The sequence below is a fragment of the Saccopteryx leptura genome, chromosome 3 (genome assembly GCF_036850995.1).
Source record: "Saccopteryx leptura isolate mSacLep1 chromosome 3, mSacLep1_pri_phased_curated, whole genome shotgun sequence".
NCBI lineage: Eukaryota > Metazoa > Chordata > Mammalia > Chiroptera > Emballonuridae > Saccopteryx > Saccopteryx leptura.
This window is the reverse complement of record NC_089505.1, coordinates 106,205,276-106,493,633: the sequence shown is the minus strand read 5'-3', so window position 1 is coordinate 106,493,633 and position 288,358 is coordinate 106,205,276. Positions and strand designations below refer to the sequence as shown.

At 44.3% G+C, this 288,358-nt stretch overlaps 2 protein-coding genes and 4 non-coding genes across 21 annotated transcripts; all 6 read left to right on the top strand.

Moving 5' to 3' along the window:
• The first annotated feature begins 35,586 nt into the window (after positions 1-35,586).
• Positions 35,587-35,662, top strand: TRNAI-GAU (transfer RNA isoleucine (anticodon GAU)). Its single transcript has one exon. It is a non-coding gene; the product is annotated as a tRNA-Ile (tRNA).
• A 38,620-nt stretch (positions 35,663-74,282) lies between these two features.
• On the top strand, positions 74,283-219,339 carry PUM1 (pumilio RNA binding family member 1). 16 transcript variants are annotated; one of them, XM_066375670.1, is made up of 22 exons: positions 74,283-74,336; positions 79,723-80,096; positions 110,530-110,598; positions 135,258-135,366; positions 136,326-136,504; positions 150,100-150,266; positions 152,200-152,470; positions 165,309-165,402; positions 166,552-166,668; positions 171,319-171,470; positions 177,890-178,028; positions 179,311-179,454; positions 180,691-180,987; positions 182,055-182,291; positions 196,590-196,857; positions 198,842-198,971; positions 201,134-201,268; positions 205,665-205,802; positions 208,612-208,737; positions 209,999-210,120; positions 214,234-214,426; positions 217,517-219,339. In XM_066375670.1, exons 2-22 carry the CDS (start codon positions 79,734-79,736, stop codon positions 217,646-217,648), a joined length of 3,582 nt encoding a protein of 1,193 aa, XP_066231767.1. In that variant the 5' UTR covers positions 74,283-74,336; positions 79,723-79,733; the 3' UTR covers positions 217,649-219,339. The 16 variants fall into 16 exon arrangements, with proteins under 16 accessions (XP_066231767.1, XP_066231768.1, XP_066231772.1 ...); XM_066375671.1 differs by having other exon boundaries at positions 74,291-74,409; positions 135,261-135,366; XM_066375675.1 differs by having other exon boundaries at positions 74,291-74,409; positions 166,567-166,668; positions 201,134-201,262.
• Positions 178,147-178,224, top strand: LOC136401512 (small nucleolar RNA SNORD103/SNORD85). The gene has a single exon (XR_010750545.1). It is a non-coding gene; the product is annotated as a small nucleolar RNA SNORD103/SNORD85 (small nucleolar RNA).
• Positions 202,915-202,999, top strand: LOC136401511 (small nucleolar RNA SNORD103/SNORD85). The gene has a single exon (XR_010750544.1). It is a non-coding gene; the product is annotated as a small nucleolar RNA SNORD103/SNORD85 (small nucleolar RNA).
• LOC136401510 (small nucleolar RNA SNORD103/SNORD85) lies at positions 215,288-215,372 on the top strand. The gene has a single exon (XR_010750543.1). It is a non-coding gene; the product is annotated as a small nucleolar RNA SNORD103/SNORD85 (small nucleolar RNA).
• A 10,511-nt stretch (positions 219,340-229,850) lies between the features above and the next one.
• Positions 229,851-268,481, top strand: SDC3 (syndecan 3). Its single transcript, XM_066372639.1, has 6 exons — positions 229,851-229,857; positions 230,542-230,990; positions 259,184-259,301; positions 260,742-261,352; positions 263,349-263,640; positions 264,535-268,481. The coding sequence occupies exons 1-6, from the start codon at positions 229,851-229,853 to the stop codon at positions 264,699-264,701; spliced, it is 1,644 nt and encodes a 547-aa protein (XP_066228736.1). The 3' UTR covers positions 264,702-268,481.
• Positions 268,482-288,358: the final 19,877 nt, after the last annotated feature.

Sequence of the window (288,358 nt, the reverse complement as noted above, 5' to 3'; positions counted from 1 at the left end):
TGCACATTGCGACACCTTAGTTGTCCATTGATTGCTTTCTCATATGTGCCTTGACCGCGGGCCTTCAGCAGACCGAGCAACCCCTTGCTGGAGCCAGTGACCTTGGGTTCAAGCTGGTGGGCTTTTACTCAAACCAGATAAGCCCACGCTCAAGCCGGCGATCTCGGGGTCTCGAACCTGGGTCTTCCGCATCCCAGTCCGACGCTCTATCCACTGCGCCACCGCCTGGTCAGGCTAAAATCAAGAAATTTTAAAACGTTTGCCTGACTGGTGGTGGTGCAGTGGATAAAACATCGACCTGGGATCCCAAGTTCAAAACCCCCAGGTCACCGACTTGAGCACAGACTTACAAGCTTAAACATGGGATTGCTGTCTTGAGCGTGAGATCCCCACAGTCACTGGCTCGAAGCCCAAGGTCGCTGGCTTGAGCCCAAGGTCACCAGTTCAACCTTGGTCAAAGAAGATATGAGAAGCAAGCAATGCACAACTAAGTGGAACAACAAGTTGAGTTTCTCTCTCTCTCTTTCTCTTTTTCTATCTCTTTTCCCCCCGCTTCTCTCTCCCTTAATGTATTCTGGGGGAAAGAGTTAAGTAGAAAAGTGAAGAAAAAAAAAAGACAAGTTTTTATTTTTTAAAAGGTTTTATTTATTTATTTATTTATTTACAGAGACAGAGAGAGAGAGTCAGAGAGAGGGATAGGTAGGGACAGACAGACAGGAATGAAGAGAGAAGAGAAGCATCAATCATCAGTTTTTTGTTGCAACACCTTAGTTGTTCATTGATTGCTTTCTCATATGTGCCTTGACCGCAGGCCTTCAGCAGACTGAGTAACCCCTTGCTCAAGCCAGCGACCTTGGGTCCAAGCTGGTGAGCTTTGCTCAAACCAGATGAGCCCACGCTCAAGCTGGCGACCTGGGGGTCTTGAACCTGGGTCCTCCGCATCCCAGTCCGATGCTCTACCCACTGCGCCACCTCCTGGTCAGGCAATAAAGACAAGTTTTTAAAGTAACTTTTTGAATGCTGAGTGGAGAATACACCATGGAGACGGGGCAGAGGTAGAAGCCTTTAGGAGCCAAATTAAATAGTCCAGGAGAAAGATGATGGTGGCTTGCACGAGAGTGGTGACTGTGGGGGTGTAAGAAGTGTCCAAATTAGAAGTGTATTTTAAAGGCAGAGCTGACAGCATTGCTGATGAATTGGAGAGTGGAGACACCAGAAAAGAATCAAGAAGGGTACAATATTTTTGGCCTGAACAACTAGATGAATGAACTGTCACTGGTAAGATGGGGAGATTGGTAGAGGAGCAGGGTTCGCAAGGACAATCAAGATTCTGTTTTGTTTAGGTTAAGTTCAAGATGCCTATTTGGGCTGCCAAGTGGAAAAGTTTAGCCGGCAATGGAATTCCTTGTCTGGAGGTCAGGGGAGAGGTCAGTGCCGTTGATACAAATCTGTGGTTGTCAGAATAGAAATGGAATTTAAACACATGGAATTGGATGAAATCACCTAGGAAGATAAGGTAGATAAGAAGGGGTCCAAGGACTGTGTTGTGGGGAATTCCAACATTCAGAGGTTAGAAAAAAAGGGAGAATTTGTAAAAGAATACAGAGGTATTCTTTGGAAGCCTGGGTTTGCTGGGTCAAGGCACATACACCAAGCAGTTAGTATAAGTTCGCATCCCAGGTATTCAGAGGAAGAGAAGCCAGAGAGGTAGGAGGACCAACAGTATGACATCCCAGAAGCTATGAAAAAAGGGTTTCTGGGAGGAGGAAGTGATGAACTGGGCCATATGCTGCTCTTCGGCAAAGTAAAAGGGGGCTGAGATATGACCTTTGGATTTAGCAGCATGAAGGTCATCAGTGATCTTGTTTTGGTGGAGGTGTGGGGTCAAAAGCCAAAAAATAGATTTAAGAGAAAATAGGAGGGAAAAAAGTGAAGACGATAAGATTAGAAAAATTATTTTGAGACATTTTGCTTTAAGGGGAAGAGAGGAGTGGTGTGGAAGCTTCAAGGGATCTGGAAATAATAATTGTATTCTTTCTTTTCCCATATTTATATTTTGAAAATTATTTTTATTTATTTATTCATTTTAGAGAAGAGAGACAGAGATAGAGAGAGAGGGAGAGAGAGAGAGAGAAGGGGTGGGGAGGAGCAGGAAGCATCAACTCCCCTATGTGCCTTGACCGGGCAAGCCCAGGGTTTAGAACCAGCGACCTCAGAGTTCCAGGTCGGCGCTTGATCCACTGCACCACCACAGGTCAGGCTCCCATATTTATACTGATTACTTCATTTTCTCATCCCATTTAATGTAATAAAACCTCTGAAAACAGTATTGAGTAATAACATGTAAGCAGATATCCCTATCTTTTGCCAGTTTCGATGGAAATGGTTTTAGGGATCAACCATTTAGAATGAGGCTTGCTACTGATTTTTGGAAAACAAGTTATTGGGCTTTAAAAAATAATAATATTTAAGTAGTGTTAATTTATCCATATTTAAAATAATTAATGAGGTACAACACAGTGTACCAATCTTAAATGTGTATCTCATTAAATTTTAGAAATAAACATACCCATGGAACTACCTCTCAGATCAAAACAGAGAACATTTCCAGCACCCCGGAAGCTTCCCTTTCACCCCTCCCAACAATCATCTTCCAAAAGCCATCACTTTCTATCATGATAGAGCAATTTTATCTATTTAAAATCTTTTTAAAATCTTTCAGGCCCTGACCGGTTAGTTCAGTTGGTTAGAGTGTCGTCCCGAAGTGACAGGTTGCCTGTTCGACCCCCCATCAGGGCACATACAACTCGATGTTCCTGTCTCTCTGTCTCTCTCTCCCTGCCTTTCTCTAAAAAACAAAACAAACAAATAAACAAAAAAACTTTCATATAAATGTAACCATAAAGTGTATCTATACTCTACGTCTGGTTTCTTTTCGCTCGATGTAAGATTCACCTGGACTGTTTTGTAGAGCAGAAATTAATTCCTTTTATTGCTCTATGAGATTCCATAATATAAATATAAAACATTTATTTTTCACTTCTCCTATTGGTGAATATTTGCACGATTTCCATTTTTCTGGCTCTTATTAGTAGAACTGCTACACACATGTAATTTCATTTATTCATATTGTACCTAAGAGTTTTTTTTTAAGCTTTGTTTTTTGTTTTTTTTTTTAATTTTTTACAATTTATTTATTTATTTTTTAATTTTATTTTTTACATTTTATTTATTCCTTCTTTTAGAGAGAGGAGACACAGAGAAAGAAAGAGACAGAGAGAGGAAAGAGATAGAAAGAACAGAGGGAGGAGCAGGAAGCATCAACTCCAATATGTGCCTTAACTAGGCAAGCCTGGGGTTTTGAACCGACGACCTCAGTGTTCCAGGTCGACGCTTTTACCCACTGCGCCAACACAGGTCAGGCCCTAAGAGTTTTTATTAGGAACAATTGATCATGACTTTTTAGCTTCTTCTTCTTCTTCTTTTAGCTTTTATTTATTCAGTTTTAGAGAGAGAGGAGGCAGAGCAAGAGAGAAGGGGGAAGGAGCGGGAAGCATCAACTCCCATATGTGCCTTGACCAGGCAAACCCCAGGTTTCTAACCGGTGACCTCAGTGTTTCAAGCCAACATTTTATCCCCTGTGCCACCACAGGTCAGGCCAGCTTTGAATTATATAATCTTATGGGTTTTCTTTTTACATTTATATCAACATATGATCTCATAGTTAATGTATTCATGTTGGGCAGATAAAATGTATTATGCTCACTTTGTTAAAGATGACATGAGGAGGCCGTCACCCAGGTGATATTAATGTGTGTTGGGGGTGGGCTAAAGGCAGGTAGAATCCTTGTAGCCTGGGGCTTGGTTTTGGGATTAAGCCTTTCCTACCCTTTTTGATGTGGGGTGGTGCAATCCAATCATGCCTCAGAAGGTGACTTTGGGTTGGAGACTTCCCTACTTTGTATATTGGATTAGAGGTTGTGAAGCTACAGTATAAAGTGGGGGCAAAACGGGATTTTGCGCTCTTGGTTCCTGAGATTATCATTAGAAGAGAGAGCAGAGGAGAGCAGAGAAAGGCCATGTGGAGGAGGCCAGGAGAAGCAGCCAAGATGGTGGAGTGCTGAGTGAGATGCCAGTTTGTGTAGAGTTTGTATTTGGGATAAGGAAGGAGATGGGGAACAGAGGTGAATAAGTCTGGTGAGCTAGAAACCTTTGATTCTAGGAAACTCGGATAAGTCAGTGGCTTTGTGAGCACTGAATGTGACTGGGTTTTGGAGCCCAGTGTGTATTTTTACTTGCCCGCCGAGTGCAAGCTAGGATTAAAGACTATGGCCCACCAGTTTGTGGCTCTGTTGTTTCTTTACCGACTGTCCGAATCCAATGCGAACCTGCATGGGCCAGGCTGCTTTGATAGTAGTAGTGGCCCTGGCCGTGGCTCCTGGCTTTACAATTCACATACCCCAAAATAAGCCTGTTTGCCCAGAGTGCATTATTTTCTTAAGTTGCTGGATTTGAATTGCCAAGGTTTTATTAAGAATTTTTTTATCGCCTGACTAAGTGGTGGCGCAGTGGATAGAGCATCAGACTGGGACACAGAGGACCCAGGTTCAAAACCCCAAGGTTGCCAGCTTGAGCATGGGCTCATCCAGCTTAAGCACAGGCTCACCAGCTTGAGCACGGGGTTGCTGGCTTGAGTAAGGGGTCACTCACTCTGCTGCAGCCCCTGGTCAAGGCACATATGAGAAAACAATCAAAGAACAACTAAGGAGCTGCAATGAAGGATTAATGCTTCTTGTCTCTCTCCTTTCTTGTCTGTCTGTCCCTGTCTGACTCTCTCTCTGTCTCTGTCAAAAAAAAAGTTTTTTTATGTATATAGTGTGAACTTGGTATATACTTCTGTGTGCTTATTTATTAACTCCATTAAAAAAATGTATTCGGTGAAAGGAGGGGAAGCAGAGAGACAGACTCCTGCATGCACCCCGACTGCAATCCACCCAGCAAGCACACTAGGGGGCAATGATCTGCCCATCTGGGGTGTTGCTCTGTTGCTTGGCAACTGAGCTATTTTAGCGCCTGAGGTGGAGGCCATAGAACCATCCTTAGTGCCCAGGGCCAACTCACTCCAGTTGAGCCATGGTTGCAGGAGGGGAAGAGAGAGAGAAGCAAGAAGAGGAGAGAGGGAGAAACAGAAGGGCACTTCTGTGTGCCCTGACAGGGAATCGAAGCCAGGACATCAACACGTCAGGCCAACACTCTATCATTGAGTCCACTGGCCAGGACCAACTTTACATTTGAAGGTTATGCTAGTTTTATAGAAATAAATTGTGAGGTTTTTATTTTTATCTAAAATAACATTAGAGTTATTTGATTTTTTTTTTTTTTTTTTTTATTTTTTTTTTTTTTTTTTTTTTTTATTTTTCTGAAGCTGGAAACAGGGAGAGACAGTCAGACAGACTCCCGCATGCGCTCGACCGGGATCCACCCGGCACGCCCACCATGGGGCGACGCTCTGCCCCCAAGGGGGCGATGCTCTGCCCATCCTGGGCGTCGCCATGTTGCGACCAGAGCCACTCTAGTGCCTGGGGCAGAGGCCAAGGAGCCATCCCCAGCGCCCGGGCCATCTTTGCTCCAATGGAGCCTTGGCTGCGGGAGGGGAAGAGAGAGACAGAGAGGAAAGCGCGGTGGAGGGGTGGAGAAGCAAATGGGCGCTTCTCCTATGTGCCCTGGCCGGGAATCGAACCCGGGTCCTCCGCACGCTAGGCCGACGCTCTACCACTGAGCCAACCGGCCAGGGCGAGTTATTTGATTTTTAATGGTTAGAGAGCATTCAGCTCTGAAATAATCAGATCTGATGTCTTTTTTTTTAAATGATTTTTTATTTATTTTGATATAATCTTAGACTTGCAGAAAAATTTTAAGTCCTGGCCAAGTAGCTCAGTTGATTAGAGCATTGTCCCAATATACCAAGGATGTGGGTTCAATCCCCACTTAGGGAACATACAAGAAACAACCAATGAATGCATAAATAAGTGGAACAACAAATTGATGTTTCTCTCCCTCCACCCCCCATCTCTCTCTAAAATCAATCAATAAAAAAAATTTTCAAAGTTTTTTTATTGATTGATTTTAGAGAGAAGAGAGAGAGAAAGGGTGTGGGGAAGGAGCAGGAAGCATCGACTTATAGTAGTTGTTTCTCATATGTGCGTTGACCAGGCAAGCCCAGGATTTTGAATCTGCAACCTCAGCATTCCAGGTCAACACTTTATCCACTGTGCCACCACAGGTCAAGAACAGTACAGTACAAAGTATTTTAGATTCAATAATTGTTTACATTTTGCCCTATATAATTATAATTCTAAGTTTTTCTTTCTCTCTCCATGTAAAAAAAGACATTCTCTTATATAACCACAGAGAAATTATAAAAATTGGGAATTTTAATATTAGTACATTATTATTACCTATATACAACCCATATTCAAATATTATCAATTATTGAAGTAATACCATTAAGAGCTATCCCTGCCCCCCATCACCAGTATAGGATCTCATCCAAGATAATAAATTGCATTTAATTGTCCTTTTTAAAGTCTCCTTTAAGCTGGAATAGTTCCTCAGCCTTAATTTGTTTTTCTGACCTTGGCATTTTAGAAGAGTCCAAGCTGTTATCTTGTAGAATGTCCTTGAGATGAGTTTGTCTGATATTTCCTCATGATTAAATTCAGGTTGGACATTTTTAGCGGGGACATCACAGAAGTGAGCTGTGTCCTTTTCAATGCTTAGTACCTTGATAAGCTGTCAGCTGTCCCAGTCATGATGTTAACTTTAACCATGTGATTAAGCTAGTATTCTCCTAGTTTCTTCACTGCAGAGTTATCATTTTTCATTTTGTAATTAATACATATTTGTGGAACATTACTTGGAAACCACTTAAACATTCATTGAACATCTGGCCTCACATCTTTTAAAAAAAATAATAGAGCTTTAAGCACGTTCCAATCTCTTTTTTCATTTATTGATTTTAGGGAGAGAAAGAGAGAGACAGAGAGAAACACTTATTTGCTGTTCCACTTACTTATGCAATAATTGGTATGATCCCTGACCAGGTATCGAACTCACAACCTTGGCATATAAGGAAACACTGTAACCAACTGAGGTATGCAGCAGGGCTTTCTAATTTCTTTTTTAATTTTTTTTAATTTTTTATTTATTTATTCATTTTAGAGAGGAGAGGGAGAGACAGAGAGAGAGAGAAGAGAGACAGAGAGAGAGAAGGGGGGAGGAGCTGGAAGCATCAACTCCCATATGTGCCTTGACCAGGCAAGCCCAGGGTTTCGAACTGGCAACCTCAGCATTTCCAGGTCGACGCTTTATCCATTGCGCCACCACAGGTCAGGCTCTAATCTCTTTTTGATGATTGGTGATTCAAGTTTTCTATATATTCTTTTTTTTTTTTTTCTTTCATTTTTCCGAAGCTGGAAACGGGGAAGCAGTCAGACAGACTCCCGCATGCGCCCGACCGGGATCCACCCGGCATGCCCACCAGGGGGCGATGCTCTGCCCTCTGGGGCGTCGCTCTGTTGCATCCAGAGCCATTCTAGCGCCTGAGGCAGAGGCCACAGAGCCATCCCCAGCGCCCGGGACATCTTTGCTCCAATGGAGCCTCAGCTGCGGGAGGGGAAGAGAGAGACAGAGAGGAAGGAGAGGGGGGAGGGGTGGAGAAGCAGATGGGCGCTTCTCCTGTGTGCCCTGGCTGGGAATCGAACCTGGGACTCTTGCACGCTAGGCCGACGCTCTACCGCTGAGCCAACCGGCCAGGGCAGTTTTCTATATATTCTTAAGTCAGATCTTAAATATTTTGCTTGTCTTTTTTAGTTCTACATTCTGGGAAACTTCATCACCTTTTATTTAAAATCCTCTAACTTCATTTTAAGAAAAAAAAAACAACAGAATCAACCATATTAATGCCAATTCAATTCTTGTTCTCTGTTCACTTTTAAAAGCATGCAATGCGCCCTGGCCGGTTGGCTCAGTGGTAGAGCGTCGGCCTGGCATGTGGAAGTCTCGGGTTCGATTCCTGGCCAGGGCATACAGGAGAGGCACTCATCTGCTTCTCCACCCCTCCCCCTCTCCTTCCTCTCTGTCTCTCTCTTTCCCTCCCGCAGCCGAGGCTCCATTGGAGCAAAAGATGGCCCAGGCGCTGGGGATGGCTCCTTGGCCTCTGCCCCAGGCGACAGAGCGATGCCTCGATGCCTCGGATGGGCAGAGCATCGCCCCCTGGTGGGCGTGCCGGGTGGATCCCGGTCGGGCGCATGCGGGAGTCTGTCTGTCTGCCTCCCCGTTTCCAGCTTCAGAAAAATACAAAAAAAAAAAAAAAAAAATTAAAGCATGCAATGCAATTGCTATTTAATGGATTATAATAACTTCAGATTTCTCTAGGGATACTAACTGGGTCTTCTCAATTATCTCTGTTACCACTGAGATAGTTTTTTCCTATTTGTTTCTCTTGGTCTTCCTCTTTTACATGGCGGGCTTTCTTCAGATGCCTGGCAAGCCTTGTAGGATGTGTGTTTCTAAGAAGATGGTGATGTAAAGGCTCTTTGGGATTTGTCTGAACTTGCTGGAGGTTTTCTGACTGAAGACTTCAGTTTTGGAGGAGTAAGAGGATCAGTCATGGTGCTGGAGAAGCTATAAAACAGAGATTTAGATGAGACAGTAGCTTTCACCCTAGCTGTCCTCATTGTCTTCAAAGAGTTTATTTGCTTTAGAGACAAGCCCTCACATCATAGCCTGCCGTTCTATATAGTAGAAGGGCATTTGGGTAGGACATTCAATTAGTACCTACATTTACAGCCCATTTCTGACACCAAACCTTTATCCCAATTTTTATTTCCCAGTCAGGAACCTCTCTAGAATTCTGTGAGAAAAATAGATTTTCTTTCTAACTGCAAGTCCCTCTTCACATAATCAATTTACTGCTTTTGGTCCTAGCCGGTGGCTTAGTTAATAGAGTATTGGCCCAATGTATAAATGTCCCAGGTTTGATTTCCAGTCAGAGCACACAGGAAAAGTGACCATCTGCTTCTCTTTCCTTTCCTCTCCCCTTTCTTTCCCTCTTCCCCTCCTGCAGCCAGTGGCTTGATTGATTTGAGCATGCCTGCAAGTACTGAGGATAGCTTGGTTGGTCTGAGCACGACAGCCTCAGGTGCTAAAAATAGCTTGGTACTCAAGCATTGGCCCCAGATGGGTTTGCCAGGTGGATCCCGGCCATGAGGTGCATGAGGGAGTCTGCCTCACTATCTCCCTTCCTCTCACCTAAAAAAAATTAAATTAAATGAATTTAAATTAAATCTTAAAAAAGTAAAAAAAGAAATTGCTGCTTTCTCCAATATGCTTCATCAGTTAACTCTTTGCTATCATTTTCCATTATCTGGAAATTTGTTGAAACCTCTGGTTACTGAAAAATGAATATCTCCTCTTTCTTTAGATGCAGATATACAATTTTTAAGGAAAGATTTTATTTATTGATTCTTAGAGGATGGGGGAGGAGCTAGAAGCATGAACTTGTAGTAGTTGCTTCTCATATGTACCTTGACTGGGCAAGCCCGGGGATTCAAACTCACAACTTCAGCATTCCAGGGTGATATTCTACCCACTGCACCACCACAGGCCAGGCAGATATACGATTTTCAAAATTTGTAGTTGGGTCATCAGACAGAATATGGTGCCAGGGTCAGGGTGCCATCTTGAACCACAGCCTCTCCAAGTTACCTTTTAATAAAATTCTCTTTACTGCTTAAGCTAGCTGACATTTTTGCATCTGTTACTTGTAAGCAAAACATTTCTAAGATAGAAGGGCATTGTCAAAATTTATCTCTTTGCTCTAGGCTTAGGATCCCCAGCCATTCTCTCAGCCTTTCTACAAATTGACTACAATACAATTAATGAGGGTGCTGGCTTGTTATGTGTGATCACTTCCAGGTCACTTGGGACACAGTTCATTTACTTTCTGATTCTCAGATTCAGAGGCCTGGAGGAGTCGGGCTGATATCATCAATGAATGAAGTGGGCCAGGGAGACTGGGGTGAGCTGAGGGTTTGTGCCTCTGAGAGGGGCACTTGCCACCAGAGAACTCAAGATCTCTGCCATGTGCATATGTAGCCAACATTGCCAGGTCTTTTGATTATTATTTTTTCTTTTGTTTATTTATTTGTTTTCAGGTCTTCTAATTTTTAAAAAAAGGTTGGAATCTAACACTTATATAAAATTTTCAGATTTTTGCCTGGCTGTGGTAGCACAGTGGATAAAGCATTGACCTAGAAGGCTGAAGTCACAGGTTTGAAACCCTGGGCTTGCCCAGTCAAGGCACATACGAGAAGCAACAAGCAAACAATGAGCACCTAAAGAGAAGCAACTATACTTCTCGCTCCCTGCCCCTCTCTCCTATCTCTGTAAAATCAATAAACAAAATCTTTAAAAATATTTTTTTAATAAAAATAAGTTCCGCCCTGGCCGGTTGGCTCAGCGGTAGAGCGTCGGCCTAGCGTGCGGAGGACCCGGGTTCGATTCCCGGCCAGGGCACATAGGAGAAGCGCCCATTTGCTTCTCCACCCCTCCGCCGCGCTTTCTTCTCTGTCTCTCTCTTCCCCTCCCGCAGCCAAGGCTCCATTGGAGCAAAGATGGCCCGGGCGCTGGGCATGGCTCTGTGGCCTCTGCCTCAGGCGCTAGAGTGGCTCTGGTCGCAATATGGCGACGCCCAGGATGGGCAGAGCATCGCCCCCTGGGGGGCAGAGCACCGCCCCTGGTGGGCGTGCCGGGTGGATCCCGGTCGGGCGCATGCGGGAGTCTGTCTGACTGTCACTCCCTGTTTCCAGCTTCAGAAAAATGAAAAAGAAAAAACAAAAAAAAAAAAACAAAAAAAATAAGTTCCAGATTTTTAAATGTTGGCAGTTAATATTTTTAAAATTTAATTAATGATTCTGGCCAAAGAAAACATACTTTAAAGCCACATTTGTTACTTCTGATTTCCTTACTCTCTTAGGTGTCTAATCAGATCTGATTTATGGCTCACTTTTATTACTTCTGATGACAATCTTACTGTGTATGCACTACTAGAAATTATACTAAGTGGTTTATGAACATAATTGTATTTCATTATCACAGCAACATTGGGGAGTAGATATTACATTCCCATTTTATAGGTGAAAGTGTCCATGCAGCAAGATTAATCCTTTTGAAACATAGTTCTAAAACCCTTAAAAAATTTTTTTGAGAGAGACAGAAAGAGAGGAACAGGAACATTGAGCCACTCCCACATGTGACTTGACTGAGGAATCGAACTGGCAACTTTTTTTTTTATTGCACATGGGTATTTAACAGCAGTTTTACACAGGATGCTAAGAGCACGTCATATTTTACAGAATGACTTGAAACATGGGCTTTCTGTTAATATTCATACCACAGCACAGCCAAACCTAACTCCTAAATAAAAGTATTACAATTTGTTTAGTTTAAAGGCTTAATGGCAATAACGAGGGGAGGAAAAAGCGTAAATTTGTTTTATGTAACTGAATGAAAAATAAACTCATGAAATAGTCAATAAAATTTAATATGGCCTCATGCGCCCTGAAGAAGGTGGTGCCCGATTCGGAGGGGTGATGGCTATGTCCAGATAATCTCCTATCTGAAACTTCTGTGACTGCAGGGTCATGGAATCGTCAGTGTCCTTCCTCCCGGACATGGTGCTGCCAATCTCCTTGATGCGATAGCCAGGTCTTTTAATATCCGTAAAAACAATTGCAAAATTAAAGTGTGTGCCTTTCTTTCTAGCTTCTGGGTAGACTTCTTTTACTAAACTAGTCAGTTCTTTCAAGGTTGCATCCATCCAGGCGTAGGTCTGCGCAAACTGGCAACTTTTGCACTCCAGCCAATGCTCCAGCCAACTCAGCATCCGGCCAGGGCTTGTTTTTTTCATTCTTTGACAGAGACAGAAAGAGGAAAGGAGAGAGAGGGGAGGGGGAAGGGAAGCATCATCCATTTGTTGTTCCACTCAGTCGTGTAGTCATTGGTTGCTTCCTGTGTGTGCCCTGACTGGGGATCAAACCTGCAGCCTTGTTGTTTAGATTAAAAAAAAAAATTGTTTTCAAGTTATATGTCTCTAAAAAAGAAAAAAGAGTCCATGCTTCTAACTCTCAGGGCAGCCCTCTTCTCATCTTTCTACTTTCTCGGGGACTGACACTCCTGAATGACTTGCACTTCCCCCAAACCACTTCTTGCTGTTTCACTTCTTTGGGTTTTTGCCAAGCTGTTCCTTCTGCCTGGAATGCCTCCCCCGCCCCTCCCTCCACCTTGCCTTCTCAGCCTGGTGAGCACTTACCCATCTTTCAAAACCCAGCTCATGTGTCATCTGTACCTTCCAGGAAGAACTGACCTTTCCTTCCTCTCTGCTCCTACTGTGCTCTGTACAGATTTCTATCAACCTCTAGGTAACCTGCTATAAATTATAACAGATTCAGCGTTGTGTCCCCATTGTGCTCTCTCCATGGGCTAGCTCTTTTATTTCTCTGAATTCCCAGGGTCAGGAACATAATAAATGTCTGAAATATTTGTTGAATTAGTAAGATCCTGATCACAATTTATAGATGAGAAAACTGATCTTAAGATAAGATTAAGGGTTGCCTGACCTGTGGTGGCGCAGTGGATAAAGCATCGACCTGGAAATGCTGAGGTCGCCGGTTCAAAACCCTGGGCTTGCCTGGTCAAGGCACATATGGGAGTTGATGCTTCCAGCTCCTCCCCCCTTCTCTCTCTCTGTCTCTCCTCTCTCTCTCTCTCCCTCTCTCTCTCCTCTCTAAAAATGAATAAATAAAAGTAAAAAAAAAAAGTAAAAAAAAAAGATAAGATTAAGGGTTGTTGTTGCACAGCTAAAGCTAGTTGGGGCTAGAATACATGTCTCCTGGTTTCAATTTTTGTATCAGTTGGCTAGGGCTACTATAACAAAGTACCACGGCATGCTTGGTTTAAATAACAGAAATGTATTGTCTGACAGTTTTTGTTGGTTTGTTCAGTTTATTCAGAGAGAGAGAGAGAGGGAGAAAGAGAAACACTGATTTGTTGTTCCACTTATTTATGCATTCATTGGTTGATTCTTGCTTGTGCCTTGACTAAGAATTGAACCTGCAATCTTGGCATATCTGAATGACACTCTAACCAACTGAACTACTTGGCCAGGACTATTTTCTGAGAGTTTTGTAGGCCAGAAGTCTGAGAGCAAGGTGTGAACAGGGTTGGTTCCTTCTGAGGGCTATGAGAAAAAAATTGTTCCATGCCTCTTCCCTAGCTTCTGGTGGCTTGCAGGCAGTCTTTACCGATACTTAACTTATAGAATTATCACCCCAATCTCTTCCTTCATCTTCATATGGTGTTCTGTCTGTATGCATATCTGTCTCTAAATTTCCCTAATGACCTCATTTTAACTTAATTACCTCTGTAAAGACCCTATGTCCAAAGAAGGTCACATTTTGAAGTACTGGGGGTAAGGTCTTCAACATATGAATTTTAGGAGGACACAATTTAACCCATAACAGTTTTCCTACTACAAAATGAAGGCCTCTGAATAGATGGTTTTTAAGATCCCTTCTGACTCCAAACTCAGGAAGAGGAACAAGCTGGCCCAAGGCCACATAATTAGTGGCTGGAGCTGGAAATTCCACCCCAGGTCGGCTGGACTCCAAACCATGAGCTTTTAATCCAGTACAGATTTATGATGCTCAGTACACAGGTTGGGCGCCTTCCTTCATGGGTACACAAACCTCTGTCTGAGGTCAGCACGTGGCCATCTCTCTCTCTCTCTCTCTCTTATTTATTTATTTATTTTTATATAGAGAGAAACAGGAAGGGAGAAAGATACAAAACATCAACTTGTAGTTGTGGAACTTCAGTTGTTTATTGATGCTTCTCCTATGTGCCTTGGTGGGGGGCTCCAATCTAGCCAGGGACCCCTTGTTCAAGCCAGCGACCTTGGGCTCAAGCCAGTGACCTTGGGCTTCAAGCCAGCAACCATAAGGTCATATTGGTGATCCTACACTAAAGTCAGCAATCCTGCACTCAAGCCGGATGAGCCCGCACTCAAGCCAGAGACTTTGAGGTTTTGAACCTGGGACCTCACCAGGTCAACACTCTATCCACAGTGCCTCCACCAATCAGGCTCCATGTATCTTATCTCTGCACCTGCTCTCGGCCTCCGCCCTCAGTCATCCTCCGGTGGAGCTTTCTGTCCCTTTCTGAGCAGTAGCAGTGAGGTCCTGGCCAGGAGCCCACCAGCTCCTGTCTGTTCCACTCTCAGACCCAGCAGGGAAACAGTGAAGGCCAGAGCTTCTCTTTGGGTATTTGTTTTATGACTGTGTGCTGGGTGGATGATGCTGGGTTGTGAAAACCCTCAGACTGGTTGAGGGGAATCTGCTAGTGAAGAGAATTCATGCCTCACCTCCTGTGCCGAGGCCGGGAACCCTCTAAGCCCCTTCCAGCACCATGCCTGAGGAGTGGAGGGGTGACGGACTGGGAGTCATCTATATGGGTGAGCCCAGGGCACCCCACAGACTCCCAAACATCCCCAAGCGATGCTGCCAGAATCAGAGGTGTGGCCACTACCCATTTCTAGACTTTCATTTTACTATCGGTAAAAATAGAAATAAAAACACTTATCTCTTACTAAATAGTCAACAGTCACTGGGCTCTTCCTAGGGATCAGGAATGACACTAAACCTGGGGTTGGCAAACTTTTTCTATGAAGGGCCAGATAGTAAATGTTTTAAGATTTGCAGGCAGAAAGCCAAATTTGAAGCTATCATGTAGGTATTTATATAAAATAAGAGAAAACAAATTTCCACTAATATTTTGATGGAATAAAAACCATAAAAACCATTTGCAGCTCAGGAGCTGCAGAAAAATCCACAGCAGGCCACCTTTGACCCCTGGGCTGTAAGTAGCTGATGCTTGTTCTAAACACATCAAGTGTAATGGCTCAATTAATCTTCACATAAATAGGATAAGGTACTGCTGTCCTTATCCTTATTTTAGATGAGGAAACTGAGTCCTGGAAAGTTTAAGTAACTTGCCCAAATTCACACAATTGTGAATCGGTGGAGCTGGAACTCCAGACAGTTATTTCTGGAGTTTGCAAGCTTCACCCTTTATTGTGCAACAAACCTAATGCACATGTAGGACTTGGCACTTATATATACTTACTTATTTATGTGATTGCTTCCCTTTTTCCTCTCAGGTGTGCCAGACAAGTAAAATGGTGTTTCTAATACAGCATAATAAGTACAAAGGTAGAGAAAAGCACAAGGAACTTAGGGAACAGGAAGTCCCTCAACACTTCCCGTTTCATGCTCATCACCTCCCCATAACCCTGTGACTCAGTGATATTATTACCTCTGTTTTACAAAGGCAAAGTGGAAACTCAGAGAGGTGAAGTGACTTGCCCAAGGTCACACAGCAACTGTGTGGTACAGCCAGGATTCGGGTTCCAGTGTCCTGAGCATTTTTGGTGCATCCCTCATATAATGTCTTTCAGGTTTCTTCCAGGTCTGTGACCTCCTCTGCTGGTCACCACATTATACAAGACCTGGACCGTCAGAAAACACCCCATGTGATCGTGGGTTATGCACCAAATCCCAGAATGTTAGAATCCCCGGAGGATCAAAAGTGGCAAGTCCAAGAGAGACCATCAGGGGACCCTCCTACTTCCAGCAGTCCTCTGAGTGCTGGGCATTGCTGGCTGCTTGGCACCTATTATTCCATTTAATTGCACAAAAGACTTCAGGATCCTTCATTTGCTAATCTGCAGGTGTAATTATAAATCTCAGTGAAAGGAGAAAGGCCCTGGGGCCAGACAGCTGACCTGCCAATCCTGACTCAATCACTTACCAGCTCTGTGACCCTGGCCAAATTGTTATACCTTTCAGGGCCTTTTTCCTCAACTGACAAATGGGGTGATAAAAACCTATCTTGCACAGCTGTTAGAAGAATCCAAAATAATATTTGTATGTTGAATTTTTCTCCTTGGTTATTACTAAGGGGTAGGATTGTGGGAGACAGGAATATTTCATAGATCCTATTATTGTAAATATTTTATAATAGTCATATATTACCTCTTAAATAGGAAAGTATGTATAGATGAATGTCATATATATACATATATAGACTAAGTGCATATAGTAGCACTCAATTTACTTGTTTGTTTATGAATTTATTCAACAAGCATTTAGGGAGAAAGTACTGTCTACTAGGCTGTGGCTACAAGAACTAGTAGCTGATACCTGAGCCCTGCAGGAGTTCCCAGTGTGATTCTCTGGGCGAGGGTGAGAATGAAGTGCTGTGTGCAGGTGACAGGGCCAACTGGGGAGTGTGAACCTCTAATTATCAGTTGAGGGTGATAGAGACACAGGGCAAAGCAGGCACCAGGACAAAGGGCAGGTTTGATGGTTTAATAGAGTTTGCCGGAGGGCAGACTCAGACTGGGAAGGCGTTTCCCACAGCTAGCAGTGATTTTCTTGCAGGAAAAGAGTTCTTTGTATGAGGATGGCTCACTATGTGTCAACCTCTGTAGCACGGAAGTCAGGGCCATAATCTTTATTTATTTATTTATTTTTAATGTTTATTTTATTGATTTTTTTTAAAGAGAGGAAGGGAAGAGCAGGAGAGAGACAGGAACAATCTGTTCCTGTTTGTGCCCTGACTGGGGATTGAACCGGCAAACTCTGTGCTTTGGGACAATCTCGCTGGGGCAGGGCCATAATATTTAAGCCCCAGCAAGTTTCTCATGGTTGGAAGGGACAACTCTCAGAGAGAAGCTGGATGGTGGCCCAGATGGAGCCCAGCTTCCTTACAGATTTAAATGTTAATTCTAAAAACATCAAAGTTCAGGAAGAAAATATGTGGGTTTTTTTTTTAATGTTATTTTTTTTATATTGATTTTAGAGAAAGGAAGAGATCGAGCTGTTCCTGTATGTGTCCTGACTGGGAATTGAACTGGCAACCTCTGTGCTTTGGGATGATGTTCTACCAACTGAGTTCTTCAGCCAGGGCATGAATAAGTTTTAATGTGAGGTTCAAAACAAACATAAAACCAGAAGCCATGTTGTAAAAGATTGATGAACTGGATGAAAAAAAATGAAACTTATGCATTGCAAAGGAGTCTAAAATTAAGTTTAAAAAATGACAGATTAGGAGTCAATATTTTTAAAATATATGTGATATACACAGTGTAAGCACAGCTCACCTAAAAACAAATGACTTAATAAAAAAAAAAAGAATACAAAAAAAAGAGTACAAATAGGCAAGTCACAAGAGAAATGGCTGAGAAGCATACACAGATGTTTAAACCCCTGCTATGTGAGCTCTCCGCCTTCCTCATCAGCTATTCTTCCTGCTCTCTCCTAAGTTCCCAGGGCTCTTTTTTGCCTCTGTAACTTGTTCCCTGAACCCATGTCTCCTACGACTCACTTTTTATACCTCTGTGACTTTCTAAATAAACTTTTGCTTGTATTTGTAAAAATAAAAATAAAACCTCTGCTATGCAAAGTTTTGAAAAATCCAAAGAAAGAATACAATCTTTTTCATCCATCAGACTGACAAAATTAAAAAAGGTTGATAGACTGCATGAAGAGTGGAATGTGTGTATTTGTACACCCTGTATCTTACTAATAGGCTTGAAGTTGGGCAGCTACTATGGAGAGGAATTTCACTGTATGTATTATTAACACTTGAGTTATTTGCTTTCTTCCCCAAGAATGTAAGATCCATGAGGGTGGCAAGGAACTTATCTGTCATAATCATTATTATGTTGCCAGCACCTGTACAGTTCAATAGACCTTTGATAAATATTTAACTTCCGCAATGAAACCATGAAGTTTGCAGTCATGTTCCATTAGGTATAGAAATTCTGTTCTTGGGAAATCTATTATTAAAAAATACTTTCCATGGGCTCCCTCTGGAGCACACCAACGCCTTTTCTCCCCCTTTCTTTCTCAGATGTATATTTTCTCCCTAAGTTTTAAGTGTCCCCACAAAACTTGTGACCAGGGGAGCAATGGGCAGTGGTAGCTTGTCCCAGGCTACCCCCTTGAACCTGTCTCCAAAGCCCCCTTTTCTCTGACTTCTCAGTGAGCCAACAGCAGCCCCGCCTTGATGCACTCCTATCACTGTGACTTTTATTTCTCAGTAAGCCAACAGCAGCCCTGCCTTGGCTCACTTCTTTCCTTCAGCGTCTCTAGAAAGCCAAAGCAACCCCACCTAGGTTCTCTCTTGTTGTTTCTTCTTTTATCCTAGGCCCTCCCAATTTTACTGTCTTCAACCTTAAGTACTGTAAAAAAAAACAACAACACAGTAACTTTCATAAGGGGACAAAGATATTTTTATAAAAACATTTATTAAAGCATTAAATGAAACAGTGAAAAGAAAATGACAACTAAAATAGCCCTGGCTGGTTGGCTCAGTGGTAGAGCATCAGCCTGGCACGTGGTTGTCCCGGGTTCAATTTCCGGTCAGGGCACAAAGGAGAAGCGATTATACCCCCCCCCCACCGCTTCTCTACCCCCTCTCGCTTCTCCACGCCCCCCTTCTCTCTTTCTTCTCCTCCTGCAGCCATGGCTCAATTGGAGCAAATTGTCCCTGGGAGCTGAGAATGGCTCCATGGCCTGGCCTCAAGCAGGTAACTGAGCTAAAATAGTAGCTCAGTTACTGAGCAACAAAGCAACGCTCCCAGATGGGCAGCACATTGCCCCATAGGGGGCTTGCCGGGTGAATCCCTGTCAGGACACATGCAGGAGTCTGTTTCTCTGCCTCCCTGCTTCTCACATAATAAAAAATAATAATAATAAAATAAGTGTTCTTCAATAAGGGATGCATGAAAAAAACCAACTCGCCTGACCTGTGGTGGCGCAGTGGATAAGCGTCAACCTGGAAATGCTGAGGTCGCCAGTTCGAAACCCTGGGCTTGCCTGGTCAAGGCACATATGGGAGTTGATGCTTCCAGCTCCTCCCCCCTTCTCTCTCTCTGTCTCTCTCTCCTCTCTCTCCCTCTCTGTCTCTCTCTTCTCCCTAAAAATAAATAAATAAAATTAAAATTAAAAAAAAAAGAAAAGAAAAAAACTAAGCAGCTATTAAAAGGAATGCAGTAGAGCTGAACATATGGTCTGATATTGTATTGAATGAGAAACAAATAGTGTAATAACAGATGTGGGGTGAGAGAGAACATCCATGCTTAACTTCTTTGGTTTTCTTTTTCATTTATTCATATATGTTTAAATTAAAAGTATATATATCTCAGGTGTACAATATGATGATTTGATATACATATTCATAGTGAAGTGACTAATTACTACAGTTAAGCTAATTAACATATCTCCTGTAATTACAATTTTTTGTGTGTGATAAGTGCACCTGAAATCTACTCTCTTAGCATATTTTAGTGCCCAATACAGTATTTTTTTTACACCTGAAACCTATGTAATTTTATTAACCAAAGTTACCCCCCAAAATTCAATAAAATTTAAAAAATAATAATTACTATAAAGGGATTTGGCTAAAAGATGTTGAGAGATTTGGAGGGGGGTGCTTTTTCATTTGTACCAGATGCTCTTTATATCTCTGGGGCCTAGGAGGTGCTTGATAATTGTTGGGCAATTTATTTCTTGTACTTTTTCTCTCTGTTTTGTTAAGATATGGTTTGTTTATAACCTTAGTCCTACATTTAGTTCTACTGGATTCATTCTGGTTCTGATGAGCTATTTCTTTCATTTACTTATGAAATGTTTATGGAATACCTGGTACGTATCAACACTAGTTCATTCATAGAGCAAAGATATGATGACTATTCTTCATGAGCCTTCAGATGAAGTCAGACATAGATGAACATACGATATTTATGTACAACATCTTGTTGTTTGTACATTGCTCTTTTTCTTTTATAATCCCAGATTGTGAATAATCATACATGTTCTGTGTAGTTTATCCTTCTCTCCTGGCCAAGTGAAGGGAGATCCTGTATGATGACTTCTCTGTTGCAAGGCTCTGTATGTACTATATAAATTTCTTTTTCCAAAAACAGAGAGAGGGGAAGAGATAGGGACAGACAGGCAGGAAGGAAGAGAGATGAGAAGCATCAATTCTTTGTTGTGACTCCTTCGTTGTTCATTGATTACTTTCTCACATGTGCCTTGATGAAGGGGGTGAGGGGCGGCTACAACAGAGCAGAGTGACCCGTTGCGCAAGCCAGCAACCTTGGGCTCAAGCCAGCCACCTTGCACTTCAAGCCAGTGACCTTTGGGCTCAAGCCAGCAACCATGGGGCGCTGTCTATGATCCCACGCTCAAGCCAGCGACCTTGGGGTTTTGAACCTGGGTCCTCCGCGTCCCAGTCTGACGCTCTATTCACTGTGCCACCACCTGGTTAGGCCTATATAAATTTCTTATATGAAGAAGGTGATCTGGTAGAGTCTTGAAATTTAGCAAAGGGGCCTGACCAGGCAGTGGCGCAGTGGATAGAGCATCAGACTGGGATGCTGAGGACCCAGGTTCGAGACCCCGAGATTGCCAGCTTGAGCGCGGGCTCATCTGGTTTGAGCAAAAAGCTCACCAGCTTGGACCCAAGGTCACTGGCTCGAGCAAGGAGCCACTTGGTCTGTTGAAGACCCACGGTCAAGGCACATATGAGAAAGCAATCAATGAACAACTAAGGTGTCACAAAGAAATTTATCGAAGGGCAGAATTTAGCAGGTAATCTTTTTTTTTAGACCTTGTCCAAGGAGCATAGTTACTAAGCTCTCAAAAGGATTTCAGTTAAGGTTGTTTTACCTATAAGGGAGCCACATAGCATCGGTTCATTTTAGTAAGATTTCTTTTTTTTTTTTTTTTTAAAATTGATTTTAGAGATAGAGATGAAGGAAGAGAGAGAAGAGAGAGAGAGAGAAAGAAAGAGAAACATCAAATTGTTTTTCCACTTGTTTATGCATTCATTGGTTGATTCTTATGTGTGCCCTAAATGGGGCTTGAACTTGCAACCTTGGCATAATGGGACGATGCTCTAATCAACTGAGCTACCCAGCTAGGGCCTTCAATACAGTATTATTAAGTATAGTCAGTCATTATGCCTGCCTGTACTTTAAACCTCTAAATTTATTCATCTTAAGTAACTACAACTTTGTACCCTTTGACCAATATCTCCCCATATTTGTGAGATCATAGTATTTGTCTTTCTCTGTCTGGCTTATTTCATTTAGCATAATGTTCTCCAGGTTCATCCATGTTGTCACAAATGGAAGGAATTCTGCCTGACCAGGCGGTGGCGCAGTGGATAGAGAGTCGGACTGGGATGCGGAAGACCCAGGTTCGAGACCCCGAGGTCGCCAGCTTGAGCTAGGGCTCATCTGGTTTGATCAAAAGCTCACCAGCTTGAGCCCAACGTCGCTGGCTCAAGCAAGGGGTTACTCGGTTTGCTGAAGGCCCATGGTCAAGGCACATAAAAAAATATATATATATGTGTGACAAATGGAAGGAATTCCTTCTTTCTCACAGATGAATAGCATCCATTGATCTGTCAATGGACACTTGGGGGTTGTTTCCACATCTTAGCTATTGTAAACAATGCTCCAAAGAATATGGAAATGCAAATATTTCTTTGAGTCCCCAATTTCATTCCTTTAGGATAAATACCCAGAAGTGGACTGCCAGGTCATATAGTAGTACTATTTTTTTTAAAGATTTTATTTACTCAATTTTCAGAGAGGAGAGAGAGAGAGAGAGAGAGAGAGAGAGAGAGAGAAAGGGGAGGAGCAGGAAGCATCAACTCCCATATGTGCCTTGACCAGGCAAGCCCAGGGTATCGAACAGGCGACCTCAGCGTTCCAGGTTGACGCTTTATCCCACTACGCCACCACAGGTCGGGCCGGTAGTACTATTTTTTATTTTTTGAGGATTCTCCATACTGTTTTCAGGGCACGTACAAGAACCAACCATTCAGAGCATAAGTGGAACAACAAATTGATAGTTCTCTTTCTCTCCCTCTCTTCTTCTCTCTCTAAGAATCAATCAATATTTTTTAAAAAATAAATGGAATTATAATTTTAAAAATAAAGAAGCATAAATGTTATTTTAAAATAAAAGCACTAAAGAGAACATTTAGTAGCTGCCTACATCACAGGGTCTGTTCTGTTTTTGTTTATTTTGGGGTTTCTTCCTCTTCTTCCTTCTCTTCTTTCTTAGTTTTTTCTTTCTCTTCTTCTTCTTCCTCTTCTTTTTCTTCTTCTTCTTCTTCTTCTTCTTCTCCTTCTCCTTCTTCTCCTCCTCCCCCTCCTCCTCCTCCTTCTTCTTCTTCCTTTTAAATCCACTATGATTAAAAAACTTTTTAAAGCACACTAGGACTTTATCATGATTGTATAGCCAGGGCCACAGCTGTGGCTGCTTCAGAATGCCAAGTGTATATAGGAATTAATGATGCCTGACCAGGCAGTGGTGCAGTGGATAGAGCATCGGACTGGGATGCAGAGGACCCAGGTTCGAGACCCCGAGGTCGCCAGCTTGAGCGTGGGCTCATCTGGCTTGAGAACGAAAAAAAAAAGCTCACCAGCTTGGACCCAAGGTCGCTGGCTCCAGCAAGGGGTTACTCGGTCTGCTGAAGGCCCGCGGTCAAGGCACATATGAGAAAGCAATCAATGAACAACTAAGGTGTTGCAACAAAAAACTGATGATTGATGCTTCTCATCTCTCTTCGTTCCTGTCTGTCTGTCCCTATCTATCCCTCTCTCTGACTCTCTGTTCCTGTATTAAAAGAAAGAAAAGAAAAAGAAATTAATGATGACGGACTGTGTCTCCTGAGAGTTTACAAAGTCCCAGGCTCTGAGTGAAGCACTTTACACATCCTATCTCCTCTAACTCTAGTAAAGATTCTCTGGGGCAGGTACAGCACATGTGCCTTTCTCATAGGGACCATCAAACATAGTGGTGCTTGGGTCCAAATCCCAACTCTGCTATTAACTAGCTGTGTGATTTTAGTAGCTTTCTTTACTTTTCTCTGTAAAATGATAATAGCAACTCCTTCCTAGGGTGGTGGTCAGGATGAAAAGAATATGTATCAAGCCTGTAGGGCAGTGCTTGGCACAATTTTATAACGAGGAAATTTAGGTAAGCCACCTGGCATCCCAACCCACACCCACTGGCCTGGCTCCAGAGCTGAGCGCTCAGTGCCTACTTGGTCCTGCCCGGGGGGCCCTATTTTGAGAGTCCGCCTTTCACTTGGGTTCTGGGCAGCATGGGGAGGCAGAGCCGGGAGACGTTCCCTTCTTGATCTTTCCCTTGTTTCCCCAGCTGTTGAGCACAGCAGTGGTTTCCTTAATTAAGCAAGAGACAACTTTAGGAAAACTAAAAACCAGTCCTCTGCACTTCATAATCCTCAGAATGAATCGGTGGAAGACCCTGGGAAGGTCTCGGGGTCCCGCGTTCTGTGGGGGACTTGTTTCCTCCTTGGCTGAGGGCACTGCGGCTTCTTCCCGAAGATGCCAGTCCGGGCAGGCAGGGGCAGATCTCCGCAGGTCAGGCCCAGACAGGTCTCGTCCGCCCCTGTCACCTGTCACCGAGTCACCGACATCGCAGTGATGTCCTGGCGGTGAAAGAAGTAAAAGAGCTTCATTCGAAAAGTTAATCTGAAAATTGTGTTTTAAAAATATTTCCATTGTTTTGCCTCAAAAAAGAATTTAAATGCTTATAGAAAAAGAACAGATAGAATTTCTTTTTTCGTTTTCTTTTTTTTAAGTGAGGCCACGCTCAGGTAGTTCCGGTGGTTAGACAAGTGGGTTTGATCCCAGTGGGGCCACGTCCAAGAATCAGCCAATGAATGACGGCATGAATAAGTGGAGCAACAAATCGATTATTCTCTCTCTCTCTCTCTCTCTCTTTAAATACTTTATTTATTGATTTTACAGAGACAGGAGGGAGAGGGGAGCATGGAATGGGAAGTATCACCTCATATTCACTTCATGTTCTTGTTCATTGCTTGCTTGTTGTATGTGCCCCGACCAGGGAAGCCCAGGGTCTCGAACCCGGCACTCCAGGCAGAAGGGCCATCCACTGCACCACCACAGGCCAGGCTCTCTCTCTCTCTCTCTCTCTCTCTCTCTCTCTCTTTCTCTCTTTCTGGCTCTGGCTCTCTCTAAAAATCAACAAATAAAAAGCAAGATAATGGAGGGAATGTGGCAAAGTCCAAGACTTCCTGTGGGCTGCCCCAACCTGTACCGCCCCGCCCCAACTCCCCAACCCTCCCAACCCCCTCACTCCCGTTCTCCCCTCCTCCCCCCACCCCCACCAACCAGGTGTGGCCGAGCTTTGCGGTCTAGGGGGTAAAGCCTGCGGTGAGGTAACAGTCCAGAAGCCACCTGGTTGAACTGGATCAGCTTCTATTCTTACCCAAAGGTTTTTTCACACCCGGGCTTTTCCAGGAGCTGGGCTCCTCCCCACTCCCTTTTTTTCCTTTATAATTTGTGTAGATTTCATTCCTGGGGTTGGTTGTGTGCAAAATCTGTGTGTGCATTGGGGAGAGGAGCCTGGCTTCTACTCAGCTGGAAATAAAGCATAATAAACCACAAAATCAAAACACATGCATAAAAAGACAGCTTTGAAAGCAGTATTTATTCTGGTTTTGCTTTTGCTTTGAAAGGTAATATGTGTTCTAAACAGCACAAAATGGAAAACACGACATGAAAATGCAGGTACTCACCACACCAGGGGCCAGCCAACTCTTTTGTGAACAGACTATTTCTTCTCTTTGAGTTACAGGACAACTGTGATGTTTCTTTACCTCTCGGGTTGGGTAGACAGCCCACCTGTCACGGGCACCTGTGTAGTGTGGTACCCCTCTTGATCCCTGCCCCCACCAGGATGGAGAAGGCAGTGGAGTTAATGTCACAGTTCTGGGAGGGTTCACCTCGGAGTGGCTGGAGCTAAAAACTGCACTGTCACAAGTGCCAGTTTGTGACTCTGCTGTTGTGAACAATGAGTTTTCTAAGACAATAAGATTTTATCTGGGCTTCTTGACTCAATGGAAAGTCTCCCAGAGGATAGAACGTGGGCCCCTTTTTCCTTCAGCTCCCTTTAAAATGTATTTATTCACTCATGTGTTAAACATGAACTGACCCTCCCCTCCCCCCCCAATCTGCCAGACCATGGGGCCCTAGAGGTGGGAAGTGGCAGTCCAGGACCTTCCAAGAGTTCTCAGCCTGCTGGGGAGAAGGGGAAAGTAAGAGACAATGAATATGCCTGTTGGCCAGATAAAATATATTATGCAAAAAAAAATTTTTTTTTAAAATATATATATTAAGCTCACTTTGTTAAAGATGGCGCTGCCCACATGGAAGCCCGTCGCCTAGGTGATTGCTTTGGGATGGGTGTGATTGTATTAATGTGTGTTGGGGGCGGGCTGTGGGCAGGCAGGATCCTTGTAGCTGGGGCTTGGTTTTAGGACTAAGCCTTTCCCCCTCTTTTTGATGTGGAGTGGTGCAATCATGCCTCAGATAAGTGACTTTGTATTAGAGACTTCCCTATTTTGTATAGTGAATTAAAGGTTTTGATTTCTGTACTATAAAGTGGGGCAGACTGGGAGCTTGCTCTTTTGGTTCCTGAGATTAACATTAGAGAGGAGAGCAGAGAAGGCCATGTGGAGGAGACCAGGAGAAGCAGCCAAGATGGTGGAGTGCTGAGTGAGAAGCAGTTTGTGCAGAGTTTGTGCAGGGAGAAGGAAGGAGATGGGGAACAGAGGTGAATAAGTCTGGTGAGCTAGAAACCTTTGATTCTAGGAAACTCGGATTAAGTCAGTAGCTTTGTGAGCACTGAATGTGAGTGGGTTTTGGAGCCCAGTGTGTGTTTTTACTTGCCTGCCGGGTGCAAGCTAGGATTAAAGATGATGGCACACCAGTTCTTGGCTCCGTTGTTTCATTACCTACTGTCCAAATCCAATGCGAACCTGCATGGGCCAGGCGGCTGTGATAGTGACCGTGGATACTGGCTTTACAGTGCCTGACCAGGCGATGGTGCAGTGGATAGAGCGTAGGACTGGGATGCAGAAGATCCAGGTTTGAGACACCAAGGTCACCAGCTTGAGTGCAGGCTCATCTGGTTTGAGCAAAGCTCACGGGCTTGAGCCCAAGGTCGCTGGCAGGAGCAAGGAGTCACTCGGTCTGCTATAGCCCCCTGGTTAAGGCACATATAAGAAAACAATCAATGAACAACTAATGCCGCAATGAAGAATTGATGCTTCTCATCTCTTTCCCTTCCTGGCTGTCTGTTCCTATCTGTCCCTCTGTCTAACTCTGTCTGTTACAAAAAAAAAAAGAAACGATGAATGTGACCAAGGGGTAACCCAGGAATATAGGGAGAGGGAAAGGAGAGAAGAAGGAAGGGCATAGGGCATGTAGCAAAACCCCCAGGATGTGTGTGGACCATTTTCTGAAGAATATTATATATATATGTATATATATATATATATATTATAATAGTGTTGGGCGGATAAAATGTATTATGCTCACTTTGTAAAAGATGGCGCTGCCCACATGGAGGCCGTCACCCAGGTGATATTAATGTGTGTTGGGGGCGGGCTCTGGGCAGGCAGAATCCTTGTAGCCTGGGGCTTGGTTTTGGGATTAAGCCTTTCCCACCCTTTTGGATTTGGGGTGGTACAATCCCATCATGTCTCTGATAAGTGGCTTTGTATTAGAGACTTCCCTATTTTGTATATTGGATTAAAGGTTTTGATTTCTACACTATAAAAGAGGGGCAGAACGGGAGCTTGCGCTCTTTGGTTCCTGAGATTATCATTAGAGGAGAGAGCAGAGCAGAGAGCAGAAGGAGGCCACGTGGAGTAGGCCAGGAGAAGCAGCCAAGATGGCGGAGTACTGAGTGAGATGCCAGTTTGTGTAGAGTTTGTATCTGGGATAAGGAAGGAGATGGGGAACTGAGGAGAATAAGGCTGGTGAGCTAGAAACCTTTGATTCTAGGAAACTCGGATAAGTCAGTAGTTTTGTGAGCACTGAATGTGAGTGGGTTTTGGAGCCCAGTGTATGTTTTTACTTGCCCGCCAGGTGCAAGCTAGGATTAAAGACTATGGCCCACCAGTTTGTGGCTCCATTGTTTCTTTACTGACTGTCCGAATCCAATGCGAACCTGCATGGGCCAGACGGCTGTGACGGTGGCCCTGGCCGTGACTACTGGCCTTACAAATAGCATTTTCATTTGGAAACTCCAAAACAAAACTTTTTCTTTTCTCTCTCTTTCTTTATATTTTATTTACTGATTTTTAGAGAGAGAGGAGTGAGAGAGAAAGAGAGAGACAGAGGAGCAGGAGGCATCAACTCCCATATGTGCCTTGACCAGGCAAGCCCAAGGTTTTGAACCAGCAACCTCAGCATTCCAGGTCAACGCTTTATCCCACTGTGCCACCACAGGTCAGGCTCTCTTTCTTTTTTTAAATACAGACTATGATAAGTAAAATGGGAGGAAATTTGGTCAAGAAATATGGTCTTGGCCCTGGCCGGTTGGCTCAGTGGTAGAGCGTTGGCCTGGCGTGCAAGGGGTCCCGGGTTCGATTCCCGGCCAGGGCACACAGGAGAAGCGCCCATCTGCTTCTCCACCCCTCCCCCTCTCCTTCCTCTCTGTCTCTCTCTTCCCCTCCCAGAGCGAGGCTCCATTGGAGCAAAGATGGCCCGTGCGCTGGGGATGGCTCCTTGGCCTCTACCCCAGGCGCTAGAGTGGCTCTGGTCGCAGCAGAGCGACGCCCCGGAGGGGCAGAGCATCGCTCCCTGGTGGGCAGAGCGTTGCTCCCTGGTGGGCGTGCCGGGTGGATCCCGGTCGGGCGCATGCGGAAGTCTGTCTGTCTCTCCCCGTTTCCAGCTTCGGAAAAATACAAAAAAAAAAAAAAAGAAATATGGTCTTGGGTTATCACAAGTCTCTTATCAGTAATCCCAAACCTGGTGGGGTGGAGGGGAGCAGGGCTTCCAGAAGCCAATCAGGAATGGGTGGGTGTGAACTGATTTTATTTACCAGAATAGGGAGGAGTTGAAAGGGTTGATACCTGAAGGATGGGGAAGGGCCTTCCTGATTAGAAAGCAGAGAGAATTTAGGCCCTGAGGGTCAAAAGGAGAGCTTTGCAAGGAGCTGCCACACAAGGTGCTGGAGCAGGGAGGGACTGCGAGAAGTAGCCACAAGAGATGACGCTGGGAGATTGGCAGGGCTGGCATCTAAGACCTGAGCCCTTTCTGACCTGTGTCCCCAGGGCAATGGGAAGCCACAGAGGGTATTGGGTAGAGTTCTTTGGTTAAAGTCCACAAAATTCCACTCCAACTATTTTAAGAAAGACAGAGGGCTTGCTATTTTAAAGACAGCTGAAGGGAAAAGGACCTGGCCCAGGGAAGAGGAAGAGGGGATCACGGGCACAGGAAATTGTGTGCTAGCCCTCTAAGGACTAAGGACAGCTTCCTCTACTAGGCTCCCACCATGTGTCAAGCATGGCTCTCAGCCCTTCACATGTATGAGCCTATTTAATCCTCTAGTGGCAAGGCCTCAGGAAATGTGACCTGTTGTTCTGATTCCCATTGCACGGGTGAAGACACCCAGACCCAGTTACATGACTTGCCCAAAGTCACACAGTTTAGTGAGTGGTGGAGCTGAAATTCAAATCTAAGTAGTATGGCTCCAGAGTTCACACCTGAAACCCTACTCTATAAAGCTGATTCCCATATCAATTGATGCAGCATTTCTAAGCATCTTCGCATAAGGTTAAAATTCGTAGGAGAGAAAGCATGATGGGGCCCAGTGTGGGACTCATGCTCACCAAGGGGTGGCTTATGGGGCCAGATGCTGGGATTGTTAATTCCATCATACCCATATGATGGGGGCCAGAAGAAAGAGGATGCTCATGACTGATAGCGATCATGAATAGACAAATGGTCTAGTTCTCTACCATGGAGGGAATTTAAGGAGGGAAATGATATGGTCAGATTTGTATTCTAGGAAGATCACTGGCTACCTGGTGGAGGATGGACTAGAGGGGTCAAGAGTTGGAGCCAAGATGCCCAATGGAGACATTGGTCTAGTCATCCTGCAGGAAATGCTGATGACTTCAGCCACAGTAGTGGCAGGAGGTGTGTGTATTTGGAAAATAGAAAAAGGATGATTAATGGAACAGAAGAACAGGGAAGTTCAAGTGGAAAGAATTCAAGAGTAACTCCAAAGCTCTGGCTTGAGCAACGAGGTTGATGGGGGCGCTGGAAGGAGCGGGTATGGCAGGAAGGTATGAGCCATGCTGAATTCAAGGTATCTGTGGGTCATCAAAGTGAGATGCTCAGCCTGGTTGGGTAGCTCAGTTGATTAGAGCATCATGCAGATACATCAGGGTTTTGGGTTCGATCCTTGTGATCAGGGCACATGTGGGAATCAACCAATGAATGCAAGAATCAAGTGCAACAGCTAAGTGATCTTTCTCTCTGTCTTCAAAATAATAATAATAATAAAAAGCAAGATGATCAGGTGACAGCTAGGTATTTGGAAGATCTGGAGGAAAGTTGGCTTGGATTCAGGTCTCTACAGGGCTGTTCCATGCTCACAGGGTACCTTGAGAACAGGAGTTGACAAATGTTTTCTGTAAAGGGCAAATAGTACATATCTGAGGCTTTGTAGGTCATATAGTCTTTATTGAAACTATTCAACTCATTCCTAACCTGTGGTGGCGCAGTGCATAAAGCCTTGACCTGGAATGCTGGGGTTGTTGGTTTGAAATCCTGGGCTTGCCCAGTCAAGGCACATACAAGATGCAACTGTGAGTTGATGCTTCCCGCTTCTCTCTACTTCCCTTCTCTCTAAAAATTGATATATAAAATGTTAAAAAAAAAAAGAAACTACTTAACTCTGCCTTTGGGGCATGAAAGCAGCCACAGACAATACTTAAATGAGTATTACTGTGTCTCAATAAAACTTTATTGATGGGTTCTAAAATTTGAATTTTATATAATTTCTATGTATCAAGAAATAGTATTCTTCTTTAGGTATTTTTCTCCAAACCATTTAAAAATGTTAAACCATTCTTAGCTTGCATGGGTTATATTTTAAAAAAAGCAACAACAAAAAAAAGCAGGACGAGAATTTGGCCTCCAGGCTATATACCTTTGCCGATCTCTGTTTTGGAAAATTTTAAAAAGTCACTCCATTCTCCAGTAAGACATTATAAGTTAATTATTTAAGTTAGTTTTCTTTATGAGAGGCACTAAATCATTTTGTGTAAATTATGAAAATTAAAAATATTGAAAGACACACTCTCCCTCCCAGGAACATGCACACACCTTTCCTTTCCCCGTCTTTTCCCCCCACAGGTGTGCATCTCCTAGATTCTAAGTGCCCCGTGAGACTTGCAACCAAGGGAGTACTGGGCAGTGGCAGCTTGTCCCAGGCTAACACCCCGAACCTGCCTCCAAGGCCCCCTTCCCTCTGACTTCCCCGTGAGCTGACAGCAGCCCCACCGTGGCTCACTTCTTTCTTATGATATTTCCAGAGAGCCAGAGCAGCCCCGCCCAGGCTCTCTCCTGTTGCTTCTTCTGTCCTAAGCCTTCTTTGTTTCACTGTCCCCAGCTTTAATAAATGTACTCTCAATTTTTTTTTTTGTATTTTTCTGAAGTTGGAAACAGGGAGGCAGTCAGAGAGACTCCCGCACACGCCCGACCGGTATCCATCCGGCACGCCCACCAGGGGGCGATGCTCTACCCATCTGGGGCGTTGCTCTGCCGCAACCAGAGCCATTCTAGCGCCTGAGGCAGGGGCCATAGAGCCATCCTTAGTGCCCGGGCCAACCTTGCTCCAATGGAGCCTTGGCTGCGGGAGGGGAAGAGAGACAGAGAGGAAGGAGAGGGGGAGGGGTGGAGAAGCAGATGGGCGCTTCTCCTGTGTGCCGTGGCCGGGAATCGAACCTGGGACTCCTGCACACCAGGCCGACACTCTAGCACTGAGCCAACCAGCCAGGGCCCATCAAAAATATTTTTTAAATGGAAAGTAAAATAATAGAAAACAATCAGTTTTCAAATATAGGATGAGGCAAAGGTAGGTTTACAGTTATGAGTACCCAAAAAACAGTTTATTCTTGTACTCATTTTTATTTGTTTGTTTATTTATTTATTTATTTATTTATTTATTGTGACAGAGATATAGACAGAGAGAGGGACAGATAGGGACAGACAGACAGGAAGGGAGAGAGATGAGAAGAATCAATTCTTGGTTGCAGCACCTTAGCTGTTCATTGATTGCTTTCTTATATGTGCCTTGACCGTGGGGCTACAGCAGACCGACTGATCCCTTGCTCAAGCCAGTGACCTTGGGCTCAAGCTGGTGAGCCTTGCTCAAACCAGATGAACCCGCACTCAAGCTGGCGACCTTGGGGTCTCGAACCTGGGTCTTCCGCATCCTAGTCTGATGCTCTATCCATTGCACCACTGCCTGGTCAGGCTCTTGTACTAATTTTTAAAATTAATTATTAAATTTTAGAGAGAGAGGAAGGGAGACAGAAAGAAACATCAGTTTATTGTTCCACTTACCCATGCATTCACTGGTTGACTCTGACATCTGCCCTAACGGGATAATCTATCAGGATGATGCTCTATTCAACTAAATTACCTGGACAGGGCTGTATTTTATTTATTTACTTATTTATTTATTTATTTACAGAGACAGAGAGTCAGAGAGAGGGTCAGACAGGGACAGACAGACACACAGAAAGGCAGAGAGATGAGAAACATCAATTCTTTGTTGCAGCATCGATTGCTTTCTCATATGTGCCTTAACCTCGGTGCTACAACAGAGCGAGAGACCCTCTTGCTCAAGCCAGTGACCTTTGGGCTCAAGCCAGTGACCCCACGATCAAGCTGGATGAGCCCGCTCTCAAGCTGGTGACCTCGAGGCCGCGAACCTGGGTCCTCAGTGTCCCATGCTGATGCTCAATCCACTGTGGCACCTCCTAGTCAGGCTATTATTATTTATTGATTATTGTGTTATTTTTCATATGAACAACTGCAAATCTACTTTTTTTTTTTTTTTTAATTCTTTTTTTTTTTTTTTTAATTATTTTTATTTATTCATTTTAGAGGGGGGGAGGGAGAGGGGGAGAGAGAGAGAGAGAGAGAGAGAGAGAGAGAGAGAGAGAGAGGGAGGGAGGAGGGGAGGAGCAGGAAGCTTCAACTCCCATATGTGCCTTGACAGGGAAAGCCCAGGGTTTCGAACCAGCGACCTCAATATTCCAGGTCGATGCTTTTATCCACTGCGCCACCACAGGTCAGGCCCAAATCTACTTTTTAAAAAATATTTTATTTATTGCCCTGGCCGGTTGGCTCAGCGGTAGAGCGTCGGCCTAGCGTGCGGAGGACCCGGGTTCGATTCCCGGCCAGGGCACACAGGAGAAGCGCCCATTTGCTTCTCCACCCCTCCGCCGCGCTTTCCTCTCTGTCTCTCTCTTCCCCTCCCGCAGCCAAGGCTCCATTGGAGCAAAGATGGCCCGGGCGCTGGGGATGGCTCTGTGGCCTCTGCCTCAGGCGCTAGAGTGGCTCTGGTCGCAACATGGCGACGCCCAGGATGGGCAGAGCATTGCCCCCTGGTGGGCAGAGCTTCGCCCCTGGTGGGCGTGCCGGGTGGATCCCGGTCGGGCGCATGCGGGAGTCTGTCTGACTGTCTCTCCCTGTTTCCAGCTTCAGAAAAATGAAAAAATATATATATATATATATTTTTTTTATTGATTTTTAGAGAGAGAGGAGTGAGAGAGAGAGAGAGAGAAGGGGGGAGGAGCAGGAAGCATCAACTCCATATGTGCCTCGACCAGGCAAGCCCAAGATTTCAAACTGGTGACCTCAGTGTTCCAGGTTGACACTTTATCCCACTGCGCCACCACAGGTCAGGCCCTGCAAATCTACTTTTGCCTCACCCTGTATATTGCCATTTTTCAATGGTAGTCATATTTAATTTTAGAAAATTACAAGATTTTTGGGTTAATACATTAATGTCCCATTAAAATCACTTTCTTCAATGATTTCGATTGATTTCCTTTTTATAGAGTTGTAGTTTCCCATATTTAAAAATAATTTTTCAAAGTAAATTATTGTCTGTATTAGAACACTTTAAAAGGACCATGATATTCACCTAGCCTGTGGTGGTGCAGTGCATAAAGCATCTACCCAGAACGCTGAGGTTGCCAGTTTAAAACACTGGGCTTCCCCAGTCAAGGCACAAACAAGAAGCAACTACAAGTTGATGATTTCCACTCCTCCCTCACCCCTTCTCTCTCTTTCTTTTTCTCTCTCAATCCTTCCCTGAATTCAATAAATAAAATCTTTAAACAAAATAAAAAATAAGTAATAAAAAAGACCATAATATTCTTTCTGTATCATAAATCTTTCCTTTAAGGATGTTATTAATGGGTCTAACAAAGCAAAATAAAATTGTTTTAATTTTATTTATTTATTTAGTGACAGAGAGAGTCAGAGAGAGGGACAGACAGGAAGGGAGAGAGATGAGAAGCATCAATTCTTCATTGAGGCACCTTAGTTGTTCATTGATTGCTTTATCATATGTGTCTTGACTGAGTGATTCTTTGCTCGAGCCAGCAACCTTAAGCTCAAGCTGATGAGCCTTGCTCAAACCAGATGAGCCTGCACTCAAGCTGGTGACCATGGGGTCTCTAACCTGGGTCGTCTGCATCCCAGTTCGAGGCTCTATCCACTGCGTCACCGCCCAGTCAGGCTAAAATTATTTTGAAATTTAGTTTTGGGTCTTGGAAATCACAATAAAAAGAATCTTCCTTCTTCTTCCTTTATTCATGTATTTATGTATGTATGTATGTATTTATTTTAGCATTTTCTACATGAGTTATGGCATCAATGATGAAATTCTGTCATTTGGCATCAATAACCTATTTTCATAAATCTTGCTTCCTTCTTTAAACAAGGAACATCTTATATTTTTTCAGTGTTTTCAAGAGCATTATATATGATATATATATATATATATATTAAATTTTGGTTCCTATATGATTTATTTATAAGATTTTGCCTAAACACCATTTCATATTAGCTCTGAGCAAATACATTTAAAAGCCAAAATTTGCAGCCTTGGCCGGGTAGCTCAGTTGGTAGAGCATCGTCCTGATATGCCAGAGTGCAGGTTCCATCTCCATTCAGGGCACACACAGAATCAGCCAATGACTGGAACAACTTAATCAATGTTTTTCTCTCCCTTCTCTCTCTCTAAAAAAGCTGACATTTGCTAGAGTATACTTGGCATTGTTGAATCTATTTCTTTTTTAACATAATTAATAGTTCCTAAAAGGGCTTTGCAACTGCCTTTTGAGTTTTGCTTTGTTTTTTTAGATTTTTTTATTTATTCATTTTTTAGAGAGAGGAAACAGAGAGACAGAGAGAGAGACAGAGAGAGAGAAGGGGGAGGAGCAGAAAGCATCAACTCCCATATGTGCCTTGACCAGGCAAGCCTGGGGTTTTGAACCAGCGACTTCAGCGTTCCAGGTCAACACTTTTACCCACTGCACCACCACAGGTCAGGCGCCTTTTGAGTTTTTAGTGTCATTGCATCCATTTGCCTTTCTCTCTCTCTTGTTCTTTTTTAAAAAATTATTTTTATTTATTTATTCATCTTAGAGAAGAGAGAGAGAGAGAGAGAGGGAGGGAGAGAGAGAGAGAGAGAGAGAGAGAGAGAGAGAGAGAGAGAAGGGGGGAGGAGGAGCAGGAAGCATCAACTCCCACATGTGCCTTGACTGGGCAAGCCCAGGGTTCCGAACCAGCGACCTCAGCATTCCAGGTTGACGCCTGATCCACTGCGCCACCACAGGTCAGGCTCTCTCTCTCGTTTTTAAAATGAGTTGTCAGTGTTTTTTTTTGTTTTTGTTTTTGTTTTTAATTGATTTTAGAGAGGAAGAGAAGGAAAAAAAGAGGGACAATGATTTGTTCCACTTATATATGGATTCATTGGTTGACTCTTGTATGTGCCCTAACTAGGGGATTAAACTCACAACCTTGGCATATCAGGACAATGCTTTAATCAGCCAAAATTCTCATGAATTTAAAATTGATGTTCAATATTTTAAAATTCGTATTTAAAAATATATGTTCAAAACACTTCAATAGCCCTGACCAGATAGTTCAGTTGGTTAGAGTGTCATCCCAATATGCAAAAGTTATAGGTTTAGTCCTTGGTCAGGGCACATACAGGAACAGATTGATGTTTCTCTTTCTCTCTCTCTCTCTCTCTCTCTCTCTCCCTTCCTCTCTCTCTAAAACCAACCAATAAAAAATTTTAAAGTTTTAAAAAAGATTTTATTTTTTGATATTTCAAGAGAGGAGAGAGAGAGAGAAAGGGGGTGGGGAGGAGCAGGAAGCATCAACTCATAGTTGTATGCTTTGACTGAGCAAGCCCAGGGATTCAAACCTGCGACCTCAGCATTCCAGGTCAAAATGTTTTAACCACTATGGCACCACAGGTCAGGCAAATCAATAAATAAATTTGGGCCCTGGCCGGTTGGCTCAGTGGTAGAGCGTCGGCCTGATGTGCAGAGGTCCCGGGTTCAATTCCCGGCCAGGGCACACAGGAGAGGCGCCCATCTGCCTCTCCACCCCTCTCCTTCTCCTTCCTCTCTGTCTCTCTCTTCCCCTCCCGCAGCCAAGGCTCCATTGGAGCAAAGATGGCCCGGGCGCTGGGGATGGCTCCTTGGCCTCTGCCCCAGGCGCTGGAGTGGCTCTGGTCACGGCAGAGCGACGCCCCGGAGGGGCAGAGCATCACCCCCTGGTGGGCAGAGCGTTGCTCCCTGGTGGGCGTGCCGGGTGGATCCCGATCGGGCGCATGCGGGAGTCTGTCTATCTCTCCCTGTTTCCAGCTTCAGAAAAATACAAAAAAAAAAAAGAAAGAAAGAAAGAAAAAAAGAAATTTAAACCACTCTAACATATCATCAAAACTTAAATTTTGCTGGATAGTTCCTGGGCAATATTTTAAAATTCAATGATGTCAGGAAAAAAAAACACCTTTGATCATATTTTTCACTCTCAAGTTTAAATAATATACCAAATAAAGAAAAAAGATTTCTCTAGAATTATTTTTCAAAGATCTATTGTTACAATCCATTATAGTTTACCATGCATTTTTGTTGTGTTGTCATATTTCTGGCCCCTTGGATTATTTTTGTCTAGATTCAGTTTTTGTAAGCAGTCTACTGAGAATGTAAAATTCTTCCCTAGTCAAGTCACCTGCTAAAAAAAAATGCTCCAAGATCTTCACATACAGATGTATTTGAATTTTAGAAATCAACAAGTTAAGCCTGGCCTGTGGTGGCACAGTGGATAGATAGTTGGCCTGGAAGGCTGAGGTCACCAGTTCAAAACCCTGGGCTTGCCTGGTCAAAGCACATATGACCAGCAATCAATGAACAACTAAAGTGAAGTAACTATGAATTAATATTTCTTGTACCCCCTGACACATAAAATCAATAAATTAAAAAAAAGAAATCAACAAATTAAAAGAATTGTTGTATATTCAACACAGCTTGCTCCTGAAGTTGTATTTAAAATAATTGAGTTATGTCTAATATTTCTTATTATATTTAACATGATCTTATTCATTGTATCTATAATTTTGATTATTTAGTTTTGTCTCTTTTTTTTCTAAGCAATGTGTAATATTATTTTGTGTCAATGTTTATATTTTGAATAAATGTTATGACATATTGATATCAAATTTTGCTAATTCCTGCCAAATTAAGAACATTTCTCGCCTGACCAGGCAGTGGCGCAGTGGATAGAGCATCAGACTGGGATGCCAAGGACCCAGGTTCGAGACCCCGAGGTCGCCAGCTAGAGCATGGGCTCATCTGGTTTGAGCAAATCTCACCAGCTTAGACCCAAGGTCACTGGCTCGAGCAAGAGGTTACTCAATCTGCTGAGGGCCCATGGTCAAGGCACATATGAGAAAGCAATCAATGAACAATTAAGGTGTCGCAATGTGCAACGAAAAACTAATGATTGATGCTTCTCATCTCTCCGTTCCTGTCTGTCTGACCCTGTCTATCCCTCTCTCTGACTCTCTCTCTGTCTCTGTAAAAACAAACAAACAAACAAACAAACAAAAAACAACTAAGAATATTTCTCATTATCACACTCATTGAGTTTCTTGGATAAGCTTAGCTAGTCCTTTACCAAAAGGTGAATTATAAGTATCATATGTTCAAAAACAGCACCCGATATTTTTTCTCATTTTCACATGGATATAATATATTTTGGGAATCAGATTTCAATTCGGTGTGCATTTCACCTTTTTTCATTTTTTTTTTTTTTTTTTTTTTACAGAGACAGAGAGTCAGAGAGAGGGATACACAGGGATAGACAGGAACGGAGAGAGATGAGAAGCATCAATCATTAGTTTTTCGTTGCGCATTGCAACACCTTAGTTGTTCATTGATTGCTTTCTCATATGTGCCTTGACCGCGGACCTTCAGCAGACCGTCACCCTTGCTGGAGCCAGTGACCTTGGGTTCAAGCTGGTGGGCTTTTGCTCAAACCAGATGAGCCCATGCTCAAGCTGGCGACCTCGGGGTCTCGAACCTGGGTCCTCTGCATCCCAGTCCGAAGCTCTATCCACTGCGCCACCGCCTGGTCAGGCCCTTTTTTCATGTTTTTTAGAAATAAGCAATTGCCTGACCTGTAGTAGCATACTAGATAAAGCATCAACCTAGAACTCTGAATTTGCCGGTTCAAAACCCTGGGCTTGCCTGGTCAAGGCACAAATGGAAGTTGAGGCTTCCTGATCTTTTCCCCACTTCTCTGTCCCCCCTCTCTAAAATGAATAAATAAAATCTTTCTTAAAGAGAAAGAAATATGCAATCAATGCTGCCAATCCTTACTTTCATTCTCGTTCTACTATTGATTTGATTTTTTTTCTATCCCCAAAGACTTTGCAATGTAGACAAAATATCCTTTGAGGTAGAATAAAGTAACAAGGATTTAGTGAATTTTTTTTGCTCAAGAAATGAATATTGGCCCTGACCGGTTGGCTCAGCGGTAGAGCGTCGGCCTGGCGTGCGGGGGACCCGGGTTCAATTCCCGGCCAGGGCACATAGGAGAGGCGCCCATTTGCTTCTCCACCCCCCCCCCCTTCCTCTCTGTCTCTCTCTTCCCCTCCTGCAGCCAAGGCTCCATTGGAGCAAAGATGGCCGGGGCGCTGGGGATGGCTCCTTGGCCTCTGCCCCAGGCGCTAGAATGGCTCTGGTCGCGGCAGAGCGACGCCCCGGAGGGGCAGAGCATCGCCCCCTGGTGGGCAGGGCGTCGCCCCTGGTGGGCGTGCCGGGTGGATCCCGGTTGGGCGCATGCGGGAGTCTGTCTGACTGTCTCTCCCCGTTTCCAGCTTCAGAAAAATACCAAAAAAAAAAAAAAAAAAAGAATGAATATTAAGTTTTCAAAACTTTTTACCTGTCTTGTTATCTGGAAACTTAACATTTCTTTTTTAAAAATTAATTAATTTTTCTCTTCTTTTTTTATTTCTTGGAAATGTAATATTTCTTACTCAAGATAGGTCATTTCATTTTTTTTTTCCTTAACTGAGAAGCGGGGAAGCAGAGAGACAGACTATCTCATGCACCCCGACAAGGATCCACCTGGCAAGGCCCCTATGGGACAATGCTCTGCCCATCTATGGTCGTTGCTTTGTTGCTTGGCAACCAAGCTATTTTAGTACTTAAGGCAAGGCCATGGAGCCATCCTCAGTGCCCATGGCCAACTTGCTCTAACAAAGCCATAGCTGCGGGAGGATAAGAGAGAGAGAAAAAGAAGGGAGAGGGGAAGAGGTGGATAAGCAGATGGTCACTTCCTGTGCCCTGACCAGGAATCGAACCTGGGACAACCACACTCCGGGCCTATGCTCTACCACTGAGCAAACTGGCCAGGGCCAAGAATAAATCGTTTCATTTTGAGTTGTCTGTTTAATATGGAAAGTTATGTGGTCAGGTTCCTGACAGGTAGGAAGTACATTTGGTTTAATGGATACCTTGTTTGTGTTTTGTTTTTTTGTGGTGGTTCCTCTCTTCTAGTATTTCTTGAGTTCTATCAGTTATGGAGTGTAAGTCCAAAGTAAACTCATATTCGGTCCCATGTGTTAGTGCTTCGTTTTGCTAAAACTAATAACTCTGAAATGTTATCTTCTGGCAGTCCATCTAATGTTTCCAGAAATTTAGTCATCTAGAGGTGTCGCTAAGTATGGCTAGTGGAGTCCTGGCCGGGTAGTTGGTGAGAGCATTGTGTGGATACACCAGGGTTGCATGTTGATTCCTGTATGTGCCCTGACCAGAGATCAACCACGACCTTGGTGCATCAGGTTGATGCTCTAACTGAGCTGCTAAGCCAAGGCAGTAGTTTCTGTTTTGTTTTTTAATTCTTTCATTGATTTGAGAGGGAGAGAAAAATGGAGAGAGAAACATTCATTCATTGTTCCAGTTAGTTCTTTTTAGTTGTGCACTCATTGGTTGCTTCTCCTATGTGCCCTGACTGGGGATTGAACATGTGACCTCAGCGTACCAGGTCAACACTCTATCCACTGGGCCACCTGGACAAGGCCTCTATCTCTAATAATGAAAATTTTATTTTAACAAATAGATGGTTGATATAATACAATTAGCAGATCATTATATAATAATCTTTAAGTTATATCTGTGTAATTCTTCATAGATTTTTTTTAAATTATAAAAGAAAGTTTATTTACAAAGTTACAGAAGTAGTAGAAGTGAGCTAGCTGGGTTGTGCAGGCTCAGGAAACAAGTTACAGAAGCAAAAGAAGGACCCTTGGAGCTTAGGAGGGAGAAAAGCAAAGGGAACGCGCCTGGAGGGACAAAGGGGAGGATGCGAAAGGAGCCAGTGGGATCCCAAGAGGGGAGCACACCTCTTTGTAAATTTTTTTTCTCTTTGTAGCTTTTTTTTTTTTTTTTGGTTTTTTTGTTTTGTTTTTACAGAGGCAGAGATAGACAGGGACAGACAGACAGGAACGGAGAGAGATGAGAAGCATCAATCATCAGTTTCTTGTTGCGTGTTGCGACTTCTTAGTTGTTCATTGATTGCTTTCTCACTTGTGCCTTGATTGCGGGCCTTCAGCAGACCGAGTAACTCCCTGCTGGAGCCAGTGACCTTAGGTCTAAGCTGGTGAGCTCTTTGCTCAAGCCAGATGAGCCCGCGCTCAAGCTGGCGACCTCGGGGTCTCGAACCTGGGTCCTTCCGCATCCCAGTCCAATGCTCTATCCACTGCGCCACCACCTGGTCAGGCCTCTTTGTAGCTTTTTAATGGGAGACTCATGTATTATTTCATAGTAATTTGTATTATAATGAAAGTACTGGTAAATTTAATTGGAAATGCAACAATAACCTCATTGTACAAAAACAGTAGGTGGTATGAATTGTAAGATAAAATATCACATTTGATCAGGACAATGATACCAATGGGATTCTTGTTTTTCCTTTCCTTTCTTTCTTTCTTTCTTTCTTTCTTTCTTTCTTTCTTTCTTTCTTTCTTTCTTTCTCTCTCTCTCTTTCTTTCTTTCTTCTTTTTTTAAGTTATTACTGATCAATACTATAGTAAAAACACAAAAGCAGCTCTTGTTTCTGTTTCTTTTCTTTTTTTCCCCCTTGTATGTGTTTAAGTTATTTTAGATATTAGAGCAATGAGATTTAATTATTTTTTAATTTATTGATTTTAGAGAGGGAGGAAGGGAGAGAGAGCCTGACCAGCGATTGAACCCACAACCTTTGTGTATTGAGAAGATTCTCTAACAGACAGACCAATACAGCCAGGGCAGCAACAAGATTTTTTTTTTTAAGTTTATTTTATTGATTTTGGAGAGAGAGAAAGAGAGAGAGAGAGACAGAGACAGAGACAGAGAGACAGAAACATCAATCTGTTGCCATACGTGCCCTGATGGGGGATCTAACCGGCAACCTCTGCACTTTGGGACAATGCTCCAACCAACTGAACTATCCAGCCAAGGCAAGGTTATTTTTGATTACTGTCAAAATGAAATAATATATAGTGACTTTGTTAGAAAAAGATACTTTAATATATGCTTGAACATTGTTGCAATACAAATAACTAATCTATGGAATCAGCAAAATTATAAAAAATATATTTGAAAACTGTTCTATTGATTGATTTTAAAGAGAGAGGAATTGAGAGAGAGAGAAATATTGATTTGTCATTCTACTTATTTATGCATTTATTGGTTGATTCTTTTATGTGCCCTGACCAGAAATCAAACCCACAACCTTGGTATAAAGGGTGACACTTTAACCAACTGAGCTACCTGAACAGAGCTTATAATATATTATTTAAAAATTTAAATAACAAAGATATCTATTATTTGAATGACACCCCCTTAGATATGGTGGTATTGTGTAATGTACAACCTTAACAATGATACCCAGAATGTCTGCTATGGGAGTGATCAGATGAAGATGATGATTAATGTCCTGGAAAGGGACACTAATCCCAGATGAGGGGCATTATTTTATCCTAATCCCATGACAATTGCTGCCAGGAAAGGGTAGAAGGAGAGTTGAGAGAAGGGCTATAAATAAAGCCTTTCTATTCTCATTTTCTCTTACCTGAAGAACTGAGCCATAGGCAACCTGGTCCTTACCCAAGCTTGCTCCTGCTTTAGCCCTCTGAAATGCAGCACCATCTTGGTTCATCTATTCCCTCTTAAAGCTTTGAAAAGGCTTTTCTTCCTACCTTCCTCAAGATCATAACGATATAGCTTTGGATTTCTTCTCTAGTCTTTCTCCCTATACTATCTTGTCATTCATTCATTCCATAAGCGTATTAGGCCCTGTGGTAGATGCTGGAGATTTGAATATCGGCCAGTCATACTCCTTGGTCTCTGAGTCTAATGGAAGACACAAGCAGGCTGACTTACTATATGTGAAACCATGTTTTAAATCTAAATACTTTACGTGGGTTATCTCATTTAATCCTCGTCACATACTCAGTGGTGGATTGGAGGAAAGAATGTGGGTAAAGGAGATACAATGACCTGAGGTTTCTGATTGGATGAAACGGAGGGGTCTAGTATAATTTTTCTTGGCAACTGGGTAAATAGTGGAGCCACTTACAGACATGGGAATAAGCAATAGGTTTGGGGAGGAAGAGCGAGATAATGAGTAAAGGTCTAAACAGACAAACAAAAGGTCTACAGAAAGCGGGTTTTCATTATCTTTGGGATATCCATATGGAAGAGTCTAATAAACACTTGATAGTTATGAGAGAAATCTGTACTAAACACTTAAATTTCAGCATAATTAGCTTATAAGTTGTAGCTGTATAAATAGAATCACTGATAAAGAGAGTCCAAGACTAAAAATATGGATAACAAAAACACATAAAATAGCCTGGCTATATCTTCCAAGATTCTTTAGTCATAAATAATAGAAACCCATATGACACTGACTTAAGCAAAAACAAAACAAAAAATAATTGTTTGACTCAAGAGCACTGGCTTTTGGGTATGGCTGGAACCAAGGCTTCAGGGTCCTCAGGTCACCCTGTCTTGGCTCTGTTTTCCTCTGGGTCAGCATTCTTCTCAGGATGGCTCTTCCTACAAGGCAGCAAAGATGACAAGAAGCAGATTCAGACTTGTGTCCTAACAGTTTAGCCAAGTCCTTAGGGAAAGCAGTCTTTCTTAATAGTTCCAGCAAAATTCCCAGGGGTGATTCTCAACGGTCGGTATTAAGTCATTAGACATTTTTATTTTATTTACTTATTTATTTATTTTTAAATCCAAGTAGAATTTATTCAAGGTGCATAAGTACAATTCAACATTAGGAAATCTGTATTCAAAATGTAACCAGTAGCTCAAAAAATGTGGACAAGGCCCACCGGGGGTGAGGACAATGGAGACGCAGAGACTCGACTCTGGGGACCAGGTTCAGTGATGCAGATTTGATTTATTCAGGATGTAAGCTAGCTCATATACACAGGTTCAGCCTATAAGTTGTTACAGCGTGTCCTTCATAGCCAATGCTGAAAAAATCAGGGAGCTGCCTGGCTCACTGAGTCACTTCCTTATAGCAGGCAAGCTCCCTCCTGGGTGTGGCTAGGAGGGTTTCAGGTGCTGGAGTGTTCTCACAGCATTGCATCAGCCACAGCTGTTAGGAATGTGCTCTGCGCTCTACCTGGGTCCAGTCCCATTCCTGTGACAAGACAAGATGGAGAGAGACTTGAGAGACTCCACAAAGATGGAACAGTAGAAGGAAGGGACAGAGCCGAAAAGGAACTGCCTCTCCCTGCCATCTCCTGGGACAGAGCCAGGATTCCCTGCACATTTTCCAGCCCTGCCATCTTCTCTCCTGGGCACCTCAGATCCAGCCCTCCTGGGGCTCTCCAAGAGCCTGGTCTTGGTCACCTTCCCCATTTATTTGGATGCCCTCTCTTCTTTATTTATTTTTTATAAATGTACCACATCTTCCTTATCCAGTCCTCTATTTTTTTTTATTTTTTTTTTTAATTTTTTTACAGAGACAGAGTTAGAGAGAGGAATAGATAGGGACAGACAGGAACAGAAAGAGAAATGAGAAGCATCAATCATCAGTTTTTTGTTGCGACACCTTAGTTGTTTATTGATTACTTTCTCATATGTGCCTTGACTGCGGACCTTCAGCAGACCAAGTAAGCCCTTGCTCAAGCCAGCGACCTTGGGTCCAAGCTGGTGAGCTTTGTTCAAACCAGATGAGCCCACGCTCAAGCTGGCGACCTCGGGGTCTCAAACCTGGGTCTTCTGCATCCCAGTCCGACACTCTATCCACTGCGCCATCACCTGGTCAGGCACTCATTAGACATTTTGTGAGCCCTGACAATTTGGCCAGGCCTGGGTCACAGCATACTCCTGTGGGGGTGGGGTCAGTGTGCCTTGAATCAAGGTGGGTGAGAGGATGGCTTCCCACAGGAAATGGAACCTCTCTTAGCAGCTCAAAGGGGAGTGGAGCCTGGATATACAAAAGCCACCACTGCCTGCCTGACCAGGCAGTGGCGCAGTGGATAGAGCATCGGACTGGGATGCTGAGGACCCAGGTTCGAGACCCCGAGGTCGCCAGCTTGAGTGCGGGCTCATCTGGTTTGAGCAAAAGCTCACCAGCTTGGACCAAAGGTCGGTGGCTTCAGCAAGGGGTTACTCGGTCTGCTGAAAGCCCGCGGTTAAGGCACATATGAGAAAGCAATCAATGAACAACTAAGGTGTCGCAATAGGCAACGAAAAACTAATAATTGATGCTTCTCATCTCTCTATTCCTGTCTGTCTGTCCCTATCTATCCTTCTCTCTGACTCTCTCTCTGTCTCTGTAAAAAAAAAGCCACTACTGCCCATTACACAGACAGCGGATATAAGCCCAGGAAGGAGATGAGCAAGGAGTGGGTCAAGGAGTAGAAGATGCACCCCACAAGAGGTGCTATTACTGAAAGCAAGAAAAGAGAATTTCAAGTTGGCCATAGTCATCAGGGTCAAGTGAGAGATGAGAGAGAATGAGGACTGAGCAGTGTTTACTGGATTTAGCATTGAGAGATTTTTTAGTTGAAGTGATAAGAGCAAAGTTAAGATTTCAATGTTTAGGCCCTGGCCAGTTGGCTCAGTGGTAGAGCGTCAGCCTGGTGTGCAGGAGTCCCGGGTTCGATTCCCAGCCAGGGCACACAGGAGAAGTGCCTATCTGCTTCTCCACCCCTCCCCCTCTCCTTCCTCTCTGTCTCTCTCTTCCCCTCCCACAGCCAAGGCTCTATTGGAGCAAAGCTGGCCCGGGTGCTGAGGATGGCTCTATGGCTTCTGCCTCAGGCTCTAGAATGGCTCTGGTTGCAACAGAGCGGTGCCCCAGAGGGGCAGAGCATCGCCCCCTGGTGGGCATGCGGGGTGGATCCTGGTCGGGCGCATGCGGGGGAGTCTGTCTGACTGCCTTCCCGTTTCCAACTACAGAAAAATACAAAAAAAAAAAAAAGATTTCAATGTTTGAAGAATGAATAAAAGACCAAAAAGTAGGATCTTTATGTGGACAACTGTTTCAGGAACTTTGGCTGCAAAGGGGAAGAGAAAGATAAGCAGTGGTGGGATTCAGCTGGTTTGCACCGGTTCTGCAGAACCGATACTTAATTTTTTGTTGAGTTTGGTGAACCGGTTGTTAAAATGGCACTTGTAATCAGAGTTCTCTCTAAGGTGGGCGCCAGGACAGCTGCCCAATGTGGAAATCACAAATTTACATTCCTTCCTCTTTTTTAACGTTCATCTGTGCAACAGCATATTGCAAGTGAGGACGCCAATCCAAGAAGCATATGAAAATATCTTAAATGACAATTTTATTGGTTTTTTTTTTGTCAAGTATTATTTAATTTTTTAAATTAATATTTTAAAATTCTCTCTTGCCTGACCTGTGGTGACACAGTGGGATAAAGTGTTGACCTGGATCACTGAGGTCACTGGTTCAAAACCCTGGGCTTGCATGGTCAAGGCACATATGGGAGTTGATGCTTCCTGCTCCTTCTCTCTCTCTCTCTCTCTCTCTCTTCCTCTTTCCCTCCTTTGCTCTCTCTCCTCTCTGAAAAAAAATTTGAATAAATAAAGTCTTAAAAAAAGTGTTGACCTAGAATGCTGAGGTTACCAGTTCGAAACCCTGGGCTTGCCTGGTCAAGGCACATATGGGAGTTGATGCTTCCTGCTTCTCCCTCCTTCCCTCTCTTTCTTTCTCTCTCCTCTCTCCTTGGAAATAAATAAATAAAACCTAAAAAAAAAGGCATAAAACCCTCCTCTTTCTTATAACATAATCTAGTTTTATGTACCTCTTTTATTCTTATTTAAGTATTAAATGCATGAAATAATAAACAACCTTTTGGTATACCTTTTTTTTATACTTAAAACTGTCATTAGGGAAAGAACCAGTTGTTAAATTATTTGAATCCCACCACTGGAGATAAGGCAGTAGTCCATGGGGACAGCCTTGAGCCTGTTGAAAATGAAGAGCTAGGAATACTATCTTTTAGTGAAACAGACAGGCAGACAGGAGGGAAGGGAGTAGTTGCATCGCTTTAGTTGTTCATGATTGCTTTTCATATGTTCCTTGACCGAGGGGCTCCAGCCAAACCAGTGACCCCTTGCTCAAGCCAGCGACCTTGGTCTCAAACCAGAGACCTTTGTTCTCAAGCCAGTGACCTGGGATCACGTCTATGATTTCACACTCAAGCTGGCAACCCCGTGCTCAACTGGTAACCATGCACTCAAACTGGTGTGCCTACATTTAAGGTGAATGAGCCCCTGCTCAAACCAAGAGACCTCAAAGTTTTGAACCTAGGGCCTGACCTGTGGTGGCGCAGTGGATCAAGTGTTGACCTGGAATGCTGAGGTCGCCGGTTCAAAACTCTGGGCTTGCCCGATCAAGGCACATATGGGAGTTGATGCTTCCTGCTCCTCCTTCCCTTCTCTCTCTCTCTCTCTCTCTCTCTATCTCTATCTCTCTCTCTGTCTCTCTTCTCTAAAATGAATAAATAAAAATAATTAAAAGTTTTTTAAAAATTTTGTTTTGTTTTTTTTTTTTTGTATTTCTCTGAAGCTGGAAACGGGGAGAGACAGTCAGACAGACTCCCGCATGCGCCCGACCGGGATCCACCCGGCACGCCCACCAGGGGGCGACGCTCTGCCCACCAGGGGGCGATGCTCTGCCCCTCCGGGGCGTCGTTCTGCCGCGACCAGAGCCACTCTAGCGCCTGGGGCAGAGGCCAAGGAGCCATCCCCAGCGCCCGGGCCATCTTTGCTCCAATGGAGCCTTGGCTGTGGGAGGGGAAGAGAGGGAGAGAGAGGAAGGAGAGGGGGAGGGGTGGAGAAGCAGATGGGCGCTTCTCCTGTGTACCCTGGCCGGGAATCGAACCCGGGACTTCTGCACGCCAGGCCGACGCTCTACCACTGAGCCAACCAGCCAGGGCAGTTTTTTAAAAAATTTTAAAAAAGTTTTGAACCTGGGATCTCAGCGAACCTCAGCAACCCAGGTCGACTCTCTAGCCACCACTGCACCACCACAGGTCAGACAGGAATATTATCTTATCTCTCATTTGTTCAGCACTTGCTAAGTTCCCAACATTTTGCTATATTTGAACGTAAGAGTTTGGCTTCAGATGGAGATTTGTTAAATAAATGGTCTGGAGACAATGCCAATCTCAAAATCTGCACCCACATACATACATGCTTCCCATTAGCTGCATAGATTAATTTTCTTTGTTCCTATCTAAAGTCAGTCTCTTCTCTGAGTGGCTAGACCCACGAACATTGCTCCAGTAGTCTGTCTCTCTTTCTTGCACCATCAATTTCTGCTTTCTACTGGGTCATTCTCATCAGTTTACATTCTTCTATTTCTCCCATCTTAAGAGAAACTTCCCACCAGTTACAGCTTCTTCAAAGCCAGTCTTTTCTAAAGAGCTGTGCCTGTTCACTCTCTTTAATTTCTCCCCTCTCACTGTATTTTAATCCTACTCCAATCTGGTTTTTGTCACTAGCATTCCACTGAAACTGCTCAGGTCAAAGTCACTGATAACCTCAACCTTGTTAAAATCAGTGATTTTCATTGTTTTCATTCTTCCTCTAGTTTGGCACTTATGCTCACCCCTCCTTGACACACTTTTTCCTCTTGGTTCCCAAGACACCGCATCATCTACCTCCCATTTTGTGAGTTCCTTTCCTTTCCCAGAACTTTTAATGTAGGAGTGCTCCAAAATTCAAGTTTGTTCCTCTTCTCTCTTTTCAACTCCCTTCCTAATCTCATCCAATCACGTGATTTAAATATCATTTGCATGCCAGCAACTTCAAAATTTATATTTCAAACCTGAGAACCTGACCTTTTTCTTGAACTCCAGACTTACTTCTCTATCTAGTCACCAATACTGCTTGAATATGCTTGAATGATGAGTAGACATCTCAAATTTAAAATATTCAAACTGAACTCCTAATCTCTCCCTCTCCCATCCCCCAACTTCCTCATTCCGTTAACTTTCCACAACAAAATGAGGATAACTTTCCAATAAATACTCAAATCCTCAAATCAGCTAAGCGGCATACCAAGGTTGGGGGTGGAGGGTGGGTAGACAGTGGGGAGGGAGTATTTTATAACTTCTTAGGCATTGTTTAAAATTGCTGATGCATTGTGATAATAAACAGCAGGCCAACATCTAATATATTTTATTATGACTTAAAACTTCTCTATAGTCCTGGCCAGATGGCTCAGCTGGTTAGAGCATCATAAAAGCTTAGAGGTTCCTGGTTTGGGCCTGGGTCAGGGCACATACAGAAATAGATCAATGTTCCTGTCTCTCTCTCTCTCTCCTTCTCTCTCTCTCTCCCTTTCTCTCTCTCTAAGAAATTAATAAAATAAACATTTAGAAAATTCTCTACAGACAAGACACATCTTTCCTTATTTCTTATTGTCTACATCCAGAGAAAACGATCTCATTACTATGACCACCATCTTGGTATCTGCTTCCTTTTATTCCTCTCTTTTTTTTTACCTCCCCCTCCCAATTCCCATTCCTTTATTCAGTAAATCCCATTAACTCTGCCTTTAAAAAATATCTAGACTCCAGCATCTCTTTACCACCTCCACAGATGCCTTCTCACACCTTTGTCTGAACCCCCACCATCTCTTTTTCAGATTTACTGTAAATAACCTCTGAGGAGGTATCAATGTAAAGCCAGTAGCCGTGGCCACCATCACAGCAGCCTGGCCCATGCAGGTTCACATTGGATTCAGACAGACAGTAATGAAACAACGGAGCCAAGAACTGGTGGGCCATTAGCTTTAATCCTAGCTTGCACCCAGTGGGTGCAAAAACACAAACTGGGCTCCAAAACCCACTCATTCAGTGCTCACAAAGCTACTGACTTATCCAAGTTTCCTAGGATCAAAGGTTTCTAACCTCACCAGTCTCATTCACCTCTGTTCCCCATCTCCTCTCTGCACAAACTGGCTTCTCTTTCAGCACTCCGCCATCTTGGCTGCTTCTCCTGGCCTCCTCCACGTGGCCTTTTTCTGCTCTCCTACAGCATGGGCTCCTCCTAGAACGTAATCACTCTTCTCCTGAACAATGTAATCTCTCTTCCTTTTAAAACCTTTTGGCGCAAAAGCCCTCCCCCAAAACATATTAACATAATCATGTCCATCGCAAGCAAGAAGGGCAATTAATGGCCCTGGCCCCTGGCATGCAGAAGTCCCAGGTTCGATTCCCGGCCAGGGCACACAGGAGAAGCGCCCATCTGCTTCTCCACCCCTCCCCCTCTCCTTCCTCTCTGTCTCTCTCTTCCCCTCCCGCAGCCGAGGCTCCATTGGAGCAAAGATGGCCCAGGCGCTGAGGATGGCTCTGTGGCCTCTGCCTCAGGCACTAGAATGGCTCTGGTTGCAACAGAGGAACGCCCCAGATGGGCAGAGCATCGCCCCCTGGTGGGCGTGCCGGGTGGATCCCAGTCAGGCACATGCGGGAGTCTGTCTGACTGCCTCCCCATTTCCAACTTCAGAAAAATACAAAAAAAAAAAAAAAGAAACCCAAACCTTGAGCATCTCTTCGTATGCTTATTAACCTTTTGTTTTTCCTCTTCTTCCTTTTCTATAAGTTGCCTGTTTGTATATCAATTGCCAATGTTGATTGGCAGGAATTTCTTGGGTTTTTTTGTTTTTGTTTTTCTTTTTTTTAGCCATTGTCAGTTTTAGTCATTCTCAGTCATCGCAAATATCCTCTTCCACTCTGTCTTCTGGCTTTTAACTTTGTCCATTGTGTCATGCTTCAAATAGAAATTCTTCATTTTAAGGTGATCAAAATAGTTTGTTTTGGGGTTTTTCTTTTGTATTTTTCTGAGGTTGGAAACGGGGAGGCAGTCAGACAGACTCCCGCATGCGCCTGACTGGGATCCACCTGGCATGCCCACCAGGGGGCAATGCTCTGCCCATCTGGGACGTCGCTCTGTTGCAACCAGAGCCATTCTAGCGCCTGACGCAGAGGCCATGGAGCCATCCTCAGCACCAGGGCCAACTTCAGGAGGGGAAGAGAGAGACAGAGAGGAAAGAGAGGGAGAGGGGTAGAGAAGCAGATAGGCGCTTCTCCTGTGTGCCCTGGCCAGGAATCAAACCCAGGACTCCTGCACGCCAGGCCAAAATTCTACCACTGAGCCAACTGGCCAGAGCCTGTTTTTAGGTTTTATTTAAGAAATACTTATTCACTTCTAAGTGAGAAATATATTCTCCTGTTTACTTGAGACTTTGTGCCTGACAAAGAAGGCTGAGGTGGAAAAGCCAAGTGCTATATAAACTAGAGCTTTTCAATTGTTTCTCAGTTAACTGATTTCATTTTATGTCAAGAAATATTTACTGAGCCTGACCAGGCAGTGGGGCAGTGAATAGAGTGTAGGTCTGGGACACTGAGAACCCAGGTTTGAAACCCCAACATTGCCAACTTGAGCGTGGGCTTCTCAAACTTGAGCGCAGGCACATCCGGCTTGAGCGCAGGCTCACCAGCTTGAGCGAGGTGTTGAGGGGTTGCTAACTTGAGCACGAAATCATAGACATGACCCCATGGTCACTGGCTTACGCCCAAAGGTCACTGGCTTGAGCAAGGTGTCACTGGCTCAGATGGAGCTCCCCAGTTAAGGCATGTATGAGAAAGCAATCAATGAACAACTAAAGTGACGCAACTACAAGTTGATACTTCTCATCTCTCTCCCTTTCTGTCTGCCTGTCCCTTTCTCTATCTCTCTCTCCCACCTTCACAAATAAATAAATAAATAAATAGGAAAATCTATAGAGAAGAAAGTAGATTAATGTTTGCTTAGGACTGGGGATATGGGAAATGGGAGGTTAGAAGAAAAATAGCTAAAGGGTAAAGGTTTCTTTTGGAAAAATGAAACCCTTTACAATTGACTGTGTTGGTCATTGTAGATAACTGTAAATACACTAAAAAGCATTCAATTGTACACTTTATATTTTCTTGTTAAATTACTCACTTTAAATGGAAGAATTATATGATATATGAATTATATCTCAATAGATCTGTTACAAAATTAATTAGGAGGTCTGACCAGGTGGTGTCGCAGTAGATAGAGCATCCAACTGAGATGCAGAGGACCCAGGTTCGAGACCTCGAGGTCGCCAGCTTGAACGCAGGCTCATCTGGTTTGAGCAAAGCTCACCAGCTTGGACCCAAGGTCGCTGACTTGAGCAAGGGTTACTCTTGCTGAAGGCCCACAGTCAAGGCACATATGAGAAAGCGATCAATGAACAACTAAGGTCTCGCAAAGAAAAACTGATGATTGATGCTTCTCATCTCTCTCTGTTCCTGTCTGTCTATTCTTGTCTATCCCTCTCTCTAACTCTCTCTCTCTCTCTGTCCCTGTAAAAAAAAAAAATCAAAGACAGAGAGTCAGAGAGAGGGATAGATAGGGACAGACAGACAGGAACAGAGAGAGATGAGAAGCATCAATCACCAGTTTTTCGTTGCGAGACCTTAGTTATTCATTGATCGCTTTCTCATATGTGCCTTGACCGTGGGCCTTCAGCAGACCGAGTAACCTTTGCTCAAGCCAGCGACCTTGGGTCCAAGCTGGTGAGCTTTGCTCCAACCAGATGAGCCCGTGCTCAAGCTGGCAACCCTGGGGTCTCGAACCTGGGTCCTTCCTCATCCCAATCGGACGCTCTATCCACTGTGCCACCATCTGGTCAGGCTCTGACTCTCTGTATTTGTAAAAAAAAAAAAAAAAAAAAAAAAAAAAAAAATATATATATATATATATATATATATATATATATATACACACACACACAGATACACACACACACACACACAGTCATTTTCACTGTATAAGAAAAAAAACCAAAATTAATTAGGTATTAGCCAGAAAGTCTCAACATATTTAAAAGAATAGATATCATAAGAACATATCACAACATTATTAAGTTAGAAGTTATTATTAGTAAAAAGATAAATTAAATTTTTTTTACAGAGACAGAGAGAGTCAGAGAGAGGGATAGATAAGGACAGGCAGGAACGGAGAGAGATGAGCAGCATCAATCATTAGTTTTTTATTGCGACACCTCAGTTGTTCATTGATTGCTTTCTCATATGTGCCTTGACCATGGGCCTTCAGCAGACTGAATGACCCCTTGCTCGAGCCAGCGACCTTGGGTCCAAGCTGGTGAGCTTTTGCTCAAACCAGATGAGCCCGCACTCAAGCTGGCGACCTCAGGGTCTTGAATCTGGATCTTCTGCATCCCAGTCCAAAGCTCTATACACTGCGCCACCACCCAGTCAGGCTGCCTTAAATTTTTTTATAAACAAATAAGCTCTTTATCTATTGATTGAATTTTTTAGAGAGGAAAGGAGAGAGGAAAAGAGAAAAACATTGATTTGTTATTCCATTTATTTATGCATTCATTGGTTGATTCTTTTGTATGTCCTGACCAGGGATTGAACCCACAACCTTGGCTATGGGATCACCCTCCAACTAACTGAACTCCCTGGCCAGTGCCTGTCTTTAAATATTATTAGTAGTAGAAAAAAGCTGAAAATGAATGAACTAAATGTAAAAGAACAATCCAACAAACTAAACCCAGAAACACAGACTGAAGAATACAAAAACCAAAATAGTTAAGGGTAAAAATCAATGAAATGGAGACAAAGTAAAAAATTGTGTTTATTTTTTTAAACTTGAAAGCAGTCTCTGTTTAGTAACTGGCTAGCATAGAACAATAATCATGGTCAGTGGCACAGTAGATAAAATGTGGGCCGGGGACACTGAAGGCCCAGATTCAAAACCCTCAGGTTGCCAGCTTGAGCATGGGCTCACCAGTTTGAGTGCGGGCTCACCAGCTTGAATGTAGGATCATAGACATGACCCCATTGTTGCTGGCATGAGCCCAAAGGGGTCATTGACTTAGCTGGAGCCCCCCTCCCCAAAATCATGATAGACACCTTAGTTTATCCTTCTAATAAACCTGTTGATCTGGTCTTCCCTGTTGTCAGCACCTTCCCCTTCTACAAAATGGGTGGTCTTTCTCTTCATTCCGCCTGTTAGAGAATATAATTTGAAGCAGAGGAAGTTGCTTCTTTGAAGCATTTTACAACAGCCTAGATGTCATGAATGAGCTCCTTCATGCAGATGATGGATGCATGGATGATGATCAATGTGTTAGTATGAACTCGCTTCTTGGGTGATTTTGCCATAACCACACTTGTAGCTCAATTTATTAACTGACTTCAAGTTCTGGTTTCCCTTCCAAAACATGCTAACTGAAGCCTTATTGAGCTTAACAACGATGTCACTGAAGATCTAGCAAAGGCAAAGGACCTGCCAACACTCAGACCTTGGAGCTCACACCATCAATACTTGGATCCTGCTGATAAATGCCAGTTTGGGTTCCACAGGTACATAGAAGTTGCCAGCGTTTCTTGCCATCCTAAGCCATTTGAATCTTAGTGTGTATGTCTGCCTATATTTCTTGTGCTAGTGCTTATTTTTTCATATATAAGTTTATTCCTTGCCTTTGAAAACATGTTTTGGGCAAAGTTATTTCTTAGATGCTTGGATCTTCATCTTTGTGAAATTTCTCCACTCTTTCTTAGGGTTTCTAGCATAGCATGATCCTTCATTTTCTTCTCTTTTGAATCCTCCATAGTTCCATCTGGAAAAAGAAATATTGTTTTTTGATTAATCTAACAGAATAGACACATGCCAGATAAGATTTAATGAGAAACAGATTTAAAAGATAAAACTATCATAAAGCTTATGCCAATAAATTCTACTTTAGTATGAGATGAACAACTTCCTAGAAAATATAACGACTGCCTGACCTGTGTTGGTGCAATGGATAAAACATTGATCTGGAATGCTGAGGTTGACGATTTGAAACCCCAAGCTTGCCTGATCAAGGCACATATGAGAAGCAACTACTACCAGCTGATGCTTCCTGCTCCTCTCCCCTGCCTTTCTCTCTCTCTCTCTCTCTCTCCTCTCTCTAAAATCAATAAATAAAATCTTTTTTAAAAAAGTCTGAAATCTATTGTACTTTTGTGTATTTATCTCAGAGAAATAAAAATTATTTTCATAAAACAAAACACTGGTACATGATGGTTCTAGGCAACTTTATCTGTGGAAGCCAAAAATTGAAACAACCAAAATGTCCTTCAATGGCTGAATCTGTGGTGCACCCACACCACTGTGGATTACATATTCAGCAATGGAAAGGAATAAACTATTGATACATGAAATAACTCGGATAGAACTCAAGAAATAATGTTGAGTTAAAAAAAAAATCTTTTTTTTTTTCCTTTTGTCTTTTTCTGAAGCTGGAAACGGGGAGAGACAGTCAGACAGACTCCCGCATGCGCCCGACCGGGATCCACCCGGCACGCCCACCAGGGGCGACGCTCTGCCCACCAGGGGGCGACGCTCTGCCCACCAGGGGGCGACGCTCTGCCCCACCGGGGCGTCGCTCTGCTGTGACCAGAGCCACTCTAGCGCCTGGGGCAGAGGCCAAGGAGCCATCTCCAGCGCCCAGGCCATCTTTGCTCCAATGGAGCCTCGGCTGTGGGAGGAGAAGAGAGAGACAGAGAGGAAGGAGAGGGGGAGGGGTGGAGAGGCAGATGGGCGCTTCTCCTGTGTGCCCTGGCCGGGAATCGAACCCAGGACCTCTGCACGCCAGGCCAACGCTCTACCACTGAGCCAACCGGCCAGGGCTAAAAAAAGAAAAATCTTGAGAGGTCATATACTGAGCCCTGGCCACATAGCTCAGTTGGTTAAAGCATCATCCCAACATGCCACGGTTGAAGGTTTGATCCCCTGTCAGAGCACATACAAGAATCAACCAAAAAATGAATATACAAGTGGACAACAAACTGACGTTGCTCTCTCGTTCTGTCTCTCTATCTCTCTGTTGCTCCCTTTCTTTCTAAAATCAATCAATTAATAAAATTTTAAAAAAGATTACATACTGTTTGATTCCATTTCTTTTTAATTTATTGATTGATTTGAGAGAGGAAGAAGAGAGACATACTGATTTGTTCCACTTATTTATGCATTCATTGTTTGTTTCTTGTATGTGTCCTGACCAGGGACCAAACCCACAATCTTGGTGTATCAAAGAATGTTCTAACCCAGTGGCCCTCAACCCCTGGGCCGCGGACCGGTACCGGTCCGTGAGTCATTTGGTACTGGTCCGCAGAGAAAGAATAAATAACTTACATTATTTCCATTTTATTTATATTTAAGTCTGAACGATGTTTTATTTTTAAAAAATGACCAGATTTCCTCTGTTACATCCGTCTAAGACTCACTCTTGACGCTTGTCTTGGTCACGTGATACATTTATCCGTCCCACCCTAAAGGCCGGTCAAATGGGTGAAAATATTTTCTGACATTAAACCAGTCCATGGCCCAAAAAAGGTTGGGGACCACTGTTCTAACCAACTGAGCTACCTGGCAAAGGATTGTATTATTCCATTTCTATAACATCCTTGAGGTAACCAAATTATAGAACAGATTAATGATCACCAAAAGTTAGAAATGGGGGGAGGGGTGGTTATGGCTATAAAGGGATAGTTGGAGGAAGCCCTGTGGTGATGAACCAGTTCTGTATCATGATTGTGACAGTGGTTACATAAATCTACACGCAGGATAGAACTGCATTAAAATGTACACACATAAACCCACACATAAGTACATGCAAAACTGGGGAAATCTGAATAAGCTATGTGGATTGTACAAGGCCAATTTTCTGGGTTTGATATTAAATCATAGTTAAGCAAGATGTTACCATTGGGGAAAATTGGGTAAAGGGTACACAGGATGTTTCAATACTTTTTTTTTTTTTGCAACTTTCTGTGAATCTATAATTATTTCAAAATAAAAAGGCTTTAAAAATTGAAGCAGTAAACAATTTCCAACAAAGAAAACACCAGGCCCTGATGATTTTACAGGAAAATTCTGTCAAATTTCAAGGCACAGGTAGATCATTCCAATCTGATACACCTCTTCCACAGGAGAGAAAAAGAGAGACTATTCCCCTTGCTCAAATCTCATTAGGCCGATATAACCTTGATACCAAATCCAGGTAAAGAAAGAACACGGAAAGACTATAACAGACCCATTTCACTTGTGAATACAGGTGCTGAGATCCTAAAAACAAATATTAGTAAATAATGTCCAATAACAGCCTGACTAGGTGGTGGCGCAGTGGATCGAGCATTGGCCTGAGATGTTGAAGGCACAGGTTTGAAACCCCGAGGTTGCCGGCTTGAGTGCAGGCTCACTAGCTTGAGTACAGGGCTCATCCAGCTTGAGCGAGGGGTCGCTAGCTTGAGCGTGGGGTCGCTGGCTTGAGCACGGGGTCATAGACATGACCCCATGGTCACTGGCTTGAGCCCAAAGGTCACTGGCTTGAAGACCAAGGTCGTTGGCTTGAGCCCAAGGTTGCTGGCTTGAGCAAGGGGTCACTGGTTCTGCTGTAGCCCCCTGGTCAAGGCACATATGAGAAAGCAATCAATGAGCAATTAAGGTGCCACAACTATGAGTTGATGCTTCTCATTTCTCTCCCTTCCTGTCTGTCTGTTCCTCCATCTCTCTCTGTCTCATGCCATAATAATAATAATAATAATAATATCCAATGATAAATAAAAGAAACGATATACTATGATGAGATTGGGATTATCCCAGAAATATTATATTTACATGTTATAATATCTGTAGATATCATTCACTTCAATAACAGAAAAAGAAGAAAAATATAATGAACATTTTAATAAACACAGGAAAATTATTTGGCAAAATTCAACATAAATTAGAAATAAAGTGATAACTCAAAAAGAGCACCCACAAAACATTTACAACAGCCCCAGCTGGATGGCTTGGTGGGTTAAAGCATGTTCCCAATGGGAGGAGGTTGCTGGTTTGATCCCTGGTCAGGGCACATACAGGAACAGCTCAATGTTTTTGTCTCTCCTTCTCCCTTCTTCTCCCTTTAAAATCAGTAAACAAAATTTTAAAAATTTATACCAAATGTCATCTTTAGTGTGGAAGCTTTAAAAGCATTCCCTTTAAAATCATAAACCTGATATGCATACAAACTATCACTATTTCTATTCAACAATGTAATGGAGGTTCTAGCTAGTGAAATAAGTTAATAAGAAATCCATAGCATAACTATGGAAATGGGACAAGTAAAATTGTCATTATACTGAGATGATATGATTATTTTCATTAAAAAACAAAATAATTCCGGGCACACACAAGAATCAACCAATAGTCCTGACCAGGTAACTCAGTTGTTTAGAGCTTTGTCCTGAAGCACAGAGGTTACCAGTTCAGTTCCCAGTCAGAGCACAGACAGGAACAGATTGATGTTCCTCTCTCTCTCTCTCTCTCCCCCTCCCTTCTTCTCTCTCTAACATTAGTAAATAAAAATTAAAAAAAAAAAGAATCAACCGTTGAATGCATAAAAGAGTGGAACAAACAAATTGATGTTTTTTTCTCTCTAAAACAAATTTTAAAAGCACACAAAATAATTTATAAACAAGTTATTAGAGAAATATAAGAGTATAGCAAGGTAGTCAACTATAAGGTCTGTGTACAAAAATCAATTGCAATTCTATATACCAGCAACAATCATATGATGCAATTATAAAAAGAAACCATTAAAATAACAACAAAATTATGACATAACAAGAATAAATCTAACAAAAGAGGTATAAAATCTGTACATAGAAAATTATAAAACTGTATTAAAGGATATTAAAGGAGACCTAAGAAAATTGAGCTAGAAAGGCTCAATATTGGAAAAAGATAATTCTCTATCTGTTAATCTACAGATTCAAAGGTTTTCAATAAAAATCAGATGGTATTGGATTGACAAGCTAATTCTGAAAAGTAGATGTCAGAATAAAAAACCAAAAATAGGCCACAAGTAAATTTTATTTTTAAACTTATTTTATATATTTGAAATTTCTGCAATAAAATGATTTTAAGAATCTTGCCTGTTCTTGGTCTTTTACTCTTACTATAGTATTATAAAACTACCATATATATTTGTCACTCACCTTCAACAATTATCAATTCCTGTGCCTTCTTGTTTTATTTATATCTTCTTCTATTTCCCCCACTCCATATTATTTTGAATCAGATTCCAGACATTACATCATTTTATCCTAAATAGGGAACTTGCTCTAAATGTTTTGACAACATAGCTGCAAGAGGAATCTTTTAGCTCTCTCTCCAGTTAAGTTACTCATATGTTCCAATAAAATAAAACAGAAGTGGAAGTTAGATTGCGTTTTCTTGAAATCTAGCTTCAAATTTTCTTTTAATCATGCCACTTTGATAATACAATTAAAATTTAGAAAGAATGCAAAAAAAAAAAGAAGAAGTACATAGTTATCTATTGTTTTAAAAAACAACCCAGAACAAAAGGGCTAACTCAAATAAATACATCCGGCAGGCCCTGCCCAGTTTAGCTCAGTCAGAGCTTCTTCTTGAAACACCAAGGTTGAGGGGTTCTATCCCCAGTTAGAGCACAGACAGGAAGCAACCAATAAATGCACAACTAAGTAGAAAAACAAAATGAATGTTTCCCTCTTCTTTCTGTCTCACTCTAAAATCAATCAATTAAAAAAATACATCAGGCAAATGAACTGTAGAATTGATATATCTCAGACATAATGTGTTGCATTTTAGCTTCAAATTTTGCTAAATGCTTACCATAATTATGGGAAGTTTTGGTCCATGATGAATTTTAACTCCCAGACATGTTCATTTTGTTACATTTTAAAAACTTTTTATAGATTGACTTTACAGAGAGAGGAAAAAAGAGAAAGAGAGGGAAGAAAAACCAAATTGATTTATTGTTCCACTCATTTATGTGCTCATTGGTTGATCCGAGCTGTGCTTTGACCTGGAATCAAACCTGCATCCTTGGCACACTGAGAGGTCACTTACCCACTGAGCTATCTGGCCAGGGCTACATGTATATATTTTGTTAAATTTTATTTAGAAAATCAAATTTAGCAGGGTGACATTGATCAATAAGAGTACATCAGTTTCAGGTAAACATTTCTATAGCATTTGAACTGTTGATTACGTTGTATACTCATCCCCCAAAGTCAAATCATTTTCCATCACCTTATCGCATGTAGATTATTATTGTTTTAAAAAATAACACACACTCCAGATATATAAATTGTCACACGAAGTGGGGTTTTGCAGGAACTATCTGTAGGAAGTAATCAGGAATGTGCCAGATAAATGATGCTAGGTGCTAGGTCAAATTAAAAGGATAAAGTTTTATCCAATTCCATGATAGCAACTGTACCCTTGTAATGATTACGATGATAACAATAACTAGATACTCTGAAATTGGTAGCCACCTTTTGATGGTGACACCAGCTATAGTCCTCCAAGTTGATGACCAGATGAAAGCAGTGGGAGACTACTGACAAGATAAAAGGTTTGAGAAATGTCTCATCCAAATGGGTGAGCACATGAAGAAACAATCCATTTAATTATTTATCATCTGAATGAACTGCAAAAGCCTACATATTAGCAAATATATCCCTAAAGAATTTCTAAATATTGTCATTTCCATACATTATCACATTCATTTTTTTCCTGGCCTGTGGCGGTCCAGCATTGACCTGGAATACTGAGGTCACCAGTTCAAAACCCCAGACTTGCCTGGTCAAGGCACAAATGGGAAGCAACTACTATGAGTTGATGTTTCTCACTTCTTTCCCTTCCTCCTCTCTTTCTCTCTCTCCCTCTATAAAAATCAATTTAAAAAAGAGAGGCAGAAGACAAGATGGCGCTGGAGCAGGCGGACGTACCAACATCCACCTCCCAGAACCAAAGTGGATTACAAACTAATTTTAAGAACTATCATCTGGAAAAACCAACTTTGGACTAAACTAAGAGGACTCTTCAACCAAGGAACACTGAAGAAGCCACACCAAGTCTGCTTAGTGTATCCCAAGGTTCTCTTTACCACGCCAGAGTCGCAGAGCTCCAGGGAAAAGCAAACTGGTCTCATCTCTCCAGGCAGAGGAGAACAGAAGCTCCATCTCCACACATGCTGCAGATGGCTTTTCCAGTCTACCTGAATCATTACCAGCTAGAAGCAGCGGTCATTGGGACCTGGACGTAAGCTGCAAAGTATAGAATTGTGACAATTCCAGTGCCATGCGGACTTTTTCTGGCCTCCTGCTCCTTGTGACAACTCCTAACAGACTGAACTGGGGTTGGGTTGCATTTTTCAGGGATTTGGCATGGTGATGGTGCCAACTTGGACTTGGTGAACATGTTAAGGACACTACTCTTTTATGGATTCTTGCTGTATTGGCCAAGAATTTGCTTAAAGGCTTTAATCACTGTAAAAAAAAAATAGAAGACTGGATAAATAAGATGTGGCACATATACACCATGGTATACTATTTAGCCATAAGAAATGATGACATTGGATCATTTACAACAAAATGGTGGGATCTTGATAACATTATACAGAGTGAAATAAGTAAATCAGAAAAAAAAAGAGAGAGAGAGAGAGAAGCAAAGCCTGACCAGGTCGCAGTGGATAGAACGTGGGACTGGGATGCGGAGGACCCAGGTTCAAGACCCCGAGGTTGCCAGCTTGAGCGCGGGCTCATCTGGTTTGAGCAAAGCTCACCAGCTTGGATCCAAGGTCGCTGGCTTGAGCAAGGGGTTACTTGGTCTGCTGTAGCCCCATGGTCAGGGCACATATGAGAAAATAATGAACAACTAAGGTGTCGCAACAAAAAACTAATGATTGATGCTTCTCATCTCTCTCAGTTCCTGTCTGTCTGCTGTCTGTCCCTATCTATCCCTCTCTCTGACTCTCTCTCTGTCTCTGTCTCTGTAAAAAAAAAAAAAAAAGAAAGAAAGAAAGGCAAATACTTGGGCCTGACCTATGGTGGTGCAGTGGATAAAGCATCAACCTGGAATACTGAGGTCGCTGGTTTGAAACCCTGGGCTTGCCTGGTGAAGGCACATACGGAAAGCAACTACTATGAGTTGATGCTTCCCACTTCTCCCCTCACCCTCTCTCTTTCTTTCTCTATAAATAAATAAATAAATAAATAAATAAAGGCAAATACTTGGGTAATTTTTTAGTTTTTATTATTTTCTCACAATATGATAATGCATTCTGGAAAATATGCCTTCAATGTCAAAATTGTTTGTGTTCAACTGAATAACAGTATTTATCTATATATTTGCCCATAAAAATATAGGGGTTTTTTGGTAATTTTCCATAATTAAAAAAAAAAAGTACGGCCCTGGCTGGTTCGCTCAGTGGTAGAGCATTGTCTTGGTTTGTAGATGTCCCGGGTTCAATTCCCAGTCAGGGCACACAGGAGGAGAAGTGACCATCTGCTTCTGCACCCCCCCTTCTCTCTCTTGACTGCTCTCTTCTCCTCCCACAGCCGTGGCTCATTTGAAGAGAGTTGTCTGTGGGTGCTGAGAATGGCTCCCTGGCCTTGCCTTAGGCGCTAAAGTAGCTTAGTTGCCAAGCAATGAAGCAATGGCCCCAGATGGGCAGAACATTGCCTGGTAGGGGGCTTGCTGGGTGGATCCTGGTCAGGGTATATGCAGGAGTCTTTCTCTCTGCCTCCCTGCTTCTTTCTTAAGAAAAAGAAAAAGTTCTGCAAGATTATGTATTGATGACAGGCATCTCCATAGAGTGTAAGAGCCAACAAATCTTTTGCAATTTTGATTCTTGTTATTATTGTTGATACTATTACTATTATTTTCTTCTTATGTCCTTAGCTTTCACAGGATCACAGGATTCTCCTTCAGCTTTCGGCTGCTCTGTAACTTTTTCTAACTTCTCTTTTAAAAATGTTTTTTAATTGATTTACATTAGAGAAATAGAAAGAGGGAGAGAGAGAGAAAGGAAAGCATTCACTTGTTGTTCCACTTAGTTATGTGTTTATTGATGACTTCCTGTATATGCCCTGACCAATTGAACCCACAACCTTGGTGTTTCCAAATGGTACTATAACTGACTGAGCTAACTGGCCAAGGCTTTTTCTAATTTCTTCTTTTTTTTTCTGAAGCGAGAAGCGGGGAGGCAGAGACAGATACCCACATGTGCCTGACTGGGATTTACCTGGTATGCCCACCAGGAGGTGATGCTCTGCCCATCTGGGCCATTGCTCCGTTGCAACCAGAGCCATTCCAGTGCCTGAGGCGAGGCCATGGAGCCATCCTCAGCGCCTGGGCCAACTTTGCTCCAATGGAACCTTGGCTGCGGGAGGGGAAGAGAGAGACAGAGAGGAAGGAGAGGGGGAGGGGTGGAGAAGCAGATGAGCACTTCTCTTGTGTGCCCTGGCCAGGAATCAAACCCAGGACTTCCACACACCAGGCCAATACTCTACCACTGAGCCAACTGGCCAGGGCCTGATATACTTCCTTTTATACCTGGCCTGTGGTGGCACAGTGGATAGAGTGTCGACCGGAAATGCTGAGGTCACTGGTTTGAAACCCTGGGCTTGCCAAGTCAAGGCACAAATGACAAGCAATCAACAAACAACTAAAGTGAAGCAACTATTAGTTAATACTTCTTGTTCCCCTGCTTTCCTCTCTCTTCTCTCTGTAAAAGCACTAAGTGAAATCTTTAAAAAAAATGATACACTTCCCTTTAAATATAAAGTTTGCTTTATCCCACAAATTTTGACATGTAGTATTTTTATTATTCATTTGTAAGTAACTTCCTTTATACTTTTTTAAAAATTTTTTTTGTATTTTTCTGAAGTTGGAAACGGGGAGGCAGTCAGACAGACTCCCGCATGCACCCGACCGGGATCCACCCGGCACGCCCACCAGGGGTCAATGCTCTGCTCATCTGGGGCATTGCTCTGTTGCAACCAGAGCCATTCTAGCACCTGAGGCAGAGGCCATGGAGCCATCCTCAGCGCCCGGGCCAACTTTGCTCCAATGGAGCCTTGGCTGTGGGAGGGTAAGAGAGAGACAGAGAGGAAGGAGAGGGGGAGGGGTGGAGAAGCAGATCGGCGCTTCTCCTGTGTGCCCTGGCCGGGAATTGAACTCGGAACTCCTGCATGCCAGGCCAATGCTCTACCACTGAGCCAACTGGCCAGGGCTCTTTATACTTTTTAAAAATGCAATGGGTAGTTAAAATGTAATTTAATTTCCAAGTATACAGGATTTATAGTTCTTAACAATAAAAAGCACAGTTTTTAATTTCTTTTTTTTTTCATTAAGAAAAAAAATTTCCATTGAGACTGACCAGGAAGTGGCACAGTAGATAGAGCCTCAGCTTGGGACACTGAGGACCCAGGTTTGAAACCCTGAGGTCACTGACTTGACTTGAGTGTGGGATTATTGGCTTGAGCATGGGATCATAGATATGACCCCATGTTTCCTGGCTTGAGCACAAAGGTTGCTGGCTTGAAAAAGGGGTCACTGGCTTGGTTGGAGCCCCCGGTCAAGGCATGTATGAGAAAGCAATCAATGAACAACTGAAATGATGCAACTATGAGTTGATGCTTCTCATCTCCCTCTTTTCGTGTCTGTCTGTCCCTGTCTCTTTCTTCTTTGCTAAAAAAAATAAATTAATAAATAAATAAATAAATAAATTCCATGCTTTGAGAGGCGGGATGGGGAAGAAAGAGAAAGAAAAGCATCAACTCATTCTTCCAATTAGTTCTTCCATTTAGTTGTGTACTCATTGATTGTTTCTTGTAAGTGCCCTGATGGGGTATCGAACCTTGTGACCTCTGTATTCTGGGATAATGCTTCATCCACTGAATCGCTCATCCAGGGCCTAGTTGTTTTTTTAAACACCATTAAAAAAATGGAGCCATCCTCAGTGCCCGGGCCAACTTTGCTCCAATGGAACCTTGGCTGCGGGAGGGGAAGAGAGAGACAGAGAGGAAGGAGAGGGGGAGGGGTGGAGAAGCAGATGGGCGCTTCTCCTGTGTGCCCTGGCCGGGAATCGAACACGGGACTCCAGCACACCAGGCCGATGCTCTACCACTGGGCCAACCAGCCAGGGCTATCGATTGGTTTTTAGAGTGTATGTATGTAAGAAAGAGCATTCATTTGTTGTTCTACTTAGTTATGCATTCACTTGCCAAGTCAAGGCACAAATGACAAGCAATCAACAAACAACTAAAGTGAAGCAACTATGAGTTAATACTTCTTGTTCCCCTGCTTTCCTCTCTCTTCTCTCTGTAAAAGCACTAAGTGAAATCTTTTAAAAAAAATGATACACTTCCCTTTAAATATGGAGTATCGGTATGTGCCCTGACCAGGGATCAAATCTACAACCTTGGCCTTTCTGGGTTCTCTAACCAACCGAGCTAATGATCTGGAGCCAGGGCCCAGTTTTAACTTCTTATCTCATGGTTGGGGAATATGGTCTACCTGATATTGATTTTGGGAAATTTTTTGAGGATTCTTTTTTTTTTTTTTTTAATATTCTTTTTCTTTTAATTTATTTATTCATTTTAGAGAGGAGAGGGAGAGATAGAGAGAGAGAAGGGGGGGAGGAGCTGGAAGCATCAACTCCCATATGTGCCTTGACCAGGCAAGCCCAGGGTTTTGAACCGGCGACCTCAGCATTTCCAGGTCAACGCTTTATCCACTGCGCCACCACAGGTCAATCCTGAGGATTCTTTTATAGAATTATATATGTTCTGTTTTTGAACATGTGCGACACTTATTTTAAAGGTCTATGACTAGGTCCTGGCTGGTTGGCTCAACAATAGAGTGTCAGCCCAGCCTCTGGAAGTCCTGGGTTTGATTCTCGGTTAGGACACACAGGAAAAACGACCATGTCCTTCTCCACACCTCCCCCTCTTCCTTCTCTCTCTTCCCCTCCTGCAGCTATGGCTCAAATGGTTTGAGCAAGTTGGCCCTAGGCACTGAGGATGCCTCCATGGCCTCACCTCAGGCACTAAAATAGCTCGGTTGCTGAGCGACAGAGCAGCAGCCCCAGATGGGCAGAGCATCACCCAGTAGGAGGCTTGCAGGGTGGATCCTGGTCATTTGTTCGGGGTGCATGCAGGAGCCTATCTGCCTCCTAATCTCTACTTAATAATAATAATAATAATAATAATAATAAAAGATTTACCTGACAGGTGGTAGCATAGAGGACAAAGCGTCAACCTGGGATGCTGAGGTCCTGGATTTAAAACCCTAAGGTCACTCACTTGAGCATGGGCTCATCCTGCTTGAGCACAGGCTCACCAGCTTGAGCATGGCGTTGCGGGCTTGAGGGTGAGATCATTGACATGATCCCATGGTTGCTGACTTGAGCCCAAAGGTCACTGGCTTAAAGCCCAGGGTCGCTGGCTCGAGCAAGGGGTCACTGGCTCAACTAGAGCCCTTTGATCAAGGCACATATGAGAAGCAATCAATGAACAGCTAAAGTGATGCAACCATGAGTTGATGCTTTTCTCCCTTCCTGTCTCTGTCTGTCTATTTCTCTCGCAAAGAAAAAAAAAATCTTTGATTTTCTGTTGATTGGGAATAGAATTCTACATATAGTCAGTACATTTAGCTCATTTTTTGTACTGTGCAGATTTCTGATATTTCTACTTATTTTTTGTTTACTTGATCTGTGTATTTTGAAAGAAGTTATGTTAAAATTTCTAATTTTAATGGTTGGTTAACTATTTCTCCCTGCAGTTGTTAGTTACACTACTGTATTTGGAGGCTGTGTTGTTATCAAACTTTATGATATCAATAGTTCATGTTCTATTGAGTTTTATTTTTTTACCAATTGTAACATACTTCTTTGTCTCTATCTATCTTTCTATCTATCTCCATCTTTTGATTCATATTAGCTGGTATTTATTTTTAAGTGTGTCTTATGATTTTATCCAATCATAGAGTTCTTGTCTTTTATTGGTAAATTTAACCTTTTTATATTTATTAGAATTACTCTTGAGCCTCACCTGTGGTGGCGCAGTGGATAAAGTGTCAACCTGGAAACACTGAGGTTGCCGATTCAAAACCCTGGGCTTGCCTGGTCAAGGCACATATGGGAGTTGATACTTCTGGCTCCTCCCCCTTCTCTCTCTCTCTTTCTCTCCCCTCTCTAAAATGAATAAATAAAATCTTTTTTGAAAAAGAATTCTTTAAAATAAAAAGCAGAATTACTCTTAAGACTTTTCCTCTGGTATATTAGTTTCTATTTTCTATTTACTGTGCCACCGCCTTCTTTTTCTTCTTCTTCTCTTTCTCCTCCTTCTCCTTTTTCTCCTCCTCCTCCTCCTCCTCTTCCTCCTCCTCATCCTCTTCCTCTTCCTCCTCCTCCTCCTCTTTCTCCTCTTCCTCCTCCTCCTCCTCTTTCTCCTCTTCCTCCTCCTCCTCCTCTTCCTCCTCCTCCTCCTCTTCCTCTTCTTCCTCTGATTTAAAAGTTATAAATACTGCAGCCTGACCGGGTGGTGGCACAGTGGATGGAGCATTGGACTGGGATGTGGAGGGACCCAGGTTCGAGACCTCGAGGTCACCAGCTTGAGCGCGGGCTCATCTGGCTTGAGCAAAAAGCTCACCAGCTTGGACCCAGGGTCGCTGGCTCCAGCAAGGGGTTACTCAGTCTGCTGAAGGCCCGCAGTCAGGGCACATATGAGAAAGCAATCAATGAACAACTAAGAAGTCGCAACACGCAACGAAAAACTAATGATTGATGCTTCTCATTTCTCCGTTCCTGTCTGTCTATCCCTCTCTCTGACTCTATCTGTCTCTGTAAAAAATAATAATAATAATAAATAAATACTTTAAATTTTTTTCTAGTAATAGCCTTTACCTTAAAACCTATACTGCCTGGGTATGGTGAAATAGTGAATAATGTGTTGATCTAGAGTGCTGAGGTCACTGGTTCAAAACCCTGAGCTTGCCTTGTCAAGGCACATATAACAAGCAACAAACAAGCAATGAACAACTAAATGGAAGCAACTATGAGTTGATACTTCTTACTTCTCTGCCTCCTCACTCTGTAAAATAAATAAATAAATAAATATTTTAATAAAACCCTATACTCATGTTTATTCAATTCCTATCAATTTCTAAAATCTATCCATACTTGTATGGACATCTGATCTGTATCCTTTAGCCAGTACTTTTGCATCTTTCTCATGTGCCATTGGATTCCCCTGCTATGAGATCATTTAAGGTCATGTTGTCTAGGATTTTAATTCTGGGATTTTATTAATAAACTTTCTAATTTCTTTCCCTTTGGTATTAGCTTTTCTCATTCTGCCTTCCTTTCTTTCTTTTGCTAATACTACACTTTACTTCCTCTATTTCTTGCCATGTGTTGAATTTGCTTGTTTTTCTTTCTTTTTTTTTTTTTTTAATCTTATTTATTGATTTTACAGAGAGAGGAGAGAGGGGTGGTGGAGCTAGAAGTATCAATTCATAGTTGCTTCACTCTAGTTGTTTATTGATTGGTTGTTGCATGTGCTTTGACCGGGCAAGCCCAGGGCTTCGAACCAGCAACCTCAGCATTTTAGGTCAACACTTTATCCACTGTGCCATGAGAGGCCAGACCAAATTTGCTTGTTTTGTTTTCATTGAGGCTTTTGCAATGCCTGATCTGACCCCGTATCTCTTGAGGATGGTGAAAAGACAGTTACCAACTCCTCAACCCTTACCTACATACCAGCCTTAATTGTCCTGAGGTTTCTTGTTTACAGTGCATAGTGTTTTGTACTTAGTTACCACCTCCTCAACCCTCACCTATATACCAGCCTTAATTTTCCTGAGGTTTCTGGTTTATAATTCAGTGTTTGTTTGTTTTTCATTAGTTTAGGGAAATTAGCCCTTTCATGACAAATATTTCTTCTGCTCCACTCTTTCCTTCCTGTGCCTTTCCGGTTCTGTACCAGTAGTTAAACTGTGTTGTTCTCTTTGCTGTAACTCTTACCTTTTCTCTCTTTTCTATTCTTTTGCCTTTTTATGTTTCGTTCATTTATACTTACTCCCGGCCTCTAAGTTTACTAATTTTCTCTTCAGTGGTGTTTAATCTGCTGTTAAAACAAATCCACTGGGTTATTAATTTCTTTTCTTTTTAAGGCATATCATAATCAAATTGTTGAAAATCAAGTCATAAAAGGAAAAACTGTTCTGGAGGCTCGGAAGTCCAAGATTAAGGTACAAGCCATTTCAGTGTCTGCTGAGAGCCTGCTTCCTGGTTCACAAAAGACTGTCTCCTTGCTCTGTCCTTACATGGTAGAACTGTAATTTCTTTTCTTTTTTTTAAAATTTTTATTTGTTTATTTATTTATTACAGAGACAGAGAGTGAGTCAGAGAGAGGGATAAGCAGGGACAGACAGACAGGAATGGAGAGAGATGAGAAGCATCAATCATTAGTTTTTCATTGTGCGTTGCAACACCTTAGTTGTTCATTGATTGCTTTCTCATATGTGCCTTGACCGTGGGCCTCCAGCAGACCAAGTAACCCCTTGCTGGAGGCAGCGACCTTGGGTTCAAGCTGGTGGGCTTTTTGCTCAAACCAGATGAGCCCGCGCTCAAGCTGGCGACCTCGGGGTCTCGAACCTGGGTCTTCCGCATCCCAGTCCGACGCTCTATCCACTGTGCCACCGCCTGGTCAGGCGGTAGAACTGTAATTTCTATTATTACATTTTTCAGTTATAGTATTTCCACTTGGTTGTTTTTACCAATTTTCCTCAGTGGGAGAGTGGTCAGAATTACCTATTTACCAATACAGGCGGCCCAAACCCTCCCTCTCTCCTACCTTACTATGGAAAAAACTCTCAACAACCAAGATTTGCCAAGAAACAAAGTGACAATGGAAATGGTAACAGTGTAACCATTACCAAGCACCAAAACAATGAACAAAAGTTCCACCCAATAGAGATTCTACAAAGATGCAAAAACACAAGTGTAACACACTTGAAAGAGTAACAATTTAATAGGGATAACAAAGTATCTTTCCAGATCATTGGGAGTATTCCAACGTTGAGAATGTTTTATATTCAGTTAACCACATTATGGTAACTAGCAGCCAATAGCCAATAGGCTGTAAGAAAGAATCTGAGACTGGAACTGAACAGAATTTGTCTATGCTGGGATGTGTTCTCAGTTGTCAGCACCGCCAGGTTGGTGGACTCACCAGTGAGTCTCAGACCATAGTGTGAGAAACCATTACTGAAGGAAGTGGTAACATTTGAAATTCTCGAAGCAAGACCTTCTTGAATGGCCTTCACTAATTTTTTCTGTCTTGATGTCTTGGTCTTTCTCTGGTTAGTTTACATGGGATGGGTTGGGTTTCTACTGATAAAGTTAAAGCAACCTTCTCAAATCCACCCTAATCCTCACTCTAGCTTGATAAAATCTTGGATTTTTGAAAATGCCCCCAAATGTACTATAATATCTATAATGTATATGGGCCTAATCAGATGAATTGTGAAGATTCTCAAGTTTCAGGGATGATTTCAACATCCTCCAGACCAGGCACTTCTCAGCAAATAGACTTGGATATTTTTGGATAAATGCTAATCCTGTTCCTTAACTTCCCTAAGCCTCTGTTTTCTCATTTTTAAATTGTGATTAATAATGTCCATGTGTGTAGGGGGGAAGACAAGATGGCGCTGGAGTAGGCGGACGTACCAACATCCACCTCCCAGAACCAAAGTGGATTACAAACTAATTTTAAGAACTATCATCTGGAAAAACCAACTTTGGACTAAACTAAGAGGACTCTTCAACCAAGGAACACTGAAGAAGCCACACAGAGACTGGTAGGAAAAGCGGAAATGCGGAGAGGGCTGCCCAGCTTCCCGGAGCGAACGGCAGCCGGGAGAGACTCACGTGGCGGGAACTTAGTGTATCCCAAGGTTCTCTTTACCACGCCAGAGTCGCAGAGCTCCAGGGAAAAGCAAACTGGTCTTATCTCTCCATGCAGAGGAGAACAGAAGCTCCATCTCCACACGTGCTGCAGATGGCTTTTCCAGTCTACCTGAATCATTACCAGCTAGAAGCAGCGGTCATTGGGACCTGGACGTAAGCTGCAAAGTATAGAATTGTGATAACAATTCCAGTGCCATGCGGTCTTTTCCTGGAGGCGGACTTTTCCTGGACTCCTGCTCCTTGTGACAGCTCCTAACAGACTGAACTGGAGTTGGGTTGCATTTGCAGGGATTTGGAATTGTGTTGGTGCCAACTTGGACTTGGTGAACATGTTAAGGACACTACTCTTTTATGGATTCTTGCTGTATTGGCCAAGAGTTTGCTTAAAAACCTTAATCACTGTAAAAAAAATTAGAAGACTGGATAAAGAAGATGTGGCACATATACACCATGGTATACTACTCAGCCATAAGAAATGATGACATCGGATCATTTACAACAAAATGGTGGGATCTTGATAACATTATACAGAGTGAAATAAGTAAATCAGAAAAAACCAAGAACTGCATGATTCCATACATTGGTGGGACATAAAAACGAGACCAAGAGACATGGACAAGAGTGTGGTGGTAAAGGGGGCGGAGGGAAGGTGGGAGAGGGGGAGGGGCACAAAGAAAACTAGATAGAAGGTGACGGAGGACAATCTGACTTTGGGTGATGGGTATGCAACATAATTGAATGACAAGATAACCTGGACATGTTTTCTTTGAATATATGTACCCTGATTTATTGATGTCACCCCATTAAAATTAATAAAAACTTATTTATATAAAAAAAGGTAACAGCCAACACAACAGTAGCCATCTGGTGTTAATTAATTAAAATTATACTTATTTTTTTGTCAGAAAAAAAATAATGTCCTTGTCATAAGTATTTTGGGGAGTTTTATATGAAATGATTAATATAAAAGTATTAGCACAGTGCATGGCACACAGGTAAGCATTGAATAGATAACAGGATGTCTCATGAATTTGTTGGAGGTGATGCTCTGACATTTTTATTTTGGGGCTGGGCAGGGACCTCAGGTTCTAGCAATTCCTTAAGGAAGACCAGGGATGGGTAATTAGTATTCTGTTGGGATAACAACATTTGACTGGGGAGGGGCCTGAATGGGAGTAATGCCACATGGCTGTGACTAAACTGATATTAGAATCCCTACATTCTAGTAATGAAAGTTCAAGCTCAAAACGAAGGAGTTAGTCATGGAGCTTAGAATGAAGTCATGGAGCATAGTGCCTAGTAAGACTGGAAATTTTGTAATTTTCCCATGTTATTAATCTCATGTTCCATGGAGGAGGAAAAATGGAGGCTTAGAGAGGTTATTCCTGGTCTGGCTTAAGAACTGGATCTATGAATACAACATATGACTTCTTGTATGGTTGCTGAAATTGAGAGTTGACACTCTTTTTTTTTTTTGCAAGAAAGTAAGAGCCATAGATAGGAAAGAAGAGAGATGAGAAGCATCAACTTATGGTTGTGTCACTTTAGTTGTTCATCGATTGCTTCTCATATGCGCCTTGGCTGGGCGAGCTCTAGCTAAGCCAGTTACCCCTTGCTCAAGGCAGTTACCTTGGGACCATGTTGATGATCCCATGCTAAAGCTAGTGAGCCTGTGCTCAACCCCGATGAGCCCATGTTCAAGCCAGTGACCTCAGGGTTTCGAACCTGGGACCTCAGCATCCCATGTCAATGCTCTACTCACTATGCCACTACAGGTCAGGCAAATTCATTCATTTAACAAACATTTAATGAGCAATGACTGTTGCCTTGTACTATATTGGCCTCTGGGATTCAGAAATGAAAATTAAGACTGCAACTACAATAAAACAGCTGCATTTATTGAGTGCTAATTCTGTGTCAGGCACTTTATTTTGGTTAGTTCACTTAACCATTGGAATCATCCTGTGAGAAAGGTATTGATATTCTCATTGTGCAGGCAAGGGAGTGGAGACTCTGGACTTCACCAAGGTCACACAGTCAGGAAGTAGCAGAGCTCAGGATCTTTAAGTTCCAAGTCTTTTTTTTTTTTTTCAGAAATAAAAATCTCCCTTTTTAAAAATAAAAATAACATTGTTCTTTTAAAAATTAAAAAAAAAATTTTTTTTATTCATTTTAGAGAGGAGAGAGAAAGGGAGAGAGAGAGACAGAGAGGGAGAGAGAGAGGAGAGAGAAAGTGGGGAGGAGCTGGAAACATCAACTCCCATATGTGCCTTGACCAGGCAAGCCTAGGATTTCGAACCGGCGACCTCAGCATTTCCAGGTTGACGCTTTATCCACTGCGCCACCACAGGTCAGGCCATTCTTTTAAAATTTTTATTTATTGATTTTAGTGAGAGAGGAAGGGAGAAAGAGAGAGACAGGAACATCAATCTGTTCCTGTACATGTCCTGACCCAGGATCGAACCAGCTACCTCTGCACTTCAGGACGATGCTCTAACCAACCAAGTTATCCGGCCAGGGCAATAAAAATAACATTATTTTTAAAATAAAAATAATATATATGCAAACAATTTAATCAATACGAGTGCCAATTTTTTTCACAAAACTTGCTAAAACAGAGTGTTGATAATCGCTAAAACTTAACCAGTGTATTTAATAGATGAAAATATTATATTTCAAAAATTGCATTTCTTTTATTATTGCATTTCTCACTTTTTACAGCTTATGAGATATATTGTACATGCCATAAACATCACTCATTTAAAGTGCACAGTTAAAAAAAAAGTGCACGGTTCAGCGGTTTTTAGTATATTCTCAGAATTGTACAACCATCAGTGCAATCTAATTTTAAGACCTTTTCAACACCCGGGAAAGAAATCTTTACCCACTAGAAGTCTCTCTACACTCTCCCCCTCCCTCCACTTCTCAATCCCAGGTTAGTTATATTTTATGTGTTTACTGGTCATTAGGAATTTTATGTCTATCTCTTTTGGATTGCTCCTTTTTAATTGATTAGGGAAGTTCTGTATTTATCGTGAAGAGTATTTGTCTACCATATATTTTGAAATATTTATTAAATACTTTAAAAAACATTTAAACATTTATTGATTTTAGAGAGAGAAGAAGAGAGAGAGAGAGAGAGAGACAGAGACAGAAAGAAACATTGATCTGTTCCTGTATGTGCCCTGACCCGGGATCAAAGTGGCAATCTCTGTTCAAAGGGACGACGCTCTAACCAACCCAGCTATCCAGCCGGGCTATATTGAAATATTTTAAAGCTATTTTCTTATTTGTTCTCCTTTGTTCCTGGCGTTTCTTACTGTAAAAATGTTTAAATTTCTTTTAATTTTTAAGATGACATTGATTTTGATTATTATTATTATTTCCCTCCTCCAATTAAAAAGCTTTCCTCCATATATCTTTTTTCTGGTCTCTTATAGTATTGTGGTTGGCCCTAAACTTTCAACCCATCTCGGGTTTAGTTTGAGATAGAATAACTACGTTTTATCAAATACTACTGATCGGAAAAATCACTGTCATCAAATGGCCAAATTTCTATTCATTTTCGGAACTGGACAGATGACAACAGCTAACACTGATTGAGTCCTTACAAAGAGTCAAACTTATGTTTTTGGTTTAATGTTCTGCTATCGTGGTCTTGAACAATTCTGGACAAGGAAACTCACATTCATTTTGTGCTAGACCCCGCATATGTAGAGAGGTTCTGCTTACAAGTCCCAGGCACTGTGCTAAGTGGCTCTTCACATATATTATTTCACTTGCTCCTCATGAAGTTAGGTAGCCGTTTTTATTCTCCTCTTCATTTTGCAAAAGGGACCATGGAGTCAGGATGATCAAATAAACCACAGATCCAAAAAACTGCAGCAAAGGATTTTGATCCCAGCACTTGTCAAACAGAGCCTTGCGAGTAAATGTCCATTAACGCTCCAGCCTGTTACAATCTGGGGATGTAACTGGGGGACGCGGGGGCAGCAGTTGCCGCGTCTAGACTCCCTTGTTCACTCTGCAGAGCGTCTCAGCCCTGACTCTGCATGCCCAGTTCCGTGTCGCGCGCTTCTGTGCGGACCCGGGACCTCGCCTTCTACTAGAGGCTGCGCGCGCTCGCCTAGCAGGTGAGCACTCGCGTGCGCTGTGGTCGTGTTGTCTGCGAGTTCCCCAAGTTCACACAGGCCTCGGGTTGGCATGGCAACCAGGCAACCTGTTCCAGAGCCGCCTTCCTTCTCGCACATGCCGCTGCCACCGCCGGAGCCGGGGCCAGAGTCTATCCCATGATGCACCGCGCCAGCCCAGTCTCCAGTGGGCCGCCATGTTGTCGGAGTGAAAGGTAAGGGGGAGCGAGAGCGCCGGAGAGGGAAGATCGGGGGGCTGAAATCCATCTTCATCCTACCGCTCCGCCCGTGAGTATCCGCACCCCGCGGTCCCCAAACGCTGCTCCGGACCCCCAGCGAGCAGATTGTCCCATTGTATTGGTGTTTGAGAGCGGTTGGGGGGTGAGAAGGGCTTTGGAAAAGCCGCCGGGGCCCTGGCTGAGGCTTCTCACTCGATGTTCCTCGTACATGTTTTGGAGTCAGCAGCAAGGCCCCTATTGTTATCAAAGGAGGGAGGGGGTGGGGAGCAGGGTCGAAGCGAGAAAAATGCCGGAGGTTTAGGCCCGGACCCAGGGCATAGACTTCCCTGTACATTTATGCTCGGCCCCTTTGGAACCCCCGAAGATTGATGTTGCCACTCGGGTTGCTTTTTCGATGGGTTTGCGAAGCCCCGAGTCTTCTGTGTGGCCATGAAGTGTTTTTCGTGCCACCCTGGATTTCTTCGACTTCTTTAGCTTTCGTGTCAGGGCTGAAGCAGGAGGAACAATAAATAAATAGCTTTAGAAGCAGCCATGGCCCTTGTGTACTGGCGAGACCTACCATGGGGGAACTTTGCGAGCCTTAAATGTGGAGAAGTGGCGATCAGGAAGTTTCAGATCGGTTTCTAGGCTCCTGGGTTCTTGTGGCCTTTTGTTCCGAGAGCTGGGGATTTTGGTGGGTTCTTCCTCTTTGAGCCTCTCTGTGCTGGTGCGCTTCTCTCTTAACTCAAAGAGGGGTTTATCGTTCGGTAGTAGGAAAATATACACAATACTAGATAGTTTTAGACCTCACAAACGTTCTTGGTAAACATAGATCATTTATTATACTTGTCAGTACCACTCCCACGTCAATTGAGAAATCCGCTCCTGTAACTTTTTTCTCCCTACTGTAGCCCCCCCATCTGAACACACACACACACACACACACACACACACACACACACACACTACCAGGGAAGGTTTTTAGCCTTATCATAACTTGCAGGATTGTTACTTTTCATTGTTCAGTTAAGAAGATACTGTTTTAGTTGTCGATATTAATTCGTTCACTTCATACCCTTCCTGGGATTCAGAATGATAGTGTATGAGGCCTTTCTTGGGGTTCTGTTTTAAAGCAATGGGTTTGAACCTTTTGCTTTTTTTTTTTTTTTTTTTTCATGAAAACACATAGAAACCCATCAAGACAAGCCTCCTCTAAGATATGTGGCTCTTCATGCAGTTTTAGTAAGCAAAATACTAAACATTTGTTCCATTGCTAATTTTAACTTTACAAAACAGTCTTGGAGGCTGTTGATTGTACATCTGGATCTTTGGGAAATACTCACTGGATTCTGAAGTTTGAGTTAGTATTTTGCCTCAGGCACAATTGAATTCGTCTTATCCAAGGCCACAGTTTTTTGAAGTTGGGTTTGAAGTTTAATGTGAGTTTATGATGAACTGTTTTAAAATAAATTTATGACCATGGACAATTTTTTTTTTCAGTGTAGTGAAAGTAAACACCTTTTAAAACATTAAGCATTGGGATGGTGAACCACAGTACAGAGTACAGATGATGTAGAATTGTGCACCTGAAACCTGTATAATTAACCAGTGTCACCCCAATAAATTCAATAGGAAAAAATCATCTAAAAATCCACTAAGCATTTTTATTAAAAAAAGGTGAGTTGTGGATATAAAATCGTGTTCCTTTGTTTGAGATAAAGTCTGTTTGTTTTATTTAAAAAGAAAAGATACATCTTTGATGTAAACAGTTTGAAAACTAGAAGAGTAACTAGAATCAGCCCTTATTTTTAGATGCTTAAAATACTTATTTTTATAATGTGCCGTTTGTAAAAAAAATAAAAAAGTCATTTCAAATGGTACATACAACTTTTTAATGGGCTTTGAGAGTTCTCTGAAAGGCATCAGCAGATTAAATGTTTTCTAATTGTTAAGTGACAATTTAAAAATTTTCGGGCTGTAGTTGCCAAAATATTACAAAACCACTCAAGACACGTGTTAATTGCTTAGGTATTTGCTCACTTTCAAACTGTCCCTTCTGCCAGGTTTTCTCTTGTTTGAGAGACTGCCTTGCCTCTTTAGGTAAAGCAGGAAGTCTCGGCATAGAGATAGCTTTATAAAAGCCAATTGTTTTGTTTGAACATTTTTATAGGAATCTCCTCTGTCCCCCCAAATCCCTTTTTGGAATGTGTGTTTATTGTGTTTCAGTGGTAAACATCATTTTTATGTGGAAATTCTTTGCTAGATAAGTATTAAGGCAAATCTTTTATTTCAGAAAAGATTGCATTTGCAGTTTCAGGAATCCTCTCCGGGACTCGAGTGCCATTGCCTTATGGGAGTTATGGGACCGATTGGAACTGAATTTCTGACATCTTAGCATAATGACTAAGTTTACCAAAAACTTTTACATCAATTCTAGTTTGATTAAAAAACAAACTTGTAAGGCATGGAGGAAGAATTTTTTCCATTTTCTAGATGAGGAAACAGGCTCAAAGGGGTTGCTAGTTAAATGGTAAAACTTGGGGTCTGGGATTCTTGACTTGCTCTAGAATGAACTCTGTTAGATTGATACTCCCTTCTAAAAGAAAGTGGAACTGGCTACTGTTGGTAATAAGAGGGCAGTGAGTTCTTTTGAAAATCAAACTGTAAGGCATTAGGTTGGTTAGGATTTTGCAAAGACCTGTAGTAAACACAGCAGTGACTTTCTGATTTTGGCACTTAACCATGAGCACAGTTCAGTTCATGAAAGCAGAAACTGCCTAGAAAGCTAGACTAGTACCTTCATATGGATCTGATGAATTGGAGTTGTTAACTGAAACTAGGCATTTCCAAATTAGGCTTTGAACAAATTACAAATTCCATTGTGTCTTTTTACTTCTGGCTTCAAAACATGAAATAGTTGTGAAAAGCAAATGCTTCTTTATTAGGAGGTTTAGTTATTCTATAAAGAAATAATAGATTTCTCATAAATCTTTTCAGTCTGTTTTTGAAATGTCACAGTTGGGCTACAGAGAGATAAGGCATTTGTAGCAGTTAGGGTGATAGATAGCCTTGAAATTAGACTAGTGTTTGTGATTAGATGTGTTCTAGTTGGTCACTGATTAATTACTTTGTAGCAACTTTTAAAAACATCTTCAGGGCTATAAGTGTTACATTGTATTTACAAATATAGTACAAATGTAGCTTTTGATTTTAAGAAACTTAAATAGTAATGTTTCATAATAACATTTTGGAGATTCTTCTGTTGAGCTTTCCAGAGAAGAAAGAGCAGCAAATAAATGCAGGTGAAAGTGCCTGTGTTGATTTACTTGGATGTAGCAAGGGGTTGATAGAAAGAACTGGGCTTGGATACAAAACAGATTTAGGTTTGAATTCCTTCTTTGCACCTCTCTAGCTGAATGGCCTTGGACACATCACATAATTTTTCTGTCCGTGTTTTCATCTGTAAATTAGAGACGATTAGATATATATATATTTTTTTAGATTTTACTTATGATTTTTAGAGGGAGGAGAGAATGTCAGAAGGGAAAGAACAGGAAGCATCAACTAATAGTTGATTCTCACATGTGCCTTGACTGGGCAAGCCTGGGGTTTCGAACTGGTGACCTCACCATTCTAGATCATCAGTTTATACACTGGGCCACCACAGGTCAGGCTAGATAATTTCTACAATATATTTGCCACACAATTATTGTGTTGAGGTATCTTCAGTTTGTTTGTTTTATAGTGAGACTTTCTATCCTAGCAAAGTGTTTGAATTTGGTTTGGTCTCATCCTGTTTATAGCAGTCAAAGTACTAATGGAATAATGATGTGATTGCAGTAAAAATCGTAAATTATTGGTAAAAATATTCGACACCCCCAACCCCCAATCAATAGCAGCTGAGGACATGTTTTAGGCTATGAACATTATGTTGCTTTTCTTGATCAGGGGGCCCTTACTATTTAATCAGGGAGCACCCTATGAATATGTTGGACATTTTAAGGGTCCTGTCAAGTTTTCAACAGTCTGAGTCATTGCTAATTATGTATGCATTTGGATTTTTATTTGTTTGTTGTCTTAATGTCTGCTTCAGCTATAAAGTGATATTTTATAACACTCTTAACACTCTTGTTCATTTCTTTTTTGTGTGTGTGGCAGAGACAGAGTGAGAGAGAGGGACAGACAGGAAGGGAGAGATGAGAAACATCAATTCTTCGTTACAGTTCCTTAGTTGTTCATTGACTGATTTCTCATATGTGCCTTCACTGGGGGGCTACAGCAGACTGAGTAACTAACCCCTTGCTCAAGCCAGTGACCTTGGGCTCACGCTGGTGAGCTTTGCTCAAACCAGATGAACCCATGCTCAAGCTGGCGACCTCAGGGTCTTGAACCTGGGTCCTCGACATCCCAGTCTGATGCTCTATCCACTGTGCCACTGCCTGGTCAGGCTCTTGTTCATTTCTTTTTAAAAATTTTATTTCTTTTTTAAAAATTTATTTTTAAAAAATTTTATTGATTGATTTTAGAGAGAAGGGAGAGAGAGAAATAGTAATTTGTTGTTCCACTTATTTATGCATTAATTGGTTGATTCTTGTATGTACCCTGACCAAGGATCAAACTTGCTCTAACTGAGCCCCAGGGCCCTTGTTCATTTAAAACAGGGGTCCCCAAACTTTTTACACAGGGGGCCAGTTCACTGTCCCTCAGACAGTTGGAGGGCTGGACTATAAAAAAAACTATGAACAAATCCCTATTTACACTGCACATACCTTATTTTAAAGTAAAAAAACAAGACGGGAACAAATACAATATTTAAAATAAAGAACAAGTAAATTTAAATCAACAAAGTGACCAGTATTTCAATGGGAACTATGCTCCTCTCACTGACCACCAGTGCGACCGGGGGGGGGGGGGGCCGGGGGCGGATAAATGGCCTCAGTGGGTTGCATGCGGCCTGTGGGCTTAGGTTGGGGACCCCTGATTTAAAATGTATCTGCCACAGTTGGTTTAAGGTGTAAATAAGCTGAGTAGAGCAATTGGTTAAAGTCTAATTCTAGATTGTTACCTTTGGTAACAAAATAAGTTTCTCTGAAGTTTTCATATTGAGTCCTGATCTCCATACCTTGTTTAAGCATCTGAGTACCTGCCACCAATTACATTTATTTCCACACACACGTGCTCTCTCTCTCTCTCTCTCTCTCTCTCAGCAACTTAAAAATGGAAATTTCAGTTTAGAAAATTGTTATGTCTTTTAAAATATTTAGCTGCTAGGTGTAAACTAGTTGTAGATGACATTGCGAAATATACAGAGCTTACTCTTGTATGTCAAGTGATGTTTTTTAAAAATGCAAATTTTAACCATTTGTAACCTGTTTGTCCTTAGGTGTTGGTGGAATGAGCGTTGCATGTGTCTTGAAGAGAAAAGCAGTGCTTTGGCAGGACTCTTTCAGCCCCCACCTGAAACATCACCCTGAAGAACCAGCTAATCCCAACATGCCTGTTGTTTTGACATCTGGAACAGGGTCGCAAGCGCAGCCACAACCAGCTGCAAATCAGGCTCTAGCAGCTGGAACACACTCCAGCCCTGTCCCAGGATCCATAGGAGTTGCAGGCCGTTCCCAGGACGACGCTATGGTGGACTACTTCTTTCAGAGGCAGCATGGTGAGCAGCTTGGGGGAGGAGGAAGTGGTGGAGGCGGCTATAATAATAGCAAACATCGATGGCCTACTGGGGATAACATTCATGCAGAACATCAGGTAAAAAAAAGTTCACTATTTCAGCTTTGAAACTCTTTTATAATCGCTGTCCCTTTAGGATATCTGCTTTTAGTGAATGTCTTCAAAAGCTTTAATTACTAATTTTACTTGGTCTAAATTAAATAGTCACTTGTTTTAAAGGATGATTGTTTTAACATTGTCATTCTGGTGCTAAATATTAAATGACCAATTCATTTTTAAAAAGTTAAGATTGTTATAATATGCACATTGTGTTTCTGGATATACCTTTTTTTTTTAAACAAAGAATACTTTTTTTCCCTCTTAACATATTTTAAGAACTCTTTGGGCTGTTTATAGGCCAAATACATATTTTAGAGCCTTTCCTGTTGGGTGTGGGTGACTTTTGGTTTTAAGATGTTGCAGTTGAAAGTAGTAGGATGTTGATAACAAATCAGCTACTAAGTGAAATTTATTTGAAATGTAACTGGTACATATCTAATGTAAGCTGTCAGAGAGGAGTAGTTGTAGCTTTTAGGTTTTAACTATCTTCATCCTCTTGTTCTAAGAACTTGTTTTATTTAGTTAATTTTAAGATGGTAACTTTTACTAATCTAGAAACATATCTGGGATCACAGCATATTTTACTGAGAAGAGTTTAGCCTTATCTGTGTTTCCTAACTTCCTGATGGTGATGAAAGGATTAAAATGTTTCAGTGAGGCTTTTCTTTGAAATTGGGCATAGGTTGAATTTGTGGAGGTTCATTTTATATTGCCACTGAGTACTGACGAGCAAAAAGACCTGACATCTGTTCTGCTTCAGAAGCAAATTAGGCCCAAGCATACTTGCAAATCTGGATTTTGAGCTGTGCTTTCCTTGTCCCTTCAAAGAGGTAGCCCATGTACCATAGTTATTTACCATAGAAGAAATGAGTAGGTAAAATCTATCTTTTTGCTCAACAGAAATTTATTAAGCATGCTGATCATAGGTCTTTGGTTTACTGGAACAATCATCAATATCAGTGCTTCTTCATAAGCACCTCTGATGTGTAGGTGAAGGATACAAAGAAGTATGAGGTGTATGGAGTTTTTTGTGAAACTTTTGGCACTTTTTGTCTTTATTATGTACCTGTTATTAAGTCACTATTTCCTATTTGCTTGGAGTCTTGGAGGAGGAGATCAAATTTTATTTATTTCAATTACCCAGTTTCTAGAATTTGGTATATAATATCTCAGACCTTTTCAAAAAATTTTTGAACGTATGAGTCTCTAATCCTTTGGCCCTCATTGGTTGATTGTTATATGTGCCCTGTCTGGGGATTGAACCCACAACCTTGGCATATTGGAATGACACTCTAACAAACTGAGCTACCCTAATTCTTTGGCCTTAAAATAAAGTTGGGGGAAAAGGACATTGTCACAAAGATACAGGCCTTGAGTGCCAGGCTAAGATTTAATTCTGGGGGCAGCAGAGTCTTTGAGTGTGTCTGTACGGACTAGCTTTTAGTAGTGTTTTTGGAAGACTGAGTTGGCAATAAGAGATTGGGGCAGATCAGGGCTAAGACTAATTGGATAACTAATAGTTCTGGTATGAGCAGTGAAAAAGAGGTGATTGTACTGAGAAATGCACAGAATTTGGTGATTGAATTAGAAATCTTAGGTCTTTGGGAAAATGAAGTAATACAGGAAAAGTAATACAGTGGAGGATATGGTCTTGGGGACAAGGTAGTAATTACATTTAGTGGCATGCACGTTTTCTTTTCCTTTTTTTTTTTTTAAGTGAGAGGAGGGGAGACAGTGAGACAGACTCCCACATGCACCCTGACAGGGATCCACCGGGCACCCCCTGTCTGGGTTTGATGCTGGGATCAACCGAACTATCCTCAGTGCCCAGGGCCAGTTCTTGGACCAACCAAGTTATCCTCAGCACCCAGGGCTGGTGCTCGAACCAGTTGAACCACTGGCTGCGAGAGGGGAAGAGCGAGAGACAGGATAGAGGTAGGAGGGAGAAGCAGATGGTCACTCCTCATTTGTGCCTTGGCTGAGGATCGAAACTGGGATGTCTATACCCCAGGCTGATGCTCTTATCCACTGAGTCAACCAGCCAGCGCCTGGTATACATGTTTTTAAAAAAAAATTTAATTTATTGGTTTTAGAGATAGAGGAAGGGAGAAAGAAAACATCAGTTTGTTCCACTTATTTATGCATTTATTGCTTGATTCCTTTTTTTAAAGCAGGGAAGTTTTGTGGTTTTTTTAGTTTTATTTAATTTTTAAAAAAATTTTGTTTGATTTAAGAGAGGGACAAAGGTGGGAAGAGAGAGAGAGAGAGAGAGAGAGAAACAAATAGAAAAAGAAAGAGAAAGATTGATCCGTTTCTGTATGTGCCCTGACTGGGGATCAAACCCACAACCTTGGCGTATTGGGACGATGCTCTAACCAACTGAGCTACCTGGCCAGGTAGTAATATACATGTTCAGTTTGAGATTTAGGCAGCTGTACATATAGGGAGAGAGACCAAGGTAGGAGGTGTTGAATTAGACCCATCTCAAAACAGTATTGTTGGGCTGGACACATGATATTGAACAGCATTTGGGGAACTGAGGGTAGTTGCTCTGTTGCAGATGTTGGTCACCCACAAATGACTTCTCCTGCAGTCATTTACTGGTTTTGGTGTTGATCTCATCTCCTGGACTAAACTGTTCTAGGGCAGAGATTGTTGTGTTTTTCATTCCCTTGTCCCAGGAGATGTCTCATGTTTTTGTGTTGATTGAATAAGGGAAGACCACGTAAGTTCTTCAGATTTGCACCAGGTAAAAAGTACACATGGTGGCAGGTAGAGGCCACTTTGGACAAGCAGCAGTAGTGAGTATAGTGTAGTTGAGAGTGGGGGGTACATATCTCTAGGTGGAGGATCACTGCCCTCATCAGCCACTGTTACTGATTGGGGTAAGAGGGTGTCTCTGTTAGGTGGGAGTACAGAAGAGGTTCAGAATCACTGATGAGGATAGATACATTTACTGAGTACTTATGTTCTAGGCACTGGTTATAGATTTCCTGTATTTAATCCTCAGAACAGTCTCATGAGGGAAGTAATACCCTTTTTTGAGAGATGAGAGAATGAAGCATAGTTACCAGGTAGAACCTGGTTTTGAAATTAGGTCTCTGATGATTCTAGTGCACATGCTCTCTGTATACTATTTCTGCTTCCCTAGAAATGTTTCTAGCTTTAAAAACTAGACCAATCACTTTGGCTGGGTAGTTCATTTGGTTAGAGTGTCATCCCAAGGTTGTGGGTTCGATACCCAATCATGGCACGTACAAGAATCAACCAATGAAGGCATAAATAAGTGGGACAATAAATTGATGTCTCTTTCCCTCCCTCTCCTCCTCCTTTCCTCTCTCCTTCCCTCCCACTCTCCCTCTTCCATCCTGTCTCTCTAAAATCAAATAAAAGCGAAGGAAAAAACCTCTTTGTTGCTTACAAAAAAAAGTTAATAATAAAGAAGTGAATAGCCTGACCTATGGTGGCGTAGTGGGTAAAAGCGTTGACCTGGAATGCTGAGGTTGCTGGTTCAAAACCCTGGGCTTGCCTAGTCAAGGCACATATGGGAGTTGATGCTTTCTGCTCCTCCCCTACCCCTCTCTCTGTCTCCTCTCCCTAAAATTAAAAGAAAAAAAAAGAAAAGTGAATAGCCCTGGCCAGTTGGCTCAGCGTTGACCTGGCATGTGGAAGTCCTGGGTTCGATTTCTGGCCAGGGCATACAGAAGAAGCACCTATCTGCTTCTCCACCCTTCCCCTTCTCCTTTCTCTCTCCCCTTCCCGCAGCCAAGGTTCTGTGGGAGCACAGTTGGCCTGGGCACTGAGGACAGCTCCATGGCCTCCTCCTTGGGTGTTAGAATGGCTCTGGCCACAGCGGGGCAATGCCCCAGATGGGCTGAGCATCGCCCCCTGGTGGGCATGCCAGGTGGATCCTATGCAGGAGTCTATCTGACTGCCTCCCTGCTTCTAACTTTGGAAAAATATGAAAAATAAAAACAATAAAATAACCTAAACCAAACCAAACCAAATCATTACAACTAAGTAACACATTCAAAGAATTATTTGGCTTGTCTTTGGAGATGATAAACTTAACAATGAGATGAACAAATAATGTTGACTTTTCTCCTTCTAATTGCAAGAGCGCTCCCTGCCCCCTTTTCTCCCCACAAGAGCAATAATGCTAAAGTCTATTTTTTTTCCAGTTTTGTTTTTTTTATTACTATTCTAAGTAGTAATTGTGGGAAACTTATCTCTGTTGAGACAGAATGACTCAATATAAAGTGATCCTACTAAGCCAGCACATTCTGCAGTATCAATTATTTTTTTTACAGAGACAGAGAGAGAGTCAGAGAGAGGGATAGATAGGGACAGACAGACAGGAACAGAGAGAGATGAGAAGCATCAGTCAGTTTTTCATTGCGACACCTTAGTTGTTCATTGATTGCTTTCTCATATGTGCCTTGACCATGGGCCTTCAGCAGACTGAGTAACCCCTTGCTTGAGCCAGCGACCTTGGGTCCAAGCTGGTGAGCTTTGCTTAAACCAGATGAGTCTGTGCTCAAGCTGGCAACCTTCAGGTCTCGAACCTGGGTCCTCCACATCCTAGTCCGATGCTCTATCCCAGGGGTCCCCAAACTACGGCCCGGCCGTGGGCCTTATGTGGCCCCCTGAGGCCATTTATCTGGCCCCCCTCGCACTTCTGGAAGGGGCACCTCTTTCATTGGTGGTCAGTGAGAGGAGCATAGTTCCCATTGAAATACTGGTCAGTTTGTTGATTTAAATTTACTTGTTCTTTATTTTAAATATTGTATTTGTTCTCGTTTTGTTTTTTTTACTTTAAGATATGTGCAGTGTGCATAGGAATTTGTTCATAGTTTTTTTCTAGTCCAGCCCTCCAACGGTCTGAGGGACAGTGAACTGGCCTCCTGTGTAAAAAGTTTGGGGACCCCTGCTCTATCCACTGCACTACTGCCTGGTCAGGCTCAGTGGGTTTATTTAGGTGGGCCTATTTCCTTTGTCTCTTTTTAATTTTTTTGAGAGTATGTTTATTAAACCTTGGGACAGTGGCAACAGGAGAGATCCTGGGCTGGTCTGCTTTGGCTCACTGAGATGTCAGAGAAAAGGGGGCCTTGGAGGCAGGTTCAGGTGGTTAACCTGGGACAAGCTGTCTCTACCCATTTCTTCCCTGGTTGTAGGTCTCTTGGAGTCTATTAGAGTTTGATGATGCACTCCAGTGGGGGATGCAGAGGGGAAACCTGCAACTCCTTTGCTTTTTTGTATTTTTTTTTTTTTGTATTTTTCTGAAGCTGGAAACAGGGAGAGACAGTCAGACTCCCGCATGCGCCCGACCGGGATCCACCCGGCATGCCCACCAGGTGCGATGCTCTGCCCATCCTGGGTGTCGCCATGTTGTGACCAGAGCCACTCTAGCGCCTGAGGCAGAGGCCGAGAAGCCATCCCCAGCGCCCAGGCCATCTTTGCTCCAATGGAGCCTTAGCTGCGGGAGGGGAAGAGAGAGACAGAGAGGAAGGGGGGGGGGGGATGGAGAAGCAGATGGGTGCCTCTCCTGTGTGCCCTGGCCGGGAATCGAACCCGGGACTTCCACACGCCAAGCCAATGCTCCACCACTGAGCCAACCGGCCAGGGCCTCCTTTGCTTTTTAAAAAGGCCTGTGGCATGCTAGAACAGAATTTAAGACCATATTGTCAGCACGCCTTTACCATGGGCTGGCGAAGCAGAGAATATGGCCGGCTATGAGGCCAGCCAGCAGTGTTGGAGGGAAGGGCACTCTATTGTGCCAGGACTTGACATTCATTTCTCTCTTTAGAGCTCTCATTTATGAGCAACCACTTTTTTATACTAAAACATTTCTTTAACCTTTTGACGGTAGGACTTTCCTGTTTAACGTAGAAAAATTCTCTTAGTATCTGAGTTTTCCCATCTTTTACTGAGCTCTTTAAGCTGTGCCTAAATATATAATATATATGACTGATTTTTATATTAGCTTTTTTTTCTAATTATGAAACTTGACAGATAATTAGCATGAGGGCTTTTTAATGAATTTAAAACATTAACAGCTTGAGAACATGTGTTGAGGTGTAATATGCATCACTTTAAAAATCTTGTGCCTGACCTGTGGTGGCACAGTGGATAAAGCATCGACCTGGAACGCTGAGGTCCCCAGTTTGAAACCCTTGCCTGGTCAAGGCACATATGGGAGTTGATGCTTCCTGCTCCTACCCCCCTTCCTCCCCCTTTCTTTCTCCAAAATGAATAAATAAAATCTTATAAAAATCTTGCAAACTGAGATATTTAGTTAGGTGAAATTTAGAAACCATGAAATATAATATATTGGAGTGAGGAGGATATTAAAATTTTTTTTTTGAGTTGTAACATTTGCCATTTTTATGGTCTTTCTGTATTTCTTTCCCACATTAATATTGTAAACATTAAGTATCACTTGTTTTAATACATAAAATTAATTGTACTTGGTATACTTAGAAACTCTTGGCCCATAATAGGGTCTTTGGAGGGGAATGAAAGAAGGAAGTCCCATTGGAAGAAAAAACAACTTTATTTGCCTGGTAAATTTACCCATAGTAAACAAGACAGTGAATGTGGACCAAGATAAAGAACACTGGAAAATACACTTTCCTAACTAAGTGAATAATATTTATAATGTATAAAAATTTACATATTTAAACAGTAACTTTTATACTTGAAGATCTCTTTTTACCTTTTTGAATAGTGTTAATAAGGTTTCATCATGCAAAACCCAAGGTCAAGTTTTTGACTTGTTGTGATACTTTTATTCTCTTATTGTGAAATCTGTTTTTCCTGTAAACTTCTGTGAGATAAAGTGGGTGATGAAATAGGGAAAATATTTTAAGGTCAGTCAGATCATTTGAACTATGGTCTCCACTGGATTTTAAGTGGCAGAGATAGGTAGAAAGTCAGCTTTGGGAGAAAGAAAATTTAGAAGACTACTCCACAGAGGTTTCTTTTTTCTTTTTCTTTTTTGGTGATGGAGTCAGAGAGAGACAGACAGAGGGACAAATGGGGACAGACATACCGAAGGGAGAGAGATGAGAAGCATCAATTCTTCGTGTGGTTCCTTAGTTGTTCAATGATTGCTTTCTCATATGTGCCTGGATGGGGAGAAGGGGCTGCAGCAGAACTAGTGACCCCTTGCTCAAGCCAGCAACCTTGGGGTCATGTCTAGGATCCCATGCTCAAATCAGCAACCCCCCACTCAAGCTGATGAGCCTGTGCTCAAGCTGGATGAGCCTGCACCATGAGCCTGCGCTCAAGCCGGCAACCTCGGGGTTTTGAACCTGGGTCCTATGTGTCCCAGTCCAGAGTGCTCTATTCACTGTGCCACTGCCTGGTCAGGCTCCACAGAAGTTTTTTTACTTTTTGGTGCTAGGATATATCAGTATCCACCATAAATTGACAGCTGGTGGGAGATAATTCTAGATAGCCAGGTAAAATTCTGTGGATGAATCTTCTCTTAGTGGCTTTATTTGTAACCCTCCTTTTTTTTCCACTTGGTGTTTCCATCTTCTAGTGTTATGACACTTGTCTTTGACATGTCTGTCCTTACTCTCCAATGACTGTGAGACCGTCCTTACACTTGGAATTAATCAATAGTGTGTTAAAGTGGGAGAGTGCACAAGTATTCTCTGTACTGGGGGTTTTGACATTTCCTGAAGTTCCTTTTCCTCTGTTCCTGCTGAATAAAACTGTTAGACCATGAGTCTCTTGTCTTTCTGGGTGGATTACTCAAAAGCCTAGCATTTGAGCCAGTGGCATTTAGTTGACATCATGTGTGATAAAGTTAACTTATTCTTTCATATTTTGTTTTCTTAATTTATACTTGTACTCTTAGAGCCTTTTAAAAATTCGTATCTGGTGTTAATGAAGACTTAATGCTATGCTTTTGGTCAGAAGAAGCATCAGTAGGCCTTTGACTAACTTTAGATTTTCCAATTTTAAGAATTAGGTTCCAGTGTTAAAAAAAAATTCATTTGGTACGTGGTTGTATGTGCCTACTAGATGGCAGTTTGCAGAGGTTTGGGATATGATTTTGTTTTGCTCCAAAGGTTTTTGGTGTGAAATTAGGGAAAAAATTATGGGATTGGTAATACTGAGAGTAACTATGGGAAAATAAAGGTATGTCAGGAAAATGAAGGCGATGTAAATTTAGAATTTAGAAATATGTACCAGAGTGATGGGTTACAGAATTTGCTCTGAGTGTCCCTGTGGCCACAGAAAAGAGGGAAATGGGGCTCTGGCCAGTGGCTTAGTTGCTAGAGCATCAGCCCAGTGTATGGATGTCCTGGGTTCAATTCCCAGTCCGGATACACAGGAGAAGCAACCATCTGCTTCTCTCCCTTCTCTCCCCCCTTTCCCCCCCTCTCTCCCATCCCCCCTCCCCTCTCTCCTTCTCCTCCCTCTCCTCCCTCTCCTCTTTCTCTCCCTCTTCCTCTCCTGCAGCCAGTGGCTTGAGATTAGTTTGAACATTGGCCCCAGACAGGGTTGCCAGGTGAATCATAGTTGGGTGCACGTGGGAGTCTATTTCACTGTCTCCCCTCCTCTCACTTGGAAAAGAAAAAAAAAAGAAGGAAATGGGATGAATCATGAGATTTTTAGTACGAGAAAAACAGAGTAGTTACTTTGGAAGAGCTGTGTTTCAGATTTCAGTTATGGATGTGGTTGAAGTGCTTTGTAAACTGTAAAGTAACACGATATTTTTCATCACACCTCTCTGGACTTGCAGAAGAGACATCTTTTGTGCATTTGTCCATTTTCTCTCAGGCAACAAACAGCATTTACTTTCTACAGGCTGAGCCTGAGTACAGAATTATGCTTCTGGGTATTTTGGAAAGGATAAACAAAAAGTTTAGAATCTTATATGTTCATTCTTGGGAAATGGCTTAACACCTCAGAAGAATAAAGAATTGACAACACAGTGGCGAGAGAATAATTAGTGCTGGGGATAGGGTAAGCAAGAGTTATCTTTGTTGAGGGATTTCTCACCCTCTTCCCTATTTTTACATTGAGTTTCTTTTATCTTCCGGGTATAGTAAGGAGCTGTGATGGGAGTGTGGCTTCAGCTCAGTGTACTGCTGTGGCCTTTGTTTTATTAGAGAGAGGTTGGAAGAGTGAGACAGAGACAGGAACATTTCTCTTTCTATATGTGCCCTGACCAGGTATTAGACTGGCAAACTCTGTGCTTCAGGACAATGCTCTAACCAACCGAGCTATCTGGTCAAGGCTTAATATATATTTTTAAAATTTAGTGATTGACCTTCTCCAGAGAAATATTCTTCATATTTTTTATGTAATGTTTTTTGAGAACTGTTGATTTTAAAATACCTTATAATGGCCTGACCTGTGGTGCAGTGGATAAAGCGTCGATCTGGAACGCTGAGGTCATCGGTTCAAAACCCTGGGCTTGCCTGGTCAAGGCACATATGGGAGTTGATGCTTCCTTTTCCTCCCTCCCCCTTCTCTCTCTCTCTCTCACTCCTCTAAAAATTAATAAAAGAAAAAATTTAAAATACCTTATAATGGTTCCAGAAGATTTAGCAGACAGATTTATCTATTTATTGCCTTTTTAATAAGTGCTTTTTATGATCAAAGTACCTTTCTTAATGTTTTTTACAGAGCTCATCAGGAAAACTTTGAAGTTTGTGGAAATTGGGGAACCTAAAGATTTTTATAATAACTGCTCTATTGATATGTAATTCACCCACTTAAAGTGTATAATTCAGTGTTTTTTAGTATATTACAGAGTTGTACAGTCATCACCACAATCAATTTTAGAATATTTCTATCCCCAAAAACCTGTATCCAGTGGTAGTTGCTCTCTAGCCCAAGGCAACCTCCAGTCTACTTTCTATTCTGGACATTTTATACAAATGGAATTTTGCAGTATGTGGTTCTTTGTGACAGGCTTCTTTCACTTAGCATGTTTAGCATGTTTTCAACATTCATCCATATTGTAGCATGTATCAGTACCTCATTTCTTTTTATTGTTGAATAATAGTTTGTTATATAGATGTATACCACATTTTGTTTATTCACTTATCAGTTGATGGACCTTTAGATTGTTTCTCCTTTTTTGGCTGTAACAAACAATACTACTGTGAACATTTGTGTACGCATTTTTGTTTGGACATAAGCTTTCATTTCTTTTGAGTGTCTAAAGACTTTTAAAGGTGCATATGTTTCTAATGTACAGATAAAAAAATAATAGAGGTTTCTTCAGTAGTGCCAGTGCTTTTTAGAAATAGGGTTAGGGGTCTTGGCTGGGTTGCTCAGTTGGATAGAGCAGTGGCCCCCAACCCCCGGGCCGTGGACCGGTACTGATCCGTGGGCCATTTGGTAGCGGCCCGCAGAGAAAGAATATATAACTTACATTATTTCCGTTTTATTTATATTTAAGTCTGAACAATGTTTTATTTTTAAAAAATGACCAGGTTCCCTCTGTTACATCTGTCTAAGACTCACTCTTGACGCTTGTCTCGGTCACGTGATGCATTTATCCGTCCCACCCTAAAGGCCGGTCTGTGAAAATACTTTCTGACATTAAACCGGTCCGTGGCCCAAAAAAGGTTGGGGACCACTGGATAGAGCATCTTCCTGATACAGGTTGTGGGTCTGATCCCCAGTCAGGGCACACATAAGAATCAACAATGAATGCATAAATAAGTGGGACAGCAAATTGATGTTTCCTTCTCTCTCTCTCTCTTTCTCCCATCCTCTCTCTGAAGTTAATTTTAAAAAGTGTTTTTAAAATTTAAAAAAAAAATTTTTTAAGGTTAACAGCATAACCAAGTTGTTTACAACCCTAGAAAGAGGACTGTTTAAATTATATAGAGAATGGGTGTTTTATTTATTTATTTAAAAGATTTTTATTGATTTTAGAGAGAGGAGAGAAAGGCAGGGGAAAGAGTGAGCAGCATCAAGTCATAGATGCTTCTATTATGTGTCTTGACTGGACAAGCCCAGGGTTTTGAACTGGCAGTCTCAGCATTCCAGTTTGATGCTTTATCCACTGCACCACCACAGGTCAGGTTTTATTTTGTTTTTTAATTTTTTACCCAGGGAGCTGTACATTCAGATATCATGAATATACAGTCAATTGATATGTTAATGACAAATAATTTTTCTCTTAAAGAAAGTTCCCTAAGGATTTCAACAAGGGAACAGTTCATTAACCTAATTCTAGTTGTTGTATGTATTTAAAAGCACCATGCCTGCTGTTAATTTAAAAATGTTCTTTAGGCCTGACCTGTGGTGGCGCAGTGGATAAAGCATCGACCTGGAAATGCTGAGGTCGCCGGTTCGAAACTCTGGGCTTGCCTGGTCAAGGCACATATGGGAGTTGATGCTTCCAGCTCCTCCCCCCTTCTCTCTCTCTGTCTCTCCTCTCTCTCTCTCCCTCTGTCTCTCCCTCTCTAAAATGAATTAAAAATGTTCTTTAATTTGCTAAGAATTTATTGATTCAAATTGTTATTCCCCCCAATTGTCCAAATTAGGAAGACACTACTTACATGGTTCAGACGCCTAGCAAAATGTACAATGATGAAATTAATACATTATTCTTTCTCTGAAGAAACTTAGTTTCATGAAGGGAGGAAGAAATGATAAAGTTGTTTTAAAAGGAGAATTTCAGTGAATGTCTATATTGAAACGGGTGCTGAGATGGGCTATAGAGTGAGAGGAATTTTATATTAAAGTTTCTTCATTTATTATCTAAAAATGGCTTTAAGCTCCATATATTAAGAGTAATGATGTACATAGAAAAAGGACTGGGAGGAAACAGCAAAATACTGCTTTTATTTGTGCAGATAGGCAGATAGATTATAGGTAATTTGGTTTCTTGTACATTTTGTATTTCCCAAATTTCAAATTCTGAAATTTTTATAGGTTAAAAACGAAATAAAAGACCATATATTTTCTATTAAGAGTTTGATTTACCATATTGAATGAAAGTGAATTGGCTAATAAATTTCCAGTGGAATTTTGGTATTGAAAAAGATCTTGGAAATTATTTAACTTTTCCAATGTAGTGATCTCCTTTATATTAATATTTTCTGTTTTAATAAAAAAATTAGTGTGTTGAACAGAGATTACTAGGATAGGTTGAGTGTTTCCAGTGAGATCTAGAGGTACTGTTATTATTGAATGCTTTTATTTTATTATTTAGAAGTAATAATGATACATGCTCTATAAGTGCTGTGCTGGAACTGTTCTAGTCTTTTTATTTATTTATTTAATTTTAATTTTATTTTTTTTACAGGGACAGAGAGAGAGTCAAAGAGAGGGATAGACAGGGACAGACAGATGGGAATGGAGAGAGATGAGAAGCATTAATCATCAGTTTTTTGTTGCGAGACCTTAGTTGTTCATTGATTGCTTTCTCATATGTGCCTTGACTGCGGGCCTTCAGCAGACTGAGTAACCCCTTGCTCGAGCCAGCGACCTTAGGTCCAAGCTGGTGAGCTTTTGCTCAAACCAGATGAGCCCGCGCCCAAGTTGGCGACCTCAGGGTCTCGAACCTGGGTCCTCGGCATCCCAGTTCGATGCTCTATCCACTGCACCACTGCCTGGTCAGGCTGTTCTAGTCTTTTTACATATGATTTGAACCCCCAGGAACTCTGTTGGTTTTTATCATTTCCGTTTTATGCATGAGGAAGTACAGGGTTAGAAAAATGAGGTGCTATGCTTTAAGCTTTCATAGATGATATATGTTGAAGGTGGTTTGTTCATGCTCTTTCCACCAGACCTATTTGGGGACCTACTATTTATTCTTCATCAAGTAGTCACCTTTTCCCTAAAAAACACACAGTCTTCTTTTACACACCACACATTTTAAGCCCTATTTGCTGCTCATATATTATTATTTAGAGACACCAGTATAAGAGTTGAGTTTGCACGTCTAATTCTAGGAGCCCAGTAATTGATTCATAATAGGTGCTCAGTGAATGGCATGATGCTTTCCAAAGTGGAACTCATTAGTGTCTTTCATTCCCTGTATCCTATTTCTGTGGATGGCATCTCCATTACTGGCAACCTAGGAATCTTAGATTCCTATCTCCTTCCTTCAACAGTTCCAAGGTTATTTTATGTTTTCTTATTTGTAGGCTCATATTTCTTGCTAGGACATTTATAGTAGTCTTTTGACTGGTTTTCTGTGCCCTCTTCCCCCATTTTCTTCTGGCTATTTTTAAAAAAGATTTTATTCATTTTAGAGATAGAAGAGAGACAGAGAGAATGGGGGTAGATGGAGGAGCAAGATACATCAACTCCCATATGTGCCTTGACCAGGCAAGCCTGGGGTTTTGAATGGCAACATCGGTGTTCCAGGTCGACACTTTACAACTGCTCCACCACAGGTTAACCTCCTCTGGCTATTTCTTATGCTGCTGCCAATTTGATATTTTTGAAGACAAATCTGCTTATGTCTCATGCTTGCCTAAATTTTTTTTTTTTGCTTTTCAGTTGCCTTTATTTTTATTATTTTTTATTATTATTATTTTTTCTTTTTTTTTTTCTTTTTTTCTTTTCATTTTTCTGAAGCTGGAAACAGGGAGAGACAGTCAGACAGACTCCCGCATGCGACCGACCAGGATCCACCCAGCACGCCCACCAGGGGCGACGCTCTGCCCACCAGGGGGCGATGCTCTGCCCATCCTGGGCGTCGCCATGTTGCGACCAGAGCCACTCTAGCGCCTGAGGCAGAGGCCACAGAGCCATCCCCAGCGCCCGGGCCTTCTTTGCTCCAATGGAGCCTTGGCTGCGGGAGGGGAAGAGAGAGACAGAGAGGAAAGCGCGGCGGAGGGGTGGAGAAGCAAATGGGCGCTTCTCCTGTGTGCCCTGGCCGGGAATCGAACCCGGGTCCTCCGCACACTAGGCCAACGCTCTACCGCTGAGCCAACCGGCCAGGGCCTATTTTTTCTTTTTTGTATTTTCTGAAGCTGGAAACGGGGAGAGACAGTCAGACAGACTCCCGCATGCGCCTGACCGGGATCCACCCGGCACCCCCACCAGGGGGCGACGCTCTGCCCACCAGGGGGCGATGCTCTGCCCCTCCGGGGCGTCGCTCTGTTGCAACCAGAGCCACTCTAGCGCCTGGTGCAGAGGCCAAGGAGCCATCCCCAGCGCCCAGGCCATCCCCGCTCCAATGGAGCCTTGCTGCGGGAGGGGAAGAGAAAGACAGAGAGGAAGGAGAGGGGGAGGGGTGGAGAAGCAGATGGGCGCTTCTCCTGTGTGCCCTGGCCAGGAATCGAACCCAGGACTTCTGCACGCCAGGCTGACGCTCTACCACTGAGCCAACTGGCCAGGGCCGCTTTTATTTTATTTTTAATGTTTATTTTATTGACTTAAGAGAGAGAGACAGACACAGGAACATCAATCTTATTTTGTGTGTGTGTGAAAGAGAGACAGAGATAGGGACAGACAAGCAGGGAGAGAGATGAGAAACATTAATTCTTCGTTGTGGCACCTTAGTTTCTCATTGATTGTTTCCTCATATGTGCCTTGACAGGGGGGGGGGGCTACAGCAGACTGAGTGACCCCTTGCTCAAGCCAGTGACCTTGGGCTCAAGCTGGTGACCTCGGGGTTTCAAACCTGGGTCCTCTGCATCCCAGTCTGACGCTCTATCCACTGTGCCACTGCCTGGTCAGGCTCAATCAGTTCTTATATGTGCTCTGACCAGGGATTGAACAGGCAGTCTCTGTGCTTCTGGAAAACACTCTAATGATGGAGTCATCCAGTCAGGGCTCAATTGCTTTTAAATAATTTCCAAGCACCTCAGCATAGCATAATGTAGGCCCTGTTTTGAACCAACTTATCTCCAGTCTTTTGTTTTTCTCCCTCCTACAGTCTTTACTGGCTCTCCAGTATACTAAGTATACTCCAGTAAATACTAAGCTATACTGAAGTATTTTTAACTTTCTGAACATACATGCTATTTTTATAGTTTGTGCATTCCTCAGCATAGTAGTTTTGCTGTTTTTATTTGGATAGATTCTTTAGCATTTTTATTTATTTTTTAATTTTTATTGTATTGGTTTTAGAGTGAGAGAGAGGGAGGGAAAGACAGGAACCTTGATCTGCCTCCTGTATGTGCCCCAACCGGGGATTGAACTGGCAACCTCTGTGCCTCAGGAGGATGCTCTAACCAACTGAGCTATCAGGCCAAGGCTGTGTAGATTTTGCATTCACATAGCCACTCCCTCATCTTTCAGACTTCAACTAAAGTATTCTCATCTCTGGTAACCTTCCCCTTTAACTACCTCCCTCTTGACGTAAAGGTTGGTAGCCGTCTTTTGGTGCCACTGTCATGTTTGGTATACATCTAATTGAAGCATTCAACTCTGTGTGTTGTAAGTTTTTTATTCTCCTTCACCATTGGGTGCTAGGAAGCTGTTTTGGTAAAGAGATAATTGGGCTTAAGTCTAGACCTACTGAATCTAAATATCCATTAATGAGATATAGTTCATGCTTTTTTTTGTTTTGAGAGAAAGGAAGGGAGAGAGGAGATAGATAAGAATCATTAACTCCTAGTTCTTTCACTTTAGTTGTTGATTGATTACTTCTCATATGTGCCTTGACTGGGGTGCTCAGGCCAAGCCAATGATCCTTTGTGTTCAAACCAGTGACCCTGTGCTCAAGCTAGTTGAGCCTGTACTCAAGTCGGCGACCTCGGGATTTCCAGGCTGGGACCTCAGTGTTCCAGGTTGATGGCTCTATCCACTGCACCACTACCAGTCAAGCTTTTTTTCCCCCAGTTCATGTAATTTTCTTATTTTTTAAATTAAACAAATGTTTAGTTTAATGATTTTACAGAGATGAAGGGAAAGAGCAAGAGAGAGACAGGAAGATCAATCTGTACCTGCATGTGCCCTGACAGGGAATCAAGCTGGCAACCTCTGTGCTTGGGACAAAGCTCTAACTCAGTGATCCTCAATCCCCAGTCCGCAGACTGGTATCGATCCATGGGCCATTTGGTACTGGTCCGCAGAGAAAGAATAAATGACTTACATTATTTCCATTTTATTTATATTTAAGTCTGAACGATGTTTTATTTTTAAAAAATGACCAGATTCCCTCTGTTACATCTGTCTAAGACTCACTCTTGATGCTTGTCTCGATCATGTGATACATTTATCCATCCCACCCTAAAGGCCGGTCCATGAAAATATTTTCTGACATTAAACCGGTCCGTGGCCCAAAAAAGGTTGGGGACCACTGCTCTAACCAACTGAACTATCCGGCGAGGGCCATGTAATTTTTTTTTTAAAAAGATTTTACTTACTGATTTTAGAGGAAGGTGGCAGGGTGTTTGCTTCTTGTATGTGCCTTGACAGGGCAAGCCAAGGGTTTCAAACTGGCAACCTGAGCATCTCAGGTCAATACTTTATCTACTACAACAGCACAGGTCAGGCAATAGTTCATGTAATTTTTAAAAAGCACTCCCTGGTGGCCCTGGCGAGGTAATTCAGTTGATTAGAGTGTCATCCCAATACACCAAGGTTGTGGGTTTGATCTTCTGTCCAGATCAGGGTACATACAGGGATCAACCAATGATTGCACAAATAAGTGGAACAACAAATCAATATTTTACTCCCTTCCTCCCTCTCTCCATCTCTGTCCTCTTCCTCTCTTTCTCTCTAAAATCAATCAATAAATTAAAAAATAAAAGGCACTCCTTAGTGATCCTCATCTGTACCTTGGTTAAGACCCACTGTGATGGTTTCTCTTGAAGAATCTTTCAGCCTTGTGTCTCTAGCACCTGGCAAATAGTATGTACCTCATAAATGATGAATGTATATATTATGTCATCAGGGCATATTGAGAGACTTATTGAGTGGAGTGTATCATTTTGAAAACCATTAAGATGTTATTTTGAATTGATAGGTTTGAGGTGGGACAGAATGTAGGGTCTTGAATACTAAGAGGCTTTTGGATCTGAAGGTAAGGAGGAGCCAATAAGCATTTTTGAAGGGTTACATTACATTTTTAAAGTAATTGCTGTCAGTTCTGGTTTTATGCTTTTTTTTTGAGTTGCCCTTTTATTTTATCGGGGGGGTGGGAGGAATAGAGATGAGAAGCATCAACATGTAGTTGCATCACTTTAGTTGTTCATTGATTGCTTCTCATACGTGCCTTGATGGGGGTTGGGGGTGATCCAACCCAACCAGTCATCCCTTGCTTAAGCCAGTCACCTTGGCAAGCCAGCGACCATGGGATCATGTCTGTGATCCCACGCTCAAGCCAGAGACGCTGCACCCAAGCTGGTGAGCCTGCACTCAAGCCCTTTGAGCTCACAGCTCAAGCCAGCAACCTCAAGGTTTCAACCCTAGGTCCACAGTGTCCCAAGTTGACACTCTATCCACTGCGCCACCGTCTGGTCAGGCAAGCAGCTGGTGGGTTTTTTTTTTTTTTTGGTTTTGTTTTGTTTTTACCGAGACAGAGAGTCAGAGAGATGGATAGACAGGGACAGACAGACAGGAATGGAGAGATGAGAAGCATCAATCATTAGTTTTTCATTGTGCATTGCGATACCTTAGTTGTTCATTGATTACTTTCTCATATGTGCCTTGACCGTGGGCCTTCAGCAGACCGAGTGACCCCTTGTTCGAGCCAGCGACCTTGGCTCAAGCTGATGAGCTTTTGCTCAAACCAGATGAGCCGGCGCTCAAGCTGGTGACCTCGGGGTCTCGAACCTGGGTCCTCTGATTCCCAGTCTGACACTCTATCCACTGTGCCACCGCCTGGTCAGCCAGCAGCTGTTATTTTTTTTTTTTTTTTTTTTTTTTATTATTTTTTTTTTTTTATTTATTCATTTTAGAGAGGAGAGAGAAAGACAGAGAGAGAGGGGGGGAGAGACAGAGAGAGAGAGAAGAGGGGAGGAGCTGGAAGCATCAACTCCCATATGTGCCTTGACCAGGCAAGCCCAGGGTTTCGAACCGGCGACCTCAGCATTTCCAGGTCGACACTTTATCCACTGCGCCACCACAGGTCAGGCAAGCTGTTATTTTTTAATGGGAGGGAAGGAACATGTTTTTCTTTTACTTTTAAATACAATCTTAAACATTATTCCACAGCATCTATAGTCTCAAGTTGAAAACCTAATAAATGTGCTATAGCAAAAGTCCCTTTCAACCTCAAGAGGGTAAAAGTCCATGTTTCATGACCTCACAGTACTTATAAGTCTACCGGTTAAGAAACTAAAAGATATAGTAGCTGTTCTGCTGTTCTTAAAAAGGAGCAAATGAAGGTTTACTATTTGTATAACATGAGGTGGGATTTTGTAGAGAATTAAATCATACAAGTTAACCCTTTGAGTAGTGAGTTTTTTTCATGCTCACTGACCTCTGGGAGTTGAGGTTTTTTTTTCTTCAAAATATGAAATTAGTTCCAGTTACAGAGTTTAATAACCAGTTTATGGAAACAAGAAGAACATACATTGTCTTTTTTAAATGTTACCTTACTCATTTTTAAAATAAAGATTTTTGTACAGTTGTACTCTGGATGGTCAGAAGGCATGAGAATGTACATGAACGTTCATACTACTCAAAGGGTTAATACATATTAGTGCTTAAAAAATTTTATTAAGTTCTGCCTGTTCCCTAATTTTTTTTTTAAGTGTGGTGGGGGAGGAGAGAGATGAGAGGGAAACATTGATCTGTTCCTATATGTCCTGTGACCTGGGATGGAACCCACAATCTTTGCATATTGGGAGGATGCTATAACCAACCAAGCTATCCAACCAGGGTATTTTTTTTGTTCATTTTAATTTTTTTTAATTTATTATTTTTTTAATTTTTATTTATTTTACAGAGACAGAGTCAGAGAGAGGGATAGATAGGGACAGACAGACAGGAATAGAGAGAATGAGAAGCATCAATCATCAGTTTTTCGTTGCAACACCTTAGTTGTTCATTGACTGCTTTCTTTTTTTTTTGTTGTTGTTGTTGTTTTTTGTATTTTTCTGAAGCTGGAAACGGGGAGAGACAGTCAGACAGACTCCCGCATGCGCCCGACCGGGATCCACCCGGCACGCCCACCAGGGGCGATGCTCTGCCCACCAGGGGCCGATGCTCTGCCCCTCCGGGGCGTCGCTCTGCTGTGACCAGAGCCACTCTAGCGCCTGGGGCAGAGGCCAAGGAGCCATCCCCAGCGCCCGGGCCATCTCTGCTCCAATGGAGCCTTGGCTGCGGGAGGGGAAGAGAGAGACAGAGAGGAAGGAGAGGGGGAGGGGTGGAGAAGCAAATGGGCGCTTCTCCTATGTGCCCTGGCTGGGAATCGAACCCGGGTCTCCCGCACGCCAGGCCGACGCTCTACCGCTGAGGCAACCGACCAGGGCCTGATTGCTTTCTTATATGTGCCTTGACCACGGGCCTTCAGCAGACTGAGTAACAACCCCTTGCTCAAGCCAGCGATCTTGGGTGAGCTTTTGTTCAAACCAGATGAGCCCATGCTCAAACTGTTTACCTTGGGGTCTCAAACCTGGGTCTTTCCGCATCACAGTCCAACGCTCTATCCACTGCGCTACCGCCTGGTCAGGCTCGTTTTAATTTTATTGATTCCAGAGAGAGGAAGGGAGAGAGAGAGAGAGAGAGAGAGAGACATTGATTTGTTGTTTCACTTATTTATGCATTCATTTGTTAATTCTGGTTTGTGTCCCCTGACTGGGGATGGAGCCCACAACCTTGGCATATTGGGACAACACTCTGACCAACTTAACTACCTTGTTAGGGCTTATTGGTTGGTTTTTGTATATGCCCTGATCGGAGCGTACCCACAACCCTGGCCTGTTAGGATGATTAACTGAGCTACTGGGCCAGGGCATCTTTCTACTTTCTTTTTTTTTTTTCCATTTTTCTGAAGCTGGAAACGGGGAGAAACAGTCAGACAGACTCCCGCATGCGCCCGACCGGGATCCACCCGGCACGCCCACCATGGGGCGATGCTCTGCCCACCAGGGGCGATACTCTGCCCCTCCGGGGCGTCGCCATGTTGCGACCAGAGCCACTCTAGCGCCTGAGGCAGAGGCCACAGAGCCATCCCCAGCGCCCGGGCCATCTTTGCTCCAATGGAGCCTTGGCTGTGGGAGGGGAAGAGAGAGACAGAGAGGAAAGCGCGGCGGAGGGGTGGAGAAGCAAATGGGCGCTTCTCCTGTGTGCCCTGGCCGGGAATCGAACCTGGGTCCTCCGCACGCTAGGCCGATGCTCTACCGCTGAGCCAACGGGCCAGGGCTATCTTTCTACTTTCTAAACCAGTGGTTCTCAACCTTTCTAATGCCGTGACCCCGCAATACAGTTCCTCACATTGTGGTGACCTCAAACCAAAAAATAATTTTGGTGGCTACTTCATAACTGTAATTTTGCTACAGTTATGATTCGGAATGTAAGTACCTGATATGCATTATGTATTTTCTGATGGTTTTAGGCGACCCCGCCAGGGTCGCGACCCACAGGTTGAGAACTGCTGTTCTAAACTGTTTCTTTTATGTCTTGGAAGTGGTAACATTTTTACATAAGATGTATATGTTTTGGTAGTCTGGTAGCAAAATTAACTTAGTTACAGTTTATCATTTAGTCTGTTAGCCATCCTAGTAGAATGCCATCAGTATATTAGATAATCTGTAACTTTCATGTGTTTACTTTAATTGCTAAAGCTAGTAGCAATTTTAATGATAAATAAAAATATTGCAAGTGCATCCTAATCCTGGCTGCTGTGGTGACTTCATTCTCTCCCCTTCTCCCCTTCATATCCTCTCCCACCCCCTCCTGCCCTCATCACAGGATAGAGTATAAAAATGGAGTAGTTAGTGATCTGCAACAACTATTTAACCCAGTTGTGGTAGAGCTTTTATGTTTGTCTGTGATGAGAATATAGAAGTAGTAAAGGGTATACAGGTCTGAATTTGAATTCCACTTCTCATCTTTATTAGCTTTATGACTTTGGACAAATTACTCTTGGTTTCCCCATGCATAAAATATAGGTTTTTTGTTTAAATTTCCATTGATTTGAGAGAAAGAGAAGCATCAATTCATTGTTGCGCTTGGTTGTTCCATTTAGTTGTGCACTTATTGGTTGCTTCTCATATGTGCCCTGACTGGGGATCAAATCCATGACTGTTTTGTAGGACAGTGCCTTGAAACTCAGCAAATGCTGGTATTTAATGTTACTGACAGTGAATGGAAAATTCATAATTAAGATAATGTAGTAGAATTTGCAGCCAGTTAAGCCATAAATAGCTTTTTGGTTGTTTTCCCTCTCGTAATCAAGAGGAGTGATGATTTATGTTTTATTTGAGCAACATAATAACTTTTTGTTTTTCTTACCAAATAGAGATAAGAGTACCTGCATTTTCAGATCATTAAGACTATTAAGGAGATCATGATAAAGCATATAAAGAATTTATAGGACAGGGCTGGGTATGAAGTAAGTCTCAGTGAATATTGTTGTTTTGTTCGTAATACAGATATATAGTGAAGCAGAAGATGCTGAGGTACAAGCTTACTAGATTTTTTTCCCCTTAATGATTACATTCAAATTAGGTTAATTCTCATATTTCATTTCCTATTATTGCTCAAGTTTCTCTTGCTTTTGCTTGGCTTTTTTTCACTGGTATCTCCTCCTTGTAATGGTTTTTGGCACCAACTCTTTTCCTTATATTGTTCTGTATCTATGTTTGTGAAGTGAAGCCATCAAGATCTAGATTTGCTTGTGCAAAAAATCTTCCAGGAGAGCAAAGAAAGATAGGTGTGGAGGAGAAAAGTGCCTGACAATTTGGATTCAGAGGTTAGGAAATAAGTATTCTGGTGAAGGCAGTTTCAGTCTCAAGGTATAGAAATCTGTTCTAGTTCGCAGAAATTCAGGGCATTAAATTAAAGACTAGTGATTCTTTCTGAACCCCAGAGCAGGAAAAGACTTATCTGGGACTCCTGGGCACTGGGAGGCTTTCTCTTTCCATAGGAGTTCCATAATCTCTGTCTCTTTTTTTCAGTGCATTCTTTTTATTGATTTTTAGAGAGAGGAAGTGGAGGAGAAAGAAACATTGATTTATTCTACTAAGTTAGGTATTTATTGGTTAATTCTTGAATGTGTCCTGACTTGAGATCTTTTTGGTGTTGATTATCTTCTTATTCACTAGGTTATACTTGACCCAAAATGACAGCCACACCTGCTAGGTCTTTTGGAAATTTCCATTTATTTCTCCATAGCTATTTGGCCCAAATATTAAGAGAGGAATCTGATTTGTTGGATTATCATCTGATTTGGGCAGATTATCATCCTCCCCCCTTAGGTACAAGGGGAATACTTTTGCTGTAGTTGTTTGTGGCCAGAGGCTGTGAGAATTACGAAGTTTCCCCTTTCTAGGCAGGAGTCTCGAAACATGTCTGTTACAAAAAATAATGAAGTGTTGATTTGTTGAATTTTGTTTTTCCAAGTGTAGTATGTAACTCTGAGTTACTCTATTTTTTTTTTAATTTTAAATTTAAAATTTTTGTATTTTTCTGAAGTGAAAAACAGGAGGAGGCAGACAGATAGACTCCTCATGTGCCTGACTGGGATCTACCTGGCATACCTACCAGGGGGTGATGCTCGGCCCCTCTGGAGTGTTGCTCTGCTGCAATCAGAGCCATCCTAGCACCTGAGGTAGGGGCCATGGAGCCATCCTCAGCGCCAGGGCCAACTTTGCTCCAATGGAGCCTTGGCTGCGGGAGGGGAAGAGAGAGATAGAAAGGAGGGGGAAAGGATGGAGAAGCAAATGGGTGCTGCTCCTGTGTGCCCTGGCTGGGAATAGAACCCGGGACTTCCACACGCAGGGCCGATGCTCTACCGCTGAGCCAACTGGCCATGGCAAGTTACCCTATTTTAAAATATAAACTTTGAGTGTTATTTAATAAATAACAATTTAGTGATACCCTTGAGTCCAAGTTTGGTTCTTTTGTACAAGGAATAGAGATTTGGTTTCACTGGCTCAAGTAAAATGATATTGTAAAGACACAGTGAGCAATGATGGGACAGAAATTCAAGGACAGGAATGCTAGCAAAGTAAAGCCAAGTAAGTACTAAATCAGAATGCTATCAACACTTAATTTTTTTTTTAGATCTTTTATTCTTGATGGTCTACCATGGTATCTGCTTTATTTTGTTCTTTGAAGTTTAGTGTTCAATAGTATCTGCTTGAAAAACAGATACATTATAATTCATAAAGTATTTGGATCATTAACTTCTTACTTTGGGTTCATTTGTGCCTAAGTTACAATTTTTTCTTTGACTGCAGTGTTTGCTGGCAAAAAGAGAGATAAAAATCTAAATAGAGATGTAGGAGGAGAATCAGAAGACCATAGTATGGCATTCAAGGAATGTAGGAATTTTATTTTTTTATTTTAAAATTATTTTTATTTATTCATTTTAGAGAAGAGAGAGAGAAGAGGGGAGCAGCAGGAAGTATCAACTCCCATTATGTGCCTTGACCGGGCAAGCCCAGGGTTGGTTGGTTGGTTTGTTTTTTTGTGGCAGAGACAGAGAGAGTCAGAGAGAGGGACAGATAGGGACAGACAGGAAGGGAGAGAGATGAGAAACATCAATTCTTCATTGCGGTTCCTTAGTTGTTCATTGATTGATTTCTCATAGGCGCCTTGACCAAGGGGCTACAGCAGACCAAGTGACCCCTTGATCGAGCCAGCGACCTTGGGCTCAAGCTAGTGAGCTTTTGCTCAAACCAGATGAGCCCGCGCTCAAACTGGTGACCTGGGGGTCTTGAACCTGGGCCTTCCACATCCCAGTCCGACGTTCTATCTACTGCACCACCACCTGGTCAGGCAAGCCCAGGGTTTTGAACCGGCAACCTCAGCATTCCAGGTCGTTGCTTGATCCACTGCGCCACCACAAGTCAGGCGGAATGAAGGAATTTTAGAAGGTGACTTTATTGAGATTGTTTTTAACAAATTGAGAACTGAAAGGACATGGGCTTGAGTCAGCAATGATTTCCTTTTTTTTTTTTCTGAATCGATGAGAATGGAGAATAGAACTTTCTCTGAATTGATTATTTAGTTGGGAATTGAGAATAAGGAAGAATGGATGTAATTTATTTTAGAAAGTAAGTTAAATGTTCATATAATCTAGATACTTCTAATATATTGATTATAAAAATGCCAAAATAAAGCCTCTTGCTGCCTTTGTCCTCCCTGGCCCCCTCTCCCCTTCTAGGAATGAGCAAAGCATATCTTTTTTTTTTTTGTATTTTTCTGAAGTTGGAAACGGGGAAGCAGTCAGACAGACTCCCGCATGCGCCCGACCGGGATCCACCCGGCATGCCCACCAGGGGTCGATGCTCTGCCCCTCTGGGGCGTTGCTCTGTTGCAACCAGAGCCATTCCGGCATCTGAGGCAGAGGCCATAGAGCCATCCTCAGCGCCTGGGCCAGCTTTGCTCCAATGGAGGGAGCCTTGGCTGCGGGAGGGGAAGAGAGAGACAGAGAGGAAGGAGAGGGGGAGGGATGGAGAAGCAGATGGGCGCTTCTCCTGTGTGCCCTGGCTGAGACTCGAACCCGGGACTCCTGCACGCCAGGCCAACACTCTACCACTGAGCCAACTGGCCAGGGCTGAGCAAAGCATATCTTGTACTGAGAGTGGAGGAGGCATTTCAGTAGCTTAAAGAGAATACTCTGTGAAGGGGATATAGTTGAGGACATATATAGTGAGTTGGATATTTTGTCTCTCATTTAATAGTTATAAGAAGCCCATTATCTTAGTTTTATATATGTGGAAACAGTAAAGTGTGTATCATTCGTTGGTGGTTCTGATAAGTACAATATATATGGGGCATTGGGTGTATGGTAAGTAGGGCTTTTCAAGGGGTGATGGATAGGGTAGGCACTTTAGAATATTTCTTAAAGGTTTGTGATATTTTTGCTTAATTTTCCAAATGTTATTTATAGTTTCGAGTTTATCTGTTTTGATTTTATAACTTTCTGTGTGGTAAAGCACCAACTTAATTTGCTAAATTATGGTTCTAGTTAGGACAGAATCCCTGTTAGAAGCCAAGTGTTGAGGCTTACAAAACAAAGTTCTGAGATCTAGGATATGGAAGGCAAACTCAGAAGCATAGGTAATGTAAGTGGATGATATCATTGGGTAGTATGAAGCAGGGGTCCCCAAACTGCGGCCCCCTGAGGCCATTTATCCGGCCCTGCCGCACTTCCGGAAGGGGCACCTCTTCCATTGGTGGTCAGTGAGTACTGTATGTGGTGGCGCCGCAAAGCGCAGCGTCACTCACGTATAGTACTACTTCCGGTGATGCGGGACGCATGCGTCACGGCTCCAGAAGCGCGTCATATCACTTGTTACGGCTAGCAGTGACAAATATGGAACCGGACATTGACCATCTCATTAGCCAAAAGCAGGCCCATAGTTCCCATTGAAATACGGGTCAGTTTGTTGATTTAAATTTACTTGTTCTTTATTTTAAATATTGTATATGTTCCCGTTTTTTTTTAATTTTTTTACTTTAAAATAAGATATGTGCAGTATGCATAGGGATTTGTTCATAGTTTTTTCTTATAGTCCGGCCCTCCAACGGTCTGAGGGACAATAAACTGGCACCCTGTGTAAAATGTTTGGGGACCCCTGGTATGAAGAGAGGAATATAGAGGTAGGTCAGGCACTGAAGTGATCATCTTGCTTTTACTCTTTAATAATAAAGGGAGTGGGAGATGTCTTTATGTGGAGAGACAACAATAAAGTAAAGTCCTGGAGGGACATGAGAAAGTTATATTTTGGCAAGTAGCATAAAGAGAAAAATAGGAAATAATTTTGTGAAAACAAAAGTAGATAAGATCAATTACTGGGAGTCTTTTAACAAAAGTGAAGGAGGCCCTGGCTGCTTGGCTCAGTGGTAGAGCATTTGCCTGGCATGTGGATGTCCCAGGTTTGATTCCTAGTCAGGGCACACAAAAGCAACCATCTGCTTCTCCACCCCTCCCCCTTCCCCTTCTCTCCTTCTTTTCCTTTCTCCCTCTCCCTCTCCCCCTCACCCTTCCCCTTCTCTCCTTCTTTTCCTTTCTTCCTCTCCCCCTCCCCCTCTCCCTATCTTCTCTCCTCCTTCTCTCTTCCCCCTCTTCCATAGCGATAGCTCGATTGATTTGAGTGAGTTGGCTCTGGGTGCTGAGGATGGCTCTGTGGCTTCTCCTTCAGGCACTAAAAATAGCTCAGTTACCGAGCAATGGAGCAACACTCAGGATGGGCTGAGCATCACCCCATAGGGGACTTACCAGGTGGATCCCTGTCAGGGCACATGTGAGAGTCTGCCTCTCTGCCTCCCGTTCTCAATTTAAAAAAAAGAAGAAAAAAAAAGGTGAAGGAGCCCTGGCCAGATAGTTGGTTAGAGCATCATCCTTAAGTACAGAGATTGCCGTTTTGATCCCTGGTCATGTCACATATGGGAACAGCTCAATGTTCCTGTGTGTGTATGTGTCTCTCTTTCCCACCCCCCTTCCTCTCTTGAGAAATTAATAAATAAAAATTTTAAAAAGTGAAGGAGTCTGACTTGGGTATTGCAGTGGATAAAGCTTCGACCTGGAATGCTAAGGTGGCTGGTTTGAAACCCTGGGCTTGTCTAATCAAGGCACATATGGGAGTTGATACTTCCTGCTCCTTCTCTCCTCTCTCTCTCCTTCCTCTCTAAAATAAATAAATAATAAAAAGTGAAGGAATTAGTAAGTAGTACTAGAATTCTAGAGAAAGGGGAGTTTGAATACAAGAACTTGAAAAGATTATTCTGTCTTTTTTTTTTTTTTTTTTTGTTATTTTTCTGAAGCTGGAAACGGGGAGAGACAGTCAGACAGACTCCCGCATGCGCCCGACCGGGATCCACCCGGCACGCCCACCAGGGGCGATGCTCTGCCCACCAGGGGGTGATGCTCTGCCCCTCCGGGGCGTCGCTCTGCTGTGACCAGAGCCACTCTAGCGCCTGGGGCAGAGGCCAAGGAGCCATCCCCAGGAACCTTGGCTGCGGGAGGGGAAGAGAGAGACAGAGAGGAAGGAGGGGGGGGGGTTGGAGAAGCAAATGGGCGCTTCTCCTATGTGCCCTGGCTGGGAATCGAACCCGGGTCCCCCGCACGCCAGGCCGACGCTCTACCGCTGAGCCAACCGGCCAGGGCGATTATTCTGTCTTAATGGGAACATTTGCTCTGATTATAATTTGCAGCTAGCTTTTCAGCTTTATGATAAAGTCTTTTGTTACCTGTCTATAATATTTCTTACTGTTCTGTCTTCATTCTCTGATTTTTCCTGATTCCTGAACATCTTCTGATCATTAGTTTTGTTTCCCAGGAAGAATTTTGTCTGGAGAATCTGCCTGGTGTTGACCATACTAGGTGTAGCTTTCATTTTAAGCAATAAGTTCCTTACTAGTTAAGAACAGTTTTGTGAGAATGATTTCTTTTGTGTGTGTAGTCAACTATGGACAAATGGTTTAAAATGAGTTTCTGGACTAGCAAAGAAAACAAAGTGAGGCTGCTCTTCAACAGTCCTCTACAGGGGGAGGGAGTAGTACACAGAGGTAGGTGAGTAGAGGGAGACTCCCCTCAAAAGGGAGGGCTGAAGGTGAAGAGAAGAGCTAGAGAGAGTGAGAGAGGAGACCTGAGAGAGTGAGCTAGTGAGCAAATAAGTGGTGGAGAGAATGATGGGTGGGAAGATATAATAGAAGGGAATGGAAATTGCTCCAATGGGAGGATGGGTGTATTTTGAAGGTAGGGGGAGGAGACAGTGGAAGGCAAAGACTAGACCAAGAGAGCATACTCATCAAAGCCCACAGCAGAAACAGAAGACAGTTTTCTCTGGGGGTAGGAAATTCCTGTGGCTGCCAGGAGACAGATTGGTGATGTAGAAGGACCTTGCTCTTTATTATTATTTTAGATTTTACTTATTGATTTAAGAGAGAGAAAGGTAGTGGGGAGGAGTGGGAAGCATCAGCTCTCATAGTTGCTTCTTGTATGTGTTTTGACTGGGCAAACCGGTTTTGAACCAGCAACCTCAGTAGTCCAGGTTGATGCTTTATCCACTGTCCCACCACAGGTCAGGTCAGGACCTTTGCTCTTTAAATTGGAAGACCTGGATTTGATCCTAGCAGTGCTATTTAGGTCCTCCTCTTCTCTACTCAACAATGGTTGGTGAAGTCATTTCTCTGAGGCTCTGTTTTCTGATCTCTTAAATGGGAATGATCACCGTGAGAACAATGTGATGGTGATTACATAATATGCATATTGCACGTTCTGTCTTTGCTTACTCCTCCTCCATTTTCCTTGGGAAAGAACAGATTTTCCAGTGTTCTTGATTGAAACTATTTGCAGATTTTTGGATTTTTAAGAAATGCCTAGCTCGAGGTAAATGAATGATTATAGAGTCCTCAGAAAGAACTAGATACAGAGCTTTATGCATTTGATTAACATGCTTTGTAAATGTTAATTAATTCTGACCTGAAGGCTCAACATGATTTCATCTAACAGATACAGAGTTTCCAGCTAACATCCTGCTCTCATCCTCTCTCACCCCTTTATTTTTACCACATATAGTTGAGGAGTTTATTCAGTGTGCTTACCTAAACACTTTACAGTGTGCTCATACTCTGTTTCAATGCCTTTCAAACTGTTTTACCACAGTAACAAGCCTTGTCACTGTCTTTGTTCTCATGGCTGAATTTCAGCTTCATTTTGAATTTTATACATTTATATATTCAGCAAGCACCCCAAACTGTTAAAGTGGTACAGTGAGTGTGTCTGTCATTTGTAGCATTGTATCAGCTCTGAGTTTTGAAAATAATGTGATTTCAAACAGTGCAGCTGTATTTTTATGTGGTGTCAGTTCAGTTAAATTAAGATTATTAGATGGTATACAGGCAGCATGTTAGTTAATAAAAGCCGTAAGTTGATTCCCTGAGCTATATTTTGGTTCGCACTCTCCATACTCTGCCCTCTCCTGGCCTGGCTCTAGCCAGACTGTCTTTGCATTTAACTCCCTGCTAGAAATTGTACAACTCCATTGAGAAGTAGTGATGAGATGCTGGTGAGAGATTCCCGCTTCAGGCAATCAGCAGTCTTTCTCAGATAGGCAGAAGAGCGTCCTCTTTCGTAAACAAGGGACTCTACTCTAGCCCAAGGCAGCAGAGGTGTTTTTGCTGCTTATAACTGAGAGGACCAACAGACCATTGGACAGCAAACAGTTTTTGAATAGCACAAATTTGATTGTTTTGAGTAATCTGTTTCATACGTCATCCTTGATCTTAACATTACCTTGTAGTGATGACAGTGGGGATGAGTTAATTGAAGCCTAGAAAGATTGTTATGATGTGGGTAATACATTTATTTATTTATTTTATTTTTTTATTTATTATTATTTTTTTTTTTGTATTTTTCTGAAGCTGAAAACGGGGAGAGACAGTCAGACAGACTCCCGCATGCGCCCGACCGGGATCCACCCGGCACGCCCACCAGGGGCGACGCTCTGCCCCTCCAGGGGTCGCCCCACTGCTACCAGAGCCACTCTAGCACCTGGGGCAGAGGCCAAGGAGCCATCCCCAGCGCCCGGGTCATCCCTGCTCCAATGGAGCCTTGGCTGCGGGAGGGGAAGAGAGAGACAGAGAGGAAAGAGGGGGTGGGGGTGGAGAAGCAAATGGGCGCTTCTCCCATGTGCCCTGGCCGGGAATCGAACCCAGGTCCCCCGCACGCCAGGCCTACGCTCTACCGCTGAGCCAACCAGCCAGGGCCGGGTAATACATTTATGATAGGGAAAGTTTGAAGTAATTCTTGTGATACATGCTATTATTTTCCCTCTGATTTTGTGATTCTAGAAGCGCCCCCCTTGCCAGATCTTCTAGTATGGAGCAATCTTGGGGTGCTCTGTTATATAGTTTACAGCACCTTTCCCTAAAGTTTATCAAAGAAATACTGGGTTAGAGCAGCTGAGTTCCCTAATCTATGTGTTTCTAGTACTATGGCGACAAGGACTATCGTCTTTGACTCAGCAGGCAGGTTTAAGTTGTATGATCATCTTCATGTGTAATTGCCCCTTAATATGTTGGTTTTTACTTATTAAATTAAAATGTATGAAAAATAGCTGACATAATTTTCATGTGATGTAATTTGCTTTTTCTTTTTCTGGATTATGTGTTTTTCATGTTTTGAAAACAAGGGAATGGGAGGGGAGAAAGCAGGGGTCATTGCTGAACTCTGATGGTGGTTAAAGGTAAGTGAATGTTTAATATCAATCACTTGAAAATTGTTACTGCTTTTGTCAATATCTGACAGCCAGCATATAAGAGCTTTACAACTGTGTTTAATGTGTACGTAAAATTCAAGATGCTAACTTGAAACTTTTCCCTCCTCTATTCTGAACAATAGGTACGTTCTATGGATGAACTGAATCATGATTTTCAAGCACTTGCTCTGGAGGGAAGAGCGATGGGAGAGGTAAGTGAACTGGTGTGTCAGAAAAGTGGGCCTGTTTTTAGGGAAGGTTGAAGCTGTCTTTCATCAGATGTGTCCGAATCTAGTCTCCAGAAGTATGTGCTTGTTTTTCCTTGTTGCCATTCTGATGATAGGAATGGAATATTGCAGAATTTTGTCAAAATGATCTCATTATAAGAAGAAAGTTAACCTTAGCCTAATGTCTTAAAAACAAAAACAAAGCAACCAAAATAGCACAAATTTATGAGTATTAGCCAGTCAGTTCTAAATTGAGGTGTTAAAGTTTTACAAAATAATTTAATTTTATATGCATCAAATGTCTATTATACCTTTACTTCATTTTCCATTTGCTAGTGGGAGGGAGGCTTAGATTGGTTGTTAATCAGGATATGTTGATAACCTGTTTTTAGAGTAGTGCCATTTTTGAGGAAGTTGTTTAGAGCTCCATTTTGAAAAGGAAGTTGTTGGACTTCTGATGAAATAATTCCAGAAATAGAGGCCTGAGCCAGTCATCCCTTATGTATGCAGTATTCAGAAACAAGAATTTTGGTTTTTAATGTTCAAAATTTGCAAAAACAAAATTTATTATCATCCATTATCTTGATAAGGAAGATGGCCATAATTCTAAAAGAATGAGGAGAATAGATGAAGTGCAGCCGACTTCTGGTGGTTCTAGTTGTTGACAGTAAGAATGGATTGGGGATAAGATAGAACATACAGTTTGAATTGCTGAAGATGTTACAGATTCATACATTGGGGCCATTGGCTTGTGATTCTCTTGTTCTAGAGTGTTAACCTTGGGTTTTTTCTTGTTTTATTTTTTTGTCTATCTAATATTTAAAAATTCCCACATCTATTTTAGTGTTTTAAATGAAGGGATAATAGCTATATTCTGGATTATTTTTTATACCCTTCATTAAATGCATTTGTTCTTTGATTTAGCCTGTATTCTTTGATCCCAGGCACTGTGCTAGGTTCTGAGGATTCACAATTAAGATAATTTCTTTTCTGATATGTAACATATTTGTAGACTGCCCTTGTGCTTAGATATAAAATAGTTAAACTTTTCTGATGTTTTTGGTCCTGAGATTCTTGCTTTCTTTGTTATCATTTTGTTTTCCAGCTTTTCTGAATCTTCTTGTGGTCAGAGTCCAGTGTCCTGTCATCTTAGTTAGGTTCATTGGTTTTTGGTCTGTTCTTGTTTTTTCCCCAGAGCATTAGAGAAGATTGGTATGTGTTGTGCTTCCTATGCCTCCTATTATCATTAAAACAGTGTACAACAGTAAACCATAAGTACATATGTAGTTGTAAAAATTCTGGAGCAAAGTTGAACAGAAACTTTACAGATGGATCTGATATTAAGTACAGGTGGGGAAAACCACATTTATCTTTTTCTCAAATTTCTGAGATTCTAACTTGGTTCACACCACCAAAAATTCCATCCCAGGTTTTAAAAATTAATTATGCAAAATAAAAATAATGCCCTGTTGCTGTTTTGTAAGACTGAATAATCTCTAAATATTTAATTCAAATTGAAGAATAGTGAACAGAATTCAATAGATTGTGAATTTTATTTAAATGCACTTAACAGAACTATTTTTAAAATCTTTTTTTTTGGGGGGGGGTGTTCTAAAATGCCTTTTATTCTAGGTCTCCAAACCTCATCCTCATTTTTGTTAGAAATGCCATTTTTTGTTAATATGTATAGAATCCCTAAGACCTGTATTGTAACTGTGTGTAGTAAATAACTAAGAGTACTGTCCATTAGTAATATAGTGTCACTCCTTCTTTCCTCATTTTTATTCACAGAGTAATAACACTACCATATATTGACCATATATAAGGCAGATAAGGGATTTGCATGCTTTATCTCATCTATAACTCCAGGACAGTACTGTTATGCAGATAAGGGAAAAGGCCAGTAGAAATGAATTAATTTGCCTAGGGCAGTGGTTCTCAAACTTTCTGAAGTTGGGGTGCATTTAAAATCCTACAAATAATTGTAGGCATAGGTGTACTATATACAAATTTCTGAGAAATATGTTATAATAAGTCAAATATTAAAAAAAATAAGGTCCAAGTGTGCTTTTATGGTAATTAAACAAAATAAATACGGCAAAATTAAATTTATTCTGACATTAAAAAACATTTTTGTTACTTACATTTTTTGAGTTATGCTTTTTAGATTTAATAGAAAAGAGGGGCTAAAAAATTTAAAAATGACAGTTATTTTTATATATATAGTTACATTCTTAGTAAGATTTAGTAAATTCGGCAGGTGCTGGTGTGAATGTGTTAGTTTTTTCATTTTTGTGTTTTATGAGAAACATGAGCCTGGTGTGTCCTAGCGATTTCTTCAATGTTTGGGCATATATTTGAAAGGCAAACTCATTTCTTCATCAATACATTGAAGAATTCCTCTTTTTTACTCTTAATTGTGTTGAGTGCAGAAAACCTCCACCATACATATCATCTTAACTTTACACCAAACAAAGGATAGAAGAAACTTGCCTCCAGTCTTTCCAGGGAACATGGGGGGGGGGGGTAGTGTAAACAATCCAGCACCACAGCTTAACAGCCTTTTGCAACCTAATCAGGCAAGTGAGGTGGAGGGTTGGGCCAACTGTCAGCTTGCAGCCAATTCCCCACACCTCTGTCCCCCCCAAAAAACTAAACTCCAAAACCTTTGTTGGTTTTTTGGTCCCCAACAGGCACATATTTATCTGGAACACCATAGGGCGCATCTGGAAATCTTCTAGGGTGTACCAGTGTGCCCTGGCATACACTTTGAGAACCATTGGCCTAGGGTGACACAGCTAGCTGGGATTCTGACCTGGCTTCCTCACTAAAGCATGAGTTCTTAAAATAAAGCCAATACTTACACAATGATTGGTGATACAAATCTCATTTTAGTAAGCTTTATAAAAATTGATTTGGGGGAGGTTTCAAAAAAATGCTTAATATACCTCCCTCTCAAAATACAAATACTGTATTTCCCCATGTATAAGACTCACATTAATTTTGAGGCCCAATATTAAAAAAAAAAGAGTATTATATAAAGTTATTGAACTCAAGTTTTACTCATTATAAAATTCATACAACTCCTCATCACTGTCATCCATTAGCTTGTCCTCATCTGTGTCTGATGATGAATCACTGTCTTTAATAATGAGAGCATAAACAAATGCGAAAAAGTGGGAAACGCAAGTAAAAAAACTACAACCACTGGATAAGAAACACCCAGTTTTTAGACCCCAAATTTCCCTCCATTAATGGTGTCTTATACATGGGGAAATACGGTACTTACTGAAGCTATATATTTTTTAAGTTTTGCTTTTTTTTTTTTTTTTTTTTAATTTTTACTAATTTTAGAGAGGAAGGGAGGGAGAGAGACAAGAACATCAATGTGTTCTGTATGTGCCCTGCCTGGGGAGAGAACCCGTAACCTCTGCTCTTCTGGATCATGCTCTAACCAACAGCGCTGTCCAGCCAGGGCATGAAGTTCTATTTTGAAAGCATAACTAGTGTCTAGGTACAAAGGTGACAAACTAAATATGGAGTACTCAGTTTCTGTACCCGAGGAACTTTCTTTAGCTAGTTGAGGAAGCAGTGAATACATAGGACAACAGAAAGAGTGCACAGTTTTTTCTGTGTATGGTTTGAGTTTAGAAAAGGGAGTGATGAGTATCGGCAGGACTAGTTTGTGATTCCTTGAATAGAGGAAGGTATAAGACTTGGGAAACATCTAGTTTAGTTAGGATTCACATAGGTGCAGGTTGGGAGAAAATTTTTTGCAGTGATAAAAGGGAGACCAGCATAAAAGAGAAATGAAGAAACTAAGCTTTTATATAAAAATATAAAAACCACAGCTTCTAGTTAAACTTCATTGAATTTCCTTTTTAGCAGTAAAACATCTCTGATAGGAAATGTGTATGAATATAGCCTTTATCCATATAAACACTAACATTACAATTAAATTGTGTGGACTTTTAAGCCAGGCATGGTATATTTTTGCTGTGGTTATTTTATGTGTATTTGCTTGTGGTGGGGGGAGAAAGGAGGGACAACACCTCATTAGAGTAAACAATACCTATGTTCAAGAATGTTTGAATCTTTAGAATTCAAAGAAAATTGGCTACATTAAATGAAATTGATCTCTAGTAATGTTCAGCTGCTTTGTTTTTTTTTTATATTTTTTCATCAAAATCACTACTAAAGTTTTGCTGTAACAGAGCAAGATTTAGAGCCTATTTTAGTAGAAATCTTGCTAAAGAAGTGGCTTCTTAAAACATTACCTTCAAGTTTTGTTCGTTGTCTGAAGTACAGTTCTTAGCTGAAGGCCTCAGTACAAGTGCTTTACTTGTCCTCTGTTCTAGAAAGTCAACATAGAAAGGACAATAGGAAACTTTTAGAATTAGGGCCACAAATTATTTTCAAATATTTCATCCATTGCTTGCTAGCCCATTTCATTTAACTTAAGTTGAAGTTCTGAAAAGTTTAAAGGCACGTATTTGAGCAGCTTCTTTATTTACAAATGAAAAGATTTGTCTTGTTAGTTGAGTATTTAAGGGTGTATCTTTGTAGTACTGAGGAAGGCTCACTAACCTTGGGTTTCTGAGCTCTGTTTCTCTATTGATTTGGCTTATGATCCTGTGTGACTTCTTTGGTCCACATGTAGGAGGGCAGCATTATTACTGTTCACATCCTAAAGGAATGGATTTACAAAGAGGAGAGTGGTTCTAATTGGAAAGTGCTTTGAGTGAGAGCCTTTGACAGAAAAGGCACTTTATTCTGCATAATTGGTTTTCTAGCTTTTAAAAACCACAAGGACTTTTCTTCTTTTGAAGCTAACTTAATTTTTTTTTTAATTTTTATTTATTGATTTTAGAGAGAGAGGAAGGGAGTGAGAGAGACAGGAACATCAATCTGATCCTGTCTGTGCCCTGACAGGGGATTGAACTGGCAACTTCTGAGATTTAGGATGATACTGCAACCAGCCGAGCTCTCCGGCCAGGGCGCTTACTTAATGTTTTATATGTTGTAAACTTGATAGCTTTTAGGAATGTTAAGATAGTAGTGATTATTTCTGGAATAAACAAAATGTGGCCCATTATCTTTGTCTTAGAAAACTGAAGCATAGAAAAACTAACACTTGGTAATAGAAAAGTTTATATACCTGAGGAAAGAAATCTGGAAAGTGCTCCTGTATATGGAACAATCATAAATCCTAACATGTTCCCTGGAAGCAGAATAAGGTGAGGTATATTTAAAATGTAGCCCCAGATTCTCATTGAACATTACATGGGAATTCTGTCTATTAATGTGAAACAGTAGGGAATTTGATAGTAATTTGGAGAGCTGGTAACCCAAAGAAAATTATAACCTAGGGAGATGAGATCTCACTGGGCCAGAACTTTGAAGCCATAGCTTCTGGTCTTGACCCAGACATTCATCTTCTTTGGGCTTTGCTTTTTTCTTTTCTATCTGAAAAACAAAGTGGGACTAGATAGTTGCCCAGGATCCTTTCAAGTCTAAGATTCTTGGATTTTGCCCATAATTTTATCTTTAAAAATACAGAAAACAGGTTTTTTTACCCTGGGAAACTATCTAGTTTTTTTTTTTCTGTTCTGTTAATCTATATGCCTGTTTTTATTCTAGTACCATGCTGTTTTGATTACTATCACCTTGTAGTATAGTTTGATATCTGGTAGCATAATACCTTCAACTTTATTATTCTTTCTCAAGATTACTGAGGCTATTCAGGGTCTTTTGTGGTTCCATATAGATTTTTAGAATATTTGTTCTAGTTCCGTGAGATGTGCTATTAGTATTTTAATAGGAATTACGTTGAATCTATAGATTGTTTTGAAGATGTTAGGTCTTCCTATCCATGAACATGGGATATACTTCCACTTATTTGTATCTTCCTCAATTTCTTCAGTATTCTATAATTTTCTGAGCATAGATCTTTTTTTTTTTTTCCAGAGACAGAGAGAGAGTCAGAGAGAGGGATAAATAGGGACAGACAGACAGGAACAGAGAGAGATGAGAGGCATCAATCATTAGTTTTTCATTGCGACACCTTAGTTGTTCATTGATTGCTTTCTCATATTACCTTGACCTTGGGGCTACAGCAGACCGAGTAACCCCTTGCTCAAGCCAACGACCTTGGGTCCAAGCTGCTCAAACCAGATGAGCCCACGCTCAAGCTGGTGACCTCGGGTTCTTGAACCTGCGTCCTCCACATCCCAGTCTGACGCTCTATCCACTGTGCCACCACCTGGTCAGGCTGCGTATAGATCTTTGTGGTCAATTAATATTTGACAAAGGAGTCAAGAACACACAGTGAGGTAAAGACAGTCTATTCAGTAAATGGTGTTTGGAAAATTGGACAGGTACTTGCAAAAAAATTAATGAAGCCAGACTACCACCTTAACCATAAACAAGAATAAACTTAAAATGGATTAAAGACTTAAATGTAAGTCATGAAACCATAAAAAGCCTAGAAGAAAACATAGGTAGTTAAGTCTTGGACATTTCTGGTAGCAATGTTTTTGCTGATGTAATACCTTCGGCAAGGGAAACAAAAGAAAAACAAATGAGACTATATCAAACTAAAAAGCTTTTGCGCAGCAAAAGAAACCGTCAACAAAATTAAAAGACAGTCCACTGAATGGGAGGACATATTCACCAATGATATATTTGATAAGGGATTAATTTCCAAAATTTATAAAGAACTTATACAACTCAACACTAGAAAACAATACAGGCCCTGGCCGGTTGGCTCAGCGGTAGAGCGTTGGCCTAGCGTGCGGAGGACCCGGGTTCGATTCCCGGCCAGGGCACACAGGAGAAGTGCCCATTTGCTTCTCCACCCCTCCGCCGCGCTTTCCTCTCTGTCTCTCTCTTCCCCTCCCGCAGCCAGGGCTCCATTGGAGCAAAGATGACCCGGGCTCTGGGGATGGCTCTGTGGCCTCTGCCTCAGGCGCTAGAGTGGCTCTGGTCGCAACATGGCGACGCCCAGGATGGGCAGAGCATCGCCCCTGGTGGGCGTGCCGGGTGGATCCCGGTCGGGCGCATGCGGGAGTCTGTCTGACTGTCTCTCCCTGTTTCCAGCTTCAGAAAAAAGAAAAAAGAAAAAAAAGAAAAAAGAAAAAGAAAACAATACAATTAAAAAATGGGGCCCTGCCTGACCAAGCTGTGGCACAGTGGATAGAGCGTTGGACTGGGATGCCAAGGACCCAGGTTCAAGACCCTGAGGTCGCCAGCTTGAGCGTGGGCTCATCTGGTTTGAGCAAAAAGCTCACCAGCTTGGACCCAAGGTCGGTGGCTCGAACAAGGGGTTACTCGGTCTGCTGAAGGCCCGCGGTCAAGGCACATGTGAGAAAGCAATCAATGAACAACTAAGGTGTCACAATGCACAATGAAAAACTAATGATTGATGCTTCTCATCTCTCTCCATTCCCGTCTGTCTGTCCCTGTCTATCCCTCTCTCTGGCTCTCTCTCTCTGTTTCTGTAAAAAAAAAAGAATGGGGCCCTGACCAGTTGATTCAGCGGTAGAGTGTTGGCCCTGCGTTTGGAGGTCCCGGGTTCGATTCCTGGCCAGGGCACACAGGAGAAGCGCCCATCTGCTTCCCCACACTTCCCCCTCTTCTTTCTCTATCTCTGTCTTCCCCTCCTGCAGCCAAGTCTCCATTGGAGCAAAGTTGGCCTGGGCACTGAGGACGGCTCCATGGACTCCACCTCAGGCGCTAGAATGGCTTCGGCCACAATGGAGCAATGCCCCAGATGGGCAGAGTATAGCCCCCTGGTGGGCATGCCAGGTGGATTGCAGTTGGGCGCATGCAGGAGTCTGACTGCCTCCCTGCTTCTAGCTTTGGAAACCCCCCCCCCAAAAAAAAAGGGGAAAAAAAGGCCAAGGACCTGAATAGAGATTTCTCCAGAGGACATACAGATGGCCAAGAGACATATGAAAAGATGTTTAACGTCACTAATCATCAGAGAACTGCAAATTAAAACCACAGTAAAGTATCACTCCATACCTGTCAGAATGGCTATCGTCAATAAAGCAACAAACAACAAGTGTTGATGAGGATGTGGAAAAAAGAGAACCCTTGTGCATATTGGTGCAGCCGTTGCGGAAGACAGTATGGAGTTTCCTCAGAAAATTAAAAATGGAACTGCCTTATGACCCAGTGATCCCACTTCTGGAAATATATCTAAGGAAACCCAAAACACTAATTTGAAAGAATATATACACCCCTGTGATCATTGCAGCATTATTTACAATAGCTAAGACTTGGAAGCAGCCCTAGTGTCCATCGGTAGATGAGTGGATAAAAGAACTGTGGTACATTTACACAGTGGAATACCATGTGGCCATAAAAAGAAGGCAATCTTACCTTTTTGACAGCATGGATAGACCTGGAGAACATTAAGCTAAGTGAAATAAGCCAATCAGAGAAAGACAAGAACTATATGATTTTACTTATATGTGGAATCTAATGAACAAAATAAACAAAATAGAAACAAACTCATAGATACATAACACAGACTGACAGTGGTCAGAGGGGATGGGGGCTTGCTTGGCAAGCTGAGTGAAGAGGTGAAGGGATTGAGGGGAAAAAAGACACAGATAACAATATGGTGATTGCCAGAGGGGAAAGTGGGTGGGGAGAGGTGGAAAAAGCAAAAGTTAGGTAAATGGTTGCGGAAAGAGACTTGACCTTAGGTGGTGACTTTAAGTTCAAGAGTTGTACACTTGAAATTTATATGGTTTTATTAACCCATATCACCCCAATAAATTCAATAAAAAGTAGAAAACTGGAATAGTTCTGCTTTTCTAGGGTACTTCATAGGGCATCTGAAAAATGTCTTTCTATATTTGCCTTCATGATACAGTAGAGATTCAGTAACTTTTCATTGGGTTCTCTAAGTGACGCATTCACTGTTCTACAGCTCCCAAAGACATTGAAGTGTCTGTCCATTAGGGCTTGTGGGTGGTTCTGAAGTCAAGGAAAGGGGAGAGCCTAATGTGGATGCCAAGTCTTAAATTTTTTTCCACATCTTTCCATCCTGGCAAACAGAATTGGAGGCTATGGGTAGCCAAAAGTACTTCTGGTATACACAGCCCTTCCCCACACTGGCAATTCCTTGCAATTAGAGTCTCATGATAGTAACTAAGTCAACTCCAAAATGGATTCAATTTTGGAAAGGAGATATATCTGCCAGCAAGAACATGTAACCTTTCTTGCAAAAGGGAGGAAAAATTAATATTGCCTGTAGTAGATTAATATAAAATTATCTGGCCAAGCAGTGTAATGCAACCCCATTTTTAAAAAAATGTAGCTTTTAGTAGAAGCTGCCTGGTTCCATAACTTTGTATTAACACTGTCTGTTGGGTGATTTTGACACCTTGCTATTAAAATGAAATGTGTACTTTAAAGAAAATATAGGTAGCCAGGCCAAGGGACCTGGGGAAATGTAATTATAGTTAATAATAACTTTCCTGTATTAGATTAGTGACTGTGTTAGAGGTAAAGTGACCTCTTCATGAGTCTTGTTTGGGAAAATTTTTAAAATTCTTGCGATCTCATAATAGTTTTGGGATTGGGATTGTGCATTTTGAAGAACAAAGATAAGAAGAAGGTATTTTATAACTTTGAGAATGTGGGTGAAAATGACATTTGGAGCCTGCTTCCCAGTTCTGTCTTGTCACTTTGAGACCTTTGTGGAACCGCACTCATGTCAGTATCTGTCTTCTGTCCTGCCCTGGGCAGAGTAGGCAAATCTACCACCGTGTATGTTGAACTGTCCTGGAATGTTCGAATGCAGCAAAACATGCTCCTTTGAAGTAGGATATAGCTGATCCACATACTGCTTAATCTGTCTTTATTTAATTTCTCCTCTTTGATCTTCCTTTGGTGAAAACATTTTTATTCTTTAAATCCACGTAATTATGCTTTATATGAGGCTAATCCAACTAAATAACTACAATAAAACATTAACACTTTCAATATACTTTGGCATTGATTTCATTACCTATGTGAATCCCAACAGGTTTTTGTGAGATATTAGTACCTTTTTATTTTTTTTTACATGAAGAAAATTAATCCTAAGGTCAGGTAACTCCAGCTAAGTTCATAAGTGTCAAGATATTGGATTGATTTAAATTTTCATTAGGCTCAAATAATAATAGGTGCAATATATTGAGCATGTGTGATTTTTCCAGGTACTGTGCTAATCACTTCAGGTACATTACAGTCTTCACAGTGGTCCTTCAATATTACAGATCAGACAAAACAGGGGTTAGGTTGACATGATCATGTGCCGGCTGTTTGAACCCAGATAGATCTGTATCCAAATTCTGAATTTTTCTGTTGTCTGTTTCTGTATGTCCAGGGTCTACCCACTATTCAAAGTCTAGCCCTAATTATCATCTCTAGAAAAGCTTTCTTGCTCTCACCAACCAGAAGCTATGGAGGCCAAAAGTAGCAAGTTATTTGTATCATCTTTTTGGTCCTAATTTATTTTATACACAGTGATTTGGGTAACTATTTTCTTGAACTTGAGTTTGTTGAGGGAAGAAGGTTCAGCTAATAATGTACTTTGTAAACAAACAGTGACTGCCTATTACATTGTTTTGAATGAATCTTATACCAGTAAATACTTTTTTCTAAGCATATATGCTTCTTTACTTTCTGTTTTACTTCAGAAGGGGGGGGGGTATTGCCCTCCCCTCAAGGGACCACAGTTCAATTCAGTAAATATTTATTGCCTGTATTCTCTGTTCTGAATACTTTTCCAACCTCAGGGATATGGGGTTATGAAGGGGAAGATGAGGAACAGTTACAACTGAAAAGCATTTATTCAACCATCTCTGAAAATTTTTATATTTTTGAACTATTAGAGAATTATTTTTGTTTAATATAGTTGTAACCAGATTAGTAGGACACTTTCTCTGGGCCATTTGCTGGGGCATGGAAATATCCTCATTATATATACACAGCCAGACACAATGGTATTTAGAGAACTGAAATTTTGTTATATTTCTTGTTTAAGCATGTATTAAACTATGTTGCGTGTAATTCTTGTACACTGTGATTTTATTGATGAGGAACCAGAACACCAAAGTTTAACTCATTGTCTCTTGGTTAATTAATAAATTCTGTGGTTCTCTTAACAAAGCATGTAGAATTAGTTTATTTTATGTATTGGTCTTCCCTGTATATAGTAGCCATATCCATGAAATATTCATCTCCTGGAATGCATGAAAAGGGGAACTTGTCCATATATGGCCTACTGAGATCCTTGTCTTGTTATTTTAATAATTAAAAATACTCTGAGGCTGACTAGGTTGTGGAGATGGCAAAGGACCTTTTTCTCCTTTCTTAATTGAGCTATTTGCTTCCCACTTTGGGGTTATGAGGAGGGTAGATCATGAAGCACTCTAGATATTTTCATGGTTTTATTAATGAGCTTTATAGGTTTCTTAAGTAATGTAGAGACTTATCTTTTGTGCACTGGGCTCTCGGGTACTCAACGAGAATCACATATTATTAACATTTAGATATAACGTTTAGTATAACATGAATGTAGTTATGTTCTAGATAAAACCGCACAGTTTATACATATAGTATTTAAAAACAAATGACCTTATTTATAGGTAACTTGCAGAGGTGACATAGTCCTCTGTTTCCATACATGCTTTTTCTTTTTTTTTGCATTTTTCAGAAGCTGGAAACAGGGAAGCAGTCAGACAGACTCCCGCATGCGCCAGACCGGGATCCACCCGGCATGCCCACCAGGGGGCGATGCTCTGCCCCTCTGGGGCGTCGCTCTGTTGCATCCAGAGCCATCCTAGCACCTGAGGCAGAGCCCATGGACCATCCCCAGCGCCAGGGCCATCTTTGCTCCAGTGGAGCCTTGGCTGTGGGAGGGGAAGAGAGAGACAGAGAGGAAGGAGAGGGGGAGGGGTGGAGAAGCAGATGAGCACTTCTCCTGTGTGCTGTGGCCTGGAATCAACCCGGGACTCCTGCACGCCAGGCCGACGCTCTACCACTGAGCCAACCGGCCAGGGCCCTTACATGCTTTTTCTATACCCTGCTGGAAAAGTCTGGGTAACTTTGGGCATTTCTTAATTTTTTGATCATAGTTTACTGTCAGTCTATCAAGTTTTGTGAAGAAAGAGAAAAGAAGTTTCTTTTGTCTGTGTTCCAATAACCCGAAGCAGGAAGGTATAAAGAAAAGTTTACTTTCAGTGGGTTCAGCAGTGGGGAAAGGATTATGTGGAGCTTGCCCCAGGTTAACTTATCATAAAATAAAATGGAGATTGAAGTGCTAACAGTAACTTTAAATTTTTTTTTGAAGCGCAAGCTTTATGAAAGTACAGCCAATGTTTTTTGTGTGTTTTTTTTTAAGGATGAAGGTGTTAACAGTGATTGTGTTCTTTGTTTTGTAAAGAGCACTGGGAAGCCTCTGTGCTCCTTTGAAGAGAATGCATTGCAACAGTAATAGTCAATTGAAGGACTGTTTGCAGTTCTAATTTGTGGTTGTCCAAAAATTTAAGAGCTACTAAATTTTTCTTTCTGGTTGATTGCCTTTTTTTTACTCTTACTGTTCCCCAGCAACCCACAGTGAATCCTCAGGACAACCTTAAAACTTTACCATGGGATTCTTTTTTTTTTTCTTTTTCTTTTTACAGAGTCAGAGAGAGGGATAGGGACAGACAGACAGGAACGGAGAGATGAGAAGCATTAATCATTAGTTTTTCGTTGCGAGTTGCAACACCTTAGTTGTTCATTGATTGCTTTCTCATATGTGCCTTGACTGCGGGCCTTCAGCAGACCAAGTAACCCCTTGCTTGAGCCAGCGACCTTGGGTTCAAGCTGGTGAGCTTCTGCTCAAACCAGATGAGCCCGCGCTCAAGCTGGCGACCTCGGGGTCTCGAACCTGGGTCTTCCGCATCCCAGTCTGACGCTCTATCCACTGTGCTACCACCTGGTCAGGCCCATTGGATTCTTAAACTTAAACTTGCAACACCATATATTTACGTTTGTATCCTGTTTTCATCTAGCCTTTGTACTCAGAATAGACTCCTGATTAAAAGAACTTTGGTGGTAGACTTGCTTCGTGAAAGTGATGAGTCTTCACTTTTGAAATTACATAGCTTTAGTTTTTAATGATTTTTAAAACAGAGAGAGACATCTAAGCAGCAGTTTGTATCTTTTTTGCCCACATTTCTACAAGTTCTTTGTCTTGCCTAGATTAGTGTAGTGACCTCTTTGCTTAGCCTTCCAGCAGTCTTAAGCTTTCCCTCACCCCATTTTATGGAGAAATGTCAGATTAATCTTTTAATTATTTTTATTTATTTATTCATTTGAGAGAGAGAGAGAGAGAGAGAGAGAGAGAGAGAAGGGGGAGGAGCAGAAAACTTCAACTCCCATATGTGCCTTGACCGGGCAATCCAGGGTTTTGAACTGGCGACCTCAGCATTCCAGGTCGACACTTTGTCCACTGCGCCACCACAGGTCAGGCCAGATTAATCTTTTAAAGTTAGTTTTTATGATGTTACTCTCTGTTGGATTAGAGCCCAACTTCTTGATGCTCCATGAAACCTCACTGGACTAGTTGGGCTTTTTTCACCCTCTCCTTGTTCTTCTCCTATGTCAGTGCCAAGGTCTTTCTTACTGGTGAACACCTGCCCCACTTGCTTTCCATTTGTACATTTGCTGTTTGTTGCAAGTCCTTTTCACTGTCTTCTCACTCTTAACCCCCCCACTCCCCATTAAAGCATTCCTTGATCAGTCGTATCCCAGGTTCCCAGATATTCCTTTCTTCATCTGTGGTGGGTTATGAAGTTTAGTCTGTACCACACTATTAGTATGTTTATCTTAAAATGCTTTGTAACTGTATCGGTTTGCTTCCTGGTAGGTTTTTCTTTTTAATTTTTAAGGGCAAAGAAATCTTTTACTACATTCATTTTTCTAGTAGTGGTTCATGCAGGTCAAATAATGCTTCTCTTTTTACATGGAGATGCTGAAACTTAGAAATTTTTTTAGTAGCCAGTAAAGTAATCTTCCAAATGTGGGAGAAAAGATCAAATTACCTCCTACTGTCTCCAAGCTTAAGTGATTTGTGTGATTTTATCCTTACCGCTGGAAATGTTATTAAAGGACGTTAGATACAGTTATTAACAGTGCTTATGAAAAGTACTTAATAACTTGGCAAAATATTTTTAAAAAATATGTTAATTTTATATACTGCATAATTATAATTATGCAAAAAAATGAAACTTCCTTTTTTTGGAGGGATATAATAGATTTCAGCCAAAAGAGATATTTAGTTAAGATCCCATTAACATTGACATTTGTTTGCAGTAGTAACCATCTTGCTAAAAATTTTAAGAAGTAATTACTAGATGTCAGGTTGTGATGCCACCTAGTAGAGAAATATTAAAAAATTATAGCAGATGTTGATTCTTAACAGTTTTTTTTTGTGATTGGAGTTAAATGAAATAGAACAAAAATGTTACGATATTTAAAAATGATCTTTACATATAAGTATTGAGTAGCTGATTAAAAAGAAGGCAGGAGCCTGACCTGTGGTGGTGCAGTGGGATACAGTGTCGACCTGGAATACTGAGGTTGCCAGTTTGAGACCCTGGGTTTGCCCAGTCAAGGCACATATCACAAGCAAGTAATGAACCAGTAAGGTGAAGCAACTATGAGTTGATATTTGTTGTTCTCCACCCCCTCCTCTCTCTGTAAAATCAAATAAAATCTTTAAAAAAAGAAAAGGTAGGATAGTTCCTTAAGTAGTAGATAAATAAATGGGAAGTGAGAATTTAGGTCAGATTTCCTAAACTGAAAGTGAAGGTGAGAACTAAAATACAGTCCTTTTAATTTGTGTATTTATATACTTTAGTTTAATTAAAACTAACTGGCTTGGATTAAACTTGAAAATTTCGAACATTCCTTATTTAAACTATAGTTTTCAAAGTGGATTGGACATTATTTTCTACTTGCTTAAAAATATTTGAAACACATTATGCACTCTTAAAAATGTTTTTCTTCCCTTAAAATTGCCACTCACTTTTGTTTAAAATTATGAAAGGATATGTGTCTGCTTAAGAGAAAATGCATTATTTGTAGTGAATTTTGTACTCCCATAATCTCAATTTTTATTTATTGGAAATCCAGTTCTAAATACATAATAAAAATATATTATGTAACAAGTCATCCATAATCCCACCACACCAACAAGTACTGATTTCAGTTTTAATTTTTCTTTCCAATCTTGATCCAAAAGGGAAGGATGTACCTGAAGAAGCAGTCTTTACATTTGTATTTTACTTTTAACATTTAATGTTATTTTGTAAATATAGCATATAGTCATTATGGCTATTTTGTGTTAGCTTACATTGTTGTAGTACTTAACAGCTACCTTATTAAACATTTAGTTTGCGCCCAGCTTTCTTGCTGTTATATGTCGAATGTAGAGTTTTTTTCTTTTGATTTCTCTTCTTTTTTTGGTCATGAGATAAATTCTCAGGAATGAACATAACTCCTAATGTATATATTTTCTGATATAAAGACAGTTCTCCAAAATAATTGTAGCAATGAATGGATAAAACCTTTTTCTTTAAGCCTTGTAAAAGATACTGATTTAGACTTACACTGTTTTTTGTTAAAATTTATTATTATATATGTAAAGTTCATAGTATTTGTGAAAGCACTTTGTATACTGTCTCATTGATATCACAACAACCCTCTGTTGTATGAAGGGCTAGGTAAATCCTCCTAGGGACATTAAGATCTTGATAAGGGATTTCTGGAAATTTTCATGTATCAGAGCTCTGACTAGCACAGTGAATTTCAGTCCATTCACAGTGGTCCTTTTTATGAGTTAATGTTAAATTCTTTTAATGTAATGAGATATTTACTAAGAGGTTAAAAAAATGAGAGAGGGGCTGTATCTTACCAGCTAGTTAAAATATCAGTATTTGACTTTAGCACTAGCTACATTCCAATGAAACTAAATTTATGTTGGAAGTCTGCATTGCCAGATAACATGATCAAACTTGATCAAGCTTTCAGGGCTGTAGCATTCCTGTGAATAATAGTACTCCTTAAGAGGCCACATTTCTGCTCCGAGAGACAGCTTTATGTAGCCTGCGTTGAGTATATCAGCAGTGACCTCATATTTTATTCCTCTTGAGTACAGAGTACTTGTTGGAGTGTGTGCATTTAGTCTTGAGACCACCAGGAGACTTCATTGGTACTTCCCTATGCGAATATTAGTGGTAGTATGGTCAAACAAGCCCAGTCCTTAATAATCATTCTAGCGTTTAGTTTCTGCAAAGCTAGTGTTTTGTTCGGGCTCTTAATTCTATGGGATTTGCACTGAAGTGGGCTGGGTGATGCTGTGCTCATATCTACTAGCTGGGCACATGGGGGCATTTCATTGGCTAGTCATTAGTTTTGTCAGTATTATTTAAGTTCTTAAATAATAATAATAGTAGGTAATTCTTTGAGTGGTTACTCTGCAACACTGTACTTAATACACTGTCTCATTTAATGTTCGTAATAGGTCATTTTATAGCTGAGAAAACTGGGGCATAGAGGGGTTGAAATCACATATGGCATTTAAAACCAGTTTTTATTTTTTGATATCAGAGCATTTATGTGTTTTACCACTACATTATGCCTTAAAATAAGCCTAGGGCTTCTTGACATTCTTAGCCGTTTATTGTCTCCACCTCTGTTTAAAGGGCCTTAGGGGTTAATGTGATGATTTTTTTTATTGATTTTGAGAGAGATAGTGGGGAGAGAGAAGCATCGACTTGTAGATGCTTCACTTTAGTTGTTCATTGATTACTTCTTGTATGTGCCTTGATGGGGGTGAGGGGGTCAAGCCAAGCCAGTGACACCTTGTTCAAACCAGCAATTTTGGGATCATGTATGATGATCCTGTGTTCAAGCTGAGAAGCTTACTTTTGAGCCTGTGACATTAAGGTTTCAAACCTGGGACCTCAGCATTCCCTGTTGATACTATCCACTGCGCCACCACCGGTCAGGCATTAATGAGATGATTGATTATGTAAGTGTGGCTTTGTGTACGTATGTATTGCCCTTTTTTAGATGACAATATAAAAAGGTGTTTTCAATAAAAATTTAGAGGTTTCCCAAGTGAATAACAGAATTTGTAAACCAGGGCTTGATTTCTGTTTAGTTCGCCAGAAGCATTAGGAATATGCTTGCTTGATTTCTTCTTTAGATCTTTTTCTGCTCTTTTTTCCCCCCTTTATTTATTTATTTATTTATTTGTTTGTTTGTTTGTTATTTTTATTAAGTGAGAGGTGGGGAAGCAGAGAGACAGACTCTCACATGTGCCCTGACCATGTGAGAGTAGGCAAGGCCCCTACCAGACGATACTCGGCCCAGCTGGGGCCACTGCTCCGTTGCTTGGCAACCAAGCTATTTTAGCACCTGAGGGGACCCATGGATTCCTCCTCAGTACCCGGGCAACTTGTTTGAACCATGGCTACAGGAGGGATGGGGAGAGAGGGAGGGAGGGAGGGAGGGAGGGAGGAAGGGAGAGAGAGAGAGAGAGAGAGAGAGAGAGAGAGAGAGAGAGAGAGACTGTGTGTGAAAGAGAGAAAGGAAAGAGGGAGGGGTAGAGAAGTTGATGGTCACTTCTCCTGTGTGTCCTGAGAATTGAACCCCGGACTTCTACACGTCCGGCTGATGCTCTACCACTAAGCAACCATCCAGGGCTATTTTAAGTTTCAGAGCGAGAGAACAAGAGAGAGACAGGAAGGGAGTAAGATGAGAAAAATCAACATGTAGTCACGGCACTTAAGTTGTTCATTGAATGCTTCTCATATTGCCTTGACTAGGAGACTCCAGACAATACAGCGACCCCTTATTCAAGTCAGGGACATTGGGCTTCAAGCCAGCAACCATGGGGTCATGTCGATGATACCATGCTCAATCCAGCAGCCCCGTGATCAAGCCTACAATCTTGGGGTTTTAAACCTGGCTCTTAGTGTCCCAGGTTGAAGCTCTATCCACTGTACCACCACTAGTCAGGTCTCTTAAGTCTTGTCTTTTACAAACCTATAGTTCAAGCTAGGATGATTGTGTGTGTGTGTGTGTGTGTGTGTGTGTGTGTGTGTGTGTTTCCTTCCAAAGACTTGAGAACAGACATCATTATAGGGGTAATCAGGGATACCTTGGGGTAATACAAGGAAAAGTACAAGCCCTATTGCGTTGCTGGAGAGGATTTAGGCTCTTCTAAGTCCTTTTCCTCAGCTTTGTAGGCGTGACCATTAATCGAGATGATTAGATTATGAAACTAACCCATACTAACCAGAACCACAGGAGAGTAATGTACAAAAACCATAATGTAGTTTACTGATTTATAAGGAGAAATAATAACTTTTCAGTGTACAGGTTAATTGCATCCGGTGATCAGCAGCATGCTTGACTATAGGAGGAAGCCAAATTCTTATAAAAAGTTTGCTTGGCAAGCAGAGTCTGAGTCAGAAGTTACTTGTATGTTTTTAGTGGCTGTCATAGTCAAGTTACTACCTAGACCGATGCATTACTTGCTTTTTATAAGGATAGACTTGTTTGTGCACCATGCACAAACAAGCCAACTGGATAATACTGTTTACATCCGACTTGCTGAGTCTCCTTTGCTTTTGTTGAACCAATTCGTAATTCCTGTTATCTTCCTTTAGAATTGTCAAATCTTTTAATTCTCTTATTGCCTAATATTTTTTAAAAGGGAAGGGTTTTTTTTTGCTTTTTAAAAAAGTTTATTTATTTTAGAGAAGAGAGAGAGAGAGAAGGGAAGGAGGAACAGGAAGCATCAACTCCCATATGTGCCTTGACCAGGCAAGACTGGGGTTTTGAACTGGCAACCTCAGCATTCCAGGTCAACGTTTAATCTCCTGAGCCACCACAGGTCAGGCCTAAAAGGGAATATTTTAAGCTCCTGCTGTGATCTGTTCTTTCTTTGTCCTGTCAAAGAACAGTATTTCCAAGTTCTTGATAGGGGCAAGCGGTAACTATCTTTTCATCTACTAGTCACACTTCTATTTCTGGTGATTTAATTTTGATGTGGTTCAAGTGAAGGTTTGGCAACTCCTGGATTTATGCCAGTGGGTTGGTGAACCCCAGGATGTTTTGGCCAGTGTTGTGGATGATGTTACCTCCAGAAAGGTTGCTGTTGAATTTGAAACAATTAGATACTTAATATCACTTTGTTTTATAATTCAGTATAGTATAGCTCTGGTAGGCAAACTCATTAGTCAACAGAGCCAAATATCAACAGTACAACAATTAAAATTTCTTTTGAGAGCCAAAATTTTAAAACTTAAACTATATAGGTAGGTACATTGTTATTAACTTAATTAGGGTACTCCTACACTGGCCTTTGTGCCCGCACGTGGTATTTTGTGGAAGAGCCACACTCAAGGGGCCAAAGAGCCGCGTGTGGCTCGCGAGCTGTGGTTGCTGACCACTGGTATAGCTCCTTTTAATATGATCAGATTTGAACAGTAATGTATTTTAGTTGATCTTGAATATGTGGCTGCTAATAATTTTCAGTAAGCTTAACATGTCTAACTAAGTTGATTTGTTTTTGAAGAATTTAAAAGAGCTAATTTTTAATTTTTTTTAAGTGAGAGAAAGGGAGATTCTACTTTGGCATGCACCCAACCAGAATCCATCCAGCAACCCCTGTCTGGGGCCAGTGCTCCAATCAAGTGAGCTATCCTCAGTGTCTGAGGCTGACTCTCGGACCAACTGAGCTATCTTCAGTACCCGGGCTGACGCTCAAACCAGTCAAGCCACTGGCTGTGAGAAAAAGCCAGTTGTTTTTCAGTAAGGGCTGTAGGAATAGGGGAGAACTGGAGTGGACGTAATTTTTTCCAGGTTCAAAAGTTTTTGGATTTTAGATATTAGAAACGGAACAAGAAGTGCTTCTTGAAATCAAACTCTTTTTTTTTTTTTTTTTTTTTTTCATTTTTTTCATTTTTCTGAAGCTGGAAACAGGGAGAGACAGTCAGACAGACTCCCGCATGCGCCCGACCGGGATCCACCCGGCACACCCACCAGGGGCGGTGCTCTGCCCCCCAGGGGGCGATGCTCTGCCCATCCTGGGCGTCGCCATATTGCGACCAGAGCCACTCTAGCGCCTGAGGCAGAGGCCACAGAGCCATGCCCAGCGCCCGGGCCATCTTTGCTCCAATGGAGCCTTGGCTGCGGGAGGGGAAGAGAGAGACAGAGAGGAAAGCGCGGCGGAGGGGTGGAGAAGCAAATGGGCGCTTCTCCTATGTGCCCTGGCCGGGAATCGAACCCGGGTCCTCCGCACGCTGAAATCAAACTCTTAAAGAAGTATTTTGAATATAAGAAAGGGCCCCCATGGATTTATAACTCTTTTGGTTACCTATTGCTACATGAAAAATTACCCCAAAATTTAGTGGCTTAAAACACCATGGTTTTAAGTTCCACAGCTCTGGAGGTCAAGAACCCAGTCATGGCTTTGCAAGAACCTCTATTTCAGGGTCCCTTGCAAGCAGCAGTCAAGATTTCAGCTGGGGCTGTAGTCATCTCAAAGTTTAGTTGGGGAAGCAGGCTTACTCATGTGGTTGATGTCAGGATTAAGTTGGACTGAGGGCCTCAATTCCTAATGAATTGGTGTCCAGTGACCTCTTGTGGTTCTACAACACAGCAGCTAGCTAGCTTCATCAAAGGGAGCAGAGAATTGAGATGAGAGCAAGGGCGCAAGAGACAGGACAAGAAGAAAGAGTCAGTTTTTATAACAATCTTTTTTTATTTTAATGGGACGACACTAATCAATCAGTTTTTCTAACAATCTTGAGAGTGACAACCCATTACTTTTGCCTTGTGTTATTTCTTAGAAGCAAGTCACTAGGTTTAGCCCACACTCAGGGGAAGGGGATTACATAAGGGCACGAGAACCAGAGGAGTTATCTACCATTTCAGATGCAGCTTACTACTCAACAGGAGTGGAGAGAGGTATGTTTTGGTAAAAAGAAAAAAATACTAGGTTCTGTGTAAGATATAGAGACTTGGAAGAGGACTGTGTTTGCTTCTGTCTTTCCTCAAGTACTTTGGTGCAGTACTTTCCTTTTTTTCTCTATTTGCAAGGCACTCTTGCAACTCATAGTTTCTACCTTTTTTTCCTTCCAGAATCAGCATGCTGCCCCCCCTCTCTCTTTCTCTCTCTCTTTCTCTCTCTCTTTCTCTCTCTCTTTCTCTCTCTCTTTCTCTCATTTCTTCCCCCTCTCCTTTTTCTTCCTTTTTCAGACTTGCCTTTTCAGTCCCTGCTATTTTCATTGATAATAGTTAATTGATCTTGATGCTACTCTGCTAAAACATATGGAGTTTTAGTACATTTGAAGCTGCTTCTAGCATGTACTTAGGATTTATATTTATACTGATTTTAAAAGAAATTTTCCATTGATTTGAGAGGGGGAGGGAGGGCAGAAGAAAGGGAGGGCAAGAGAAACATTAACTTGTGTAGTCATTGGTTGCTTCTCCTACATGCTCTGACTGGCAATTGAGCCCTTGAACTCACTCAGTTCACTGGGACTCTGTCCACTGTGCCACTTGGTCAGGGCCTATACCAATTTTAATACTGGGAGATTTGGCCTCTTGGTTTCTAACTAGGGTCTTGAGTTTTTTGCATGTACTCCTAGGAGACTTGTTGCATTTATTACTATTTCGAAGTAGAATTTCACTTTTTAGCACCTTTCTCCATGTTGTATAGTTGTTTCGTTTTGAGAGAATTTGGCCTCGGAAACAGCCTTGCTCTTGTTGGCTTTGCATGCTACGACAGTCTATCTTGCTGCAGTTAAAGAGGACAGGATTCTGGAAGTCACTTTTGAAGCCTTGAGTTCAAGGACTGGTGCTTTCAGTAAGGAATTTGACAAATACGGACAGATTTTTAAAAATGTTTATTTTTTATTGATTTTAGGGAGGGAGGAAGGCAGGGGAGAGAGAGACAGGAACATTGTTCTGTTTCTGTATGTGCCCTGAGTAGGGGTTGAACTGGTAACCTCTGCTTTTCTGGATAATGCTTTAACCCAGGGGTAGTCAACCATTTTATACCTACCGCCCGCTTTTGTATCTCTGTTAGTAGTAAAATTTTCTAACTGCCCACCGGTTCCACAGTGATGGTGATTTATAAAGTAGGGAAGTAACTTTACTTTATAAAATTTGTAAAGCAAAGTTACAGCAAGTTAAAGCATATAATAATAATTAGTTACCAAGTACTTTATGTTGGATTTTCGCTAAGTTTGGCAGAATAAATCTTTATAAAACAACTTACTATAGTTAAATCTATCTTTTTATTTATACTTTGGTTGCTCCGCTACCGCCCACCATGAAAGCTGGAATGCCCACTAGTGGGCGGTAGGGACCAGGTTGACCACCACTGCTTTAACCAATCGAGCTATCTGGCCGGGGTAATATGGATAGATTATAGGTATTTTGCACATAAAGGCTGGTACTTGTAAGCTTTTCCTTGAGCTCTGAATAAAGATTTTCCAATTTGTGTGGAGAGGGATGAGTACTATAATGAATATTTTTTATCACCTTTGCTTTCTTTCCACTGTTAATTGGAGAATAAAGTTGATCAATAAGTGACATGTACCTTGTACTGACATTCTTTCTTGTGGTACAGTTGATGCAGACTCCTGTTTGCTCATACTCTTTACAAAATACAGGAGAAAAATCAGAATGTTAGTTGGAAAGGGGACAACTAATAGGGAAATAAATTCTGTTTGTAGTCTTGTGAGAGGACATTTTTGAGACTATAAAAGAAGTTGTTCAAAAACAAGAATTTTTGAATTGTCCTTGAATATTTACATTCATTTTCAGTGTCCCTTCTGTGATTTATAGCTATTTTGCCTTGGTGTGATACCATTGAATACATTTATTGAGAACCTACTACACTATGTAGGCATTTTGTTGGGCACTCATCAATAATACTTCCAATCATTGCAACCACTTGAAAAAATATCTTTTTTATCAGTACAAAGAGAATGAAGCTCTGGGCAGTTCTGTCATTTGTCCTAGGACACATCAAAGTTGTTTGGTCCAGGGCTTCCTTATTCCACTAGTTACCTATGGTCTGGGATCTTCCTCCCGTCTCTTCCTCCCCTGCCTTCTCAAATCTCAAGTTAACAGACTGACTCACTGTCTCCTTGTTTCCCTCTGAGATTGAACCAGAGAGGCTCGCTAGGAATTGACTGCTCATCTTCAAGTAAACCTATGCTTCTGTGTAATTAAATGCCAGACCAAAATCTGTATTCTGTCATGATCTTGTTGGATTAGAAAATAAATTAGGGCCTGGCAAGAAAAATACGTGGGAAACTGCTTTGGTCCAGGTAGTAACCCATATCTATTAGATAGATGTGTAGAACTAGATTAAAATTATGCTGAGAAACTTAAACTTTAGGTTCAGAAAGTCGAGATTTATTTTAGTGAGGGCAAAGTTGCGTTATTTCTTCATTATCACTGGGTTATAGGTTTTAAAGTAGAAAGGAAAACATTTATTGTCAAGGAGAGCAAATGTTTTGTGCTTCCTGGTTTCTGTTCCTCTGAGAAATTGAACTCTCCAGGTGTGCTCTTTTATGCTCAAAAGCAGTGATTAGGTACTGTCTCAAACACTTGAGTTTCTTGTCTGACTGGTAGCAGCTGAGATGAAAACATAATTAGAGGAAATAAAGAGGGACATTTTAAGTAAAGCTGATGACCAGAATGAAGAATGATGGCATTCTAGTAGAATTTTATTTTGTAACTCTGGTCAGAATGCTTTGATCTTGTGCAAAACTGTCTTGTTTTTGCTTGCAGGGCACTTTGCATTTCTTTGGTTGAAGCTAGCTTCAAGTTCTCATTGGTTTAGGTCCAGTGATGCCTGCATTTCTATGAAGCATTCAATGTTTTGTGAAGTAATTTTTATGGGATTACTGGGTATTGTTAAAATTAATTGAGATTAGGAGATTTTATTTCCTTTCTAGTAATGGGGAAAGACTGCTGTTCTGTCTTTCCAAAGTCTTGGAATAGGTTAATGATATGGTTGGGAAGTATATTTTTGTTTTTGCTTTTTCTTTCTTGGTGATGACAGTATCTTGGTTAACAGAATCTCTGGATTTGCCTTTAGCATTTCATAGGTGGGGTCTTGAGTTCAGTTTAGGCTCTAGCTTGAGTAATTTTGTATAGTCAGTTAATACACACATAGGCAGAAGTGTTTTAGTAGTTGTGGGTACCTTTCTTTTTTTCAGTAAGAGACTTCATAGGAAGCAGTTAGCTAATAGGTCTATATTAGGCCCCCCTCCCCTTAAAAATCTTTGCATAAGTTAAGAGAATAATTTAGATATTAAAGTTGAGCCTCTATTGTGATGGATCTGTGCAGCCCCTCCTCCCCCTTGCCTTAGGCCTCTCTGACTTTTGCCAAATGTGCTATAGTGCTCTGGCCACAATCTGTGTAGCTAGAACACTGTGATTAAAGACCTTCAGGGCACGTGAGCATCTTCAATACCCTTGTCTAAAAGAAAGTGTTGACTGCTGTACTTTCATCCTTTATGAATTCTTTAAAAGCGTCTATTATTTTTAATTTGCAGCAGCTCTTGCCAGGTAAAAAGTTTTGGGAAACAGATGAATCCAGCAAAGATGGACCAAAAGGAATATTCCTGGGTGATCAATGGCGAGACAGTGCCTGGGGAACATCAGGTAATCTAGATCTAGCATCTGTACTGTGATTTATGCCTGTCTTAGAGCTCCTTTCCTCAGCAGTTGGCAAGTCATGAATTTTAATCAGTGACATAGCATGTCAAGCAGTGTCCTGTCCTGTAGTGTAACTGCCACGAAGGAGCTTATATGATGTATTTTATTAAAATATAATTAACACAAAATCAAATCTTCAATATTTTATTGAAGTGCTAGCTATAGGGGAGTGGTCTTATTTGAAACGACCATAACTTCAGCCATAACTTCTGCTCTGTACTGCTGTCAGTATACTTGGAATTAGAAAATCCATGCCTGCCATTTGGTCATGTTTCTTTTTCCTCTCCTTGCCCCTGTGTAACATGTATGGGATGATCTATCTATGAATGTGGTTGGGGCCAAATCGAGTCACTGGGCACGGATGCTTTTCTGACAGACTACCCATGAAGAGGGATGGGAAGAACTTGTAGAGTGACATACTGACAGCAGAAAGAAATGACAGCTCACGGAAGGAAGGAGACAGTAAACCCAAAAGCTGGTGTGCTGTTACAGCACATTGTAAAAATGGAACCTCAGATATTGTAACAGCAAGTCATCAGAAAAGATCAACTTACGTTGTTTTTAAAAAGGGCAGCGAAACCATATTTTGTTTTCATAATTTAACCAATGAAATATATTAAAAAGAAGTTCTACTTGAAAGGGGTAAACATTAATTTACCCAGTTTACTAGATAAACCAGTTATGTGAACTGCTGTATTGCTCTCCTATCCTGGATATATGAGGGGTGTGTTCCGTTTCCTTAGGTATTTAGAATATTATATTTAGGGAAAAACACAATAGGTTTTGCTTCAACTGACCATGGCAGGTTTCCTGATTCCCAGTCATTGGTTTATCCATGAGACGTCACTCATAATTTGTTTGAGCCTCTGGCTGCACTGTATCATGCTTGTGTATCTTTTTTGTAGATCATTCAGTTTCCCAGCCAATCATGGTGCAGAGAAGACCTGGTCAGAGTTTCCATGTGAACAGTGAGGTCAATTCTGTACTGTCCCCGCGGTCGGAGAGTGGGGGACTAGGCGTTAGCATGGTGGAGTATGTTTTGAGCTCATCCCCGGGCGATTCCTGTCTAAGAAAAGGAGGATTTGTAAGTTGGTTTGAGAAACTTGTTCCTATATCTCTTTTTTTTAATCCCCTAAAACAAAAACATGCCTGTTTAGTTTCCTTAGATATTCCTGGCATTATTAGAGGGTATTATAAAACACTTTTATTGAAATTAGTAGGAGATGTAAACTAAACTTTGAAAAATAGAGAAATGATTTTGGGGGACACATTGATAGTAATGTGAGCTAGGAACTGAAATCTGGATCTCAGTACATTGATCTACCAGAAAACACCATTTTTAGTTTAAAACAAAAAGAAGTAAAAAGTAGGAATTTAAAACAAGAAAGCTGAAACTGGGGTATCAGTAGTGAGTAGATTAGAGAGCTGATTTGTCATACTGAAGAACCCTTAAAATGGATCAGCTATGTAGGATCATTCTTGATTTGCTAGCTAGGCTTTATGGAATGATCCTTCCCCTTTTAACAGCTTTGCCTCTCATTCTCATACCCAGCCTGTCAGGAAATCAGAATTTCTGTTAATAATATCTATAACTTTTTTCAAATTCATCACCACTGACCTCTCTGATGCGAAATTTTAGCCAAAGCAGCTTCTCTGTGTACAGCTTCTTCCCTTTCAAGTAAGCAGTCGTCCTCAAGCATCTGTGATAATCTTTTTTAGAACTAATCCTTCCTTACAGCATCGACTTTTAGATCCAGAAATCTTAAGATGAAGACATGGGAGTCTTCCTTACTTAGTGTTCTGTGTTCAGGTCACTGCTAGGAGGCCATGAGAGGCACCCTCTGTCTTCTCTTTTCTTTCCCAGCTTAGTTTGTTTTGTACCTTTTCAAAGCTCTTTCTCTCTGAAGTTGTTTTGGGCTACTACTACTTGTTGGCAGTCATTTAAAAGACCTTTTTTCCCCCTCAAAACATACTATTTTTTCCTCCATAACTTTATCTTAGAGCATTTGTTGTCACATCTATTGCTAGGTGTCAAGAGTTTTGGTCAGGGGTCCCCAAACTTTTTACACAGGGGGCCAGTTCACTGTCCCTCAGACCATTAGAGGGCCAGACTATTAAAAAAAACAACTGTGAACAAATCCCTATGCACATATCTTATTTTAAAGTAAAAAAACAAAACGAGAACAAATACAATATTTAAAATAAAGAACAAGTAAATTTAAATCAACAAACTGACCAGTATTTCAATGGGAACTATGGGCCTGCTTTTGGTTAATGAGATGGTCAATGTCCGGTTCCATATTTGTCACTGCTAGCCGTAACAAGTGATATGACGCACTTCCGGAGCTGTGACGCATGCATCCCACATCACCGGAAGTAGTACTGTATGTGAGTGACGCCACACTTTGCGGTGTCTGTCATAATCTTGAACAGTAGGCATTCCAAAGCTGATCTGCTCGTTTTTTTTGTTTTGTTTTGTTTTTTAAAGAGAGAGAAAGAGGGGGGAGAAGTGGGAAGCATCAACTTGATGCATCCTGTGCTCCTCTCACTGACCACCAATGAAAGAGGTGCCCCTTCCGGAAGTGCAGTGGGGGCCAGATAAATGGCCTTAGGGGGCTGCATGCGGCCCGCGGGCCATAGTTTGGGGACCCCTGGTCTTGGTCCTATTTCCCCCATTCCTCTTGAAACTTCTTTAGAGTAACTATAGTTCATTTCTAATGTAGCTTCTTCAGGTGTCAAGTACAATATTTTAATATGTTACTGGACAGTAAATAAATGATTGTTGACTTGGTTGGCATGAAAAGAACAGGTCCACATGAAGTTATTTTTATTTTAGGCATGTCTAAGGTGATGCTTCAGCTGTCATTGACACTTGATGTGGCCAGAACTTTTAATTCCACCAGAAAAAAAAATGAGGTGAAATGAACTTTTTTTTTAGAGAGAGAGAGAAAGACCGGTACAGAGAGACAGGAGGGAGAGAGATGAGAAGCATCAACTTGTAGTTGCGGCAATTAGTTGTTCATTGATTGCTTCTCATATGTGTCTTGACCAGGGGTCTTCAGCTGAGCCAGTGACCCCTTACTCAAGCCAATGACCATGCAGTCATGTCTGTGATTCCATGCTCAAGCCAGATGAGTCTGCGCCCAAGCCAACAACCTTGGGATTTTGAGGATGGTACCTCAGTGTCCCAGGTCGACACTGTATCCACTGGTCAGGTGAAATGGTGAAATGAACTTTTCTAAGAGACTGATTTGGATTTCTCCCAGCTCCACACCTATAAGTTTGGTATGAGGAATTCAACCAGAAGAGGATCTTCTAAAACAACCCTCAGGAAGATTAAGGAACTAAATTGGAACTTCTGTCATAATCTTGAACAGTAGGCATTCCAAAGCTGATCTGCTCGTTCTTTTGTTTTGTTTTGTTTTTTAAAGAGAGAGAAAGAGCGGGGAGAAGTGGGAAGCATCAACTTGCAGTACTTGCTTCCTATACGTGCCTTGACCGGGCAAGCCCAGGGCTTTGACCTGGCAGCCTCAGCATTCCAGGTCAACGCTTTATCCACTGTGCCACCACAGGCCAGGCTGTTTTTGGGTCTTTTGACCCTGTAAAGGCATAGGTCAGGTTTAGTGGCTTGAGCATCAGATAGGAAAAGACTTCTTTTATTTGAACCTTCCCAAGAGGCTGCTTGAGAAGAACAGGATCTACACTTTGGGTGGGGAGAATGGGATCAGGCAAAAATGATCGTTTGCCTGTTGTCCCGTGGGAAGCATGGTGCTGCTTCTCTTCTTTCACCGTGTCCCCAGATTACCTCTTTTTTGTCCTCATACTTTCCTATCTCATGAGTACAGATTCCTCATAAGAAGTGCTGCCTTTTAATTTCTGCCTAAAACTTTCAGTTATTTACTCTAGGAGAAATGTTATATTATGTGTAGGGAAGTTGTTAGTATGGTGAACTGGACTCTTACATGTGTGACCAGTTTCTAATCCTTGTGCATTTTCTAAGGGGACGTGTGCCAGGGTTACTGTGAAGTTTGCAGGAGGCAGAAAAATAATCGGAATGAGGAGAAAGAGAAAAGACTGGGATCAAATCTTTTTAAACAATTGTTTCATTGGTTAACCTTATGAAAAAGCTCTATCTTTTGCAGTGTGGCTTGTATTTGTACCTATAAAAGCAATTTTCAAATTCTTACTTGTCTTGGGAGACTGGTGATTTTTAGCTCTTACAGTTTTGTCACCAGAAATTAAGACCTCAGGACAGAGGTCAGGAAATTGAACTCTAACAATCAGATAATTTATTGAGCTTCTGACGTTTGCATAAAGAGAAATGAAAATTCTTCACATCTGTGGCCTAACTTCTTTTCAAAAGGAAAGGAAGGTTGTGGATAATAAAATATTATTCCATTTTTTTTTTCTTTCTTTCTTTTTTTTTTTCTGAAGCTGGAAACGGGGAGAGACAGTCAGACAGACTCCCGCATGCGCCCGACCGGGATCCACCCGGCACGCCCACCAGGGGCGCCGCTCTGCCCACCAGGGGGCGATGCTCTGCCCCTCCGGGGCGTCTCTTTGCCGCGACCAGAGCCACTCTAGCGCCTGGGGCAGAGGCCAAGGAGCCATCCCCAGCGCCTGGGCCATCTTTGCTCCAATGGAGCCTTGGCTGCGGGAGGGGAAGAGAGAGACAGAGAGGAAGGAGGGGGGGAGGTGGAGAAGCAAATGGGCGCCTCTCCTATGTGCCCTGGCCGGGAACCGAACCCGGGTCCCCCCGCACGCCAGGCCGACGCTCTACCGCTGAGCCAACCGGCCAGGGCCTATTCCATATTTTGATGTGGGTGTGATCTAAAGGGTGATACAGGAGGACTGGTCAGTGACATCAAGCTACTACATTGGCATATTCAGTATTAGCAGATGGAGGCCTGAGGATCAGTGAACTGCTTTATCGCTTTGTGGTTGTATTCTGCGGATCTTATACCTAACCTGGCTTTGCTCTGCCTGTTGGTTAGGATGACACCTGACCAAAGTTCTTGTCATGGAAACCTGAATTACTTTTTGGTTGTCATGATTTGCATGCATCTTCTTGGAAAAGGTGAGCTTTTTTTTTTTTTTTAAAGAAAACCTGGTCTGTCCTTCAAAGTTAGAGTTCAGAGGCCAAGAAGCTAGAATATTTGCTTCTTATAGTGGGTAATTGGTGGTTTGTGGGTCAGAGCACTCAGGTAGAAATCTTTACTGTTTGAGTCACTGCTCCAGCATTACCTCCAGTGAGCCATGGAGAAGGCTCATTTTAATCCCTTTGAGTTGAAAACATCCTCTCTGGTGACATAATGAATGTAGACCTCAAAACAAGTACCAAGGGGTCATTCTCAGATACTGAAAACAGAAAATCCAGACTCTGATTAAATTTTAAGTTAAAGGAGGGTTAGAGCCAAAGTAATCTACTCATTGTGCAGTGGCTTTTCATTTTTGGTCAAGTTGTTTTCCCACAGCTTGAATGTAGGTATTTAATTCTTTGTCTAGCTTTTTTTTTTTTTCTTCTAACAAATGTTAATTCTTTTTTTTTTTTATTTTAATTTTTTATTTTATTCATTTTAGAGAGGAGAGAGAGGGAGACAGAGAGAAAGGAGAGAGAGACAGGGGGAGGAGCTAGAAGCATCAACTCCCATATGTGCCTTGACCAGGCAAGCCCAGGGTTTCGAACCAGCGACCTCAGCATTTCCAGGTTGACGCTTTATCCACTGCGCCACCACAGGTCAGGCTACTCTTTGTCTAGCTTTTTAAAGTTCGTTTTGATTATACAAAAATCAGTTTAGTAGTTTTGGCTTCTGTGTGAAGAGTACTTGAAGGTTAACAACAAGAATTCGACAGCAGTATTTTGTTCTTAATGCCCATTGTAAATTTTTAGTAGTATTCCACATAGGAACCAGAAACTTCAGGGTAGCAGTTTTCAGAATAGGAAACCATAGAATACCAGTTAAGTCAGGGTTAAGTCTTTTGTTTTTATTTAATTTTATTTATTTTCTTTTTTGTATCTTTTATTTATTCCTAGAATAAGCACACTCCCCCCCCCCCAAGAAAAACCTCAGTATGGTTCAGAATGGTTATGAAATCACATGTAACTACTGCATTTTGAGGTCACTGTGTGAAATTGCCATATTGCCTAAAGATCCTGCTATTAGTTTTTTGTTTGTTTGTTTGTTTGTTTTTTTAAATACCAGCTGGTCTTCAAGTAGATTGAAGTTATAGCCAGTCAGAACTTTCTATCTTTCGTAATTTCTGTCTTTCTGGTTTACGGTGCCCAGGGAAACGAGAAAGACCACTGTAAACTTTGATTAGGGTGAAGACTACCCTAACGTTGGAAGAAAGATTTTTAGAAATACATCTTGGGAAGGCCTTTGTGCTTGTCTGTGCAGACTGGTTGTCTCCTGCCCTGGAGGGGGCATACACACTTGGAGCAGTTCATTTGGGTCATATATATATTTTTTTGTGCCACATATTCTTTATCTAGTCTTCTATTTTTTTTTTTTTTATACTGATTAAAGCCTTTAAGCAAACTCTTGGCCAATACAGCAAGAATCCATAAAAGAGTACTGTCCTTAACATGTTCACCAAGTCCAAGTTGGCCCCAACACCATGCCAAATCCCTGAAAAATGCAACCCAACTCCAGTTCAGTCTGTTAGGAGCTGTCACAAGGAGCAGGAGTCCAGGAAAAGTCCACATGGCACTGGAATTGTCACAATTCTATACTTTGCAGCTCATGTCCAAGTCCCAATGACCACTGCTTCTAGCAGCTGGTAATGATTCAGGTAGACTGGAAAAGCCATCTGCAGTATGTGTGGATATGGATGGAGCTTCTGCTCTCCTCTGCCTGAAGAGATGAGACCAGATTGCTTTTCCCTGGAGCTCTGTGACTGTGGCTTGGTAAAGAGAACCTTGGGATACACTAAGCTGGGTGGCAAAGGTAGATTCGTAATAGAAGTTGGCAAAAGGAAGAAAGAGAGCTCTAAATTAGGAGTAGGTCCCAGCCTGAAATATGAGTGAGGCATTGAGGTAGGAGGAATAAAGGAAACACTATATATTGAACAAAGCAGCAGAAAATAGGACTATCAACACCCACAACAGAGATCTTTGAGGGAAGAATAAAAAACCTGACTATTCGGGTAAGACATAGTTAAGTGGCCCTTGTGCAAATGAGATCGGTTTACCTGCTTCTTGGAGGAAATACCCTAGGCTCATCCACAGTGTTGTAGATGGGGCCGACGGCCCTGGGCACCTTCAGCCTTCAGTGGCAAACCCCAGCATTCTGGGCAAGGTTAGGTCATAGGTGGCTGGAGCAGGGCTGGAAGAGACTGAACCCTCCCTTAGAGGAGCGAGGGGGAAGCCTACCTTCCAGTGTCCCTGTTTCCTCACAGCAGAGGCATGTAAGTCTGGCAGGCTTTAGCTCAATGACCTTCCTTTCCACTATTGAAGCAGGACCCAGATGGCATCCTATGAGACCCCTTTGGGGCATTGGAGCCTTTAAGGGCGTATCCTAAAAGCTGGTAGTTCCCCTGATCTCTATTGGGCTTTTTCTGCCTCTAGGTATCTTAAAAGCCATGCTCAGAAGATCTCGCTGAGGGGTTTGAGGATCCCCATCCGCCTATATAAATCTTTTCCATATATCTGGAGCTATTTGGAAAAAGACAAAACAGTGTTATTAGCTGGATCAAATAAAGAAGGTAGTAGTTTGCAGGCGAGAAAGATTTGGCGTCTCCTGTTTATCAGCATTCAAAAGAAATTTAAATTTTTTTAAAGTTAAAAGCATGATATGGTAGACCCGTAGGAGTTCCAGGATATGACTACCCCCTTTTAAATTTTTTTAAATTGACCTTAAAATATTTGCTGGGTTGGGTCATAAAATTTGATGATTTGCTTTTCTAGTTTTTGCTGCATTTATTTTAGGTAACCAGTGGTACTTTATTTTCTTTAAAAACTTTGTGTAGTGTAATGCAGATAAAAGTCAAGGATTTATGTCTCAACTGGATCTTAATTTCCTTGTGTGCAAAATGGGGACAAAGCCCCCCCCATAATAATTCATATGGCTAGGTAATATACTATATGGAAATGCTTTATAAGCCTTATAAAATCTTGCTCCTCAGAGTCCTTGGGCCAATAACAATTGTTGTCACTTGGGAGCTTTTTAGAAATTCAGAATCGACCCCAGACCTATTGAATCAAAACTTGCATTTTTTTGAAGCTGGAAACGGGGAGGCAGTCAGACAGACTCCCACATGCACCCGGCATGCGCCTGACCGGGATCCACCCAGCACGCCCAACAGGGGGCGATGCTCTGCCCATCCAGGGCGTCGCTCTGTCGCGACAGAGCCACTCTAGCGCCTGGGCCAGAGGCCACAGAGCCATCCCCAGCGCCGGGGCCATCTTTGCTCCAATAGAGCTTCGGCTGCGGGAGGGGAAGAGAGAGACAGAGAGGAAGGAGAGGGGGAGGGATGGAGAAGCAGATGGGCGCCTCTCCTGTGTGCCCTGGCCGGGAATCGAACCCGGGACTTCCACACGCCAGGCCGACGCTCTAACACTGAGCAAACCAGCCAGGGCCAAAACCTGCATTTTTGACAAGACTTTAAGGTGATTTTGTATGTACATTAAAGTCTGATAAATACAAGTATAGGACATAATTTTCTTGGGAGTCTAAATGACCAGAAAGCAATGGATCAAAGTCTAAATTACCAAACAGATACAGTTCAAATTCAGAAACTTTTATTTACAGGGTGGAGTTCCTTCAGATATGAGCTTCCCTTGAGGAAGCAATCTACACGCTATACTTTGCTGTGTTGTGTCAAGCTCTTAGACACGGACTAGATAAAAAGTTAAAAAAAACAACCACTTGTAGAAAACCTATTTTTGGTTTTTATTTCTGTAATAGCAAATACTATTCTGCACAGTTAAGGTCTGTTTTCTTTTTTTCTCCTGTATTTGGTGGTTGCACAGCAGAAGGAAATGCTCTTCTTTGCTTTCTGTGTACCAGGAATTTGGTGATCATATAAGCAGTGCCTGGGATATTTTGAGTTCCATTCTTTCTAAAGTACACACCTTACTTCGTTCATTTTGAAGGTGGGGTACATTTTCCAAATGATAGTTGTCATAGTTTAATTGCCAGTGATTCCCTTTAGCAGCACATAAAATGATCATATGTCTCATAAATTGATGGTGTCTCAGATTTGATGAAATGCAGTTGGTGGTGGCTAGATTCTGTACACATATCTCAGAATAATCAGTGGGACAAAGAGTCTAAAAATTAGAGTTATAGCAGTTTCTTTCTGGGGGGAAGACATGAGAGGTTTAGGATTTTGAAACTCCAGGGGGAGTAGAGGTAAGGATGGGTGTGTTTAAAGAAGGTAGTGGTAAAAAATGAAAGTTGGATAAAATAGTGCTAAGAATATATTTTTTAAAGAATTGCATTTAAATGAATTGCCTTACTTAATCCTTGAAACAGCCCTTTGAGGTTACTTTTGGCCCTATGAATTCATAGATGAAAAAAATGAGGCTTGGAAGGGAATTGATGGCACCTGGATTCAAACTTTGTTTTAATTTCAGTTCTTAAGTGTAATTGCTTTCTGTTATGCCATACTGCTTGCTTACTAGTTGAGTTCCTCACAATAGGTAATATGTTATTTTAAAAGAGGAATTCACGTGGCTAGTAATTTCAAACTTTTACTTATTTTTTAATATTAAAACTTTTTCATTACTGGTGGAGTAATAAACTGAACTTTAATATATATTTAAAATTAATATATATTTAAAATTTTTTTCCAGTGGTTTGAGAGAAAGGGAGGAGGGAAGAAAGAGAGAAAGAGGAGAGAGGGGGATGACCAAATCATTGTTCCCTTAGTTATTCCATTTAGTTGTGCATGCATTGATTGCTTCTTGTACTGGCCTGACTAGAGATCGAACCCGTGACATTTTGGTGCACTGGGATGACACTTTATCCACTGAGCAAGCTGGCGGGGGCTACACTGCTAAACTTGAAGGGAAATTGACATTTCAGTTCTTTGTAAAAAACAGACAAGTATATACAGGAGAAGCCACTTTTTTAGTTAATGTTGTGGTTTCTGGACTCACTGTGTCAAACAGATATGTTAAATATTCCTTTTTAGAAAGGGGAGGAAAATTACTAATTTCATTGAATGTAACTTCTTCCATTTGGACTTGGTGGTAGGATCACTACAATAGGAGAAGAAATTAAATTCTCATTTCTCTTTCGTCACTCATGATGAAAAGATATTCTCTAAAATATTCCTCCTGTTAAATCAGGCTTTTGAGGAAGCTGAACCATAAATGGATGTACTATGATCTCTACAACGTATGGTTCTTCTGTCTGTCTGCTCTCAATTCTTTAATATCTAGCAGTGGAACATATTTCTCTGCCTCTGGAGAGCTGAGGTCTCACAGAACCCTTATTGGCCCCACTCTTGAGATTTTGATTGGGCTTGGCCACTTGCATTTTGAGCACTCACTGGAGCCTGTATTTGAGTACTGCAGGTTTAGGTTAACATTGAAACACTCAATAAAAAGATGCTATTACTCCTTTTTTGTTTTTTCTTTCCTTTAGCTAATAGATGTTTCAAGTACTATTATGTACTAGGTGATGTGTAACAAAAAAGCAAAACAAAAATTCTGCCTTTATGATGTTTATATTGGATTTAATTACAGTGGTTCTCAATTCTGACTGTTTATTGGTGTTTCTGGAGAACTGTTTATAACATTTGTGGGAACCTGTACAGACCAATTTAGTCAGAATCTCTGGGAGCAAGCCCAGACACTTGTAAATTTTAGAAGGATTGTGATACCCAACACTAATCATAGAGCCATTACACTGTGAAAATGACATTATCCCTGGTAGGGTCAGATTGACTGTACACTTATATTAGAGTTAAAGTACTTAATTGAGGCATTTAAAATTTTAATCTTAATATAGATAATGTTACGTAAGAAATACTGTCCTAGTGCAAAGCTTTTACTAATATATAACCTTTGCATAAAATAATTTATACTTTACAAAACTTTTGTACATTTATTATTTCATTGATGTTTGTAACTAGTCTGTTTTAAACAAAATTATCCCTGTTTTGGAAATGAGAAAATTAAGGTGCACATTTAATAACCTGCCCAAAGTCCTGTGACCAGTGTTAGCCTTAAGATAGAATATAGACTGCAATCTGGGTCAGTACTTTCTTAAATACCATGTAGTTATGGATACCTTATCTCAAATATTTAAAAGTCAGTTTTTAAATTCCATAAAATGTACCACTCCATTTATACCCCTCCTCTGTGTAGGGCCTTTACCTTTCTTAGAGACCATTTTTGTGATCCTGAACCCTGTATTCTCTTAATAGACTTTTGACTCTTGTTACCATTCAGAAATCAGACTTCCTGTCAACTATTTTCATTTAGGGCAGTTGATGATTTACAGAACTTTTTTCCTCTTAAGTAGACTTATTATTGGAATGTGACCTACATATAGAAAAGTACATTAGTCATAAATGTTCATCTTTGTGAATTTTTGCAAAATAAATATATCCATGCATCCACATCAAGAAATGAAGGCTCCCTTTGAGCCCCCACTTTCAAATAGAAGGAAACTCCTCTTCTGCTGAGGCATTAATAACCTATTCATAGTAGAAAACCAGGTAGCTATATTTTACTTGAATGGACTGTATACTATTGGTGAAAAGCAGCCCACCCCAGGGTTACCTTTGCAAGCCTGGCCTTTGGCAGTATAATTGAGAATGTAAGTATCAGTGGCCAAGTTTCCAGGTCAGAGCAGTTGGCTTCCAGATGGCTGAGCAGCTTCTCAGCAAGCCCTTGTAAAGGGTCACTGAGGAAAGAAAGATAACCAGAGCATTGATTTGGTGAATCTCTGTGTCACCAGATTTCTTGCTTGTTGGTGAAACTTCCTATTTCATACCATTGTCTTCCCATTTTTGCACAGCCTTGGACTTGTGAGAAATTGGAGTAAAACTGCTCTTCCTGAGCCAGTATCTTGTGGAAGATGTATTAGGTGTGTTGATTGGATGATCCTGCTAATATTCTATTATTGACATTGATGGTATCTAATTCACTTGGAGTTGTTTGTTATCTGTGTCCACCTCCTGGATTCTTTCTTTTTTGTGACAGAGACGGAGAGACAGTCAGAGAGAGGGATAGGTAGGGACCAGACAGACAGGAAGGGAGAGAGATGAGAAGCATCAATTCTTCATTTTGGCACCTTAGTTGTTCATTGATTGCTTTCTCATATGTGCCTTGAATTGGGGGGCTACAGCAGACCAAGTTACCCCTTACTCAAGCCAAGCCAGCAACCTTACGCTCAAGCTGGTGAGCTTTGCTCAAACCAGATGAACCCGCGCTCAAGCTGGTGACCTCAGTGTTTTGAATCTGGGTCCTCTGTGTCCCAGTACAATGCTCTATCCACTGCGCCACCACCTGCTCAGGCTGTGTCCACCTCCAGGATTCTTATCTGATGATAAAGACAGTGGGAGGAGCTTTCTTTTAGCAGTTCAGTTTTATAGGAATTTTTTTGATCATTCAGTTCTCTCTTTTTAAAAATTTTTTTAAAAACTTATTTATTAATTTTTAGAGAGAGAGAGAAGGAAGGGGGGGAGGAGGAGCAGGCAGCATCAACTCCCATATGAGCCTTGACCAGGCAAGCCCAGGGTTTTGAACCGGCGACCTCAGTGTTCCAGGTCCACACTTTATCCACTGCGCCACCACAGGTCAGGCCGATTATTCAGTTTTCTTTGTCATAGTTTTTAAACTTCTGCAAGGCACTGTGTTTAATGCTGGGGATATGAAAAAAAATACACAGTGAACTCTTTCCTCTTAAGTAGACTTAGTATTGGAATATGACTGAAGTACAGAAAAGTATATGTCATAAATGTTCATCTTCATGAAATTTCATTTTCAAAGATAAATTTTACCTTTGTAGTAGGAGAGAGCTGTTGTCTCTGGACATTTTGAAACATCTTTCTGTCTTCAGAATCCTGTCATATTTTTATCTCTGTTTTGGGATCTCAGTGTGGTGCCCAATTGGCTGTCATTCACTCCTTTGAACCACTAACAATCTTACACTTTGAAGATTCTGCTGTGAAAGTCACATCTCAATGGCTGCCAAAACTGTAATTTATCATCTTGATGCCACATGAAACTAAGTTGTGTATCCTTTCAAGTTCCCTCTTCTATATGTTTCTTTGTTCATATTAGCCATGACATCTTTCTTTTCCTGTTTTGCAATTGAACAGAGAATGATTTTGAAAGTACAATGGGCTCTGAACTGGTAGTTGAAAGGTCTAAGCATGTTGAGGTACATGAGCCCCCCCTGTCTGGGCCAGAGGTCTTTAAGACTACTCTGAGAGCACTTTTTAAAAATTTTGCATTTGTAGGCCTACCCGTTCACAACCGAGTATCCGCTACTTCAGCCTCCATTATCGATCTCTCCCCAGTTTTGGTTGTGTGACTGGAAATGCTGTGCAGCAGCTCTTACCTTCTTCTGATTGGATTTTGCCTTTTACCAGGAGCTTTAATTTGATCTAGGTATATTTCTTTCTTCATTAAAACAGAAGTCGGTGGTGGGAACAAGTGAGGTTGCCTCTCTCTACTTTGACAAAAACAAGAGTTAGTTTACCCTTCGGTAAGATTGTGCCAAGCTGTATACCACATCAAGTCACAATATTAAATCTTTTCCTCCCCTTTTGGAAATCAAGGCACATTTGTTTTATATGTTCAGGTCTTAACTTAGGGTGTTAGTAAGAGGAGACATTTAATTTCCTTAGAAAACAGGATATCAGCATGCTTGGCACCACATCAATTCTTTTAGGTCCAGTCTTTCATTATTCATAGTTTGAAACACTTCAGAGCTAAATTCTGTTGCATAGTGATTCAATGTGTGATTCAATGAAACGTGCTTCCATGTAGTCTCAAAATAATCTGGGTGAGGGACAGGCAGATGCAGAAAAAAGATGACAACAGAGAAACACTTATGGTGAAAGAATTTCACAGCTAGATTTAACATGTTATGAAGGATTTAAAAAGTTAAAGTTAAAGGTAATTGGTGAATTAGTGATGCAATGAAATGTGAGGTATAGGGTGGATCTGAGGGGTGGGGGGAGTGCAAATTGGTAGGGCATATATGCTAACATAACAGAAGTTCAATTGAAATGATGTTGGACACTTAGCTCAATATTCAGAAGTAAGGGAGGAGTTTACTACATAGGCAGTGGTGAAATAGATTTTTTTTTTTTTTTTGGTACACTTAGCACTTTTCCAGTTATACTATTAGCTGCCATCCCTGGAGCTTCTTAGAACATGCTGTTACATAGAATTAGATTTGAGAAGTGGAACCCAGAGATATCAAGTTTTGGCCAGGCTTTTGGTAGAAAGGAAAGAAAATGGGATGGTGGGACATTGGGCATGGTACGACTGTCCTAAACTCTATAACATAAATAAATGTCTGTCTGTCTCCCACATTTGGCAAGACTTTCTGCAGTGTTCCTGCCTCTGTGTTGTCTGTTAATTAGTTGTAATGTCTCAATAAGGGTACAGACACTATCTTGTTCTAATAGCATCTAGAATAGTCTGGTGTTCACAGTGGTTGCCCTATCATTAGTTGATGATTAGTGAAGCTGAAGCTATTTTTTAAACAGGGCCCAAGGGATGCAGACAGTGATGAAAACGACAAAAGTGAAAAGAAGAACAAGGGTACGTTTGATGGAGATAAGCTAGGAGATTTGAAGGAGGAGGGTGATGTGATGGACAAGACCAATGGTTTACCAGTGCAGAATGGGATTGACGCAGACGTCAAAGATTTTAGGTTTGTATGTTTTACACTTCTGATTTTTAATGGGGGCTGTGGATTTTTGTTTTGATTTAGTTTTATTTTGATTTTAGTTTTCTTTTTCCCTCCTTATGTGTCCTTTTTAAGAATTCAGTCTAGTGTAGGCCATACTACAAAGATTATAAATGAACAAGTAAGGTGGAATTTTCTAAGAACTGTCAATGACTGGTATTTTGCCAAAACAACAGATTTTGCATTTATATAGGGCTTTATAATTTGCAGATTGGTCCCATAAAGAGCATTTCGTGATTCTCAAATATCAAAGTTACCTGAAATGGGTACCTTGGAACATTCCCCAAGTTTCTCCCAAGTCACTGTCCTGGGAGAAACCATGTTACTAATGGCAGTTTGTCATATCTCTCTGGCATGTTAGAGTAGATGGGAAAAGAGCTGAGAACTTATTTGAGACTCTCAAGCTCACTTTGAAGTAGGTGGTCAGGTCTCATTTTTCTCATTTTGATGAACCAGAGATGCAGCTTAAATGACTTTTCCGAAACACACCCCTTCCTTGGATGTCTCTCATTCCATCTCTGGTCATGATTAATTTGCAGTTTTAACCTATAATTTAATATACATGGTGTTAAAATGATTTGGCAAGTGTTCTTCATTTATTTAAGTAACCTTTAGTGATGGTGTATACTTTTAAAAATCTAAAAATTCTCAGCCAGCAATGTACAGATAGAGACTATAATTTTGAGTAGTTTTAAGTTAGTTGAAAGCTAATATGTGTATGTCTAACCATACACGTATATCTAATCCTAACATCTACCAAACTTAAAAAAAATTTTTTTTGGGATCATTGTAAAAGTGTTTAATTATTTGATATTTCTTATCTAGTTTTAGTATCTTGTAAATAATGAATTAATCCTTCCAAGAAATTTGAGGCACAGAGATATAAAGAGTTAGCTAAGTTCTTTCAGATGAGTTTGAGTAGCCTCTCCATCCTGAATTTCAAGCAGTCTAAAGCAGGGTTTTCTGGTATTTGACTTCAGGGTAGGTGGTGGTGGTAGGGCTTATGCATGTCAAGGAACATAACAATAGATTTAATTTGTACCAGTTATAGGATTTCTTTTAGAGATGAAGTGCATAGAACATAGTCTACACTCCTGACTAGATTATAATAGTATTCTATATTAGTCTAATTTGGACTCGTAGTCCTGCAGTCCTTTTGCATAGAGTGATCTTGTGTCCTGGGAAACCCAGGGCAGTACTGTGTCCCAGGAGATTTGTTAATAGTGCCCTTTTTTGCTCTTAGAAGTGTCCTGGTTTGGATGATAAATCATATCTTCATATTATTTTTAGTTCTTAGAGTTATCTCCTTAGCCAAGGGGTATGCTAGATAATGGGGAAAATTTTTTTTTTGGTATTATTTTGTAATGGTCGGCTGCTTCTGGTTTGTTAGAAGGGAAGACAGTTTTAGCATTGGCCAATATATCCAGATAATACAAAAAATAAATTTTTTTTTTTTTTTTTTAAAGAGAAACATTCTCAGATGTGGAACTTAACCTTTAGGAATTATTTTTCCATTTTTCTATGTTTAAAAAGATGTTGATTTGGGGAGCATATTTTGCTATCTGCATTTTGGATCTCTGTTTTCATGGATGTTACAGGTAGCGATTTTTTCAGTTCACCCAGTGTTCCTCAAATCTGAATCCCTTGTTAAAGAAATTGTAAATAATAGTAGTAAGTATAAATTTAATGTGTGGGTCATGGTGGGAAGGCAAGCAATAGAAGAGTCATTTTATAGGCTATAACATGGAAGCACCGTAAATGGTCTTGGTTGTTTTGTGGAAACTAAGTACTGTTGTTGATAATAAGCTATGTATGGACATTGTCCTTAAACTTAGGTTGCTGTAGTGTCCCTTCCCGCTCAAAATAAGGTTTAATGCCCTTTACTTTCTCTGTTTAGCCGTACCCCTGGTAATTGCCAGAACTCTGCTAATGAAGTGGATCTTCTGGGTCCAAACCAGAATGGTTCTGAGGGCTTAGCCCAGCTGACCAGCACCAATGGTGCCAAGCCTGTGGAGGATTTCTCTAACATGGAGTCCCAGAGTGTCCCCTTGGACCCCATGGAACATGTGGGCATGGAGCCTCTTCAGTTTGATTATTCAGGCACGCAGGTACCTGTGGACTCAGCAGCAGCAACTGTGGGACTTTTTGACTACAATTCTCAACAACAGGTACTGTGTGTGTCTCTGTCACTCTCTCTATTCTCCTTCTAGCCAGCACATTATTAAGTAACTAAGAATGGGGGAATGGGAGGAGGGTGGCTTTATTTTAGGCTGTTAATAGCCAGCCTTCCTCAGTCCAGCAGACGTGTGGGTTTACTGAGCCTCAGTATCTTCCCCTCAGGAAGCTGATTCTCTTGTTCTTGGCAAGAGACCACGTTCCTCTATGAGTATTTCCTGTGGCTCCTCTCCCCCTAGCCTGGAGAGTGGGTGAGGTTGAGGCCTGTGCCTCTTGTAACACAATTGTCTTGGATACTAACTTAATCTCTCTGAAGAGTAATGTGATTATGATGCTGTTGGTTTGTTTTCCTTTTAAAATAGTACGAACTCTGTTATCTACCATTGTCAAGAGTCTAGTGCTAGATCATCTTATTAGTTACATCTTTTTTATTCTTTTAAACATTCTCCTCTAAAGATTTTATGTAATGAGGTATTAGAGAGAGGGGAGAGAGAGCGAGAAACAGGAAGCATCAATTCATAGTAGTTGCTTCTCCTACATACCTTAACCGTACCTTGACCAGGCAAGACCAGGATTTTAAACTTGTGACCTCAGCGTTCCAGGTCAATGCTTTGTCTGCTGTGCCACCGTAGGCCAGGCTAGTTATGTCTTATAAATAAGTGAGTTACTGCACTTTGAAAGTTAGAACCATTCAAAAGAGAATGTCATTAAGGGGAAAATACATATCACTCAACATAAAATCTACAGTGAAATTACTTGGCTCCTTTATTCATAAATCTCTGGAAAATATTGCATGTGTGCCTTCTGGGTTTGAAGGCATTGTACAACTAACTTTAGGGTTTACTGAGTCTTTAAATTTTTTTAAAGGAAAATTAGTTGTCTGAATTATTAAAAGGGGACTGGTAGCTTCCTGATTTTGTTAAGTACCATGACTTCCCCTGTGGCTGGAAGCCATTTGATGGGCCATGAATTTTTGATTGGCCTTAATTTTGGACTGGAACATAAATATAAATTTATAGGTTTGAAAGATTTATATCTCATTTTGAAGTTTAGTCTATGTGGATATTGGCTGTGATCTTTTGAGATCAGTTGTACCATCCTTTTCCTTTAGTTGTTGTTATAAATAGCTGATTTTAAATAAGTTTTGATTAATAGAAGACTGGATAATGAGGTTAATCATATGAAGTTTACAAAATGAAATCCCCCACAGAGCATATGATATGCATATATGCTCTGTGCTCATATCAGATTGGTATGTTAGATTTATTTCTAGACTCTTCTTTTAGAGAGAATAAACTGAAGGTGTACATTATTCTCCCTGTACTTTCCATTAGCTCTGCCCACTTCTCCATAAGAATTAGCTTTCTGTGTTTCTTATTGTCTTTCTAAGAAATAATCGTCTTTTGTGGTTTTGCCCCCCCCCCTTTTTTACAATGGGAATCCTCAAAACAGCACTTTTGTGTGAAGCCAGAAATTAGTTCAGATGCTGAAGATATACTACAGAATATTTTGTGCCACACCAGCAAATATAGGGAAATGATATTATTGTGTAGACTTCAACTTGTCCAGCTTAGAAAATTAATTAGGCAATTTCTTTATCTAAATTGAGGTTTGTGAGTGCAGGCCATTCCTAATCAGATCCTTTAACTTAATATCAAGAAGTTTTATCTGAAATTTTTTACTTTTTTTGTTCTGAATTTTTCCTAAGAACTGTGGCCATTTTGGGTTCTTAGCTTCTATTCCCAATCTTACCTTTTTGCTTGTTATTTAAGAAATACTTGTCTCCAACCTGATGAGTGAAAATCTGATTATCTTTCATTTAGTTGTTCTTTACTTCATAATCAGAATTGGGATTCTCTTTTGATTTATTGATCTCTGGTTTCAAATTTTTACAAAATATTTGCAGGGCTGGATAATTAGAACTTGAATAACAGAAATATAGTTTCGTGCACCCGGAAGTAGTTTAGCATGATTATATCAAACACAATACCTGCTCAATTTTATAAAACCCATGGTGCCTTCATCATGAATCCCATTTCAGCAGTTTTTGAAAGTGAACATTATTATTTTGAAAGTTTAACTGTTGTTGGGTTCTGGTTCCTTATACATGTTTTGGTTGTTGCAATAAAGGGTGTTGTTACACAGAGGTACCGCCATCATATCATATCATTGTTGCTTATCCCAAGGGCCCGTAATTCTTGCTTTTCTGAGTAGATCGTTTTACACATTCTCATTCTGGGGACCCAAATAGCATGCATGGGAACCTTTGACTCTAGACTCCCAAATACCTAAAAACCTTTTAACTTCCCAAAGGCTCCTACCTAAAAGCCAGTAGTTGTTAAGAAGGAAGGATCATTTTTCTATTGGAAATAGTGTGTGTTCTTACATTTTATCCCTCCTTTTTTACCTTTTTGCTTTTCATTATATTTTATTCCCCTTTCCATTTCTACTAATTAAATCGTTCCTCATTCTTCAAGGTGCAGTGCTATTACCTACCTTAATCTCCAAATCAAAAAATTTTCAGGTCTGTCTCCTTTAAACTCTGTAGTGTATTGTATTTTGTTTTAGAGAAGGAGTCACCTTGTTCTGCTTTGGGTCGTGATTTTTTTTTTTATAGCCCTTGCTAGATTATAAGCTCCTTGGGGGGTAAGGTTTGGGTCTTGTCCTCTCAGTGTCCTCTGCTTTGTTTTAGCAGACCAAGTTTTGAAGAAACCTTTTCCCTTTTTATACTATCTCAGAACATTTCTCAAAATTAATATGCTTCCCAAAACTAAAATTTGAAATTAGCCTTCTAAGAGGTCTAGAGGCCACTTTGAGGCCTAGCATATATTCTAGTATGTGAGTCTTTCTAGATCTAACCCATTAGCTTGTGTCTCATACAGATAACTAGATCTGTATAAAATTTAAGAAATTTATCTCCTGGATCAGTATTTAATCTTTTTTTTTTTTTTTTAAACAGAGTCAGAGAGAGGGATAGATAGGGACAGACAGACAGGAATGGAGAGAGATGAGAAGCATCAATCATCAGTTTTTCGTTGTGACACTTTAGTTGTTCCTTGATTGCTTTCTCATATGTGTGGGGCCACAGCAGACCGAGTAACCCTTTGCTCAAGCCAGCGACCTTGGTCCAAGCTGGTGAGGTTTGCTCAAAGCAGATGAGCCCGCACTCAAGCTGGTGACCTCGGGGTCTTGAACCTGGGTCCTCCGCATCCCGGTCCAACGATCTATCCACTGTGCCACCACCTGGTCAGGCTATTTAACCTTTTTAATAGTGCTTTATTGCTATGTGATCAAAAACCATGGTTCTCTTATAAAAAAATGTACATAATTCCTTTGATACCAAATTTTTTGGATAACTTTTAAGGACATCACAGATCTGTGGACTGCATATTATAAACCGGTTCACTTGTTTGTTCTTACCTCTAGCCAAGCATATGTTTCATGAATGGAATGGCCTCAGTTTAGTTATTGTGAGTCATTTGGTCATTTGAATAATGCAAGGAAGTACTTGATAACAGGTGATAAGATCATTCAGGCCCCTGTCCTAGGAACCTTAGACAAGGGAGAACATACTCTGTTCTCTGGGGAAGGAAGGACATATGAAAGAGGTGAATCTTTTTATTTACTTATTTATTTTGAGAGAGAAACATTGATTTATTGTTCCACTATGTATGCATTCATTGGTTGATTCTTATATGTGCCCTGACCAGCAGTCGAACCCACAATCTTGGTTTATGGGGACGATGCTCTAACCAACTGAGCTACCTGGCCAGGGCTAAAAGAAGTAAATATTTTTTAAAGTGAGAGGAGGGGAGGTAGAGAGACTCCTGCATGTGCCCCAATTAGGACCCACCTGGCAATCCCCTTCTTCGGCCGATGTTTGAATCAACTGAGCTATCTTCAGTGCCTAAGGCTGACACTTGGACCAACCAAACTATCCTCAGCACCTTGGGCCGATGCTTAAACCAGTCAAACCACTGGCTGCAAGAGAAGAAGAGAGGGAGAGAAAGAGAGAAGCACATGGTCACTTCTCTTGTGTGCCCTGACCGGAGTTGAACCCAGGATGTCCAAATGCAGGACCAAAGGAAGTGAATCTTGAGTTGGGCTCTGGAAGAATTGCTTATATCAGGAAAAGAATAAAAATTACAGTGGAGGAAATGGTAAAGTTAAAGGCTTCAAATTAGAAATTAACAGATATGTGTTCGGTAGGTAATTTAGAAGCAGTCATAGGATAGTTGAGGATGAAAAAAGTGAGATTGCATAGATAGTGTTGTGTCTTACCAACTTTGCTGTGTGTGCTGTTTTATAGGCAATGACAGGACATTTTAAGAAGGAATGACTTAATTATTATGTTTTAGTTTTTTTGTTCCGAGTGTTAGTTTAGTAGCAGTTTCAGATATTCTTATACCCACATTAATCAGTTAACTGTTGATGATAGTGTCCTTCCAGGAACCATAGGTTTTGCCTACAGTGGACAGAACGAGCATTCATCAGAAGACCATCATACATGATACAGTTGTGGAACAGTTGAGGAACTGTAGCAGTTCTTTGTGCAGGAATGCTGTCAGATGAGGGAGGGCTCGATGAGAACCAAGGTTGCATAGATCTAGTTTAAAAGACAGGTGGAGTGTATATTGCTGCAGTTAAAGGAGCCAAGGTGTAGAGATGGAAATGACTGTGGTGTGGTTATAGGCTGGCCAGAGCAGTAGGTACATGGAAAGGGGAAAGGAGATAGATATCTGCTACTGAGTCCAGGTCACAGGCCTTGAGAGCCAGGCCTGTGTCCCAGACAATGATTGTGAGCATTGAACAAGGCATCAGTATGGCCCATATTTTTTTGTACATTCTGCTCTTTTATTTTGGCGCTTTTTAAACGAGAATCTAAGACTAAGGCTATTTCTTTGGGTTTGAGTTATTTGCTATAATTGGTAGGGTAGCTTTATTTGTGATTTTACGAGGGGATCTGGTTTGGAAATTGATGAAATAATTCCTTCTTGTGACTTATTTCCTGTAAATCAGGGTTTTGATTGGGTGTAGTAAGTTGCTTTCATAAAACTGTTCATGTCTGCTTATATTGAGATATATAATATAGAGCAGACTCAAAATACAAAAAAAATCATTTTAATTTTGTTCATTCCAAACTTAATGGTACTTGTTTAGTTACTTTTCATCATAAATTTAACCTTTCTAGGTTTATTTAGAGCAGGGATTCCTTTTTCTGTGTTGTGAACCCCTTAGCAGTTATTGTGAGATCTGTGGATTGAATTTTCAGAATAATGTTTTAAGATGGAGAGTGTAAAGGTTAGACAGGAAACTAATTATATGAAAATATCTATAAAAGTATTTAACAACAAATTTAATCATGGGTATGCTTTATTATATAGTGCACAGAAAAGGTGTACTATCTTAATGAACACTAACAAGATTTTCAGATGTCTAACAATCGCAAAGTAACATGAAAATATGTGATTTCTGTTGGTGATTAGGTCAAGCCACATGTTAATATGGTTTGCTTATAATCATAATTGAAGGACATGCTAAATTTTTTTTTTATAAATAAAATTTTATTTTAATGGGGTGACATCAATAAATCAGGGTACATATATTCAAAGAAAACATGTCCAGGTTATCTTGTCATTCAGTTCTGTTGCATACCCATCACCCAAAGTCAGATTGTCCTCCGTCACCTTCTATCTAGTCTTCTTTGTGCCCCTCCTCCACCCCTCCCCCTCTCCCTCCTTCCATCTCCCCGTCCCTCGTAACCACCACACTCTTGTCCATGTCTCTTAGTCTTGTTTTTATGTCCCACCAATGTATGGAATCCTGCAGTTCTTGTTTTTTTCTGATTTACTTATTTCACTCCGTATAATGTTATCAAGATCCCACCATTTTGTTGTAAGTGATCCGATGTCATCATTTCTTATGGCTGAATAGTATACCATGGTGTATATGTGCCACATCTTCTTTATCTAGTCTTCTATTTTTTTTTTTTACAGTGATTAAAGCCTTTAAGCAAACTCTTGGCTAATACAGCAAGAATCCATAAAAGAGTAGTGTCCTTAACATGTTCACCAAGTCCAAGTTGGCCCCAACACCATGCCAAATCCCTGAAAAATGCAACCCAACTCCAGTTCAGTCTGTTAGGAGCTGTCACAAGGAGCAGGAGTCCAGGAAAAGTCCACCTCCAGGAAAAGTCCGCATGGCACTGGAATTGTTGTCACAATTCTATACTTTGCAGCTCACGTCCGAGTCCCAATGACTGCTGCTTCTAGCTGGTAATGATTCAGGTAGACTGGAAAAGCCATCTGCAGTATGTGTGGAGATGGAGCTTCTGTTCTCCTCTGCCTGGAGAGATGAGACCAGGTTGCTTTTCCCTGGAGCTCTGCGACTGTGGCTTGGTAAAGAGAACCTTGGGATACACTAAGCTGGGTGGCAAAGGTAGATTCATAATAGAAGTTGGCAAAAGGGGGAAAGAGAGCTCTAAATTAGGAATAGGTCCCAGCCTGAAATATGAGTGGGGCATTGAGGTAGGAAGAATAAAGGAAATACTATATATTAAACAAAGCAGCAGAAAATAGGACTATCAACACCCACAACAGAGATCTTCAAGGGAAGAATAAAAAACCTGACTATTCAGGCAAGACATAGTTAAGTGGCCCTTGTGCAAATGAGATCAGTTTACCTGCTTCTTGGAAGAAATACCCTAGGCTCATCCACAGTGTCATAGATGGGGCCGATGGCCCTGGGCACCTTCAGCCTTCAGTGGCAAACCCCAGCATTCTGGGCAAGGTTAGGTCATAGGTGGCTGGAGCAGGGCTGGAAGAGACTGAACCCTCCCTTAGAGGAGCGAGGGGGAAGCCTACCTTCCTGTGTTCCTGTTTCCTCACGGCAGAGGCATGTAAGTCTGGCAGGCTTTAGCTCAATGACCTTCCTTTCCACTATTGAAGCAGGACCCAGATGGAATCCTATGAGACCCCTTTGGGGCATTGGAGCCTTTAAGGGCGTATCCTAAAAGCTGGTAGTTCCCCTGATCTCTATTGGGCTTTTTCTGCCTCTAGGTATCTTAAAAGCCATGCTCAGAAGATCCCACCAAGGGGTTTGAGGATTCCCATCCACCTATATAAATCTTTTCCATATATCTGGAGCTATTTGGAAAAAGACAAAACAGTGTTATTAGCTGGATCAAATAAAGAAGGTAGTAGTTTGCAGGCGAGAAAGATTTGGCGTCTCCTGTTCATCAGCATTCAAAAGAAATTTAAAATTTTTTTAAGTAAAAAGCATGATATGGTAGACCCGTAGGAGTTCCAAGATATGACTACCCCCTTTTAAATTTTTTTAAATTGACCTTAAAATATTTGCTGGGTACACTTTAATAATACCTTAACTTTAAAGATTGTAAGCATGACAAAATACAGTAAATGCTTTTTGCTCCATATGTAGGAGCATTTTCAGTTTAACCAGTTTAGGAAATCCAATAATAGAACAATGCATACAGACAATGAGCTATAACATGCTTAGCAGCCTTTCCTGTTCTGACAGAGGTTACTATAAATCCAGAATATGTATCTACTGTAACGTGGACATAGGACTGTTTGCCAAATGAAGGTATATGAGTAACATCCATTTGCCAAAGTTGTCCTGGTAGGAGTCCTTGAGGGTTAACTCCAAATTAAGGGGCAGATTGTAAGTATAGGACCCCGACATGCTAAACTTTTGAAAATAAATAATAATTTTACTTATCCTGAGAACAAAGAGCTGGGTTAAAAAGCCCTAATTCAGAGTAGTTTGAAATGCTCAGTGATATTTCTGGAGTATTCTTCTTTTCCTCACATTTTCCCCTTATTGTCTTCTGGAAAATACAGCAAACAGTTCACAAATAGTGCTTGGTGTCATTTTTTTTGTTGTGCTTGAACAATATTTTTTACTCTAGTAAAGAGTTATACAACTCTTATATTTCCATAAATATATTTTAGAAAATTATTACTAGGTTTCTTTAAATTATAATCTTCTATAGCAGAAATCAAAGCCAGGATTATGTCAGTATAGATTAATAGGTTAATTACTGATATTCTTTATTTAGAATTCAGTTAATGTAAAATAACCTACTTTACCTTGTTATACAAAATTTATACTGATGTACTAAAACTCTTACCTTTTAAGCATGAATTCTAACAAAGGAAAAATACTCTGAAAGTTATAATTGAAATACTGTATTTATTCCTTCACAGCCCTAGTCAGAAGGGAGAGGAAATTGGCATACATTGTTTTTAAAAGTGTGGTAGTGATTAAAAATGTTATTCTTATGAGGCCAAATGTGTGCATAGTTTTAACATAGGAATTTAAGATTCTTGGCCTTCTTTTCAATTTACAAATGAGAGGATTGTTTTATTAGTGTCATGTGTCTAGTCACTGTTTGTATGCTCACGTTAGCTAGCAATCTGGTCGATTGAAGCTAACCTTTGTTGTTACTTGTTGAAATTTTACAATGTGATTTTCTTCAATATATATTAATTTACTTAGAGGAAAGATGTGTTTTATTTTTTCCACCTTATTTAGAAAATCTTTTTTATGGAATGAAATTCTTCATCTATTAAAGAAATGTAAAGAAGTTCTTTCTTTTTTTTTTTTTTAAGTGAGAAGAGGGAGATAGACGGACTCCTGCATGTGCCCCTACTGATCCACCATGCAGCCCCTGTCTAGGTCCTGGGGCTTGGGATCATGTTCCCTGAGCTATTTTTAGCACCTTTGGTTGCTGGGACCAAGGAACTATCCTCAGTGCCCTAGGCCATGCTGGAACCAATGGAGCTCTGGTTGCAGCGGGGCAGAGGGAGAGAAAGGGGAAGAGAAGCGGGAAGAGAAGCAGATAGATGGTTGCTTTTCCTGTGTGTCCTGACTGGTAGTTAAACACAGGATGTCCATACACTGAGTTGATGCTCTATCCACTGAGTTGGCCATGGCCAAGAAGTTACTTCTTTATAAAAATTCAGTAGCATGGTTTATTGTACCTGTTAAACCAGAAATCATTGTAATCATTACTTGGTTATTTAATCTGGCTGTTAAGCAGTTGTTCAAATAACCTAGTCAAAAATGGGCTTTTATCTGGAAGTTTTAAAAAGTAGCAAACTTTTACAAGTTTCATGTCCAATATATACTTTATTAAAAATTTATAGTCCCACCATTGATGTAATAATACTTTTAGTGTTTTGAAGGGCTTTTCTCTATGAATCATGACAACAGCCTCTTGAGGTAGGGCAGCTATTATATTTTTACACATAAGAAAATCAAGACATCATGATACTAAAAGACATCCTGAAGGTCATATTCTATATGCTATGAAAGCATAGATGTTTTGGTTTCTAACTCTAGGCTGTTTCCTTTGGAGCTACTACTAGAAATGCAAAGCCTTTGGCTATGTGAAGTTGTCTCACCTTCAAATTCAACTGCAGTCATAGTCTTTCGACATGGAAATACTGTACTGTAAAAAGTACTCATTAAATAAACAAAAAAGTGTTTTTCCCCTGTTATCTTTGTGACCTGCTGAGAGAGCTGTTAGTGCCTATGAACTTAGTGGAGTTTGACTTGAACATTGACCCTGAAGACTGCCCTCTTTCTTCCTCATCCTGGGCTGCCTTGTTGGGAGAGGTGCTATAGGAGGTAACTCACAGAAGCACTGTCTGTGGGGGGCGCTCTTCCCATTAATCAGCAAGAGCATCACACATAAAAAGACTGTTTTAAGCGCTTTATGTGTATTTTAATACAACAACCTTATGAGTTTTTTGTTGTCTCTATTAGAGAGAGGAGGAGAGCGAGGCACAGAGAGATAGTCTTGCCCAAAGTCATATAGGAAGTCAGTGGTGGAGCTGAGAAGTGAATCCAGGCTTTCTGGCCCAGAGTTTGCTCTTATCCCTGTCCACTATGTATATAGCCATAAACTGGTAAAAAGCTAGGGCTGGGAGTATATTTTATTTGGGGGGTCAGAAGTCTTTTACATTTACTAATTCTATATTTAGATATTAATATTATTCCATATTCTGAAACGTTTTTATGTCAATTATTGATAACTGTAAATAGTAGTGGCTGTATTTTATAAGATGCCAGGTGTATATCAGTCAATATCTTGGGTGTTTTGACTGCTCAGATTATTTTTTTGAATAAAAACTCGTGAGGGTCTCTTTTATAAGGTCGTGTAGTGGTAGAGAAGGGAGTCAAACCAGCTTGCTTGTGTAGTTCCCAAATATTGAAATAGTTAATGTATATTTTCCTCTGTATTCAGTCTCTTGAATAGCTTATGAATTCTGCCTACGTAAATTGTAATCAGTAGTGGCACATTTATCATTATACTGACCTTAAAATAAGCATTTTCTCCCAATCTCACAGTACTGTGTTTCTCAGTTATGATTATCTTGCTTTGTGAAATCATGAAAATGTTTACAGAGCTCAGTGCTTTCCAGCAGATGGCATTTGTATGAGATTTTCAGATTCCATTGGAATCCATCAGTTGCCAATTACCTAATTTTGTTTTCAATACCCTGTACTTCTACTTAATATTAGACCATTTACATAAAGAGAATTGCCAGAATTACTGTAATCTATAATCAGCTCTGCCTGCTGTAGATGCATAATGTACTTTTGTTAATTGTTTACTGCTAAATACAGTAAAAAAATAATCCCTTCTCTAGTCACCATAATAACTGAGATGCTAATTAACTCTGAAATGTAGGATATATGGGAGTTCTTGTAGGGTCTTTATTTTTTAGTTAAAAGTAATGTTTCCTACTCTCAAAGTGTGGTAACTTGCTGGTTAGAACCACAAACTCACGTTATGCAGAATTATTTTATAGTATTCACACAGTTTATTTGTATGTATATTTATAGATATAGCACACATATATATGATGAGTTACATGTAATGTTAAAAACATGAAGCAAGGAGAAGTCATATGAATGGCATTGGAGTATTGTTCTTGGTTAATAAATTATGAGAATTTCAAGATATTCTAAATGGACCATCTTTATTTCCCATGGCACAGCATCTAGCTAATAATGTACTCAAAAAATGTTTGTTGAATGAAATGAATTATTTTATTTACAGCAGAGTAGAAGGAAGAAATTAACCGTGAAGAATGTCTGAGGTGTTAAATATTTCAAAGACGTTTTAGGTTAGGAAAATTCTAGAGACCTATTGAAGAGATAGTAGATATTTAGTAGAACTGTGGGATATTTTTATAACCCTGAAAAATATTAAAAATATACTTTCATCAACTTGTTTTCTGCCACTTGGCTGTCCCTCTTGGGTGGACTGCCTCCTGTTGGTAGGAGTTCTGTGAGATTGTCCTTTAGATAAAGCAAAAGTATGAAACCAACTTGGCAGAAATCCCAAAATCACAGTTATTCTCATAGTATTGATCAGCTCCCTTCCTGGGAGTGAACAGTTGTTTTGATATGTTTGTCAATATAGTCCAGTATTTCTTTTGAAGACTTGATATTTAATCAGTGCCTATAAAGTAGTGTTATCCTTTTTTTTTTTTTTTGTATATTTTCTGAAGTTGGAAACGGGGAAGCAGACAGACAGACTCCCGCATGCGCCTGACCGGGATCCACCCGGCATGCCCACCAGGGGGCGATGCTCCGCCCATCTGGGCATTTGCTCTGTTGCAACCGGAGCCATTCCAGCACCTGAGGCAGAGGCCATAGAGCCATCCTCAGCGCCCAGACCAGCTTTGCTCCAGTGGAGCCTTGGCTGCAGGAGGGGAAGAGAGAGACAGAGAGGAAGGAGAGGGGGAGGAGTGGAGAAGCAGATGGGCACTTCTCCTGTGTGCCCTGGCCGGGAATCGAACCCAGGACTCCTGCACGCCAGGCCGACTCTCTACCACTGAGCCAACTGGCCAGGGCTAATAGTGTTATCTTTTTACCAGCATCATAAATGAAGTTTTTCTTTTCTTCAAACTTAGAAAAAAAATGAAGTATTTTTGAAATCTCTACATGATTATTTTTTATATTCATATTGTAAAAACAAAGACTTAAGTTTTCCTCTGGCTTTTAGAAAGATAAATATATAGAAAGAGAAGTAAGAGGTGAAGTTGATGTGTACCAATATTATTCATACTAAACGTAGGAGCATTTTATTTATTGTTATAGCCCTAGTTCCTTGCACAGTGCCTAGTAGGTATTATTTGTTTCATAAATATTGTTAGAATGAATGAGTGAATGATTTACTTTGTATTAAGATTGTTTTGAACTACTTTCCTTTACTTGGGAACTAAGAAATGTGCTAGGTCTGAGTTTATAATCCAGGTTTTATTAGTAGAGCTTATACTTCTGTTCCTACATATAAAGAATAGGTATCCTGGGAACTCAAAAATTGGGCTGTTTAGTTTACTCTATTATGATAAGCCAATTTTCCTTTCCAAAATGTGAGTAGGTGAGGATTAATTCAGAGTTTTTGTGGGTGTCTGAAAAGAACTGAAGGGAGATAACAACAGTAGGGGTGGCATGGGAAGTCATTTTGTAGTACCTTTGTTCAATTTTTGTGTGCCTTGAATTAGGCGGGCCCCTCAGACCTCCTGACAACCCCTAGGGTATTTGTGGGTGGGTGTGGTTCGGGGATATACAATCTGTGAGGTGTAGTCTGCACCTGGAAACTGGTTGCACCAAATTGAGGTAAAGAGAGAAAAACAGAACTTTGGCTCATTGTGATACCATATGAATGGAGAACCTTTTTGTTTCAAGTATCATGCTTCAATGGGGCATGTCAAAAATTTTTATTCAGAGATTTTAAAATTATTCGTGAGACAGTTTCTCTAACCTCACCATGTCTCTTTCTTACCTCAGCTGTTCCAAAGACCTAATGCGCTCGCTGTCCAGCAGCTGACAGCCGCCCAGCAGCAGCAATATGCCCTAGCGGCTGCTCATCAGCCTCACATCGGTAAGTCCTCACGCCTAGAGCTCCTTTATCAGGGTGGCCGCCATTCTAGGGCCTGGGCTCTGTGAGACCCGGCAGGCTGATTATAAAAGTGCAGAGAAAGCCTTCAACGTAACTGGCTTTTCCCTCCTGTCCAGTTGTCTAGCTACATTCTTTATTTTTGGCACACCTTCTAGACCTCAACTCATAAGATTTCTTAGTATCCAGCTATTACTGCTCTACCTCAGCTCTTTCAGGATTTAAAGAATTTACTACAGTGGTGACTAGCATCAACTCTCTTGGTAAGATGGGATGAAATTGATTACATAACAGTAGTTTTGTCCATGTTTGGGTTGTATAGACTGTGAATATATATCAACTTTCTAATTAAGTAGCGAGTAGTACCTATAAATTCATTTTCTTAGCAGCAAGTGTATCTTTTAAAAAGTATTGCTATATAATAACTGATATTTAAAGTAGTGTTGCCCTTCTTCTGTAGCAATTGTTTTGCCCTGCATATTTTTGTGCCTTGACATCCCCTGCCCCAACCTTTGTAAAGTCTCTGACACAAAATGCTGTAGTGTAAACAAGTACAGGTAGAAGTTGTTTTTGTTTTCTTTAATGTGTCAAAATGATGTGATGGAGTAGAAAGGAGACTGCCAGTCACAGACTGTGTGCGACATGCTGTGGAGGGAAGGACTTCCAACCTAGATGTAGTAAAACCAGGCATAGAGGCCTCACCTGGGTCTGTCTGGTATTTTATACTTCTGGGGAGTGAGTTTTCTTTATAAATACCCAAACATTCAGGAAAACTGTTTGGAAAATTATTATAAATGGAGATAAATCCTTCCCTTCATCCCATTACAAAGTCTTTTAAATTGCTCTATTTTAGCCTGTTAAAATTTTAATCATCTTTTAGAAATTGTGCTGAATTTAGAGCTGCATAACAGTTTTAATTGTAATTTTTTAGCAAAAGTAAAAAAAAAAAAAAAGACAAAAGATAAATGTCACCACAGCCTTTAGTATAGAGATTGTTATTTAAAATTTTTTCTTTAGTCTCAAACAATCCTACCTTTTCTCTTTTTTTCCTCACCTACAACCTGGAATGAATAGCCAAACTGTGTAGCTGTTTGGTAGGGCTGCAGTTTTAGTCAAATTTGTTTTCACTGACAGGTGTGTTTTCAGCAGGTTTAGCTCCCGCTGCATTTGTCCCCAATCCATACATCATCAGCGCCGCTCCCCCAGGGACGGACCCCTACACGGCTGGATTGGCTGCAGCAGCGACTCTCGGTGAGACATTCTGTTGCATGTGGAATTTTTCTCACCTGCTGAAAGTCATTTGAACTGGGCATGTGTTCTTTATTCTTTCACAAGTTCATGTCTCCAGTGAGGGATTCTCTCCTGACTTCCAATGCCACCTACCTACCAGCTGGGTAGCTCTCCTTAGCTGTATCCTCAGACTTGAACGTGTCCAAAGGCAAACTAACCAGCTCCCTCCTGTATGGGTAGTTTTGATCCATGAAGCCACCAGTTGCTCATACAGATTTTGAATTCTCCTTTTGCCCAGGTCCTCTTGTTACCTCTAGGCCAGTGGTCCCCAAACTTTTTACACAGGGGGCCAGTTCACTGTCCCTCAGACCGTTGGAGGGACGGACTATAAAAAAAAACTATGAACAAATCCCTATGTACATTGCACATATCTTATTTTAAAGTAAAAAAACAAAACGGGAACAAATACAATATTTAAAATAGAGAACAAGTAAATTTAAATCAACAAACTGACCAGTATTTCAGTGGGAACTATGCTCCTCTCACTGACCACCAATGAAAGAGGTGCCCCTTCTGGAAGTGTAGTGGGGCCAGATAAATGGCCTCAGGGGGCCACATGCGCCCGCAGGCCGTTGTTTGGGGACCCTTGCTTTAGGCTATCACACTCCAGGTCCTTACATACTTTACCTAGCTAGACTTGGCAGCTGTTCTCTCTTATATATTCTTTATTTCCTTGCTTTGCCCCACCTCCCAGAATTGTTTCAAAAAGAAAAAAACTCTCAGACTCAAATTATATCCCTTCACCCTTCTGTCTGAACCCTTTGTTACTTTCTGTCTTATCCACCTTAATGTAGCATACAGTGGTTATTATCAAACATGGCTGATCATTATAACCCACTTGGGTGGTGGTGTTGGTGGTTTGTTGTTCTTTGGAGTCTGTATTTTTAATGAGATGCCTTGACATTCTGTGGATTAGTGAGGATTGGGACCTGTTATGTGTAGGGATCTCTTTCTGTGACATGTATATTGATGTCTTTACATAGGCAACACTTTCTGCCCTCAACATTGGCAGCCACTGGCTCACCTTATACATTCTAGCAAAGCTAATCTGATTGTAGATCGTTGTAAATCCCATGCTGGTTTAGGTCTCAGTATCTTTGGATACTGTAATCTTCCAAGTAAACTCTTTTCCCATTCTTTGCTTGGGAAGCTCCTTAGCTTGCATTGCTACCTCTAGAAAGCCTTCCTTTGATAATCATTCCCTATTCTTTCTCTATTACTGATTATTGTTTTTGCATTTATTTGCTTGTGGATGTATATGTAAGTGGTTTTTATTTTAGTTTTTTTTCCTTTGAGTCTGAACTCTTTCAAAGTCAGGCACTTATGTTATTTGTGCCATAGTTGCTGTCATCAGAGTGGGGTCATAAATGTACGGTAGATTGAATTCAACATTAGGACAAACTAAATGTCTTCTGAAGTAAATATTCTTTTGGGGACAGATCTCTTCAAGTCATATTAATAATGACTAAATATTATACGATTTCACTTACTATATAGCATGTGATTTGCAATTATGAACTAAAATACAGTATAGAAGTTTATATTATTTCCTTTAGAATTGTTCACATTTTGGTATGGGTTGTGGTGGAAACATGTAGTATAGTTCCCCTGCCCCACCTTGGTATTTGAAGGAGCTCAAGTACTGATGTACCCTGGGATATTTTCCTAAACTCAGTCATAGGCCACAAGATGGGCAAAGTAGCAGGAATTCAGTTAAAGACAACGTGAAGGATAGTTGAGATATTTATGGTAACAGCAGTCTGTGCCCGATAGAGGTTTGCTTTGCTGGCTTTTGGGGAAACCTTGGGAATGTCATTGCAGGTTGCAGCCTAACCTTTTAGGGTAGTTGTGGCAATACCCTAACACCTATTATTCCTGTTTTGCATGTGAGGAAACTAGGGCACAGATAGGATCTTTGCTGTGTTTTGTCCTTCAGTTTTTTCTTTAAATGCCCAAGACTAGTCCTCTTTTATAAACACTAGCCAGATGAGTTTGGAGGCCAACTACTCTCTTTAACTTGGAGGTATGATTTTTTAAAATTATTTAGGTTCTGATAAAAATATTTTAACTCATTTGCTTAGTGTAATAATATAGCTCATTTGTAACAGCTTTCGTAGGCAGATGTGTGTAGTGTTTCACAGGGATCACCCTTAGAAACCGCGCTTCCTGATCTTGGCTAAGCCAACAGGTACAGAAAATGCCAAGTTAGAAACTTCAGAGCAACATTGGACAGTGATATAATTTGACTTACTGTGTTTTAGAAGCTTAAAATGGGGAAGAGAAAACATGTGCCAATTTATTTTGACTATTAATGAAGTATGTATATGTTGCTATAGGGTTAATGTCAGCATAGCTGTACAGTGTGTCCATAAAGTCCTGGTGCACTTTTGACTGGTCACAGGAAAGCAATAAAAGATGATAGAAATGTGAAATCTGCACCAAATAAAAGGAAAACTCTCCCAGTTTCATACCTATTCAGTGCAGTTAGATGTGGGCTCACGCACAGATTTTTTAGGGCTCCTTAGGTATCTATCCCGTATAGCCTCTACAGACTCGTCACTGACTGATGGCCTACCAGAACGGGGTTTCTCCACCAAACTGCCGGTTTCCTTCAACTGCTTATCCCACCGAGTAATGTTATTCCTATGTGATGGCGCTTCGTTATAAATGCGCCGATATTTAAGTTGCACTTTGGTCACAGATTCAAATTTAGTGAGCCACAGAACACACTGAACTTTCCTCTGTACCGTCCACATCTCGACTGGCATGGCCATGGGCTGCTCCGCTGTATACACGGTGTTACATCATCATCTGCGCATGCGCACATGCTGCCACATCATCCTACAGAAACTAGGAGGGTTTTCCTTTTAATTGGTACAGATTTCACATTTCTATCGTCTTTTGTTGCTTTCCTGTGACCGGTCAAAATTGCACCATGACTTTACGGACACTGTATTTGAAATAGCTCTTTGAAACTCCATTGTAAGGTGTGGTTATTAATCAAGTTGTAAATTTTAAACCCTTTTTCTTAGGAAAGTTCTAATTTTAGATATGTTTCAGCAGATTTGAGGAGCTGACTTTGAGTCTTTTTCTTGGTTGGCAAGTATGCACCCTTGATGTTTCTTGCTACTAGCTTCAGAAGATTCTGTGGTTTCAATTCTGCCACCCCGAGGTTTCTGTCTGTATAGCCCTGTTACCTCTCTGTTGTCTAATTTGTGTGTAAGACTACAGCTGTAACTTGTGAAAGAAGGTGAACAGATAGTTTAAAGCAGAAAGTCTGGTTGTATTTTGGGTACTGGGCAGGTCTGTTATATTTTTTGTCTTTATTTTCAGGTTTTTTTAGTTGATTAGAGAGAGAATGAGGAGAGATGAGAATCATCAACTCATAGTTGCGGCGCCTTAGTTGTTCATTGATTGCTTCTCATACATGCCTTGACCAGGGGGCTCCAGCCGAACCAGTGACCTCTTCTTGCTCGAGCCATCAACCTTGGGATTATGTCTATGGTCCCGTGCTTAAACTGGCGAGCCTGTGCTCAAGCCCACAACCTTGGGGTTTCAAACCAGGGACCTCAGTGTCCCTGGTCAATGCTCTATCTACTGTGCCACCACCCATTATGCTATTTGTTTTCAGTTTTGACTTGTTTAAAATTTTATGTATCAATGTCTGAATGTAGTTGTGTTGAATGACTTTTGTGACTTTAAAGATAAAAATACAAAAACAGAGCCTCTTGAAAATTGATCAGTGGAGCTTCAGTGGATAGACTGGACTTTGTTGTCAGAAGGCTATGCATTTTCTTGCTTCTGAAGTTAATCTCTGTTTCTGTTAATCACTTCAGGTGCTATCCTTCCCATAGCAAACAGGGTATAATTTAATTTTTGTTCTTTTCCATCACTTTAAGGAAACAGACTCTCCATTTATTTCCCTTCTAACAACCAACTTTGTTTATATCTTTTCTATAGTCTTTGTCAGGGAAAAGTATGCCTTTCCCTTCTTTCTGACCAAGGCTAATTCCTCCATGTATTCTTTTTTTGTTTTGTGTTTTGTTTTGCAACAGACAGGAAAGGAGAAAGAAGAGAAGCATCAACTTGTAGTTGTTGCACTTTAGTTGTTCATTGATTGCATTCTCATACATACCTTGACTGAGGTGGGAGGAAGGTTCCAGCTGAGCCAGTGACCCTCAAGCCAGCAATCATGGGATCATGTCTCTGATCCCACACTCAAGCCGGCAACCTCAGGGTTTCAAACCCGGGTCCTCAGTGACCCAGGTCAACACTCTATCCGCTGCACCACCACCTGTTCAGGCCCTCTATGTATTCTTAAACCACCCCTTCCTACTTCTAACAGTTATGCTCCCTTTCAATATCTCCTGTGTTTCATTCTTCACTAGCTTCTTTCTCTAGGGATGGAGTATATTACTGACTTTAGAAGATTTTGGTGTGAGGATCATGTATATATATTTTCTATTAAAAAAACTGGAATTAAAGATTAGCTAGAACAAATCAGTATATTCTTAAATTAATATTTTAAAGTAGGATCTGCTGGCAGGGGTTTCTTTGGAAACCTGAGGTGAGTCTTACTAAACTTTTCTTCTCTTCCTTTGCTATTTGTAGGCCCTGCTGTGGTCCCTCACCAGTATTATGGAGTAACTCCCTGGGGCGTCTACCCTGCCAGCCTTTTCCAGCAGCAAGCTGCTGCCGCTGCTGCAGCAACAAACTCTGCTAATCAGCAGACCACCCCCCAGGCTCAGCAAGGGCAGCAGCAGGTATGTATTAACAAAATTTATCCCTTTTAAGTGCAGATTTTAGCTATATATAATTAAAAGATAGTGTTGGTGCAAGTAGAGAAGTGCTGTGAATGGATGAGTTCCCTCTCCTGTTTGTATTTGAGTTGAGGCTCAGATTTAGCTGTGCTTAATGAATGCCTTTTATGAATCAGGTTCCTGGTCAGTCTAACAATAATTATCATACAATTAACTATGAGAAAACTGTTTAGAGAATTGTCCAGTTAAGGGTACATGGTTAGCAAGTGCAAAGTGAGGATCATACTGATAGTAAATTTTCTTTCTGCCACGCACCATTCTCAGATCACTTCTGGCTCTCTTTCAAGTAGCTAGCCACCAAAGGGGAGGTACTGATTCCTAAGACTGCTTATTTATAATGTCTCTTGGGTTGGATATAAATCTTAAAACTATTACAGTATATATGATTTAACTTATAGTAATAAGAGCTTTTTTGTTGTTGTTGTTAATTGAGAGGAGGGGAGATAGATGCCCGCATGTACCCCAACCAGGATCCACCCAGCAACTCTCCCCTCTTGGGTTGATGCTCAAATCAACTGAGCTATCCTTAACGCCTGGGGCTGATGCTTGAACCAATCAACCACTGGCGCGGGAGAGGGAAGGTGGGGAGAGAAGCAAATGATTGCTTCTCCTGTGTGCCCTGACAGGGAATTGAAATCCAGACACCCAGGCCGGCTATATCCACTGGCCACAGGGCCATTAAGAATTTTTAAATCAAACTGGGAAAGGATAATTAAATGCAAAACTAAGTATGTCTTTTTTTTTTTAAACAGGCCATTTTCTCTTGCTTACTAGAGTAACATCTATTGCTGAATATTGTGGTGAATTGGAAAACTTTAAAAAAAAGGATAATCATTTATTTTTTGTCAGAGGAAACCAGTATTATCCTTGGTATCTGTCATTTTAGCATCAGTTAATTAATTTTTTATAAAATTGGGATTATTTTGTTCACATGGTTTGCTTCCTGCTTTTATGTTACTTAAGGTTTGTTTTAATAACATTTAGTAGCTATATTTAAATCTATCAAAGAATGTTCCATACTTTATTTTGACCAGTCCATTATTATTTGATATTTAACTTAGCAATATTTTGGTGTCATAAATAAGACTGATAAATATCCTTTGCACAGGTCCTTTGCAGATTATTATCAAGGACAGGATTTTTAGAAGTGGAATTTCTTCTCAAGCAAATAAAATTATTTAGGCTTTTGATATGCATTGTCAAATTAAAGTTGTCTTTTGAGGTGAAACACCATGTTCATTCATATATGTTTAGATGACATAATCCAAACAAGAATCTTTTGCTGTTTATCAGTCTTAGAGTATATTTATTTTTTTAGGTTCCACAAAATTGTAGGAAAAACATAGGTTTTGAAATTCCAGCTAGTTTGTCTTGGGCCAGTAATTTTACAGTAAGATAATTTTTTGAGAAGCTAATGTATGATCTTCTTTGCAGTAGATAGAATTCTAGTGCCAAGTATGTAAGGGTATTCAGATAATCTGTCAACAGAATAGGTGATCCCTATTAATGAATTTTTCTTAATAGCTACTCTTTGTAGACAGTCTGTCTTTATTTGTGTGATGTTCTTTGTGTTTTAATGGCTGCCAAGTCCTTGTGGATTTGAAAGACTAAAGTAATTGCCATGTTTTAAAATGAACTCTAATAGAGTGAACAACAAAGATAAGTAATAAGTAGTTCTCATTGAAAGCTTTCTGTTTCAAGCTAAGTGCTCTACATAAAAAATTTTTTTTTAAATTACTCTGATTCTATAGAGTATATGACTTTCCATCATGACATCAAGGAGCTGGAATTTGTGTGCCTAGGGGGACACAAATATGAAGTTGTTAAGACTTAAACACAAGTCTATAATTTCACAATCTGTGCTGTTTTCTGACCATACTGTGATATCTAGAGTTATGTAAAACCCCCAATCTGGTCTTTGTTCTGCCACTAACTGATTGCAACTAGGACAGGTTGCATAATTTCTCTGAATATAGATTCCTTAGCTATAAAATGAGCATGGTACTCATTTGCATTTCAGAGGTTTCTGTCATCTACAATTACATATCTTACTATGAAAAAGTTATTAGCATTAATTTTTAATAATCAGCCATAATTTAGTCCCTGTGTTATTTTTGTCAGTTTTGGTTTTATTTATTTTCAGAAAATATGATTTTTCTTTTGTCATAGTCATTGAAGTGAAGGGTTTTTTATGAACTTTGTTTTGGCCTTTTGGACCTTATGTTTTATTGGAAGGCATGTGTTGTGTTCTAGGCACATTAACTGTTCCAAATCTAATTGCTGGACTTGCAGCAGAGTCAGTGACTTTCTGTCCATTCCATCTGACCTCTGATTTCTTTTTTAATCCTTTTGAAGGTTCCTTTGACACCTGATGAAACTTTTATTTTCTGTTTCAAAATACTTGTTAAAAAAAAACAAACAGAAAAATCCTAGGTGTTGGATTGAATAAAAAGCACAGGCAGCCCTGGCCGGTTGGCTCAGCGGTAGAGCGTCGGCCTGGCGTGCGGGGGACCCGGGTTCGATTCCCGGCCAGGGCACATAGGAGAAGCGCCCATTTGCTTCTCCACCCCCGCCCCCTCCTTCCTCTCTGTCTCTCTCTTCCCCTCCCGCAGCCAAGGCTCCATTGGAGCAAAGATGGCCCGGGCGCTGGGGATGGCTCCTTGGCCTCTGCCCCAGGCGCTAGAGTGGCTCTGGTCGCGGCAGAGCGACGCCCCGGAGGGGCAGAGCATCGCCCCCTGGTGGGCAGAGTGTCGCCCCTGGTGGGCTTACCGGGTGGATCCCGGTCAGGCGCATGCGGGAGTCTGTCTGACTGTCTCTCCCTGTTTCCAGCTTCAGAAAAATACAAAAAAAAACCAAAAAAGAAACAAAAAACACAGGTGGTAAACTTGGAGGTGATTTGGTGTTGAATATTGCATTTTGAGAGAAAATTTAGAGTGGTTTCTGAACTCTCTAGATTAGGGAGAGTGTAGATGTTGATTCTAACAAGCATGGTAAACAATAGAAGGATGAATAATTAGTAAGTGCAATGCCCCATTGAATATCTACTTGCTTATTAGATATTGGTGAATTTCAACAGTTTAAATCAGTACCTTTGAAGTTTGAATTAAACAGCTTTTGTATATTTAAGATAAGTAATAAACTAACTCCTTTCTTGGATAGTGTTTTATAAATAGATTTTCAGACATTTTAAATGATTTTATTAAATGTTAAAATGTTACTTGTGAGATTTTGTAATTTATTACCATTAAACCCAGATTCGATACCTATTGATGGAATTAAAATATATGAATATTGGCAGTTGACTTAACTTTGATTTATCAAGAAGGTACTACTTAGATTTCTACAGAGTGTACCAAAAGAAGCATGTTGCTCTCCTCATTAAAACAGGATTCAATAATCAGGGCTGCCTTTTTCTTGAGGCACCTTGTTCATTCCCTTGTCCCTTGACCTTTTGTACAATGCCCAACCAAACATAAACCTAGTTTATTGTGCCCAATGAGAATGATGCTTGCATTGATGTTTTACTAGTTCTTCAGTAGTTTTGAAGTATTCGTATTTGCTCTGTGTACGAGCTGTTCACTTTTCCTAGAGTGAGGCTCTTCTGGGTTATTAGTTAGGTATCTTCTAAGTATTTGCCCAAACACTCACCTGTGCTACATTTTTTATCTATGTAGGTTGAAGTACTCCTTATAAAGTTGGGGTAGATTCTTTAGGTCACAGACAGAAATAAATTGCCTAATATTTTGATAGAATTAGTTGTTGGTTACTGATTAGCTCCTGGATACTAGGTATTGTTGTGCCTTGCAGACATTAATTCTCATACTTTTAACAAATCTGCAAGATAAATTATTCTATTTTTATAGATAGGGAAATGAAATGTCTTCATGTCTCTTATTGCTAATTGGACAGTGTTATTCAACTTATGCTCATTTAATAAATATTTAGTTGTTTGCTAGTGATATTTCTCTTAACATTTTTTACCAAATGGTACCAAGAATAATCTGTACCCAGGTTCTTGACCACACATCTGTTAAAAATAGCAGAGTGATAGTGAAAGTAATCTGAGAAGAACCTTTGAAAACCTTGCAAAGTGTATTTTTTATATACTTTGATAATTTTAGCTTTGGTCTGTGGGTTTTGCATTTTTACTTGCTATGGTATAAAGATCTTGCGGAATAGATTCTTCAAAGTATTCAAAATGAGAGTGATTACCAGCATCTTGAGATCTGTTTCTTAAAAAGAAAGTAGTAGATCCTTCATTACAGTGGCAGAGCTGGTATTCTGCACTGAGCTGTCAATGTTCTTGACTAATATCTCCATTTAGATTGCTGTGTGTATGTGGAATTTATGAGAGGAGAAATAGAAATAGTCAGATCAGAAGCCTCCAAAATCAAATCTGGTGAGCTCATTTGGGCCTTGATGAATGGGAATAGTTTTGTAGGGTAGAGAAGATGTTTTCATATTCTATAAAGAAAATATAGTGTGCTGTGTGTGTGTGTGTGTGTGTGTGGTTGCAGATATTTTATCTTAATTTTGAGGGTAAGTTATCGTTGTTCATTTTACCTAAATCCTCACTCCGCACTCCATCATACTCACTTTTTGTCAGAGCCAGGGACATGATATTATAGAGTTACTGCTTATTGTCTGTCTTATAAAGACCAAAGGCTCCAAGAGGGCAGGGCTTTTGTCTTATTCTTTTGCTTTATTCCTAGTACCTGTCAAATGATAAGCATTGAAAGTGTTTGATTAATGAATGAATCATCACTTTTATATGCTTTTGTCTGCTTTATAAAGGCAATATATTTTTTATTTTGTTCTTCTTTTCCAAGATAGGGGAGATAGACAGACTCCCATATGCACCCCACTGGGGTCCACCCGGCAACTGCTGTCTGGGGCCGATGGTCTGCCCATCTGGGGCTATACTTACAACCGAGCTATTTTTAGTACCTGAGGCAGAGGCTCCATGGAGCCATCTTTAGCGCCCAGTACCAATGCACTTGAACCAATTGACCCATGGCTGCGGGAGGAGAACTGAGGGGTGTGGGTGGGAGAAGAGTGAGAGAGAGAGAGAAGGGGCAGGGGTGGAGAAGCAGATGGTCGCTTTTCCTGAGTACCCTAATTGGGAATCAAACCTGGGACATCCACATGCTGGGCCGACCCTCTAATACTGAGTCATCTGGTGAGGGCCAAGGCGATATGTTTAAGAATGGTAGAATGAATTTCACTATATGAAATGCTAATTGAATTTTTATCCTAATAGTCATGCCATATAATACCATTATAGGAAAAATGTTTTTACAACCATCAGTTCTTAAAAGCCAACCCAGCATGGACAACAGTACAATAGTTACCAGAGGGAAAGGGGGAGGAGAGTACTGAAGGGTAAAGGTGGTCATTATATATGGTATTGGAAAATTTGACTTGAGTTTTGAGCACACAATGTAATATACAGGTGATGTATCATAGAATTGTACACTTGAAACCTATGTAATTTTATTAACCAATGTCACTTCAATAAATTTAATTTTAAGGAAAATTGACCCAGTAAGTGCATGATGGGTCTTAGACAGGGGTCCCCAAACTTTTTACACAGGGGGCCAGTTCACTGTCCCTCAGACCGTTAGAGGGCCGAACTATATATATATATATTTATTTATTTATTTTTTTGTATTTTTCTGAAGCTGGAAACGGGGAGAGACAGTCAGACAGACTCCCGCATGCGCCTGACCAGGATCCACCCAGCACGCCCACCAGGAGCCACGCTCTGCCCACCAGGGGGCGATGCTCTGCCCCTCTGGGGCGTCGCTCTGCCGCAACCAGAGCCACTCTAGCGCCTGGGGCAGAGGCCAAGGAGCCATCCTCAGCGCCTGGGCCATCTTTGCTCCAATGGAGCCCTGGCTGCGGGAGGGGAAGAGAGAGACAGAGAGGAAGGAGGGGGTGGGGATGGAGAAGCAAATGGGCGCCTCTCCTATGTGCTCTGGCCGGGAATCGAACCCAGGTCCCCCGCACGCCAGGCCGACGCTCTACCGCTGAGCCAACCGGCCAGGGCCAGAGGGCCGAACTATAAAAAAAAACTATGAACAAATCCCTATGCACACTGCACATATCTTATTTTAAAGTAAAAAAACAAAACGGGAACAAATACAATATTTAAAATAAAGAACAAGTAAATTTAAATCAACAAACTGACCAGTATTTCAATGGGAACTATGCTCCTCTCACTGACCACCAATGAAAGAGGTGCCCCTTCCAGAAGTGCGGTGGGGGCTGGATAAATGGCCTCAGGGGGCCGCAGTTTGGGGACCCCTGGTCTTAGATATATCTAATGAGAAGAAAATAGTTGGTTTATTTCTGTCTCTCAGGTTCTCCGTGGAGGAGCCAGCCAGCGTCCTTTGACCCCAAATCAGAATCAGCAGGGACAGCAAACAGATCCACTAGTGGCAGCTGCAGCAGTGAATTCTGCTCTTGCTTTTGGACAAGGACTGGCTGCAGGCATGCCAGGTGAGGCTGCATTGTTGTTCTTAATTGTCTGAGGGAGAAAGTCTGCTTGTTGGGAGAGTCAGAAGAGAGTGGGCAGTGCTTTTAGCTTTAGCTTGCTCAGGCTTGTCATGATTTAAGGACTGGCAAGGATGACATATACTTGCCCTCACTTAGACCGCAGTTCATTGATGAGAGCACCTAATTGTTCTGAGCCAGTCCTCATTCTATGTGGTGGAGACATGCACATCTCCACACATTTTTTAGAATATGCTGTTTTGGTTGGTGATGATCTGTTTTCTCTATTAGCAGTAGGGTTGGAAGGAGTAGCCTAGTCACTTTAGCTTTACTCCAAGGCTTTATTTAGTATTTACAATGATGTTTTTAAACAGCATTATTAGGAAGAAATCCCTGGTGTTTCTTGATAGGGTCATCATCTCTTACATTTCTAGGATTTCTTCTGAACCAATAGTAGAGGTGCTTTGTAGCTGCCTTCCCATGATTGCCATATATCTTGAATATATGTTATTTTTGGCTCACCATCACCTGGTCCTATTCTTTGCATGAACTGGATGTAGTTTGAGGTTATTCCTTTGAAACAGGTCCTTATGAGACCTGTTTTGTGGATCCTTAATGACCATGGAGCATAGCCAAATTAACAGATTCATTTATGAAATTAGTGAGTAAATTTAATTTGTATTATTTGTTTTGTTACTAAGCATTTATGTTTTATTAAGAAGTCATCTGTAATTTCTTTATAGCCCAATAAGATTTTGGAAATCCCATCTCATGACATTAAAAGATCCCATCAATCGAATCTTGTCTATGTTTTTGTTGCTAACTTGCAACATATTTGTGTTAGATTATTATGTGTTTTGGAAGTACTATGATTTTTGTAATCACTTGTACCCTCTGTTACTTGCGTAGTCAAGAATTATCAGTGTATGATTGCTGCTGAGAACCCTAGCACTGAACGAATATAGGTATTCTCTATCATGTCAAATACCTTTCTTAACACCTAGTGGGTGATAACACTGTTCTTACTGTGCCAGATACCATGCTAAATCTTTCATCTTTTAGCTTAATCTTCACAAGAACTATATGAGGACAGGTATTATTACTATCATCATTTTATAGATGATGAAATAGGTAACCAGAGATTCAGGGTCATATGGCTGTCTAAGTGTTGGTGCCAGCATATATATCTAGGTCTGTCTATCCCCAGAACCTTTTTACAGTATGTTGGTATGTAGGTGACATTTGTTAGTTTTATATATACTCACAATATGTTGGCTTTTATTTCTAGGTTATCCGGTATTGGCTCCTGCTGCTTACTATGACCAAACTGGTGCCCTTGTGGTGAATGCAGGAGCGAGAAATGGTCTTGGCGCTCCTGTACGACTTGTAGCTCCCGCCCCAGTCATCATTAGTTCCTCAGCTGCACAAGCGGGTGAGCTGATGTTGGAGACCTAAAAGGGTGGATGAATGACATTCTTAAAATATGTTGAAATGCACTTTATTTGACAGTTCTCAATATTGCAATTTTGTAATATTTCAAAGAGAATCAGAAGCAACAAACGACATCGATAGATTCTGATTTTGCTGATGGCATGTATCTGTTGGTTAGTAGCAAGGACCCATTCCACTGCAAACATAGGAAGTTAGATTACTCATTTGAAATGGTACCAGTGGCGGAAATCCAGGGTTAGTTACACAGAAATCCATGTCATTATTTTAAAATAATGTAGATAGACTGACCAGGTGGTGGCGCAGTGGATAGAGCGTTGGACTGGGATGTGGAAGGACCCAGGTTCGAGACCCCGAGGTCGCCAGCTTGAGCGCAGGCTCATCTGGCTTGAGCAAAAAGCTCACCAGCTTGGACCCAGGGTTGCTGGCTCCAGCAAGGGGTTACTCAGTCTGCTGAAGGCCCGCAGTCAAGGCACATATGAGAAAGCAATCAATGAACAACTAAGAAGTCGCAACATACAACAAAAAACTAATGATTAATGCTTCTCATCTCTCCGTTCCTGTCTGTCTATCCCTCTCTCTGACTCTTTCTGTCTTTTATTTATTTATAAATAAATAAATATAAAATAAAATAATGTAGATATTTTTTGGTTTGTCCTTTTTGTTCGTTTTTGCAGGAGGCAAGGGAGTGGGTAGGTGGGAGAGGAGTAGTAGATGTGACAGAACAATACATTTTGTTTTGGGGGTAAAAGGCTTTTACTTTAACCTATATAAGTTTAATTAGGAATAACTGGGAAGATACAGAAGAGAGCAACATGTTTAAATGTCTTGGGAATTTGAGAGACTTTAGTATATGGCTGGCATTGTTTTAAAAAAATGTCTTTAACATAGATATTTGTGAAACATGAGTTTTGGGAAGTACTTATATTTAAAATGGACGTACTTGATATTCAGAACCTATTTTAAACTACATCCTCTTGAAAGCTACCAACATGGTAAAATTGCTCCAATGGTATTATTGGACTTCAAATTGAAAGTAGAACTAGAAAAGAAAAGCTTCAAATGAAAGAATCAAAGGCAAATCTGTATAGTTATTTATAAGGTTTGTGTCTAGTTTGAAAAGTTACAGTAGAATTAAAATATTTTCAGAAAGGGTTACAATGTAGTTTGGAAATGTGGCCAATCCCTTTTATAAGATGGTTCTCTTTCTTCTTTGCAGCTGTTGCAGCGGCTGCAGCTTCAGCAAATGGAGCAGCCGGTGGTCTTGCTGGAACAACAAATGGACCATTTCGCCCTTTAGGAACCCAGCAGCCTCAGCCCCAGCCCCAGCAGCAGCCCAATAACAACCTGGCATCCAGCTCTTTCTATGGCAACAACTCTCTGAGCAGCAATTCCCAGAGCAGTTCCCTCTTCTCCCAGGGCTCTGCCCAGCCTGCCAACACATCTTTGGGATTCGGAAGTAGCAGCTCCCTCGGCGCCACCCTAGGATCAGCCCTTGGAGGGTTTGGAACAGCAGGTAGAAATCAGACTGATGTGCTGTTAAAACTGAATTTTAATTATTTTTACAATTTTTTTGGAACACTGACAATGCATGGAATCCTGGACAGAGATACCACAGGCAGATCTGGACCGAGCCCCCTAGGAATCCAGCCATACATATCTTTGAGATGATGGACTCTTAAAATCAGGATGTACAGTTGGGGCCTATTTCAGGTTTACACTTCTGTTACTGCTTACTTATATCATAGTCGATTTGTTACAGGGATTAGGAAACCAGGGAGATTTTTGCTGGCATAGGGGAGACCGTGGAGAGAAGCCTAGAAGTGTGGATGTTAAAGACAGGGAGGACAAGTTACCAAAGCTCATAGGGTGGTGGACTCCACAATCTGAAGGCCTTAAAGTGTCTTGAGTTTTCTGCAGTCTTTTGAGAAGAATTAAAGTGGATATTAAGGAAAAGTGGGAGGAAGAAAATTAGATCAAGGTAGTTTTAATGTTTTGATGGGAGTTAAAAAGCAGGAAAGTAGTAAGGTAAACAATGAGATAATTACAGTGTAAAACAGTGTGATATGTCAACATAGAAGGGCATGTTTGAGAGAAGGTATCTTAAATTGGGGTCTATAACTCTTGATTGAACAAACCAATTGAGAAAACAGGCTTTCATATGTAAGTGTTGTGTATGGGGCAATACCCCATTTGCAAATCTGTTTTCTGTATTCCATTTTTCTACTAGAACCTTTGGGTTGATGAAAGGCATTCTTTTTTAGCCCATTTTCTTTCACCTTTTCATAGCTTATGTGGCCGTCAGAGCTTTTTAACCCACTCCCACCCCATAATATATGACACAAAAGGAAGGTAAATTTAGCATATGTGTGATGGTTTGAACAAAAGTTTCATGTTAACCTGAGCCATGTCCTCTTTCTTACCTTACCTGCCCCTAGAACTGCCACTTGAACAGTTAGGCTGTCTCTGCTGACAAATTTGCGGTGGTAAGGAGTCTGGATCAAAATGTTAGGAACAGGTCACTGGGCTTGTTCTTCAAAGAACAGGCCTGTTCTTATCTGCATTGTTTTAATTCCATTTTAGTTGCAAACTCCAACACTGGCAGTGGCTCCCGCCGTGACTCCCTGACTGGCAGCAGTGACCTTTATAAGAGGACATCGAGCAGCTTGACCCCCATTGGACACAGTTTTTATAACGGCCTTAGCTTTTCCTCCTCTCCTGGACCCGTGGGCATGCCTCTCCCTAGTCAGGGACCAGGACATTCACAGACACCACCTCCTTCCCTCTCTTCACATGGATCCTCTTCAAGCTTAAACCTGGGTAAGAACCATTACTCTAACACCACCTTGAACTCTAGAATAATCTCTTGCCACTGATGCCAGTAGAAGTACTTTGCATAAGCAAAGGACAATCCCTTTATCCTGGAAGTGTCCTGGTTGGTCTGTGCCTTCCTCTAGTACCTCATGTTATTTAGGGTGTACCTAGACAGCATAGCAGTTTTGGATTTCTTACCATTTGGGTACATCCCCTGTATATTCACTTTAGCTTTAGTGCGGACATCTTGTTCTTTGACTACATGTGAGAGTCTTTCATTATAAACACAGTACAGGTTCATTTTAAGTAAAGCAGGAAAACAGACATAAAGAAAAAGAATATATACACCTATTATTACCACTGAAATGTCACAATGATTATTATTTTGCCTTATATTTCAGACTTCCCCCATGTATACATTTAATCTTAGTTTTTCCATTAAGCATTTTATTTTTAAAATTTTGCCAGATTCTTAAAAATATATTTTCCTAAACTCTATAGCATGCTAATGAGAATAGATAAATATTTCCCAATTACATGTTTTTGGTGTATATTTCCCTACTGACTGTATAGGATTAAAGATGTTACCATCTAGATCCTAGGAAGTGAGGTGGATAAAGAAGCTCCTTAAGCAGCAAGCTGTAAGAATGTAGACATTTGTATTATCACTGTAGGTGACAAATTTCTAAATCTTTGAAGACATCAAAGATGATGTATACTCCCTTCCCCGTTATTTATCAGGTTTGGATTTTGAAGTACTGTTATATTTTTTAATGGGGAAAGTTGAGGCATACAAGTAGATCAACCATAAAATTTATCATGCAGCCTAGAATACTTTAAAGAAAAACAACACCATTTTATTTATTTTAGCAAGAGTGGGAGGGAGAGAGAAAGGAACATCACTCTGTTCCTCTCTGTGCCCTAACCGGGGATCGAACCAGCAACCTCTGCACTTTGCAGCCCAGAACACTTTAAAAAGTGAATGGGAGTGCTTGTACTTATTATTCTGTGATGACAGGCCTAAATCAGGACTGTCTGGGAAAAATTATTATATATGGCCACTTTGTCTAGAACAAGCATCCCCAAACTATGGCCCGCAGGCCGCATGCGGCTCCCTGAGGCCATTTATCTGGCCCCCCTCCGCACTTCTGGAAGGGGCACCTCTTTCATTGGTGGTCAGTGAGAGGAACACTGCATGTGGTGGCCCTCCCAACGGTCTGAGGGACAGTGTACTGGCCCCCTGTGTAAAAAGTTTGGGGACCCCTGGTCTAGAAGATTGTTTTGTTTTTTTAATTATTATTTTTTTAATCAAGGCTTTAATTTTTAGAGCACTTATAAGTTCTTAGCAAAACTAAGGGGAAAGTACAAAGATTTCCCCTGTACCCTCAGCCCCATAAATGCATACATAACCTTCTCCATAATCAGTATCCCCAAACCAGAGTGGTACATTTATTTGTACAATTGATTAACACATCATTATCATCCAGAGTCTTTAGTTTATGTGGACTTTTTTTCACTTTTGAACCAGCAAGATTAAAAATGGCTTTCTGGACTCAGAAATGAGGACTGACTATAAATGAATACTGTGCTTTCATTAGGGAAGACAAAGACTTGGAAATGCTTTATAAAAATAAAATAAGGCTTGAAGGGTATAAGATAGTATAGTTATTGGAGAACTAATCATGCTATCTCTGAATTTGAGAGCTGAGTTTTGAGACAATACTATGTATCTGTGTAAATACATATTCATTTGTGTGTGTATATATATCCTGAAATTTCATACAAGACTGGATAGTTGCAGAATTCATTGTCGTAGGTTATATATGAACATTACTTTAGAAAAGTTGTAGAGACATTCCAGATTGCTGAGTCCATATCATGTAGCTCAGGGGATGGGGGACATTGCACAACAGTGTTTACTAGTGACAGAATGCCTGGCTTTAAAGACTGAGGGTTAAAGCAGAATTCTAAGGGAGAGATGAAAGACCGATTTAGCATGTAGACAGAGCAGCTAACAGTTTTTGAGTGTTTACTGTATTACCTGATTCTTTTAAAGGTTTTGGGTGCTGTTCATGTGGTATTATGCCTAAGATACAGAAATGAGGAAACAACCTAAATACCTTGCTTAGGTCTTCTCATATCTGAACAGACTTAGTATCAAACCTTACTTTTAAAATTATTATTATTTTAATTTTTTTATTGATTTGAGAGAGACAAAAGGGGAGAGAGGGAGAGAGAAAACCATCAGCTCATTGCTCCATTTAATTCCATTTAGTTCTGCACTTTCTGGTTGCTTCTCGTGTGTGCCCTGACAGGAATTGAACCTGCGACCTCAGTGCATTGTTGGGATTATGCTCGCTCTATTGAGCCACCCGGCCAGGGCCACAAACTTTTTTTACTCCAGAGCAGCAGTTTTCAGTGTATATATCCTGTCACACTATGTGCCCAGGCTGTCTTTTAAACCGGTGTATTATCAGATGCAGTAATCCTATCTTTTAATTCCTTGTTTTAAACACTTGAACAGTGTCAGCTCTTACTAAGTACTTAACACATGCTAAGTCTGCAAGGTCAGATGATCTCTGTAGTGAATATTCGATGCTGCTGTTTGTTGAAAATAAAGCTTGATTTACAAAAATAGGTGGCAGGCCAGGTTTGCCCTGTGGGCTGCAGCTTGTCAACCCCTGAACCAAATGCTGAGGCTCTTGGTAATGGGAAATGGAGCTGGAAACATTACTTGTGTGCAGGGTGCCTTTCCTCTTTCCAGTGTATTAGCAGTTGAATGAAATTCTTTCTGATTCTTAATGCCTGTTTCCCCTGTAAAGTAGGAAGTAACTGTTGGTACAAGTTATTTTTTTCTTAAATTGTTTTTCTTTCAAAAGAAAGCTCTTGCCTTCTACTTGTTTGTTTTTTTTAAAAAATGAAGTGTTCATATCTTCCCCTTTAAGAATTTTATCTTATTTAAGCAATTTAGTTTTATGTTTTTGCATTGGGCTTGCATTGTTTGCTGCATGTACTGTGAAATCATACATGTCATTCTTGAGAAACTTTGTTTCTTGATTGGCTAGAGCAGTGATTGGCATACCGCAGCTCGCGAGCCACATGCGGCTCTTTGGCCCCTTGAGTATGGCTCTTCCACAAAATACCACGTGCGGGCGCTACCTTGATAAGCACTGCACCTACCTATATAGTTTAAGTTTAAAAATTTTGGCTCTCAAAAGAAATTTCAATCGTTGTACTGTTGATATTTGGCTCTGTTGAATAGTGAGTTTGCCGACCACTGGGAGCTTTGCCTAAGCTCTGTCTCCTTTAGAAAAGGGTTCTTGTATGCTTTAGTCTTACACAGAGGTGTGATACTTGGTTTCTAGCAGTGTCCATACAAAGGCCCTAAAGACATTTTGATTCAAGACACTTAACCACTTCTTTACCAATTATATATTGGATCATACCTAATATAGCTTCTAGTAATAGTCCTTCACTGCTGCCACCAGCCATCAGCCTTGGATCACTGACAACCATACTACTAAACATTTATTCATTGTGTTCATTCATTGTGTTAAATATCAAAACACCATTCTACACAGGGAAACTTAAACTCAGCATGGTTTCGTGACTCATAATTCCACAGAGCCAGTAAGTGTTTGAATGCACATTACAGCCTGTATCTTGTTGTCCCAGTGTGGATCTTTCCTCCGTGCTCTCTCATTTTCACACTTCCTCCTAGTAGTCAGACATATGTTAGGATACTCTTAAGAAACATCAGTGACCTGCTTAGTTATTTTGTTCTCATTATTTATTCAACAATCACTTGTTGAATGCCTACCTAAGACTCTTCCATGCCTGACCAGGCGGTGGCGCAGTGGATAGAGCATCAGACTGGGATGCAGAAGGACTCAGGTTCGAGACCCCAAGGTCTCCAGCTTGAGCGCAGGCTCATCTGGTTTGAGCAAAAAGCTCACTGGCTTGGACCCAAGGTCGCTGGCTCAAGCAGGGGGTTACTCGGTCTGTTGAAGGCCCGCGGTCAAGGCACATATGAGAGGGCAATCAATGAACAACTAAGGTGTCGCAACAAAAAACTGATGATGTTTCTCATCTCTCTCTGTTCCTGTCTGTCCCTATCTGTCCCTCTCTCTGATTCTCTGACTCTCTCTCTGTCCCTGTAAAACAAAACAAAACAAAACAAAAAACCTCTTCTATGCTTTTTTCATGACCTATTATTTAAAAACCAAACTTTTTAAAACAACTCTAGTTCTGTCTCACCATAAAAATATATTATAAAACACACTCATTTCAAGTGTATTATTCAATGATTTTTAGTAACTTTCTGTAGTGCAACCATTCTAAATCAGTTTTAGAGTCCCGGTATTTTCATCCTCTCAGTAGATTCCTTGTGACCATTTATAGTTAATCTTCATTCACACCACTGAACTACTTTCTGTTTTTAAATTTGCCTTTTCTGGACATTTCTTATAAATAGAACCGTACAGTTAATTATGTGATCTCTTTTGTTTGGCTTTTGTCATTTCTTTCTGAGATTTCATCCTTGATGTAATGTGTATCAGTAGTTTGTTCCATTCTATTGCTGAATTGTCTTCAACTTTATGCTAGTTCACATTTTGTCTAAACACTCACAGTTGAAGGATGTTTGTTGGTTATGGTTATTGGCTACTAGAAATTTTGCTGCTATGAATATTTGTATGCAAGCCTTTCTGTGAACCATGCTTTCATATCCTTAAAGAGTATAGTGTCGCTGAATTGTATGTTGTTATGTTAATTTTTTTGAGAAGCTGCCAAACTGTTTTCCAGGTTAGTGTACCATTTTACATTCTCACAAGCAGTGTATGAGGATTTCATTTTCTCTACATCCTCACCAATATTTGTTCTTATTTATAATATGTAGCCATTCTAGTGGCTTGAAATAGAATGTCATTGTAGTTTTAAGTTCCATTTCCCTACTGACTAATGATGTTGAGCATCTTTTCACATGCTTATTAACTGTTTATATATCTTTGGTGAAATGTCTGCTCATATTTTTTGCCCATTTTTTGATTCAGGTTGTTTATCTTTTTATTATTGAGTTTTAAGAGCTCTTTATATATTCTAGATACAAGTCATTTGCCAGATAAAAATTTTGCGTATGTTGTCTTCTGGTCATTTGCTTGTCTTTTCATTTTCTAGATGGTGCCCCTGGAAGTACGATAATTTTAAATTTTGATGAGTTCCAGTTTATCGTGTTTTCTGATATAGAAATCTTTGGCCAACTCAGGGTCTTTAAAAGATTTTCAATGTTTTCTAAAAGTTTTATTGTTCTCATATTTGAGTATACGATCCATTTTCAGTTAAATTAGTGTATTATGTGAGGTGATGGTCCATCATTTTGCATGCATCATTTTCCCCAGCATAGTTCTGAAATGTTCAGCCTGACTAGTGGTGGCACAGTGGATAGAACGTTGGCCTGGGATGCTGAGGTCCCAGGTTGAAAACCCCGAGGTTGCTGGCTTGAGCAAGGGGTCACTGGCTCGTCTGGAGCTATGCTGTCCCCCTCCAACACCTCCTGCCAAGGCACCTGTGAAAAGCAATCAATGAAAAACTGAAGTGCTGCAACTACAGGTTGATGATTGTCATCTCTCTCCCTCTCCCCTCCCCTATGCTTAAAAAAAAAAAAAGTGTTCTGAAATGTTCAGTGCACAGGTTTACTTTATCTTTTGTTAAATTTGTTCTTATATATTTTTTATTTTTTGCTATTGTGTTCTAGTTTTACTTTTGGATTGTTTCTTATAGAAATATAATTGATTTTTGTATATTGAGCTTGTATTCTGCATATTTGTTATACTTGTTTATTAGTTCTGATAGCTATGGGTAGATTCCTTAGGATTTTCTATATATAGGATCATGTCACCTGTGAATAAAGACAGTTTTCCAATCTTGATGCCTTTTATTTCTTTTTCTTGCTTGGTTTCACTGTTTAGAACCTCTAATACTGTGTTAAAGAGAGTGAATGAGAGCACACCTCTGCCTTGTTCCTGATCTTGAGGATAAAGTGCTCCTCTTTTAAGTATGATCACAGTAGGTTTTTCATAGGTGCCTTTGATTAGATTCAGTCCCCTTGTATTCCAAGTTTAAAAATTTTGTCATAAATGGGTTTTGGATTTTGTTAAATGCTTTTTCTGTGTTTATTGATGGTCATGTGGTTTCTATCCTTCATTTTATGAATATGGTATGTTAACATTAATTGTTTTTTGGATATTAATTCAACAGTGTATTCCAGGGATAAATCCCACAATGATTTTGTTGGATTTGATTTAGAATTTTGGTTGAGGATTTTTGCATCTGTATTCATGAAGGATATCTATTCTTTCCCTTTCTTGTGATATCTTTGTTTGACTTGTTATGGTAATAATGACTTTATAACAAAGGTTGGAAATAGGTTCTATTTTCTGGAAGAGTTTGTAAAGTATTAGTATTATTTCTTCTAATGCCAGTCTAGGATGGCATTACAAAATTCAAAAGTAATGCCATCCTAGACTGGGTGTTTACTAGTGGGAAAATTTTTTAATTACTAATTTCTTTACATCTTATAGGTTCAGATTTCTATTTCTTAAGTTAATTTTGTTAATTTGTGACTTTTTAGGAATTGGTCCATTTCATCTAAATTGTCAAATATTTTGGCACAGGGTGGTAATTTTAAAAATGTAGAATCTTCCACTGTCTCAGTCTCCCTTCTCTCTCCTACATAACTGCACACACACGTTTAGTAATACAGATACATTTTTTATGACCCCAGGCAAGGCAGATGTTGCAAGTATTTATTTTGTTTGGCTTACTATATTGTATTTCTCAATTTAAGAGTATTGTTTTCATAATTACTATTATTTAATAATATTAATAACAACTAGATCTGTAATCCTTATTTTTGGTTTAAATGTTGGTTAGATGAAGCCTTTAGGCCCTCATCTATACCTAAAGTGTGCATCTCTAATAAACTCAACAAGAAAAGTAAGGGATGTGGCTAAGTGCCCCAAAGTCTGATTCTTATCTTAATGGTTTCATGTTCTGCCTACTGGTAGGTTTCTCCATCTTGTGTCTATCCCCTGCCTGTTTCCTGAAATGCTTCTTCATGCTTTTGGTTTTCTCCTTAATTCCCAGATTGTATCATTTTTAAATTCTAAGGATCAAGAAGTAGCAGATAAATTTTTTTATATACACAATAGCAACCCCCAGCCTTTTTCATGTACCCTGAGAGAAAAAGATTGTGCTTGTTGATTACCACAGTGTTGAAATATGGCAAAAATGAGCTAAAAAATTCATAATCTGTCCAGGATGAAAAAATACAGGCAGTTAGCTTTATTACCATGATAGAATTCGTATTTTCTTAAAATCGGTTCTTTCTGTCATCTAAATTCAAGGTTATATGTGTCCTTAGTCCTTAAAGAAAAGTTCAAACACCAAACGGTTGTCTGTGTCCCTGCAGATGTTTCTAATTTATTGTTCAATGACTTGTGTTAATTTCAGGGTGTACGCTAGTCTTGTATGTGCCTTCAGGTATTTCTCCATTCTGAATAGAAATGAGTATTTTGTGATTTCTCACTTGGTTCTCTGAAACTGACTTGTCATATGTAAAACTAACCATGTGAAAATGAACTTACTTTGGGCTCAGTATTATACACTAAAGATAATTTTTAGGCTGATTTTAATTTAGGGCTGCCTGGCTGTGGTATTAGGGGAGTGAATTGAGAAGAACATTTTGGCCTCACCAGGCGGTGGTGCAGTGGATAGAGTGTCGGACTGGGATGCAGAGGACCCAGGTTCGAGACCCGGAGGTTGCCAGCTTGAGTGTGGGCTCATCTGGTTTGAGCAAGGCTCACCAGCTTGGACCTAAGGTTGCTGGCTCGAGCAAGGGGTTACTCGGTTTGCTGAAGGCCCACGGTCAAGGTACATATGAGAAAGCAATCAATGAACAACTAAGGTGTTACAACAAAAAACTGATGATTGATGCTTCTCATCTCTCTCTATTCCTATCTATCCCTCTCTCTGACTCTCTCTGTCTCTGTAAAAAAAAAGAAGAAAAAAAAAAGAACATTTTGGTGACCAGTATTGCCTCTGACTGTATAAATATAGAGCCAGATGTTGTGGCCTTGGTAAATTTTCAGAGAAGATAAGGTTTTGTCCATTAGGCATCTGTTAGATCTGTAAGTATAAAAGGCAAATGAATATCAACATTCCACATAGCAAGAGGGTGGAATACCAGCTGGCCACTGGCAGAAAACCTTTCCATATCCTTGTATAAGACAACTGAAATACATACTAATTTAGCAGAGTATATTTTTGTCTGTCCATTTACTTTAAATCTGTATTTATTTATTTATTTAAAAGGCTAGTTTATTTTTATTTTAGATTTTATTTATTCATTTTTTAGAGAGAGGAGAGAAAGAGAGACGGAGAGATAGAAGGGAGGGGGGGAGGAGCAGAAAGCATCAACTCCCATAAGTGCCTTGACCAGGCAAGCCTGGGGTTTTGAACCAGTGACCTCCGTGTTCCAGGTTGACCCTTTAACCCACTGCACCACTGCAGGTCAGGCTAAATCTGTATATTTTTAAAGTGTGTTTCTTATAGACAGCATATAGATGGGATGTGTTTTGTGATCCACTTTGACAATCGCTTTCAGTTGATGCATTTAGATCATTGACATTCAAATAATTGATGTAGTTGAATTCATGTCTACCATATTTGTTACTATTTTCTATTTGTTACTTTGTTTTTTATCCTATTCTTGTCTTTTACTCTTTTTCTGTCTTTTGTGGTTTTAATTGAGCATTTATATGACTTCACATTTTCTCCTTTCTTAACATATCAGTTATACTTTATTTTTAAAAACTTTTATTAGTGGTTGCCCTAGAGTTTACATTATACATTTACAACTAATCCAGGGCTACTTTCAAATAAGATTGTCCTACTTTGTATATAGTACAGTTACCTTAAAATAAGAAAATAATCCTAATTTCTCCATCCATTTCTGTAATTTATTTCACTTACATGTAAGCATATGTGTGATACAAATATAAACATACATAATTGAATCCATTGTTGCTATTAATATTTTGAACAAACTTGTCAGACCTATTTAGAATAAGAGAAATAAAATTTTTATTTTTATTACATTAAGTTTTATTGATGCTTATCCTTTATTTATATAGGTCAGAGTTTCAGACCTATATTATTTCCCTCCTCTAAAGAACTTTTAACATTTCTTGCAAGACAATTCTAGAAGAAACAAATTTCTTCAATTTTTGTTTATTTGAAAAAGCATTTCTTCACCTTTTAACAATAATTCTGCAGGGTATGGAATTCTGGGTTGGTAGGATTTTCTTTCCCCCTCAACACTTTAAATATTTGACTCCTCTCTCTTCTTGCTTGCATTTTTTCTGAGAAGTATGATGTAATTCTTATCTTTCTTTCTCTTCAAGTAAGTTTTAACCCCCTCTGGCTTCTTTTTTTTGTTTTCTCTTCTTTTTCCAAGTGAGAGGATGGGAGATAGACTCCCACATGCACCCCAACTGGGATCCACCTAGCAACCCCCATCTGAGGCCATGCTCACAATCAAGCTATTTTTAGTGCCTCAGATGGAGGCTCCATGGAGCCATCATCAGCGCCCGGGGCCAAGACACTTGAACTAATTGAGCCAATGGCTGCGAGGGCTGGGCTGGGGGAGGGGTGGAGAGCAGATGGTCGCTTCTCCTGTGTGCCCTGACCAGGAATCAAACCTGGGACATCCACACACCTGGCCAATGTTCTACTATGGAGCCAATCAGCCAGGGCCTCCCCTTTGGCTTCTTTTATGACTTTTCTTTATCTTTGATTTTCTGTAATTTGAAGACGATATGCCTACCTGTAGTTTTCTGGCATTTATCCTGTTTGCTGTTTCCTGAGCATCCTGGATCTGTGGTTTGGTGTCTGAAATTAATTTGGAGAGATTCTTAGTCATTACTGTTTTAGATACTTTTCTTGTTTTTCTGATATTCCCATCACATGTTCTACCTTTTGTAGTTTTCTCACAGTCCTTGATATTCTGTACTGGTGTGTGTGTGTTGTTTCCATTTTGGTCTTTGAGGATTTTATTGATATATCCTTCAGCTCAGAGAATCTTTGTCTCATCTGTGTCTTGTGAAGGCATTCTTCATTTGGTTACAGTGTTGTTGTTTTTAATCTGTAGCATTTCTTTTTGGTTCTTTCTTAGGATTTCCATCTCTTTGCTAACATTGCCCATCTGTTCTTGCATACTGTTTGCTTTATCTACTAGAGTCTTTAACATATTAATCATAGTTGCTTTACAATCCAGGTCTGATAATTCCAGCATCCTTGCCATTCTTGCCATGTGTATTTCTGCTGCTTGCTTTTTATCTTCAAATTGTTTGTTTGCCTTTGGTATACCATGCTTTTTTAAATAGCCAGGCATGATATACTGGGTGAAAGGAACTGTTGTAAATAGGCTTTTAGTAATGCGGTGATGAGGTGTCCACGGGGCGTCCTATGATCTCATTTGTTCAGTGAGCCTTTGCTTCTGGACTGTCAGCTTCACAAGTGTTTCTTAGTCGTCTCCAACTCCCCCTTTTGGTGGGGCAGGATGATTTGAGTAGGCTAGAGTTACATGTTTCCCTTCCCCAGGTCAGTTAGTCTGATAATAACCATGTACATTAGGGTGTGGTTAACTAGTTTTCCCAGAGGGCAAGCTTTGTTAGTCAAGGAAGGAGTACCATGGCATATTTCAAAATTGTTTCTTTTCTCTTTACCCTGCTCAAAACCTGAGGAAATTTTTCTCTGATATTTATTGTGTTTGCAGTCTCCTTTTCCCTATCTGACTGGGTTTCCCTGGCAGTTTTTGTTTTTTCTTTTTAAGTGAGAAAGGGGGAGAGACTCCCGCATGTGCCCCAACAGAGATCCACCCAGCAGCCCCTGTCCGGAGCCGATGATCAAATCAACTGAGCTGTTTTTAGCACCTGAGGCTGACACTTGGACCAACTGAGCTATCCTCAGTGCTCAGGGCCAATGTTCGAACCAGTTGAGCTACTGTCTGTGAGTGGTGAAGAGGGAGAAGAGGAGAGAGGGGGGAAGTGAAGCAGATGATCGTTTCTCTTGTGTGTCCTAATCAGGAATCAAATCCATATGCTGGGCTAATGCTTTATCCCCTGAGCCTGCTGCCCAGGGCCATTTAAATATTTATTTATTTATTGATTGATTGATTGATTGATTGATTGGTTTTGGGGAGGCGGTATTGATCTGTTCCTGTATGTGCCACGATTGGGGATCGAACCAGCAACCTCTGCACTTTGGGATGATGCTGTAACCAACTGAGCTATTTGGCCAGGGCTCCCCTAGAGTTTTAACTCAGGATTTCTCACACTGAGCCTCTAGTTCATCAGTTACAGTGCAGGTTTTCCTATTCAGTACTGGTTCTGGCAGAGATGGTTGTTCAGGTTCCTGTTCTGATAAGCTGTGATGTGACCTTTAGTCAACTCTCTGTCTCTCCAATCTTGAGGGTAGTGGTTTGCTCTGTGTTCTCTCTTTAATGGATCAAAGAGGACTTGCTGATTTTTCAGTCTATTTAGTTTTATACCTGTTGTTAGGGTGGAGTGGTGACTTCTAAGCTTTTTATGTGTGGAACTGGAAATTCATATATACTAATTTAACACATTTAAGCCCTTAATATCTGGAATATTGTCACGGGACATGGCTCTGTGAAATGCACCAGTGAAAATACTGTGGAAAATTTTATGAGATCACTATGAGGTTCCCTTTGAAGCCCTGTATGAAATGATCCTTTTAAAACAGGGATTGCAAATTTAAACATTTAGGGCCCACCTCTGGAGATATAGTAGTTTCGGTGTTAAGAGTATGTAATTGTGTAAACCATCATGAACTGGAAAACACTTTCTGCATGTTCCTTCCTCATCTGAAGGAGCTACCTACTGATGGCTACTATTTGCTAGGTAGATACCTTTTCATAAATAACCAGCAAACTACAATTTTAAGCAAAAATCTACTTTAAGTATTGGTTTAATGTTTAGAGAAAAATTAGTTGGCTCAAGCAAATATGCCTGTGAACTTGGAGTCTGCCATTGATAATGTAGGACCTGGGAAAATTTTCTGTTCTGTTTCAGATTTGTTTACTTTCTCAGTAAAAAAAAGCTGTGTATGTGTATGCTGTCTGGCATTCAAGGAGACCGGAGCTCAAAATCAAAACCTCAGGAAAAATGTGTAAATCTTCATTGTAGGCTTTACTCATGATACCCCAGCCACTGAATCCAGTGCAAGGGATTAATCAGTGGGCTATTGGCCACACTAACAGAAAATCCAGGCATTTGTGGCTTTTAAACATTAAGTATATCCATTGGATCATATTGGTGCACGTAGGGCAGTGTTCTGGATTGGTTCCTGTCATTCAACTTTGTCACAAAGGACCTGGCTGCCTTCCATTTTATAAGGATGTGTGTTGGGCGCTTTAGGAATGTGGTTCTGTTTCCCTGTTGATTTGTTACTTTTCCCTAAGTGCTTTTATCAGTGACCAAGGTTGTTAAAATACCTTGAAATTATTTTCAGAACGTGTGTTCATGCCGTTCCTTCTCCTTAAGCATGTTCCTTGCTGCTATCACCTTTCCCAGTACTTGTTACCCACTTGATTACCATCTCTTTGCCCATTTTCCCCAATTTCACATCAGGGAAGAAGGAATTCTTTCTGAAATAGAATAAAGAATAGCCATATGGCCACTATATTCTTTTTTTATAAACCCCCTCTCTTCCATTTGAATTAAAAATACTGTGGAATTTGACAAGAATAACTGTCCTTTAGAATAAGGAAATTTGATACAGCTGAGTCTGAAAATGAGTTGTGGTAGCAGGGGCACTAAATCCGGAGTCAAGAGTACTGACAGTTCTGGCCATGATAAGTTGTGTCTTTGGATGAGCATTACACCTCTTTGGGCCTTAATTTTCTGTTACATAAATGGGAATTAAAAACTTTCCCAAAATGTCAGTGAGAATTTACTAGAAAGTAAATATAAAATGCTTCTATCGTAGAGCCTGGCTTCAGTCAAATGCTCAGCAAATGTTGCACAAATTTTAACATTGAGCTTTTTCCTGTTGGTTTCATCATTTTCATTGAAACCCAGTCCTTTGAAACTGAGCCCTGGAGTTCTGTGGAGAAGTCCAAGCTGGGCATATTTTTGATAGCTGTCATTGATGTATCCTGATCAGACATTCATTAAAGCTCATGACGCAGTTCACCTTAGGTGACTTTCCTGACGGATCCTGAATGGTTACTCACCTACACACTTTTTTTGGATTAGCTCTATTATCTACTTTGCCTTTTTGTTAAAGGAGTTTGGAAGAAAACAAAAAAAAGTCTTCACTTTTTTTTTTATAGTTTAAAAAAATCTATTGTAAAAAATATATAAGAATATTGAGAATATATACTCATTGTAACTTATTACTCTGCTTTACATTTTGATAAGCTTTTTTTATCTTACCTTTATTTTATCTGTCAGGAAATTCACAGTTACTGTTCCCTTGTCATCACAGCAGCAATGTCACAGGAGCAATGTCAGTGGCATGAAAGTTAGTTGTTACACTGCAATCATTTCAGGCTCTGTCTCAACAGAAGTTGTTAGGAGCTGCCCGTTCCTGATAAAGAACTTGAAAACCTTCCTATTTAAAGCATATGTCCTTTTTTTCTACCCTTTACATGTAGTCCTTGGCCTGGGGTGCCTTAGTGATTCTTAGACTTCTATTTAGTGGCAAAACCATTTCTTCAAAGTTTTTATGGGACGGGAGCTCCTTTTATTAAACAATTGAATCTGAGATCCCTGATGTTTTTTCAAGGGAAGGTTTCAGATGGGAGCAGGGATGATTCTCTAACAGCAGGAATCTCCACAGTGCTCAGAGTGGAAAACCATTGAAATCTCCATGCATTCTGTGCTTTCTGATTCCTTGGTGCTCAGGCGCTGTAACTCCGCAGGCAGTTTTCTAGTTATTTTACTTAATGGCTACACTAACTATTGCTCCGTTTCTCCTGAAGTATCCTATAGGTGATTAAAAGCATTCCTCTGATATTGTTTGTGCAGAAGTTTCTTTCCAGCTTGCTGAGTTGCCCTTGTGAAAGTTGTGGCACTAATAGAATTGAATCTTAATACAAAAGCAACAGAATTGAAAAGGAGTCAAAAATGACACAGACTTTGATGTGTGGGATGCTCTTTCCAGTCTTGAACAGAGCTCCTTAAGAATGAGTCTTGAGTTCTCCTGTTCTGTGACCAACAGGAGGGCTCACGAATGGCAGTGGAAGATACATCTCTGCTGCGCCAGGCGCTGAAGCCAAGTACCGCAGTGCGAGCAGTGCCTCCAGCCTCTTCAGCCCCAGCAGCACCCTTTTCTCTTCCTCCCGTTTGCGCTATGGAATGTCTGATGTCATGCCCTCTGGTAGGAGCAGGCTTTTGGAAGATTTTCGAAATAACCGGTACCCCAATTTACAACTGCGGGAAATTGCTGGGCATATCATGGAATTTTCTCAAGACCAACATGGGTCCAGGTGAGCACTTGCCTTTGGCACTTAAGGTAACTGAAATCTTTTTCTTTTCTTTTCTTTTTTTTTTTTTTTTTTAAGAAATGCGGGGGGGGGGGGAGGAGGATAGGGAGCATCAACTTGTAGTTGTGTCACTTTAGTTCATTTATTGCTTCTCATACATGCCTTGATGGGTCCAGCCTAGCCAGCGACCTTGGGCTCAAGCCATGATCTCTGGGTTTCAAACCTGGGACCTCAGCATCCCAGGTCAACAGTCTCTCCACTGTGCCATCACTGGTCAGGTGGTAATTGCAATCTTAATGCCTTAAATTACCGCCTCAGATAAGGTATACGCTAAGCAGATTGTTACCACATAATTAAAATAGTTTGCTTCTTAGTATACTTCCCATTATTTTAAAGAAATATGGATGGTGGGGGTCACCAGATGCATAGGTGATTGAAAAGAGCTATTTAGAAATTGGGGTCACATGCTTATATTAAAACAAACCTCTTTTTATTTTTATTTTATTTTATTTTTTGCATTTTCTTTTCTGAAGCTGGAGACAGGGAGAGACAGTCAGACAGACTCCTGCATGCGCCCGACCGGGATCCACCCGGCACGCCCACCATGGGGCGACGCTCTGCCCACCAAGGGGCGATGCTCTGCCCATTCTGGGCGTCGCCATGTTGCGACCATCCTGGGCGTCGCCATATTGCGACCAGAGCCACTCTAGCGCCTGGGGCAGAGGCCACAGAGCCATCCCCAGTGCCCGGGCCATCTTTGCTCCAATGGAGCCTTGGCTGCGGGAGGGGAAGAGAGAGACAGAGAGGAAGGCGCGGCGGAGGGGTGGAGAAGCAAATGGGCGCTTCTCCTATGTGCCCTGGCCGGGAATCGATCTTTTTATTTTTTAAACAACCTTTTATACCTTTCTGAAAGATCAGCCTGGTGTTCCTAGTTCATGAGAACCTCACGGAATGGCAATAATTTAGGTAACAAACACTAACACAAAGACATATATCCACACGTTTACTACTTTAATCCCTATTAAGAATTATGCAGATATAAGTTTGAATTTCCACTGCTCAGGAGTAAGACAACTTCACCACTTTTCCATGTTTGATTCTGTAGAAGTGAAAGTTTTCATAAAGTTGAGAGACAAGAAGCTATTACAAAACAGAATTTAGCTTGGGTTACCCCTCCCTGTTTGACTAGTCTAGTTGACTTCACAGAAGGGGACCCTGGTCCTGGGGAGAAAGCGTAATTATGATATTACCCTTCCTTCCTTCCTGTTTGTCTCCATTTTTCCTTCTCTCTGACTATTCCCACTGAAACAGCTTTTAGAGGACCTGCTTTCACACTAAGTTCTGCAAGCTTGCTATTGCTTAATGATTTCTCATATTTGGATTCTCTAGACCCAGACTGAGAGACAACATTTCTGATAGTGACCTGAACCAATAAAGGCAAACTTAGTAGCTACTAATTCAGAACATCCTACAGACATTTATAACAACTGTTCCATATGGTTAGTGGATATTTCTTCATGTAGATATGAGGTAAAAAATATAGTAAGGACCATAAACTTTGAGCCTCTTAATGTGGGACTAATTTCTGAAAGCACAGAGTTCTCCTTGTGGTAGGCCCACCTTCTCCCTCCCACTTTTTATGTCGCCCATTTTCCTCTCCCTCTCAAATCCACATGTACATTAAAAAAAATCCTACTGTAATTAAATTTACTAAACCATAAGTATTTTTAAAGTTCAGTTAAGTTAGGTTATACTTAACACTATAAGCATTTTTTTTTCTTTTTAGAAATTCTTCAATTAAGTGAGCTCAAGGGATTCATTTAAATAACACAGTTGTGTGTTGGCACACCCACATGTACCTGTGCCTGTGTAAACGTACACATATGTATAGTTTCACAATGGATACATTATATAAATTGAGCTAGTTCTTGTTTATTTCCATGTCTTCCTAAAATGCTGCGGTTGCCCTTTTTACGTTGTACTCCAGATTCATTCAGCTGAAGCTAGAGCGGGCCACGCCAGCTGAGCGCCAGCTAGTCTTCAATGAAATCCTCCAGGCCGCCTACCAGCTAATGGTGGATGTATTTGGAAATTACGTCATTCAGAAGTTCTTTGAAGTAAGCCTTTGTTCTTTCTATGCTTTGACTTTAGAGATTCTCCAGAGCATTTTGATTTTCATTAGCTGTTTTTAGAATTGCAATCTGATTCCAGTCCTCAAAATGAAGTGTGTGTGTGGTCTTTTAAAAGAATTTTTAAAAGATTTCCTATTCATTTGCAGCAGTGTATCGTTTAAATACCCAAACAGATGATACCAAGTTTATTTTAGAAATGTCTTTGGGAGAACCATTGCCCCCATTTAGTATTCAGTACATTATTTCTGATTGTTATCATTCTTGCACTAAATGTACCATTTTTGGAAGAAATAATTCTTACAATTTTAGAAAGACCACACACAATAAAGTATTCTGAAAATTAAAAAGTTTTGTAAGGTTTCTTAGAGAATTATCTTTGAACACCAATTCTAGTACTTTCATCATAAAGTACAGTCATGAGGATTGTTAATTGCTTCTTGGGTTATCCTTTGGCCTTGAATCCTTAGTATTCCTCCATTAATGTGATTAATGTCCACTTTTGTTATAAACTGTCTTTGGAAAGGCATAATGAGATTGTTGGATTAGTGTCGGTTCCCTTACTAAACTGTCAGGAAGGTGGGATTCTTGGCTTGTCAGAGTAGCTGTGGTCCCCTGGGATCAACAGCCCCAAGCTATAAATCCAGAGAGGAATGAATCATTGAGGTGAAGGATTATATACAGGGGGAAAGTGCTGGAACTGTACAGTACCTGTCTCAAAACAAAGAAGTGTGTCAACTTCTTATAACTTACTTTGCGTGAATTATACTTTGATTTGCGTGAAAATTTTTAAAATGGCTCACTCACAGCCTAGCTTCCTAGCTTTTTTCTCATAAAGACTTGACACTGAATTACCCAGCTGTAAGAGTAAGAAACCAACTTAAACATTTAGGATATCTTTCACTGTGATTTTTGTCACAGGTAGAAAATAAAAGAGATCTCCAGTTGCAGAGATAATGCAGCTAGTGGTGGCTGAATGAACAGTGGATTATAGATGTATGATTTGGGACAAGCTAGAGAAATTTGACTTAGAGAAAGTCCCTGGACCTTAGTTCCCTTGTCTAGAAAATGAGTGGGTTGTGCATAAAGTCTCTTCAGTCTTGTGATTATGCTATTCAAACAAAACTCAAAAAGCCAGGTATGGAAAAATCTTTCTAGAAGTGTTTTAACAATGTGGAGTCTTATCTCTTGGTTCTACTTTTACCCCTGATTCTGTTGCCTTGTATAATAGATAATATCAGGTCATGGAATGATACAGAACACTAATGCAAAAATGGTGTGCCCATATGTGCTTTGGCTGAAACTTCATGTAGATCAGGGGTAGTCGACCTTTTTATACCTACATCCCACTTTTGTATCTTTGTTAGTAGTAAAATTTTCTAACCGCCCACCGGTTCTACAGTAATGGTGATTTATAAAATAGGGAAGTAACTTGACTTTATAAAATTTATAAAGCAGAGTTACAGCAAGTTAAAGCATATAATAATAATTACTTACCAAGTATTTTATGTTGGATTTTCGCTAAGTTTGGCAGAATAAATCTTTATAAAACAACTTACTATAGTTAAATCTATCTTTTTATTTATACTTTGGTCGCTCCGCTACCGCCCACCATGAAAGCTGGAACGCCCACTAGTGGGCAGTAGGGACCAGGTTGACTACCACTGGTGTAAATGAAAGAATTTTTTAATTCGTGGACCTCAGACACCTGAAGTGCTGTCGATTTGCTGTAAGCAGTCCTTGAATTTTCCCCAGATATTGTCTAAAGCCCTATTAAACTGTGTCTCCCATATGTATTATTGTTTTAGAGTAAACATAAATGCTCTTGTAATTAATTGAGTATATATTTATTTCATAGTATTAATTAATGACAGCTTTGAGGAATTGCATGGATTTGTTTAACAGATATTTCTAGTGAAACTACCATTGTTGGTAGCCGAGAAATTTTTTAACATTAAAAACAGTTGCTCATAATCTGAGACTGAGAACTATTCTCTTGAAGAAACAAAAGCTTTTTAAACAAAAGGTTTAATCGTAGATGGCTGGGATAAGAGGTAAGCCACGGCTGGTACAGAGCAATGAGTGCTGCACTTTCTCTGGTTTCTTCCCTTCCACCTAAGTCATGGTACTCACCCACATATTGTGTCTAGTTTGGCAGCCTTGAACAGAAGCTGGCTTTGGCAGAACGGATTCGAGGTCATGTCCTGTCATTGGCACTGCAGATGTATGGCTGCCGTGTTATCCAGAAAGCCCTTGAATTTATTCCCTCAGACCAGCAGGTAATTGTAAGTTTCCCCTTTATCTTTTCTCTTGGTGTTTGATGTTTCTTTGTGGTACATGTAGTTGTAAATTTGTCAGCTTTTAATTTTCTTTTACACTTTTATTTTGTTCTTGTCTGTGCATGGCAAGCATGAACTGTACAGTTTGTAAATTCATAGTAGATCAAGCAAGCGTCTTGTGTTAAAACCAGTGGTTTTGGCCCTGGTTGATTGGCTCAGTGGTAGAGCATTGGCCGGTGTGTGGAAGTCCCAGGTTTGATTCCCGGCCAGGGCACACAGGAGAAGCGCCCACCTGCTTCTTCCCCCTTCCCCCTCTCCTTCCTCTCTGTCTCTCTCTTCGCCTCCCGCAGCCAAGGCTCCATTGGAGCAAAGTTGGCCCGGGCACTGAGGACAGCTCCATGGCCTCTACCTCAGGTGCTAGAATGGCTCCAAGAGCAACGCCCCTGATGGGTAGAGCATCGCCCCCTGGTGGACGTGCCAGGTGGATCCCGGTCAGGCACAAGGGAGGGTTGGTCTATCTGCCCCCTGCCCCTCTCCTTACTTCTCACTCTGGAAAAATACAAAAAAAACAAACAAAACAAAACAAACAAACAAACAAACAAAAAAAACCCCAAAAGGCCTGACCAGGCAGTGGCGCAGTGGATAGAGTGTCGGACTGGGATGCAGAGGGTTCAGGTTCGAGACCCCAAGGTCGCCAGCTCGAGCGCAGCTCATCTGGTTTGAGCAAAAGCCCACCAGCTTGAACCCAAGGTCGCTGGCTCGAGCAAGGGGTTACTCGGTCTGCTGAAGGCCCGCAGTCAAGGCACATATGAGAAAGCAATCAATGAACAACTGAGGTGTTGCAACGCGCAATGAAAAACTAATGATTGATGCTTCTCATCTCTCTCTGTTCCTGTCTGTCTGTCCCTGTCTCTCTCTCTGACTCACTCTGTCTCTGTAAAAAATAAATAAATAAAATTTAAAAAAAATCCAGTGGTTTCAAACACTTTTCTCTTCAACAACAACTAGTCTTCAGTAGGTACAAGTAGAATTTTTGTTTGGCAGTAGTAGAAAGATGTAAAATACTAATAAATTGTCACTTTGTTGACTATTTCAACAAATCAAACTTCATTCTATCTTCCATTTTCCTTTACTTGCCCTCTGTTACTTATTCACCCCACCACCATTTACTGAATGAGTGCCTGCCCAGTGCAGTGGCTGGCCGGGCGCACTGACCTGATGCCCACTCAGTGTCAGTCACCAGCACAGAGAGGACCGAGACTGGTCCCTGCCCACAGAGCACAGTGCGGGGAGAGCCATGGGAAGGGTGGTGAGAGTGCGTGCCCCGAGTCTTTGAGCGGAGGCTTTGCAGGAGGAGAAGACCAGGCTAAGAGGAGTCAGACAGGAGAAAAGGGGCAACCATCTGAAGTGTTGGGTTCTGTGAATGCGACCTGACCCAGACAGCACCTGCTGAGGCTCACGGCTTCTGTCACAGCAGGTCCAGTGGGTCCCAACCAGCCCCACAGAGACCACAGGGCCCAGGAAGCCCAATCAAGCCCCAGGCCAGTGTGCTGCAGCTGTGTTTGTGCTGTGAGTCTCGTGGTACTTCTGATCTGGACGCTCAGCCTTTGGGTTCTGAACTCAGCCCTTCTCAGTGGAGGGGACGGCCTTGGTCTGGCAGTGATGAGCCACTTGCCCTCACTGAGAACAAAGTTCGGTAATGAGAATCTTTGTTATGGACTTGAGTTCTGAGCCAGACGAGGCACCTACCACCTCCAGTTCAAAGCAAATGATACACCTCATCGGTGTTGGCTGTGGCATTTGGAGTCCAAAATCCTTATGTTGTGAGGCTCATAGATAAGTGGTCAGGAGGCTGGCGAGGCAGCAGGAATTTTGGAGATGCGCAGTAGGTTCAGAGTCAGTTCGCTCAGTGCTCAGTGCTGGAGGTGCTGCAGTGCTGTTGTATGTGAGTAATTATATAGAATCCGGGTGAGGCTACTGCTTTTAGTTTTCCTCTAATGTTCAAATTAGTATGAGTTTTAATTATACCTGGGATTTTCAGGGATCAAAATTTCATGGTTAAATCTTTCCTCTTTAATTTTCTGGGTTTTTTTGAACATGGAAGTTTCTTCCTGCTTTGTTTTTTATTTTTATTTTTTATCATAATGCCCATTTACTGGAAGAGAATCAGGAATATTATAGTTTCCCAGGTATTTTTTCCATCTTTGCCCTCTTCCATGATTGTGATAACTTGTTGAGTTTCGTCTCCAACTTTTCAGATTTTGTTGTTTTCTGATTGGATCGCAACATTGTGGTAGTTTTCTACCTTCCTTCCCTTTCCACTGTTGTTTTTTCTACCTTAATTTCTGTACATCTTTTTCTGGTCTCGTTTCTCTGTGATATATTGTTCTGGGCCTAAACTACTCCTCCTGCTGTGGATAATTTACTGTTTTCTAGATAGAAGTTAATTATTTTAGGTAAAATGAACTCATCTCTATGGTTTCTTTGGGTCAAAAAAATATTTAGGGAAACCACCTCCCTTCATTTTAATTATAAGTGTTCCTTTCCTTTATACAGGCATCATTTCCTTCCTGTCATTCCCATAATTATATTTCCAGAATAAATTATGCTTTTCTGATTTGATTAATTGTTGTAGGAGACTTTCCTGAGTTTATTGCATTTTGCATGTGTCTCACATTGTAATCTTAATTTTTTTAAATTAGAAAATCTCTTAGATGCTTTAACATAATATCTCTAAAATTTAAGATATTGCATTCATAAATGTCACAATTCATGTCTTTAAAAAAAATTTTTTGGCCCTGGCCAGTTGGCTCAGCGGTAGAGCGTTGGCCTAGCGTGCGGAGGACCCGGGTTCGATTCCTGGCCAGGGCACACAGGAGAAGCGCCCATTTGCTTCTCCACCCCTCCGCCACGCTTTCCTCTCTGTCTCTCTCTTCACCTCCCGCAGCCAAGGCTCCATTGGAGCAAAGATGGCCTGGGCGCTGGGGATGGCTCCTTGGCCTCTGCCTCAGGCGCTAGAGTGGCTCTAGTCGCAACATGGCGATGCCCAGGATGGGCAGAGCATCGCCCCCTGGTGGGCAGAGCATCGCCCCTGGTGGGCGTGCCGGGTGGATCCCGGTCAAGCGCATGCGGGAGTCTGACTGTCTCTCCCTGTTTCCAGCTTCAGAAACAAGAAAAAAAAAAATTTTTTTTTTTTAACAAGAGTTTATGCATTTGTTGGTTGACTATTGTATGTTCCCTGACCGGGGAATCAAACCCGCAATCTTAGCATATCAGGACAACATTCTGACTAGTTGAGCTATCAGGCCAGGTCATAAATGTCGCCATTTTAAACTGGCTTGTCGTCTTTGACCACAAATATGGAGTCAGTGTATTGGAGCCAATATACAGAGATTGGATACAGCAAGGAAGTTGAATAGCAGGTACCAGGTGCCCAGCTGTGCATTGTGCAGATATTCAGCTTCAAGATACCTAAGGCCTGAGGCAGTGAATTTTGGGAAAGTCTAGTCAAAATCTCATTATCACATTTCCTATACACTTCTCATCACCACTCATGCCTAAATACATACATAGCCCTCAATGTCTGACTTTCTCCTGTATTCCCCGAGTTTGAACATTTTTCATTAATTAACTGGAAGAACAGTTTCTGCTGACATCACTGTAGCCTGGTGGAAATGTCATGTTAGAATCACAGACCTGGGCTAGAATTCTGATTTGGTCACTATCTGGAGTTTTAAATACATATTATGTAATCCCTTTCAGATTCAATTTCTTTGTATTTGGGTAGAGGGGGGTGTGGAGAATAATAATCTAATGGACAGTTGGGTTACTGACCCACACTGCCATCTTCACACAGGAGCCATATTGCTTGGGTTTGAGTTTTGGCAGTCTAGGTCTGTGGGTTTTAACAAGTCATTTAATTTGTCTGTCTTGGTTTCCTTATCTGTTATAGTGTCCAGTTCATAGGATTGTTATGAGGAGTCATTAAATCAAAGCATGTTAAGCTTACAGTGAGCTCTAGAACAACTATTATTATTAATAATATGTACCTTACAGGGTTGTCATAATAAAAACATGTTGAATTGCATGTAAAATTCTCTAATAAGCTATACTGGATGTAGACTCCATTCTCTTTGAAGATGTCTACATTTTTAATCTCCCAGAAGTCTTCTGCAAGTTTGAATAGTTGTTTTTAGACTGGTTGCTGCTACAGGAAGTTTGCTAACATGTGGAAAAACTCTAGTCATCAATTATTGCTGTAATGCCACAGCTGAGTTGTCCCACTTTCTTTGTCATGGATTTCCTCCCTGCTCAGTGCTTTTGTGATCAGTAAGGAGAACATTGGTTGTCCAGATGTTTGCTCGCTGTGATTCTGGTGGTGCTTTCTTTTCTTTTCCAATAGAATGAGATGGTTCGAGAACTAGATGGCCATGTCCTGAAGTGTGTGAAAGACCAGAATGGCAATCACGTGGTTCAGAAATGCATTGAATGTGTTCAGCCTCAGTCCTTGCAGTTTATCATTGATGCGTTTAAGGGACAGGTAAGTGACTTAGGAAAGACATAAGAAAAACAAACTGATGGGTATTTCCATTGTTAGCATAGAGTTGTTTTGATCATGTTTTAGAACGCAAGTCATTTATAGAACTAATATTGCAGGTCACATGCCAAACGTGTGTTTAAAATAATATGGTGCTTTCCTGTTATATTGTTTTTTGGGTGGGGTAGTGATCAGGTTGATTTGAGTGCTATTAAGTGGCAGTGCCACCAGAGATAGCTTCTGTTTTTTTCCTATTAGCTCTATGTCAGGGGTCCCCAAACTACAGCCCGCGGGCCGCATGCGGCCCCCTGAGGCCATTTATCCGGCCCCGCCGCACTTCCGGAAGGGGCACCTCTTTCATTTGGTGGTCAGTGAGAGGAGCATAGTTCCCATTGAAATACTGGTCAGTTTGTTGATTTAAATTTACTTGTTCTTTATTTTAAATATTGTATTTGTTCCCGTTTTGTTTTTTTACTTTAAAATAAGATATGTGCAGTGTGCATAGGGATTTGTTCATAGTTTTTTTTATAGTCTGGCCCTCCAACAGTCTGAGGGACAGTAACCTGGCCCCCTGTGAAAAAAGTTTGGGGACCCCTGCTCTATGTCGTAAGAGCCTGAAGCTTTTAGCACCAGCCTCCCAGAAGAGGTTATTTTCCTTTTTTTTTTTCTTAAACTTTATTATTCTAGAGAGAGAGGAAGGCGGGGAAAGAGACAGAAACATCAATCTGTTTCTGTATGTGCCTTGACCGAGCATTGAACCAGCATCCTTTGCATATCAGGAAGATGCCTAACCAACCCAGCCATTTGGCCAGGCATGAGGTCTTTTTTTCTTTCTTTTTTTTTAATGTTTATTTTATTGATTTTAGAAAGAGAGGTAGGGGGAGGAGAGAGAGACAGGAACATCTATCTGTTCTTATATGTGCCCTGACCGGGGATCGAACCAACAACCCCTGCCCTTTGGGACGATGCTCTTACCAACCAAGCTATCCGGTGAGGGAAGAAAAGTTTTCTTATACCATAGTTTTTCTAGATTTGACCTTTAATTTGCTGTGGTCATTAATTTCTTACACCAAAAAAAGAAAAACTCACAGCACTCCTAAACTAGGTAGGACAAGAGAGTAAAACATTAAAACATATCTTCTTGGGTATGTGAATTTTTTTTTTCAGAAAAGGGAGAAAAGAAGGGGAAATAAACAGATTTTCAGGTGTAGTCATGTGTATGGCTAAGCCGAGATCAAAATGGGATTTTAGAGTTTAGGTTTTGGTTTGGGGTTTGCTCAGTTTAATCCAGGGAGGTATTGGGGTTTTCTGAGTTAATGAAAGGGAAAAAAAGAGTAGGTCTTTTTACTTTAAAATTAAGTTCTTATATTTTTCAAAATACATAATAGAGAAAGTAAAAGGATTGAGCAACCAAACGAGAGAGAATATTTTCAAGATGAAAATGACAAAGAATTGATAACCAGAGTAATAAAGAACTTCCATGATCAAAGAGAAGAATAGAAATTAATGAGAAAGTGGGCCCAGAGCATGGGTAGGTAGAAGAAACACAACTTGCCAGTCAATATATGAAAAAACAACGCCATTTTGGTAATCAGGAAAATGCAGCATAAGGCCACAAATGATAGGCCATTTTCTGCCCACTGGTTGGTATGTATTGGCAGGAATGTGGGATGTAACCCTTGCTGGTGGGAATAGCTATTGTTAGCACAACCATTTGGGAAAATAGTATCATCTTTCAAGATCAACACTTACATTTTCTGTGATCTAGTGATCTAGCATTTCTGGCCTAGGCGTAGACTAGGTGAAACATCTGCAGACGTACATCGCGAGGCATATCTAAACATGTTTAAAGCAGCATTGTTCTAATAGGAAAAGACTAATCCAGATGTCCATTAACAGAGGATTGGACAAAAAATGTTTTAATAAAAACCTGTATACTTAACTCAGTATTATAATACTGTATAGCTATACAGAGTAAACTGCAAAGGCTCATACACAATATTAAAGTATGTAGTTATACTCATGAAGGTACATACATAAAACCATGTATAAAGCGCTTAGTGCAATGACTACACTTGGTAAACATCTAATAAGTGTTAGCTGTCGTTACTGTTCTTACCATTATTGTCATTATTACAATAGATCTGAGGTGTGGGCTGGTCCAGGTCACCTGGCTGGGAAGGGCAGAATTAAAATGAGGCAGTCTGGACCTGAAGCCTGTGTCTCATTTTGCTCCAGACCCAACAAAAGAGCTTCTCTTGCATATTGCTAAAGAACACCCCAGCACAGTTCAGACCGTTACTTTGTGATTATGTGAGGGCCCTCAGCATTTGTTCAGAGCCCTTTTTCTGTTTGTTTTTGCTCCTGTCCTTTGACACAGTGGACTCTTAAATTAGTGTGGTTTTCAGGACCTTGACTGGTTCTGATCCTTTCTAGGCTTCTTGGAAAAGCCCTTTTCAGCTCTGAATTTATGTACATCTGTGAATTTCTAGAACAGTTAAGAAATGGATTTATATGTGCATGTATATACACTCCTTGTTATTTGTAGAGAGATTGAATGTCATATTTATAGTGTATGCTTTTGAGTCTGACTGGAAAATTCTATTCTGGCTCTGTCGTTTACTGTCTGTAGGACTGTTGGCACATTATGTATACTTCGAGGAGCTTCAGTTTTCTAATCTATATGTAGAGAATGCCCATGCCTGTCTCTCGTCATTGTGAAGATCAGTGGGATAATGAATATTAACAGTCTGAAGCATTCAGAGTGGCAGCTGTCATTTTGGCTTTCTTACTTATGTTTGTCTGCCCTTAGGTATTTGCTTTGTCCACGCATCCTTATGGCTGCCGAGTGATTCAGAGGATCCTGGAGCACTGCCTTCCTGACCAGACACTCCCTATTTTAGAGGAGCTGCACCAGCACACAGAGCAACTTGTACAGGTAGTGGAGTTGCCAGTAGAGTAACTGCAAACACCTGTGGGCTCGTGCAGGCCCAGAGCTTGTGTGTTTTCTCAGCACAGGTATCTGTTCCAGTAGAGGTTAATGTTCATGTGTTTAAAATGCCCACTGAAGCTTTGGGGCAGGTTTTCACTTAGACCAGCCTGCTCTGTGTTTTGTGAATATGGGTAATGCGTAGAGCCTGGCCTTGGAGTGAAGACATATGCCTACCAGCGCCCTGCTGTGGACCTGGACTGGCTCTGTCACCTGGGGCAGGCCGTTTAAGCTCTCTGGGATGTTCCATCCTTTCAAACGAACAAAGCAGATTAGTTGTTTTCTCCCTAGCTTTCATACTTTCTCTTGCAGCTACTACTAAAAGTTTCTCCCACTCATGCTAACCATTTGACCAATTTCTATATGTAGTATGTTATACGGAAATATTATTTTAAACCAGAATTTATTTCTATTTCAAAATGCTTAGACTTTAAAAAGGCCCGAAGATGTCCTGAAGCAATCTTTTTTGTTAGTGTTGTTTTTCTGGTGGGAAGTGTGATATTGTAAATGTATTAAATATCCATGGTGGGAGAATTTGAAAATTCAGAAAGTAACAACCAAACAAAAGAAATTTGTAATCCTACCATCCAGAAGCAAACAACACATTTGACATTGGCACTTTAAAAATATTTTACTGGTGTGCTCTTAATTTTTTATATCCTACAAATATTTTTGCCTCTGGAATTCCTTACATTTATTTTCTCAAAGTATCTTTCACTTTAGATGAATAAGTATATCCATTATATGTTTGTGCTGTTATTTAATTAGGCATTGTCTTTTTTGTTGAACATAAACTTTGTTTCCAGTTTTTCTTTGTTGTAGATAGTACAGAGAATCATTTATACAATTCTTTTGAGAGAAAAGTATCTCTCTGGTCTCACCTACCTTCTTTTGCCTCCTTTTTTATTTCCCTAATGAGAGGAGGCCTAATTTTTTGTGTATATTTTATGAAGAACTTAGCTAGGACCTTTGGTTGGGCATAAATATATATGGAAATATTTCATTGTCTAGTGGTAATGTGTTCCTGTTTTGTAATCATAGGGAAACTGTTATTACCTATCTATTTTTAAAATTCTTATGTGTTCATTGGTATTCAGGTAAGCCATTATAGTGCTTTAGAAAGATAGGTGTTGATTAGATATAAGGATTTAGGCAGCCCATTGAACTCATTTTTATTTGAATTTTATATCTTTTGTTGTTTCTCAAACAGGATCAGTATGGAAATTACGTAATCCAGCATGTTTTGGAGCATGGTCGTCCTGAGGATAAAAGTAAAATTGTAGCAGAAATTCGCGGCAATGTACTTGTATTGAGTCAGCATAAATTTGCAAGGTACAGGGTTTGAATTACCTAGACTGTTTTCCAGAAGAAAGGATTAAGTAGTATTTTTAGACTAGAGAAAAAGAAAAAATTTACATTCTTTCTAAAAATATATTTTTCTTAAAGTATACATTGTTAGAAAAGTCAAATAATTCTACTATGAAGTATAAAACATAAGTCCCTTTGTCAGCTCCTCATTTCCCTAGAGTCAGCCCCTTTGAAACCTAGGAATATATTTCTTTGTGTGTGTGTGTGTTTGGTTTTTTGGGTTTTTTTTTACAGGGACAGAGAGAGAGAGAGTCAGAGAGAGGGATAAGTAGGGACAGACAGGAACGGAGAGAGATGAGAAGCATCAATCAACAGTTTTTCGTTGCGACACCTTAGTTGTTCATTGATTGCTTTCTCATATGTGCCTTGACCGCAGGCCTTCAGCAGACCAAGTAACCCCTTGTTCAAGCCAGCAACCCTGGGTCCAAGCTGGTGAGCTTTTTGCTCAAGCCAGATGAGCCTGCGCTCAAGCTAGTGACCTCGGGGTCTTGAACCTGGGCCCTCTGCATCCTAGTCTGACGCTATATCCACTGTGCCACTGCCTGATCAGGCTGAAACCTGAGAATATATTTCTAAAGAATAAAACTTTTGATTAATGCCACTAGGGTCTCAGCCCATCTGTTCACAGATACATAAATGAACTTCTTATAAAAAAAAAAAAAGTAGGTACTTTGATAAACTGAACATTTCATTAACTTATTTTTTTGGAACTGTGGAATATTTTTTACTCAGTTTCCTACTTGGCTCCTGAATGAAGAGGCAGTGTATGTTTCTGTGTCTAGGACTCTGTGTTCTTAGAATGTCTTTTTCAGTCTTCATATTGTTCCAGCTCAGGAATGCACTAGGTGTTTGCAGGTTGTGAAAGATGTTTTAGGTAACTTCTAAGTAGTAGCAGTTGGAGAAGAAATTGATGGCCCTCCAGTAGGTTAGAGGTATAGTCTTCTAATAGATCTGCATGTCCTACCATACACATAACAGAGTACTTGATGTTTTTGGAATATTTTTCTTCTCTGTTTTTTAGAATAAATTTCAGGGCATGTGTGACTCATATAATCTTGATGTTTTAAATTGTTTTAGTTCACATAATCTTATAACATCATAGCATGGAAAATGGAGATAATAAATAAAAGCCCCCATAAGTCTAGTGTCTCAATAGCCTGATCATATCACAGGTCATCTCTTAGACCTTACGTTGCTTTTCATTTGTTTGTTTCTACCCAGGACCAGGGTCCAGGGGTCAGAATCTCTTACGTCTCTTCTTTGGGTCACTTACTTGTCCTGTTTACTTTTTTATTCATTGTATTTAATATCTTACTCTAGGATATAGCATCAGTGTTAATATTATAGTAGACTTGTGGTCAGGTAATGACCAAGTAACTACTGTGGGCTCTCTTGTCCCACGGAGAACAATTATAAATTGTGGACAAAAAGCCAGCAAACTATCTGAAGGCATTAGAGAGTAACCAAGAGAGGGACTGTTGATACTTGGGAGAAGGTAATTTCACTGGGGAAATTGCCCTCCCCCCACTTAGATTTTTTTATTGTATTGAAATACAGTTTACATATAACAGTGTACATCTTTTAGGTGTACAGTGTGTTGGTTTGATATTGTACATTTGTAAAGTGCACTGTGATTTCTACAGTTACATTAGCTAACACCTTTATTATGTCACATAATTATCTTTTTTATGTTGGGAAACGTTATGATCTAGTCTCTTAGCAGCTTTGAAGTTTATAATATAGTATTGTTGACTGTAATTAGAAAATTTTCTATTTTTAATGGTTTTAGCCTGTAGGCCCTTCCCAGTCTGCTCCAGGCTGGGCTCCTAAGTTAGGCTAGAAAATCTCCAGTGTTTCCGGAAGGCAGAGTTTGGGGCACTCCTGGCATAATGAACATGACAGAATGCCAAGGAAAGGAAAAGAACCATGGAGGGCGAGGCCTGTATTTAACCTTCCCAAATATCTGGTTGACCCTAAAATCACATTGGTATGGGACCCACTCCAGGCAGCCCAACTAGGGCTGAAAAAAATGCACCAAAGTTTTACCTGCTGCCTGTTGCACAGGAAAGGTTTGCAGTCTGAGCCAGTCAACTTAGCTACAGTAGAAACGGGGTTTGGGAGGGTAATAGTTTTTTGAAGAACATATCAGAACTCAGTTTCTTCAGTATATCATTTTCTGTGTCTAGATAACAGGAAAATGTGACCTGTACTCAACAAGAAAGAAAAATAGAAAACGAAAAAACAAACAAAAACAACAAAAAACCCCACCCAGACCACTGAGATGTTGGAGGTAGTAGAGTAGGCTTTTAAAGTAGCTATTTCAGTTATACTGAAGTACATAAAGGAAAATATGCTGGTAATGAATTTATTATAAGAAGAATAAAATGGAAATTCTAGAATAGAAAAATATCATCTGAAATAAAATTCACTGTATGTCCTTAAGAACAAATTAGAAATAATAGTAGAAAGAACGATTAAAATTGGAAAGAGGTCAATAAGAATAAACCAAAAAATAAAGTAGTACTGTTCTGACATTTTTGGTGGTGACTCAGAATACAAAGTAACTTTTTCATCGACTCTGCGTGCACAGGCACGTGCGCACACATGTAATTGAAGCTATTTTGCCCATGATTGATTCTGATACCACTATGTTCCATTTTTTTAAATAAAGCTGGTCACAGATCACTAAGTTGATTTTATCCCCACAAATGGGTTGGGAACTGGTGTTTCAGAAATACTAGAATAAATTTTAAAGACTGAAATGATCTCGATTTTGTATTAAGGTGGAAGCCTTCGCCAAGTAGGATCCCATAGTGGTAGCTGATCTCCCTGCCTGCTTTCTTGAAAGACAGTGCTGAGGATTGAGTCCTCTGCCCAGAAGAATGTGTTTCCTGTCCCCAATCCATTTAGCAGAAAGTCATGTTCTCATCCTCATCACTTTGTAGGAAAAGTAGGCCTGGTGTGGATGAAGATACACCCACCAAGCAGTCATGAAATGTGTTGAGTCCTTTGTCCGAACACTTGGAGATTGTGTCTGGCTTGGTGCTCTCTGAACCTGCCCAGTAGTATCTTTTTTTTTTTTTTTTTTTTTTACAGGGACAGAGAGAGAATCAGAGAGAGGGATAGACAGGGACAGACAGACAGGAACGGAGAGAGATGAGAAGCATCAATCATCAGTTTTTCGTTGCAACACCTTAGTTGTTCATTGATTGCTTTCTCATATGTGCCTTGACCGTGGGCCTTCAGCAGACCGAGTAACCCCTTGCTCGAGCCAGCGACCTTGGGTCCAAGCTGCTGAGCTTTTTTGCTCACGCCAGATGAGCCCGCGCTCAAGTTGGTGACCTCGGGGTCTCAAACCTGGGTCCTCCGCATCCCAGTCCGACACTCTATCCACTGCGCCACCACCTGGTCAGGCACCAGTAGTATCTTAAGTCCCTTTTCTGCTAAGGGAGAAGCCAGTGGCTGTTAGGAGATTAATTTCCACAGTGCCACGCCTTTGACTCATGCTAGAATTGCATCATTATAGAAGGAAGGTGCAGAAAATGTTTTTCTATATTACTGTATCAGTTGTGAGAAGCTGTTGTCTGAACTGGATGTGATAGGTTAGCTCACCAGATTTGTTATGTTCCTCCACTCAGTATGTCTATAGAGCCTCTTTGAAGTGTTGAGCTCTGAGCTTAAGCCTGGGGAGATGGACATAAGTAAAACTTGTTTCTACCCTCAGTATTCCCAAGAAGTGAAGATAGATTTTGATTCATGTTGAAATTATGTTCATTGAGTAGTTCGGCTACTAATCAGTGTTGTGAACCTTGTGTCTAAGTTTCCTCACTTACCTGGATTTGTTACCCACATCTATTAGAGAGTTGGCTCTATTATCCCTCATGACCTGGTCTTGGCCACGGTTTCCATTGGAAGCCACAGATGGCAAAGGTGGAGAGTCTCGGAGCCACACAGTAGCTGAATCAATGTTCCAGAAACGTTAAGATCTCTTGCTGCTGTAGCTGAGGTCAGGGCAGAGGCTGGACAAGCACTTGGTCCCTTTTTCTAAGAGTTGCCCTTGGATTTGTCTCATTACAGCAATGTTGTGGAGAAGTGTGTCACCCATGCCTCCCGTACAGAGCGTGCTGTGCTTATCGATGAGGTATGCACCATGAATGATGGTCCCCACAGTGCCTTATACACCATGATGAAGGACCAGTACGCCAACTACGTGGTCCAGAAGATGATTGATGTGGCAGAGCCAGCCCAGCGAAAGATTGTCATGCATAAGGTAGGCCAGGCCGGGCACACCTCAGTCAGAGAGAGTGCAGGCCTTGGGTTCTGCATATTTCTGAAATGCAGAGGAGGGTGGACAGCATGCTTCTCTTTATAGAATTTGTCACTGGACTATGTCTTATGCGGTACTCCCTTTTCCTTTTATCTAGTGTGGCCATTGTCCCATGTTTGCCACTCTCCTTTCCCAAGAGCTCACTGTTGTGAACGAGCCTTACACTCAGTCCTTGAGAGGGATTTCCCTCCCTGATCTCCAGGCCGTGCTTTTATCCATTTACTCGTAGGAGACCAGCTTCTCAGTCCAACAAATCAACCTGCTTGCCTTGTTTCCTTTTCTCCCTCCTCCCTCTTATTCATTCACCCCACCACCATTTACTGAATGAGTGCCTGCCCAGTGCAGTGGCTGGCCGGGCGCACTGACCTGATGCCCACTCAGTGTCAGTCACCAGCACAGAGAGGACCGAGACTGGTCCCTGCCCACAGAGCACAGTGCAGGGAGAGCCATGGGAAGGGTGGTGAGAGTGCGTGCCCCGAGTCTTTGAGCGGAGGCTTTGCAGGAGGAGAAGACCAGGCTAAAGAGGAGTCAGACAGGAGAAAAGGGGCAACCATCTGAAGTGTTGGGTTCTGTGAATGCGACCTGACCCAGACAGCACCTGCTGAGGCCCACGGCTTCTGTCACAGCAGGTCCAGTGGGTCCCAACCAGCCCCACAGAGACCACAGGGCCCAGGAAGCCCAATCAAGCCCCAGGCCAGTGTGCTGCAGCTGTGTTTGTGCTGTGAGTCTCGTGGTACTTCTGATCTGGACGCTCAGCCTTTGGGTTCTGAACTCAGCCCTTCTCAGTGGAGGGGACGGCCTTGGTCTGGCAGTGATGAGCCACTTGCCCTCACTGAGAACAAAGTTCGGTAATGAGAATCTTTGTTATGGACTTGAGTTCTGAGCCAGACGAGGCACCTACCACCTCCAGTTCAAAGCAAATGATACACCTCATCGGTGTTGGCTGTGGCATTTGGAGTCCAAAATCCTTATGTTGTGAGGCTCATAGATATGCAGAAGTTTAAAGCGTGTTCATTCAGCCATCCAACAGATACTCTCTGTAAGCACACTTACTCTGTAGTAAGCCCTCCTTTCAACAGGGCTGCACCACAGTATTATTATACACAAATGGTTACAGTGAGGCCAGGGACAGACTGGGGAGGGCCATGTCAGAATGCTGGCAGACGCCTCTCTAAATGTGGGGGACAGAGAAAGTTCCGCCGGAGAATGCTGTTTGCATAAAGCCCTGGGAACCCAGGGGAGAGCTGGTGTGAAGGTTTGGCAGCGGAAGGGAGTGTGGTGTGGTAGAAGTGGAGCAGGCTCTTCAGGGTGGGACCGGGCTGTCAGGGTTCATTTCAGGGAACTGTCCTGGCTGGTGAGGAGCATGGAGCATGGGAAGCAGGTGAGGCAGCCAGGAGACTGGGGGGAGGATGTTGAAATAGCTGAGCCAGGAGCTGGTGGTGGCGTTGGGACTGAAAAGAAGCAAAGAGAATGGGGCTTAGGAATTGGTTAGTTCAGGGAGTTGAGTCCTAAGAATCTAAAAATCTAAGAGCTTTTAGCTCTTTCACCGCTAGGCTGTGTCCTTTTTAGCAAGAGGAGACGTTGAGAGCAGAGCAGGTGATCACACTTCACCTCCATCAAATCGAGTAAAAATGGAGCGCCAGGGTGTTATGCACATGTGTACACAGGGGTGATCAGTGTGTCTGTCCCGAGGAAGAGCGGTGTAAAGGCTCGGTGGTGGGGTCCTCAGACCGCCAGCCCCAGGAAGGACTGTGAAGAGCCAGCGGTTGGATTTCTGGTACTGCTGAGAACAGCCGTGCACACAGCCCTCACACAACCCAAGTGGAAGTGTAGTTGTGCTGCACTCCTTTTTACGGGCGAGTTTAGGGAGGTTAGGCACGTGTCTGGGTCGTACAGCTCAGAATTTGAGCCAAGGACTATTAATAAATTTCAAAAACAAACATGTATTTCTCTCATAGGCTTGTAGGTGAGGATGTCACAGCTGATGTGGAGTGCAGTGCTGTTTCTAGGGCCACATGACCCTTTCTTCCTGTGAGGACACAGACACTGGTGTCCTCACAGAGCTCTCAACCCAGAGAGCTCATGTGGGGTGCTGAGTGCAAGTGCTAGTGTGGGCGCGGGGGGGGGGGGGGACCGCCGCGGTCCTTCACCGTTGGTGTGGACACACTGTCACATGCCGTAGCTGACGGATGTAGAAACTCCATGAGCTCACAGAAGAGGAAGGGGCCTCCAGACTGGGAGCATCCGTCTGGTTGTCTGGGGTGCACAGGACTTCTCTAAGTGGATCTGCACAGGGAGGGAGGATGGCGGAGCGTGCGGCCCAGCGGAGCCTAGCGTGGCTTGGGGGGGTGCAGAGTGAGACGGGGCAGTAGGCCGAGCCCTGAGAGCACAGCAGGGAGAAATGGTGGCTGGCCAGCTGCGCTCCTATACCTGTGTTAACCCTTCCGAGCCATTTGACTGTGGATGAGCGACTTCACCACTGTGCCTTCGTCTTTTTCATCAGTAAAATGGAGATAATCACAGGTCCCTTAGGAGGCTTAATGAACAAGCCTGGCTCATGTGAGTCATTTTTATTGTCATTGCAGCTTTCTGTGGTCCTCTGTGAACTGGAGTACAGGGTCAGGTGGTAAGCTTAGGATCAGTGGTGTCTTGAAACTCTGTCTCCTAGGAGAGCTCAGGTGCCAAGTGTGGGGCAAGAAGGGCTGTGTGAGGCAGGAAGGGCTGAGAGCGTGCCTCAGGGCTCTGTGTAGTGGGGTGACAGTGTGATCAGCAGTCGGGGTGAGCTTCTCCGCACTCTGTCCTGGGCATGGTCTGTGGCCATCCAGCCTCCACTCCAGAGCCCTCGGCGTTCAGGATAGGAGCTCCTCCCCTCATCTGTGGGGTCAGTACAGCTCTAGAATGAGGGGCTTTGGCTGTCCCAGTGGAAGGTATTGCTGTGGGCTGTGCAGTCTAGATGGGCTCCACGGTGCCTAGGAGCAACCGGGAGCCTGCCCACCGTTTCCAGGTGAGTGACACACTGTGCTTCCTCCCCAGATCCGGCCCCACATCGCGACTCTCCGCAAGTATACCTATGGCAAGCACATCCTGGCCAAGCTGGAGAAGTACTACATGAAGAATGGCGTCGACTTAGGGCCCATCTGTGGCCCTCCAAATGGTATAATCTGAGGCAGTGTCACCCCTGTCCCCTCATTCCCACTGACCTCACTGGCTAACTGGTAAATCTAGCCAGTAACCAGAAATGTAGTATAGAATCTGAAATGGGTAAATGGTATCGCCAGGATTACCCTCTCCAAAAAAAGGAATCAACTTCACAAATGGAAAAGCCTTTGTAAATTTAATTTTATTACGCATAACATGTACTAATTATTTTTTTTAATTGACTAATTGCCCTGTTGTTTTACCAGTGTATAGGATACTTGTACATAGGTAACCAATGTACATGGGAGGCCACATATTTTGTTCAATGTTGTATCTATTTTCCACATGTGGAAACTTTCAGGGTGGTTGGTTTAACAAAAAAAGTTTAAAAAAAAAAAGAAAAAAGGTTTTTAACTCATTTGCCTTGCTGGCAAGTTTTGCAAATAGCTCTTTCCCACCTCATTTTAGTAAAAAAGGAAAACAAACAAAAAAACCTGAGAAGTTTGAATTTTAGTTAAATGGCCCCAAACTGGCATTTAACGCTGTTTATAAAATATATATATATATAAAATGAAAATTGTTTCACAGTTGCTAAAGCTTCATTTTATGACATTAAGTTTATGAAACTTCTAAAAATTGCCTTTTTTGGAGACTATTATGCTGAAGAAGATGGTGCAGTCTGTTTTGTGATGAGGAGACATGAGCTCCCAGAATGTCTTTCAAGGCCGGGCGGGGTAATTGTTTACTGCCTGTTGGATTTTTTCTGTTAACATTGAAAGGCAAAATCTTGATTATTTAGCATGAGAAAAAAAATCCAACTCTGCTTTTGGTCTTGCTTCTATAAATATATAGTGTATACTTGGTGTAGACTTTGCATATATACAAATTTGTAGTATTTTCTTGTTTTGATGTCTAATCTGTATCTATAATGTACCCTAGTAGTCGAACATACTTTTGACTGTACAATTGTACATTTGTATACCTGTAATGTAAATGTGGAGAAGTTTGAATCAACATAAACACGTTTTTTGGTAAGAAAAGAGAACTCGCCAGCCCTGTGCATTCAGTGTATATTCACACCTTTTATGGTCGTAGCATATAGTGTTGTATATTGTAAATTGTAATTTCAACCAGAAGTAAATTTTTTCTTTTGAAGGAATACATGTTCTTTATACAGCCTAGTTATATGTTTAAAAAGAAAAAAAAAATAGCTTGGTTTTATTTGTCACCTAGTCAGACTGTAGTGAGCTCCTTTCTAAATGTTATTCAAGATGATTCAGTTCACAGTAGTGTTTTTTTTTAATCCTAAAAGTAATGTTTTGCTTATTTTGTGACAGTCAAAAGGACGTGCAAAGTTCAGCCCTGCCCTAGCTTTCCTTACAATCAGAGTCCCCTCACCTTGTAAAGTGTGAATCGCCCTTCCTTTTTGTACAGAAGATGAACTGTATTTTGCATTTTGTCTACTTGTAAGTGAATGTAACATACTGTCAAATTTCCTTGTTTGAATATAGAATTGTAACACTACACGGTGTACATTTCCAGAGCCTTGTGTATATTTCCAATGAACTTTTTTGCAAGCACACTTGTAACCATATGTGTATAATTAACAAACCTGTGTATGCTTATGCCTGGGCAACTATTTTTTGTAACTCTTGTGTAGATTGTCTCTAAACAATGTGTGATCTTTATTTTGAAAAATACAGAACTTTGGGATCTGAGTTTGTGCTTTAACTTTATTTCCCCCAATATAGTGCCCCAGGACAGCAGCCCTTTCTTTCTTTGTGCCTCTTTCTTTCTGCTCGTTTTTTGTTTTGAGAAGATGTGGGGTAGGAGGGAAGAGAATTGAAATAGGGATGGGGTGTCAAACTGCTTCTTTGGCCAAATTTGACCCAAAGATGTAGGGTTCAGCCTGCCCAGTGCTTTCAAAATCAAGACAGTCCACATTAATTGAAATTCCCATCTTCTATTGAAAAATAGAATATTTGCCTCCCTGGGCCCGGAGTCAGCACACTAATCACAGGGAGCCTTGTCAAAAAGCCTGTGCCCTGCGGTTTGCCCTGTTCTCTCCTGATGATTGTCACTGCCCCTTCCTGGCTTCCCCAGCATTTGTGAGCCTGGGGTCTAGATGAGAATGCAGTCAATTACCAGTAAGTGTCACCCCGGTAAGTTAGTGTTGGGGCAGCTTTCTGAGGCAGGGCTGTCGGGAAGCACCTGGTTGGCTGCCCAGCCTGCCACGCCTCCCTGCTGAGCCCCTTTCCTCTGCACTGTTCCTGGGCTCAGCCTGCCCACACCCCGAGGCCAGCCCAGGCTGCCCAGTCTCCTCACTTGCTCATCTTATTCCACTTGAGAACCTCTTCCAGCTTTTAGTACAGGAAGCTCTAAGTCACTAAGGTGACTGTCACCTCTGCCTGAGGACACCCACCTTCCCTTCTTCAGGACATTTCTCCAGGAGCTGCTTTGGCAAAACTGCCACTGAAACATTGGTCTGTGTTGGCAACTATGGAGTTGGAGGACAGGTGGGAGCCACACGACCTCACACCTGAAAGTGGAACCTCAGGGCGGTTGCAGAAGAGAACTGCGTGGTCCCCACTCCCAAGGTTCAGGGATGGTCACTAGCAGGCCCTGACCTCCCAGGAATAAGGGAGGGAAAGGAAGTTGAGATAGCAGCTTCCGGTTTGGAACCTGATTGCAGTGGCTGAGGTAGTGGTTGTGGGCCCACCAGAGAGCATGCTGGGGCTTGTGAACTGTGGCCCTGGAATCAGGCTGGGTTCAAATATGGGTCCCACCACTCTATGTGCACTTGAGTGTATCACCTTTAACCAAACTGCTGGGGATGGGTCGAAGGTGAAAGTACTTTGCGGAGTGGTTCTCACATCACGTCTTGGAAAGGCCTGGCTACTCAATAGTGGCTTTGCTAGATGCTTGCAGAGGCAATGGGCACAGTGGGAGCTTGCTTGGGTTTCTTTCCCATTTGCCTACTGTCTTTTGACCTTGGCAGAGCCTGTTTGAGCTTGTTTCCTCTGCAAGATGGAGTCACTCCTCCTAGAGCTGTGGCAGGATAATGTCAAGTGCCTGGCGCACAGTAGGCACTCCCGTGTTGGCTTTCTTCTTTTCCATCTGGACTGTTATATATACTTACACTCGGGTGTTTATCCCCTTAATACTCTTAGCATTTAATGAAATGTTTTGCTTTTGTGGGGTTTTTTTTTCAAGTGGTAACAAAGCAAGATACTCGGTTAGAAATATGATCACCCCCTCATCCCTCTTATTTCAAGCCTGTGTCTTTGAAGCCTGGGGAGGCTTTTCAGTCGGATAAATACAGGTTTTAATTTCACTTGCCTTTTATTACCTGGATCATCTTTCCTGAGGCCAGGTTTCCTTCTCTGAAATGAGGGAAATAATAGTACCTACGTCAGAGTTTGTGAGGATGAAATTACCAAGTAGAGCACGGTACCCGGCACATTGGTATCATAAATGGTATTTATGTTTTACTTTTAGCATCATTCATCCAATGGCTCTGCACAGGCTTTGGTGAACAAAACAGTCCTCGTCCAGTATGTGAAGAAGTTTACAAAAAGTCATCCTGAACTGCCTCGGTGCCAGCACCTAGAGAGGTGGATCTTCCATGTTCTTTCCTCCTTCACGAGAGCCCTGCAAGGAGCCTGGTGGCTTATCCCCATCCCACAGAGGTGGCAACTGGTTCAGGGTTCTGAGTTCTCATGCAAGGCCGGTTCAGACCGACTCGGGGCCTGCGGCTTTTCCCCTTGATGCAGACCCCCCTCCTCTGCAGGATTGAGTTCCATGGAGCAGGCTGAACCCAGCTCAGCCTCCACTTCCTCACTGGACTGGCCGCCATTACCCACTGCTACCAAGTCTGCTCAAGGACGTGATGTTCTGGGCTGCCACCAAATTGATAACAGTACCTGCATTCTTGGGACTCTCTCTGACAGAGTCCCTTCAGGACGGACCCCTCACGGTTTATGTAACCATCCTTTCCCTGGTGTTTACATCCTTTCCCTGGTGCTTTACAGAGCACATTTGCAGCTGTGATCCCTTTGGTCCTCGCGAAAACCGGGCAGAGCTAGGGAAGGTAGAGGTTATCCAGTCTATTCTACTGATGAGGAATTTGAGACTCAAGCCACACAATGAATCATTATCCAAGTAAGGATTTTATCTGAAGGGTCCTGACTCCCAAGTTCAGTGCTGTATCCATGTCATCTCACTCTTCCCAGCTTCCACCAGCCCCAGCAATAACTGGCCTCCCTTTTGGAGTTGGGTTTCCAGAGATGCATGAGGTACCCGAGATTGGAGCATTTCGGGAGAGGAGACCGGTGACTTCATGTAGTTACCAGCTATAGCCACACGAGGGTGTTGCTGCCTAAAGAAAGCACTGGAAGTACAGGCTCAAAGGCTCAGAGAGCCCAGGTCAGGGCTGCGAAGGCTTTCCCAGAGACCAGAGGTCCGGCATCTGCCCTAAGACTAAGCTTTCCCCCTTCTTCCTCCCCAGATGCTCCTGGGCATGTAGGGCTAGTCACTCAGTCTGGCTTCCTAGCGTTGCCTTTGACCCACCATTACCTCTGGTAAATCACTGGTAAATCACTGACTTCTCAGTTTCCCCAAATGTCAACTGGAGTGGTAGCCCAGCCCCGCTGCCCTCACAGGGCTACTAGTGTGAGGCCAGATGGTTGGGGCTGAGGAGGACAGTCCCGTGCCTCTGTTAATGTGACCTGAGTTCCTGGTGCCTCTTTGTGAGGCCACATCCCTAGCTTATGCACCAAGCTTTCAAACACCAAGCTTTGTATGACGAATAGCTGCCTAGCTTCAAATCCCAGCTCACTGGCCCCATGTGACCTTTATTTCACAGGGCATATTGGAAGCAGCTGCATAAGACTGGGAAAATAGTAAGCCAAAAATAGGAGTACTTATTATCATATTATTATTATTATTATTATTATTATTATTATTGCTTTTCCTTTTCCCCGGCTATGCTGGGACCCTTAGAATTTTCACCAGGGTGACTATTTAACTCATCCTGCAAACTGGGAGACTTTTAAGCACGAAAGCGGATGCACTAAATGATTACCACGTGGCACCGGCCCTCCAAGGTGGCCCCGCCTCCTGGTGTTCTCACCCTCCTGTGTGTGGACTGGGGCTACCCGGAAACAAGGGGAGACTGTGGAAGGGTGGAGTGTGACTTACGAGGCTAGGCCACACGAGACACGAGCACCAGCTTGCTCTCTCTAGGATCACCAGACCATGTTCCAGGACAAAATGTGGAGAGGTCCACTGGGGAGGAACTGAGGCCGCCTGCTGTCAGCCAGCATTAACTTGCCACTCATCGTTGCCGTCTTGGGAGCAGAGATCGCCACCCCACCCCACAGCCTTTAAAGACTGGCTGACATCCTGACTCCAGCCTCGGGAGGGTTCCCCCCTTCCCCAGCAGAACCACCCGGCTCAGCTGTTCCCGAACTCCTGCCCCGCAGAAGCTGGGTGAAATCCTCCGTGTTTACTGTTGTTTTAAGCTGCTGTGTTTGGGAGTAACTTGTTATGCAACAATAACAAATACACAGCACAAACGCTCGGATAGCCCAGGCCTGTCCAGGTAGATCAGAAGGCCCGTTTCTCATTTCTTCTGTGGGGCATTTGCTGTTCCAGTCCATGTTGACCTTGGAGAGCCTGTGTCTGGCCCGGCACCCCCACCCTCACCAACTGCCCCTTGCCAGAACTCTGGGAAACTCTGGGCGTTCCTCGGAGCCCGGGGTGGGGGCAGGTCACTGGTGAGGCTGGACCTGGGACTCCCGGCAGGCCATAGCCATCCTGTCCCAGCGGTGCCTCAGCCTCTGTCTTAGTGGCGAGTGCCTTGACCCACCCACCTGCAGCGCCCCAAGCAGGGAATGAGTGGAAAATAATGGCCAATTGGGGTGTGACTGTGGGTCTTGCCCTGAGCTGAGTGCTGCCCGCCCTGTGTCACTTGGTTCACCTCCCTCAAACCCTGGGATGGGGGAATGGTCACTCACTCCAATGTCAGTGGGAGGAAAGTAGTTCCAGGTCATTGGCCAGGAAGCGGCAGGCACAGGATTTGACTCCAGAGTCCCTCAGGCCTCTCCTCAGAGCTCATGCTAGCAGAGTCCCTCCCTGCTGTTGCCCTCGGCCAGGCCCTGTCCCAGGGCCGCCTGCAAGGTGCTGGGAATTACATTTCACCTCCAGGTCTGATCTGTTTACAGAGGAGGAGAGGAGGCCCAGGGCGAGGGAAGTCACCGGCTCAGGGCCACGCAGATGGTGAGGGATAGAGTAGGGACCTGTGCCACGTGAGTACAGCTTGTCCCCTGCCCTGGGGCTCCTGCTTCCTGGGCACCTAGATCTGCCCCTGCCCAGCCCATAGCAGGCACTCGGTACCTGGAGGGTGAGTGAGGTTTGAATGCTGGTCTCTACAAATCTCAAAAACCCCAAATGAGCCCACGTGACACATTCAATATCTCAGTGGCAGGTGCTCCTCCGCTTCCATGGCCTCGGGGGACGGGGCGCCTCCCCAGCCCCTCCGACCGTCTCTCCCCGAGCCCCCAGGTCACTCTCCTGTACCCCTTCTTTGGTTGTCACCAGCAGGGCTGCTCTAGCCCCAGCATGAAGATGAGAAAGAAAAGATATTTGCAGAAAGGCATTTTTTTCTTCCAGGAAAATGATTCCAAGTGTGCAATTTATTCCCAGGAACGGGGAGAGGGGGATGGGTTAGTGGATTGGCTTCTGGAACGGCAGTGCCCTCCTCCCTGTCCCTCTCCTCTCTCTTTCCCTCTCCTTCTCTCTCTATCCCCTCCATATCCGTGTTGCTCCCCCCCCCAGGGAAGAGGGCAGATGTGAACACTCACCCCTGGATCTGGGTTCCCCCACCCCACACACAGCCATTTCCTATTCCTGTGACCTTGAACTGGCCAGAATGGGCAGCCCCAGGGGAGAGTGGAATGAGGGCCTTGGTAGAGGGGTAGGTTTTACCCTGAGTTTTGCCCAACAATAGGGCAATTGGTCTAGCAGGCGTCCCCAAACTACGGCCCCCTGAGGCCATTTATCCAGCCCCCACTGCACTTCTGGAAGGGGCACCTCTTTCATTGGTGGTCAGTGAGAGGACCACTGTATTTGGCAGCCCTCCAATGGTCTGAGGGACAGTGAACTGGCCCCCTGTGTAAAAAGTTTGGAGACCCCTGGTCTAGAGGAAAGGGGTGGGTGAGAGAAAGCCCCCAGGACAAGAGCAAAGTGTCCATGTTCTGTCGTGTACAGTGTGACTTTAACCTCTCTTCCCCGTTTGGGGGCCTCAGTTTTCTCATGAAATGGGCAGATGGAGTGGATGAAGTGTGGAGAACCACACAAGGCCCCACCTGCTCTGTCCATTAGGTTAGAGTGAACAAGTCCCTCCTCCAGGTCCCTGATATCCGGAGCCTCCCGCCTGGGTTTCCAGTCCCCAGAGGCTCCCACCTTCCCCAGCAGGACTCCGCCACAGTGTGACCCCTTCAGAGCACCCGCTCTCCTAGTCCTGCCTGTCATGGCTTAGTGGAGATGTCACCACCACCACCCTGAAGTCTTGCTAGACTCTCTCTGTGACACTGAACCCCTCAGAGTGCGCTTCTGAGAAAGTCTGAGTGAAGGCAATCTTGAGGTCAGAGACCCCAAAACTCAGGAACGGAAAGAGGATTCTGGCAAGAGGGCTCCTGATCTAGAGCCCACAGAGGGAACTTGGGGAGACTCAGGCTGTGTCAGCAAGTAGGGGTGAGTGGCTGGGGCTACTGCGGGCCAGGACGTGGCCTCCATCTGTGGGGAGCCCCTGCCCACCCTGACTGTGTGAGGGTCTCTCAGGGCCAAGCCCCAGGCTTGTCCGGAGCCCCCCTGTGTACTAGCAAGTCCTGCTTGGGTTTCCGGCAGGACTTGCTGGTTTCCGGGGATCGGAAAGCCACGCAGGAGGCTCACCCTGCCCAGTCCAAGCCCCCATCCCGCTCCTCCCCACCCTCTCTCCACCGCCCTAGGACTTCACTGGTCTCAGTTGAGGGTAGAATATGATGTTATAATACGGCTGGGCTGTGGGCTCCCATTCAGAGGCAAATTACAGTAAAATTAATGAAGGTTAAGCTTCAAGGCCCCACATCTGTGTAGCATCCCTCCCCCCCCCTCCCCCAGCCCATCCAAAGCCTTGTTCCTAGTTCTGTATTTGTGATGCCCTCAAACTGGGTCCCAACTCTGTGGGTCCCACTCCTATTTTTAATCATACTCAGCTTGAGGTGCCAGAGCCCTGCTCTCCCCTCTTCCCCGAGGCCCCTTCCCCTTCCCGCCACTGGGCCTGGCCCGACCTAGACAAAGATTCCTGCCTCCCTGCAGCCTCTGCTCCCTCCTCCAAAGCCAGCCCTGCCCAGCCTTGCTCTGTGCTCACAGGTCACTCAGCTCAAAGGGAATCTGACTTGCCCCTTTCCTCTCACCTACGCCTGGCCTGAGGAGCCTCTGGGGAAACATTTGGGACCACAGTTTGCAAATCTCCAGTTCACAGACCTAGGAGAGGTCTGGGTTCAAATTCTGAGCCCATGCCTGACAGTTCTGTGTTCAGGGGAAGTCACCCACTCTCATTCTGAAAGGACTTGCTAGTACACAGGGGGGCTCTGGACAAGCCTGGGGCTTGGCCCTGAGAGACCCTCACACAGTCAGGGTGGGCAGGGGCTCCCCACAGATGGAGGCCCAGTCCTGGCCTGCAGCAGCCCCAGCCACTGACCCCTACTTGCTGACACAGCCTGAGTCTCCCCAAGTTCCCTCTGTGGGCTCTAGATCAGGAGCCCTCTTGCCAGAATCCTCTTTCCGTTCCTGAGTTTTGGGGTCACTGACCTCAAGATTGCCTTCACTCAGACTTTCTCAGAAGCGCGCCCAGCTCTGGCCTCCACCCTGAATCTTTTTTTTTTTTTTTTTTTTTTTTTTTTTTTTTTTTTTAAAGGGTAAGATTTTATTCTTTTTAATTTTTTTTTTTTATTCATTTTTAGAGAGGAGAGAGAGGAGAGAGAGGGAGAGAGAGAAAGAAGGGAGGAGGAGCTGGAAGCATCAACTCCCATATGTGCCTTGACCAGGCAAGCCCAGGGTTTTGAACCAGCAACCTCAGTGTTTCCAGGTTGACGCCTTATCCACTGAGCCACCACAGGTCAGGCTCCACCCTGAATCTTGAGCAACACTGGAAGTTGTGATGGAGACAGACGGCAGCTGGGAGGGAGCAGGGTGAAGGTGGGGGACCCTGGCGAGACAGGGACTCATTTCCAAGGCTTGTAATTACCTTGAGCTGAGGGCCGGTTAGGATCACAATGTCCCTCTGTGCCCAGAAGGGATGGTCCCAGTGAGCTATGTAACCTGTGGCAAGTCACCCTGCTTTTTTCAGAGCCCCACTTTCCCCAACTATAAACTAGGATGAATAAGAGCGAACCCCTGCGTTGCGCTTACCGTGTGCCAGACAGGCTCTGCTCAAAGGGTGCCTGAGCCTTAGCTCATCTGGTGCTCAATGCAACAGCCCTGGGAGGCAAGTAAGTGTGTTTGTTGTTTCCAACTCGCAGGACTGTGGCAGGGACGAATGAGAGTGTTTCTGGTGAGTGCCACGACAGCGCCTGGCGCGGAGGGAGCCCTCAGCAGGCCCTGGCTCCCACCATTGAATGGCAGTGTTGAGTTCCAAAGAGCCAGTCTGCTGAGCCAAACCTCTGGGGGCAGGCGGAGTCAGGTAACAATCCTGAGTGCCTACTGTGTGCCAAGCCTGGAGATGTAACTCTACATAAGGGTCTCAGGCGTGGAGCTCAGAGATGCTGGCTGAGGCTTCCCTGGCCCCTTTCCCCGCCAGTTAGAGCCAGGAGGCCCACCAGGGCAAAGAAAGGTCTGATGGTGTGGGGTGGGAGGTGAGGCATGGTGGCCAGGGGTGCCTGTTGCCTGTTCTCTGGGTTCCGGGTTCATCTGAATATGTCTGTGGGTTCGCTGTGTCCCTACAACAGTGTGAACCCCATCACTGACTCAAACTCATTCATCAAATGCTTCCTGACACACCTCTAGACCTGGCATTAGTGTAAGAGTGAAGAGTCTGGGTCAGGATCTCAGCTCACCAGCTGTGTGACCTTGGGCATGTCACCTAACGTCTGGTGACCTGGTCTGTCATACCGTCAGCTCTGCTTGAGTCCTGTGATTATTGCCCTTTGGGGATGCTGTGCTCACACTTCTGGGGAGACAGAAGATATGAAAATCAGCAGGGTGGGGAGTGCATGGATGGGGCTTGTCTAAGGTTCTGGGCAGGGGTGGGACCAGCCCAGCTCAAGGGGGTCAGGAAGGTTCCCCTGAGGCACCAAGTAGGCGGGGGAGTTGTGCTAGGAGAAGGGCATGCCTGTATGGGCGATGACTACAGGTGAACGGAGGTCCTGAGATGTCAGCACGTGGTTGGGATGCCCAAGCAGCCATGGGGGAGGGTGACTGTATGAATTCTGGAGTGCAGGTGAATGTGTGCATCTGTGAAACCCAAGGAGAGCTGGCGTAGGGGGGTGAGGGGCAGAACGAGACTCTCAGGGGCTCAGATCTGGGTTGGTTCTGGCTGTGAGCAGTATCTTTGAGGAACAGCAGGTGGCGCTCCTAGCCTGCCCAGCCCGAAGATTCTCCACACCATCTCTCCTCACTCTGTCAGGGAAGAGTGGCTACTGCTCCCAGAAGTCTCAGGACAGGCAGGGACCCCTAAAAATGGGCAGTGCTCACTGCCCACCTTGTGCAGGGAGACTGTCCTAATGGCCTTCTTGATAGCTAATTTTCTGAGCCTTGCATACCTGCCAAGACAGTGCTCACTACCTTCTACTGTAGCCACTGCCATCTCTGACCAGCTCCAACTATTCCAGTTTTTTCTTACACTGAGTTGACATTTGGCCCTAACTCTGCCTTTTGGGAGCTCCTCAGAGCCAGTCTATTCCCTAAGTCTGTGGCAGCCCCTCTGGGAGGTGACTATTCTTACATCCAGGTTCCTTCATTTATAAGCATCATCCCAGCCACCTTTACTGAACCCCCAGGACAATGGCAGGGAAGAGCCCATTTAATCTTCAAAAGCTGGCATCTTGCTTTGGGCCTGGCACACACAGGCACTCAGTTGATAATTAGAGAATGAATGAATGAACCCCATGTGGTCATTATTCCCATATTACCGTTGGAAAACAGGCTCAGAGAGGTAAAGTTATTCATCCACTGTCACACAGCTCATAACTGGCAGAACTGGGGTTTGAACCCAAGTATTTGCCCAACCCTAAATCAGAGCTTTTCAGTTCCAAACTGTGCTGCCTCAACTAGAATCAGCTCCCCACACACTGGGCCCTGTCAGCCCCTTTCCATCCCTTTTCCTGAGGTGCCTGTGGGTCAGAATTCCTAAAAAAAAAATTCGGAATCAAATTTCCAAAGGCTGGAACCTCAGAATTCCTCGAGAATTTTAAATATCAGAGTTGGAAAGTTTTCCTCCCTTCCTCTCCAGGATCTCTGCCAAAGGGTGGTTGGCCTGACCTTACATAGCCTTTAGGGACACTTCCTTCCAAGGAACATCTGCTAATTCAGCTCCACCTTATGCTGAGCTGTTTGTCCTCTGGACCTCCTTCCGAGGGCCCCTTAGAACAAGTCCGGGTCCCCTGACACCCCAAACCACAGCTGGTGCCCCAGAGTCTGTCCCTCCAGGCCCACCCTGGCATACTCCCCTCTCGGCTCCATTTGTCCTGGTTTCAGTTCCCTATTCCTCAAGGAATTGTTCCAGATTCAGCTCAATTTAGTTCCTATTTCCTGATGGCAGGGCCTGTACTGGGTGCAGGGCCATGGGGAGAGGGGAGGCTGAGAGCAGAGACTTCCAGCCTGCTGTCTTTAGCAATTAACCTCCCCCTCAGGGCCTCAGTTTCTCATGAAGGAAGTGGAGATACTGACCTCACCTACTTCATGGAGTTGCTGAGAGAATGAAACCAGAAAACCCACACAAAGGACTTGGTGCTACACCTGGCACATGCTTAGGGTTCAATAAATATTCACTCATTCTTCTCCCAAAACACCTGGGTGGGGTGAGCTCAGGGGAATGGGAAACACATTCGTTGAGTCAACACATTTGTGTTGAGCGTCCACTATGTGCCAGTCTCTGTGCTAGAATTGGGGACACAGTAGCGGGCAACTCGAATGAATAAGTAAAGTGCATCATACAACAGATGGGCATAGAGACATATGCCTGATCACCATGCAGGGTAAAAAGACGGCCACTCTGGGACATGTTTCTTACACCATCTGCACGGGGGTGGGGGTGGGGTGGTCTCCAGTCTACCTGAGGAATCTGAGTCTCAGAGAGGTGGGGCTGCTTGCCCAGTGTCACACAGCTGGTGGGGAAGCAGCACCACTCTAGGTCTGTTCAGCTTTTCTTCTGCAGATCAAGTGACAGGGCCCAGAAGTCAACAGCCCGCAGGTGCAGAAGGGAGACTGAAGCTTAGTAAGGGCAGCACCTAATCTGAGGTCACTCAGCCCATATCTGTCCTGGAGACATCAATGCCCAGTGGGCTTGGATGACCTGGCTTTGGGGTGAGTTAGGTCCTGGAAGAGCCATGTGTACGGTGCTCTTAGGGAGAGGTTATTAATGATCACACAAATGCGACCTATCTACTCAGACCCTCAAAGGAGCCAGGCCCGTTCCCCCTCCCCCGCATTCCCACACGGGATCCTTTCCTTCCCTAAGGACAGCCCGAGAAGGCGCGTTTTGAGAGATCCTCATTCTCCAGATCAAGGCTCAGCGAGACAGGGACCTCGTCCCAGGTCGCACAGCAGCCGGCTGAGCGCGCTGTCCCGCTGACCTTACTGCGGCGGGGACGGCCGGTGTAAGGGCGCGCGGGCTCTAGGCGAGGAGCTGGGACCCACGCGGCGGTAGGCCGGGGGTGCAGACCGGGCAGGGGGCGCAGGGGGCGGGGATCACTGGGCGGGGGGCGCGCTCGACCCCGCCCCGCCCCTCCTCCCGCCCCGCCCGCGCTGGGGGCGGCCCGGCGGCGGCGGCGGCGGCGGCGGCGGCGGCGGCGGCGGCGCACGCTTCCTGCGGGCGCGGCGGCTGTGGGCGCGGAGCCGCGAGGCGGAGCCGGGCCGCCGAGCCGGGAGCCCCGAGCCAGCCGCGCGTCGGTCCAGCTGCCGGGCCGTGCCGCCGCCGAGCAGCCGCTCCGCGCGCCGCGCCTCGGGAACAAAGGCTCCCGCCGTCGCCGCCATGAAGCCGGGGCCACCGCACCGCGCCGGGGCCGCCCACGGGGCAGGCGCTGGGAGCGGGGTTGCGGCCGGGCCCGGGGCCCGCGGGCTGCTGCTGCCGCCACTGCTGCTGCTGCTGCTGGCCGGGCGCGCCGCGGGGGTGAGTGACGCACGCCGGACCCCCTCGCCGTCCCGTCCCCTCCCCCACTGCGTCCCTGGACCATCCCCGTGGACACCCCCGGGGTGGCATCGATGCGGGAAGGCCATCCCCGCCACCGGTCGCCTTCTGGGGGCTCGTTCCCTTTCCTTTCGCGACCCCTCCCCAGAGGGAGGTCCGGCGGGAGCCAGCACTGCTCCCCCCTTCCCGGTGGCTCCGGGAATCTGCCTCCCCGCGGGCGGAGAGGAGTCCCCTGCCCTGGGTGAGGGGAGTGGAGAGGGCCTCAGGTGCGCTGGGGGTCGCCGGGCGCGGGGCCAGGGCTGGGTGTGTCTTGGGTATGGAGTAAACGTGGATTTTGCTCGTGGGTGTGCCCAGACCGCGGCCACTTTTAGGGCACCGAATCTGTCCCTTCTGTGGGAAGGTGTGCATTTAATTCCAGGGTCGGTTAAATGAGGGCGGTGGGGGCCCAGAGAAGGGGAGGCATAGAGGGTGACTTGTGTGAAGGTGACCTGAGGGGGTGAGTGAGGGTGACTCTGTGTGTGTGTGTGTGTGTGTGTGTGTGTGTGTGTGTGTGTCTCCATGTCCACTTCAGTGAAGGGTGCTGAGACTGGAGGTGTGTGTATGGGTGAAGGGGACGGGTGAGTGCCACCATATCCTCCTACCTGTGTGTTCGGTCGTGTGAGGGTGACCCATTGTGCATGGTGTGTACAGTGACTGGGCTGGGTGACTGTTGGCCATGGCTGTGTGTGCCTGCAGGGCTGAGTGTGTGTGTGGGGGGGAGACTGTGGTGGGCATGTGTTTGGACCCATGGGAGTGTGTGCATATGTGCATGTGCATGCAGGTGCATGGGTGACTGTGCATGGGACATGTACCCCTGAGGGACTGAGTGTGTGTGGTTAAAAGTAAGGGCTTATGTGTGAGATGACTCCTGAGTGTCCCTTTGAGTGACTGTAGCAGCAGCAGTTGTGGGTTTGAGCCCTGTCCCGGCTCTAACAGGGGAAGCAGGAGAAGGAGGGTGAAGGAAGGGCCACCTCCCCACTTTGAGGGACTCAGGTGCCAAGGGAGTCCCCCCATGGGTACCTGTCTGAAGCCTAGACTGGGACTGAGCTGAGGGCGTCTAGGCTCAGCCTTTTTGGTTCCTTCCAGGACCTCTGCTGAAATGTTCCCAGGCCTCTCAGGCAACTGCCCGTGGGTACGGGAGGCTCAATCAGCCAGCCTGGAAGATGGGAGGACAGGCAGGGCTCAGAGGTTGCTTCTTGGACAGATGGGTCCTTACCAGTCATCCCCATTTAGGGGCTATGAGTCAGGGGTAGGGGAGTGTGGAATGCCAGGCAAAGTATCTGCATGGTGGCTGGATGCTTCAGCCCCAGTTCTCCCCCAGATGGGGTGAGCGGAAGAGGTCCCTGGGAGGGACAGAGACCCTGCCCCTTCTAGCAGCTGGGTCACTTTCTAAGCTACACTTCTGGAAGACCATCTTTGAAATCAGTCTTGGAAATAACATGGCCTTGGGTTCAAATCCTGCTCCTGCCACTGGCTTGTGGTATGACCTTTGACAAATCATGTCCCCTGTCAGAGCCTCTGTTTTACCCTCTGTGAAGTGGGGCTAATAACACCCTCCTCAAAGGTTAAATGAGAGGATATGTGTGCTCATTCTCAGAAGCAGCTCAGGATATGCTTGGTGCATAGATGAATGGAAAGCTCAGGACAAAATGTTTTCAACTTGGAGATCCAGCAGGAATCTCAAGCTGTGTGACCCTGGGCGAGTCAAATCCCTCACTGAGCAGCTGTTCCTTATTCATAAACCAAGGCTAATAATTCATTCCCCAGGAGGTGGTGGAAGGAATTGACTTGAGAGCATACCAGGTGACAGGCCCGGTGCACAGGTGGCCTCAGTGAGGCAGGGTGCCCTGGATCTGCGGGCGAGGTGAGGTATGATTCAGACCCCGTGCAGGTAAAGCAGAACCCTGGGGCTCTGGGCCTGGAGGCTGGTATGGCTGAGCTTGATTTGAAGGAGAGGAGGGATGCGGCTCCAGATGTTGGGTGGAGTCTCTCTCCAGGCCTTCCACCTTCCCTGGGGTCAGGCAGTGGAGGAGGGGCATCGCCTCATCTGGCCTCAGAGGCGAAGAGTTAATAGGTGGTGCCCAGTGCCAGGAGTGCCACACCAGAGGAAAAGGGGGAAAGGACGAAGCCTGCAGGAGGAGGGACTGAGTTGGACCAGAGTGGCCTCCGTGTGGGGTCCTCTGAGGATAACACTTGGATGGGGAGTGGCTGGCTCAGGGCAGGGGAGGGGCTAGACGGGCCCCTAGGTCTGCCCACCAACTTGAAAGGGAGTGTGGTGGTGGTGGTGGTGGTGGTGGTGTGTGTAGCTTTCTGAGTGACCTCAGTGGGGATAGCACATCTCATTCATACTGCGAGTGGTGAGTTGGGGTGTGTGTGTGTCTCCTGGACCTGCTTCGGTACATCTTCTCTTCTGAGAGACCAGGCGACTGACTGAGGAACATCGACCTTCAGGGCCACCTCAGCTGTTGTACCTAAGTCACCACTCAGAAAGGCTTAGAGTAGGGGGAATCCTGGAAATTTGAACTTTGAAACGTGTTCTTTTAGAAGCTCAGGGCTGGAAAGGATGGTCGGTGCCCCTCAGTCTTGTTTGAATACTCCCAGTGATGGGAGTTCACTACTTGGTGCCTGTGTGACCTTGTGAAAGTTACTTACCTTCTCTGTGTCTTGTTTTCACCTCTGTAAAATTGGGAGACTATGAGAATAAAAGGGGTTAATATGTAAAGCTCTTAGCACATGCCTGGTGCATAGTAGGCACTCAACAAATGTTGATTTCATGTTCTCTTCCAAGGTTCCATTCTGTGGTAGGGCGTGGAAGGGGGAGGGGCCATGGGGATTCTTTTGAGGCTCCACCCCCAGGCCTAGTGTGGCTGCTGCTTCCCTGCCCTCCCTGTTTCAATCATCCAGGAGCTCCAGATTCCTCTCCCCTCCCCTCCAGCTACTCCAGTTGACTCTGAATGTTGGGTTGCCCGGGGCCAGATTGTTCTCACTGTAAAAATGAAAAGTTGGGGACCTCTAGGCCGTCCAGGCCAGGGCCTGACACAGGGATACCACAGGGGCCTGCTGCCTGTTAGCCCTCAAGGTGGCAGGGGCTTTGGGGACAGACACCTGCTGTGTGATTTTGGGTAAGGGATTTGTTTCAATTTCCTCACCTGTAAAATGGGGACAGTAGCAGGGCCAGCCTCGCGGAGATGTTGTGATGAGAAACGAGCTGCTTGAGCAGACTGCGCACGGCCTGCCGTGTAGGGAGCCCTCAGGAGAGGGGCCTTCCCAGGAGGAGCCTAGAGACTCAAGGTGGGTGTCTGGAGCTAAGCCAGGAAAGTTGTCACCAAGTGACACTGAGCAAGCTGTAGCTTGCCCTGACCCTTGGCTTTCTTATCTGTCACCTGGGAACAAATACTTGACCACTAGGATTGTATTGGGGCTATGACAGCATCGTGGTATCGCTGGGACTGGACCCTGGAGCCTTTGGCTCTCTCCTGCCGCTGCGAGTCTAGTGTGTTTCTTGTCCCCTCGTGTCAGGGTTTGGTGTGGGGTCAGCTGTGCCGGAGAAAAGGAGTTTGGACTTTTGGAAACAAATGGCTCCTTCCACCTCATGGATTGGAGCATGGGGTCCTTGGGGGTCCCTGGTTGGCCCTGGGGCAGAGCAGCTCTGGGCTGGGCTCTGGAAAATGCTAGAACAGCAGTGGGGTGGGTGAGAGGGACGTCCTGAAGGCAGGAAGACGGCAACACAGAGCTTCCTCCAGAAGCCAGGTCCTGTATGGGCCTCCCTCCATCGGAGCTGGGACCTTCCCCCCAAGCTGCTGGCCTTGGGGAGAGGGATGGGTCGTTTTAGAAGGGCCTACAATAGGCTTCTTGAAGGCCAGGGCCCACTGAGGCAGCAGGGGATGGGAGATGGTGGTCTCCGTCTGCCCAGCCTGATGGGTGACGGCTTGATTTGGGACGTGGCCTCCATACCTCTGAGGGCTCAGTAATAGAACCAGCACTTACTTAATCCTCATAATAGGCTTTGGAGGCAGGAGCGATTAGAGGCCCCATTTTACAGAGGAAGAAACTGAGGTACAGAGAGGTTAAATGACTTCCTCAAGGTCACATAGCCGGAAAGTGCTGAGCTGGACTGAGCTGGGGCCTGGCGGGCTGACAGAACCGGGCCGTAGTCCTGACTTCATGCACTCTTGCCGTGTGACCTCGGCAACTTATTTTACCTCCCGGGGCCTTTGCACCTCCTCCCCCCCCCCCCCAGTTATGACCATGCTTTCTAGGTGCCTGCTGTTTGCCAGGCTCTGGACCAGGGTTGTCCTATATCTTTTGTCATGTAATTCTCACCTTAGCCTTGGATGTGGGTGATGCCAGGTGGGGGAAGGGGCTTGCCCTTGGAGCCCCTGCTCCTCCACCACCTCACAGGGCTCTGTCATCTGTTAGATGGGCTCTTGTGAGCATCACTGGGGGATGGACACTTCATAAATCGTGCAGGGCTGTCAACAAAATGTGGGGGGCAGTTTGCTCATGTCTGGGCCGTGCGATCATGGCACAGGGGAGGGAAATGTTTATAACCTCAGGATGAGAGCGGTCTAAATATACACCATTCTCCCTGGACATGCCCTGGGTGCCACCAGCACTGGGCTCCCTCTCTGCATAGGTGGTAGCCAGGCTGCCTTCTCGCCCCTCTGGCCCTTGGACAGTTGTTGTGTGGAGCTCAGAGTTGCACCCCTGCTGGCCCGTCCTTGCACTCTGGTCCCACTGCACCTAAGGCCTCTCTGGCCTGAGTGGCTGAGGCTCAGAGAGGAGGAGTGACAGTGGAAGTCACACAGCAGTCGGGAGAAGTGTCGGAATGCTTTCTTGCTAGACCATGAGCTCCCTGGGGAAGCCTCTATGGCTGCCTGGTCTTTGCTGAATTCCCAAGGCCAACTTTGTGTCTCTGGGCCAGAACTGAAGGGTTTGAATGAATGAATGAATGAGTGAGTGAGCCAGCAAGTGAGAGAAGGAAGGAAAGAAGGAAGCCAGGACTGTGAGCTTTGGAGCCCAGACCGGGGCTTTGTGCTCTCCTGTGGAGGTGGTTGGGGGGGGCGGGGGGCAGAGTGAGGCTGGCAGATTCCTGCTGGACCCACCGTGTGTACAAGTGGGGTGGGAGGTGCCAGGTGGCCACATGGGGCGAGCCTGCTGTCTGAGTGCCCAGACTCGGCCACCACATCTGGGTGGGACAGAGGCGCTGTGGCTCTGGGCTCCAGCCCAGCTGCTTGGAGCCCTGTGATTTTGTGTCTTGGAGGAGCAGGGGAGCCGGAGCCAGAAACTGTCCCAAGGCCCAGCCCCTCTCTCCCACCCACCACAACTGCCACCCCATTAGAGAGCAGGGTCTGGGCTGGTCCTTGACCACCTGGCTTGGCTTGCTGTCCCCTCTAATGGTCCACCACATCCTGGGAACATCAGGCCAGTGCCCTGTAAATATTTGTTTACCGACACCCCCCCCCCCCCATTTGCCTTGGCTCCCAGCCTCCCAAGATTCCAGGAGGCCTGGCCAGAGGGGCTGCCGCTCCCCTCCCCCACTGACCAGGCCTATTCTCAGCGACAAACAGGAAGCTGTGATTACAGGGGGAGTCTGAGCAGCAATGGCTGAGGGCCCAGCTGGTGATGGGGGTTGGGACAGCCCCTGACAAATGCTCTGGTCCCTTCCCTACCTGGCTGCTGAGGGTGGAGGGCACAGCTGGCCTTTTTTATACCCGGAGGAGAGGGTTCTGTAACATCCATGCCCAGCTGGCTGAGGTCTGCCTTCCTCCTGCCTCTTGGTCCCCACCCAGGCCTTGCTGCTGTCTGTCTGTTTTGGGTTCTCCAAACCTGAGGGTGAAGCTTGAGGTAGTAGAAGGAGCAGGGACTCTAGAGCCAAGTGAACCGGGGTTGAAATCCTGGTTCTGCCAGTTTCTTGCTGTGTGATCTTGGCGAGTTCACTCAGCCTCTCACAGCCCCAGTCTCCTCTTCTTTAAAATGAGCTAAGAGTTTTGTTGTGTTCCTGTCCCTCCCCTGGTTTTACACTGGGAATTGCTTTTTGGGGTGGGGAATAAGATTTTTCCCTTGGAGAGTGTGGGAGGCAAGTTTGAATGATCACGATGACCCAAAGCAGAAGCCTGCAGGTGGGGGCCACCCTCAGAGGGAGAACTGGGGCCAAGACTTCCAGCTGGAGCGGGCAGGGTTTGGGCTGGGTTAGAGGGAGCAATGGACAGGGTCTCGTAGGGCACAGTTCACAGGGAAGTTGGTTCTCCGGAGCTGCTGGCAGCCTGCAGTCCAGGCTGGAGTCAGAGGATTGGCCTCAGCGACTCTTTGGGTTCTTCCAGTCCTGGAACCCCAGAGAGGCCTTGCTGTTTGCAGCATCAGCCCGGGACATGGTGACACTGGGTTCTTTCCATCTTCCTCCCAGCTGGTGCACCTCGGCTGTGTTCCGTTCACCACACCTGCTCTGGCTCTGAGCAGGTGACTGCTGTTCTGTAGGAGCTTGGTGACTGTTGTTCACATAGGAGCTCGACGGTGGGAGATGGTCAGCCCCATAGCCTGCCGGCTCACAGAGGGGAATGCTGAATGAAGCCCGGAGGTGGCCTGGGTCTTGCCCAAGGATTGGACCTGGTTCTCCAGCCTCAGGCATTGAGCTTCTGACCACTTGGAGGCTGGTGGCATTCTCCTCACTTAGAAAAAGGCTTGGAGATGTTAATGCCACCTGCCAGAGCTCACGTGGCCAGGTTCGGGGGGAACGGGTGTTCAGTTGCCCATGTACCTATCCTGGGCTGTTTTCCCCATTGCTGACCTTGTCATCACCCCCCCCCCCCCTTTCAGGGCCAGAGGTTTCTGAGATGGGGGCGGGGCAAGGGTGACAATGCTGATTAGGGCCTTCATCCTGCTTCTGGGCTGGGCCATGGGCTTGCTTTACCTGTGGGGTCAGCCTCAGCTCAGGGCTCTTTGTACCCCCTGCACTGCCAGCCAGGCCCCCGCCCATCTCTCTCTGCTTCTCAGCCCTGCTCACCAGCCTAGACTTTAATAAGGGTAATTTAGAATCAATCACCAGCAGGATCTGGGAAATCTAATTGCAGCAAACTGATTGCCAATTTGACTGTGGGCACCAGGGTGGCTCATTAGGCCAGTCCCTCTCCTTGCACTGAGCTTAGGGGGGGGGGGAGTGACAAGGGGACTGAGCAGGTGAGGCTCCTGGGGGGCTGAGTGGCTGTGATCCTGGGAACAGGGGAAAGATAGCCTTGCTTCTTGGGGTATCCAGCAGAACCCATAAACTGCCACCTTGTCCAGGGCCTACGGCTTGGGTTGTGGGTACCTGTGACTGTCTCTACCCTTCACTCACCCACTGTGTCTACTGCCACCTCCTCAGGGCCAGGCTGCTGTTGAGGGTGGGGTGGGAATTTCTGCAGCTGAATTTGACCTGGTTTCTACCCTTAAGATGCTCTGTCTTGGGGTGATGGTGATGCTGATGATAACAGCCAACACTTAGGCCCTAGGAGGTTAGGTAGGTATCGTCACCCTGTTTTACAGATGGGGTCCCAGAGGCCCGAGAGGTTAAGCAGCATGCCCAAGGTGAGGCAGTTAGCAAGCAGCTGTGGTCTGTGCCTCCCTAAATGCCATGTTGTTTGGGGGCATTGGGAGCCCCCGGGGGTACCGGGCACCCAAGGGGTCACCGGGCACCCAAGGGGTCACATAGCTGTATGCACATGCACGGGAGCCTGTCTCTTGATGAACTAATTTGTCTACTCTGCAGATATGTATTGGACACCTGCTGTATGCAGAGCCCTGTGCTGGGGGCTTTGGGCGTGTGTTTGTTTTGGAGGTTGTGTTGTGCCTGTATGAGGTTTCAGGGGGGAGGCACTGAAGAGCAGCAAGGAGGGGAAGCCCTTTCTCTCACTTGAGACACGTTCAAATCCCAGCTTTGCCAACCAGCAGGGTTAGCTTGGGCAAGCGACTCCTTTAGGCAGCCTTAGTCTCCTCCTCTGTCCGGTGGGTCAGTACTAGCCCGCTCGCCGGGCTGCGTGAGGGGCGGTGTGGGGGGAGGTGCAGGCAGATCACTAGTTGGCAGCTGGTTAAAAGGAAGCTGCTGCTGGATGTTACTTTTATTTTACTTATTTTCATTGTTACACTTTCCCTAGGATTTTGTGTCTCAGAGGTGAGTCTACTCCTGGCTTGTCCAGCGGCTGTGGACAGCATTTCCCCTCGGAGCCTCTGCTCTGCCTCTGTAAAGTGGCGCCTTCCAGTCTTCGCGTTTGAGGAACTATCAGAAAGATCTGGGGCCAGAGAGGGCAGGGCCTGACCCGAGGTAGCCCAGCTGGGAAGGGAGAACAGGCCCGTCGGGCATGGGGCGAGGATGGGAGGCCTGTTTCCTTCATATGGGCTGTCTGTGGTTCCTCTTGGGCCGGGGAGGGGGTGCCCCTGTCCTTGCCTATCATGCCGGGCACCACCTCCTTCCCAGCCTCTGGGACATGAGCAGTGAAATTCAGGTCGACTGGGGGCTGGGCGGTGAGTCTGGTTTCCTGGCCAGAGGAGGAGCCCTGGGGAGGGGATCCAGTACCTGGTCCTTGTCCCTACTCCGATGCTGACCTGCCAATCACTTCAGCCTCTGTTTGCTGATTCCCCTTCTCTGTCTGGCGTGTGCTGAGCACTAAGAACCATGAGGGGGTTTAACCTGGTACCCCAACCTTAGGAAGCTCCCAATTAGGTGAGGGAGCCAACACATGAGAGTGACTGAGGACATGAGTCAAAGGAATGGGAGTTTGGTTTTGGCTCCTGAAAATCAGGGAGTACTTCATGGAGGAGGCATCCTTTGGACCAGGCCTTAAAGAATGACAGCACATTGATAGGCAGAGGGGCCAGGGTAGACAGAGGCTCAGAGATGGGGAAGGTCATGGTATACTAGGGAACTAGAGTATGATTAAAAGTAACAATTTCCAAGGGGAAGGGGGGCCATAGGTAGAGGTGAGAACATAGCTCCCTTTGGGGTGAAGGAACCATTGCTGTAGCGGGCCACTGTTTCGAATGAGAGTGTGTTGTTTCTTGCATTTAAAAGACATTCACTGGGCATCTGTCACTGTCCTGGGGTGTTCTGGGGCTGAATGGTTGAACCCCACAGGGCCTTGGCCTGAAAGACCCCAGTGGCTCACAAGATGAGCTTTGAGTCCAAACTAAGGCTTTGGGTTCCTTCCTCCAGGTAGAAGATGCTGGTCTGTAAAATGGGGGCAGTCCCGCTGCCGAGAGGGGCTGGCATGGGATGCCAACAGGAGCATGGATACAATCATATTAATATTGAATTATGCCGGCCCTGGCCAGTTGGCTCAGTGGTAGAGCGTCGACCTGGCGTGCAGGAGTCCCGGGTTCGATTCCTGGCCAGGGCACACAGGAGAAGCGCCCATCTGCTTCTGCACCCCTCCCCCTCTCCTTCCTCTCTGTCTCTCTCTTCCCCTCCCGCAGCCAAGGCTCCATTGGAGCAGAGTTGGCCTGGACAATGAGGATGGCTCCATGGCCTCTGCCTCAGGCACTAGAATGGCTCTGGTTGCAACAGAGCAACGCCCCAGGTGGGCAGAGCATCACCCCCTGGTGGGCGTGCCAGGTGGATCCCGGTCGGGCGCATGCAGGAGTCTGTCTGACTGCCTCCCCGTTTCTAACTTCAGAAAAATAGGGGGAAAAAAATTGAATTATGCCTGTTGAGTGCCTGCCACATGCAAGGTACTCTGCCAAATGTCTTTTATAGAAAGACTCAATCCTTACAACAACCTTAGGAGGAGGCACCATTATTATCTTGATTTTACAGAAAGGACATTGAAGCACTGAGAGGTTAATTAACTCGTCCAAGGTCACAGAGCTAATAAGTGGCACACTCACTAGGAGTTGAACCCAAGCAGTTTGCCTTAGAGTCCAATGTGGTACACAGGCACTGCTCCCTGCTACCTCATGTGTTGCAAACTATAAAGTGTGTTGTCCTGAGAGGTTGAATTTAAGGCCAATCAGGTGTTGTTGAACCCGTGTGGCTGCTGTGGGGAGGCCCTGACCCAAACCTGGGGAGCTTTTGGCTTCCACCTGGGTCTATTCTCTGTCGCATGTTTTCTGTGTGGGTTGGGCCATGGGCTGAGGACAGTCCAGGCTGAGGAAAGATCAGAGAACTGAAGACAGTTTCAGTTGGAAGGGCCCTTGGAAACTCTCTTGTACAATTTGTTCATCGTCCTGGAGGGGAAACTGTGGCCAAAGGAGTGATCTCTAGTCATAGGGGGGAATCTTCTGAGATCTGGTAGTTCAGACTTCTTATTTTACATATGGGGAAATTGAGGCTCAGAGAGGTACAATGGCAAAAGTAACACAGCAAGTTGGTGGCTAATCTGGGACTAAGAACTTTGTCTCCTGGCTCCTGGGTAGGGCCCCGTCTCTCGAGCCATACTGCCTCTCTTTACTGGTCTCTGTCCTGCCCAGACTGGAGGGCCAGCTGCAAGATGATGCTGTGCTAAATCGATTCCCATCAGTTCACTCAGTGTAGTTCTCCAGCCACATCCCTTTGCCCTGGCCAACCCTCACTGCTTCCACCTGAGACCCCTGGGTATGTCCTGGGCACCCAGTGCACTGTTGTCTCTGTTGCCTACATGTCTAACCACGTGCTGCTTTCTCTCCCATGGATTGTTTCCTTCTCCTGTGGACTCCTCCTTAGCCTCCAGAACTCAGCACAGGCTGAGTTTTGAAAAGATCCTCCTCCGAGGATCCTTTCCGGACCTCTGCTCATGCACAGTGAGCCCTTCTTCAGCCCCTTCCCTCCGGCCTCCAAGGCAGGGCCTTTTCCCTGCACCTTAGGATTCTGTGCTAAGCCTGAACTCTGTTAAGTTGCTCACATTGTCTGGTTCCCCACAGGGTTACATCCTTATCTCCTTGGAGCCCTCACTTGGATACACTGTTGCAGCAGCTACTCCCCCAGTTACATCATTTCCCAGTTCAGCCCTCACACATTACTTTGTTTCATTTCCCCAAATTCTGACATTGCTACATTGTATCCTTTTTTTGCATGCTTGCACACATTTTCAATCTTTTTGACTTCTAGTTCTCCCGTCGTCACACCTTGTCCTCCCCCCCCCCCCCCGCATCCCCTGCTCCTGTGACCCCCAACCTTGAGGAAGAGGAAGGAGAGCGGAGGCTGGCAGCAGGGAGCAGTGGGCTCGAGGGGCGCAGCCTTCCCGCCTCCTTTAGCTGAGGCTGTACTGGGCCCTTTTGGACTCCACCTTTCTGGAAGGTGGTCATCAACTCCCATATGTGCCTTGACCAGGCAGGCCCAGGGTTTTGAACCGGCAACCTCAGCATTCCAGGTCGACGCTTTACCCACTGTGCCACCACAGGTCAGGCTGAAGGTGGTCATACTGTGAGGTTCGGAGGCTCAGGCTTGGTTACAAGTGATCTTCCCCTCTGCGGTCCATCTCCCTCCCCACCACAACCCCCCTGCCACCTCCTCCTCCTCTGCTTCCGGCTCCCCCCCCCACATCCCCTTCTCCTTCCCCCCTTCTCTTTTTGGTCCCCAGAGGCCTCTGCCTCACATGCTCTCTGGCTGGTGGGAACCTCTCGTCTCCCTGCCTGTCACTCAGTGGGGCCGGGCCCTGAGGAGTCCTGGGGGACAGGGGCCTAGAGGGCTGAGGGGTGGTTAGGGTCAGGGCTGGAGAGTCTCTTCTTTATTCCTTGCCCTCCTGGGCCCAGAACCCCTCATTCCCTCCATCCCCCCCCTCCAGAAGTGTACTTCCGAGGGCACCAAGCCACAGGAAGTCAGCCCCTCACCTTGCTGTTTTCATGAGGACACGGAGCCCTCGGAGGGAGCTTGGCTGTTCAGGGTCCCACCCACCCACCCCCATGGTGAGAGGCAGAACAGCTCCCCCAGGGCTGTGGCCCCCAGGGGGCCTCTGGGAGCTGAGCTGTGGCTTGGCTGACTCCTGTTCCCACGTGAGGTAGTGAGGCGGGGAGGCTTTTGGGGACAATCTCAGCTGCGGATGAAGGGGTTCCAGCTCTGTTTGGGGCATGGTCTGTGAGATTGTGGTCGAGTCCAGGGTGATCTGTTTTCGGTGTGGAGCCTTTTAAGGCCACGCTTCTGTCTAGGTTTAGGTGAGGGGCTGGGTTTATGCGTGCTGCTGCCGTGTCTGTGCTGAAGCATGGGGCCCTGGGTGTCTGTGTGGGGAAGGACCTGTGGCCTCCTCTTTGTCTTCAGCCGTTTTAGTGGCTCAGGAGTGAGGCCGGGCTGGGGGGATTCAGGAGTCCCCAAAATTGCTGACTCTCCCCTTTTTCAGCTGTAGGTGGCTTGCCCCCACAGGTGGGTGGGCATGGGTATTAGCAGCTGATAGAAGAATAGTGGAGGAAGTTGGCAGACGCTCTCCCCTGAGGCAGATATAGAAATGAGCGCACCTGCGGACCCATTTGTGTACAAGGAGCACGCAGACCTGAGCACACAGCCTTGTCCTGTGCACACATGTGGAGACACAGGCCCGCACACATACCAGAGCCCGCTTGGGCTGACCGAGACAGGGAAACACACACTCCCCCGGCGCACACATACCTATCACAGAGAGAGAGCCCTTATTCTCACCTGAACATACTTAGACCCACACAGACATTTAAGCTCACCTGACAACCCGCAGGTGTACACACACAGAGATGTACCTGCACGCATGCCCAGAAACCCCTGGATGTGCTTGCACGTGTGCACCTGCGTGCCTGCCCGTATACACCCACCGCACACTCACACATTGCTGGGGCTCTAAGCTACCCAGAATGTGTCCGTCCTTAATCCCAGCTCTTAATCCTAGAATCTAGGGAGCCCAGGGCAGAGGGGCAGCTGGTCATCTGCCTCCTTAGCAGTGATTAAGGTGGGGGCGGGGGGTGCAGAGGCCCTCAGAGCTTTGTCTTCTGCCTGACCTCCAGGCACACTGCAAATTTCAAAACTGGGGTTCCTTCAGAGATTCAGTTATATGTAACTTACCAAACCCTGGGTGAGACACACTGGGGAAGAGAAGGGCTGTATGGTTGTGTGTCCCTGAGGACAGTGACAGCCGGGGTCAGAGAGGCCAGGGGACGCAGTTCCTTCATTTCACCGTCTGCCCAGGGCAGACCCTGAGTCAGAACCTTCAGCATGAAGCATCTGGGGACTTCCCATCTCTGGGCACCCTGCTGCTGGCCAGAGCATTTGTGGACCAAGAGGGAGGGTGAGGCCCAACCAAGGAGATGCTGAATTGGGGGCCTTGAGCGGGGAGGGCTATGGTACTGGGACAAGGTTGGGATGGAGAAGCTTCCAGGAGAAAGTGAGGCCTGAGCCGTGTGTTGAAGGCCTCACCGCCTGGGCATTTGGAAATGCACGGGGACTCTAGGCGTGTCTGTAAGGAGCGGCTGTGAGAAGTGGTGGAAAGAGGGTGGGGTGGGCCTCTGCGCCACTTGAGCTCTGGCTGCGACCTCTGCTTGTCAGCCAGGTGGCCGTGGGCAGCTCACTGCACGTGTCCCCCTCTGTGAAGCTGGATGGTCACTGTTTTACTGCAGGGTCACTGCAAGGGTCAGGGCTTACTTGGCCCAGGGTCCAGCATGTTGCAGTGCCCAGAGCTGGTGACCAGTATTGATCATAATGGGGAAAGGGGTGACAAGAGGCCTGTGACACCACAGAGGTGATTATCACCACTCCCGTCCTTGTCCTGGGAGCTGGGGAACGGCACAGCCCCTTGCTGATGTCTAGCATGGAGCCCTGCTTTTCCCATCCAGGTTCTTCCCGCACAAGCACTGCTTGCTCCACTTCCATTTGGGGCTCATTTATCCAGACCTCCCTGGGGCTCTGTTCTGGCCTGAGGCTGGAGCTCCCTGCAAGGAGGGGTCAAGCTGTTGACTGGGGCTTTGATGGTAGGAGCTCAGGGCTGCAGCCTCCCTCTGACCCTGCTTGCAGGCTGAGACCTGAAGGAGGGTTTGGTCAGGAAAGCCATGTTTAAGTGACATGTGAGAAGAGGGCATGCCTCATCCCTGGTTGCAGGGCACATGGGGGCCAGGACACGTAGGCTCCCTAGATCCCTTGTGGATGTTTGGAGGCCTCTCTGTGCGCTCAGTGGGGAGGGCTCTGCTTAAAGGCGGTGGGCTGAGGACGAGCTGGCTGGATCCGCAGGAGGCTGGGAGGTGATGTCAGGGGGGAGGATATGGGGCTCTGAGTTCTTCTGTTTCTCTCCACCTCACAGCTGGGACTGAGGGGCTGGAGGGTCCTTGTGGAGTCCTCCTCAGGATCCTTTGTGGCTCCTGCCCTGAAGTCTGCTCTGTAAGACTCTCTGAGATCACCTCTTTCCCTTTTAGTGCTGAGCCGGGGATGGGGAAGGTCGCTGAGGTAGTGGACTGGAGGCAGGGGGCTACAGGGTACAGGCTTCATACCTGAGTTCAGCCTAGTTGGGGTTTCTGGGGTACTGAGCACCTGCCAGACAGAGGCCTGGACCAACCAGCCCACGGGACAGACGGGCCTCTGAGCAGAGAACTAGAGAGCGGAAACTGGCTCGGGGCTCCGCGGCTGCCAGCTGGGCTGGGTGGAGGCTGGTGCCCAGGAGCCAAGTGGCAGCAGCACAAGGGACGAGGGGTGGGCCCCAGGGATGTGTCTGTCCTCATGGATGTCCCAGGTGCCACAGTGGGCAGGGGGGACAGATTGGTCTTCAAATTCAGATATGCTTTACTGCTGGGCCCTGCCACCACTATCCTGCTCATCTCTGGCAGGGACAGAGGGCCTGGGTGGGGGCATTTCAGGACCACTGAGAGCTGGAGCTGGGGACACTGAGTGTAGGAATGGAGGTGGCAGCCAGCCTGAGTTTAGAATGGCCTCCCTTCTCCTGGGTCATTCTGGGCCAAGCCTGCCCTCTTCCAGTGGTCCCACCTGACAAAGTGGCCTTTGACAAACACGGAGGAGGCGGTTGCTGGGCTGGGCCGCTCCCACTTGTGGTCTACAGAGTCAATGTTTGCCCTTTGGAGGTGGGGGGCTGGGGAGGTTCACCTGGGGCGTGGTTGGGGGAGACTCCTATGGAAGAGGAGGTGATCAGGGATAACTTTCACCTCCTTTCCCAGCTGGGTATTTGAGTCCAGGTTCTACTGTGTGACCCTGGGCAAGTTTCTCACCCTCTCTGAACCTCAATCTCACATTCATTCCTTTTTTTCCTAAACAAAAGCTTTGTTGAGATTTATCTCACATACCATACAATTCACCCATCTAAAAGCAGATAGTTAAATGGTTTTTAGTGTATTTACGGAATTGTGCAAACATCACCAATTTTATGCATTCTTATCACCTTCCTAAAAAACCCTATATATCTATTAGCAGTATCTCTCTACTTGTCACTAACCCCCCAGCCCTAGGCAATCACTGATTCACTTTGTGTCTACGGACTTGCCGATCTTGGACATTTTATATTAATGGAATCATATAACATGTGGTCCTTCGTGCCTGCCTTCTTTCGCTTAGCGTATGTGTTCCAGGTTCATCCACGTGGCAGCATGTATCAGTACTTCATTCCTCTTTTGTTGAGTAATATTCCATTGTATGGACATACCACCTTTTATTTACCCATCAGTTGATGAACATGTGGGTGGTTTTCACTTTTTGGCTGTCATGAATAATACTGCTGTTTCTAAAAATGTGTGGACATATGTTTTCAGTCCTCTTGGATAGACACCCTCGGAGTGGAATTGCTGAGTCATGTGGTGACTGCGTGTTCGAGCTTTTGAGGAACTGCCAGACTGTTTTCCAAAGCGGCGGCACCTTTTCCATCCCCGCCGGTGGTGCATGAGGGTTCTGATTTCTCCGTAGCCTCACCAGCAGTTGTTATTCTCTGACTTTCTGATTACACTCATTCTTGCATCCATTCATCCCTCAGGAGGTATTTATAGGACATCTATATTTGACAAGGCTTTGCCTGTCTCCCAGGAGTGATGCTGAGAGTTTAGGCATCCTTCTGTCCCCTTCCTTTCCTGACCCCCCATCTGCATCTCAGAGAGTGTCATCTTGGGCTGGAGGTGGCCCTGGAGGCAAGGGTGGCCTCAGGCAGGTTTCTGGGGGCTCTGCCAGTCCCTTCCTCAGTTTTTTTTTTTTTTTTGTATGATTTCTTGCTCTGTGCTTCAGTTTCCCGTCTGGGCAGTGGTGGTGGCGGCGGCCCTGGAGGCCCATGGCTCTCACGGTCTGAATCTAGCTTGTTCCATCCTTTGAAGCGGAGCAGCTCGGAAGCCAGTGGATGGCTCCCTGTAGGGGGCGGGGAGTCACATCTCCACCTTCTGTTATAAATAACCCAGCAACCAAGAAGGTGAAGGGGACCAAGGCCCCACAGCTGAGGAGGCTGGGCTGGACACACACACACAGGTGGGGATGCTATAGGAGAGTGTGTGCATATTGGGTGACCTCAGGGTGATGCTGGCCTGTGCCTGGGGAGGCTGTGGAGAGGATATCGGAGCTGTTGTGCGTCCCTGCACAGCTGGAAGGACTGGGCCTGTCATGGGCTGATTCCAGCAGGGGCTGTTCAGGTCCCTGGAGGAGGGCTGGGGATCAGCCTAGTGAAACCCCAGGGTTAGCAAGGTCCCTGGAGCCCCCTCACCCAACTTCAGGTGGCCCCTGGGATCCTTCTGCCCTTTGAGCTGGTCTTCCCTGAGGTCCTGTGGGCATAGGAACCAGACACGTGGCACTGGGGCTTCTGTCTGCCCTTGGCCCCTTCTCTACCACCAGGCCCCACATCTGCCTGCCTTGCCCACATCACCTCCATCCTGACTCTCCAGCTAGGCTCTCTGTGACCTCCAGCATGCTGCCTGGCCTCTCTCTGGAGTCAGGAGGCCCATTTCACCTGGCTCCCTCAGCAAGGGGTCTGGCACTTAGTTAGTGCTCAGTAAATACTACTTTTCTCCCAGCCCAGGCCTAGTTGTAAAGTGGCCAGATTTGTAGGCTCTACTGGGAGCCTGCTAAACTGCATGTTTTGCGTATAATTTGCATAGTTGTTTTATAAAAAAAATATGTTGGGATCAGTCTCAATTTTCCTTCCCTCCTCCCAGCTCAGTTGGAGTCCTCCTGGTTGGATTTTGGAGGGAGCAGAGAGAACCTTTGTCCAACCCCTGGTTTTATTCATGCAGAGCCTGAGGCCAGAGGGCAGGGCCCTGCCCAGAATCACACGGACTAGGGGCAGACGTGGGTGATGTGATTCTATCGGGGGTGATCCTACTCATAGTATATATTGAACAAATACTGATTTGTGGGGCTGTGTCCCACAAATATCCTGGACCCTTGGGACACAGGAGTGGTCCCGGTAGACCCAGTCACTACCCAAGGAGCTGTTGGAGGGGGAGACAGACATTAGGCAAGTAAATAAACAAGCTAATTTCAGGCAGTGGTGAGCTAGGAGACAACCCTGGGTTGACAGTGAGTGACAGGGTATATGGGGGGTCATTTGGGTGGATTTGGTGGTTAGGCAGGAAGGTGAGTTTGGAGTAGGGCCACTGTGTCACATCCTGGCACCTACTGACCGCAGTAACTGCTGGGCACATCACAGCTGATATCTCCATGTGCTGGGAATCGTTATCCCCATTTCATAGGAGGGCAAACTGAGGCCCAGCGAGATGAAGGGACTTGACCAGGATCTCTGGGAGTGAGGACTGGAATACCTAGCCCCACACTAGGTTGTTCTTTGGAGGTTTATGGGCCCCAGGAATGGGCAGGACCTTGCCCGTTTGTTGACAGGGATGATTGCAGAGCCTGGAGGCTCAGTCCGGGTCATGGGGTGGTGGGTGGGCTGCCAGACCACCTGTCGTGGGGGCAGGAGTTATCCTTCTCTTCTGCTCATTCCCAGACATTTAGTCAGTCTGCCCATCTGTCTGTTTCTGCGCAGGGCTCTGGTGGGGGGTTCCGCGGGCTCTGACGCTAGCCTCACCTCGAGGAGCTTTCTGCGGAAGGCTGAGACTAGGTGTGCGCTACAACACGAGCACGATCCTTAGGGTTCAGCTAACCCTGGGCTCAAATTTGGCCCCATTGCTGTGTAATTTTGGGTCAGTTGCTTTACCTCTCTGAACTTTGGTTTGCCCATCTAAGAAATGGGTATAACAATCCCTCATGGGTAAAGTGTTTGAAGAGAAATGGGGCAATGTGCATATGAAGAGCCTGGCACATGGTGAGTGCTCCCTTGTGCTGGCTGTACCTGTTGTTCAGGGTAAGGGATGGAGCGGCCTAGACCTCCTTTGGAAAAGAGCCCCATGAGATGGGTGTTGTGTCACAACCCAGGAGCCTGCATGTAGCAGGGTTCAAATCCTGCTGTGCCCCCACTGGTGGCTTCATGGTGTCCTCATCTGTAGATGGGACAGTAGTATTTGCATCTCAGGCTGGTGGAGTAAGTTCAGTGAGACTTGGTAGAAGGGGCCCACCTGACTGATGGGAGCATGGTTGGTGGCCCCACTTCCCCCAGGAAATGACAACACAGTGGAGGTAGAGTCCCCAGAAGGGACTCCTAATTCAGACCAGGCAGGCGGTGGGCATGTGGAGGCCTCTCAGAGGAGGCGCTCCTTGGGCTGACTGAGCACATCCCTCCTTTGCTGATTAGGGGACCCGGAGTGCCTAGAATAGTGCTGGACGCAGAGCCGGTGCTTAATAAACAGAGCCTGCGGTGCTTAATAAACAGAGCCTGTACCGACTCACCAGGCGAGTAGGTGCTAGCCAGGCAGAGATGGGGAAGGGCGTCCTGGAAGCAGGAACAGCACATGGAAAGCCTGGCAGCGCCTGCATTCCCAGAACCACAGACTGTTCAGTGTGAGAGGAGCAGAGGGGGTGGGCAGCGGGGGGGAGGAGGCTGCTGAGTCTGGGTAGGATCGCAGTGGGTGGTCCTGCTCTCAGGCACGAGCTTGGGGACAGGAGTAAATGAGCAGTGTGAGTCAGGGTGGCTGAGAGGGTGACGCTAGAGAGCAGGTGGCTGGGAACTGATGGAGCGATCAGGGGGAGGGGTCCCGGCCGTGGGCTGAGGAGGGGCTGGTTTTCCCAGGGTTGCACGGTTGTCCCCCTGGCTAAGCGTAGCTGACAGTGTGAGTGGCTCTAAGGTGGCCAGCCAGCACCGTCACTGGGACTGGCAGGATGGCAAGGCCAGGAGTAGGGCTGAGGGGGGAAGTCAGCGGGCTGGTGAGGTGTCTGAGTACCGTGGGCCGGGGTGGCTGCCCCGTGTCGATGCCTGGGGAGGAGGGCAGCGAGGCCCTGCCCTGCCAGCCCGTCTGCCCCAGGCCCTGCCAGCTCCCTCAGAGGCTGGGTGAAGTTTCCTTTCTGCCTCTTCCTCTGTTTGCTCCTGAGTTTCCTCAGGAACAGGCCCAGTGGGGACTCTGCAGAACGAAGGGGACCGGGAGCGTCACCGTCCCAGGATGGCAGAGATGGGCGCTCAGAAAAAACGTGCTGTTCCTAATAATAAAAGTACTGTGAGCTTATTGTGGAACATTTGGAAAATGCACTGGTCCTGAGGAAGAAATGAAAAACTGCCTGTGGCCCCGTGGCCCAGACAGCGCCTCTGGGGGCCTTTAGTAGATGGAATTCAGTGCTTAGAAATTCACTTTGGTAGGGAGTTCATTAAAGCAGGATCAAGTTCGTTACATATTTTTTGTAACCTACTTTTTAAAACTCAGTGATAATAGTATCAATAGCTAACATTTACAAAGCAACTCATTAACGTGTGGGCAGGTGGGACCTTTTTCAGTAAGCCCCAGGAGGTGGGTGTTATTTATTATCTTTGTTTACCGGGAACACCAGGGCTGAGAGAGTTAAGTACCTGCCCAAGGCCCCCCAGGTGTTGAGAGAGGCACCATTGGCCAGGCCTTCTGAACAGCCCGCCGTTTGCTGCCTGACAGCTGGCACGTGTATTTTCCCATGTCCTCAACTATCCTTGGAAACAAGTAAAAAAAGTCTTCTATTATGCATTTATGCCTTTAACATTTTTAAAAATATATTCATTGATTTGAGAGAGAGAGACATCGACTTGTTGTTCCACTTACTTAAGCATTTCTTGTTTCCTGTATGTGCCCTGACAGTGGATCAAACCTGCAACCTTGGCATTATTGGGGCAATGCTCTAACCAACTGAGCTACCCGGCCGGGGCCTGCATTTATGTCTTAAAAAAATGCTTTTTATTAAATGTATTGATTTCAGTGAGAGAGGAAGGAGGGGAGACAGAGGGTGGGGGACATCAAGTTGCTGTGTGTGCCCTGACCGGGGATCGAACCAGCAACCTTTGCGCTTTGGAACAACTGAGCTATCCAGCCAGAACCATTTATGTCTTTTAAATACCTGATTTAATAGTATGGATTTGTGACAACCCAGTTAATGAGAGCTGCATGGTATTCCAGGTTAGGGTTGTGCCCCAACTCATTTGGCTACATAGTTCCTATTATTGGGAATGTAGGTTATTTCCACTTTTTCTCCCTTACAAATAACAAGGCCCTGGGTCTCTGTGACCCGAGGGCTGAATATTTAGATGCCCTGAGTGTCAGAATCAAAAAGACCCTTAGAGCATCAGGCTCGACTTTTCATTTTACAAATGGGGCAACAACGGAAGTGAGAAGGGTGAAGGGGGTGTTGGTCTGGGTTCCAGAGGCTGTGGCCTCCCAAGCCGGGATGTTGCCTGCTCCCCCGTCTGGCCCCAGTGGGCATGGATGAGGGCGGTGCCCTGTGGGAAGAGGTGCTCTGGTAGGGTTGGTAGTGGAGGAGGTGGTGGAGAGGGCAGTCTGGAGCTGGTGGTGGAATTGGGGGGTGGGGTGGGGAGGGTTCTTCTGCCAGGATGTCCTTTGCAGAGTCGTTGCTGAGACGAGAAGTGTCCTGTCCTCAGAGCTCCTCTGTGGAAGCTGGGGAGGGGGGAGAGAGTTTGGAATAAGAGTGGAGGGAGTGTGTGTCAGCACACGTGCGGGTCTGGGCTTTGTTGATCTTTGGTGGGTGGTGTGTTAAGATCAACCTGGGCGCCCTCTGGCCCGCCTCACTGCCCCTGGCCAGCCCTCTGCTCTCCGGGAACTGGGCTCTGGCCACTTCCCCAGCAGATGCAGACTCTGTGCCCCTCACTCCCTCCAGCAGCAAGTGAGTACGGAGGGTGCTGGGTTCCCAGCCAGGGCAGCTGTGGACGGGGAGGGGCTGGAGACTGAGGCTTCCCCCTTCCGGGTCCAGGCTCTCCATTGTGTAGCCCCCTTGGCTGTCCTGCTGCCCAGAGCCTGGCCCCGGCCCACATTCCTGCGGGGACGCTCTGGGTCTCCAGGTTGGAGCCGGTGAGCGTGAGGGGCACTGAGTTCTCACAGGACTCGGGGCATTTTGGGGACAGAACCAGTGGGGACGAAGTCTCCAGGGATCCAGGGGGCTCTGCTCAGACCACTCCGCATTTAGGACCTGGTCATTAAGTCGGTATGCATCTGTACAAATCACTTCTCTCTCTCAGTGCTACCTGGTGTGGTAATTCCCCACTGCTGACCCCACTCATCAGGGGGTAGGAGAGTGCAGTTCTTTCCCCTCCCTGGGCCTCAGTTTCCACATCTGCAAGAAGAGAGAGTTGAACTCAGTGATCACTCAGGCCTTAAGGTTTAGCCTTAAGCTGCGCTCTGAGGTGGGAAACGTGCCATGTGATACCAACAAGCGGCTGCTGAGTGTTGCCCAGGGGCTGGGCAACAGGAGTGCATTATCTCCCTTGATTCTCACAGCTCTGTGGACTATGAATTATTGTCCCCATTTAACCAGATAGAGGCTCAGAGAAGTGAAGTTACTTTCTCAGTCACCCAGCAAATAAGCAGGGCTGAACTTGAACCCAAGACTATCTGAATTGAAAGCTGATACCCACATCCCTGCTCACATCGCCTCTAGTCACCAGAAGGGTAGTGTCTGAGTCTGGCTAATGCAGGGAGGAAAGCTTGGGCAGAATTAATTATACTCAATTTTATTCTAAGCTTTTGCAGCATGATTAGCACTGCACCGGGGCGCTGGGCTCCTGGCCTCCTGCCAGGTGACCTAATTTATGTGTCTGTTTCTGTAACTCCCCCTTTATCCCCCCTCATTCAACCTCCCTTTTTCTCTCTCTGCTCTCTCCCCTGCTGGGTGGCCTTGGCAATGCCTTATAACCTCTCTGGGCATTTATAAATTCATCTGCAGGATGGGTATAATCAGCCTGATTCTATTTTCCTCACAAGGATGGTGAGACTTAAATGAGAATAGTCTTCAGAAATAATAACAATAGAAATATTAACGTATAACTAACAATAATCGTAGCTACATTTATTTGTTAAGCTCTAGGTCAGGGGTCCCCAAACTACGGGCCCCCGCTCATGCGGCCCCCTGAGGCCATTTATCTGGCCCCCACTGCACTTCCAGAAGGGGCACCTCTTTCATTGGTGGTCAGTGAGAGGAGCATAGTTCCTGTTGAAATACTGGTGAGTTTGTTGATTTAAATTTACTCGTTCTTAATTTTAAATATTGTATTTGTTCCCATTTTGTTTTTTTACTTTAAAATAAGATATGTGCAATATGCACAGGGATTTGTTCATAGTTTTTTTTATAGTCTGGCCCTCCAACAGTCTGAGGGACAGTGAACTGGCCCCCTGTGTAAAAAGTTTGGGGACCCCTGCTCTAGGTGTTGGGTCCTGTGTTCAGGTCAAGTATCTGGGTGATCTTATTTGATTTTCATAGCAATTCTACATCATCCTATTATTATCATCCCCATTTTACAGATGAGAAAACTGACATGCCAGAGAGTCCGTGGCTTGCCTGCTTTCCTGTGTGTAGTAAGGGAGGTGCCAATTCCTTTGGCTTAACCTCTGTGCTAGCCTGTTTCTCTGGGAAGGCTCATGACGGGGGAGGGCTGGCGATGGGGGCTGAGCATGAGAGACCCCACACTTCTGGTTTTGGTGAAAGGCTGAGGACAGAGGGAGGTGCCCTGTCTTTCTCCTTGATCATGTCCCCCACACTCAGTGAGAGTCTGTGACACGAGGAGATTTACCTGACATCTAGCTGCTGTGTGTACCTCACCTGGAACTCTATGGAGAGGATCCAGTAGGGGTGGCTGGTGAGTGAGGGGGCCCTCTGATCACTGTGGGAGATGGAGGTGCCTCTTTGGGGTGAGGCTGTGTGGGTCAGCTCAAGATGAATAGTGGTAAGGGGACCGTGGGGAAAAAATGGCAGGATCGTGTCCATCCATTGGGAAGGGTGCCCTGTCTCACTGGTGTGTGTGCTTGTATGTACCCAGAAGGGAACAGGTGCCTTTGATGTGCGTGGTACGTGTGTGTGCAGAGGACTGGGGGGTGCAGGTATCAGGGGCTTGTTGGTGGGCATCTGAGAGTGGCCGTACGTAAGATGGGGTGAGTGGAATAGTGTGTGAGAGCACGTGGTATGTTTGCCATGTGCTCGTGTGTGTACGGTGTGCGTGGACATTGGGTGTGTGTGTGTGGCTCTGGGTAGTTCTGAGCTGAGCTCATGCAGGGGGTGAGTAGGGGGGTGGATCATGGGTTGTAGGAGCCCTGGATGAACAGTGGGCTGGGGGCAACCCTGGGCAAGAATTCTAAAGACCGAGGATATGTTTGTGTCTCATTTCTAAACTCTAGCCTCAGTGTCTGCATCTGTGAAATGGCAATAATAAAACTCTGGGAGGCTGTGAGGATTGAAGAAGGCAGTGCAGGCCGTGTGCTTCCAGTGCCTGACCTGGGGAAGGCCCTCAGCAGCAGTGGGCAGAGGTCTCTAGAACAGCCCTGAGCCCATCAGTGGCTCTGCCGGGAGCCTTAGACCTGCACTGGCTGCTCAGGGAGCCTCCTGTTAGGTGTCAGCGCCTAGGATTGGGGATGTGGGGAAGCAGAGGTTCAGGGGCTTCTGCAGTGGGCATGCTCTCCCGCCTGCACCTGGAGCCTGTGCACAGTGGGTGCGGGGGACACAAACAGGAAAACGGTGTTTACAAGTTGGGAGTTTTGTGTCAGAGCACGACAGTGTCCCTGCCAAGGGGATGTGTGCACCGTGATGTGCTTGGACTTGGGGAGAGATGGTCTGTGCGCTGGGCGAGGTGTGTGCCACTCGTGGTGATGAGATTTTGCTGAAGTTTGTGTACAGCATCCACGGGTGTGTTAGGTGAAGAGCAGGGTGCATCTGTATGTCCGTGTGTGTGCACATGTGGCTAGGGGTGTAGTAAATGCGTGAGCATGTGAGGGCGTGTGCCAGGCTCTGCTCTCTGTGAGTTAAGATGGGCACAAAGGTTGGGGTCAGTAGATGTTACTTATAATTATGTGTGTATATTGGTGTGTGTGCCTGTGTACTGGGATGTGTGGTGTGTGCCTGAGGATGTAGCTGGATTGTCAACTGCAGTATGCTCGTGTGTGTGTGTGTGTGTGTGTGTGTGTGTGTGTGTGTATTAGGCACAGGAGAGTGTGAGTTTACCTGAACAGATGCAGTGGGGTCAGGGCAAGGCCGAAGGGTCCTGGGGCATTCCGATTCAATGCTCCTTTAAAGCAATGGATGGGTAATTATGCAAATTATGCATGGGTTATGCAAATATAAGGTTATCTGGGGGTCAAAGGCTGTCTCCCCCCTCCTCTGGCATTTTGTGACTTTTGAGGTTTTCCCTGCTGCCTCCCAAGCTCACTTCCCCAACCCTGCTTCTTTCCTTTCTCCTTTCTGTCCTGCTGGGAGCTGCAGCCACCAGCAGCACCCTGCAACGTTCCTAGGAGGGCCCCATGGAGCACTGGCCCCCCCGAGCTGGCTCAGGGAGGTGTACAGCTGGCACTCAGCCACCTTGGGGGTTGCTGGGCAGGATGGCATTTTGCACCCCACCCCACCCCCATAGGTCTCAGGTTGTTCCAGCATTTAGCTACCCAGGGCGAGTTCAGGGGTGACTGAACTATTGGCCACCCCTCCCTTCACCTCGTCTGCTTATTTGGGGGGAAGATGGTCTCTTAGATGCCCGTTTGGAAAATCACCGAGGTGGCCCCTTCCCCAGCTTTGTCTGATGAGTGTGAAGATAAATTAAGATGTGAGAGAATTCTCTCCCTCCGCCTCCCACTCTCACCTTCTCTCTCTCTCATACAGCAAGTCCTCCCCCCCCCCCCCCGTGCCCCTCTGACCCCTGGCTTTCCTCTGTCCCTGCCTCTTCCTCCCATGTCTCTGCCCTACCCCCTCCTTGTCATCCCCTCTGTTCCTCCATGATCTCTCCCTCTCCTGCTCCCCCTTCTCTGTGGGGAGCTGGAGCTCCTGGTCCTTAGCATGGAGGAGATGGTCGTCATGGTAACGGTTGTCATGTCAATGGCTACTGAGCTGGGGATGAATAGTATCTAGGTGAGAGCTACCTGAGTGGAGGCTGATGGGTTCACAGAGGCTCCTTGCTTGTCACTGAGCCTCAGAGCTGCACAGTGTGCACTCCCGCCCCGTGCCTGCCCACATGCATGCACCTGTTTGCACTCAAAGGCACGCCAACACACGGTACCTCCCTATGGCTGCCTTTAGGTGAGTGTGTGTCAGGGTGTGTCTGTATATGTTCTCTCTGTGTCTCTGGATATGTCGTTTCAAAGGTCTGTGTGGCTTTGCGGTGAGGGTCTTTGGAGTTTTCTGTAGGCCTTTCTAGGAGCAGGGTGTTAGGGGTTGCTGTGTAGCACTTGTCCCTTGGAATCATGAGGACTCCTTGTTTTGGCCCTCATGTTTATCCCAGTTTGAAAGTCCCTAGGGACCACAGACTTAGACCCTCTCCTCCTAGCTAAAGGTCTCCCTGTCCTGCCTGGAAGGACTGAAAGACAGTGACGGTGGCCCGCATACAAGCGGAGCCTGAGCCCTGGTCCCTGCTTAGGCCCCATCCTGGGTGGCCCTGGGCAGGAGCTGCAGGTTCTGGCTTCAGGCAGTTTGCCTAAGAACTGAGCAGCGTCTCCAAGGGACTCCAGCTTAGCTGGCCCAGGAAAGAGACTGGCAGTGCGGGGAGCCTTCTAGCTTCCTCACCCCAGGTCCTGAGGGGTTCTCCTGGGTACTGGGGGTGGAGATGGGAACTGGGAGCTGAGGAAAGTTGGACGATGGCTGCTCTGAGCTCCTGGAATGTTTAAACCAGAGGAGGACGTAGCAATTAGTCATGGGAGCAATTACACTAATTGTTTCACTCCATGACTCACTGGTAGCAAGTAAATACTGATTAATTCATTACTTTGAGACTGTGTGTGTGTGTGTGTGTGTGTGTGTGTGCGCGCGTGTGCGTGTGCACATATGTGTATGTTAACAGGGGCGGGGGGGGGGGAGTCTCCTGGTCCCCTGCCCTGGCCTCCTGCCCTGACTGGCCTGGGTAGGGCTTTGGAGCAGGTGGTCGAGGCTGGGGGCAGGAAGCCAGGATTGGGATCCTTTCTCTAGCTCTGTACGAACTCCAGAAAAGGGGCCTGGCGGGGGCGGGGGTGTGCGAGGCTGGGCACGGAACACAGTGCTGATCCAGCCCCTCTCCCGCTCTGTACCTTCTGTGGCTTCCACGCCAAACAGTACAGGTGCTCAGATGCCACCGCAGGTAAGGTCGCCCGCTGGACACTGAGCCTCCTGGGATGGGCTTCCCTCGCCTCCGCTCCTGCCCTGTCCCACCCCAGACATGTCTTCCAACTCCAGCTCCATTCCTTTCACAGATGTTTCCTGAATGCCTCCTATGTGCCGGACACGGTCCTGCCTCCGTAGAGGTGTAGTTGAGTGGGGCGAGTACAGCGCACACCCGAGCAGACACAGCGCGTGGCAGTGATAGGTGTGAATTCAGAAGCACAAGAGGCTCTCAAAGATCAAAGCAGGAGGGCGAAGGGACAGGAAGGAAGAGGGTTCCAGGTGGAGGGAACAGCATGAGCAAAGAAGGCAGGAGAGAGCTGGCCTGTTCTGGAAACAGAAAGGGGCCAGGGTGTCTGGAACCCAGTGGTTGAAGAGGTGCAGAGGGGCCCTGGGCAAGGCGGGGGCGCGCTGGGCCAGCTGTGAGAGCACAGGCTGCTCTTCCCCACTGGGGGCCTTCGTGTATTCTGTGCCTTCTGCCTTTCTCTCTTTATTTCGGTTTAAGACTCGAGTGATAATCTTCAGACCTGAGCACCAGGAGTCAATCTTTCCTTCCTCCGGAGAGCTCTCAGGGGGCAGGGCCTATGGCTAGGCTCAGTCTGGAATCAGGGTCAAGGTGTGGCTGGAGGGAGGGCCCGGCCTGGCCCTCCCAGGGGGTTTGCTCTCCTGTCTTGGATGTCCTCGGTGCTGGCTCTCAGCCCAGGTTTGCAATAAGGAGGGACAGTCTGGACCCAGGAACCACAGCTCCTTGGCTTCCCAGGTCCTGACTATAGGAAGTCTTGGGCCTGCTGAGCTGGGGGCTGGAAGGAGCTCCTCTCAGCTCTCCTGACTTCCTGGAGACCCTTGAGGCAACATCAGGCCCTGAGCTGACTGCCTTAGAGATCCTTTGGGGGGGGGTTGACTTCTTGTTTTGGGGAGGACCTAGGGCCAGGGCTGGAACCTGTACTCCCTTCTCTTCCTGCGCTTCACCTTTATCCCAGGAAACTCTTCCAGAGCCCCAGATCTCCCCAACGCCATGTCTGTCTGATGGGACTAATTGCCCTGCCTTTGAGATTTCAAGGTGTGAGACTGTGGGTCCCAGGCCAAGTCTGAATCTCATCATATCAATCACATGCTCTCTGGTGACCTGGGCCTCAGTTCTGTCCTCTGTGGAAGAGGGTCTGTGATGCTGGCCACACCAAGAGTAATACTGACGTGTGCCAAGCACCTGTGCATGCCAGGTGCGTTCAGCACTGCACATGTATTAGCACATTACCCCGAAGGCAGGTGCTGTGTGCTATGAGTAATGGGTAAACTGAGGCACAGAAAGACTAAGTAACTTGCTCCAAGGCACATATTTAGGAAATGATGAAGCCAGGACTCAAATCCAGCATTCTGGCTCTAAACCTGGTTCTGCCATCTACTGGTTCTAATCAGGGGATGGGGGAGTGACTGGGGTCATTGGTGGTGGCCGTCAGCAAGATGGGGCTGTTACCCATGCCCCTGGGTGCTTAAGAAGTGGTAATTAGGGCCACCCTGGCTCTGCCCACCTGGAGGCCATCTTTCCACTGTTACTCAGTCCATGAGTGTGTCTGTCACCTCTCTGGGCATCTCCAGGCTGCTGGCCTTGGGTGCTGAGCCCTGTGCCTGTCTCTGCCCTCCCCAGACTCAGCGCTGGCGCAGTGAGAACTTTGAGAGGCCTGTGGACCTTGAGGGCTCTGGGGACGATGACTCCTTCCCCGATGATGAGCTGGACGACCTGTATTCGGGGTCTGGCTCAGGCTGTAAGTACCTCCCCTTCTTCCTGTGTGGGTGTCTTGCCGACAACATCAGTCTGCTTCCAGTGTCTCACACAAGTGGTAGTGGGGGGGGGGTCAGGCAGGGGTATCTCATGGACCTCAAGCGCGAGAAGGGCCAGTCATCCTTCTGGGGATGGATCCAGGGCCTTAAGGCCTCCCAGCTCCCCACAGTCGTCTCTGTCTCTGTCTCTGTCTCTGTCTCTGTGCACTGCTTGGGTCTCCTTGCAGACCTCCGGCCTCCATTGTGGGAACAACATAGACATCCCTCAGTGCCCGGCTTTCAGTGCTGTTCTGACCACTTGGAGGAACTTAGCAGGACAAGTTCTCAGCGGAGACCATTTGATTGACTCAACCCCTGAGGTCTAGTCAGCTATTCCCAGGACAGGGTTAGGGCACTGATGGAAAGGGTGGGGCCTGGGACAGCTGGATGTGAGGCTGGCCCTACAAAAGGCCAATGGAGTGGTGTGAGTTCGAATGCCAGCTTTGCTCCTTAACAGCTGTGACACCTTTAGCTGCCTTCCCTCTCTGAGTCTGAATTATTACTGTGAATGGTGATGAGTATACCTTTTTTTCAAAATCTCTAGTGGGCTTCTGCTTAGACATCAGGGTCTGGCACAGAGAGGGAGCTCTCCACAGGGGTATGTGCTGAGATTTGAGCCCAGTGAGGACAGGACAGATCTGCTGAGATAGTGGGAAGAACTAGCCACTCAGAGCCCCTGGTCTCTCTTCTCCTCACTTTGTCCCAATTTTTAAAGCTTCTCGCAAGTTTTCTCTGATGAGTCATGCATCTACTCCCAAACCTTCTTCTGGGCCACTCATCACTTCTCCTCTGCCCGGTTCAGGCCCCCGAGGTGCTGGGTGCAGCGGCTCTTTTTCTCTCCTCATTTCCTCCCAAGTCCCTTCACTTGACCTGGTTTGAGTCCTCCAGATTGCTCACACATTCCCTCATAGGAAGGTCTCCTTTTACCTCTTGCCCTCCTCCGCCTGTGCCTCCAGGAGCACTCAGTGCCCTACCCCCACCCGTTCCCGGACGCCCTTCCCGGCTCCTCCAGCCTCCAGCCTCCAGCCTCCAGCGAGATTTGCGGCCAGTAGGCCCTTAGTTACCACTGCCTGGATTCAGCCTGTTAGACGCTCTGGGCTGGCTGGGCTGGGATGGTCAGGGGAGATTTCCTGGAAGAGATGGTCCCCTGGAGGAACTTCTGGCTAGGCAGAGAGGAGTTGGGGAACACCCACCAGCCTTCAGCCAACTGGTAACCTTTGGCCAAACTGTGCCTTCCTCCTTTCCCCATCTTGTCTTGAGAAAATTGTGCAAAGAGTGAGTGTTGGGAGCCCCCTATCTTGATGGCTTTTGCTTCCCTGGGATCCTCATACCACGCCCCCCACATCACCCAGATCCCTAGCTCTGTCCTCTCCCCCACCCCTCAGACTTCGAGCAGGAGTCAGGCATTGAGACGGCCACACGGTTCAGCCCGGACGTGGCCCTGGCAGTGTCCACCACACCTGCTGTGCTGCCTACCATGGACGTCCAGCCTGTGGACACTCCATTCGAAGAGCTCCCCGCTGAGCGTCCCACCCCAGAGCCAGCCACTAGCCTGCCAGTGGTGACAGAGGTCCCGGAAGAGCCCAGCCAGAGAGCCACCACCATCTCCACTCCCATGGCAACCACTGCCACAACCACAGGGGCCCCGACTGTGGCCTTGGTGCCTGCCACAGTGGCCACTGCTGCTCCTGGCATCCCTTCTGCACCCCCTTCCACGGCCACCACCTCTGTCATAAGGACCACCGGCCTACGGAGGCTTCTTCCCCTTCCACTGACCACGGCAGCCACGCCCCGGGCCACCACCCCCGCAGCACCCTCACCGCCGACCACAGTAGCTGTCTTGGACACAGAGGCCCCAACACCCAGGCTGGTCAGTACAGCTACCTCCAGGCCAAGGGCCCTTCCCAGGCCAGCTACCACCCAGGAGCCTGACATCGCTGAGAAAAGCACCCTGCCCCTGGGGACCACTGCCCCGGGACCGACCGAGGTGGCTCAGGTAAGCAGGTCGGGCGAGGACAGGGAGTGAGGGCAGAGAAGGGTGGGTCGGGGTCAGGAGTGCGGGAGGATGAGCTGGGCAGGGCTGAGGCCTGGGAGGTTCTGGAGAAGAGCCAGATCCGGGTGGGGAGAGGGGCATGTGGCTGGAGGACCAAGGCTGGCTGTGAGTCACGAGATGATGATGGAGGTCGAGATGGGTGGGGATGGAGGAGGGATCAGGCTGGGTCTGAGGATGTTGGGAAGGAATTGGGGGATGTGGGTTGGTGGGGGCAGGGCCAGGCCTGTGTGTTAACAGTGCAGACTCGGGCCAGGCAGCCTGGGTTGGAATTCTTCCACTGCCACTTTTTAGCCATGGGAGTTCAGGAAGTCACTTGTCCTTCTAGCCCTTCTATATCTCTGTTTCTTTATCTGTGAAAGGGAGAAAATAAGAATGCAGATCACAGTGTTGAGAGAATTAAGTTCCTTGACTTATCCAAAGTGCTTAAGCTAATGCCTGGCGATAGCAAGTAGACCAGACGTTTTGGTATTGCTGTTGTGATCATCATTGCTGTTATTATTAGTCTGAGGGCAGCCAAGCAGGCAGGCAGGCAGAGGAATGCTTGTAGTTGGTGGCAGGCTCAGTGCTACACACTGTACTTGTGCTGTCCCCCTCCTCATGCCACCCCGTGATGGCACCGTGGTCCTCGTCCTTTTACAGGTGGGCCACTGTCCCCAGGCTTCACAACCAGCAATGGCAGAGTCAGGATTGAACCTGGCAGTTGGCTCCAGAGGCTTGGGCGTGTGTGTGCGCGATGGGGTGAGGGAGGGAGGTCATGGCTGGAGGGTAGGGGACCGAAGGGAAGAGGATGGAGATGTCAGAATGCCGAGGATGGATGGGATCAGAGATGGGAGTAGACTGGTCCTTGCTGGGTACACCGGGCAAGGAGAGTCCATGGTGACATTGGTTGGGCTGCGAAAGCCCTTTGCAACCAGCCTCACAGAGTAGTGCCCGCAGACGGTGGAGCTGCCTTTGGGTCGGCGTCAGCCCCCTGACTCCACAGTCAGCTCCGCAGCAGCAGGCCCCGCCCCTCTGAGCAGCTGGGCAGCCGTAGTTAGCAGGTGCACGGCTAAGTGGGAAGGGGAGACAGTGACGGGACCAGGTTGCTGGTGCAGCCTGTGCACACTGCCTCTCAGCCTGGGCACCAGGCCCGGCCCCTCCGTGCCCACCCTCTGTATCCCTGCCCCGATCCCAGCTCTGGTCCTGCCCCACGTGGTGCGAGACATCCAGATTCGTGGTCACTGGATGCTTCCCTGGACACCTGCCTCCAAGGGGCATCATACTCTGCAGCTGTGCTCTTGGACTGACCTCCAGGCTAAGGGACTCACCTCTGCCCCGGGCATGTGGACTGGGGACCAGGCCCAAGTATATAACAGTTGTATCCAGCAGTCCCCTAAGAGAAACTTAACAGGGACCCCCCAACGTAGCTGAGGGGGAAGTGATGGAGATGGGATGGGGACAGTGTGTGGCCAGGTGAGAACAGAGATAGTGCAGTATATGGTTAGAAACACAGATGCTGGAGTTGGATAGCTCTGGATTTTAGTTCTGCTTCTACTACTTACTAGCTGTGTGTCCCTGGGCAAGTCACTTAACCTCCCTGAGTGTATTTCCTGTTCTATAAGTTGGGCGTAACACTACCTCTTTCGGTCTTTTTCTATAATCTTCATACATCAGCCTGGTTAATTCTTTTGTGGACTGGCACAAAATTTCTGGCAGACTGGCAGTTAAAAAACACGGGTGTAGATGTTGTGAGAGAAAATGCCCATAATGTGTTTAGCAAAGTGGCTGGCACATAGTGAGTGCTTGCCAAGTGTTAGCCCACTGAGATAGATAGATAGATAGAGAGAGAGAGAGAGAGAGAGAGGGAGAGAGAGAGAGAGAGAGAGAGTGTGTGTGTGTGTCTGTCCTGTGCCGGGGGTGCCAGGGCCTGGTTTCTGGCCTCATGCCATTCTCCCTACAGACCCCAACTCCAGAGTCCTTGCTGACCACTCTCCGGGATGAGCCAGAAGTACCAGTGAGTGGGGGGCCCAGCGGGGACTTTGAACTTCCAGAAGAAGAGACTACGCAGCCAGACACAGCCAATGAGGTGGTGGCTGTGGGTGGACCTGCAACTAAGCCGTCGCCTCCACCTGGGTCACTGCCCAAGGGTGCCCGCCCAGGCCCTGGCCTCCTGGACAATACCATCGATTCAGGCAGCTCGGCGGCTCAGCTGCCTCAGAAGAGCATCCTGGAGCGGAAGGAGGTGCTTGTAGGTGAGGCTTGGGCCCCAGCGGAGCTCAGGGTAGTGCAGCTGCTAAGGCCTTTGCCCTCCAGGAACCCTGGAGGATGGTCTGGGTGTGAGCTTACAAGGAGGCCAGTTTCCCTGGACCCAGCCTCTGATTCTTCCCTGGACCTTCACCCATCCCAGGGTCTTGCTCTCACTTAATGTTTCCTCCAGTGTTTTCCTCAGCACCCTCTGACTCTTCTTCAGACTCTGCCCTTGACCCCTGCTTCCTTGGGCCATGATGGTCGACCCCTCCAGGACCTCCCCCCTGGGTCCTAATTTCTGAGCCCATTCGTTGGCTTGGTCTGCCCCCACCTTCGACCTCAGTCACTGAGGACCTGCCCTGGCCGAGTCTCCTGAGGAGCCTGGATGCAAGGTCCCAACCCTTCCCGGGGAGGAGCAGTGTGGCCTTGGGCAGCCCTTCACCTCTTAGGCTCCCCTTTCACCAGCTGCAAAGTGGAGACAATCGTTTTGCCCTTAATTGATTCTCAGTGCATATCTAGTGATATCCTCTGGTTGGGAGGGGTCAGTCTTTAGTTGTCAGACTTCTTTCCTAATGGCATATAAAATACTGGAGCATCTTCCCACTGATGAGGCCTTACAGTGGATGGGGAATGGAGCACCACCCCTGAGCTTGTGCAGCTTCGGTGGGTTAATGTGCGTTAGGCGACCGGAACTGACCGGGCTGCGGTAAGGGCTGGAAATGGCAGCAATTAGAATCGGCTCCAACTCCAGTCTCATCTTCTCGTCTCCCAGCCTTCTCCCCACTCTTGCCCCCACCCCCAGGGCCCTTCCCCTTTTCCCCAGACCCTCCCCTTATCTCCTACTCATACCCCCCACCCCACCCCCTCTGGACCGTGACCTCTGCCCTCTTCCTCCACAGCCGTGATTGTGGGCGGGGTGGTGGGCGCCCTCTTCGCTGCCTTCCTGGTCACCCTGCTCATCTACCGCATGAAGAAGAAGGATGAGGGCAGCTACACGCTGGAGGAGCCCAAGCAGGCGAGCGTCACGTACCAGAAGCCTGACAAGCAGGAGGAATTCTACGCCTAGCGGAGCCACAGTGCCTCCCCAGAGCCTCAGCACTGCCCCTCTGCCCAGTCCCGGCCCATCCCACCAGCCCTGGCCTGGGACCAGGTCTGGGAGGGAGCCTGGCCCCTGGTCACCTTTTGCCTGCCCTCCCAAGGTCTGCCTGGACTGCCACCTTCACACAGATCTTCCCCAAGGCACAGGAGGCACTGCCATCTCCCCTCGACTGTGCCCTTATGAGCTCATCCCTTGCCCTCCACCAGCCTGTGGCTTTGGGACCTTATGTCAGATGGACAGGAGCAGAGAAGCTCCTGATTGGCTGATGGGAGAAAAAAAGGAGCTTGATTTGGGCTTGAGCCCTAACCTGGCTCCACGGGGCGTGCTGAGGTCTTCCTTTACGGGCAGAGAGGCAGTCGGGCTAGTTTCCGAGACAAGCATTCGCAAGCTCTGTCTTTGAAATTGAGACACTGCCACCTCTTGCTTCTGTCCCAGGGCCCCTCCCTACCCGGGTGAGAGTCTGTCCCTTGTTGCCAGCCTGTTTTGTCCTGGCCTGTCCCAGGTTGTGGGGTCACTGTCCCCTCACTCCATCCCCTGCACATGCATCCAAAGTGTTCACCTCTGTCCCAGTCTGTCCCTGAGAAATTGGCTTCCCACGAGTGCCCTCGCTGCCACTGGTAAGGGCTGGGCTGCTCGGACCTCCCTCTTGCAAGGGGACTCGGCAAGATACCATCTCCCACAAGGTCACACATATTGCCACACCCAAAGACAAAAGCACGAAATGACGAAATCGTGCAGTCCTGATCACCCTACCAGTCCAGACGTGTCACAGACACACACATTCTCCCAAAGATGTTTCTTCTCGTGTTTCTCACGTGCCGGCCCCCTCCCCCTCCCCATGCTTACGACAATGCAAGTCACCAGTCCTGGTCACCCAGTGGTGATGGTGCGGCCTGCCCCCCTCACTGCCTCTGTCTCCAGCACACACAGTCCGGCACCATTCCTGTTCTCTAGCCTTCAGGCTCACTGGGGAGGGCGGAATCGAGCCAAGCGGTCAGCCCATATTGGGTCCCCTGAGGTGCCCTGTCGTACTCAGTCCCTCACCATAGCGCCCACCAGCCGCACTGCCGCTGCCCCTAGTGGGTCCAGCACAGTCGCACATGGCTGCACCAACTCACCCTGGAGGACGGCAGGTGGACGCTTGCCTTTCTCATGAAGTGCGGTGTGGGAGGACCTTGCCACATGCCCCCTTGGGGCACTGCACCCCGGCCGGCCGGCTTTCCTCCTCTTCATAGCCCGCAAAGAGTTGGTTTGGGGCCAGTTCCCCCACTAGCCAGGAGCCTTGCTGAGGAAGGCAGGTGGTTCCTGGGATGTAGCCTCAGGCTGAGGAAGGGGCCTGGATGTCCCAGGACCAAAGGTCCCAGGTGAAGAGGGAGCATGCGGCCCAGCCCCTGGTTTCCCCGCATCCTCCTCCTCTGAGCTAGGGGCTGACTCTGCCTCCCAGGACACAAGTCTCCAAAGTGCCTGTGAGGGTGGGCCCTGCCGCCGGGCCCTCTGCACCCTCTCCCCTCGGCTTCGCCAGGCCCACCTCAGCCCTACCCCGGGGTCCTCCCCAGGCCTTCCCTGTGGACACCTTGCCCGCTTATTTGGCCAAACAACTTGGCGATCTTCCTGGCTGCAGCCGGATGGACCTGCAGCTGGAAGCAGCCCATCCGGACGCACTGCCTGGGCTGAGGACTGAGAGCAGGGTGGGGCAGGGGTGTCACAGGCCCCCAGCCTGCCTCCCCTTCCTTTACCCTTGCAAGCAGGGACACTTCTGCGGCTATGTTAAATGTGGGGTTGCAAATCTTTGGGGAGGGTGCGCTCAGCAGGGGTTCTTGGAGCCCGGGGGTGTGGTTCGACTTGGTAGTTGGCTGGTGCTCACACCCCCACCCCTCACCCACCACCCAAATTAAAGCCAGGGACCCAGGTTTTATTTCTGTTCTCTTTTCAAGATGCACTGGCAACAGAGTTCTGCTGGGTGAGGATTGGGAGAGACAGGCTGCAAGGGCGAGTTTCCAGGGGGGCTTCCACATCCTGTGTGTTTCCACCACCCTCCTTCCAGGCTGGGGCTCCTTTCAGACCCCGAAGCCCCTCTCAGCAGGGCTGCGAGGCTGTGAGGAACCCAGCCATTCCCCGCCTTGGAGGGGGACAGGCACAGGGAGAGGCATCCTAGGCCCAGGAACTGTTGGAGGTGGCCTGGCCTCAGTCACTCCTGGAGCTGAAGAGCTGGGACACGGGGGTGGAGGACACCAATCCCAGCCTCCCTGTCTCCTGCTCCCTGGTGGGTTGCTGTCCTGGGGCAGCGGCTCTGGTGGGAAGGCCTGGGCAGGCCAAGGCTGAGAAACCAGGGAGCATGGACCCCTGAGGTGCCCAGGGGTGCTGGAACTGAGGCAGGAAACCCACAGTGGGGGGTGGGGGGCAACATGGGATGCGTGGCTCAGGTTTAGGCTGGCTGGAGCAGGCTTGGAGCAGCCTGTGTGGTCCAGACTGACCCCAGCAGGCCCGACTCCACACATCCGAGGGCTGGCTTCTCACCTGGGGCTTCTCACCTTTTGGCACCAGCCTCTTCTCTGTGTCCTTAGCATTTGAGAGAAGGGGCCGAGGGCCTCGTTCACTGGGTCCTGGACCTGAGACAAATACCCAGCCAGGCTTTATCTTGATGAAGTGTAACAGTCCAACCAGCTGAAATCCACTCTGGCCAGCCCAGGTTGGGCAAGGTAATCCAAGAGAGTGGTTGGTTCAGAGGACGAGCTGGAGATCTCTTAGGTGCAATGTGGGTGCGGGGTCTGCCCAGGTAGATCCCAGTGGCACTTCCTGGAAGCATGGCCAATGCCAAAGGAGAGGGAGCTGTGTGGTTGACAGCCTCTCTGGGGCGTCGGCTGCCAGGGGGCAGCAGGCAGGCTAGGGAATTGAAGGTTAGGCCCACCCCCAGTTGTGATTTCTGGAGCTAAGCTCTGTCTCTAGGGGGCCAGAGGGGTACCTCTCCTGAAAGACTGTACCAGGAAGGGTTGCGGGCAGTGGCTTGGGGTGCTCAGGCTGGACCCCGCCCCCAGGGTTGGCAAAGTCATCTGTCCAGGCCTCCAGCGGGGGCCCTGGGCATGGGAGCAAGCCCATTTCCGTCCCTCGGGGCAGGAGCGGCTGCCTCCTCCTCGGGTCTCTGGATTTTTTCTGACAGCCAATACCCTGGACCTGCTCCCCCAGGCCTCCTGCCTGTAAATAGAAGCTTACAACTGTACAGATTTACAGAGATGCTGAGGCTGGGCCTTGGAGTTGCTGGCTGAGGGCTGACGGCCCAGCATTCTCCAGGTGCCCACCTGGCAGGCAGCTCGGTGCCCCTGGCCCCAGCGTGGCGAATGCATGTACATATTTTTTTGTAGGCAGCGTGGCTCCGGAGAGCCCTGAAGACTGACTGTCCCTCCTGTGCGTCTTTTCTCCTGTACAGAGCCCTCCAAGAACCTGTCCTGGGGGAGGTGGGACGTTTGTCCTTCCCTGCCCCGGGCTCTCCCCACCCTCTCCTCATAACCTGTTATTAACCACACCTGTCTTGAGTTCATGGCCAAAAGTTTAAGGAGAAGCGGAGGAAAGAGACTGGAAAGTGACCGAGGCACCTGCCCAGCTGTGGGTGCTCCCCTGTCCCAGCCTTGTGAAGGAACTGTTGGGGTTTGTTTGTTTTGGGTTTTTTTTTGTTTGTTGGTTTTTTGTTTTTTTTTAACACTTCCCGTGCTGTGCCCATTTATAAGAGGAAATAAAATTAAGCTGAAATGATGTGCTGTGACCAGAGTGTGAGACAAACAGAAAAGTCATTTGGGGCGGGGCAGCCCACGGTCCCCCTTGGACGTCCGACATCTGCTTTAAAAGAAATTGAGACCCAAGCAAGGAGGATTGACCAGCAACCCCTTGTGGGAACCATTATGATAAAAGCTTCTGTTGGTTGACATCGTTCAGGAAACCACGGAGCTGACTGTGGTGAGGTTGTGGTTGGGTGGGAGCCAGGCTGTGGTGGGGTGGGGGGCTCTGTGGTCCACACCCCAGGGGAAGAACTGTGGCTTCAGGCCACAAAGAGCAAATCTGGGGACCACAGGATATTGGAATCAAACCGGTGAGGTGGAATGGTTTCAGGCCCAGGTGGCATTTCCTAGCCCTGGCTGCAAAAGCTGCTTAGCCATTCTGAGCCTCAACTTTCTCACCTGTGAAATGGGACAGCAGTGAACAACATCCCCTACATGGATTGTGGCACTAATTACAGAAGAAGAACACTTAGGACAGTGCCTGGCACAGCCTCAGCCCACAGTCTTGGATGATGGTGTCGGAACAGAACAGAACCTAGGACAGGAGGCGCTCCATGGCCCAGAACCACACACAGACTGACTTCCTGGGATCACAAGGGACAGAGAACTGGGAGGACTTCTGAGCCAGCCCTGGGCCCCTTGGTGTCAGTCCCTTCTTTAGGGTTTCAGCGGGGGATGTCCCTGCCCTGCTTGCACACCTCTAATGACAGGGGCTTCATGCATCTTGGGACCAGTGGACACTCTACCTGATGGGAAGTCCTTCCTTATTTTCAGCCAGTCTGCCTCTTCAGTGTTTCCCTTCTCCAGTCCTCATTCTTCTCTGAGGACACACCGGACTCTGTCCTCTTCCCATGGGCTGGCCCCTAGGCATGAGTGTCATGGTCACAAACTCCCTCCTCCCAGAGAGATCTCTCCATGTCCCACAAATATTTCCTCTAGAAATTTATTCCTTTTGAAATGTGATACACAGGGTCTTGGTGGTTCTGGGGTGGGGTGGAGTCTTAAGGCCCCGGGATTTGGTAGAAGATCCTGCTTCCCTTCCTTCACTAAAGTTTCTTGAGTACCCGCCCTGTGCTAGGAGTGTTTTGGACTGGCTCCTGCCCTCAGAGCACTTAGTCTATTAGGGAGATGGACAGTAACCAGAGTCTCATAACTATTAACTGTCAGTCACCACTCCAAGCCCCCTCACTGCCACACAGTTCAGGGACCCGTCTTCCAGGAAGCTTTTGGAAGATCATTCCACCCTCCTCTGAGTTCCTGTAGCCTGAAGTTCTCTCTCCCTCCTCAGGGTCCCCTTCACCTCACCTGCATTCTAGTGACGCGTCCATGTTATTCTCTACTTGGAAATAGCATGATCTTGGAGTCAGGTGGACCCAGCTGTGTGCATACAGGTGCAATGTCCTCCCTCTCTGAGCCTCAGCTTCCTCATATGCGAAGATTAGCAATAAGGTTGATATTTGGAGGCCGTTTTGAGGATTAAATGAGATAATATATGGAGCAACTAGCCTGAAGCCTGACATATGCAGCAGCTGACAGCTCGACTTGAATTCCTCTCTTTGTAGTGTCTGTCTTTTCGCAGGCAAAACCTTATTTGAATTCCACCTCTGCCACTGACTGGCTACATGACTGTCGGTGAGTTATTCAAACTCTCAGTGCTCAGTTTCCTCAACTGTAAAATGGGAGCAAAAATAGTACCTGCCTCATAGGCACAGTGCTGAGAACTGTGCCTGGCATAGAGTAGGTGCTATGTAAATTACTGAGTAACTGACGCTGAGTCTGAGTAGACATAAAAATACTGGTGTCAGCTCTGGTATGGTCTCTGACTTAGGCTTAGGCTTGTTAGGTAGGCATATGGGCTGCAGGGATGGGGTGGGCACCGCTGGGAGTCAGAGCGTCGCCCTCTAGCCCGCTGGGCCCAAGGGATGAGCTGCAAAACGGGGAAGGAGAAAGAATAGCTGATTGTTTTCCATAACCCGAGAGGTCACAGCCGCCTGCCCAAGCTGCCCCAAGAACAGAGCGTGCTCAGCTCCCGAGGGCCGCCCACCCTGTCTCTGCCGGTGGAGGGTGGGCTGGGGCAGGCCGAGGGTCCAGGGTGACCACTGCCAGAGCCGTGAGCCTTATCCACACTCAGCAAGAAAGGAGGCTGGGCTGCGAAACAGTGGGGTGAGGTACTGACTGTATCAGGCACCCTTCTCGTGTTAGTATCTCATTCCAGCCTCATACGGTTCTGGCCGTTTTTCACAAATGAAGAAACCGAGACTCAAAGAGCAGAAACATGAGGCCATAAAGCGATGAAAGGGGGGCAGTAGGATTTAAACCTGGGTCTCCGCCTGGAGATCAAGTTCTTTTTAGATCCACCATGCTATTTCCTCCCTCTACTATTAGCGAGCTGTGTGAGTGTGGGCAGGTTACTAAGCTTCTCTGAACCTCAGTTACATCATCAGAAAAACAGATGCAACAGGGTATTGACATGCTCAAAGGTATATTCACCCATGGCCCTGGTAGGGGTGCCTTCCAATTGTCCATGTGCATTCACTGACATTCTCTCATTTGATTCTCGGAGAGAGTGATTACCCCCATTTTACAGACAAAACACTGACCCCATGAGCAAAAGCCACACTGTGGGACACTTCTAAAGAATGGACGACCCAATTTCTTCAACTAATAACTTGTAAGGAAGAAAAAAAGAAGTGGAGAGGGAATGGATAGGTAAGCTTAGAAGGCATATTAACTAATCAATGTGGAACTCGATTTGAATCCTGGTTCACATGAATTCTGAAAAAAAAAAAAAAGGCTAATTATGATACAAGTGGAAATTTGAATGGTGAGTGAATATTTCTTATAAATGAACTACTGCTAATGTTTCTTAGCGGTCATAATGGCCCTGCAGTTATGGTTTTTTTTACAAAGGGTTCTTATCCTTATACCAACTGAGATGTTTGCAGATGAAGCTGTACTGGGTCTGGGATTGGCTTACAGATACGGGAGCAGTGGTGGGCAAACAGATAGTAAGATGGCGTGTGAGTTGATATTAGCAGAAGTTGGGTAGTGGGCACATATCTTATTCTAGCCACTTTAAGTTAAATTTGAAAATTTATTCCCTGCGGGATCTGGGGAAGTGCGGGGGGTCACACCTCCAGCAAACGCAGAGCTGGGGTTTCTGACTCTTAAGTGCCATCTCCTTCCCCTCACACCGTCCCTACCATGGACTCCTGCAGTGTCATATTCTCCCCGGCTTTATGTCATCCAGGTCCAGATGGCCAGCAGCTTCATGGGGCCAGGCCCCTCCCCTTTACACACCGACTCCGGAATGGCTCTGATGAAAGAATGCATATGAATCGTGATGAGTGATGTGGCACCAGCTCTTGCCCTCCCCCAGGGCGGTTGTTTTTGGCCAGGGAGAGTGACAGAGACGGCCCGTCCCCAGCGGACAGTGTGCCACAGCTTACAGGGCACATTCCACGGACACCTCGGGCTTGCTCACTGTTCACGTCAGTCCCAGGAGGCAGGTTGCTTGGGGATCACTCCTCCAGCTTTGAAGGACATTGGATTTGGTCATTTCCCCCCATTTTCAAGCCTCCAACCAAGTCCAGACCTTTATCATGTCTTGCTGGAAATACCAAACTCGACTTCCAGCCTCCAGAACTGAGAAAAAACAAATCTCTTATTTAAGCCAATAAGCCCAGTCTACAGTATTTGGTTAGGAGAACCCAAGTAGATTAATGAATGAATCTTTACAAAAACCCTGCGAGCTAATAAGTACTCTTATTACTCTCATGTTTACAGGTGGGGTAACTGAGGCATAGAGAGTTTGAGGAGACTGAATTTTGGGCAAGAAAACTGTACAGTCGGCCCTGGCCAGTTGGCTCAGCGGTTGAGTGTCGGCCTGGCGTGTGGAGGACCCGGGTTCGATTTCCGGCCAGGGCACACAGGAGAAGCGCCCATTTGCTTCTCTACCCCCCCCCTCCTTCCTCTCTGTCTCTCTCTTCCCCTCCCGCAGCCAAGGCTCCATTGGAGCAAAGATGGCCCAGGCGCTGGGGATGGCTCCTTGGCCTCTGCCCCAGGCGCTAGAGTGGCTCTGGTCGCAGCAGAGCGATGCCCCGGAGGGGCAGAGCATCGCCCCCTGGTGGGCAGAGCGTCGCCCCCTGGTGGGCGGGCCGGGTGGATCCCGGTCGGGCGCATGCGGGTGTCTGTCTGACTGTCTCTCCCCGTTTCCAGCTTCAGAAAAATACAAAAAAACAAAAACAAAAACAAAACTGTACAGTCAACCTTGATTCTTCCTCCATTCTTCTCTTGGTAAACTCTTATGGATCCTTCAAAGCCCTACTCCAACATCATGCCCTCTGGGAACTCCCAGGCAGTGTTAAAGATCTTGGTCCTTCCCACCACAGGTGCCTCTGTATTGTGGTTTATCCTTCAAGGCCCAGTTCAGGCTCCAGCTTTCTTTCTTTCTTTCTTTTTTTTTTTTTTGTATTTTTCTGAAGCTGGAAACGGGGAAGCAGTCAGACAGACTCCCGCATGCGCCCAACTGGGATCCACCCGGCACGCCCACCAGGGGGCGATGCTCTGCCCATCCGGGGCGTCGCTCTGTTGCAACCAGAGCCACTCTAGCGCCTGAGGCAGAGGCCATGGAGCCATCCCCAGCGCCCGGGTCATCTTTGCTCCAATGGAGCCTCGGCTGCGGGAGGGGAAGAGAGAGACAGAGAGGAAGGAGAGGGGGAGGGGGGGAGAAGCAGATGGGCGCTTCTCCTGTGTGCCCTGGCCGGGAATCGAACCCGGGACTTCTGCACGCCAGGCCGATGCTCTACCACTGAGCCAACTGGCCAGGGCTAGGCTCCAGCTTTCTTGAGGTTAGCTGTGTGCATGCAAGTTAAGAAACAGGCTGTGGCCAAACTGGTTTAGTTTGTTTTGGGTTGTTTTTTTTTTGTATTTTTCTGAAGCTGGAAATGGGGAGAGACAGTCAGACAGACTCCCGCATGCGCCCGACCGGGATCCACCCGGCACGCCCACCAGGGGCGACGCTCTGCCCACCAGGGGGCGATGCTCTGCCCCTCCGGGGCGCTTCTCCTATGTGCCCTGGCCGGGAATTGAACCTGGGTCCCCCGCACGCCAGGCCAACGCTCTACTGCTGAGCCAACCGGCCAGGGCCCAAACTGGTTTAGTTTGAATTGTAGCTCCTCTTACTATTGGCAAAATAATCTCAAGAAAGTCACTTGTCTTCTCGTGCCTCTGTTTTCTTATCTTTATGGGGATAAAATGGGGGTAAATCATAGTACCCATCTCATAGAATTGTCCTGCAGTTTAAATTAATACATTGTTCATAGAAAATACTTAGTAAATATTATCTAATAGTCATCTTGACCTATTCCACTTCATGGTGATTTCTTTTTTCTGAGTTCCGAAGAGCTTAAGTATAAAACACACAATTCACCTGACCTGTGGTGGCGCAGTGGATAAAGTGTTGACCTGGAAACACTGAGGTCGCCGGTTCAAAACCCTGGGCTTGCCTGGTCAAGGCACATATGGGAGTTGATGCTTCCAGCTCCTCCCCCCCTTCTCTCTCTCTCTCTCCTCTCTAAAATGAATAAATAAATAAAAAATTATTTAAAACACACAATTCAGCCCTGGCCGGTTGGCTCAGCGGTAGAGCGTCGGCCTAGCGTGTGGAGGACCCGGGTTCGATTCCCGGCCAGGGCACACAGGAGAGGCGCCCATTTGCTTCTCCACCCCTCCGCCGCACCTTCCTCTCTGTCTCTCTCTTCCCCTCCCGCAGCCAAGGCTCCATTGGAGCAAAGATGGCCCGGGCGCTGGGGATGGCTCTGTGGCCTCTGCCCCAGGCGCTAGAATGGCTCTGGTCGCAACATGGCGACGCCCAGGATGGGCAGAGCATCGCCCCCTGGTGGGCAGAGCGTCGCCCCTGGTGGGCGTGCCGGGTGGATCCCGGTCGGGCGCATGCGGGTGTCTGTCTGACTGTCTCTCCCTGTTTCCAGCTTCAGAAAAATGAAAACAAACAAACAAACAAACAAAAAAACCCCACACAATTCAACCCACCAGTAATGACAATAATGATGAACATTTATTGGGCACTTACTATTGGCCAGGCTGTATGCCTGGTCCTTTATATGGTTTTCCATTTAGATGTCATAATAACCCCTACTATTAATATGCCCACTTTACAGATGAGAAAACAGACGTCTTTAAAATGCGTCTAAAATTACATGGCTGACACGTGGAAGAGTGAGGATCGGAACCCAGGCCACCTGTCCTGGAGCCCATGTGATTCATTCTAATTTCTTAACCATTCACCCAATAGTGATAGATGCCTTCCACGGGCCAGTCACTGGGCTAAGTGCCAAGGCTACAGAATTAAAAGACACACAGCCTGGCCCTCAGGGGACACACAGGCTGGGGTGGGGAAGGTAGACATGGAATTAGATACATGAGAGTACTTGCGACGTGGAAGGAACAGGGCTGATCCTCACATCTGCGTTAGATCCATTAGAGGCTGTTTTAGTTAATCACATTCCAGCAATTATTGGGCATATGGTCTACATAATGCTATCTCTTCTCAAAGACAAGGCAAACAGGCTTCTAGAGTGAAAAACTGACACAAAAAGCACAGTTTTAAAAAAAAAAAGCACAGTTTTGGCATTATGTTTAGGTTTCCGAGTAGATCCGAAGTTGTTAAATATGAGTATTAACTGGCATTCTGGTTAATCAGCCACAGTTCTTAGAAAGCACTCACTTCTGGCAACCACCACTTAGGCCCAGTCCCGTTCAGCTAACTTCTATCTGAATGCGGGGTGCACTTAAGTCAGACTTCAATGATGCCAGGTGACAGAGGTGGGGAGAAGGCCTTTGGGAGTACGGAGGAGAAAGCAGTGAGGGCTTCCAGGAAGAGGAAATATTTGATTTGACTTTTTAAAAAAACTTTAAAAAATTTATTCATTTTAGAGAGGGGGAGGGAGAGAGAGAGAGAGAGAGAGAGAGAGAAAAGTGGGGAGGAGCAGGAAGCAGCAACTCCCATATGTGCCTTGACCAGGCAAGCCCAGGGTTTCAAACTATCGACTTCAGTGTTCCAAGTCAATGCTTTATCAACTTGTGCTACCACAGGTCAGGCTTGATTTGACTTTTGAAAGCTATGTAGGAGTTCTTTGTGAAAAGAAGAGGAGTAATATTCCCTACATGAGGGGGGGGGGAGTTATAAAGCACCCCAGGATGTTTGAGGATGGGTGGAAGTCAAGCGAGGCTGGAGTGTTTGGGTCCCCAGGGCTGGCCAGGGCAGGAGAGTGCCTCGGCCTGCTCAGAGCAGGTTTGGAATGTCATGCTACATGGTTTGGAGTTTACCGTATAAGCAACGAGGGGGTGGAGTGCTATGGAGCATTTTAGAGAGAGAGATGGTCAGATTAGTAGTTTGTAAACATGGCTCTGGCAGCCTACTGGGAGATAGGTGAGGAATTGGTGAGGCAATCCATTTCCCAAACAGATTAAATTCCTTGGGGGCAGTGACATTCAATGTCAATGTCTTTCCCTCTGGTGTTTTCTAGAACACCTAGCAGGGATGGGGCATGCAGCTGGTGTTCAACAAATGCCTGCTGCATGAAATTCGTGCATGCCCCAGGACACGCATGCATGTACACATAGTGGGTTTTCGGAACACCTGGAGCAGGGCCCCTTGGCGCTGTCCATGGTACTAAGGAACACTAGGGCTGCAAACCCGTGGGCTTCCTGGTGGCAGAGGGGGCTTGGTGGTGGCAGAGAGGTGTGTGTGTGTGTGTGTGTGTGTGTGTGTGTGTGTGTGTATAGAATGGGGAGGGGAGGGGACCTGTTGTAGTAGGATCAAGGCAGGGTCCCATCTTCTTCAGCCTCAGAAGGGCTACCCAGGTGCCCATGAGGCCATGAGGTTTGGAAGGCAGATTTTCACTTTACCTGACCAAGCCTTAGTTCATGAATCTGAAACAGGAAAGGAAGCCAAACAGAAAGGGTGGAGCTACATCTGGTAATAGTTTTGAATGCCACACTCGTGAGTCAAGATATATAGAAAGAAGAGTGACAAGTCATACTTGTGTTCCAGAAAGATCACTCTGGTGGTAGCAGGGAGGAAAGACTGGAGAGGAAAGGAGATTTTGGAATACTGAGTCACACAACAGTACCCAATAGCATGCAACAATGGTTTGGAGAAAAAGGAAATCAGTGAGAGTTAAAGTAACCAGGCAGGTCTTCCTGGAGGACGTGGGACTTGAGCTGGCCCTTGACTCTAGAGGGAGAGGGATATGTCAGGAAAGGGAATAGCACAAGCAAAGGAAGAGAGGTTGGAATGGTTAGTGGCTAAGAAAGAGCAGAGATGCCTGCCTTTCTCTTCCCTCCTCCCCACCTCCTTTCTGGGGCCCTCTGAGCAGGGACGGGGCTGCTCTGAGACTGAACACAGCTGCATCGCTGGGTGTCTCTCGCTGAGGGAGGGGGTGTGCTGGGTGCAGCCTGTAAAGGTCCTTCCATTGTGTGTGAGGCCAGGCTGGGGCAGCGGAGGCGGGTCCAAGGAGCCCTTTGTTTGCAAGTCACCCACCAAGCATTCAGGCGGCCTCCACGGTCCCTGCTGGTCTTGGACTCAAGGCTGTGTCATAGAAACAGGTTGTTCCACTTCAGCTGGTCCTGATGTCATAGCTGAGGGAGGGACATGGGAAGGGGCACGGGGTGGACATGGGTGGCCTTCGAGGCTGGCTGAGAGCTGACATATTGCTTCTTGCCCTTGAGGCTCAACAAATCAGCAATTCATAAAAACCTTTAACCACGTGATCCACAGACTGATGGATGGAACCTTCTAATACCTGAAAATCTCAGAATAATGGAATCTTTTTAGGATCATGAAATCTTTCACAACAGACCCTGTTGAAATCACAGAATCCTATAGGATAGCAAAATCTTAAGACTTTTAAAGTGTGGTGAAGATAAAATGAAATATTACATGGCAAATACATAGAACAGTCCTGGAATAATGTAAGAGCTCCCTAAGTGTCAGTTGTCTCTGCTTTGAGGAGACTCAGGCCTAGAGAGGGGATGTGACTTGCTCAGGGACACACAGCCAGGAAGTGGTAGCATAACAGGGCAGTGGCCTGGAGGGAACCCCAGGCAAGCTGAGGCCCTCTGATGCTGAATCCCCCTGTGGCTGAGTCAGCTGGTTCTGTGTCTGAAATAAGATCTCTGAGGCCCTGGCCGGTTGGCTCAGCGGTAGAGCGTCGGCCTGGCGTGCAGGGGACCCGGGTTCGATTCCCGGCCAGGGCACATAGGAGAAGCGCCCATTTGCTTCTCCACCCCCACCCCCTCTCCTTCCTCTCTGTCTCTCTCTTCCCCTCCCGCAGCCGAGGCTCCATTGGAGCAAAGATGGCCCGGGCGCTGGGGATGGCTCCTTGGCCTCTGCCCCAGGCGCTAGAGTGGCTCTGGTCGAGGCAGAGTGATGCCCCGGAGGGGCAGAGCTTCACCCCCTGGTGGGCAGAGCTTCGCCCCTGGTGGGCGTGCCGGGTGGATCCTGGTTGGGCGCATGCGGGAGTCTGTCTGACTGTCTCTCCCCATTTCCAGCTTCAGAAAAATACAAAAAAAAAAAAAAAAGATCTCTGAGCAAGAGGCTCACTGGAGGGGGGGGGGGGGGAAGGCAGGGAAGAGGTACCCAGGCCTCTAGGCCTTTCGGTTATTCCTGGCTCTCTGCATCAATCACTGTGTGATCTTGGGCAAGTCATCTACTCTCTTTGGGCCCCAGTTTCTCCATTTCTTTAAGGGAGAGAGAAAGAAGGATATACAGGGGCAGACAGGAAGGGAGAGAGATGAGAAGAATCAACTCATAGTTGCGGCACCTTAGTTGTTCATTGATTGCTTTCTCATATGTGCCTTGACCAGGGGGCTCCAGCAGACCGAGTGACCCTTTGCTCAAGCCAGCGATTTTGGCTCAAGCCAGAGACCATGCAGTCATGTCTACCATTCCAAACTCAAGCCGGTGACCTTGGGGTTTCAAACCTGTGTCCTCAGCATCCCAGGCCAATGCTCTATCCACTGTATCACCGCCTGGTCAGGTAGTTTCAACATCTTTAAGACAGGAAAGGTGTTCCCCTTCCTGCTTCCACTGCAGGGGAGGGTATGGTGGACTCTGAAGTCAGACAGCCCATGGAACTCAGGTCTCTGTTGTGTGTTCCCAGGCAAATGACATCACTCTCTGAGCCCATTTCCTCATTAGAGCACTGGGTAAGAAGACGAGGATCCAGGATCACCGTGAGAACTGACTGAGCTAATGCTCTTCGAGCTGCCATGATGGGCAGGCGCCCTGTTCTCAGGTCCCAGCTCATCTGCTCGATGGATCGGTGATTTGGGACAAGTTCTGTAACCTGCAGCTACCTCATTTTCCTCAGCTGCAAAACAGACACAACAGGAACACTCATTTAGAGTGAACAGTTAATACAAATAGGGCACTTAGACCAGTGCCTGGCAGGTGGGAAGTGCTTAATAAGCATCTACTATCCTTGTTATAATGCAAGGCTTCATCATTGTGAGCAATCATTATTCGTGGTCAGCGAGGAGCTTGGAAAGTGCTGCACAATTGTGGGTGTGAATGTGTGTGGGCACATGCGTGCCTGAGTGTGTGTGATGGTGCTTGTTAAAGCAGAGCCTGCCGCCCAGAGTTGAGCTGTGTGCCCAGAATAGCTGGTGGCCTCCCGGGGGACTGGAGTGTAATGAGTGTTTACGGAGCCCCCCGCCAGGCAGAGATGAGAGGCGCTGAGGAGGTAGCTTCGAGCCAAGCCGAGGCTGAGAGCCCAGTGTTATTATATTAACAAGCATCAGGGTGATGATTACCATTAACAAGATTATTCACCAGGCAGCCTTCCCCCTCCCCAGGCCTCTCATGCTTACAGTAGGCAAGGCAGGCTGGCATTCTCTGCCTGTCTCCTGTCCTTTTTGGGGGAAGGGGAGAGGATCCCCTGGTGCCAGGCATGAAGCCACGCCCATGACATCCTTGTCTCACTGCATCTCTTCATGCCCCAGGTTAGGTATGGATACCCCCACTTTACAAATGGGAAAACTGAGTCTCCGTGAAGGTGGACTGGGATCCTCCTATGACTGAGCCCAGAGCACGTGTATTTTTTACTTCTTATTCATGTTAGCCACGAACATTTGCAGTGGCACGAGCCCTGAACTGGCACTGTGCATGGATTAACCCTTTCAGCTTCACAACAGCCCAACCAGGAAGGTTGAGGTATTCCCCTCCACGGTGGGGAAACTGAGGCACAGAGTAGTTGAATAAGTTACCATCCTTGTCACAAGGTCTTCTGCCACCGGTGGGCCCCCTCTCCATCCAGGAGTGAAGATGAAGGTGTGCTTCCCAAACACTGTGACTCTCTCCACAGCAGACTGGGCTGACGGCTCTGTGACGGAGGGCTTGTGGGTGGGTTCCTTCTTGTCCCTTGTCCCCCACTGACCCCTCAGTCAGGCCTACCTCTGGATACAGAGTCTGGGTGCTACCTGCCATACAAAGCTGAGACTGTCACCTACCCACCTATGCCACAAACATTATTCTGACCCACAGGGGCCCCAAACATCAACCCCTTTGGATACACTTCAGGAGTTCAGGTTCACTGATTTTACCTTTCACTGGTCAGCTGCTGTGTCAAGCACTGCGGGAGACCCCGGGGTCACACGATGAGAGAGACAGACCCTCCTCATGGAGTTTTCAGTCTCTGGACAAATCAGCGCAGGGACCATTAGTTATTTACAGTGGGACTGAGCACCCCAAGGGGCAGGACAGAGGCTTGTGGACAGCGGAACGGGCCTGCCCTTGGGACTACAGCCCTATTGGAGTGGAGGGTGAGTCGGGAAAGATCTCTCTCAGGAAGTGACATTTAAGATGAGACACAAACACTGAGCAGGAGCTGGACAGCCACAGAGAGAGTGGCACCTGTGGAGGCACCACGGAGGTCTTACCTGCCTGATCAGCCCAGCATCCAACATGCAGGCGCCTCCCAGGTTCACTCATCAGTCAGCCAATCAACAATCATTTATCAATGAATATTTTCTAATTCAGATAGTTCACTTTCTCATCCATTCCTTTGTTCTTTTGTTCTGTATTCCCTGATGCCCATCCCATTTCAGGCTTGGTGTTGGGCAAGGGGACACAGAAACAAATCAATTGTGGTCTCTGCCCTGAGTTGCTCCCAATCTAGTGTGGGTGACGGACCTTTATGTACAATACCGCATGATCAGTGGACTCTCGGAGACTCTTCATTCAGGCTGGGGCAGGTGGTCAGGAAGGCTTACCAGAATCAAAGATAGAAAAGGAGGGGTGTGTAGAGGTGCATAGCGTGCACCAAAATATGAAGACCCGAAACAAAGCTGGCTGTGAAGGGCCCTGGATGCCAGGCTGTGGCAGAGGCTGTGGCTGTCTCCTAGTATCTGCTTTCCCTTCCACAGTAATGAACATGGCAGCTTGAAAGTAAGACTACATTTCCTAGCATCCTTTGCAACTAGGTGGGGCCATGTGATTAATGTGGCCAATAGGATAGGCGCAGAAGTTTGTAGGCAGTTTCAGGGTTGTTTCTTTAAAGAGTAGTGATGTGCCCTCTCCTTTACCTTCTACCCTTCCCATTGCCTGGAAGGTGAACACGGCCCTATCTTGCAACATGTGAACAAGGGCAATAGCCCAGGAATTGTAGAGTAACAAGTCGGAAGGAACCTGTGTCCCTGATGCCAAGGAGTGCCAGCCAGCCCCTGGAAGGTGTATATGTGAATTATTATATGAAGAACAAATAAACTTCTCTCCTATTTTAGTCAGTATTATTTGATGACTCTGCCTTAGGAGGTAAACCTACATACTAGCTAACAACCAGGCTAAAGGCTATTATCCTCAGGGCACAGAGAGCTGTTAGAGTTCTTTGGGGAGGGTAGTGATGTTGTTAGATTTGCATTTTTGGACAATCTGTCTGGCAGCAGAATGCAGATGGGTTGGATGGGAGAGAGATGGGAGTCAGGAAGACCAGAGAGGTGGTTGATGTCATTGAATCGGCCAGAGATCTGTATGCCCGACCCAGAGCAGACCTGTTCTATATGGCCCTGCCAACAGAGGGGGGGCCAGGTTCCTCAGCCAGGCCTGGGAATCAGTCCTGTAGAACCTGCCCTTCAGCTGCCATGGGAGCCCTAGGACAGCTGCTCTGGGGAGGGTTGTTAATGCAGGGCTGAGAGTGGGAAGCAGAAGGCTCAGGGAGGAGTGAGTGGTGGATTGGGAAGTGCCTATGGTTGGGAGGGCACCTGGGTGGGACATGGTCATGGGACAAGAACAGATGGGAGAAAGAATGAGAGGGGGACTGTGCTAGTCGGGTCTCCTCTAGCTGCAGAGACCCAACCAGAACAGGTGAAAAGGGGACTTGACTGGCTCTCAACTCGGGGAAGGACACACCTGGGTTGGAGACTCTAACAAAGTTGTTGGGGCCGCCATTTTCTCCACTCTGCCTCTCTCTGTTGAGCTCTGGAACATATGGAAGTTGATGCTTCCTGCTCCTCCTCTCTCTGTCTCTCTCTCTCTCTTCTTTCTCTCTCTAAAAAAAGAATAAATAAAGCTTCCTCTCAGAAGCCCTCCTTGACTTCTCCCAAATCTGGCAGAGCTGGTGGCTCCCTCCTCTGGGTCCTGTATTCTTGCTATTGGCCTCTGTCTGGGCATAGCTCACCCTGTGCTCCAGTGAGGGACCCACATATTTGTGTCCCTTTAGGCTGTGAGCCTTTTGAATCCAATCTCTGTTCTCTTACAAGTCCTGCCACCACTTGGGTGTCTGCATGTGTCTCTGTATACATCTCTATGTGAAGATAATGTTTTTTTTGTGTGTCTGTGGTGATGCGTATGTGTCTATGTGTCCCAGTAGAGCCTGAGCTCTACGTTGATCAGGCGTCCCTGATTCGACTTCCCTGTACAGTGAGGACACTCCTGCTTATCAGCAGGGCTGGCAGCCTCTTTGAGACTACTCTTGAGGTGGCTTTGAGGGTTCTACTTATCAGTGCCAACACTAACTGCCACCAGAGGAAAAACACAACTGACACACAAGTTAGTTGCAAGAATCACACAGGCAGTTTATTACTCACAAATCTTTTTGGCAATTACTCACAAATCCTTTTGGCGTGCCTGGGTACAGCTTAAGGGGGCCCAGTCGGTGTGTTCCTCTCAGCTGTTCTTGGTCAGAAGCATGGAGACAGTCCATGTCAACATTGGAGTCTGGGTGACTACCGCAGCAGAGGGCCCCTTAGCTTCAGTACCTTTACTGGCCAACGCCTTTTAACAGGTGTCAATCTACAGGATTATCACCTCAACCTGCCTTCTAACAGGTGTCAATCTACAGGCTTATCACCTCAAACCACCTTTTGGGGAGTTCCTAGCAGGGAGCCCTTTTTATGTTAATCTAATGAAATGTTACATCAAGCCACTTTTAAGATGTTCCTAGGGAAGCCTCCTAAGTCAACCCACAGAGTTATGACATCAAGCCACTTCTTATCTCTGTGTAACTACACACACACTAACTGAGCCCTGCGCGAAAGGCTGAGTCTGTTTATCTTATCTATACACATTATATTAATTCCTATCCAGACGGCATAACTTTATTTAATTTCCTTAATTGCTTTTAATATTATATCCTAATTATTTTTATATATCTTCCATATTTTTCTATATTTCTATATATTTAATTACTATAACCTTATATTACTGCAACACTATGCATATATGTTCACCAATGTGCGTAGAATACTGCATGTTTAGTGAGTCTGTGTGGAGATTTTATAGGGGGATTTTGTGTGTCTGCCTGTAAGGCCAGTGGCCATGGCCAGGCAGGTTCAGGTTCCCGTTGGATTCAGGCAGATGGTAAAGTAATTGTGGAGCCAGAAGATACTGGGCCATTCCTGTTATTTAAAGTCTCGTAAAGGCGGCCAAGCAAACAGGCAGGGAAGACCGCTTTCCTTTCTCCCATCTCAGGACCCCATCAGCCTCAGCAGTCCCCAGCCCAACAGGCCGGACAGAAATCAGGGCTCCCAGGCCCTGCCTCGGTCTCTGGTTCCACAGCCCAAACTCATTCTCCAGACTCGCCCTCTGGACTCTCCCTCTGCACTCTTCAGCCAAAAACAGGCTGGGGGAAAAAACCCTCCTCCAGCAAACAATAGCAAACAACCGCCCCTCCCAAGCAGGAAGGCAATCTGCAATTTGCAACCTGCCGCCCTGAGGGCAAGCATGGCAGCCTTCCATAGACTGTACACACTTGGCGCTGCCCTGATACAAGCAGCAAACCTAAAAAAAACACTTGTTTACCCAATACTGCCTCAGTGTGACTGTATATAGGATAGTCAGGGGGCCACTCTCCTCTGGCGCTTGGTAACCTTGAGGTACCCACACAAATACACACCCAAACCCACACAGAAGTATAGACACAGACATACATAGGCACACAGTTGAACATACACAGATACACAGAGACACAGGTATACAGAAACAGGCACACTAGACACACACACACACACACACACACGCACACACGCACACACGCTTGTCTGGAGACCTTCTGTGACCCTGCCTAGGGCTGGCCCTGCCTGAGCTACCCTCCGGAAGAAACGGGAGCCCTGGCCTGGGGCAGGCTGGCTGGAGTGCATTCCTGGGGCTCCCCTCCCCAGCCCGGAATGTTTCCTGTGCCCCCGCAGTGGCTGAAGCCGGTCCCACCCTGTGCCTTCCATTCCCACCCTTGTGGCCACACCTCTGACAGCAGACAGCAGGCCCACCCTGCAGGGTAATAGTTCTGGAAAATAGGCAGTGGAGCCCTGGAGAGGCCCCACTGCTGTTCTCACTCAGCTGTCTTTCTTTTCAGGCAACACACCTCCAGCACCACGGTCTCCTGTTACAGCATCTTAGAACCACAAGACCGGTATTTATATTATTCCATCTGAAGGGCAGGGCCCTAAGGCAGGCTGTGGCGCATGCCCACAGGAATGGAGGAAGGGCTGTGATTTATTAGGTGGATCCTGATACACTACAAACACTTTATTTACTGCTGTATCCCCAGCTCTTAGCACAGTGCCTGGCACATAGTAGATGCTCAATAAATGTATGTGGGATGAATTAAGGAAGGAAACTATTATTAGCTTCATCTTACAGACATGGAAATTGAGTTTCATAGAGGCAATATGCCCAGGGTTGCACAGCAGCCAAGAGGCAGAGACAGGATTTGAACCCAGGAACTATCAGATTATCAAGTCCTGTTTGTCCTGCCATACATTCAGATTTACCCCAACGGGACTGAGAGAACTCTGAGCTCAGAGCCTGGGACCCTGGAAGTCCTCCATGCACATCTTCACTACTTATTATTATTTTTTTTTCTCACTACTTATTTTAAGTCTCAGTTTTCTCATCTAGACAATGGGTTTGGTAGGATATCAGGTATAAAGACACAAAATTAGTTCATAAGAAATGTAACCTGTTTTGTTTTTTATCACTGACCTGCATTTATATTTTGAGCCCCTGTTTCACTGAGTGTAGCAAAAATGTCATCTCAGTCATTTGGGGACCTCTGTTTGGGGGTTGTGTCTAGGTTGGGGAGACAGGGCTTTTTGTAGTGGCAGAAGCTGGGGCTGGGGCCATGCCCTCTGGATTGTAGTCACCCCACACTGGCCTCCACTGAGATGCCCGTTTTCCTGCCTGGCCTTTGAGACCAGCCCTCAGATGTCACAGCTAACCTGTCCCTTGTTTCCATCCCCAAGACTTCCTGCTCTGGCTCTCTCTCAGCCACTCCCGGGTGCATAGGGATGGTTCTGGCCCTGGGTGTGCGCTCCACATCCAGCTCCAACACTTACTTGGCAAGTCTCTTAACCTCAGTTTTCTTATCTATAAAATGGGGATAATAGTACCTGCTTCTTAGGGTTGCTTGTTAGAGTTAAATCAATCCACAAAGAGTGCTTAAAACAGGACTGGGCACATTATAAGTGCTCAGTAGGTATCATTTTAGCTATTACTGTCCTGGAGGCTTGGCTCAGGATGGGAATGGGGGCAGGGCCCCCTTGTCTCAGGTCACCTCTGCGCCTGCCCCCTTCTTCTGACTAGGGAAGACAGACAGGCTGGGCACTGTCCTGGCGATGGGGCAGTCTGTGTGTGTGGGGTTTGTGCACATGTGGCAGGGGGCACATGCTGGAAACATCAGCCTGTGTGCACTTCTGCAGCCAGCTGGTGATGGCTTTCTTTCTAGAGGTGGCTATCTCTGCCACCCTACCTCGCCTGAGCCTGGCCCATACCCTCCTGGGTACACAACACCCCCCGGAGCCCATCCAGATGCTTTATTTTGGCCTTCAGGGTCCCCCTGCACCCCTCCACACACACACCAAGACCCAGCCTGACCTCCTACCTGCCCTCCAGCTGCTCTCTCCTCAAGGTCCATTCTGTAACTCCACTTGCCCCCTCCTCCCAGGCTCCACCCATTGCTGCACTGTGTTCCCACCTGGACCATGCCCTCCTCTGGCTGCACCATGTAAAATGCAGCCTCTCCCCAAGGGCCAGCTGCATGGTGGCCTTGGGCCAGAGGTGGTGTGTGCAGCCAGGGCCAGGAGCCCAGCAGCAGGAGGGCCAGGGCCAGGGGCCCATGCAAACCCCCTTGCTTTGGGAGGATGCTTAGGGAAAGTTGTAGTGGAGATAAGAGGAGAACCAAGCAGGCAGGTGGGCTAGTCGACAGGTGGCTGGTGGGTCCTGAGCACAGGGTCTGCTGTCTGGGAAGCAGGAAAGCTGTATAGTAAAGTGAGTTAGACTCAGTGGGTTTGAGTCCAGCCTTTCTAGCTAGTGACTTCAGGCAAGTTACTTCCATTGCAAAATAGAGGTAACAATAGTTGCTACCACGTAGAACTATCATGAGGACAGAGTGATGATATTTGCTTCATGCATAGAGAGTGACTGGCAAACAGTAAGTGCTCAATAGACACTTGCTCTTATTATCAGCGCACAGTTTGATGGGCACAAGTCAGGATTTCAGACCCACAGGTGCTGACAGTCACAGCTGCAGCTGCTTGCTGGGCTGGAAGAACCAAAGTAGAAATAAAGGCATAAGCTGTGTGAGGACTGCCTGTGAGCCAGGGCCGGGCATGTTCTATGAATCACGTATACGATCTATACCACAATCCAGAAACTAAGTACTAACTCATGGCCCTGTTGTGAATTGTGTCCCCCCAAAAGATAAGTTCAAGTCCTAACCCTGCTACTGTGAATGTGACTTTATTTGAAGACAGGCTCTTTGCAGATGTAGTCAAGATAAAATGAAGTCATAATAGATTAGGAGGGGGCCCCTAATCTAGTGACCGGTGTCCTTATAAAAAGAGAAAAATTTGGGGACACACACACACACACACACACACACACACACACACACACACACAGAAGACAGCCGTGTGAAGAAGAGGCAGAGACTAAAGTGATGCTGCCATAGCCAAGGAATGCCAAGGACAGCTGGCCACCCCCGGAAGCTAGGGGAGAAGCGTGAAATAGACGGTCCTTCTGAGCCCGGGGAAGAAACCAACCCTGCTGACAGCTTGATCTCAGATTTGAGCCCCCAGAGCTCTGAGAGAATAAACAGCTGTCATTTCAAGTCACCGGGTTTGTAGAAATTTGTTTACAGTAAGCCTAGGAAAGGAATGCAGCCCCATTTTGCAGAGGAGCAAACTAGAGCTCACAGAGGTTAAGTCACCAGACCAAGGCACAGAGCCACCAAGTACCAAGGTCAGTGTTTGAACCTGGGGTTGCTTTGCTCCTAAGTCCCTGCCAGTGGCATGGCAGCCTGGCTACCTCGTTTTGTGGTCGTTGGTGTCCAGGTTCTATAGCATGAGTCTCTGTGTCCAGGGGTGGGGAGCTGCTCGCTGTTTGCATGCTAGAGGCAGACAAAGGGGGTCCAGTGAGGACCCCGAGCTTTGTGCCTCAGGGAGCTCTCTGGGGGAGGCAGCAGTGGCCTGAGAATCACATTGTAGGTAGGTCATCAGGCCACTGAACGGTGGAGGTCCAGGCTCTTTCAGGGTCCAGGGGAACATGTATCTGGTGTTCACAGCCGTGGATGAAGCTGGGCCGTGTTTTTTAGAAGATTCAGGCTCTAGTCCTAGCCTTCCTTCTCACCAGTCCTGTGACCTTGGGCAAATCACCTCAGCTGCTGTGCCATAGTTTCCTCGTCTGGAAGATGGGCGTGAGACTCAGGCTAGGGACAGCAGAGTCGGAGACAAAGGGCCATTGTTGCTGATGGCCGAAGAGCTGATGGACGCAGGGAAGGCTGCCCCAGAGACGGTTTAGGACAAGGCAGACCCTGGATTTCCTCCGGGAAACAGGAAGTCCACGCTGCCCAGGTCACCGCCCTGGCCACAGGAAACCAGCTGAACCCCCTCTGCCTGTCCCAGCCCCGGAAGGGGTTTGCTGTCCTGTCAACAATCCAGCTAGTTTCTGAGAGCAACTCTCAGAGCTGCTGGGGTCCAAGTCAGGGTCCCGCTCCCTCGTTATATAGAACGGCTGCTGAGACCCGGGGGTGAGGGACATGCTTCTAGCCATACAGCGCCAGAGGCAGGCAGAAGTAGAACTCCAGGCTTGTGACTCTCAGAAGCTCAGCAGTAGCAGCTGTGGCAGTCAGAGATCTTGGTCTCTGACTTTCTGTCAGGCTCACCTGTGTACCTGCCACATAATAGCTTGCTCAACCCTCACAACCCTATGGGGTAGACACAATGATTACCTCTATTTTTATAGATGAAGAAACTGAAGCAGAGGTCCCACAGCTAGTAGGTAGTGGATCTAGCCTAATTCTTCTATTTTGAAATGGGGGAAATTGAGGCCTAGAGTGGTCA

Coding starts and splice junctions, on each gene's coding strand:
- PUM1 (XM_066375670.1), top strand. CDS start 79,734: ATGAGCGTTGCATGTGTCTTGAAGAGAAAAGCAGTGCTTTGGCAGGAC. Junction 80,097..110,529: donor ACATTCATGCAGAACATCAG/GTAAAAAAAAGT, acceptor TCTGAACAATAG/GTACGTTCTATGGATGAACT. Junction 214,427..217,516: donor GAAAGATTGTCATGCATAAG/GTAGGCCAGGCC, acceptor CTTCCTCCCCAG/ATCCGGCCCCACATCGCGAC.
- SDC3 (XM_066372639.1), top strand. Junction 259,302..260,741: donor TTCGGGGTCTGGCTCAGGCT/GTAAGTACCTCC, acceptor CCCACCCCTCAG/ACTTCGAGCAGGAGTCAGGC. Junction 261,353..263,348: donor GACCGACCGAGGTGGCTCAG/GTAAGCAGGTCG, acceptor TTCTCCCTACAG/ACCCCAACTCCAGAGTCCTT.